Consider the following 288,358-nt stretch of genomic DNA (forward strand, 5'->3'; position numbering starts at 1 on the left):
GCGCATTCCAGGCCCCCACCACCCTCTGTGTAAAATACGTCCTTCTGATATCTGTGTTAAACCTCCACCCCCTCACCTTGAACCTATGACCCCTCGTGAACGTCACCACCGACCTGGGAAAAAGCTTCCCACCGTTCACCCTATCTATGCCTTTCATAATTTTGTACACCTCTATTAGGTCACCCCTCATCCTGCGTCTTTCCAGTGAGAACAACCCCAGTTTACCCAATCTCTCCTCATAACTAAGCCCTTCCATACCAGGCAACATCCTGGTAAACCTCCTCTGCACTCTCTCTAAAGCCTCCACGTCCTTCTGGTAGTGTGGCGACCAGAACTGGGCGCAGTATTCCAAATGCGGCCGAACCAACGTTCTATACAACTGCAACATCAGACCCCAACTTTCATACTCTATGCCCCATCCTATAAAGGCAAGCATGCCATATGCCTTATTCACTATCTTCTCCACCTGTGACATCACCTTCAAGGATCTGTGGACTTGCACACCCAGGTCCTTCTGCGTATCTTCGCCCTTTATGGTTCTGCCATTTATCGTATAGCTCCCCTCTGTGTTAGTTCTACCAAAATGCACCACTTCGCATTTATCTGGATTGAACTCCATCTGCCATTTCTTTGCCCAAATTTCCAGCCTATCTATATCCTTCTGTAGCCTCTGACAATGTTCCTCACTATCTGCAAGTCCAGCCATTTTTGTGTCGTCCGCAAACTTACTGATCACCCCAGTTACACCTTATTCCAGATCGTTTATATAAATCACAAACAGCAGAGGTCCCAATACAGAGCCCTGCGGAACACCACTAGTCACAGGCCTCCAGCTGGAAAAAGACCCTTCCACTACTCGCCTCTACTATTGCCTCTGGCAGCTTGTTCCAGACACTCACCACCCTCTGTGTGAAAAAATTGCTCCTCTGGACACTTTTGTATCTCTCCCCTCTCACCTTAAACCTATGCTTTCTAGTTTTAAATTCCCCTTGCCTTTGGGAAAAGATATTGACTATCTAGCTGATCTATACCCCTCATTATTTTATAGACCTCTATAAGATCACCCCTCAGCCTTCTACGCTCCAGAGAAAAAAGTCCCAGTCTATCCAGCCTCTCCTTATAACTCAAACCATCACGTTCTGGTAGCATCCTAGTAAATCTTTTCTGCACTCTTTCTAGTTTAATAATATCCTTTCTATAATAGGGTGACCAGAACTGTACGCAGTATTCCAAGTGTGGCCTTACCAATGTCTTGTACAACTTCAACAAGACGTCCCAACTCCTGTATTCAATGTTCTGACCAGTGAAACCAAGCATGCTGAATGCCTTCTTCACCACTCTGTCCACCTGTGACTCCACTTTCAAGTAGAAATTGCGTACAGGAACATATTTGTGTTTAATACACTTCTGCAGCTGTAACTGCTAGGATTGCTGTCTAGCTCTCCATTCTGTGCTGTACATACTGACCTTTTTCACACAACCTTTTAGCCAGTGACATGTTTATTTACTTGAGTTTAATGATACGCACCATTCATCCCTTGTATTAGCAACCCATTCTCGCCAATGGTAATGTGTTCCAAACTTTACTGCTATCAGCAAGCTTGGCGGCTAATCAGACACTCACCTCAGATCTCAGCTAAATTGAAGGGGCATTTACCATGCAGAGCGCTAGTAGGCTAAATCTGCTAAATCACTGTATAATATTGATCCATGCTTAACTGAGCAAAATGGTCCTTTCTATTCCCAAAGTAATGCATTAAAATCTTAAACAAGATTACATTAGGGGAGATAGTTCTGGACTATTTACATTGGTACCTGAACCTATCAGTCTTCAGAGATCTGCAAAGTTAACTAATCTCATGAAAAAGTATTCATTTTCTGTAAGGAGTTGCAAAATTCTGCTGTAGAAGAATTTTTATGGTGAGGATGCAATGTTTAATTTAATTATCAATAAATAACTATGCAGGAAGCTGAGAAGAACATATCTTAATATGAAATAAATTCTTTTGGCTCAGCATTTTATCAGTGGTCACTGCAGAAAGACAATTGAGGTGAAAGTTAGCTAGATACAATGAACATAGGGAAACCTGAGAAATCATTGGCATAATCTCTAAGGCAACAAATCCATTGTTCGCATTTTCTCTGAACTTAACCAGGGAAAGTAGCATTTTTAGTCTACCAGTTATTGTCTTAATCTTCACAAGAATAGAATATAAAATTCAACAGCCTGGGATTTCATTGAAATGATTCATGCCACTGTAGCTCTTTTAAAAAACATGTAATATCTGCTGCTGACCTCTAAAGGGAGATACGTTATGAATATGGTCATTTGCAAAGTCATTCATGCAGACATCAGTTGAACGAACAAAAATGCTCTGTGCAAATGCACTGTCAGGAACACATCAAGAAACAAGGTAAGGTAGGAAAGCTTGGCTTTTTCATTTCTATTTCAAATTATTGCATTGCCTGTCCTACCAATATCACTATTACACGAGGAGAAAATAATGATTATTCAAGTGCCAGCTGTGCCCAGGTGCAGTGGGGCATGGTACAAGGCCCATCAGTAAAAAATGAATAACCACACTGAACCTACAAAGAGGACATCGAAGGATGGAAAAATGGATCCATGATTATGGGTGTCAGCAAGGGTGTTCCACCCTTGTGCTACCAAGGGTGGAATGACATTAACTGCTTCATGTCAATGTATCAGCAAGTGCATATTCTGGCAATTACATTGTTAAGCTTATTAAAGACAGGTAATGGTCATTGACTCAACCTTCAAAAGAGTTTAAATGGACACATCTGCAATCGTAGCTGTGGGGGAAATTATATGGGCAGGAATTTTCCGGCTGTTAGTCCTGCTGATGGCAGACCCCCACTGTGGGTTTCCTGGCAGTGTGGGCTGCAGTCAGTGGGAAATCCTGCCTCTCACCACGAGAAAGATGCTGCAGGTAGACCAGAAAATTCCCCCAGGGAGTTTGTATCTCTACTAAATTGGATGCAAAATAAACTTGCTGAAGGTAACAGGCAAGTTGATGTATTATTCCTCCATCATATACTAACCCCAGTTCTGCATCCATGCAGGGCAGACAAGGAAATTTGCTGAATCTCATTCCCTTTTTCTGAATGGCAGAACATCATATTATCTTAAAGCAACACTTCCACAGCTAACTCTTCACAATGCTCTTTATTTAAAGCTGCTTCCAATTCTCTACCCTATATTATGGCTGTACAACCCCCCCCCCCCCCCCCCCGCATATGTGCATGTGCACAATCTTAATCTTTTTCCTTCTTTAACCCCTCAAACTCCCATTTCTCATACCTACCCCTTCCAAGCTACTTGCCAAAGAGTTTTTATTTGACAGCCTTGGTGACTGTGTGAAGTTTGCACATTCTCTCCATGTCTGCGGGGGTTTCCTTTGGCTGCTCCAGTTTCCTCCCACAGTTCAAATATGTGCAGGTTAGGTGGATTGGCTATGCTAAATTGCCGCTGAGTGTCCAAAGATGTGTCAGCTAGATGGTAAATGGGTGGGGGTTACAGGAATAGGGTATAGGAGAGAGCCTGGGTAAGATACTCCGAGAGTCAGTGCAGACACGATGGGCCAAATGACCTCTTCTGCACTGTAGGGATTACATGGTTTTATGTTACTTTCATTTATCTTTGCAGGATCAATTAGCATAAAATTCCCACCAAAGGTAAACCACTGGAGGAGGCTCTCTCATCTCTAAACCTTTCATCCCACTCAGAATAAAGCCACAAAGCCTGTAAGGAAATATTCAGCTCTTCTAGTGAAGGTGGGTGAGGTTGCCAACATGGTAAAATGTTACCATCACCAGGTTACTGATGTAAGCACTGTGAACCAGAGATCTCTGTGAATTAATCTACCACAACAAATTTTCAACATCTTCAAGATTCTCCCATTTTTGTCACCAACCCACCCTGTTGATCCATTACAGCAGAAGGACAATGATGGTGATGAGGACAAACCCACCCAGGGGCAGTTACGTGACATTACCATTCCTCAGGACAGAAATACATATTAACTGGGTGATTGGTAGAGGAAATATGGATCAGAATCCCACTCATTACTCTATACAGATCACAATATAGTTTCTGGTAATTATTAACCAGCGATGTGAAATACTTCTCTCAGACAAGATATAGGGGCATGCCCATTACACACATCATTTGTAACATGATGGATCATAACTTCCTGGCTCCCAGCATTGCATTTGGGGGATACCCAATGATGCGCTGGGGAATCCCTCTTGGAAGTTCCCATGTAACAGTTTATCTGGCAATTGTGCTGGGCTGGGAATCATCCGACAAAGTGATTTAAAACACTAATATCAAATGGTTCTCCAGTTTTACACTCATAGTTACTCTGAATGAGTTAGAGGGCAGAAAAAAATATTTCTAACCTCAAAGTAACTATTTTAAACACACAGACCCACATGGGGACCCCCCCAACTAAGCACCTTACACGACATGGTATTCTCTATCCCCTGCACTGTACAGGATTTCTCTGTCCCCACACCCTGACCCAACCTACCTTGACCCAACACACCCCCCCTGACCTGACACTTCAGACCCGACGACTCCTTATCCGAATGACAACCCCCAACCTAACCTACACCCCGACCTGAGCAGCTCTTGACCTGAACAACCCATCCCTGGCCTGCCCTCCTCCCCCTCCTCCCAACATCTGGCCTCCTAACCCCCATGTCCTGATTCCCCCAATGTCTGAACCCAACCTATACCCCACTCCCTTACCTTAGAAATTTACCTTTTTCAATGGAACCTTTAAACTCACCTGCTCTGCGACAGCTAGTGCTGTACAAAGGGATTGTGTCCTCCTTTGCTTTCCTCTTGTTAAACTTCGGCACTGGAGCCAGGGATATGTTTTTCTTCTTCTGTCCCACCCGCCCTGAGTCAGGAAAGTTGGACGAGACAGACGCTTTACATTTGAAGTGCAGGTAAGTGGCTATGGAGGGGCAAGTGCCACTGACTGCCACTCCGAGGAAATTATGGGCTAATGGTTTTCAAACTGGCATTTCTAAAGTATAGAAAGTGCATGCAGCATTTCTCATTTGGGGGGGGGGGGGGGGTGGTGGGGGGGGTGGCATCAGCTTATTTAAAGATCAAAGATAAGCGTGCTGAATCTGCAATGGTTCTGCAATATGCTGACCAATTTTGCTAATTAACTTTGTTTCCTGTTGGCGAAACTTTGCACCTATGGGATACACAAAGCAGGTATTGGCATGCTCCATCATTGCCTGGAGCTTTTGCTTTGCAGCTTCTCATTTGATTTTCCTTTTGCTTTATGACTGTCCGACATTTCTTTCTCTCCTCCCTCATTCAAGCACAGACAAATGGTGCCTTTGGGTTCAGTGCATTTTCGCCTTGTCAGATGTTGTGAAATAAAGTCTCTCACTCGATGCAGCCTACTTTTAAATGATAGCATCCCTTTAAATTTCAGCCGTTGCTCCATTTTGTTTTCTCCTCAGGAGGACAGCTCAAAGCAAAAACGATGGAAGGACCATGTTGTAATTATGATATGACATGCCTTGTGGTCAGTCAGTTTAGTGTTTTTCACCATCATTGCTGTAGCTGGTAGCCAATCCTCACTTCACTTGGCTGGGATCAGGAAATATAACCTAATCTATACTATTTTTCTTACATACTAAATAAAGAGTAATGCAATTTGTGCAATTTCAAATGACTAGAAAGATTAAGGACAATGTATGAATATAGCTTTTTATTATGCATAAAAAACAGCCACAAAAGCAAGGTTACAATTTACTAATGAAGAACTAAATGTAGCATATTGAAGCAGAAACAAGCTACGTATACTGTTATGAAACAGATTTAAAGCTGAAAGTGTATAATCTAGAAGCAGCTAAATGATCTGTGGCTTCTTTACATTGAGTATTTCAGATGTGCACGTAACTATTAAGAAAAGATTTGATTTCAAAAGAAATTAACATAAAATTATACCAATTATGAGCAACAGCTCTATCAATAAAATGATCATAATTTTTACTCTGCACTCCAGGTGCTTTACTCAAGTTTAAACTGGTCTGTACAGAAAGAGAAAAGCTCATCAACCAACCTTAAAAACAACAGTATGATAGAATATAAAACGTAGCAGAAGGCCTGTCTATTCCAATTGTTGTACTAAAAATGTTACATGATGCATCATTCCATGAATTTGTATACTGAAATCACATTGAAGAATATTACTAAAAAGATTTTTGTATATACTTGAAAATGTTACTGGAGAAATAACCAAAATCAAAATCAATGCATCAGGCATGAATACATCTTCATAAATCAATCCACAGTGTTACAGAAAACCTTATTTTTCCTTATTCATCCTCATCATAGCATCTGTTTCTCTTGATTTGTTCTTCGACTGTAAGTAAAAGAGGCCCTTTCTCCGCAAGACTGGCAACGGATAATGGTTCCATCACATGTCCTGAGCCAAGAATGTCTTGAGGCAGTTTATTATCCACCAATGCATTTGATTCAGAATCAGCATCCAAAAAGTCACAAGGTGAAGCATAATCTTTTTGGTTACTAATACTCTCTGAAGACACAGTCAGATTGAGGTCAAGGAAGCCATCTTCTTCTGAATTCTGATCAGCAGATGAGAAGTGATACTCAGCATCATTTATTCCATAAAAAATGTCATCCAGAGGTTTCGTACCTTTCTCTTCGGCTTGTTTTAATAGATTCACATCGCTGTCTCCAAATGACTGATCGGATAAATTACTAGCATGTTGCTTAGAACCAGTTACCAACTGTTCACCATCAGAGAAGGGTGAAAAAGTTACATCAATTTGACTGACTGGATCTGTTGAAATATTATCACCTAATTCCTCTGTTAATATTTTGTCACATGGTTGCGTGCATTGATTAATGGTAACCTGATTTGGGAGAAAATTGATTGCTGAAGGTTCTTCAAGTGGGTCATCAAATCGCAGAAAACCTACTGGCTGCACACCCCTATTATTATTGTTATTGGAATTTAAATCTTCAGGATAAGTTGCACTTTCTTTATCACCGACAACCAAAGATTTCATTGTCTCTTCAGGCTCAACCAGATTCCCTTCAAAGTCTTTTGGATCCTTTACCCCGACTTCACTGAACAATTCACTCGTTCCATTTACACATACTTCACTTGTATTGTTTCCATCCTTCATTTCCATTTCCACATTCTCTTTACCATCCACTTCAAACTGTGCCTCACTATCCCCTTTCTCAATATTTTCAGCATCAGAAAGATCATTGTCTGAGATACTTTCTGTTTTTTCCACCGCTTTGCTTTGTGGTTGCAGAGTGTGAACTAATGATTCTGTAGGTGCGTTGTACTCATTTACTTCAGAATTCCAATGTTCATTGGAACCTTCAGGTGGCCATTTTGGCTTTGTCATTTTCACGTCTTCTTCTATGCTGAAAGCTTTTTTATTTGCATCAGTAGAAGGAGGCCAGTTAATATTTAATTTATTTCTCTCTGTAGCCTTCATGATCTGATCAGGTGAATTTTTAAATTGTTCCTCTGCATCCCTGCCCTGTTGCTCTACATTGTTTGCATCATCCAACTGATAAACATCATTGCTGGTGGTTTTCTTTTCTCCCAAAGACTCCATTGTCGCACAATCTGTGGTTGCCTTATTGCCTGGAGAATTTTTATTAACAGAGAAGTTGGTTTGGCTGTTATTTGGCCGGCCTCCTTTGTATGGTGTGTGTCCAAAACCTTCATCATAGTTGCCTTTGGATTTGAAAAGCTGCTTAAAATGAGGTTTGCAGTACATTTGTCCATGGAGAGATGCATAATTTCCAAGACTTGTGAAAATAAAAAGTAAAATTTATCATCATCCTCAAGACATTTCATTAAGTTTTAAAGTTTATTTCTTAGTATCACAAGTAGGCTTACATTAACACTGCAATGAAGTTACTGTGAAAATCCCCCAGTTGCCACACTCTGGTGCCTGTTCACTGAGGGAGAATTTAGCATGGCCAATGCACTTAACCAGCACGTCTTTCAGACTGTGGCAGGAAACCGGAACATCCAGAGGAAACCCATGCAGATATGAGGAGAACGTGCAAACTCCACACAGACAATGACCCAAGCCGGGAATCAATCCTGGGTCCCTGGCACTGTGAGGCAGCAGTACTAACCACTATGTCACCCTGCCACCCCACAGAGACAATCATTAAATATTCTTTAGCTTGATTTTCCTGTCCTGGCTCATGGCCATCCCACATTTGGCGAGTTTTAAAAGTGGTGTGTGGACCTGATTTTGGGATTTTCGTTCCCACTCCTGTTGCCAGCAATTTTGAACAGCATGCAAGTTCGCATCAACTGTCCCAATGTTGCCAGCTCCATTGTGGAGATGGGCACTTTATAATCACAACAATATTCATGGAGTCAGGCTGGCTTTTGAAAGCGACATGATTCACACCAGCTCAGAGGTAACGAACCATGGAGAACCTAGGTTTGGAGTCAGAAAAATTTAAGAGCATAGGAATTAGGAGCAGAAGTGGGCAAATTCAGCCCTTCGAGCTTGCTCTGTCATTCAATCAGATCATGGCTGATCTCTCCCTGGTCTCAAATCCACCTCCCCACCTGTTCCCCATATTCCTTTATCCCATTTTTATTGGAAATATATCTATCTCCTTCTTGAAACCATTCAACGTGTTTGACTTGCAACAATTTGATTTGTAAATGCAAAGGGTATTGCCAACTTCACATCATAACAAAATGTTGTATGATAAATTACACTTGTTTTTAACAGTGATCGATGATAGGACTTTGATTTGAAAAGGAATTTGACCACTAAATTGAACAGCATTGTGAAAGTGGAAAGGTTTTCAATGTGCTGAAATATATTATTCATGGATAAAGTTCTCTTCTGAATTGAACAACAGTGAAAATCAGATTTGACTGTGTCAATTGTCCCCTTTACTTTCATATTGCCATTGAATTTCAGTTCAGACATCTGTTTGACTGCTTCAAAGCTTGGACAAATATCTGAGCTCTTTCAAGTTCAGTTCTGCCATCTATTTCAGTGTTTCAAAGCATTGACAGATGGCTAAGCCTCTAGCTGACTTCAAAAGCTTTAAGGTATTCACCGCTGGGAGCTTTATTGACACAATTGTTAAAGAAATGTCATTATGAATGCTTGGCTGATTTCCAAACCCACTAATGGATTGAGCTCAGCAGGAGCTGTTGACACAGTTGTCTGAGCTTAGTTGTTTTGATAGTTTTATGAGGTTTTTATTATTTACTCAAGGACAAGAGCATCGCTTGCTATGCCAGCATTTATTGCCTATCCTTAGTTGTACTTGAGAAGGTGATAGTGAGTAGCCTTCTTGAACTGCTGCAGTCCATGTAGTGGATTAATAGGATCATTAAGAAGATTATTGTTTTCAAGTGGATTGAAATAACTGTTCGTTTATCTTGACAGTTTCATGACCTCAAGTGGATTTTGAATAACTGCTTGTTTTGACAGGTTTGTGAGAATCCCAAAGACTTTCCAATGTTATAATAGAGCTTGTGAGTTTTATATATAGTGGATACTGGATGTATAAGTATGAGGCTAGGTTAGAAGGATATGGCAGGTGGCAAATATGGGTGTGGTTAGAGGGGCTATGGAGGGATGAGGGGGAGGTTGAGAGGTTTGGAGTTGGTTTGCGGTGAGCTGGAGTGATGGGGTGGGACTTTAGGGTTAGGGATCCCACACTCAAGTCCAGAACGCAGCAGATGTCTCAGCAAATGGAGGTGGGCATTTTAACCTGCTCAGATCAGCATCCACCTCCCTCATTTTCTGGCCAGCTTCCGAAGCGAGTGGCATTGACTCAAGTCTGACCCCTCCACCCCATGGGAAGATAGTATGATTGGGCAATACAAGGTGGGATCACAATGTCAGGAGATGGCCCAACTCCAATTTCTGTCTCCACATTGAAAGTCTGGCTCTTTAAACCAAATGGTTGTTCTGCTTGTCTGAGCCTTTGCATGTACAAGCAAACACATTCAAAAATCATAGCTTTGTTTAATTGTCTCGGGTTTCATTTAAAATATATAAACTAGACTATACGTCGTTAGTGTGATCTTGCAGCTTTTATTGTATTTAGAAGACTGAAACGTACCCGACTAATTTGGCATTTCTTGATCTTTCAAAAAGAGAATTGTCAATTAATAATCCCAAACTAAATTCATGAACAAATACTACAACATTATTAGGCCTTCCATGAAGCACTAAATCTGAAAAAGCAGTATTTAACATATTTCAGAATATATATAATTGTATGAAACAGATGAAGTAAATATGTAGATAAGAAATATCTCTTACCTTAATTTACTGTTGCAGTGGTGGCAACGAAAACAGGACTTATGAAAGGTTTGCATGTCTGCTGTCAGACTTTCCATAGGATATACTATCTTTCGACAAACTGTGCAGGTCTCCCTGGTAAGAACCTGTATTTTCTAAGACAATTAGTATATGTTACAATTGCTCTTACTTTTCTTTTTAAGTCTATATTTTTTCTCAGATGGCTTAACTTAAATGTCCAGTAATAAAATGTTGCTGCTTCCATGCAATAATATATTACCTAAAATAAAACTGGACATCTAAAAGTTGAACTATAAAATTTGGAATTTATCCTTTGCTCAATTCATTTACAATATAATGTAATATATTTAGCAATAAGAATGTTAAAATTTTATCAATGAAAATTGTGACAATTTGACACTGATTTTCTATCATATTTCACTGGAAAGTGGAATTATTTACTAACCATTACCCTGAAATTATCTTTTCAATGTTAGCACAGTCGACAATATTCAAATCTAAATAAGAATTCACTTAATTATAATGTCAATTAAATATATTCAACACTCCCGTTCATGAAAGTTGCAATATTGAATTGCAAACAACAATGTTTTTCTGTTCTTTTAAAAGTCATGTGAATATCATATAGCCCATTTTCTTATTCTATGGACTTGGTAAATGCTTGATCCCTAGGTGCAAAGGTGAGTGAAAGGGCGTGTGGCACCTTGAACACAGATTTTGGACAGCTGTCAGAAGATCCCGCATCTGTTGACTATCAGTAGACCTCTTAAGCTGCCACCCTACTTTAAGGTGAAAACCCCTGCCAACATTTGAAAAAATGAAGGAATATCTCTCATCATATCCCAGGAATAGTCACATCATGTGGAATGTACCTTACTTGAACTGCACCCTGAGTAGATTAGTGGGGGAGAAGGGGGTGATGCAGGGGCATGGAGAACACAGGAAAGAAACACAGAGAATGGAAAATTTGGTTCTGTGCATCCTGAACTTTGGGACTGGCCATTTAATCCAAGTACATCCTTTGATACTGTTATATTGTTATGTTATATTGTTATATTATTCATAAAGGGCTAAGAAATAATTGTTATGATATTGGGATTTTAAAGGTTAAATTCGGAGATCAAGTTGCATAAACCTGGTTTGTGTTCTCGTGTTGTGTTGAATTTAGCAAATGAAAGAGTGATCAAATTAAGTATTTAAAATTTAGGAAGAGATTGAATCGGGTAAATGTAAAGTTTACCCTCCTCCCACTCTCTGGTGGGAGAATTCAGAACAAAGTGGCATAACCTTAAAATTAGAGCTAGATCAGCTAGGACTGAAATCAGGAAACACTATCCAAATGATCATGGAAATCTGGACCTCTACCCTTCAAAAAGCCATGGATGTTAGGAGAATGTATATCCAGGATGCCACATTTACCACTGCACTGCAGTCGTGTGCCGAGCAACAGTGTATCAACCCACTAGCCACATGGATAGATAGCATCAAGAAATACACTTGATGATGCTCCAGTATTTTGAATCTAAAAGTGTTGACTATTTTAATTTCGGGGAACCAGGAGACATAACAGATGCTAATCAACCCACCTAAGAAAAGATTCTGCAAGTTCCTTCTCACCTCAAAAACTGAACAAAGCATTTCCAAATTTATATTGTAGATTATTTATTCTTGGCCTTTCTCAGCACTAAATTCATGTGGCTCCAGCAGTTATTAACTATCATGTTCCATAAAGCATTTGGTCATTTCGATCTATATTTGTCCTCAAACCTGTTCTTAACTGGATGCTGATCAGATTTTTTCAGAAGTGTCACTTGATAGTGTACCAACTACTTTAGCTGAGTCTGTATCTAAAGTGGTGATTTTTCAAAGTTCACACCTCCTGTGGAGCTTTGCCAACTAGGTGAACTTACTGGAAAAGTGAACATGTATTCCCCCTGATATTTTGTTCAGCAATTTTTCAAAATTATCCCTCGCACATCCACTATTGTGAAGTAAAATAATTACTTCTGAATTTGTTTTGGGTTGTTAATTTTAGATTTATGCTATCTAGCACTTACAGTCCAGATAATCTGTTCACTAGTTTTATTATTCATCTTCCACATTTCAATGTCATGTCTCTTCTTAAACTGTGCATCTGCAATTAAAATAACCTTGTTCTTCTCAGTTCAGTTTTTTTTAAGGTCTAACTCCTCACATTTTCATTCCTCTCCTTATTTCTTGGCTATTTTTTGCTTGCCATTCTGCCTTTACTGTACAATAATCCGTCTGTGCGGAGTTTGCACGTTCTTTCCGTGTCCGCATGGGTTTCCTTCGGGTGCTCCTCACACAGTCCGAAAGACGTGTTGATTAGGTGCATTGGCTATGCTAAATTTTCCCTCAGCATACCCAAACAGACGCCTGAGTGTGGTGGCTAGGGGATTTTCACAGTAATTTCATTTGCGGTATTAATGTAAACCTACTTGTGACACTAACAAATAAACTTTAAACTTTAAAATGAAATAAATAGATCATGCAATTACAATGTAAGGTATAATCTCGTACCGATGGTAGCATTGATAGTAATTCACCAAACAGCCTGAGCTTTATTTTCTCAATGGAGACAGGAAATAGGAGCTAGGACTATTTTTGTCAGAAACCCATCTCCACTGGGAATTTTACTAAAGTTCAGATTTCCATGGGGAACAACACTTAATTGATCTGGAGGCAGGTTTGCTGTCCAACTAAAGCTGGTGTGGCAGGATTGCAGAAGGGCTTCTTGAGAGAGAGAGTGTGTGCCAAAGCCTGCTATTACGCTACAGGAAATCAAGATGACACAAGGGACCCAGAGGCTGTGCATCAATGAAGGAGAAAGGGGAGGATCTCTTCCCAGACAGTGACAGGAGTAGGCCACCTCATCATGCAGAAGGGGCACCTCTCTATTCAGCATCATCTCCTGCTTCCTCCATTTCCTTCTCCTCTCTTACTTCTTGGCCCTGGTCCTCCCCGGTCCTCCCTGTCCCCTTCCAGGTCCTCACCATGCTCAAGGGCCACAACTTTCTGGAGTGCACATTGAGCAGCTAGTTGAGCCACTTAAGTGGTTAATTAATGGCCACTTCCCATCCACATTGGCTTTGCCCATGTCAGGAGGGCCTGCCACTGTATGAAGATACCTCCAAGTAATCACTGATAGGCTCCCACAGGTTCCTTGTATTTCCAGGAATCTCAGTAATTCAGGTACTTCAGATTTCTGCAGTAATTTGTTTTTGTAACACTGGTTAAAATTGGATGTATGTGTTTAATGTGAGAAACAGGCCATACAACCTGTTCCATTACCCAATTAAATCAGGACTGGTCAGTATCTCAACTCCATTTGTCTGTCTTTGCCCCATTGCCTGTGATACCATTACATAACAAAAACCAAGTAACTCAAGTCTTGAAAATTTCAAATGACCAGCATCCATGGCTTTTTGAAGGGTAGAGTTCCAGATTTCCACAGTCATTTGTGCAGTGTTTCCTGATTTCAGTCTGAGCTCTAGTCTCTCCCACCAGAGAGTGGGAGGAGGGTAAACATTTACCCTATTCTATCTCTTCCTAAATTTTAAAAGACTTGATATGATCACTCCTTCATTTGCTCAATTCAACACAACACAAAACAATACAAACCCAGGTTTATGCAACCTGATCTCCGAATTTAACATTTGAAATTCCAATATCGTTGATATGAATCTGTGCAGTTCCCACTCCAAAGCAGATACATCTTTCCCAAGAGGTAGTGTTCAAAACTGACTCCAACACTCCAATGGAGTCTGATCAAGACTCGTGATTTTTGTCTAACATATTCAGACAATTATTCTTCAAACGCTACTCTTTGAGAAAAAATAATTCCTCCAATTCAATCTTGATTTATCTCTGCAATACTTTTAGTAGAAGTTACATGTGAAATGGATTTGAGAATAGAGTAATGCTTGTCCAAGGTTTCAAATGATACCAAGCAAGGAGGTGTGATGTACCCTGGTGAGCAGACAAAACTGTAAATGAATATGTCGTTAATGGCAAATGGCACTTAACATAACAAAGTTTAATGCAATACACTGTAGGTGAAAGAATGGCATACAGAACTATAATCTGAATACGAAGCACTAGGGGGAAAATAAGCAAAGGGATTTAAGAGTGCAGATATGTAAATCATTATCAGCTTGTTCTGAGATATAATGATCAATAAAGGGTAATGGAATTCTGGACTAAGAATATATAATCAAGGAAACAGAAGAACAATTATGTCGAACACTGGTTGGACCTCAGTTGAAATGCTGGGGAGTTTTGAAAATGGGTTTTCTGCTCTCATTTTCAATTGATCCGATAAATCCCGCGGGAATTCCAAAACAAAGTTTATGCCGGCAGGATTTCCCATAGTGATTCTCCCCACTCCTTGCCAATGACATAATGGGAATTTAACAACACCAGGTTAAAGTCCAACAGGTTTATTTGGTAGCAAAAGCCACACAAGCTTTCGGAGCTGCAAGCCCCTTCTTCAGGTGAGTGGGAATTCTGTTCACAAACAGAGTTTATAAAGACACAGACTCAATTTACATGAATAATGGTTGGAATGCGAATACTTACAACGAATCAAGTCTTTAAGAAACAAAACAATGGGAGTGGAGAGAGCATCAAGACAGGCTAAAAAGATGTGTATTGTCTCCAGACAAGACAGCCAGTGAAACTCTGCAGGTCCACGCAACTGTGGGCGTTACAAATAATGTGACATGAACCCAATATCCCGGTTGAGGCCGTCCGCGTGTGTGCGGAACTTGGCTATCAGTTTCTGCTCAGCGACTCTGCGCTGTCGTGTGTCACGAAGGCCGCCTTGGAGAACGCTTACCCGAATATCAGAGGCCACGGGCATTCGGCCTCTGATATTCGGGTAAGCGTTCTCCAAGGCGGCCTTCGCGACACACGACAGCGCAGAGTCGCTGAGCAGAAACTGATAGCCAAGTTCCGCACACACGCGGACGGCCTCAACCGGGATATTGGGTTCATGTCACATTATTTGTAACGCCCACAGTTGCGTGGACCTGCAGAGTTTCACTGGCTGTCTTGTCTGGAGACAATACACATCTTTTTAGCCTGTCTTGATGCCCTCTCCACTCCCATTGTTTTGTTTCTTAAAGACTTGATTCGTTGTAAGTATTCGCATTCCAACCATTATTCATGTAAATTGAGTCTGTGTCTTTATAAACTCTGTTTGTGAACAGAATTCCCACTCACCTGAAGAAGGGGCTTGCAGCTCCGAAAGCTTGTGTGGCTTTTGCTACCAAATAAACCTGTTGGACTTTAACCTGGTGTTGTTAAACTTCTTACTGTGTTTACCCCAGTCCAACGCCGGCATCTCCACATCATAATGGGAATTCCCAGTTTGAATACATTTAAATGTCATTATCAGGCCTTCACACCTGATAATCCCTGCCTCCCACCCCAACCCTACCCGCCCCACTGTTAGATTGCCCATTCATGTTGACATGAGTGAATGGCTGGTCTCCCTGGGCATGCACCTGGTGAGTTGAACCCAATAGAGGTGTGTGCATTGTTCAAGGGCTGAGGATCATGCCCAGGCACTGACACTTCCTGGGTGCTACCTCCGGCACTGATGATGGGAGATGGTCCGTGTGTTCCTCAAGCAATCCTGTGCTCGCTGACCTTCACTGGTTCCAGTGAAGCAATGTCTTGATTTTAAAATTCTCATCATTGTTTTCAAATCACTCCATGGTTTTGCCCATTTCAACCTTTGTAATCTTCTCCAACACCATCACTCTCTAAGATATCCTCTAATTTTGACCTCTTGTGCATCCCAATTTTAATTGCTCTAACATTAGTGGCCATGCCTGCAGCTGCCTTGGCCCCTCCCTATCCAACTCTCCTCCTTTAAGGCACTCAATCCTTAAAATTTACTTCTTTGACCAAGCCACTGGTCATCTGACCTAATATCACCTTACGTGGCTTGGTGTCATACTTTGTTTTATAATGCACTTGTGAAGTGCCTTGGGGTGCTTCAGTACATTAAAGGTGCTTTATAAATATAAACTGTTATTGAGGTTGAGACAGTGTCACGTTGTTGCAGTAGAGAGAGTTTTATTCTCCATATACTTAGACCTCATTTGGAAGTGCTTGATGTGAGTCTGGGTTCCCAAAATGGAAAAAACTCCATTCTCAGGTCTCACACTTTGTTAAGCACAAAAAGCTTAAAAGAATTGTTTTAAAAAGTAATGACATTCCGAGCCAAAAGTCCAAATCAAAGTGACATTATCAGAATTTGAGCTATACCAGTTGAAAACAAATCCAAGAAAATAGCTTCTTACATAGTGCTATGTGAATATGTCTCAGAAGACAAAAGTGCTAAATTATATTTCAAAGGGATTTTTGAATTATTAAGGGAGAAAACAGGGATACGTATTATATAAAGATAGATAACAAAAGGAGTATTCTTACTCTATTCTTACCCTATTCCTATTTTGTTTATCCTCATTTTGGGCCCAATTTTACCATCAGGTTGCGCCCGAAAACGGGCGCAAAAACTTGGTAAAGTCAGGCGTGAGGCGAGTAGCGCGATCCACTCCTGCCTCCCCCTTTACCAAGGCCCGAAAATGGCCGTGATCGGGACCGGGCCCGAAACGGGCATGACGGCCATTTAAATGCATTTGCATGCATTTAAATTGACTTAATGGGCTGCATGCCCAACTTTACCAGCACGTCCCCCTTTACCATCGCATTCGCCTATCCAGAATTGGTGCGAAACAGACATGCTCCACAAAAGTCTGATTCGGGTGCTCCAGTTAGCAAGGAGGTAGGTGCTAGTGTCTGATGGCTCTCTGCTTGAGGTTGGTGGGGGGAGGTGGGTCCGACGGCTCTCTGCTTGAAATCGGTGGAGGGGGGGGGGGTGAAGGGGGAGTTAGCTGCCACTCTGCCTGAGATCAGTGGGGGGGAAGGGGGGTCTGCTGCCACTCTGCGTGAGATCAGTGGAAGGAGAAGAGGGGAGGGGCTGCGATCGGTCTGGGTGGCGGAAGGGGTGGGGGGATAAGGGGGTCAGTAATGTTGTGGGGATGAGGCAATGTCTATGGGGGCCAGGGGGAGGCATTATCTGGCCTGGGAACTATGTGGCAGGGGAGCCGCATTCTATCTTTTTTTATCTGCGCATGCACGGTTGGAGGCACCATTGGAGCTGCAGGATTTTGGCCGTGTTAAGCCCCGCCCAGAGGCTTCTGCAGCACGATTCGGAATTGCTGATATTTTTTCAGCCAGAGTGCGTATGGGGGCGCCTGAGAACGGGTCTAAAAGTCGGATCTGAAACACTCCCAGTTTCAAGTCCGTCCAGCATTTAGAATCAAAATGGTAACATAGGGCTCTTTGTAACAAGCTCCATTGCTATTCCAGAGAATTGATTTTAAGATCCTTTTCCTCACCGTCAAATGTGGCCTCCTTCTGTCCTACTGTGATCTCCTCCGGGATTGGTTTTCGCACACTACCCATTCTTCTAGTACTTATGTACTTGTCCCTTATACCCACTGGTCTACCATCAGCAGTTACTCTTCAAACAACTTCCACCCTCAGCACCTCTGCCTTATCGCCTCCATCCCACTTTCAAAAACTTCCCAACTATCAATGTTCCAGGGTTCCAATGTTTCAGGCGGGATAGAGGCAGAGGCTTAAAAGGTGGGGGGGTGGCATTGTTGGTCAGGGAAAATGTTACGGCGGTACTCAGGCAGGATAGATTAGGGAGCTTGTCTACAGAGGCCCTATGGGTGGAGCTGAGAAACAGGAAAAGTATGACCACATTAATGGGGTTGTATTATAGACCACCCAATAGTCAGCGAGAATTGGAGGAGCAAATCAGCAGAGAGATAGCTGACAACTGCAAGAAACACAAAGTTGTGATAGTAGGGGATTTTAATTTTCCACATATAGATTGGGACTCGCATACTGTTAAAGGTTTAGATGGGGTAGAGTTTGTAAAATGTGTTCAGGAGAATTTTCTACATCAGTATATAGAGGTGCCAACTAGAGAGGATGCGATATTGGATCTCCTATTGGGAAATGAGTTAGGGCAGGTGATGGATGTGAGTGTGAGGGAACACTTTGGATCCAGTGATCATAATGCCATTAGTTTCAACCTGATCATGGATAAGGATAGATCTGGTCCTCGGGTTGAAGTTCTGAACTGGAAAAAGGCCAAATTTGATGAAATGAGAAGGGATCTGGGAAGTGTGGATTGGCACAGGCTGTTCTCTGGTAAGGATGTAAATGGAAAGTGGGAGGCCTTCAAAGGAGAAATTTTGAGAGTGCAGAGTTTGTATGTTCCTGTCAGGATTAAAGGCAAAGTAAATAGGAATAAGGAACCTTGGTTCTCGAGGGAGATTGTAACACTGATTAAGAGGAAGAGAGAGTTGTATGAAATGTACAGGCAGCAAGGAACAGATCAGATGCTTGAGGAGTATAAAAAGTGCAAGAAGCTACTTAAGAGGAGGGCTAAAAGAAGACATGAGGTTGCTTTGGCAGACAGAGTGAAGGAAAATCCAAAGAGCTTCTATAGGTATGTTAGGAGCAAAAGGATAGTGAGGGTGTGGAATGGACTGCCTGCAGTGATAGTGGAGTCAGACACTTTAGAAACATTTAAGCGGTTATTGGATAGGCACATGGAGCACACCAGGATGATAGGGAGTGGGATAGCTTGATCTTGGTTTCAGATAAAGCTCGGCACAACATCGTGGGCCGAAGGGCCTGTTCTGTGCTGTACTGTTCTATGAGGGATAAAATTGGTCCTCTTGAAGACCAGAGTGGTAGACTGTGTATGGAACCAAAAGAGATGGGGGAGATACTAAATGGTTTTTTTGCATCCGTATTTACTGAGGAAACGGACATGGAGTCCACAGAAATAGGGCAAACAGGTAGGGAACCTTTACAGATTAAAGGGGAGGAGGTGCTCGCTGTCTTGAGGCAAATCAGAGTGGATAAATCCCCAGGACCATAAGACCATAAGACCATAAGACATAGGAGCGGAAGTAAGGCCATTCGGCCCATCGAGTCCACTCCACCATTCAATCATGGTTGATTTCAACTCCATTTACCCGCTCTCTCCCCATAGCCCTTAATTCCTCGAGAAATCAAGAATTTATCAATTTAACCGGACAGGGTATTCCCACGGACCTTGAGGGAAGCTAGTGTTGAACTTGCAGGGGCCTGGCAGACATATTTAAAATGTCAGTATTCACGGGGGAGGTGCCGGATGATTGGAGGGTGGCTCATGTTGTTCCGTTGTTTAAAAAAGGTTCCAAAAGAAATCCGGGAAATTATAGGCCAGTAAGTTTGACGTAGGTGGTGGGCAAGTTATTGGAAGGTGTGATAAGGGATAGGATCTACAAATATTTGGATGGACAGGGACTTATTAGGGAGAGTCAACATGGCTTTGTGCGTGGTAGGTCATGTTTGACCAATCTATTAGACTTTTTCGAGGAGGTTACCAGGAAAGTGAATGAAGGGAAGGCGGTGGATGTTGTCTACCTGGATTTCAGCAAGACCTTTGACAAGGTCCCTCATGGGAGGTTAGTTAGGAAGGTTCAGTCGCTAAGTATACATGGGGAGGTAGTAAATTGGATTAGACACTGGCTCAATGGAAGAACAGTAAGAAGTTTAACAACACCAGGTTAAAGTCCAACAGGTTTATTTGGTAGCAAAAGCCACACAAGCTTTCGGAGCTGCAAGCCCCTCCTTCAGGTGAGTGGGAATTCCCACTCACCTGAAGAAGGGGCTTGCAGCTCCGAAAGCTTGTGTGGCTTTTGCTACCAAATAAACCTGTTGTACTTTAACCTGGTGTTGTTAAACTTCTTACTGTGTTTACCCCAGTCCAACGCCGGCATCTCCACATCAATGGAAGAAGCCAGAGAGTGGTTGTGGAGGATTGCTTCTCTGAGTGGAGGCCTGTGACTAGTGGTGTGCCGCAGGGATCGGTGTTGGGTCCATTGTTGTTGTCATCTATATCAATGATCTGGATGATAATGTGGTAAATTGGATCAGCAAGTTTGCTGATGATCCAAAGATTGGAGGTGTAGTGGGCAGTGAGGAAGGTTTTCAAAGCTTGCAGAGGGATTTGGACCAACTAGAAAAATGGGCTGAAAAATGGCAAATGGAATTTAACGCAGACAAGTGTGAGATATTGCACTTTGGAAGGACAAACCAAAGTAGAACGTACAGGGTAAATGGTGGAATCTGAAGAGTGCAGTTGAACAGAGGGATCTGGGAATACAGGTACAGAATTCCCTAAAAGTGACGTCACAGGTGGATAGGGTCGTAAAGAGTGCCTTTGGTACATTGGCCTTTATAAATCGGAGTATCGAGTATAAAAGTTGGAGTGTTATGGTAAGGTTATATAAGGCATTGGTGAGGCCAAATTTGGAGTATTGTGTACAGTTTTGGTCACCTAGTTACAGGAAGGATGTAAATAAGGTTGAAAGAGTGCTGAGAAGGTTCACAAGGATGTTGCCGGGACTTGAGAAGCTGAGTTACAGAGAGAGATTGAATAAGTTGGGACTTTATTCCCTGGAGCGTAGAAGATTGAGGGGAGATTTGATAGAGGTATATAAGATTTTGATGGGTATCGATAGAGTGAATGCAAGCAGGCTTTTTCCGCTGAGGCTAGGGGAGAAAAAGACCAGAGGGCATGGGTTAAGGGTGAAAGGAGAAAAGTTTAAAGGGAATATTAGGGGGGGCTTCTTCACGCAGAGAGTGGCGGGAGTGTGGAATGAGCTGCCGGATAAAGTGGTAAATGCGGGGTCACTTTTAACATTTAAGAAAAACTTGGACGGGTTCATGGATGAGAGGGGTGTGGAGGGATATGGTCCAAGTGCAGGTCAGTGGGACTAGGCAAAAAATGGTTCGGCACAGACAAGAAGGGCCAAAAGGCCTGTTTCTGAACTGTAATTTTCTATGGTTCTATGGTTCTATCCTTCTCCAACCTTATTTTCAATCTCATCCAATTTATCTCTTTCACACTTCTGATCAATTAACATTTATCTTTGAAAGCACTCCAGCTTTCCCAACTTTGAGAAATTTCTTATAGAAATGTAAATTATTGAAGTTGTCACACAAAAATAACTCCAGTTAGTCTTACAAGTGGAAATATTTACCCTACAGCATTATCCCAATTTCAGTACCAAAGAAATCATATTTGATTTCATTCAGTGTTCATATCAATGTTCACATTCATCACGGGAAAAGTGTAATGAGTGTAAAATAGTACAGGAAATCAGTGAAGGAAAATAGGTTAGTATTAACTCTTTTTATCTCTATAATAGATATTGGGTTTATGAATTTAATTGTCTGTTTAAGATTAATCTTCACACTGTTCATGCAGATTACCAGTCAAAACATCTTCCTGAAGTACATCTTCTTGCCACTTAGTTTCACTGGTGTCTGAAATTTCGTAACCAAGGCTCCTGAAGACACGCTCACTTTCCTGCCACGTCTTTTGAAAATTCTTCAGCAATTCTTCCGGTGTGTTATCGGCTGATATATCTAATATCTGTCCTGAAATCACATCCTCATAGGTTGGTGGTGCATGCCGGGAATCAATGCCCGAAAACATTTCAGAGTGCTGGAGTCTAGTTCTGGAGCCAGTTGTTTCAGTTTCAAAATCATCCACGTGTGTGATCTGCTTATTAATTGCCTCAGGATACCGCATAGATTGTGTTGATGCCTTAATGCCTTCCTTGGCTTTCTGCGAATATTTAGATTTTTTCAGTGGTTTTCCATCCGCCTGAGGTTGTTCATGTTTTATAGGAATAGTCATTTGCCCAGAGCTGTCAAACACAGGTTTTATATCAAACATTGGGATGTCCTCAAACAGAGGTATTTTCCCAAAAGCATTGTCTTCACCATCAGTTCCTGACCTTTCGGTGGTTGTGACTGGTTCCTTTGGAAAGGAAATGGCTTGATATGGCACTTCAAATTTATGAACAAGTTCTGAAAGATCTACTTTAGGCATCTGAACATTTTGCTTGCTGACTGCAGATTCAGACTCCTCAGTGTCAGAGCCCAAACGTTCTGGAATGTCTATGGGATCTTTACGCATATACACTTTGTTCTCTTCTGACCTTTGAGCCTCTTCAAACATTTCGGTTATATCCTTAACCGTAACGGACGTTACAGGAGATTCATGTTTCGGTAATAAATCCGCAACCGGCGTGTCAATCTTTAACTGCCGTCGAAGAGTTGCTGGAGAGGGTATAATTTCTGACCTCTTTTCTGCTACCTGAACGTGTGCAGACTGGGTAGATTGTGAAATGCCCTGTGACAATTTTGCTGTGGTATCTTTAAGTTTGGCAAGCTGATCGTAACGTTTGCCCCTGGGTGGAGAGGAGGATGTTGAAGATGTGCGAATTCTGGATGTTGGCGTGTCTGAGCTGCGCATTGGTAGTGGAGATGTCGGGGTGGTTTCCCGTTGGACTGGGGATGGTGTACTGTATGCTTTATGAGAAAGTGGAGGAGAAGGAATAGTCCGAAGAGGTGATTCTGTGCGCCTTGCTGTAGACTCAATGGTGATGTAAGAAGGGGATGGTGATAACATTCTTTTCGCTGGAGACTGTGCTCTCTGCTCTGCAATTTCACTCAATTGTTGCTTTCTAATTTCACATGCTTGCTCCTCTACATTTCTTTTCCCTTGTTTATCTAATTTGCAAGAGCCAATGCTTATCTTGGATATCTTCTGTGATGCTGTACTACTACCAAATGTTTCTTTTTCAGGTTTTATACCAGATATCGAAATCAATGCTTTTTGTATTGATTCATCAAAATATGCAAGCTTTAGTAATGCTTTCTGTTTAATCTGTGTGAGATCTTTTTTCATCGTTTGCAAATCATTCCCTTTGATAACCTTCATTGGAAATCCATGGCCATCTGTCAGCCAGTTAGGAACCTTCTCCAAAAAGGCTTTTAGTGCATTTAGATCTATGTTGTCATTTGCCTTTTCAAACTGAACCAGTCGGAATAAAATATTTTGCAGTTCCTCACGCTTTCGGTAACTATCACTAATTTCTACGTAATGCTTTGCCACACCTTTATCAAATTCCTTTTCGTGCACTGCAGTATTTCTACTCTCCTCATTCTCCTGTTTTGTACTCTCCGTGTGAGCAGGGTCCAGCCCTTGCTTACTGCCTTCATATCTTACATAACATGTCTGCTCATCTGTTGTCTGAAAGGATCCCTGTTCTGTTTTATGTTCAAGCTGATTTTCGGAAAAGAGCATTTCCTTGCAGTCAAGGTGTTTTTGCACACGTACCTGTTCGCCTAAAGGCTTCTGATGAATGACAATGAAGTCAGTTTTCTCCTGATCTTGTTCACCTTGAAGTTTTGGAAATGCTTCTTTCTGGGCCTTCACGTGATGCATCTGTATTTTTTCATTCTTCATTTCTTTGTATGTGGCCCCTTTTTCCTTCTTTTGCTGCACTTTCTGAGTTTCTTTCGAATGAGCTCTATATGATTGTTGAATATGTTGTACTGCTTTCTTATTTTTCATCTGATCTTGTGCAATGTCTGTTGCAAGCATTTGTGGACTAGTTGTCTTTTCAATGTGCTGATCCTTACCTACAGTGGCCGATAGGTGATATTCACCCAACTGATTATGCTGCTGAACAATAATGTTATGCTGCTCTTGTTTAGCCACATCCACATGATTATTTTGTTTTAGTTGAAATTGCTTTGCGGCAGTTTTCTCCTGACTTTTGTATTCTTCTGGTTTCAAAATCTGTTTTTGCTCCTTTTTGTATGACGGTGCATTCTCTTTCTTTTCTGGCATCATTTGACCCACTTTAGGTAGCTGAATAGTTTTAACCTTAAATTTTGGTGAAAAAACTGATCGAGGCTTTACATGACTAGGCTGTTCTTGAGGCTTTGTGTGTATCTCCTTATCTTGTTTAATGGTTTCCAAGCCAATGTCTTTCACTGAATCTTTAAATGCATTAAACACCTCTTCCTTATTGCTGATTGCATCTGAGGAATATTTTAAGATTTGGTGCAGTTGCTCTGAAGCAGCTACAACTGCTGACTGGGAGGACAAAACTGAAGTGGATGCCAAAACCTCTGAAGCTGTGGGCTCTGCTGGCTTTGGATGGACATGCTGCTCTGCAGTGCCGGACTCTTCTGGTTTTGGATAAATCTGATCTTTTTCAACAGTAGACATGTTTTCTCTTTCCATTACCTGACTAGCTTGGGAAGTCTGGTGACCAACAAGCGATTTAACATTCGGCAAAACTGAAGGCTTCACTGTGAAACTATTTTCAGATCCTCCTTCAGTCATGCTTTTTAACACTGCTGGAGCTTGCTTCCCCGTATTTATGGGCCAGGCCATTTTAGCTGCTTTACTTCTTTCCATTTCTTCTCTCTCCTTCCTGTATTTTTCCTCGGCTATCATTAAAGGAGTTTTAAATTTCCTGGTATAAGGATTAGGTTGTGGTTTTACAGTTTCTGTCTTGGGTGAAGGATCTAGTGGCATAAAAGCTTTGTTGACAGCAGAAGTAGCTTGTGCTTGCTTTTTCTGTGTTGGCCTTTGAACAGGCCTTGCTAGGGGTGGTGATTGTATAATCTGTGGACGTGTTGAATGCTGAACAGGCTCATGATGCTTCTCTGGTGTGAATTCATGTTTCTGCTGTTGAAGATCTTGCTTTGATAATATGGAATCCTCTGCTATAATTACATTAGGTCTTGAAGTAAGTTGGAGGTCTTTCTTAGGTTGCTCTTTTTGTTTGTTGTATTCAAGATTTGGCATTTTTGGTGAAGATTGCAACTTTGATGCCTTATTAACAGGTTTCCTTTGTTGGGAAGGTGATTGGGGATGAGATGGTGGAAGTAAGTTTAAATCAGACTGTGAAGGAGATGGAGGAGGATGTCCTGCTGTGAATATTTCCTGGACCAGAGGTATTGTAGGACTGATAGGGGGAAGGGGAGGGGGTGGAGTAGGAAAAGGAGAAGGAGGGAGTTCCATTTCATACATTTCTGATTTTGTCTGGACTAATGGTGGTGGTGGGAGAGGAAATATTTGACCATCTTCTTCGATATGTGAAGGAGGAGGAGAAAACAAGTGTTTACCATCACAGGGGAGTGGAGCAGGTGGAGGTGGAGGGGGAGTTGTAAACTGAACCCCTGGCACACTCTTTTTGTCCATCTTTACATGGCTGAATCCTTTCTTTCTAGCACTTTGAGTTTGAATGTCCAATTTGTTTGCAGATGTTCGTACTCTTTCAAATGAGGTAGTCCCGGATTTGTTCTTAGACACAAGTTCTTTATTTACCCTTTGACTAAGGTTGTCAACGGTTTTATGCAACTCGTTACTTTCAATTTCCTGTTTACTTTTGTTATCATGTTCCATAATTGACTGGGACACAGAAGTCTGAACTGTTTGACTGGATACCTGTGCAATCTGCTGAACAGTACTGAGGCCCTGGGTGGACTGAGCGTTCATGGCTTGTGCAACTACTGTTTCAGCATCTGTAAAAATCTCCGTCTTTGGTATTTCAATAACCTCAGAAATTCTTGGTGACTGGAAAGAACTCTGACCACCTGCTGAGCCTGAAGCCTTCTTTTTAACTATCTGTCTGTCGACTGAGCCAAAGGGTTCTCTTACTGTGTGAGCATTGTATGCATCACCTGTGGACTTGATTCTGGTTGCTGGCACACTTTGTGCACCACTATGTTTGAATGTGCTCTTGGTACTGTGCATATCTAAGCTTTTCTTCATGTCTTCTTTAACAACTTCATTTACGTTATATTGATGTTGCTTATCAAGTGGCGAAAGCGATTGAACTTCCTTTTGTAGATCACTTTTCACTGAATCGTCTCCTTTCATGTTAACTTTTTTAATACCCTCATGCTTCGTCTGTATTGTTTTAACACTTTTTGTAATACCCACCCTACTTTGCTCTTGAGTTGTTACAAGAGAGTTTATGGAACCTTTATGGCCAAAGTCCTTTGCAATTTGTTTCTGGCTTTCCTGATGGATTTGATTTTGAACAGTTTCTGTTCTACTATCCTGAGGTTGAACCCACTGTTCTGATGGTAGATTTTGGATAGAAGCTTTCACATCGCCTTTATCGCTCATTGTATGTAGCATTTTCTTTTCAGAAGCTGTTTCCATTATATTCGTCAAAGAGGATTGAAGGTCAGTTCTCATGCTCAATTCCTTTTCAGCATGCTCCCTTTTGCTTTGTGTTTCATCTGAACATTTTGAAATACTTTGGAAGTCGTCACGTGCGACACCTTCCTCGACCACTTCAATGTTGGTATTTATTGACTTTCCCAGAGACTCTCTTGTGCCTTTAATATCTCCTGGAATTACTTCAAACTTTTCAGTCTGTTTCTTCTGAGATTTTGCTTCTTCAAGAGATTTGAGAGTTGCAGATAGATTGCCACGTATGACTTCTTCCTTTTCTACCACTGATGGCTGATTTATGGCCTGATTGAGTGAATATAAGGCTGCTCTTAAATCGCCTCGTACAATTTCTTCTTTTTCTACACAGGCAGATACATTTTGCTGTTCTGCCATAAAACTCAGCATTGCATTTTGGACGTCACCAGATAGAATTTCAGATTCTGCAACTGTCCGTTCAATCTGTGTTTGCTGTTGCTTCAGCTTTTGTTTGGTACCCTCAACATCTCCATGTATTATTTCCTCGGACTTCTGTTGTTCCATGGCGTTTTCATCAATCCCCTGTTGAAGTAGTTTAAGGTAGTCCAAAGCTCCTGATTCAATACAAGTTGTGTAAAACTGAACGTTGCCTTTTTCAGTGTCACTGACTGTAACTTTCTGTGCAAGTTCACTGTCCTGAGACGTAGCTATTAGCTTATCGATTGCGGTTTTTATATCACTTTTTGGTACTTCATCTTGCTGAATTTTCACGTCATCTGGTCTATTGAGAAGAGAATAAACTGTCATCTTAACATCCCCTTTCTCACTCTCTTGAATCAGAATTCCCTTTTTTGCAGAGCTGTCATGACTTAAAAGATTGCTGATAACTTGTTGAATATCGCAACCAATGATTTCTTCTTTTTCAATGTTAATATCTGTTGTCTTTTTCAGAAGTTGTGCTGTTGTCAAATGAATGTTACCTTTTTCGTTGGGGTCTACAGTAATTCCCTTCTCCATAGACTCCTTTTTGGATAGTAACTCCATCATTATTTTTTGGAGATCTCCTCTGACAATCTGTTCTTTCTGTACCTCCGGGGATGTTTGGTTCAGAAGTTGATATTTTGCCATTCTGACATCTCCAACCTCATCGGCTTCAATGAGGATTCCTTGGGATTTGAGAAGTTTGCAGTCATAGAGTGACTTAAGTGTTTCCTCAATACTTTTCCCTATTATTTCTGGCTTTTCCACTGCACCTTCATTGAATTGGTGCAAAGATGTAGTTTCAAAAAGCCAGGTAGTAGTTTTAACATCCACCTGTGGAATTTCTTCTTGAAGTATTTTTAGATTTGCATCATTCACTTCCTTTATGCTCTTCAAAGGTTGCTTTTCAAAAAGCCAAATGGCCTGTTTTACATCTCCTTTTTGTACGTCTTCTCGTCCAACTGTCTCAATCTTTTCATATTCTGCATCTTCCCCTTTTATCTCATCAATGGTATGTGATTCAAAAAGCCAAGTGGCAGTCCTTACGTTACCATGCTGAATTTCACTGACACTGACTGTTCTGACATATTTTTGATCACGATCTGACTCAAATAGTTGGGTACTTGATCTCACATTACCTCCTTGTACATCAGAAACAGTTTTGAGGATTACTTTCTCGTCATCTGTAATTTTGTCCAGTGGCTGTGTTTCAAATCTCCAACGTGCAGAAGTAACGTCACCTTTTTGAATATCCTCCTGTGTCACAGCTTTGATGACATATACCTCATCAGTTTCTTTAATCAAATCCAATGGCTTAGTTTCAAACAGCCACCTGGTGCCCCGCACATCTCCACTAATCACTTCCTCCTTCCGAACAGTTGTTACTTCATGATAACATCCTTCCTTATCTTTGATGGCATATAGTGGCTGAGTTTCAAACAACATTGTGTAGTTCTTAACATCTCCTTTTTCTACTTGTTCCATACTAAACTTATTGAGATCTGTACTCTCTGAAGAGTCTTCCTTAATCTGATCCAACGAGTAAGTCTCAAAAATGAAACGTCCTTTCTCAACATCCCCACCCTGAACATCTGTGATCGTGCGGAGAACTGCTTGCTCTTCAGTATTTTCTTTGATAGTGTCTATTGGACGATTTTCAAAAAGCCAAGTGCAATTAATAACATTGCCTTTCTGGATATCTTCTGCAGTCATTGATTTAATTTTTTTCAACATCTCTTCTGAACTGGAGTTTATCAGATCAAGAGACTTATTTTCAAAGATCCACTTCTTACGAGATACATCCCCTGATTGTATATCTATTTTAGTTACCTGCCTAAATTCTTCCTTCTCTCCTTGTATATCTCCTAGAGGTTCAGTCTCAAATAGGAAACAGGCCATTCGCACATCACTTCCCTGGATGTCTTCCCGCTGTACTGTACGCATGGTCAGGATTGTTTCTGGATGATCCTTTATTGCATCTAAAGGCTGAGTTTCAAATAACCAAGTGCACGTTTTTACATCCCCTTTTTGAATCTCATCGACTTCATTTTTAATATCCACTTTTTCATAGAGAGCATCCATTGGCTGTGTCTCAAACAACCATCTGCAAGTCTGTACATCTCCCTTAATATCATCACGCTGCTTTGTAATAATTTCCTCATCTTCTACGTTGCTAAAATACTTGATAGCATCAAGAGGTTGCGTTTCAAAGAGCCACTTTGCAGTTTTCACATCACCAGATTGTATTTCCTCTTTGGATATACCCTTGATGATTTGAAACTTTTGAATACTTTCGTCAAATTGATCGATAGGTGTTGTCTCAAACATCCATCTACAGGTTCGAACATCACCCCTCACAATTTCTTCTCTCCTCACTGTTTTAACCTCGTGATAGTGTCCAGCACTATCCTGAACAGCGTAGAGAGGAGTTGTTTCAAATAAGGTTCTATTTGACATTACAGCCCCGCTGGTAACACCATCCACTTGAATCTTTTTATATTCATCGGTGTGACTTAAATCCATTGTTTCAAACATCTGTCTGTGATTGTTGACATCACCTTTTGTGATTTCCTCCAGCTGAATTGTTTTGGTATATTTTTCTTTCTCCTCCCCAATCATCTCAAGTGGTTGGGTCTCAAAAAGCCATGTCTGGTGTCTCACATCCCCTTTTTCCTCTTCAGAAGCAACCACATGTTTAAGCTTTCCAACATCTGGGCTGTCCTTTAAGGTGTCCATGGGAACGGTCTCAAATAAGTGTTTTGTTGAACGCACATCACCCCCTATTATTTCTTCAGCTTCGATCAGTCTTGCATTATCATTGTCTTTCAGCGAGTCAAATGGTTGGGTTTCAAACATCCAGCATTGTCGACTAACATCAGCACCTTGTATTTCTTCTTTATATGAGACTGAAGTGTCTGTTTCTAACTGTTCTTTGATGCTGTCTAGGGAATGTGTTTCAAATAACCATTTAGCTCTGTTCACACCACCTTCATTAACTTCCTCCCTAGAGATCCCACATACAACCTTTATATTTGAAACGTCCTTCTGAATCATATCTAATTGTTTTGTCTCAAACAGCCAGAGTGCAGTTCTTACATCTCCCCTTTCAATCTCCTCTCTTTTGACAGTTTTGATTTCCAGCACTTGACCAGACTGATCCCTAATAACATAGAGGGGTTGAGTTTCAAATAACTTTGTTGTCTTCTTCACATTTCCTTTAATTTCTTCAACTTCAGTTTTCAGATGCAGGAAGTTTGTTTCATCCACTGAATCCAAGTGCCCAAGTGTATCCAGGGACTGAGTTTCAAATAAATATCTCGCCGTTTTAACATCCCCAGCAGTAATGTCTTTAGTGGTTGAAGTTTCTATTGCCTGCTCATCCTCATGGTGAATCTTATTCATTGAATCAAGCGGCTGTGTTTCAAACAACCAGGTGGCAGTGCGGACATCTCCTCTTGCTAACTCAGGGATCTTACCAATGGTTTCTGTAGATTCAGGAGAGCTTACACCAAGTGTGTCCATAGCTTGTGTCTCAAACATCCATGCTGTGTACTTCACGTCACCACCTGCTATCAATTCCTGTTGTGAAATGCATTTTGTATCACTTTGGTCAGGGGATTCATCCTTGATAGAATCTAACGGTTGAGTCTCAAACATCCAGCGCATGGACTGTACCTCTCCTTTAAGGATCTCATCCCATTCTAAATACTCTCTTTCTGGGCTCATACATTTCTGGGGGCTCGGGCCAGTGTGTTCAAAGACATACTTAGCCTGTTGCACATCTCCCATTACATCATTATTTTTAGTTTCATTTGTCACGATCTCACTGATCTCTTGTATAAACTCTTTTTCCAGGTTCCTTCTCATCCCTGGATTGATATGTTTACACAAACGCTTGAGCTCGTAAAGATTTCTTTGCTTTGAATACAGGTCTTTGGGAATGATTTGTTTTGTTGAAGGAAGAGGGAGTTCGGGAGATTGCGAGAAATAAGTTATTTCTGATGGTTCATTGAGTAAATCTGGTGGTGGAGGAGGGAACTCTTCCATGCTTCCACAGTTACTGGAGCCGACAGAAACTGAAGCAGCTGTACTGGCTATTTCTCGTAATGAGGCAGCTTCAGAAATCTTGCATGCTGTGGTGAAGATGTTGGAAGTAGAAACAGCAGGAGGCCACTGCATCTCTTGGAAGTTATGCTCTGTCTTAATGGAAAAGTCAATAAGCATGTTGAACTAGGCATTGCTTTTGTTGCTGTTTCTGAACATAACAGTCTGTTTCACACCAGTCTTCATGCCATGCAAGGTCAACACACCATCTTCATTATATTCCACCAAACATTCTATTTCAATGTCAATGCAATTTTGACAAATAAATGGAAAACTGTTTAGTAATATTATTTTGTTCCCTCAAATTCTTCTCTGCTGCAGATTTTAAAGATTGGCTTCATTATCTGATGGCTGTGATAATTAAGGAAACCATGTGGTGTTAAAGTGATTTCTTACCTTACTCGTTTTCTTCAACATATCCTTAATTTCTCCGTAACGGTTCCTTTTCATCCCTAATTGTATGACTTAGTGAAACAAAAATACTTTACGTCTGGGGGGGGGGGGGAAATGATGAAAGGGGTTATAATATTTTACAAGATGATAGGAAGTGGAAAAGATAATGATGTGCAGCAGAGAAAAGAAACGTTAAAGAATTAGAAAAAAAAACAGACATAAAGTTAGAAAAAGTACACTTTTCCAGTTGAAGGCTCTGCATTTCAAATGTGCATTTCTTGCATTTGTAAGTGTCGTCAGTAAGCAAACAATGTTAACGGTCATTGCTGTCAACGTGCACATATTCAAGAACAATAGACACCTTAATCTTTTTGGTGGTGTTTGTCGCCATTTGGGTCGGCTGGGCTGTTTTTTCAAATTGCTGTTTTAATATCTGAGTGGAAACTTTTGGCTTTTCATCGTCAGTCACTCCATCCACTGTTCAAACAGAAAATAAATACATGAAAAATATTCCTGAACTAGAAAGAGAAAGCAAAATGCAAACTCCCACAATCTCCCATGTGATGCACCATGTTTATTCTGTCTTTCTTTTAACAAAATCCCTTCCCAGATACCTTCAGTGCCCCTTACAGATAACATGCCAGCAACCAAATTTGAATTGGAGAAACTGGTTTTTCAGTCTTTATTTGAAGTTTTACACAAACATCAACACTCCCAGGTGCATGCTGCTGTATATATTTAAGAAAGACATCAGAAGTAAAATTTATAATCCTCTCTCTTAAGTAACATTCCTCCCCCCACACCCTCTCCCTCTCCACCACCCAACCCACACACCACACTACTACCATCACACATCAGTATACATAGCATCAATGTTAACTCTAGAGTCACCTTTATTCATCGAAATATAGAAAATAGAAGCAGTAGGCCATTCGGCCCTTCAAACCTGCTCCGCCATTCATTTTTATCATGGCTGATCCCGCCTTCCCCTCATATCCCTTGATCCCTTTAGCCCCAAGAGCTATATCTAATTTCTTCTTGAAATCACACAATGTGTGTCCTTTGGTTCTCGATCCATCTACCTATGGGAACAATTTCTCCCTGTCGACTCCATCCAAACCCCTCACAATTTTGAAGCCCTCTATCAAAGCTGCTCTCAACTCTGTCTTCTCTAAGGAGAACAGTCCCTACTTTTGTAATCTCAGCCCCAATATCCAGTCCTTTCACTTCTGCTATGCACACTACCACCCAGCAAAGGGTGGAATAAACTCAACGATTTTGTGTATATGTACCAGCATTTTGAGAAGGAAGGCCTGTATTAATTAGGACCAAGCTTTGGATGTCAATCTCTAATGAATTTAATATGAGTTTCAGATGTGAGTGCTTTATGACTGCGAGAAGCTCAAAGTAATTTAAGCTGAAGCATATGACAAAAGCAGTGCTGTGGTACTCACCATGTACAGAATTACAGCACTTACCACTGAAATTATTCAGGTGATTTTCAAAGTTGCCCACCATATTTGACAGATGAGTATTCTGTTCCACAACAGAGGCCTGTAGAAACACATCAGGTTTACTTATATGGAATCCATTAGAATGCAGTGAAACACATCAAATATGGAACAATCACATCGTCTTGATATCCCAGCCATTTTGAACTGTCACTAGCTAAAAGGAAGTCTCATTTTTAACGCAATACTGTATTTTACTAAGTGGATTCACTGAATTTCTTGAGCTTTAGCTCTCAAATCTCTAACAAAGTACTGCTGAAAATCTGAAACAGAAACAGAAAATTCCAGAAACATTCAGCAGATCTGGCAGCTTCTGTGAACAAAGGAACAGAGATAATAGGTGGCAATTATCTTGACATATCTACACATAGAGGGGAGACTGGTTGTGTGCCGGGAACATTTTTGATTCAGTAGTGGGCTTTGTTGTGGCTCTAACTCAGCCACAGCATTACCGTTCCACTTCTGGGTTAGCCGACCTTTAAAAGAGAGTGGGAAGAATGGCACACCAAATCTGTCGAAGGAAGTATTTCCATTTAAAGGAACCCCAGCAGGAGTCAGAATTGCTGAATAGTATATTCATTCCTGAGGCTTCACCAACCACAGGAATGGAAAAGAAACTTCAGAAGGTTGCAGCTCCAGACTTCTGATTATTCCTGGAGGTCTTAATGCCAGAATTGAGGGACTAAAACCAAGCTGGCATGAATGGAAGTGATCAAGTGTGGCATCAAGGAGCCCGAACAAAACTGGAGTTAATGGGAATCAAGGGAGAAACTCACCACTGGTTCCTAGCACAAAGGAAGATGGTTTTGTGATTTGCAGGAAGTCAATTATCTCAGGACATTGTTCCTCAGGGTAGTGTTCTTGGCTCAGCCATCTTCAGCTGCTTCATCAATCACCTTCCCTTTGTCATGAGGTCAGAAGTTGAGATGTATGCGCAATGTTCTATATCATTAATGACTCCTCAGATACAAGGGATGGGCAATAAAAACATTGGTCTAGCCAGCGATGCCCACATCCCATTAAATAATTATTTTTAAAATTCGATCCATATCCATTTACAGCAAGAGCTGGATAACATTCTGACTTGGGATGTTAAGTGTCAAGTAACATTTATGCCATATAATTGCCAGGCAATGACCACTTCCAACAAGAGAGAATCTAACCATCTTTCCTTGTGATTCAATGTCAATACCATTGCTGAATTCCCCCACTATCAACATCTTGGGTTCACCATTGACCAGAAACTGAACTGGACTCACCATATAAATACTGTGGCTACAAGAGCAGGCCAGATGATGGGAATTCTGCAGAGACGAACTCATCTTCTGACTCTCCAAACCCTGTCCAACATCTACAAGCACAAATCAAGAGTGCAGTGGAATAATCTCCACCTGCCTGGAGGAGAGAAGCTTCAACAACACTCAAGAAGCTTGACATGATCCAGGACTAAACTGTCCACTTGACTGGCACCTCACCTACCATCTTAAATATTCCTTCTCTCTACTGGCAGCAGTGTGTATCATTTACAAGATGCATTGTGGCAACTCACCAAGTCTCTTTCCAAATCCATGACCTATGCCACCTAGAAGGGCAAGGGCAACAGACATGGGAACACCACCTGCAAGTTCCTCTCCAAACCACACACCAGTCTGATTTGGAACTATATTGCCATTCCTTCACTGATGCTAGGTCAAAATCCTGGTACTCCCTCCCTAACAGCACTGTAGAGGTATCTACAGCACATGAACTGCAGTGATTCAAGAAGCTGGTTCACCACCACCTTCTCAAGGGCACTGTAAGAAGTCTCACAACTGGTTAAAGTCCAACAGGTTTATTTGGAATCATGAGCTTTCAGAGTGCCGCTCCTTCATCAGGTAATCTGTCATTATGGGACTTCTTACTGTGCCCACCCCAGTCCAAAGCCGGCATCTCCACATCATGGCTCTCAAGGGCAATTAATGAGGAAGAATAAATGCTGGTCAAAAAGTGAGCAGCAAGAGTGTGGAGGTTGAAGGACCACAGGATGGAAGGAAAGATGAGGTGTGTGCCATAACACACTCAGGTACCAGCCCCACACTCTGGCTTGCCAAGGGCTGGTGGGGGATAGCAGGGGAGGTTCTGTCAGTGATAGCCACTGACAATGTGTGTTCATCTACTCCATTGGGAAGAAGATCTTGTGCCCAGAGGTAATGAGTTGTTCTAAAAGCCTGAAAGTCCTGTGGAGCAGTGTGTGTCTCCATTCCCTAGCACTGTTCCTCTCTATGGAGTTCTACATGTCCTCCTCCTGCAGGGAGGGAAAGGGGAAAGCTATGAGTGTTACGAATGGTTTGTGTGGAGGAGAGACAAAGTCATTTGTGGAGGGTAGCTGTGAGGCATGGCTGCATGTGGACATAAGATAAGGATGAGTGTGGGTGTTGGCTGCTCAGATGGAGTTATGAGGAAGTATCTGAAGAGAGAGCGATAAGGGAAGATGCAAAGTGCAGGGTATTTTGGGAAAATCAGCAAGTCAGGCTTGAAAGTATTATTGCCCCCTACCTTTCCAACCTTCCTGACGTTCTTGGAACTCTTGCAGCACTGAATCCAGGTTCAAGGGATTATATACCTGCTGCTCACTTCCTTGGCCACTTCCATCAATGCCTGCATGGTTTGAGAGACTGGTTTCTTCCTCCCATCCTGGGGAAACATCACCTCACTACAGTCCCTTAGATACCTCAGCAGGTGCTCCAGATAAGAGTCAGAGAAAGACTCAGGACAGCTTTTCCAGGTCTCTTTTCCATTTGTATGACTGCTTCAATTTCGGGAATCCATACCCAATTGAACCTTTCTGACCCATGACAAAGTCCCTTAAATATAAATCCTTGCATTAACAGATTTGGTGCACCATCCCAGGTGCCCTCTTTGAATGGCCAGGAAACCTGGAAGCAGGATAGTAACGCCATGGTTCAATTAAAGCTCCATGGCAAAGCTCTTTGCAGATTCCAAAAGTTCCTGACCCGCCACAGGTCCCATCTTATCAGGCGGGGCTATCAAGTGAAAATTATGCCCATTAACTCTATTTCTTGCTGCCAGGTATACTGAGTATTTCCCACTTTTTCTGTTTTTATTTCAAGCTATTAGGGTGGCACGGTGGCACAGTGATTAGCATTGCTGTCTCACAGTGCCAGGGACCCATGTTCGATTCCCGGCTTGGGTCACTGTCGTGGAGTCTGCACGTTCTCCCCATGTCTGTGTGGGTTTCCTCCGAGTGCTCCGGTTTTCTCCCACAGTCCAAAAGATGTGCTGGTTAGGTGCATTGGCCAAATTCTCCCGCAGTGTACCCAAATAGGCGCCAGAGTGTGGCGACTAGGGGATCTTCACAGTAACTTAATTGCGGTGTTAATGTAAGCCTACTTGTGACACTAAAAAATAAACTTAAACTAGTTATACAGCTTCACTCAAAAACATTGGGCAAGATTTTCTGGCCAATCCCGTTGATCATCAGGCGCTGCCAATGGTGTCCCCCCCAACCTTGCCTTGGGTTCCCGGCGGCGGAGGGTGCGAACAAGGGGATACCCCATTGACAGTAGTGGGACCAGAAGATCCCGTCACCAGCAATAGAACAAAGAACAATACAGCACAGGAACAGGCTCTTTGGCCCTCCAAGCCTGCGCCGCTCATGTGCCCACGAGACCATTCTTTTGTATCCCTCTGTTCCCAGTCTGTTCATGTGGTTATCTAGATAAGTCTTGAACGATCCCAGCGTGTCCGCCTCAATAACCTTGCTTGGCAGTGCATTCCAGGCCCCCACCACCCTCTGTGTAAAATACGTCCCCCTGACATCTGTGTTGAACCTTGCCCCCCTCACCTTGAACCCATGACCCCTTGTGTTCGTCACCTCCGACCTGGGAAAATGCTTCCCACTGTTCACCCTATCTATGCCCTTCATAATTTTATACACCTCTATTAGGTCGCCCCTCATCCTCCGTCTTTCCAGGGAGAACAACCCCAGTTTACCCAATCTCTCCTCATAGCTAAGACCCTCTATACCAGGCAACATCCTGGTAAACCTTCTCTGTACTCTCTCCAAAGCCTCCACGTCCTTCTGGTAGTGTGGCGACCAGAACTGGACGCAGTATTCTAAATGTGGCCTAACCATCGTTCTATACAGCTGCAACATCATATGCCAACTTTTATATTCTATGCCCCATCCAATAAAGGCAAGCATGCCATATGCCTTCTTCACCACCCTCTCCACCTGTGCTACCACCTTTAAGGATCTGTGGACTTGTACACCCAGGTCCCTCTGTGTGTCTATACTCCTGATGGTTCTGCCATTTATTGTATAGCTCCCCCTTACATTAGATCTACCGAAATGCATCACTTCGCATTAATCTGGATTAAATTCCATCTGCCATTTCTCCGCCCAATGTTCCAGCCTATCTATATCCTGCTGTATTCTCTGACAATGTTCATCACTATCCGCAACTCCAGCAATCTTCGTGTCATCCGCAAACTTACTGATCACACCAGTTACATCTTCCTCCAAATCATTTATATATATCACAAACAGTAGAGGTCCCAGTACAGAGCCCTGCGGAACACCACTAGTCACAGACCTCCAACCGGAAAAAGACCCCTCCACTGCTACCCTCTGTCTTCTATGGCTAAGCCAGTTCTCCACCCATCTAGCTAGCTCACCTTTTATCCCATGCGATTTAACCTTTTGCACCAGCCTGCCATGAGGGACCTTGTCAAACACTTTACTAAAATCCATATAGACGACATCCACGGCCCTTCCCTCGTCAATCGCTTTTGTCACCTCCTCAAAAAAACTCAACCAAATTTGTGAGGCATGACCTCCCTCGTACAAAACCATGCTGTCTATCACTAATGAGATTATTCAGTTCTAACTGCGCATATATCCAACTCTAAGAATCTTCTCCAACAACTTCCCGACCACGGACGTCAAGCTCACCGGCCTACAATTACCCGGGTTATCCTTGCTACCCTTCTTAAATAACGGGACCACATTTGCTATCCTCTGGGACCTCACCTGTGTCCAGTGAAGAGACAAAGATTTCTGTTAGAGGCCCAGCAATTGCATCTCTCGCCTCCCTGAGGAGTCTAGGATAGATGCAATCCGGCCCTGGAGATTTGTCTGTCTTAATGTTTCCTAAAAAACCTAACACTTCCTCCCTTGTAATTGAGATTTTTTCTAACGGGTCAAAACATCTCTCTAAGACACTACCAGTCAACATGTCCCTCTCCTTTGCGAATACTAATGCAAAGTATTCGTTTAGGATCTCACCTACTTCCTTTGGTTCTAAGCATAATTCCCCTCCTTTGTCCCTGAGAGGTCCGATTCTTTCCTTAACAACCCTCTTGTTCCTAACATCTGTATAAAATGCCTTGGGATTCTCCTTAATCCTGTCTGCCAAGGACATTTTGTGACCCCTTTTTGCCCTTCTAAGTCCCTGTTTGAGTTCTTTTCTACTTCCTCTGTATTCCTCCAGTGCTCCATCTGTTTTTAGCTGCCTGGACCTCATGTATGCCTCATTTTTCTTTTTGATTAGACCCACAATTTCACTGGTTATCCACGGCTCTCGAATCCTACCTTTCCTATCCTTCCTCTTTACAGGCACATGCCTGTCCTGCAGTCCTATCAACTGCTCCTTAAAAGACTCCCACATGCCAGATGTGGATTTACCCTCGAACAGCCTCTCCCAATCAACAGCCACCAAATCCTGCCTAATCCGGCTGTAGTTAGCCTTCCCCCAATTCAGCACCTTACCCATCGGACAACACTCATCTTTTTCCATTACTATCCTAAAGTTTACAGAATTGTGGTCACTATTTGCCACATGTTCCCCTACTGAAACTTTGATGACCTGACCGGGCTCATTCCCCAGCACTAGGTCCAGTATAGCCCCCTCTCTAGTTGGACTGTCAACATATTGTTCCAAAGAAACTTCTTGTGCGCATTTTATAAATTCTACTCCGTCCAGGCCCCCAGCCCTAAGCGATTTCCAATCTATACAAGGGAAATTAAAGTCTCCCATTACAACAACCCTATTTTTTCTGCACCTGTCCAGAATCTCCTTACATATCCGTTCCTCAACTTCCCGTGGTCAGGCTTTCTCCGTCACTGCAAAACACACCACAGAGAGGCACAGAAAATCCCAACCAAAGTGAAAAACGTTGGAAAACATTTAATCTTATCCATAACATTCAGCGTTAAAGATAGAACCAAGTAGAATCGGACTTAAATTTAAATAATTTTATCCAACAGTTGTATTGCATTTATTACCGTTTCCATCTTGTAGGATAAATGTTGTTCAGCTGTTGATGGCGGACCATTTGCCTGATCGGTTTCTCTGGTGCAGCTGCTCACTTTAACTTTGCTGGTGCTTGTCACATCCTGAAATAAGTAATGTAACATGTAACATTAAGAAAATATCTTGGTATCCACAAAGAAGTTTCTATTCAACACATTAGTCCAAAAGGCCCTGCTTCATATTACAATCAATAGCACTAACTGTGGCTAAAGTAAAATAAAACAAAGTCAAATAACTTACTTTATGCAAGAATAGGGCAAATATGTATAAAATATGCACAAACGCAGTTCATTAAAGAGGTGTAAAGAATTATTGTATTTGACTCATCTTCCATACAAGTAACCTTTGCATTTCTATGACAGCAGGGATTACTGAGCTTATTCAACATTCCTTTGTGTTATGAATGTGAAGTTTATAAGATTGCTATGTTTTAAAAGTGTCTGCTTAATTTCAGGAAAAATAGACAAATGAAGAGAGTCACGTGATCTGTTATTAGTTCTGCTCGGCAACAGGCTTGGTTTCTATAGGGACAGAGAGGCACAGAGTGAGAATTACTGAGAGCAAAGTATAAAATGTTCGCACTTGAAACAAAGGCAGGAGCAGCCATGCTAATTGTAGATAGACTTTCAGTCTTCGAATTTTTGGACAGAAAAAGAGAGGGAGAGTGAGGTCTCAGTGAGAGAAATAAAGGCTGCAGTTGGTGCAGTCAGCAGAGAGAGTAAGGCTGTAAGTTTCTGTGAGCTACCATGCAGTAACACAGGGGGAAAGACAATCTCTGGCCATAGAGATGCATGATGTGGAGATGCCGGCGTTGGACTGGGGTAAGCACAGTAAGAAGTCTCACAACACCAGGTTAAAGTCCAACAGGTTTATTTGGTAGCAAATACCATAAGCTTTCGGAGCAGAGCTCCTTCGTCAGATGGAGTGGATATCCGTTCTCAAACAGTACACAGACACAGAAATCAAATTACAGAATACTGATTAGAATGCAAATCTCTACAGCCAGCCAGGTCTTAAATGTACAGACAATGTGGGTGGAGGGAGCATTCAACACAGGTTAAAGAGATGTGTATTGTCTCCAGACAGAACAGCTTGTGGAATTCTGCAAGTCCAGGAGGTAAGCTGTGGGGGTTACTGATAATGTGACATAAATCCAACAAGCTGTGGGGGTTACTGATAATGTGACATAAATCCAACATCCCGGTTTAGGCCGTTCTCGTGTGCGGAACTTGGCTATCAGTTTCTGCTCAGCGACTCTGCGCTGTCGTGTGTCGTAAAGGCCGCCTTGGAGAACGCTTGGAGAACATAGAGATGCATCCCATGGCAACCGATGGAATCTGGAAGGTTTGCCTTGGCATTATGGGGCATTGCAGGGGAAGAAAAATAGGCAGGTAGTCAGTTTGGAATATCTCTGAAAAGTGGGATGCCTTTCAACAATCACTCAAAGTTACAACTTGGCGAAATGGGGACAAGTGAACCAATTGAAAGCTAGCAGTGATATTGGACTGGTTCCTATTAAAACTGCATTCTGTGGAGAATGGGAAATAAAGTCGAATTGTGGATGGAGGAGGGGGGTTCAGTTGTAATAAAAAAAAGTTAAAACAAATTAAAAGGAGACATTAGTTAGTTTTGAGTATTAGTTGCCCTCTCAATAGTGTTTAGTCACTGTTGTTTTTAGTTTCTTTGCTACAGTTTGCTACAGGTCTTACACTTGAAATCTTGTGTGACCCTTTCAATTGCTCACTGGGAATTCAAATATCTTGCCGAAGGTTAGTCTCTATGGAATTGTAACATTTGCATTAGGAAAATAGGTGAATTCTCTCAGGGGGACACTGAACTGAGAGAGAAGATCTAATATGACCTGCAATTATACACCATGCTTTGTAAGTGAGGGGAGGTGACTATTTCCGGTACAAGCCTCATCAAAGCCCCAGAATGAATGCAAACAAATTTAAATGTAGATTTAGCACAATTCAATCAGTACTCAGCCCGATTTGGTGAGTAAATTGGATAAAACCCAAAAACAGGCACAGGGGTCACGATACACAATTAATCTGTCAGTTCCAACACTGCCGTCTCATTTAGTTGAGTGCAGCGTGCAACCAAACTAGGCATATATGCCTAATTAAGGGGTGCAAAAATCTTGAGAAGTTACCACAAAATCCAGCTAGCCTGCACTACTTAAAGCAAACCTGCACTTCTTAAACAGCAGGTGAGTTTTGGCTGGAGCAGGTGCTGGAGTTCACACACAAGTGTCCTTGATCTTGGAAAGGCACAGGAATGGCACAACATGGCAGAGCTTGGGTTCAAAAGGATCTCCAACACACTGGATGCCTTGGTGCAGGAGGGTACGAGAATGAGGTAAGTCTTCCATGCACTGGGAACCAGGAGGACCTCTAAGACAAACTCTGAGAAGGCAATGGAGCCATGCAGGTCAATGCCAGCAGTGTAGCCCTGAGAATCCTGGATGCAGTGCCAAAAGAAGTTCAATGGCCTCACACAAGCGATGAAAGTCAGTAATGCCTGTTCAAATTACACATTCCACAACTATACCACAATGCTCAATGCTTCACATCCCCATTTCCTATCTACCATCCATCTCTGCTAATCATGACTCAAACCTAGCATTCCTGAGTCACCCCACCTTAAAATACTTAATAGATAGATAGAACAGTACAGCACAGAACAGGCCCTTCAGCCCACGATGTTGTGCCGAGCTTTATCTGAAACCAAGATCAAGCTATCCCACTCCCTATCATCCTGGTGTGCTCCATGTGCCTATCCAATAACCGCCTAAATGTTCCTAAAGTGTCTGACTCCACTATCACTGCAGGCAGTCCATTCCACACCCCAACCACTCTCTGCGTAAAGAACCTACCTCTGATATCCTTCCTATATCTCCCACCACGAACCCTATAGTTATGCCCCCTTGTAATAGCTCCATCCACCCGAGGAAATAGTCTTTGAACATTCACTCTATCTATCCCCTTCATCATTTTATAAACCTCTATTAAGTCTCCCCTCAGCCTCCTCCGCTCCAGAGAGAACAGCCCTAGCTCCCTCAACCTTTCCTCATAAGACCTACCCTCCAAACCAGGCAGCATCCTGGTAAATCTCCTCTGCACTCTTTCCAGCGCTTCCACATCCTTCTTATAGTGAGGTGACCAGAACTGCACACAATATTCCAAATGTGGTCTCACCAAGGTCCTGTACAGTTGCAGCATAACCCCACGGCTCTTAAACTCCAACCCCCTGTTAATAAAAGCTAACACACTATAGGCCTTCTTCACAGCTCTATCCACTTGAGTGGCAACCTTTAGAGATCTGTGGATATGGACCCCAAGATCTCTCTGTTCCTCCACAGTCTTCAGAACCCTACCTTTGACCCTGTAATCCACATTTAAATTAGTCCTACCAAAATGAATCACCTCACATTTATCAGGGTTAAACTCCATTTGCCATTTTTCAGCCCAGCTTTGCATCCTATCTATGTCTCTTTGCAGCCTACAACAGCCCTCCACCTCATCCACTACTCCACCAATCTTGGTGTCATCAGCAAATTTACTGATCCACCCTTCAGCCCCCTCCTCTAAGTCATTAATAAAAATCACAAAGAGCAGAGGACCAAGCACTGATCCCTGTGGCACTCCACTAGCAACCTGCCTCCAATCCGAAAATTTTCCATCCACCACCACCCTCTGTCTTCGATCAGACAGCCAGTTACCTATCCAATTGGCCAACTTTCCCTCTATTCCACACCTCCTCACTTTCATCATAAGCCGACCATGGGGGACCTTATCAAACGCCTTACTAAAATCCATGTGTATGACATCAACTGCCCTACCTTCATCAACGCACTTAGTTACCTCCTCAAAATATTCTATCAAATTTGTGAGGCACGACTTGCCCTTCACGAATCCGTGCTGACTATCCCGGATTAATCCACATCTTTCTAAATGGTCGTAAATCCCATCCCTGAGGACCTTTTCCATCAATTTACCAACCACCGAAGTAAGACTAACCGGTCTATAATTACCAGGGTCATTTCTATTCCCTTTCTTACACAGAAATGCTATTGAAAGACTCACACTCACAACCCACACCTTGCATACATTGCCAGCTATTCAACCAAGAGAGCCAAACAGTAATCAAACAACATGGGCGGGATTTTATGGCTTTGCTCGGACGAGACCGGAAATTCCCGCTTGAGGTCAATGGAGAGTTTCGTTGTCAGACCCTTGCCCGCTCCGATTCTGGGCTGGCAACGTGGTAGAGTTCCGGCCATTGCATCTCACTCACTGACACATTGCCCTCTCTCTCTTCAGGACAAGGTGACAGGCAATTGGAGGCATCAGCAGGGGATAGACATGACTGAGTCCTCAGCTCAGGGGAGAAGACGGTGCCTGCCATCATTGGAACAGCCATGTTCAGCAACGGGGATCAAAGAGTCCAAGAAGATGGTATGTTCACACTTAATCCTCATCTCACATCCCATTTCCCACTCATACCACAATCTTATCTCACTGAGAAGCTGCGGAGAGTGTAAGCCTACACTTCTTCCACTGCCCTTTCCTCTTACTGCAACTGAGTCTTCGCCGAGCCTTCTGTCACCAGGAAATACGGAGAGCTTGGCTGAAAACTACATTGGTATATATTATAATATTTTTTCTGCAAGGTACTTTAAAAATGCAGATTTTCATATTCATATGATGTATTTATATGTTGATCTATAATACACAAATTTTAATGATTATACACTGAATGTTACTCGGCTGCTTTATTGCTGTTTTGCTTCTGTTGATCTCTGGGGTCTTCTTAATTTTCAAGTGTTAAAATAAGGTTGTGTCAGGAGATAGTTTGGGAAGCACTGATGCAAGAATTACTGTCTTCCTCCAAACATTTATTTTTTAATAGTTCGACAATCTGAGAAAGTACATTAGCCTACTGTCTTCCACAGTGTGCCAATTTACATATATTATCATTTCAAATAGTAGGTTTCTGAAAATAATAGAAATCGCAATTTCATCTGGGCAGTTGAAATACAAACAGCATGCAAATTATCCTTGGGCTTTCAAAGAACCTTTAATTCGATCATCTTGGGGAACAAAGGCTACTTTGCTTAAGCCCAGATCCACCATCTGCAGTTATTTAAATAGATCCCAAGGAAGCACTTAGACTCAATATTTAATAATTGTCCTCCTTTGGGGTTTCATAATGAGAGTGCAAAGCAGCAGTCTTCAAATAATAGGGCAATAGGAGATCGGTGATATTTGGACCAAGACATGCATACTTAATTTAGTCTGCATTTTAAAATAATACTTACACAAAAGCCGACATCAATTTGGGAAAGAGAGAATTCGAGTTGGTTGAAACACAGGAGATTTTCTCCAATTCAAGAGCTGGTTGCCACAAGACTGAGGCCTTATAGGAGGCCTTTTGGCTAAGATCACGTGTGGTTTTGTTGTCCTGCACTTGGTTAAGGTCATGAGGTTGCATTGAGGCTTCATTTGAAGCAATTTTCTAAAGCGGCATCTAGGCCTTTTGGCTAAGAGGCAAATGAGATCAAGCCTTGGAGGAGGTGCAATGCCTGCTCCAATCAGCTTGGATCATGTAGATCAAGCCCAAGACAGGAAGTGGTGTACCTGTCTTGTCAGCTTGGATCTGGAATGTCTCACTTGGTGAGACTTTGAATTTGGCTTTTATTGGATTGAATTGGATATAAACAAAAAAAAATACTGAGGCCTTACAGAATTACAGGTTGGCAGATTTATATAAGCACGTGGAGTTTAGAATCACAAAACGCACAGAAAGAAGCCATTTGGCCATCATGTCCATGCCAGCTCTCTGCAAGAGCAAATCAGCCAATTCTACTCCGAACCCTTTCCCTTTAGCCCTGCAAATGTTGCTCATTGGGTATTTAAGTATCAGCATTTGGAAGACCCAATCGCATCTCCCTCCAACATACGCGCAGGAAATGCATTCCACATCCTAACAACTCATTGCATTTAAAAAATTAAATTGCCCTTGCTTCTTTTGCCAGCCACCGTCAATTGGTGTACTTTATTCAACTTTGGGCGGCATGGCACAGTAGTTAGCACTGCTGCCTCACAGCGCCAGGGACTTGGGTTCGATTCCCGGCTTGGGTCACTGTCTGTGTGTTCGCACATTCTCCTCGTGTCTGCATGGGTTTCCTCCAGGTGCTCCAGTTTCCTCCCATGGTCCAAAGATGTGTGGGTTAGGTGGATGGGCCATGCTAATTTGGCCCTTAGTATCAGGGGGACTAGCTAGGGTAAATGTATGGTGTTATGGGGATAGGGCCTGGGTGGGATTGTGGTCGGTGCAGACTCGATGGGCCCAATGGCCTCCTTCTGCACTGTAGGATTCTATGATTTAACCCTTCCACCAATGGAAAGGGTTTCTATCTATGCTGTCCCCCCACCCGCATGGTTTTGAGTACCTCTATCAAATCCCCCCTCAACCTTTTCTTCTCAAAGGTGAACCACCACACCTTCTCATCATAACTGAAATCCCTCATCTCTAGAACCATTCTTGAACTATTTTCTATGTGCTCAGTATTTCATCATGAAGCTCTGGAGCGACGCAATATTGATGCAAAAATGCCAAAGGAGCGGATGAGTCTCCTTTCACAACTTGTCTTTCCAGGTTCTCTAAACAGTAGGGAAACAGGTGGCACTTAAAATGCACCCATTTACACACAGGTTTCAAAGGAAATTTGCACGCTCTGAATTCCCTACTCCACCCTTAGGTTAAGTATCACTGGCTATGCAACCAGTTCCTGGCTATTCTGACTAATGGTAGTCATGATGTGGAGATGCCGGCGTTGGACTGGGGTAAACACAGTAAGAAGTTTAACAACACCAGGTTAAAGTCCAACAGGTTTATTTGGTAGGCTACCAAATAAACCTGTTGGACTTTAACCTGGTGTTGTTAAACTTCTTACTGTATTCTGACTAAACCACTAGATGGAGTACAAGATCAGTCTGGGTTGGCACTTAGGTTATTATTCCCTCCCAGTGAAGCAACAGTGTGACCTTCAGTTGGATTTCTTTCTTAAAGGATTGTTAGATCAACATGAATTAAAACAGTGAACATGAATCAGCTTCCACTTATCTTGTATGCACTGCATTGGAATATCAGTGCACAACTATTCTGCCTGATAGCTCCAGGAAAAGTGGAGCAGAAGTATGATTTTTGGCAAATTGAGAAAAGCAATTGAACGTGGATTTTTAAAAAAGTTTATGATTTGTTTTCAAACTTCCAGACATCAAAATAAAACTGGGCATAAGGTTATTGTTGTGATATTTGGACCGAGACATGCATACTTAATTTAGTCTGCATTTTGAAATAATACTTGCACAAAAGCCTACATCAATTTGAGAAGGTGAGAAGTAGAGTTGGCTGAAACATAGGAGATTTTCTCCAATTCAAGAACTGGTTGCCCCAATACTGAAGCCTTACAGAATTACAGGTTGACAGATTTACATAAGCACTTTGCAGTTTAGAATTACAAAATGCACAGAGAGAGGCCATTTGGCCAATCATGTCCATGCCAGCTGTCTGCAAGAGCAACACTGCCATGTTTCAAGTTAGAAAACCTCACACCAATGCTGCACCGGTACTGACAGTCACATACCTGACAGTCACATACCTATGGTTCATCTGATTCAAATAAGTATGTCAATCAGACACATTCTTCATCACCTTTTATTTGCCTTTCATTCCTCCAAGTACAATAATTCCATCTCGTTGGCCTCTCACTTCTGATGCTATGTCCAAAATGCTACTCTCAGTTCTTGCCCTTATGAGCACCTAGTCTTTATCCCTCTTTTTAGTCCAGTCATTAGTGAAATTATATTTTTAGTAATCTTAGAGATGATTGCCCACAAACAGTATCTTGCCTTTGAGCTGATTTTTATGATAATCTGTCTGAGTCAGGCATTGTGGTTTCTTTCTATATGATAAAGATCCCATGGTGAAACAAAACATGATGTGGAAAGCTTATGGCATTTGCTACCAAATAAACCTGTTGGACTTTAACCTGGTGTTGTGAGACTTCTTACCGAAACAAAACATGACAGAGACCTTGTTAGTAGCCGTATCACTTAAAAGGTGGGTTTTCAAATTGAGAGGATAAGGAGGATGGGGAATGGAAGGGTAACCCTGATGCCAACTTCCCAACTCTCTCAGCCACTTCCCCGAAAAGGGTGGACAGGCTCAGGCCTGCACCTTGTCAAAGGCAGACATGTAAGTGATGTGGGGAGGTATCCCAGTCCCTCCCTACAACTCATTGTACTGACAGTTTAAAGGAAGGTTATCCAGTCCATACAGTCCTACTCCACCTCTGCTTTTTGTTGTCCCCAGTTACATGGGCCCGCCCCTATGTGATCTTACTCTCACATTCTCCACACAGCCTGTACATCACTAACAATTGATTTTTGTCTCTCCCCTGCAACTTTCAATGCAGCAATCATGGCTCCAGATCTGGGTATGGTAAGAAACATTTGTAAGGGATGATGTGAGGAGAAAGTTAGTCAAAATCAGGCCAAATTAAAAGGGGGAAAGGAAGCAAAACTGAAATGAAAACATATTGTAAGGCAAGAAAGGAATGAAGGTCTAGCTTGGAGGTGACAACAACTGGACTAACAGGCAGTACATAAGAAACAGGAGTAAACCTGTGGTGAACCACTGTAATACTGTCTGTATATGGGATATGCCTGGGCATGCCTCTGCTGCCTCAATCCGGGGCTCCGCCCTCCTTGGGGTATAAAGGTGGCTGCTCTCTGCCCCTTTTGCCTCAGTTCGGGTTAGCCATCGGTTTGGGAGCGCTTCTGTTCTTGTTAATAAAAGCCTGTTGTTTCGCAACATCTAGTCTTTGCGTGAATCAATGGTGCATCAAAACCAAGAACACAGATAATGTCAGGAGTCAGCGAAGGATGATCCAAATACATTTGAAAATGAGGAAGCTGATTGATGCGAAACTCTGACTGATCCAGGAGGCTAGCTGCTGAGCTCTTCTTCAGAACAGGAGCTTGGTGTCATTTTTCCCCATTTTGGCTTCCTTTTTGTTTCTCAGTGCATTGTGGTTTATTTTGCTGCTCTCAAATCTGGAGGAATTTTGCTTCAGGTTCCAGCAGAACTCTTGAGTCGGCTGCAGTGGGATTTTTATCTTTGCCGGGAACAAATTCCCATATCTTTCCAGGACTCCAGAATTTCCATGGTTGATATTAACTTAAGTTCAGAAATGGGGATTTTACTGATGTTTGCACAATGTTCAGTCCTATTCATAGCCCCTCAGGTACTGAAGCAATCCCTGCCAGCATGCAGCAAGAGCTAGACCTGCAGGCTCGGGCTGTTAAGTGACAAGTAACATTCGTGCCACATAAGTGCCAGGTAATAGGGCATCTTTCAAAGAATTAATGCTCTCATTTTAATATTCAATGACACAACCATCAACATCCTGGAGATTAATTACCATTGATCAGAAACATATCAGAGCCAACCATGATTGGGTGGCACAGTGGTTAGCACTGCTGGCTCACTACGCCAGGAACCCAGGTTCAATTCCTCGGGTCACTGTCTGTGTGGAGTTTGCACTTTCTCCCCGTGTCTGCATGGGTTTCCTCCAGGTGCTCCGGCTTCCTCCCACAGTCCAAAGATGTGCGGGTTAGGTTGATTGAGCTTGCTAATTTGACCCTACTGTCAGGGGGATTAGCTAGGGTAAATGTGTGGGGTTACGGGAATAGGGCCTGGGTGAGATTGTGGTCGGTACAGACTCAATAGGCCGAATGGTCTCCTTCTGTACTGTAGGGATTCTATGATTCTATGTCAATACAGAGGCTAGAAGAGCATGTCAAAGGGTGGAAATCCTACAGAGAGTAACTCACCTGCTGACTCACCAAAGCCTGTCCACCATCTACAAGGCACAAGTCAGGAGTGTGATGGAATACTCTCCACGTGCCTGGATGAGTGCAGTTCCAACAACACTCAAGAAGCTTGACACCAAGCGGGACTAAACAGCCCGCTTGATTGGCAACTCATTCACCACCTCAAACATTCACTTCTTCCACCACGAGGACATAGCGGCAGAATTGCATACCATCCACAAGATGCACTGTAGCAACTCAGCAAGGCGCCCTTCGACAGCAACTTTCAAACCCTGTGACCTCTACCGCTGGAAGGGCAAGGGTAGCAGGCAACTGGGAATGCCCTCCAAATTATACACTATCCTAACTTGGAAATGTATCACTGGGTCTAAGTACTGGAACTCCCTCTCTGACAACACTGTGGGTGGATTTACACAAGGACTGCAGGTTGAAGAAGGCTCCTCACCACCACCTTCTCAAGAACAAAAGGAGTGGCCTTCTCAACAATGCCTATTTCCCATTAATTAACAAAAACATATGTAATTAGTGCATCATATTTGCAGGTAGGGCAGGATTTGGCTGTTTTAATGGGGTTTGTAGCTCCACTTGTATAAGGGCGTCATTTCATTAAAGTTTGCTTTCTCTCCACAGATGCCCTCTGTGCATTTGCAATACAGCTAAAAAACAGTTCTTTCCCCAAATGGTACAAATTCATGAATCACTGATTTCCCACTAACTTACAGTGAGAGGAATGTAAACTCAATCTTAGAAGTCACACGGTGTAACTATGATAGTGTTCCATTGGTTTACGCTAAAAAATCATGGTGAAGCAATAGGCAGGAAATTATGACCGGGCTGTGCAGAAACTAAAACTTCCCTATTTGTGTTGTATATCATGAGCTTATCAACATTGGTGAAACCACTTTAAACTGTAAAGAATCAGATAACAATCGCTCGTACACATTCACAGAAACTTGGTCTATCTAATCATTTTAGAAAAAATTCAAAGCAGATAAATGACGCTGCTCTAAAATTCAAACAAGATTTTCAATGGTTTAATTCTCCAAGGACAATCTTTATTTGTTCTCACGATATTTTATGCAAATTCTACACAAATGCAGCAGAATGAAGTCCCTTAAATACCTTTCAGAATTGAAGTCAGTTCTAAAAAGATCCTTTGAAAACCTGAGTCTGTAAGAATACCAGGTATGAATGCTGTTCTGAAGAAAAGTGATATTCAACTCAAAACATTAGCTCTCTCCTCAGATGCTGCCAGAGCTTCTGAGAAGTTCCAGAACATTTTGTTTCAGCTTCCCAGCAACTGCAGTAGTTTGCTTTATTTTAAAAGTCAGTTCGGCGAGAGTTCATCCTGCATCAAGATTGGAATCAGAAAATTTAGTTTTGGTCGCCTTGCTATTGGAAAGATGTTATTAAACAGGAGAGAGTGCAGAAGAGATTTCCAAGGATGTTGCCAGGACTCAAGGGACTGAGTTATAGGGAGAGATTGGACAGGCAGGGCTTTTTTCCTTGGAGCGTAGGAGACAGAGGGGTGATCTCATAGAGGTGTGCAAGATCATGGATAGGGTGAATGCACTCAGTCTTTTTCCCAGGGTTGGGGAATCGAGAACTAGAGGGCATAGGTTTAAGTTAAGAGGGGAAAGAATTAATGGAACCTGAGGAGCAACTTTTTTGCACAGCGGGTGGTACGTATGTGGAATGAGCTGCCAGCAGAAATGGTTGAGGCAGGGACATTGACAACATTCAAAAGGCATTTGGACAGATACATAGATAGGAAAGGTTTAGAGGGATATGGGCCAAATGCAGGCAATTGGGGTTAGCTTAGATGGGCATTTTGGTCGGCATGGACCAGTTTGGGCCAAAGGGCCTGTCTCCATGCCGTAGATTCTATGATTCCATGATTCTATTGGGAGGGTCAATGCTAAAGGGAGACAGCAGATGCAATCCCAATGCAACCGCCAGGATCATGTTCCTTGCATTTTTGTGGTCTTTGGACCTTCCTTGAGTGGTTCTTTGATGCCAAGTGAAGAATGTTTGATTTTCAAGATAACACATTTCCTTACACTTTAGATAGTGTAGGAGATCTATGCTGAGAGAGTCATGCTCTCTCTCACACACACATACATGTACACAGAACACACACACAAAGATAAGAGTCAGTAAATGTTGAATTTGCACTTCCTCAGTATTGCACTAAAGTACCACATTGATTATGTTCCCAAGTCTCTAGTGTGGGGTTGCAGTGCACAACCTGAAAGGTGAGAGTGATACTACCAAAGGTCCAAAAGGGTAATAATTTCAGGACCTTAATAAAAGTCGAATTACTTCCACGATTTTAAAACATAACCTAACAGCAGTTATGTCAGTTGAAGTATGCAGCCCACATCGACAAGCCCAAGTTCCATAAGTGCAACGAATTACCTGTACAGATTGCTGCTGGAAGTGAGCAACAGAGCTATGTGATTCAAACTGTTTCTTCACGCTTGCGAGGCCTCCAGGCAAGGTTCGAGCTTCTTCTTCTACAGCCTGACAGAATAATGGCAAAAAAAATTACACTATTGGAAATCCCTTTGATAACAAAAATGCTGCTAAATCCTGAGAATCTCAATATATTGACCCTCGCAATTTGACTGTTTTACCAGTGTTTTTTATAAGATAATGTCGAATAAGACTGCACATCACAATTTGTATAACCATATACAAAATCCTATTTTAGTTCATCCAAACTGGAATTCTGACTAAAAGATTCCAACTTGGTACCGCAGAAGTTCAATTCTCTAACTATATGGGAAGGGAAGAGAAGGGAAAGAGAGAATAGACAGACAAAGGAGGGAAAAGATTTTTTTTAAATTCTGAATCTGGTAATCTGAAATATTTTGCATTATGGTTAATCAATTTGAATGCAATTTTCAAACATGCACTTGGCTTCATCAGCAATAACTTATTGACAAAATTGCTAAATGTGATACAGGTTTGTTGACTGTAGATTATTGATCAGCACTTTTAATATAGGGCGGTAGGGTGGCACAGTGGTTAGCACTGCTGCCTCACAGCACCGGGGACCCAGGTTCAATTCTGGCCTCAGGTGGAGCTTGCACTTTCTCCCTGAATCTGCGTGGGTTTCCTCCGGGTGCTCCAGTTTCCTCCCACAATCCAAAGATGTGCAGGTTAGGAAGATTGGCCATGCTAAATTGACCCTGGGTCAGGGGGATTAACAGGGTAAATGTGTGGGGTTGCGGGGATATCGCCTGGGTGGGATTCTGGTCGGTACAGACTCGATGGGCCAAAAAGCCTCCTTCTGTACTGTAGGGATTCTGATATTATCACTGTTATTTGATCTTTGCAGGAATTATAAAAGTTGATGAAATAAAGTTATTAGTGTCAAGAAATTTCCCAAGGAATCTAAACTTCTAAGATTTGATATCCCTGGAAAACATTGGAAGCTTTCTTCTACTCTCCTACTCCGACCACTCCACTCCACCTCTCCATGGGTGCATTACTGATTTAGGATGCCATGATTTTATGTTGCAATCAAATGATAGCCAGTCTGTGGATATCAAAAAGCAATACAAAGAACAACAAAGAACAATACAGCACAGGAACAGGCCCTTCGGCCCTCCAAGCCCGCGCCGCTCCCCGGTCCAGGATTGAATCCTGAATCCAGGATCCCCGCCCAATTTTCCAGCCTATCTACATACCAATATCCTATCCACCGAGCTGTCCCTCACAGCTACGATGCTTTGTTCATCACAACCTATTAACTCACCCCCACCCCCCCATTCCAGACCATGTGATCTCCAGGGAGAGGCGAAAACCCAGAGTGAAAACCCCAGGGCCAATATGGGGAAAACAAAAACTGGGAAATTCCTCTCCGACCCCCTGAGGCGATCGAAACGAGTCCAGGAGATCACACTGGCCCTAATCGGAAAATGCTTCCCAACCCTAGTCATTTCCACTTCCACGAACACCATATGAATTCCCTGCCCCCGAGACAGGTTCCCAACTATCCGCAGTCTCGCTCTGTACTGGCACCAGCAAGATGATCATAGAATGAAGCCTTGAAACGAGAAACAAGAAACAATTAGCCCGCACCGCTCCCTGGTCCAAACTAGACCACTCTTTTGTATCCCTCCATTCCCACTCCGTTCATATAGCTGTCTAGATAAGTCTTAAACGTTCCCAGTGTGTCCGCCTCCACCACCTTGCCCGGCAACACATTCCAGGCCCCCACGACCCTCTGTGTAAAATATGTCCTTCTGATATCTGTGTTAAACCTCCCCCCCTTCACCTTGAACCTATGACCCCTCGTGAACGTCACCACCGACCCGGGGAAAAGCTTCCCACCGTTCACCCTATCTATGCCTTTCATAATTTTATACACCTCTATTAAGTCTCCCCTCATCCTCCGTCTTTCCAAGGAGAACAACCCCAGTTTCCCCAATCTCTCCTCATAACCAAGCCCCTCCATTCCAGGCAACATCCTGGTAAATCTCCTCTGTACTCTCTCCAAAGCCTCCACGTCCTTCTGGTAGTGTGGCGACCAGAACTGGACGCAGTATTCCAAATGCGGCCGAACCAACGTTCTATACATCTGCAACATCAGACCCCCAACTCTTATACTCTATGCCCCGTCCTATAAAGGCAAGCATGCCATATGCCTTCTTCACCACCTTCTCCACCTGTGACGTCACCTTCAAAGATCTGTGGACTTGCACACCCAGGTCCCTCTGCGTCTCTACACCCTTTATGGTTCTTCCATTTATCGTGTAGCTCCTCCCTACATTATTCCCACCAAAATGCATCACTTCGCATTTATCAGGATTGAACTCCATCTGCCATTTCCTTGCCCAAATTTCCAGCCTATCTATATCCTTCTGTAGCCTCTGACAATGTTCCTCACTATCTGCAAGTCCTGCCAGTTTTGTGTCGTCCGCAAACTTACTGATCACCCCAGTTACTCCTTCTTCCAGATCATTTATATAAATCACAAACAGCAGAGGTCCCAATACAGAGCCCTGCGGTACACCACTAGTCACAGGCCTCCAGCCGGAAAAAGACCCTTCCACTACCACCCTCTGTCTTCTATGACCAAGCCAGTTCTCCACCCATCTAGCCACCTCCCCCTTTATCCCATGGGATCCAACCTTTTTCACTAGCCTACCATGAGGGACTTTGTCAAACGCTTTACTAAAGTCCATATAGACAACATCCACGGCCCTTCCTTCGTCAACCATTTTGGTCACTTCTTCAAAAAACACCACCAGGTTAGTGAGGCATGACCTCCCTCTCACAAAACCATGCTGACTATCGTTAATGAGTTTATTCCTTTCTAAATGCGCATACATCCTATCTCTAAGAATCTTCTCCAACAACTTCCCCACCACGGACGTCAAGCTCACCGGCCTATAATTACCCGGGTTATCCTTCCTACCCTTCTTAAATAACGGGACCACATTGGCTATCCTCCAATCCTCTGGGACCTCACCTGTGTCCAGTGACGAGACAAAGATTTGCGTCAGAGGCCCAACGATTTCACCTCTCGTCTCCCTGAGCAGCCTTGGATAGATTCCATCAGGCCCTGGGGATTTGTCAGTCTTTATATTCTCTAACAAACCTAACACTTCCTCCTTTGTAATGGAGATTTTCTCCAACGGTTCAACACTCCCCTCAGAGACACTCCCAGTCAACACATCCCTCTCCTTTGTGAATACCGACGCAAAGTATTCATTTAGGATCTCCCCTACTTCTTTGGGCTCCAAGCATAAGTCCCCACTTTTGTCCCTGAGAGGTCCGATTTTTTCCCTAACAACCCTTTTGTTCCTAACGTATGAATAAAATGCCTTGGAATTCTCCTTAATCCTGTCTGCCAAGAACATTTCGTGACCCCTTTTTGCTCTTCTAATTCCCCGTTTGAGTACTTTCCTACTTCCTAATACAGTTAATGTACAGTTAATGTATCAAATTGTACTGATGAAGGAAGTTGCTTTCAGTATTATTTTTTCACATAATTCTTTCCATTCTGAGTCACAAATCGGCAGTACCACATTGTGCATCTTATCCGGAATGGCGGAGCAGGAATGGGCTATTCAGCCCTTCGAGCCTGCTCCACCATTCAATAAGATCATGGCTGATCTAGTTGTGGTCTCAACTCCACTTTGCCATCTGCCCCTCATCACCCTTGATTCCCTTTGTCTATCAAAAACCTGCCTAACTCTGCTGTGAATAAATTCAATGACCTAGCTTCCACTGCTTTCTGAGGAAGAGAATTCCAAATAATTGAGAGAAACATATTCTCCATCTTAAAAGGTAGACCTCTTATTCTTAAACTGAGTTCCCTGGTCATAGTTTCTCCCACAAGTGGAAACATCCTGCCGACACTTTCCCCATCAAATCCTGTAAGAATCTTATATGTTTCAATAAGATCACGACTCATTCTTCTAAACTTCAATGGGTATGGGCCCTACTTATTCGACCTTACTTTATAAGGCAAGCCCCTCTCATCCCAGGAACGTGTGAACCTTTCTGAACTACTTCCAACATAATTATATCGTATTTTTCAAATAAGGAGACCAAAACTGTACTCAGTTCTCTCGATGTGGTCTCAGCCATGCCCTGTCCAACTGCAGTACGGTAAGAAGTCTCACAACACCAGGTTAAAGTCCAACAGGTTTATTTGGTAGCAAATACCATAAGCTTTCGGAGTACTGCAGTAAAACATCGCTACTTTTATATTCCATTCCCTTTGCAGTAAAGGCCAATATTCTATTTGTCTTCCTAATCACTTACTGATATTCTTTCCACGGCCTTCTTCCAAGTTCAGTAAAAGTGCATTAGCGGGAGCTGTTTGAAGTTGGGGTCAAAAGCAAATGTTCGAGGCAGTTTGACAAACGTTTTATGCTGTATTGAGCTGTTCCTTTTCTCGGCCTTGGAAAATCTGATGGCGATGCTGATTTTAAAAAAACAGGAAAATATCCTGTTCTTCAGCATTAACATCACTCACCTTGATGCGATGGCCTAGTGGCATTATCGCTAGACTATTAATCCAAAAACCCAGCTAATGTTCTGGGGACCCGAGTTCGAATCCTGCCATGGCAGAAGGTGGAATTTGAATTCAGTAAAAAAAAATCTGGAATTAAGAACCTAATGATCACCATAAACCATTGTTGAAAAAACCCATCTGGTTCACTAGCGTCTTTTAGGGAAGGAAATCCGCCGTCCTTACCAAGGCCACACTTGGAATACTGTGTGCAATTCTGGTCACCCTATTACAGAAAGGATATTACTAAACTAGAAAGAGGGCAGAAAAGATTTACTAGGATGCTACCGGGACTTGATGGATTGAGTTATAAGGAGAGGCTGAATAGACTGGGACTTTTTTCTTTGGAGCGTAGGAGTCTGAGGGGTGACCTTATAGAGGTCTATAAAATAATGAGGGGCATAGACAAGGTAGATAGTCAATATCTTTTCCCAAAGGCAGGGGAGTCTAAAACTAGAGGGCATAGGTTTAAGGTGAGAGGGGAGAGATACAAAGGTGTCCAGAGGGGCAATTTTTTCACACAGAGGGTGGTGAGTGTCTGGAACAAGCTGCCAGAGGTAGTAGTTGAGGCGGGTACAATTTTATCTTTTAAAAAGCATTTAGATAGTTACATGGGTACGATGGGTATAGAGGGATATGGGCCAAATGTGGGCAATTGGGATTAGTTTAGGGGTTTTAAAACAAATGGCAGCATGGACAAGTTGGGCCGAAGGACCTTTTTCCATGCTGTAAACCTCTATGACTCTATGACCTGGTCTGGCCTACATGTGACTCCAGAGCCACAGCAATGTGGTTGGCTCTCAGCTGCCCTCAAATGGTCTAGCAAGCCACTCAGTTCACCACCATCTTCTCAAGGGCAACTCGGATTGGGCAATAAATGTTGGCCTAGCCAGTGACACCCATGTCCCATGAATGGACATTAAAAAAAACTTTTAAAAAGTCATTTATGGCATCCTGTTGCAGTACTGAACATTGAGTCAGGCCCAGCAGGGTATAAGGTACACAATGCCATCTTGACTTACAGCATCACTGCAAACCTTTCCATTTAGGCTGAGTAAAAGTTAGATTAATGTTACCAGCTAATGTTTTAGCTTCAACTAAACGCCACTCGTACTTAGCTAAAATGACACATAAAACATTTTATAATTCCTCAAGTACTTGATACATTTCACCGTTTGCAAAGAATTGCCAAAAGGCAGCCATTGATAATTACATGAACATGTTCATAATTATAGGAGAACAGATCGTCTTAAAATGACATATTTTCAGAAGTCTACTTCTGCGCAGACTCTAGCAAGGTCATGTATACTGTTGAGAGTGAAAATGCAGGCAAATGTATTTCAGGTGTCACAATATAGCTAACTGAATCCTTCATTGATCTTGGTGAATAAGCAAAAACTGCCATAGTTCCAGAATTTATCAGTCTAAGTAACTCATCTGTATTACTCTGGTACAAAATTAATTTCTCTTAGTTACCTTGTGTTACAGAGAGTCCTCAGTTCCCTCCATATTCACTAAGTTAATGAATAACAGCAAGCAGGGAGTAGAAGGGTAACTGGATACGAAGGCAGCCAATCACACTGAAGAAATGCCTAGATGCTTTAGTTCAGGGGATTAACTTTAACACAACATATGGTAAATATTCCACGCCGTGTCCACTGACATCCCACATTTGTCAATCTAACTGACAAATACACTGAGGAAACTTAATGTATGTCTGGCAGCCTAAGACACAAAATAAATAACCCTTCCAGTCAGCTAAGTTTAGTGCACTGCATTCCACCCGTCAAGAAACAGGACTATGCAGGTCTTAACAATTTGTTGGAAAAAGTGACTATGAATTCAATCTAGCCATAGTCACACCCATGCAAAGCAAGTTAGAAAATCTTGACATCACAGAAATGTATTCCCTCCAAATCATTCAGAATGATATATTTCTTTCTAAGCTACACGTTTCCCTGTCAACAAACACATCAGGCTTCAAGTATAAGATATCTTTATATTCTACCTCCAATTAAATTTCTGGGAAATTAGACAGGTCATAGCAACTGGTAGCCAGTTGACCACCGATAAGGATCACCAGTACGGTCAAAAAGAGAATTTACACTTTAACCACACCTCAAAAAAGTCAGTTGACTTCCGTTTTGTGCATAGAATAGATGTTAACCATTTTCCATCAGGCAGTTGTTTCATAACGCAGTGATAAAACGGTTATGAATGGGAGAACAAATTAATGTTGTTATATTTGAGAAGAGTGATTGCTTTTTTTATATATGTTTATCAGAGTGCAAGAAGCTGGGCAGAAATTAATGCTCACTGCACTGGGCCAATCAATCGGGGGTAATCTGGTGGCAACCCCACCACAGTTTTCCAGGCCCCACCTGGCCTGATTTAATACCATTCAGGCAGTTACCTGGTTGGCGAGTGGAAATCAGTGGCCGGAATTTTCCCAAAATGCCTTCTTCACCATCTTACCTACCTGGAACCAGTGAAACTGGAAGACCCCGACAGCAGGAGGGGCCAGAAAATTCCGCCCAGTGTCTTCAGGATGGATGTTCCACCGCCGAGACCAATCAGAGGCCAACTGTTATCCTGCATCGCAGTGCCATCTGGAGCAGTGGCCACTCCCGGTACTGCAGCAGGCCCCAGACAGGATTATTGTTGGAATGCTGGATGAAAGGCACGTGGTGACGGCCCCAGCAAGGGGAGTCAATTTAATATTCAGGCATGGGTCTTCACATAGTGTGGCCCTTGCTGCTGGCTGGTCAGTACAAGCTGCCTAAGTAAGAGGGAACTCCCTCCATCAAGCCACAGTCATACTCCCAGGATTTATCTGGTGTGTTGTCCACAAGGCGTGATCCCTGCCCACTACTTATAGAATACCAGCGGTAGAGTGATGGGGTCTCAACCCCACACCTTACCACCCAATTATACGGTTCCCCCAACCCTACTGCCCAGCCTACCTATGGTGGAGAGCATTAAATTCAGCCCATTGTTTCTGCAGAAAGCTACAAAGAGGACCAGTTTATATAGTATAGGATAATAACAGTTACACTGAAGCTTTAACATCGGTAACATGCACTGCAGACATGTGCCTACAGGAAACCACTCAAAATCGCCCCGAAATTCATTTCACTCAGAGAGCTTACAATCGATGGAGATCTAGAATATCTAATTACTTTACGATAGAGTCAGACTTATATCAGAAGCAGAAGGACAATGTTTTGACTCACTACGGCACCCAAATTGGTATGTGTCTCTTCAAAAATAACTGCTTAAAATTTTTCGAAGCATTGAGCAGTACGTTATTGCAATATATTGGATTTCTAAAGCTTTATAACTTAGATAAAGATATTCAGAGTGTGGCATACTAGCCAGATTAGTAACTGAGTTTGTTTAATGAAAGGATTTAAAAGCCTACAGGATGGCCCTGTATTTTGATTTGCAGCCACTTGTATATTCATAGGTCAGCACAGCCAAGTGATCACAACTCTCAGACTTTTGGGTAAGATTATCTGTCTAAAGCAGAACTTCAAAGAGCATAAAAAGATTGTGAACATAATTGGAAGCTGGCAGGTTTAACATAAACACAGTTGGAAGTAAGATGCTGACATAATGGGAGTGAAATTCACCTTGGTCGCACTGAATCCGCAGGCTGTTTTACTTCCTGCCTGAATTTTCGTTTCCAGTGAAATGGATAAGTTTACACTTCCCCATGTTGAACTGTTTCCCCCATAATCTTCTCCACTCATTTAACCAATTCATGTCCCTTTGGAACTTCTTGCTTCCTTCTACATATATTTATGTGCCACTTAACATTATTTCACTTGTAAACACGGACATGCAACTCTCTCTTCCTTTATCCAAGGCAACATCTGCAACAAAAAGCTGTTGCCCCAGTACTGATCCCTATAAAACACAACTTGTAACATCCCACATATCAGAATATATTTTCTTCATTCTCTACCACCTTCCAATCTATTGCCCAAGGTGTAAAAAGAGTTGCCAGTTCACTATTACCGATTTTACATTACTGCCCATAACTAGCACTCCCTATAGTTTTATGCATGTTGAACCCATGAATGACAATATAATTTGTAAAAGCGCAGCTTTCAAACACATAAATCAACCAAAATTGTTGAGTTATAAATATTTGATCAGAAAACAGCCACTACAAGCATTCAAACACCTCAAAAATACCAAATTTAATGTTTATTTATGAGTCACAAGTAGGCTTACATTAGCACTGCAATTAAATTACTATGAAAATCCCCTAGTTGCCACATTCCAGTGTCTGGTCGGGTACACTGAGGGAGAATTTTGCATGGCCAATGAAACTAATCAGCACGTCTTTCTGACTATGGGAGGAAATCGGAGCACCCAGAGGAAACCCAGGCAGACATGGGGAGTACATGCAGATTCTGCACAACAGTGACCCAAACCGGAATCAAACCTGGGTCCCTAGCACTATGAGGCAGCAGTGCTAACCATTGTGCCATTGTGCCACCCCAGCATCATATTTAATTTGAGCATTTTATATTAGGAACTTGGGAGCAGAGATAGGCCATTGAGCCCTTCGAGCTTGCTCTGCCATTCAATAAGATCATGGCTGATCCAGTTGTGGTCTCAACTCCACTTCACTTTTTGACCTAACATCTGACCTAACTCTGTCTTGAATAAATTTAATGACCCAGCCTCCGCTGCTCTCTGAGGAAGGGAATTCTACAGAATAACAACCCCAAAGAAATTCTCTTCATCTCTGTCTTAAACAGTGGACATTTTATTCTCAAATTGTGTTCCCTGGTACTAGTCTCTCCCGCAAGTGGAAACTTCCAGTACAATATTACACAATTATGCGTGCACAATGTTATCACTACTGAAAAGACTTAGTACAGCTTACAATATAAACAAAACCTCCCACCCAAAGAGAAAATAGCTATCCCTCATGACCTGTGAAATCCCTTTTAAGATTATTTCTAACTCTGAGAAGGTACTCTGTTCAAGTCCAACGAAAGTAATAAAAGTTAGGGTGAGGCATAAAAAGACCGGAAATACTGCAATTACTCAGCAAGTCTGGTAGCATCTGTGGAGATAGAAACAGAGTTAGAGAGGTCATTGATCTGAAATGTTAATTCTGGTTCTCTTTCCACGGTTGCTTCCAGACCCACTGAGCATTTCAACCACCTTCTGCTTTTCTTTCAGATTTCCAACATCTGCAGTATTTTGCTTTGTAGGATATAGGATCCACAGAATCCATAGAATCCTTATAGTGCAGAAGTAGGCCACTCAGCCCATTAACTCTGCACCGACTCTCTGAAAGAGCATCTTACCCAAGCCCAACCTCCTAACGCCGGATCCCCATTATTCCACCGTGGCTAATCCACCCAACAGTTTTGGACACTAAGGGACAATTTAGCATGGTCAATCCACCTAAACTGCACATCTTTGGACTGTAGGAAGAAACCAGAGCAACCGGAGGGAACCCACACAGACAAGACGAGAACGTACAAACTCCACACAGACAAGTCACCCAAAGCTGGAACTGCTAACCACTGTGCCACCCATTTGATCTTTCAAAAACTTCTCTGTCAGGTTAATGAAATGTATGTATGTAACTGATTAAAGTTAAAATCCAGGTATTGTTGGTAAATTTGATAAACTTAAGTCTTTGCATTAAATGCCCCTAAATTAAAGACAAAGAAAATGCAGACACAGAGCTATTCGTTAAAGCGTGTAAAATAAGAAAGTGATGTGTATTGTCTTAATTCCAAGTCTCAAATAAGGCAGGCAATGAGCTTTTCCTCTTCTACCCTGCCCTTTGACTAAGAAAAATAAACCCAGTATTTGTTCCACTTCTACAGTCACTGGGATTCAAGTTCTCCATGCTTTTACTCAAGCTTATCTATTGATCGAAGAACGAATATATCAGTCTTTGGAAGTATAGACAAAGAGTGAATGACATCAACATTGAATTCTGACTATCATCAGCTATTTAATAAAAGGAAACTTGCAAGGTTGCTACTTACCACAACTGAAGAGCTGCTGCTCTCCTTCTTAGAGACAGCTGCTTGATACATGGCCAATCGGTCTTTAAGTGAGATAGTCTCCTGGATATCAAGAGGCACGGTTTCAGCCTGGCTAGGCTCATCAGATATGGCAGCAGCTGGAAATGAGAACACAACTGGGTTTCAGGACTTTATAATGGTGGCTCATTAGACTTATGGAGCAAGGCACTCCTTATATTGTCATGAATCACAATGCTAACCCTCACCTCCCATCACTTCTCCATTTGGGGATAGGATAGAATGAGCTTTAGGGAAGAAAATCTGCCATCCTTACCTGGTCTGGCCTACATGTGACTCCAGAGCCACAGAAATGTGGTTGACTCTCAACTGCCCTCCAAGGGCAACTAGGGAAGGGCAATAAATGTGGCCAGCCAGCGACGCCCATTTCCCACAAATGAATGAATTAATTAAAAGTTTAAAAATCTGAAGAGGTAGGTGACTCATTTTCTTCTAATTATACAAGTTCCTTGAGAATAATTGAGTTGTCTTTGGGGTTAAATGTCTAACGGCTCTCATTCTGTGCATGTTTTGCAAGACGCAACAAAGATACCTCGAAGCAACCAAGCATGGAAGGTTATGATATCAAGAAAGAGCAGGCACTGGGACCTACTGTGCATTCAAGTTGAAACGAAAAATGGCCTGCCATTATTGTAATGTGCTGGGGCTGGGAGGAGACCCTAATAATGGAAAAAATAGCAACATGGAAGTAGATTTAATACAATCTGTCAACCTTCCTGTAGCTAGGAAATTATTTTATACATCCCCAAATGTTTTTGTATCTATTGTTGGGACTCGATGCAAAATATATGTTGTAAAAGTCATTTTGAAAATGTTAGTGCAGAAAGGCTGACCAAAGTAGTTATATAAATAGAGATGGTGTTAGTAGCTTTGTACAGAGTTTATCGTGATCATTCTTGGATATTTCTCTCTATCTGCCTTGTTGTTTAATGACACATACGTCAAAAATCTACTGAACAGAAACCACGGAAACCTGTCACTTAGCAGGTGCTACAATGAATGCCATCACTATGCTCGAATTTTTTTGTTTTGCTACAGCCCACAGATTTTCCACTACCAAACTATTTGCTACTGGACATGTTGCTGACCACAACACTCTCAAGTACAAGTGAGGCCAGCAAGCCCAAGGACTGGTGTGAAACACTTCAAAAATACTCCCTCCAGACTTGTCCATTTGATCTTGGAGGCACAGTTGAAAGTTTTCTGATGTTATACCATGTTTACCTGGCGTGTATTCCAGGAAAACATGTTTTTAAACAGCCAAACGGTGACTGACTCATAATCTAAATTTTGAGTCTCTGCTGGTGGCAAGGTTTCTCACACGCTCCCCAAACTGCATTAAACCCAACATTGGATCAACGTGTAGTCGCCTAACTTTGAGGAGAGGCATGGACCAGGCTGCTGTCTCTCCAGATAATGATGTGGAGATGCCGGCGTTGGACTGGGGTGAACACAGTAAGAAGTCTCACAACACCAGGGTAAAGTCCAACAGGTTTATTTGGTAGCAAATACCATAAGCTTTCGGAGCGCTGCTCCTTCGGGAAGGAGCAGCGCTCCGAAAGCTTATGGTATTTGCTACCAAATAAACCTGTTGGACTTTAAGCTAGTGTTGTGAGACTTCTTACTGTCTCCAGATAATGCCATATCTATCTCATCTAGTCCCTGACAATGGGTGTCAGAAGGTAGGCAGTGTAGGAAGTGTAGCTCCATACATCAGATGTAGTTTTTTTTTTTTTAAATCAAGCTTCATACTCAATTTCAGTTATTTAAGCTTTACCAAGACAGGGGTGAGGATGAATTATGAAAGGAAGTCAAAGACAACCCATGGTGGAGGCATGGTGAATTTGATAAACTCAAATTCAACAACAATATCTGGATTTTAACTTTAATCCTGTAGGCAATTGTATTGGTAGTGGTTTAAATTGATTTCTATGTGCATTAGATGGATGTGAGGAGGATTCTCAATTTGGCACTTCACAGCATTCTCCAGGGAGGGCACTCAGGCAGCATTCATGGCAGCAGGTTACAAGCAGGTTCAGTGCTATACATAAATCTCCAGTCCTTTGACCAGATGGAGAAGGACACACGACCCACCTCTACCATGTGTTCTGCGGATGGCAAAAATGGTTGCTTGCTGAAAATTAAATGCCCACTTATCTGATCCTAACCCTAAAAACTTGTGCATTTGCCAGCCTCAGAATTGTGCACCATCAACATACATAGAATTGGAAATTTCAAGTCATTTTACAGAAACTAAAGAATGATTATATTACAGGATGCTGTGTGTAATAATCCTACACTTTTCTATTTATGTGTGTGAGTGAATGAGAGTGTTTTGGATGGCATTTCCATGAGGAGATTATCCTTAAACAGCAAACATGGCAGGCTGCGTATGAGTCATTCAATACCTTATTTCAAGGAGACATCCTTACATCATTTTGTGGAACCCAATGCAATCAATCATTCACCTTCAATCCCCTCATCTTGCCGGTCAATGGAAAATGCAATCCTATAAATAGCAGTAGGGATATTTGGAAACTTCTGAAGATGTGTAAATGCTCTCACAGGCAGCCTGCTGTGCATGCTGAAGGTTACCATGAATAGAGGAGCAAAACACAATTTCTGAATTCCAAGCAGAAACAGTTGTCCAGGAAAAGTCAAGAGGATATCCTACATGGAACCATTCCTGTATCACAATACCCTGCCAGGTTTGCAATCCTCAAAACTGCAACTAATCATTTTCATCATGATGGAATATAAGTTGTCTGATAAACAGGACAAAATGGTCATGTTCCTGGAACTCTGTTACTGAACAGTGCCAGTTAGAGTAATATTAATTTGTTGGTTCTGTTTCAGTTGCGATATCTCCAAAGAATGTAAAAAACAGAACTGGGCAGGGCAGCAGAAATCCCCTATATTTGTTTATTTAACTATTTCTTGACTGTGTCATGGTAAGTTTTCACTTTTGAAAATAATGACTGAAGCAGTATGGTTTTGTTTATCTTTACACTCCTCTGGTGAAGCTTAACACCGAGAGATTTTATTCATATTAATAGCTTTGAAACAAGTTTTGATTGATAGAATCTGGATCTAAATTAGCCACAAGACCACAGACTACTGGGTTTCCAATACCAGTACATCACTGCGAGGACAGGGGGGAAAGCCAGTCTGGAAAACTACTCAATCACAATTTCCACACTGGACCAAGTCTTGCTCAAAGAAAGCAGCTGGTAGGTAGTTCATGAGGAGAAACAAAATCCCTTTTTTTTTCGCCGTAGATGTTGTTTACACCTCAGAAAGTAGTTTCTATTTTTAACCGTTGTCACTTGTATAGGTTATATTACCTTTGTGTTTCAATTGAAGGAATTTGGCAGTCAATAGCTGTCAATAACATGTAAATTACCTTATTTTAAGCCAACTGAAGAGATCGGGTTGGGACACAAGTTATCAAATGATTTTAAAAATAAGTGCAAGCACTGAAAATTGCACAACACTTAATGTTTATTAAAGCTTGTGCAGAGACACCATTAACGAACATAAGGGGTGACCTTGAGGCCAGGCTCGCCAGCAGTGGAAATGGCGGTGGGCGCGCAAGATCCGGCGAAACCCTAAGTTGTGAATCTCGCGAGCAAGATCGCGACTGCTGATTTTTGCTGCCCCTCGCTGGTGACGTAATCAGATTCACGGCCATAACAGGTGTGGACCTGATTTGAATGTATCTCCATACATTTACATATTATTAAAGAGACCCCTTGCCATATATGGACCCTCCCCCCCCCTGTATATTCAAACAGCGTTGATGTCACATTGGCACAGTTTACAACCCAGACATGGGGATTCCACTGGGGATGGAAAGGTCAGTATAGTCCTGGGGAGTGAGGGACATGGCCTGGCAGTGGCCTGGCACTATCCCCTGGCACTGCCCCTTGGCACAGGTTGGCATTGCCAGGTTGGCACCATGCCCCTGCCACCCTGGCAGAGCCAGCCTTGTGCCAGGGGGCAGTGACAGGGGTGAACTCCAGTGGGAGCTTCATGGCGGGGAGGGGATTCATTTATTTGTAGTGGTGGAGGGGGAGCAGATGTGGGAGCTGGGGATGACAGCGATGGCCGTTTGGTGCATGGGAATGAATGCTGGCTCTGATTGGCAGGGGGGTTGCGGGGTGAATGCCAGCTCTGATCACTGGGGGTGCTTGCCAGCTCTGATTGGGAGAGGGTGGGGTGAGAGGATGAATGCCAGCTCTGATTGGGAGGGGGCAGGGCTGGGATGGTAAATGCCGGCTCTGATTAGGAGGGATGCGGGTGGGAGGAAAGCCCTTGAGATGTCTTTGGGGAAATGAAGGTACTTTTTGGTCGGATTGATGTTTTTCCGGCAGTAGGAATACTTCAGTTGCAGGCAATAAAAGAACTAACTTCAGAAAGTAAAATTAAAGAAAAAGGTTTGATAAAGAAACTTCATTACTCCAACACTTGGGGCTACACCCTAGGCCATACAAGCTCCCTACAATTCCCATCTGCTTTCTATTTATACCGGGTCAGCTGACCTCAATATCATTTTGCCATTGGTTACATTGTCTACCTGGTCAGCTGACCCTCACAGCATGTTACCATTGGTTACATTATAACAATTGAGGCACCCTTTAAACATGGTCCCCGATCTCAGTGCAGCTTGGCCGGTGTGTTGAGGCCTTGCCCCTCTACTTGACAGCGTTTTTTTTGTGACAGAGTGCGGTAAGACCTGGAGAGAAAGATACACACTTTTTTTTTGCCAGAATCAACAGTGCCATATTTTGGTAAGATTTAACCCATAGTTTCTGAGCTAAAAGAAACTATTTAGCAGAGGCACTTTGATGATTCTTTCCAACATGGTATGAAAACAGAAGACCTTCTTTGACTGATTCTCTGCTATACAATTTAAAGTAATTCTCAAATTATAGCTATTCCAAATACACACTGGAGATTTGCAGGTTAACAAAAATTCTTCTCTGATCGCAGTATGTTCCATTTTAAAACCTTGAATCACTCTTATGATTTTTAGGATTGTGGGATTTCCCTTCCTACCATCTGAAGAGTCACCACCAATCCTGGCTTCCCCATTAATTGACTGGAGATGAGACTTTAACCACCACTCAGGAGAAAGTGCTGCCTCAGAGAGCTGCCAGCCAGACTGATTGGCTGTCAACTCTCCAGTCCCAGCAGCGCCAGAGCTGCAGTGGACAAGACTGTGATTGCATGCAATGCCCAGAGGTCTCGGGGACAAGGACCAGGGAAGAATGAGAATCTGTGGGTGGCGTGGGGAGGTGAGGCCTGAATGGGGCAGGACGGTAAGACGAGACAAGGGGGGAGGGTGGGGTTGGGGGGGGGGGGGGGGGGGCTGTGTGCAGAGGAGGGTGGGTGTGTTGGTGGAGAAGCCAGGAGAGGAGGAAGTACCTGCTGGGGTCAGACCTTGTGGGGGGAGGGTCACCCAATGTTAAATGGAGGCTGCACCCTCCCCCCCCCCCCCCCCCCCCCCATCCCACCCAACACACTCCCTTTACTGCTCAAGACCTGAGCAGGCTCACATTCCAGGCTGCCCCCCTTTCCAGGCTGAACTCCTCCCACGAGCCTGGCAATTTTTAAGTGGTCATAATTCACCACTTTAGGGCCTCAATTGGGACAAGGCCATGCAGGCCGGCCTAGGCCTGGTCCGTCCCACCTGAAAATTGCAGAGAGGTTGAGATGGTTGGGGGCCCAGTGAGAGGGCCATCCAAGGAATTTTACGGGCCTCCAGGCCTGTAAAACCGCCGGCAGAGGATCGTAATGTTCTGTTCTCTGAGTTATAACTAGCACGCAGTTACAAACCTATCAGGTTAATGCTATTGGATCTGACACTTGCACAGCAATCGCCTAAAATAAATGGTGTCATTTTTGTTCACTGTTTTAAAAAGTAGAGATCGCATTCGTGCGATATCAGTCAGATGATTTTTAAACACACTAGCAAAAATACTCCTGGACTTTTAAACTGACCGGGAGAACTATGGTTCTACAATAAATGTACCTTTTATTATCAAGAATGTGCATCTGTCAATGATAGACTTAGGATATCTCATGACAAATTGGGTGTGGAGTCAAGGGTTCGTTTAATATAGGAAGATGAAGTGATTACAGTGCCCTGGATGGCCTGAAATATTTCAGCCTGTCTTATGGTCTGATCAACTGATCCTGTGAAAATCAAATTACAGAAAAGTGAGCCTTGCCATTCTTTTCTTATTAATCAGCGGCTTTTCAATTACCCACATCATTGCAAGACCTGGATAATTAATGCTTACTGGCAGCGTCACTTCCTGACAGATCTTACAATGGATCATTAACTTGAGAAAGCAAGCATCAAGTCAATATTCACCGGTCATCCCACAGTTAAAATCGGTATTTCAACTAAACAAATACAAACTTCATACAAATTGGTTTTACACTAAATTGTCATTAAATCGACCATAATCATTCTCTTGAAAGGTTGTCATTATTTCATAGCCTACATAGAATGATGTGAATTGTTAATGTTATTTTGCTGTCAAAGTTCCTTGATAATAGATACACAGATAATGAACATTATTCCAAGTGTAATCATAGAAATCATAGAAATCATAGAAACCCTACAGTGCAGAAGGAGGCCATTCGGCCCATCGAGAGTGCACCGACCACAATCCCACCCAGGCCCTACCCCCACATATTTACTCGCTAACCCACACATCCCAGGACTCTAAGGGGCAATTTTTTTTTTTTAACCTGGCCAATCAACCTAACCCGCACATCTTTGGACTGTGGGAGGAAACCGGAGCACCCGGAGGAAACCCACGCAGACACGAGGAGAATGTGCAAACTCCACACAGACAGTGACCCGAGCCGGGATAACTGAGTAATAACTGAGTATCCATTATCTTTTTTATATTATATGTAAAAGTGATGTGAGCAAGAAACTACGGCATGCAGAAGACTGATTAAGATTGTTCCCCATGGTTTTCTTTTTATCTGCAGTGTTTTGCAACATCTGGTGTTATTTACAGAAATACATTTCCCCAAAAGGCCAGGCTGACATTTGTGTTGCAACTTTGCAATTGTTTCAATCACAATCTTTGTCTACATAGGAGTATAGGAGCATGCATCTTAACTAGAATAGTAGATTCAACGAGATGTGCAGCACAGAAAGAGGCCATTCGGTCCATCGTGTAGATGCCAATTGACAAGTAACATACCAGCCTAATCCTATTTTTCAGCTCTTGGTCCATAGGTTCAAGTCCTTTAACGATAGATTTAGCTAAAGTATTGTTTAGACTACAGGCGGAATTTTATGAACTCTCGTGGTGGGGGAGGGGCCATTAAATGCAGCAAGCCATACAAAACTCCATTGACTTTGGGGAGAACAGAAGATCCCGCTGGCAGGAGGGGTGGTAAACCTTTCGGGCCTCAATGAGGAATTAATGAGAAAGGAAAAGAATGCCAAATTAAAGAGTGTAAGAGATGCATTGAGTTCATGCACCAACACAGCACAGAGCAGCAAGATGCTGATTTGAGTCCCTGTGACATGTTCAACTGGCTGCCTACTGACAGGGCTTTTTTTTGTCTGACTACATGTCTCAAGAATCTTGCGACATTTTACTCTGTTGAAGGTGCCGTAAACAGATTTTTTTGTTGCAGTTATTGCCCTGAAGGATAGGGTAAAAAGACCAAATGAACACGTTATGTGTGCACTGCTGCGTACACAGAAGGGTGAAAGACAGTTGCCATTCTCTACTTGCTCACACAATAATTCATCGTGGGGGGGAAGCAGAAATGGAATGTTCTCCACTTGTTAAACAAAGGCTTGCATTTTTCAATATATAAGTAGTATCAATTTGAGCACACAACAAGACAATTTCACTGAACAGTTAAATGAATTAACACATTTTCATAGTCAGGATCTGCTTGGTTATTGGAAATATTTTAGGTTAAAACCCCTAATTTTACCCTCCCCACACAACGCAAGCCCAGCAAAATAAATTACCTTTTAATTCAGCAAATGCTCAGTTGGTAAGATTTCGGTAAATCAACAAGTTACGTAGAAGAGACTTCTTTTTAATCCTGTACCAGCAGTGTTTCTACCTTATGTCCAGTAAAAGTGAAAAATCCCTCTTATTGCAGCCTTACTGGAGACCAGCTCCAGTCAAATCTGCCTCGACCTCCTCCCTCTACCTCCTCTCAGACTTGATGGTGACAGCTGATTTTATTTTCGCCGCTTGTGAGGATAAATCCAGTTATTTTTAGGAGTTGAGGCCTATAGATGCTGCATCTAGTCAATTGCCCGGGCTGGATATCTATTTTGCAAGGCAGACAGGCTCATGCTGCCCTCTAAATGCCTTTGACACCTGTTAAACCAATCACATCGACTCGGATATAAAATAAGTTGAAGCCATTGGGTTAAGCACCTGCTATAATTATCAATACATCTTAATACAGGAAAGTGAGCAATGCTGTACAATTCTATAAGGGAGAGAATGAATGTTCCAGAAAATAATTTATCTCAAATAATACAGAACAACAAATGGTATTTTGCGTTGTACTTGAAACATAACTTCCATTCAAATGAGCTGCTGCTAGCTGCGTTGATCCAGTTAAAATTTATTTTTAAAAAGGCCTAGAAAGTTGACGATGCAAAACTGGCACTCAATCTGGTGGGCAGGGATTATGAGTCAGGCGTGCGCCGCCAGCAATATTGGATCGGGCTGTTCCATAGATATTCAAGGCGCTTTCCAGAACTATAGAATGGAACATTAGCCTCCTATGTTTGCTATAGGACCCTTTTCTGCCCTAGTGCCAGGCATACCATGTGATCAATGCAATCAGCACTTTGTGGCACGAACAGGCAGGAAGAAGCCTATTTAAATGCTACTTATTGCTTAGTTGCTGGCTTGTCATCTGAAACTACTGGTGAGTCTTTGAGCATTTTGTGGGTTGTTTTTTGCCGGTCGAAACTGAAATGTTTGGGCAGGCAATCATTGCCTCAATCAAGAAGCTCATACTCCAAGAGGCCAACCTCATGGGCCTTGTTGAAGTCATTATAGGAACTTCATTTTGGATGCAGACGACATTTTGCTGGGTGCTGCATTGTTTCTGGCTGCCTGCTAAACAGCTTACTGCAGCCATCAGTGCTCTGGCAGGGCTGCCTTTTGGACTGGATGAGAAGGGGAAACGGAAAAGAAGACACGGTAGCACAGTGGTTAGCACTGTTGCCTCACAGCGCCAGGGACCCAGGTTCAATTCCGGCCTTGGGCTACTGTCTGTGTAGAGTTTGTATGTTCTCTCCATGTCTGCATGGGTTTCCTCCCACAGTCCAAAGATGTGCGGGCTAGGTTGATTGGCCATGCTAAATTGTCCCTTAGTGTCAGAGAGATTAGCAGGGTAAATATGTGGGGTTACAGGGATAGGGCCTGGGTGGGATTGTTGATGGTGCAGGCTCGATGGGTCGAATGGCTTCTTTCTTCACCGTAGGGATTCTCTGATTAAGACAGACGGGAACAGGAGCAGTTGGTGAAAAAGAGAGGAGAGGGGCCAATATGCTGGTGGCCATACCCATGGTGGATTTTCAGGGAGACTATACTTGGTCTCATCCAGGAGAGAGTGTGCCAGCAGGTTCAGCCTTCTGCTGTGGCAGCCTCCTGTGGTCTAGAGCTGAGTGTGACCTCCTGTCAGAAAAGTGCAGAATGTGTGATGATACTCTCAAAGTGTTCAAAGAATGTGTCCAGCGTAGTCACATTGTTCATATGCAGTGCATAAAATATGAAGTGTGGAGAAGTGAGAGTTACAACAATAGTGAGAGTAGGAAGTGTGAGTATGTGGAGGAAGAGGGGGTGTAAAGTATAATGTAGTACTTGCAGGAGTAATGTAGTAATTGAAGGGAAGCAGGGTGAGGAGAGCTAATGGAAGTGTGTGCAGAAAGCAAGAATCCTTGGCTTGACAGTTCTGACACTGACCTCCTCCATGAATGGTGGCAGAGATGCTGCCTGGAGGGCTTTCTGAATGCCCTTTTCTTTTTGTGAAATCCAGGATCACACCCTGTCCTTCCCATGGACTCCTCCAGGGCCTCCAATGTGTGGCAGAGAACCTTGGGTGTCCTGTTTGGATTTCTTACAAAGCATGCTCTCAATACCTCTCTAAGAGATGCTGGTTCCATATAAATGCTATTTGAGCTGCCCATAACCAAATCTGCACCCAATGCACAGAGCTGGTTGTACCAGTATCATATATATTATATATAACGAAAGGTCAGAGATCTGAACATTGGGTGGGATTTTCCGCACACTCCCAGGGCGTGTTTTACGGTGGCAGAGGTGGCCCACCACTGGTCAGCGGTGGGATCCTCTGGTCCCACTGCTGTGAACAGGGTTTCCTGTTTTACACACCCTCCCACCACCGGGAAACCTGCGGCAGGGTGGACGGGTTGCCGGGACTGGAAAGTCCTGCCAGTGAGAACAACCGGAAAATTCCAACTATTGACTCTGTTTGTCTTTCCACAGAGTTGCTTGATCACCTGAGCATTTCCAGCGTTTTCCTCATTTATTTCAGAATTCCAGCATCAGGGGTATTTTGCTTTTGTTATTGTCGCAATGGTGCTGGCTGCAGGACTGAATCATTTAATGACATTTACTGCATGGCCTGGGACCATGTAAATTGGCCAGTCTAGCATCCCATGTGCCTGTCTTTAGTGCATGTTCACATTTCCATTATACTTGCAGTTAGTTTGTTCTAACTGTTAACCTCGCACTCAATCAGACTATTTCAAACAAGTTACATCTGCTTTTCACATTAGCTTACAATCTTGGAGTTCCGAAAAGACTTCATAGAAATCTTATGTTAGAATAGTTTAGTGTTCAAACAAGCCAAAACACTTTGCAGTATGAGTAAGCACAACATACTGGTATGGAACACTTCATCAATATCCGTATTCCTGCCTCTCATTACTCTGGACTCCATTTGACTAAAAGAACTAAAATTATATGCATCCTGTGACTAGCCTTACAAGCAGCACAAGAGCGACCCTGAAACTGATGACATAATTTCCCAGTTAGTACTGTATCCCATTACAGGTTGTAATGACTGCTAAATCCTGTTCGGTGTAAAATCGTTGAGGCTGCCTTTTCACTGCAAGCGGAGACAACAGATAAAAGACAAAGAAATTCTGAGCAAGCCCATGACTAAATAACAGGATTCTTACCTGAGCTTATACAACCAGCTGCATAGTCTATAGTTCCCATCTTGGAAAAGACGACAACGTTCTCACAGCAGTTAGTTCTTGATTCGCGGTTTTGGTTCATCTCAGTGCTAAAGATCTTCCAAGATTTCTTCCTTTGTATTTTCAGTTAGTAGGAAACCACACAGTTACTCAAGGGTTTAAAGCAAATGAAAGTGTAGGGAGGTTAACTTGACAGCATGAGAGGCTGGACTTGTGAGGCCACTTTTCCTGCCAATTCCCTTCCTGCACACATTTCCAGTATATACATTACATCCACACTGGCATGGAAATAGCCTTTAAATGGGACATAAGTTGTAGCTGTAAACCTAGTGCAGAAATAAGCAGAGGTGGATCATGTTGCAAAATCGAATATATTAAAAGATGCCTTGCCATGGAGGGAAAGAGAATTTGAAAGGATATCAAACATCATGGAATGCACACTGTTCTGTAGTTTCACAAAGAGATTTGAATTGTGCAACCTTTACTAAGGAAGTTCTGTTATTACCTCAGGAGTAATAAACAGAATGGAAATTAAAGAGCTGTAGTTCATAAATAGAACAGCATATAATGAGAACAGCACTAATGTTAACAAAGAGTATAGCATGAGGCTAAAGTTCATAGATTTTACCAGTCATCTGAACCTGGAGATTAAATTACGGCCTCGAAGTCAGGCTATGCCATTTATTTAAAATGATGTAGAGTTTCAGCTTCATGGAAGAGGTTATTCGACATGAACCAACCATAATCACGAGTTAAAACAACAAACCTGGACTCTCATACATGTACTCAGCTTCATGGAGAAGAAATGAGCATTGGATGAATGAAATATACCATGCATGAACTTGCACTTAACGGAGATAGTGAAATCAAATCTTTTCGGAGGAGTCACCAAATAAATTTATGTCAGTAGTCAGTATAGTTTCTGAAAAATATTGGAAATCCCCAATTCTAATTCCCAAAGAATAGTACAGCTATGCAAAAAGAAGACAATACACTTTTTTAAAAGCACTTTGCTTGTATGATACAGTTGGTCATGCCACAGAGGAACTGGTATCAAAGGACTTGATGTGGAGATGCCGGCGTTGGACTGGGGTAAACACAGTAAGAAGTTTAACAACAACCTTTAACAACAACAAGGACTTTAACCTGGTGTTGTTAAACTTCTTATTGTATCAAAGGACTTCACAGATTCCTTCAAGGTGGAGTTTGCAAATCTATGGTTTGAATAATGTGCCACATTTTGCAATTGTGTGTGATCTAAACATAACAAAGAACAATACAGCACAGGAACGGGCCCTTCGGCCCTCCAAGCCCGTGCCGCTCCCTGGTCCAAAACTAGACCATTCTTTTGTATCCCTCCATTCCCACTCCGTTCATATGGCTATCTAGATAAGTCTTAAACGTTCCCAGTGTGTCCGCCTCCACCACCTTGCCTGGCAGCGCATTCCAGGCCCCCACCACCCTCTGTGTAAAATATGTCCTTCTGATATCTGTGTTAAACCTCCCCCCCTTCACCTTGAACCTATGACCCCTCGTGAACGTCACCACCGACCTGGGGAAAAGCTTCCCACCGTTCACCCTATCTATGCCTTTCATAATTTTATACACCTCTATTAAGTCTCCCCTCATCCTCCGTCTTTCCAGGGAGAACAACCGCAGTTTACCCAATCTCTCCTCATAACTAAGCCCCTCCATACCAGGCAACGTCCTGGTAAACCTCCTCTGTATTCTCTCCAAAGCCTCCACGTCCTTCTGGTAGTGTGGCGACCAGAACTGGACGCAGTATTCCAAATGCGGCCGAACCAACGTTCTATACATCTGCAACATCAGACCCCAACTTTTATACTCTATGCCCGTCCTATAAAGGCAAGCATGCCATATGCCTTCTTCACCACCTTCTCCACCTGTGACGTCACCTTCAAGGATCTGTGGACTTGCACACCCAGGTCCCTCACCGTAACTACACCCTTTATGGTTCTGCCATTTATCGTATAGCTCCTCCCTACATTATTTCTACCAAAATGCATCACTTCGCATTTATCAGGATTGAACTCCATCTGCCATTTCTTTGCCCAAATTTCCAGCCTATCTATATCCTTCTGTAGCTTCTGACAATGCTCTCACTATCTGCAAGTCCTGCCAATTTTGTGTCGTCCGCAAACTTACTGATCACCCCAGTTACACCTTCTTCCAGATCGTTTATATAAATCACAAACATAGAAAGTGTCAATTTCTCTTTGTTACTTGATTAACATAGAATCTTAAAATCTACAATTATACTGGATATGACGATGGCCTAGCGGTACTGTCATTAGACTATCAATCCAGAAACTCAGCTAATGTTCTAGGGACCCGGGTTCGAATCCCACCATGGCAGATGGTGGAATTTGGATGTAATTTTTAAAAATCTGAAATTAAGAATCTACCATTGTCAGTTGTCAGAACAACCCATCTGGTGCACTAATGTCCTTTAGGGAAGGGGATCTGCCGTCCTTACCTGGTCTGGTCTATGTGTGACTCCAGAGTCACAGCAATGTGGTTGGCTCTCAACTGCCCTCGGTAACTAGGGATGGGCAATAAATGCTGGCCAGCCAGCGACGCCCATGTCTCACAAATGAATTTAAAAAAAGATATGATATAAAATTTATAAACATGATCTTTGCTACAGTATAGGGCAATATTTGCATCACTCCTTGCCCCCATCCCAAGTCCCCCATAAATAAAAAGCTTTTCCAAACAAATATACCAGATCAACTATGATATTGCGCTGATCATGACTTGGCACATCTCATGAAGTACATCAAGAACAATAGTCACTTCTTCCTACTGCTCCTTTCCCAAATGTAATCTCAAGGTTCAGATTATTATTCCTTCAGTGATTGCTGTGACGACTGAGGAAGGATGGCAATGGTGCAGTGAGTATAATTGCTAACATTTCACCAAGCGGGAAATCCTTGACATGAACTCACCACACCCTATTGTTCCACAGCTCAGTTATGTTAACACACTTCTGCCACTTTAGTAACAGCACAATACCAAACTGCAACACTGGTGAAATCTTTTGCTCTTTACTATGTCAGTTATGCTGGTGCTGAAATGACTGATGGATTCAAAATTAATTATGTATTCTATACTCGCAGCATTAGAAAGGAAAATTGATTTTCCCACAGCAGTGAGGTATTTCTCCTCTAGGTTGTGTAGACCAAGGTGATTAATGCAGGGCAAGCTTTGTCAATCACCCACACTAGCAAGAAATGGGCCTGCAATCAACAGGGGATCTAAGTAACAAAGTGAGCGAGAGAGTGAGAGAGCTTACACCAAAAGAAAAAGATCAATTGCCGGATTGGTAGAGTTTTACTCCAAATGATGATTTGCAAAACTGATTTGGAATGTTGGGAAAATGAAAAATAAGGAGCTGACATGGAAAAATGATAGGATTTAACTAAATTTCATTGGTCAGCAATTAATTTAGTAACATTTCTCAACAGTTATGCAGTCCCACTGCCTGGACCAAAAGTGGGACCTGACTCAATGGGGATGGGCGGCAGGACCCAGGCAGTATTTTGCCAGTGGTAGCCAATGGAGAGGCTGTCACCAGGACAACTGTCAACTGGAGGATGGTAGTCCACTCAGCAGCTTTGGCAGTGCCACCGATAGAGCTGGCCACTGCTGAGGCGACAGGGAGAAATTGGTGATGTGCCCTCTAAGACAAGGTGTGCTCTGTTATGTAACTTGGTGATGCGAGGCAGACAGGCCCTAGGGATCTAGGATATGTGTGTGCTCTCCAAGGCTGGAGTCAGCAGACCCAATGGTAGCCATTGCCTCCAAATTAGCCATCAAACATCTATATGGGATGATCATGGAATCATAGAATCACTACAGTCCAGAAGAGGCCATTCAGCTCATTGAGTCTGCACTGACTCTTCTGACAGAATATCTTACCCAAGCCTTCTCCCCTGCCCTATCCCTGCAACCCCATACATTTAGCATGGCTAAACTAATCAACCTACATATCTTGGGACACTAAGGGGCAATTTAGCATGGCCAACCCACCTAACCTGCACATCTTTGACTGTGGGAGGAAATCGGAGCACCTGGAGGAAACCTATACAGACATGGGGAGAATGTGCAAACTCCACACAGACAGGCACTCAAGGCCGGAATCGAACCCAGGTCCCTGGAGCTGTGAGGCAGCAGCACTAACCACTGTGCCAACATGTCGTCCCCCCCACGGGAAACCCTCTGGAAAGCCCCCAGGGTTTACCTGGTGATTTTTCCACATGGTAGTAGCTTCTCCTGACTGGTGAGGATGAAAAGTATTTCTTAATTGGACGCCTATCTGGCTAAATCTGGCACTTGCTAGATGACTGCGCTAGTAAGGTTCTTGCTGCTCTAATATCTCGCTTGTAGGAAGACATCAGATTCCCCTCCCAACACCTTCTGCCACCATTTTACATGTCCCTTCTGTCCCCCAGCCCATCTCCATTTTAGCCTCTTTAGCCACCAGCTTCATTGAAAGCAGCTTCCACATGGCAACCTGGATTGGGGTGGAAGGTGAGGCATGGAAATCTGACGTTTTATGGCCAAAAGTGGGGCCAAATCGCTCTACAACCCCAGAAATGTTTCCCATCCATCCAGCGGGCCAACTGCCCTCGGCTTCCTAACTTTTACTTTTTAAATACCTCCAAGAGCTTCTCCATTTTGAGGTGCCCTATGGTCTCCTGCCTGAGCAACAACCACCTCTCTTGGTGACACCGCAAAGACTTCAGAGCTACTGGCCCACTGGTTTGACAGTAACATCAGGAGACTGCCTGCTGACCCCAACTGGAAGGCGGCCAGTGATAAAATTACAGAGCCCAGTCCCGCTGCTAGCAAGTGTAGGGTTAGGACCTGCATTTCACCCCAACATCGGGTCCTGAAGCCCATGGCAAAACTCAACCCGGGGCAAGCTAATCAATGAACATGGTTGTTGAGCACAGCATTGATAAATGAATTATCCACTATGCTTAATTATAGAACATAGAACATACAACAGTACAGCACAGAACAGGCCCTTCGGCCCACGATGTTGTGCTGAGCTTTATCTGAAACCAAGATCAAGCTATCCCACTCCCTATCATCCTGGTGTGCTCCATGTGCCTATCCAATAACCACTTAAATGTTCCTAAAGTGTCTGACTCCACTATCACTGCAGGTAGTCCATTCCACACCCCAACCATTCTCTGCGTAAAGAACCTACCTCTGATATCCTTCCTATATCTCCCACCATGAACCCTATAGTTATGCCCCCTTGTAATAGCTCCATCCACCCGAGGAAATAGTCTTTGAACGTTCACTCTATCTATCCCCTTCATCATTTTATAAAACTCTATTAAGTCTCCCCTCAGCCTCCTCTGCTCCAGAGAGAACAGCCCTAGCTCCCTCAACCTTTCCTCATAAGACCTACCCTCCAAACCAGGCAGCATCCTGGTAAATCTTCTCTGCACTCTTTCCAGCGCTTCCACATCCTTCTTATAGTGAGGTGACCAGAACTGCACACAATATTCCAAATATGGTCTCACCAAGGTCCTGTACAGTTGCAGCATAACCCCACGGCTCTTAAACTCCAACCCCCTGTTAATAAAAGCTAACACACTATAGGCCTTCTTCACAGCTCTATCCACTTGAGTGGCAACCTTTAGAGATCTGTGGATATGGACCCCAAGATCTCTCTGTTCCTCCACAGTTTTCAGAACCCTACCTTTGACCCTGTAATCCACATTTAAATTAGTCCTACCAAAATGAATCACCTCACATTTATCAGGGTTAAACTCCATTTGCCATTTTTCAGCCCAGCTTTGCATCCTATCTATGTCTCTTTGCAGCCTACAACAGCCCTCATCCACTACTCCACCAATCTTGGTGTCATCAGCAAATGTACTGATCCACCCTTCAGCCCCCTCCTCTAAGTCATTAATAAAAATCACAAAGAGCAGAGGACCAAGCACAGATCCCTGTGGCACTCCGCTAGCAACCTGCCTCCAGTCCGAAAATTTTCCATCCACCACCACCTTCTGTCTTCGATCAGATAGCCAGTTACCTATCCAATCTGCCAACTTTCCCTCTATCCCACACCTCCTTACTAAGCCGACCATGGGGGACCTTATCAAACGCCTTACTAAAATCCATGTATATGACATCAACTGCCCTACCTTCATCAACACACTTAGTTACCTCCTCAAAATATTCTATCAAATTTGTGAGGCACGACTTGCCCTTCACGAATCCGTGCTGACTATCCCGGATTAATCCACATCTTTCTAAATGGTCGTAAATCCCATCCCTAAGGACCTTTTCCATCAATTTACCAACCACCGAAGTAAGACTTCTATCCTGGTCTATAATTACCAGGGTCATTTCTATTCCCTTTCTTAAACAGAGGAACAGCATACGCCACTCTCCAGTCCTCTGGCACCATCCCCGTGGACAGTGAGGACCCAAAGATCAAAGCCAAAGGCTCTGCAATCTCATCCCTTGCCTCCCAAAGAATCCTAGGATATATTTCATCAGGCCCAGGGGACTTATCGACCTTCAGTTTATTCAAAACTGCCAGTACATCCTCCCTCCGAACAACTATTTCCTCCAGCCTATTAGCCTGTAACACCTTCTCTTCCTCAAAAACATGGCCCCTCTCCTTGGTGAACACTGAAGAAAAGTATTCATTCATCACCTCGCCTATCTCTACTGACTCCATACACAAGTTCCCACTACTGTCCTTGACCGGCCCTAACCTCACCCTGGTCATTCTTTTATTCCTCACATAAGAGTAAAAAGCCTTGGGGTTTTCCTTGATCCGACCCGCCAAGGACTTCTCGTGTCCCCTCCTAGCTCTCCTTAGCCCTTTTTTCAGCTCATTCCTTGCTAACTTGTAACCCTCAATCGAGCCATCTGAACCTTGTTTCCTCATCCCTACATAAGCTTCCCTCTTCCTTTTCACAAGATATTCCACCTCTTTCGTGAACCATGGTTCCGTCACTCGGCCATTTCCTCCCTGCCTGACAGGGACATACCTATCAAGGACACCCAGTATTTGTTCCTTGAAAAAGTTCCACTTTTCATCAGTGCCTTTCCCTGACAGTTTCTGTTCCCATCTTATGCCCCCTAATTCTTGCCTACTCGCATCATAATTACCTCTCCCCCAATTGTAAACCTTGCCCTGCCGTACGGCCCTATCCCTCTCCATTGCAATAACAAAAGACACCGAATTGTGGTCACTATCTCCAAAGTGCTCTCCCACAACCAAATCTAACACTTGGCCCGGTTAATTTCCCAGTACCAAATCCAATGTGGCCCCACCTCTTGTCGGCCTATCCACATATTGTGTCAGGAAACCCTCCTGCACACACTGCACAAAAACTGCCCCATCCGAACTATTTGACCTACAAAGGTTCCAATCAATATTTGGAAAGTTAAAGTCCCCCATGACAACTACCCTGTGACCTCCACACATATCCATAATCTGCTTAGCAATTTCTTCCTCCACATCTCTATTACTATTTGGGGGCCTATAGTAAACTCCTAACAACGTGACCGCCTCTTTCCTGTTTGTAACTTCTGCCCATATTACCTCAGTGTGCAGATCCCCCTCGAAGTGCCTTTCCGCAGCCGTTAAACTATCCTTGATTAACAATGCCACTCCTCCACCTCTTTTACCAGCTTCCCTACACTTACTGAAACATCTATACCCCAGAACGTCAAACAACCATTCCTGTCCTTGTTCTACCCACGTCTCCGAAATGGCCACAACATCGTAGTCCCAAGTACCAATCCACGCCCCAAGTTCATCTACTTTGTTCCGGATGCTCCTTGCATTGAAGTAGACACACTTCAACCCACCTTCCTGTCTACCGGTACCCACCCTTGACCTTGATACCTTCCCCAGTACCTCACCACTCTCAACACTGACTTCTGGACGACAACTCCTTTTCCCACTCCCCTGACAAATTAGTTTAAACCCCCCTGAAGAGTCGTAGCAAATTTCCCTCCCAGGATATTGGTGCCCCTCTGGTTCAGGTGCACCCCGTCCTGTTTGTACAGGTCCCACCTTCCCCAGAATGTGTTCCAATTATCCACATAGCTGAAACCCGCCCTCCTACACCATCCCTGCAACCACATGTTTAACTGCACTCTCTCCCTGTTCCTCAACTCGCTATCACGTGGCACTGGTAACGTACCAGAGATGACCACATGTTTTGTCTTGGCTTTCAGCTTCCAGCCCAGCTCCCGAAATTCCTGTTTTAAATCCCCGTCCCTTCTCTTACCTATGTCGTTGGTACCAATGTGTACCACGACTTGTGACTGTTTCCCCTCCCCCTTAAGAATCCGGAAGACACGGTCCGAGACGTCACGGACCCTGGCATCCGGTAGGCAACATACCATCCTCGAGTCTCTTTTGCTGCCACAGAACCTCCTATCTATCCCTCTAACTAACGAGTCCCCAATAACTATTGCCCTCCCGCTCTCCCCCTTACCCTCCCGAGCCACAGAGACGGACACAGTGCTGGAGATCCTCTCACTGCGGCTCACCACTGTTATGTCGTCCCCCTCAACCGTATCCAAAGCGGAATACTTGTTGCTAAGGGGAACAACCACAGGGGATCCCTGCACTGACTGTCTCTTACTGTCTATTCTTCATTGAAATAGATTTAATTGTTCCCTGAATGGGACTGAAATTATATTCAAAGGTATGAAAGTACAATCGGTGTTCAGAGTTTAATGCCCTAGGTGGGGGTCTATGATCCTGCAAAAATAGCAGCGAACAGAGAAACAGACAGAGAGAGAGAGAGACAGTCAAGACAAATTGTTCACATGTTGGTATTTCACAATATAATTTAAGGAGTTTTCTTTTCCGGATACCAAAATCAAGATTATCGTTTTAAACAAGAGATTTTTGTAAACTCTCTGCAAGGTTTTTTTAAAAGTAAAGGTTGACATTAACTCATGTTTTAACTCTGCAGAGAGCTAAAGGCTAAACCACAGATAGAAGCAAATGATCAGATCTCTATTTATATCTTTCACAACGTTCACTATCTATGAACTTCTTTTTTTGAACTGTCGTCACGGTTATAATGTAGAAAAATACAACAGCCAAAAATATGCACAGGAAGGCTCCTGAAACAGCATTAAGTTTGGTGACAAGATAATCTGTTTCAGTGGTGTTAGTTGATTGACAATGTTGACTAGGACTCAGAGACGGCTTTCTTCTTTGAATAGTGCCATATGGGATCCTTTACATCCACCTGATTAGTTGGTTGGGTCTTCAGTTTAATGTTTCATTCAGTAGAGTCTATTGAATAGACAGCATCTGTAACAGTGTCTTCTTCTGTACTGCATGGCGTGGTAGCCTAGATTATGCTGCTACAAAGCTAACCTCTTGTGCATCTCCGATTTTAATTGCACTACAATTGATGGCCATGCCTTCAGCTGCCCAGGCTGTCAATTCTGGAATCCCCTCCCTAAGCCTCTTTCTCATCTGTTCCTAACATCTATCTCTTTGATCAAGCTTTGGGTCCCTGTACTGATATGTCCTGATGCGGCCCTTTGTCAAATTTTGCTTTGTTCCTGGCAACACCTTGGGACATTTGATCATGTTGAAAACACTCTTGGACTTTTAAAAAATTGTTTTAGATTATGTCCTTCGATTGCTGGAGTAACTTGCTGAATACACACGTTTTCCTCATAACAAATTCATTGTTATGAGGAAAACATTCACAGCAAAAGTAATTAACGATGTTGATTGATGCTTTCTCCAAAAAAAGGTCAAAGAATGAAAAAAAGGAGGCCAGGGTTAAATGTTAATTTTACTTTCCTGTCAACCGGAACGCTTGAAGTTGGCTCACATCTTGGCCTGGATTTTGCAATTGAAATGATAATGAAGCTGTCAACACTTGCTGCCATTGCTCTGTGAAATCGTAACAACTTCTACTGGTACTATGGGCGGGATTTTGTGACCTTGCTCGAGCGGGACCAGAAATTCCCACTAGAGATCAACGGACATTTCCGTTGTCTGCCCCTGGCCTGCTCTGAATCCGTGGCGGCCAGGGTGGTAGAATTCCGGCGCTGGTGTCTACAAATAATGGATATCCAGAAGTTGTTGTCAGTGACTCATGCTAAATCCTATTGAAGTCATCACAGATGGAAATCAATTAGAAATCATTGATTTGATGCACATTTCCACTTTTTCTGACATCATTCTCACTGTAAAAACCCTCAAAAAACCTATGGCTCAGTTGAATGAGATGTAACTGAGTTCTTAATGTTCCACTAAGTAATAGTTACTGTTGTACAAGCTTTCTGGCCTGAAGAACTAATTTTGTACCTGTAGAATGTCAAATTTCTCCATTCTATCCTAAAAGTTCATCGATTTTTCAAATAACAAAATTCATTATTTATGATATTCCAGTTTCTCTTAAGCCCGTCTGTATGTCCCAATCATTATTTCACTTTCCGTGAAATAATAAGAAGTGAATGTTAAAACTAATTTGCTACTTCCTCACTTGCGGTCTGGAGAATTCCTCAGTACTGTTTAGCCTGCTTGATATCATTCTTTCAGGACACCAACGACCCCATGATTGGCAACAGAATAAAATTACCACGAGGAAAGGTCAAATCCATGTCACACAGATCGCTAGATTTTGGTGAGTAACTTTCTTCTAGGTCAGTGACCAGTGGCACAACATTTCTTGCCCCAAAATCTGACCCAATATTAAAAAGGTTGATACCTGCGGAATTCTCTCAATCTGTATTGACACAGGAGCCTAAATTACATGCTCAAGTTTTGCAATAGAGTTCGAAGCTAGAACCTTCTGACTAGGAGGCAACACAACTTTCATTTATATATAGCAACCTTAATGCTTTGAAAAGTTGCATTTTACTGAAACACACATGGGACTCAATTAGAGCAGATATAGGTTTTAGAACAAAGAGAACAAAGAACAAAGTACAGCACATGAACAGGCCCTTCGGCACTCCAAGTCCATGCTAATCATAATGCTTCAACTAAACTAAAAAAAACCTTCTGCCCTTACTCGGTCCATATCCCTCTATTCCCTCCCTATTCATTTACCCATCCAGATGCCTCTTAAATATTGCTAATGTGCCTGCTTCCACTTCCGCTGGCTGTGCATTCCAGGCATCCACCACTCTCTGCATGAAAAACTTCCCCAGCACATCTCCCTTAAGCTTTCCCCCTCTCATCTTGAACCTGTGCCCCTTGTAATTGACACCACATCCACCCTGGAAAAAGGCCTTTGACTGTCTATGCCCCTCAGAATTTTGTAGACGTCTATCAGGTCTCCCCTCAGCCTCTGTCTTTCTAGTGAAAACAATCAACCTCTCCTCATAGCCAACCCACTTGAGACCAGACAACATCCTGGTGAACATTCTTTGCACTCTCTCCAGAGCTTCCACATCCTTCTGCTAGTGTGGTGACCAGAACTGCATGCAATACTCCAAGTGCAGCTAACCAAGGTTTTATATAGCTGCAACATGATTTGCCAACTCTTGTACTCAGTGCCCCTGTTGAGGAAGCATGCCATATGCCTTCCTATACACCTTGGCCACCTGTATTGCCCCTTTTAGGGAACTGTGGACCTGCACACCCAGATCCTTCTTTATGTTAATATTCCTACGGGTTCTGCCATTTACAGTATATTTCACACCTAAATTTGATCCTCCAAAATGCATCACCTTGCATTTGTCCGGGTTAAACTCCATCTGCCATTTCTGTGCTCAAGTCTCCAATCTATCTATATCCTAGAGCCTATTTTAAAAGCATCTTGAAGGAGGAAAACAAGATAGAGTTGCAGAGAGGTGGGAGAAGGATGACAAGCCTTTGCAAGTGACTGTCTGGCTGTGATTAATGAGGTAAAAATGAAACCAGGCAAGTACAATTCCACACAGTTCAACAACAGCAGATAGGCACTGGAGTAGGATGCTATGATCAACCGTTTAAAAGCTGCACGTAGGTCGAGAAGGAGGAGGAGCTGTGGTTAACATTGTCACAATAACTTGGGATGTCATTTGCAGATTCAATACATGAGCCTTCTGGTACTATTGCAAGCATGGAAACCTATTTGGAGAGATTCAAACATGGACTTCCTGGAAAAGTGAGAACAGATTTAGAGGTAACAACATATTCATGGATTTTGGAGAGGAAAGTGAGGTTGGAGATGGGTAGTCATGTGCAAGAACAGAGGCGTGTAGAGTTGGTTCTTTGAGGAGAGGAGTGATGACAGCAGAAAGCTATCGCTATTTAAATTACAACTATGTTATTACTGAACCAAGGTAGCACTTTATCAAACATTCTATGCCATTTTATGATTATTATGGGGACACAAACATCTCCAAGTTCTCTTCTGAGTTACACAACAACCTGACTTGGAAATATATCATTGTTCCTTCTCTGGGTCAAAACTTGAGGGATCTGAACTGGGTAGATTGGGACAATACCATTACCATTGATGGAAGGCTCCAGAACCAAAGGCCTCAATTTAACCTCATTGGCAAAATAAGCAGTGATAACATGAGGAATAGCATTTTGAAGCAGTGAGTGGCTAGGATCTGAAATATACTGCCCGAGGGTGTGGTGGGGGTAGATTCAATAGAAAAGAAAGTAAGAGGCCATAGAATACATGTCCATAGATCTCTGAAGACAGCAGGCCAAGTAGATAAAGTAGTTCAGATATGGGATACTTGCCTTTATTAGCCAAGGTATTGAATATAAGAGCAGGGAGGTTATGCTGGATCTGTATAAAATGCTCGTTAGGCCATAGCTGGAGCACTGTGTGCAATTCTGGTCAACACACTACAGGAAGGAAGTGATTGCACCAGAGAAGATGCAGAGGAGATTCACCAGGATATTGCCTGGGCAGGAGCAATTCAGCTATCAAGAGAGACTGGATAAGCTGGAGTTGTTTCTCTTGGAGTAGGAAAGGCAGAGGGGGGAACATAATTGAAGTGCATAAAATTATGAGGGGCACAGATAGAGTGGATAGGAAGGAACTTTTTGCCTTAGCAGAGGGGTTAATAACCAGGGGGCATAGATTTAAGTTAAGGGGCAGGAGGATTACTGGAAATGTGAGGAAAAATCTTTTCACCCAGAGGGCGGTGGGAATCTTGAACTCACTGCCTGAAAGGGTGGTAGAGGTGGGAACCCTCACGACATTCAAAAAGCATTTAGATGAGCACATGAAATGCCACAGCATGCAAGTGCTGGAAAATGGGATTAAAATAGATAGGTGCTTGATGGCTGGGCCGAAGGGCCTCTTTCTGTGCTGTAAAACCCTATGACTCTAATTGCAGGGCTCTGGGGAAAAGGCAGGACGTGAACTAAGTGGGTTGTTCTTGTCCATATTCTGTGCTGTAACCATTCTATGATTCTAAAATCCTGGGACTCCCTACCTAATGGCACTATTTGCCTACCGCCATCACATGGACTACAGCAGCCAAGGAAGGTGCTTTATCGCTACCTTCCCAAGGGAAATTAGGGGTGAGCAATAAATGCTGGTCCTGCCAGCAATGCCCATATCCTGTGAATGTATTTTTTAAAATACCATTGGTGGGAGGTTGGCAGAGGGTTGCCAGTTCAGCCTAAAGAGTAGAGATATGACAAAGGTGGATAATTTGGAGTTACTGTGAAGACAGGGGGTTGGGGTGGAGAAGGGGTAAAAAAATGACCAGAATTTTACCGCCTCGCCTGACACAGGAATTGGAGTGGGCGAGGGGCGGACAACAGAAAGGTCCATTGACCTTGGGCGGGATTTTATGGTTTAGAATTTGAACGAATTTGATTTATTATTGTCACATATATTAGCATACAGTGAAAAGTATTGTTTCTTGTGTGCTATACAGACAAAGCATACCATACATAGAGAAGGAAAAGAGAGAGTGCAGAATGTAATCATAGCTAGGGTGTAGAGAAAGGTCAACTTGATGCGAGATAAGTCCATTCAAAAGTCTGATGGCAGCAGGGAGGAAGCTGTTTTTGAGTTAGTTGGGATGAGATTTCAGACTTTTGTATCTTTTTTCCAACAGAAGAAGGTGGAAGAGAGTATGTCCAGGATGTGTGGGATCTTTGATTATACTGGCTGCTTTTCCAAGGCAGTGAAAAGTGTACACAGTGTCAATGCTTGGGAGGCTGGTTTGAGTAATGGGCTGGGCTTCATTCATGACCCTCTGTAGTTTCTTGCAGTCTTGGACAGAGCAGGAGCCATACCAGGCTGTGACACAACCAGAAAGGTCTCGGGACCAGCGAGGCAATAAAATCCTTCTACTTGTCCTGTCCTTTCCCCTCAGGGGATTAAATATTTACAGTCAAGGTTCACACAAACGTATCTGGGAATTAGCATGCCCAATGTGAACAATAAACCCATTATGTTGCTGATAAACCAAATGGAAATGAGTACTTTACATTTCATTTTCCTGGTCTCTCTGACTGATGGATAGATAAATTATATTCTGACAGCCCCTATTTCAGAGTAAATTATGAATGAGGCTTGTTAAATAAAACACTTCCGAAGCAAGAGCAAACGCAACACATTTCACAAGATTTAATAGTTACGGTAATCGGACAAAATAATAAAAAGTTAAAGAACACTTAGCTGTCCTTTGCACAAGATCAGAATAACTTCAATATAAGAAAGAACTCTCAAGGCTCAATTTGCCTCTGCCCAAGTGTCAGTGTGTAATACAGAACTAGTGAAACGTGTAACGATGCCAGGCAAGCTGCATATTTGGAGATGTCAATCAACATCTGAACCAGGGGTGAGTAAGCAATGGCTCCAGAGCCACCTACAACTCATTAAAAACTCATAGGTGGCACCAGCTCCAGGTTTTTCATTATCCATTTATGGAAAATAGATACCAAAATATGCTTCTAATTTGAAAGAATATCAGTCACATAAAAATTTCTTGGTGATGGATATTTTCACAAACAGCTAGAACTTGTCAAATGTTTAATGATAAACATGAAATTCTTTTGAAAACTTATTGGATCAAAAGTAACAACAAGTTACAGTTACGCTGTTTTTCTAAGCAAAATTGTGGTATGCACTAACACATTAATGGCTTACAAATTGTCTGCTAGGCAGTCATACAAATCTCTCACAGGCACAGACGTATGCATCAATAAAAAGACCTAATTGTGGCCTTTGTTTTAGACACTTCTGCAAAAAAAAAAATTTATTATGGGAAACAGAGGAGTACGACATTCATCAGTAGTTCTATGTGGAATATTAAAGTTAATTTTAAAATTTAATTTGGAAAAAAAATGTCACGGTTAGAGGGGTTGAAATGACTCCAAATGTTGTAAATTGCGGAACGAACAGTGAAAATGGTCACAGGGCCACCTAGGGTTCCACCTGTCCTCATTATGTATGCTTGGCTGAGAGCCCTGACCTATAAAAGCATTAGACCAGCAGGAAATCTGTTTTGACAAGTGAAGTGAATTGATCTTTGTTTGATTGATGTCTTTAAATGGTTATAATAAATTGATTTTTCTGTAATCTATTATATCAGTGCCTCAATTTTAACCTGGACCAGATTAAAAGGTGTGAAGTGTTTGAAACCTCTGGGTTGGCCTAAAGGGTGTTAGAACCCATGGGGAGTGGGTGTGGAGTAAGCTGGTCTGAAGGGTGAGGACTGTAGACCCTAAATGCTTCTATTGCAATGGAGACAGTCCTTCTAATTAGCCCACATCAGCATTCACCCACCCCCATAACTGCCAAGAATCTGTTTATGGGGTTGGCAGCACCTCTCTATCCATTTTGCCAACCCTCACTTCAAACCAAGGCAGGTCTGCCAACCCGGGAGATTTCCTGCCTCTAACTACCCGCCTCGGTAGCGAAAATCCAGTCCATTGTCTCTGCAGGCCTTAGACAACTTGTTTTCACTTCCAATCAAATGTCCTTGAAACATATCACACTAGGTGATTAGACTTCTTGTTGACAGTCTCACATCAATACTTTGGGAATGATTGATAACCATCTACAAATACTGTTACAGCTTTACGATAGTGGACAAATCTATCCACTTTACGTGAAGAAACATTTCACCTTAATTGTGCATTGTTTTACAATTATTTTCATTAGCATTCATCTACCATTTTAGTCCATCTACTTAGATGGTGCAGAGCTCTTTGAATGCTACCAAACTCCTGTACACTAGTGACTGAGATGAGGAAGGAAGCCAGAGAGGCAGAACGAGGAGAGAGAGACATTTCTGATAACTCTAGAGTTTCCACTGATCTCCCACACAAATTATGGCAGACGATTGTGATAATTCCACAGAAATTTAGTGCTGCAGTGTTTTGCATACAATAGAAAGAGTGTTTTAAAATTACTAAAATATGGAGGGAAGCAACTCTCTATTCCACACTATCAAAAAGTTGTTACCTTTCAAAAGATTGACCAATTACACACTTTTTGCAACAAAAATAATCCATGCTTTCTTTCCCCTTGCAGATGATTTCTGAAAACAAATCTGACTTTACCGTATAAGTACCACGCTATACAAATACAAGCACAATAAATCATTTTCCATTTCAGATTTGCAGGATTAGGATTGGTAGGTAATTGGCTGGAATTGCTGTGCTCTGAGCAACTCCAATCGAGGAGATTTCTTCACAGTAAGAAGCTTGGTCAATTCAATGAAGTTTTGTGCTCGATGTTAGGAGAAGTGTTTGGGATTTTCATTGTGACTTTTTAGCTGCCCCAATCTCCGGGTGATGGGAGGATAAATAGGGAAGATTTGTAACTTTTATTTTTTCATAGAATGAGATAAAGATTGACAGTCTTTAATCACTCTTTGATTTGAACATGCCATGATACATGCTCGCTTTTGATATGGTGAAACATTAGACAGGAAGCACAGTTGTAGGCTAGTTTCTCACTGTGTATGCATCTCTGCTCACAATCACTTCTTAAGCTCAGTCTTGTCACTGAAATAAAATGATAAGTAGAGGTCATTATCTCTATTAAGGCAGGAACAAAGATGTGCGGATTAGGTTGATTGGCCATGATAAATTGCCCCTTGGTGTCAGGGGGATTAGGAGGGTAAATATGTGGGATTATGGGGATAGTATCTGGGTGGGATTGCAGGCTCAATGGGCCAAATGGCCTCCTTCTGTACTGTAAATTCTATGATTCTATAAGGGCAGAAACAGGGGGTTTTGGTGCATTTTCTGCAAACTTACGGAAATGTGTCCAAAAGTCTTATCAGTTCTTCATGCTAAATATTAAAAAACAGAATACTTTTCTACATGATACTGATCAGAAGGTGTCCAACCCAGCAAGGGGCTGGGTGTGGGAACGATGAGATAGAAGATAATTGAGAGTAGTGAAGCAGCTCTCTTCTCCAGAAAACATAGTCAAAATAGCCACTTGGGTGCAACTATGAACAACATAACTGAAAAGATAAGAAAAACTTCATTCTCTCATGACCAGCAAGGGTTAAAAAAATTGAAAAAATTGCACAGTCCAAAAGCAACTGTTATTGTGTAGACAGCTTTACTATGACGATGCATTTTAATTGTTATGGCACTTACCCTCACTGCTGTTTGTTTCCTTTCCATCCCGGGACATTGTTTCCTCCAGTTCCCCTCTAACCTTACAATCCAGATTGGTTTGAGAGCTGCCTGAACGATTTCCAGACTGCTGCTTTGATGGTGGAGAGGGTGAACCTCCACCTCTCAGTTCCTGTAAAAGGAAAAAAAAACTGTCACACTAACAGCTATTTGGAAACATCTGTGGTTTTCCTCTCACACTCATTATTGAGTTCAGCCCCTGATCAGTGGAACTGATCATGCAGTAAAACAGGCCCACACAGGGCATACCACATTAGTTTCAGCACGAGAATGGCCAACCGACTGGATTGTAAGAATATGTTTCTACTGATCAGTTGCAGGTTTTTATAAAGCAGGAAGAATGACATCACTGAATAAACAATAGGTACCGAGTACTGTGTATAATGCACAGGCCACCATTTCATTGATCATTCACAGCAAGCTGATTTAATTCACTCAAAACTGGATGGTTCAATTCCTTAACAGAGACTTTTCCACATTTGCACTCCTACCAAACCCAACAATTGAGCTGTTTTAAATGTTAACCTTGTGGCGTGATAGATATAGAACTTGCTACCACTGTGCAAATAAACACAAAAGCTAACATTGTATGGTTTGAACTGAGTTTTTGGAGCAGCCTGTTCCGAGCTGTTTCTGTTAACTCACACTGAAAAGCCAGCACAGATTTCTTAAAGGCAAATCGTGTTGAATTGATTTTTGTTAAGTTTGATGAAGCAACAAAGAGGCTTGATGAAGACAATCTAGCTGATGTGTTGTGTATAGACTTCCAAAAGATGTTTGGTAAAGTACCGTGTAACAAGCTTGTTAGAAACGTTGAAGCCCCTGGAATAAAAAGGACAGTGGCAGTGTGGATATGATGTTGACTGCGTGACAGGAAACAGAGAGTAGTGGTGAGCGACTGATATTCAGGCTGGAGGAAGATAAACAGGGGCGTTTCCCAGGCTTCGGTACCAAGATCACATGCTTTTCTTCATCCATATTAATGACTCAGACTTGGATGATTTCAAAATTTACATTTGACACAAAACTTGGAAATATTGTGAGCTGCAAGAAGGATAGTGATAGACTTCAAGAGGACATGAACAGGCTAATGGAAAGGGCAGACACAATGCAGAGACAATTTAACGTAGAGAAATCGGCAGCGATACATTTTGCTGAGGGGAACAAGAGAGAGGTGCTATAAACTATCTGGTATAATTCTAAAGGGGCCCAGGAACAAATCAATTAAGGTGGCAGGCGATTGAGAAAGAGATATGGCAGTCGAAACATTACAAATAGAGTCATGCAGTAGAAAAACAAGGAAATAATGATGAATCTTTAAGAAACTCTGGTTCAGCCTCAACTTGAAGTATTGTGTCATATTCTAGAAGGATGTGAAGATTTAGAGAGGGTGTAGAAAAGATTTACAAGAATAGTTTGGATACTTCAGTTATGTGGCTAGACTGGAGAAATCCAGTCGCAGCTTGGGTCACTGTCTGTGTGGAGTTGGCACGTTCTCCCCGTGTCTGCGTGGGTTTCCTCTGGGTGCTCCAGTTTTCTCTCACAGTCCAAAGATGTGCGGGTTAGGTGGATTGGCCATGGTAAATTCCCCTTTAGTGTCGGGGGATTAGCTAGGGTAAATGCATGTGGTTATGGGGATAAGGCCTGGGTGGGATTGTCGTGGTGCAGACTCAATAGGCCGAATGGCCTCCTTCTGTACTGTAGGATTCTATGATTCTATGAAATCTGTCCTCAGAGAAAAGGTGAAGGGAAGATTTGATCGAAGTGTTTCAAGTCATACGAGGGTCTCGCAAGAGTGGATAATGAGAAACAGGTCCCATTGGCAGAGGGGTTGAAAAACTAAAGGACGCGGATTTAAAGTGATTGGCAAAAGAGCTCAAGACAACATGAAGAAAATCTTATTTTACGAAGTGAGTGTTGAGGATCTGAATACATTGCCTGAAAGGGTGGTAGAGGCAGATTCAGTCAGGGCTTTCGAAAGGAAATTGGATAAACATCTGAAGGTAAAGGATTTACAGGGCTATGGGGAGATGGCACAGATTCCACAGATTCATTGTCCTTCTGTGTTATAACCATTCTATGGGCTGGATTTTATGTTGGGGACAGGGTTCCACGTGATCTCCTCACCGCAAAACCAATTAATGGATTTCCGGTCGATTCAAAGTGACTAAATACTGCAAAAGCCATTAGGACAGAACTAGATTCACCTATTCCATGCCAGAGTCCGTCCTGTGAAAAGAAATCAGAAATGTGCTGAGGCGTTCTCAGACAGATTTCTGCGCTAAAATCTGGAATATCACAGCTAATATGCTCGACCTTAACTTTCTGTTTCAAATCCAAACCTCTTGATTGAATATCAAATACCTGAGCATGTTCAGCATTGCAAGCTTATTTATGAGAATGCCTGCTGAAGGAAGCCATCGACATCGGCGCCACGTCTCTATATCACAGCAATTTAGACATGCCACCATTTTCTGCATCTGTATTAATCGAACTTTGAACTGAGCAATTCACACAGTTGAGTTCAGTTTTAATAAAACAATGCCCAAATAGGTGGCGTTGCCACAGGATTCGCTCTAGATCCAGCACTTGATAACGTTTTTGTCGGTTTCCATGAGAAATGTGTTTTTAATGGAATGGCCCCTATCCTCCCAACTGTGCAGACTTCTGATATGTAGATAATATGTTCATGATTTTTGAGTCTGCATCCACATCTAAGCTCTATCCTGTGCTCAAATTCACTTTTGAGATGGAGCAATCTAATGCATCCCTTTCCTCAATGTACGAGTTGAGAAATCCACCAGTGCGTTCTCCACTACCTACAAGCTTGCCTTCACTGGTCAACATACATGTCGGGATTCATATAGCTCCACACGCTACAAGATTGACCTCATCAGCAATCCTGTGAATAGGGCTCCAGCCTTTTTCTCACCTTGCAAGCTGATGCAGAAATAAAGCATGTCAAAGCTCTCCTGCAGGACAATGCCTGTCCTTATCAGATCATTGTTCGCTGTGTATCACATAAACTCACAAATGGGCCAAAGTCTGCCACATCCGGACCCGGAAATCTAACTCAAATTACCTTGGAAAGGGAAAGTATCTGAAAAATTTGAACATTAGGTTCAGCAAACCATTTCATGCTGCTACTATGCAGTGGCTACATGAGTGGCATTTTCCGCTCATAGGAAACACTGCTGTCAGTCTAGAAAAAACATTCTGCTTACCATACAATCCGTTAATGTTGCACATGAATATTAGTGCTGGTGTAATGCCAGCTAGATATCCCATGCATTCCAATGATTTGCGGTTTGGATCAAACAGCATGTTCCTTTGGGTGTTTTGTAATGGGCAGAGTACAGACCATACTCAACTAGCCCTTGCATGCAAAACTCAGAGCAAACATGCACTGTTAAATGATTTTGTGATTGGGCAGCACTTGCTAATCAATCCTGAGTAAGCTAACAGCTACACTAACAACCAATTTAAATAAATGAGTCCAGGTCGTAATGTGATTCATTTACACTTGCGAGAAGGAACACACATTCATACATAGGGACCCGTTCTCTACAAACAAAAGCCAAATTACCCGGGAGCTTGGGAGCCTATAATTCCCTGTTGCTTTCTCCATGGCAATGCTTCAGCCAATCAGAGCCGACTTACCAACCAATCGGCACCCTCTTTCTCTGGTAAATTGTTGTGATCATTTGAAATTTGGCATTCTTGCATTTGTCCTGATGAATGCAAGATGAAAAGCTTGGGCACTACGCCATTTCTTTTCAGCAATAGACAACTATTTATATTGCACATTGATGTACAAATCAAACAAGTTTATAATTTTATCAATTGCAAAGAAATAAAACTGCAAATAGCAATAAATATCAAAAGCTTCATAATAGTTAGATTGCTAAATGTATAAGAGATATTGGGAGCAATTCTCTCATCCTGCTGCACTGCTTTTTTAGCGCAGCAGGCCAGGAGACTTTAGTGGTGGCCGATTCACACGATTTGGGCTGGACGTCTGGGCCTCTGCACATCTCCCAGCGTTGGATCTCCGGAGCTGCATAATGTATGCAGCAGCTCATTTACATGCTATTTAAATCCTATTAGCGGACCTGGGACTGAAATCTCTGGGCCCGCTAGCCTCTCCCCCCCCCCCCCCCCCCCCCGCCCTCCCACCCCACCCCAGGAGTGGTTCACTCCAGTGGGCTTTACTATAGCTCCCCACTTGCGGGATACTTGCAGTCCGATCCTGTTGGAGTGAAAGGGGGCAATTGAGAGAGTCAAGCACTGGGGGGAGGTGCCCCCTGGGCATTGCCACCTTGGCAGTGCCAGCCTGGATCCCCTGGCACTGCCCAATGGGCAAAGTGCCAAAGCCCAGAAGGCATCTTGGCACTGCCCACTGGGTATGGGGCAGTGCCAAGGGGGCCAGGCCTAATGGGGACCGGGCCTCTTGGGTCGATCAGTGGGGTGGGGGGGTCCCACTGCCGCTCTGCAGCCCAGTGATCGGGGCTGGTCATCGTGGTGGGGATGGAGGCAGCCTGCTAGGGGGGTCACGGCTGCAGGGGAGGCGGCAGCACTGTAGGGGGTGTAATTTGGAAGTGCCAGTGGGGAGAGAGATCGGGGTGAGGGGGTGGAGATTGGGGCTGCCAGGGGTGGGGGGGGGGGGGGTCAGGGCTAGGCCCAGATATGTCCGGGGGGGCAGTTACTGTGCCGGCCTCCTGGGTGGGAATAGGCCCCACCCACTGATTTCTGGAGTACATCACGCTAGTGCACTCTGCAATGCACAGAGTGTGGGAGATTCATTTTGAAAGAAAAGCATGATTTACTCCAGTTTTTATGCGAATTTAACACTTAGAATTTTTTTGGGAGAATTGTCCCCATTTTCTTTCATAATATTGTTCTTATAACAAAAAGAAAAGAAAGCAACATTGCATCATGTATAAACCCAGTGGTTAACAGTATCTCAGTAAGATTCTCAGTCATTCATTGACGAATGTGGGAGGTTAAGCTTTTATCAATATCTTGGTATTTTACTGTGCTATATAAATTAGAAGGCTGAATACACTGTTGTTAGTACAATTTTTCACATTAGCTGCAACTGCCTTCATGACAAACTCTTAATTTAACTAAGTAATTATTCAGTATTAAATCTAAATTTAAAGCCAATCGTGATAATGATATTTGACCCAGCTCATACAAGAACAGAAAGGAGAAGCCCACCTTAATCATTATCGTCTTCAAGTTAAATCCATCAGCTGTTATACATTTTTAATAATCAAGCAAACTTTCAATAACTACTGAAGTATGTCTACAATAATTAACTGCCAAAGAAACGGGTCAATAGCAAATAGTAAACTCTTCCTTTATGAATCAATTCTTTAACTTTCTGGTTAATCAGTAATTTACAACATTGCTAAATAACATGCCAGAGGACTGTCATACCTCACTGTTGAACACCAATGAAACCATGATTTGCTAGAATATACTAACATTATTCTAAGAAAATTGGAATTGGAACCAGCACTTCTTTCTTATGAACATTCCCATTATTCTGTGTTTATTTTGGTTGGTCATTATACTTAACCAAGGCCTTTACTTACATAAAGTCTAGCAAGGAATCAACAAGATTGAATGGTGCCTGTATGTCCAATAGAAGCACATTTTTGGGCTTACAGTAAAGCTGAACATTGAGGCAAAGCTTCTAGGCTGATAGAAGCTGATACTAGTTGCTGATATGTTACCAAACTAGAATGTGAAATGGGAATCCACTTTCTCTTCCTTTGGGTTCTATACCACATGGACACTTATTCCACACTGCAGTCTCAGCTTTTAGACCAAATATCTTTCCCAAAGGCCATGTAGTACTTTGTATAAACAGAGCCAATAATCCACAAATGGGAATGGTGCTTCTTATGGCTCTGCTCTTGTGGAAACAAACACATGCTAGATTTGATGATAACCAAATTGCAGGAGAATTGTATCTTGGCTTTCATTTAAAATTACTGTTGAATGCTGATGGCTACAGAACATATCTCTTGGGGAAGTCTTCTGTAATCGGGCAGAGTCAGCATACTTCAGACAGAGGATCAGAAAGCATTGATGGTACCTTTCCAGGGCTTTGAGGTAGCACCTGTACGTAGTCCAAGTTTCTGAGGCATACAGAAGAGTTGGGAGGAAAACTGCCTTGTACATGAGGATCTCTGTATCAGCACGGATGTTGCGGTCATCGAAGACTCTCATCCTTAAAGACACCTGAAGGCAGCACTTGCAAAGCAGCTAAATACATACTTCGGTTGGGCTTCATAAAAGAGGGCACACATAACATAACAGAAATGTTGGGGGACACAGGATTTAGTGAGAGGGAGGAACTGAAGCAAATCAGTATTAGTAGGGAAATGGTGCTGGGGAAATGGATGGGATTGAAAGCTGATAAATCCCAGAGCCTGATAATCCACATCCCAGAGTACTTAAGGCAGTGGCCCTTGAAATAGTGGATGCAGTGGTGGTCATCTTCTGAGATTCTACAGACTCTGGAACAGTTCCTTTGGATTGGAGGGTAGCTAATATAACACCAATATTTAAAAAGGGAGGTAGAGAGAAAATAGGGAATTATAGACCAGTCAGCCTGACATTGGTACTTGGGAAAAGTCCATTATCAAAGATTTTAAAGCAGAGCATTCAGAAAACAATGGCAGAATCGGGCAGAGTCAGCATGGGTTTAGAAAGGGGAAATCATGGTTGACAAATCCACTGGAATTATTTGAGGACGTAACTAGTGGAGTTGATGATGAGGATCCAGTGGATGTGGTTTATTTGGACTTTCAGAAGTCTTTCAACGAAGTCCCATGTACAAAATTAGTGTGTGCACAATCAAAACGCATGGGATTGGGGGGAGTATATTGAGATGGATAGAAAACTGGTTGGCAGACAGGAAACAAAGAGTAGGAATAAACGAGTCTTTTTCCAAATGGCAGGTAGTGACAAGTGCAGTGCCACAGGGATCGATGCTAGGACCGTGCTATTCACAATATGTATTAATGATTTAGATGAGGGAACTAAATGTTCCCTCCAAATTTGCAGATGACACAAAGCTGGGTGGGAGGGTGAGCTGTGAGGAGGATGCAAAGCTGTTTCAGTGTGATACGGACAGGCTGAGTGAGTGGACAAATACATGGCAGATGCATTATAATGTGGATAAATGTGTGGTTATACACTTTGGTGGCAAAAACAGGAAGGCAGATTATTGTCTGAATGGCTATATGTTAAGACAGTGGAATGTGCACCGAGACCTTGGTGTCCTCGTATCCCAGTTGTTGAAGATAAGCATGCATGTGCAGCAGGCAGTAAAGGAGGCAAATGGTATTTTGGCTTTCGTAGTGAGAGGATTCAAGCGCAGGAGCAGAAATGTCTTGCTGCAATTACATAGAGCCTTTGTGAGGCCGTACCTGGAGTATTGTGTATAGTTTTGGTCTCCTTATCTGAGGAAGGATGTTCTTGCTACAGAGGGAATGCAGAGAAGGTTTACCAGACTGATTCTGGGATGACGGGAATGACATATGAGGAGAGATGGAGTCAGTTAGAATTATATTCACTGGAGTTCAGAAGAATGAGGAATGATCTCATAGAAACCAACAAAATTCTAACAGGACTATACAGGGTAGATGCAGGAAGGATGCTTCTGATGGTGGGGATGTCCAGAACCAGGGGTTATTGTCTAAGGATTTGAGGTAAGCCTTTTAGGACTGAAATGAGGAGAAATTTCTTCACCCAGAGCTTGTGGAATTCACTACCACAGAAAACAGTTGAGGCCAAATGTTTTCAAGAAGGTGTTAGCTATAGCTCTTGGTGCGAAGGGGAGAGAGTAGGATCAGTTTATTGAGTTGAATAATCAGCCATGATCAGAATGAATGGTGGAGCAGGCTTGAAGGGCTGAATGGCCCACTCCTGTTACTATTTTCTATGTTTCTACCGTTTGTATGTAACACCCCTGCATTCATTTCATCCTACACCACAATGCAGGACCGCAATCTGTCCACATGAGACAGCAATTTACTTGTACTTCCTCCAGATTCATATACAGTACCCTCTATTCACTACTCTTGAAGGAGGTTGTTCTGCAGTGGGGAGATTAAACCTAGATTAGACAATCCAGGTTACTGAACATCGCCAATCGGCCTGCAAGTACAATCCTGAGATCCCTGTCGCTTACCACTCTCTCTGTTTCACTTCCACTCCATCCTCTGTGTCCTTGGTTTTCTTTTGGTTTTCTCTACCCTCTATAGTCCTGTTAGAATTTTTTTGGTTTCTATGAGATCACTCCTCATTCTTCAGAACTCCAGTGAATATAATTCTAACTGACTCCATCTCTCAGGGCGGCACGGTAGCACAGTGGTTAGCACTGCTACTTCACAGCTCCAGGGACCCGGGTTTGATTCCCGGCTTGGGTCACTGTCTGTGTGGAGTTTGCACATTCTCCTCGTGTCTGCGTGGGTTTCCTCCGGGTGCTCCGGTTTCCTCCCACAGTCCAAAGATGTGCGGGTTAGGTTGATTGGCCATGCCAAAATTGCCCTTAGTGTCCTGGGATGCGTAGGTTAGAGGGATTGGTGGGTAAGTATGTAGGGATTTGGGGGTAGGGCCTGGGTGGGATTGTGGTCGGTGCAGACCCGATGGGCCGAATGGTCTCTTTCTGTGCTGTAGGGTTTCTAAGTTTCTAAGTTTCTCCTCATATGTCATTCCCGTCATCCCAGAATCAACCTGATGTTGTTGAAACTCTTACTGTCCTTGGTTTTCAGCAGTGTTTCAGTGAAGTTCAATGTAAGTTCAAAGGACAGCAGCTCACCTTTTTAATTAGTAGTTGCAACACCACCTGCCACCCCCCCCCCCCTCACCCCCCGCCCCACCACCCCCATCTGACATTAATATTGATCTCAAACCTTAACCGATTTTCTCTCCTACTGGAGATGCTGATGAATTGTTCCCTCATATTTTTCCTTCCGATAAGCTGTTCATCTGTACACTTTTCTGCAACTGATGAAGAGCAATGTAGCCAAAATGTTAACTCCACCTCTCTCCACAGAGCTCCGATTGACTTGCTGAGTGTTCCTAGCATTTTTTTGTTCACGTTTCAGGTCTAGTTGCATGTGTTTTGTACGTGTACAAGGTGACAATGAACGCTTTGTGAAAGAACAAAAGAAAAGCAAAGATGTGTAAGTGAGCAAAATAAATGGATAAATAAACTCAAAAATCACTGACAGATCTTGGCAAGAGAAATTTCATAAAGAAATCTTATTTATGATTAGCTCAACCCAATGGCTTGGTAATCTGATGGCCCAGTTCTCTCTTGCAGATTGCAAAACTTCCTGACTGATGAATTTCATGGGATACTATTTTGCATTTAGTGAATGGAGGGAGGTTAAAGGCAGGATTATGTTAGCAACTGTACACTTTAAACTATTATACAACTGGCAAGATTTCCCAGTTCATCTCAATCAGCTTTCCAAATTATCTGAAAATAACAGATGTTTATACAAGTCAATCAGAAAAGTGTATATGTACATAAATAATGTGCTTTTGTATAAGAACAAAGAACAAACAAAGAATAAAGAAAATTACAGCACAGGAACAGGCCCTTCGGCCCTCCAAGCCTGCATTGACTGTGCTGCCCGACTTAACTAAAACCCCTGACCCTTCCGGGGACCATATCCCTCTATTCCCATCCTATTCATGTAATTGTCAAGACGCCCCTTAAAAGTCACTACCGTATCCGCTTCCACTACCTCCCCCAGCAACGAGTTCCAGGCACCACTACTCTCTGTGAAAAATATCTGCCTTATACATTTCCTTTAAACTTTGTCCCTCGCACCTTAAATCTATGCCCTCTAGTAATTGACTCTTCCACCCTGGGAAAAAGCTACTGACTCTCCACTCTGTCCATGCCTCTCATAATCTTGAAGACTTCTATCAGGTCTCCCCTCAACCTCCGTCGCTCCAGTGAGAACAAACCAAGTTTCTCCAACCTCTCCTCATAGCTAATGCCCTCCATACCAGGCAACATGCTGGTAAATCTTTTCTGTGCCCTCTTCAAAGCCTCCACATCCTTCTGGTAGTGTGGCGACCAGAATTGAACACTATATTCCAAGTGCGGCCGAACTAAGGTTCTATAAAGCTATAACATGACTTGCCAATTTTTAAACTCAATACTCCGGCCGATGAAGGCAAGCATGCCATATGCCTTCTTGACTACCTTCTCCACCGGCATTGCCACTTTCAGTGACCTGTGTACCTGTACACCCAGATCCCTTTGCCTATCAATACTTTTAAGGGTTCTGCCATTTACTGTATATTTTCTATCTGTATTAGACCTTCCAAAATGCATTATCTCACATTTGTCCGGATTAAACTCCATCTGCCATCTCTCCGCCCAAGTCTCCAACTGATCTATATCCTGCTGTATCCTCTGATGGTCCTCATCGCTATCCGTAAATCCACCAACCTTTGTGTTGTCCACAAACTTACTAACCAATACAGTTACATTTTCCTCCAAATCATTTATATATATTACAAACAGCAAAGGTTTCAGCACTGAACCCTGAGGAACACCACATGTCACAGCCCTCCATTCAGAAACGCACCCTTCCACTGCTACCCGCTGTCTTCTTTGACCGAGCCAGTTTTGTGTCCACCTTGCCAGCTCACCACTGATCCCATGCAACTTCACCTTCTGCACCAGTCTGCCATGAGGGACCTTGTCAAAGGCTTTACTGAAGTCCATGTAGACAACATCCACTGCCCTATCCTCATCAATCATCTTCGTCACTTCCTCGAAAAACTCGATCAAGTTCGTGAGACACTATCTCCCCTTCACAAAACCATGTTGCCTCTCACTAATACGTCCATTTATTTCCAAGTGGGAATAAATCCTGTCTCGAAGAATCCTCTCCAATAATTTCCCTACCACTGATGTAAGGCTCACCGGCCTGTAATTACCTGGATTATTCTTGCTACCCTTCTTAAACAAAGGAACAACATTGGCTATTCTCTAATCCTCTGGAACCTCCCCTGTACGCCGGCATCTCCACATCATGACTACCATCGACACCGCAAACTGCCGGCTCCAAGTGGAGAGGGTCTCCAAGAAGATCGCGCATATCGACACAGAACGCTGGCATCTCCACATCATGATCTCCCCTGTAGCCAGTGAGGATACAAAGATTTCTCTCAAGGCCCCAGCAACTTCCTCCCTGGCCTCTCTCAGTATTCTGGGGTATATCCCATCAGACCCTGGGGACTTGTCTACCTTAATGTTTTTCAAGAACTCCAATACCTCCTCCTTTCTGATCTCAACATGAGTCAAACTATCTACACATCCTTTCCCAGACTCATCATCCACTAAGTCCTTCTCTTTGGTGAATACTGACGCAAAGTACTCATTTAATACCTCGCCCATTTCTTCTGGCTCCATGCATAGATTCCCTCCCTTGTCCTTGAGTGGCCCAACCCTCTCCCTGGCTACCCTCTTGCTCTTTATATATGTATAAAAAGCCTTGGGATTTTCCTTAATTCTGCTGGCCAATGCTTTTTCATGACTCCTTTTAGCCCTTCTTACTCCTTGCTTAAGTTTATTTCTACTTTCCTTGTAATCCACACTTGCTTCGTGTGTTCCCAGCCTCCTAGCTTTGACAAATGCTTCCTTTTTCTCTTTGACTAGGCTCACAATATCTCTCGTTATCCAAGGTTCCCAAAACTTGCCATATTTATCCTTCATCCTTACAAGAATGTGCCGGTCCTGAATCCCTATCAACTTACACTTGAAAGCCTCCCACATGCCAGATGTTGATTTGCCCTCAAACATCTGCCCCCAATCTACATTCTTCAGTTCCTGTCTAATATTGTTGTAATTAGCCTTCCCCCAATTTAGCACCTTAACTTGAGGACTACACTTATCTTTATCTCTCAGTACCTTAAAGCTTACTGAATTGTGGTCACTGTTCCCGAACTGCTCCCCTACTGAAACATCAACCACTTGGCCGGGCTCATTCCCCAATACCAGGTCCAGTATGGCCCCTTCCCTAGTTGGACTATAAGCTCAATAAATTTATCCAGTTGAATTGGGGCGGCACGGTGGCATAGTGGTTAGCACTGCTGCCTCACAGCGCCAAGGACCTGGGTTCAATTCCGGCTTTGAATCACTGTTTGTGTGGAGTTTGCACGTTCTCCCCGTGTCTGTGTGGGTTTCCTCTGGGTGCTCTGGTTTCCTCCCACACTCCAAAAATGTATGGGTTAGGTTGATTGGCCATGCTAAATTGCCCCTCCATGTCAGGGGGGCTGCGTAGATAAATATGTGGGGTTATGGTGATAGGACCTGGGTGGGATTGCTGTCAGTGCAGACTCGACGGGTCAAATGGCCTCCTTCTGCATTGTAGCTTCTATGATCTATGATCATCTATGAATTATACAGGCCAAGAGGTGGCATGTTTGACCAAGTCTGTACGCAGCATCTTTCGAAGCTCATGATGTTGCAATTTAAGCTGGGAAACTTGGGTTATCAAGATAAATAAATCAGGCAAGGACAGGAGAAGTAGCTTCTGTGATGTCCCTAAAACCTGATAACCTGCAGATGCTCACTATCAAGGTTCAGTCATAATCAGTGGACAACTGGCTACCATGGAACCATAACTTAATAAAGGGTCAATGTTCTTAGGACATGAAGGGATAGGGAGAAAACAAGAACTGCTGAATGTATTGTTAATATTTAGTTACTGCTAAGAAAGTTTCACTCAAAATGCCTGTGATAAAGTCTTGTTGTAGAATGAGAGTGGTCACAACTACCAAGTCAGTTGGCTGTTTAGTAAGATACAGCCAAATGCATACTACATGTCTGCTTGTTCAATACTCCTTTAGCTATATCTGCCAAAGCTATTTCTTGTTAGCTGATCAAGTACTCAAATGAACACTTCACATCAATCAGGTTCAGATCTATAGTTTTACATACAATAGATAAAACACTATTTAATACTATTTTTTACTCAAAGAAAAGTTGTAATTACAACAAATCAAAAACTAAACAATAATCCAGCTCACCTTGAAAATTACAATAATAAATTTGCATTCAAGATGGTGCCAGAGTGTGGCAACTTCTTGCAAGCTACCCCCAGCATTCCCTCCTATTTTATCTGTTACTCTCGTTCTATGCTTTTAAAACTGTTCTCTAACTCTTTCAAACTCTCCAGCAATGCTCTTCTACTTACACCCTAGCTATGACTGTAACACGACATTCTGCACCCTCTCCTTTCCTTCTCCCCTATGTACTCTATGAATGGTATGCTTTGCATTGCACGCAAGAAACAATACTTTTCACTGGATACCAAAACATGTGACAATAATAAATCAAATCAAATAAATCAGTGAATATTTCATGGAGACTCTCGCCATCAAAATAAAAGCACCTTGAAATGGTCTACAATGGAGAAACATTAAAGTTGTATCATTCATTTAAATATTATAATAAGATTGTGTGCTTCAGATTTTAACATCATTTTAGGTTTACGATATTTGGCCAGCCAGCTATCCCGGGCCTCAGGAAACCCGTCAGCTAAAGCTAAAGGATTGCTTTGTGGTGAAGTTAATGCCTCTGCAGCATTGCTTGTGGTCAAAGAGGAGCAGGAATGATTCCTCCCAGCTTACCAAGTTTACCAAGCTTACCTGTTTCCCCATCCACAATCAGAGCCCACCAGGATCAGAAAACCCTCTTCATTCCAGGAATTGGTGATCACCTCCACCACATCTCTATTAATGTACCTGAAGGCTCCTTCTCCTGATCTATAGCCTCCACTCAAGCATTCCTGAACCGACAGCGAGCCAAGACTGCCAATTAGGTTGGTTCCAAAGAAGAGACATGTTGGACTCAAAACTAACTCTGTTTCTCTCTCCACAGACGCTGTCAGAGCTGCTGAGTTTTTCTAGCATTTTCTGTTTTTGGATCAGGTTGGGTCACTGGTGGAGAACGTGTTGGGGGGGGGGGGTGGGAACCTCTCTGCACTGTTAAAACTGTGTCATTTCCAATAAATTTCTTCCACGCTTCCCCTTCCTCACAAAACCCACCCCAACAGGCATCAGGGCATATGGTTCCATTTAGCTAGTGACCTAAATGGAAGCGGTACACACAGCAACAATCAGTGCATTGTCACTACAAAAATCTAGACCAGGAACAGATTTCACAGCAAAGAAATAAGATCAAGTCAGAACAATGAATTCCATCCATCTGTACTGCACAGGTGAATTGAAGAGAGCAGATCAATTGAACACAAACCCTGCATTAATAATCCTTCATTTCAGAAGCTTATCCAGAACACAATAAAGCTATTTGGTAATAAAAAGGAAGGAACGGCTGCTTTTCCTTTTTAAAATGCTTAACTTAATTGATTAATTATACTTCCACTAGTACTTTGTTTGCAACTTTTGAAAAGGTCAAAGTTCAAAGAAAAACAATTTCCTTCCTCATAGGGCTGCTTCAGTGATGTGACTGATGGAGAGGATCTCAGAACAGATCAGATTTCAGACCATTCCAAGTAGTGTTCTGATACTGTCGAACCTTTTTTTCATTTATTAGTGTCACAAGTAGGGTTACATTAACACTGTGCAAATCCCATAGTCGCCACACTCCGGCACCTGAGCGAGAATTTAGCATGGCCAATCTACCTAACCAGCATGTCTTTCAAACTGTTGGAGGAAACCGGAGCACCCGGAGGAGACCCCCCCCCCCCCCCCCGAGGTAGTAGAGAGAGACCCAACCGAAGAGTTTCCGTGTGGGTAAGAAGGTAGATGTTGCATAAAGAGCAACATCTGCTGAGTGTTATTTGTCGTGTTAACATCAAGATCACCCAATATTGATGTAACTATTGATCTGACTATGATACAAGATGGCATGACTAAATGACTGAGGTCTGGTGGGAAGCAGAAGTAGCACCTTGTGCACAATACTGAGATGTATATCAAATAAACAGGAATGTTTTTCACAAATAACAGTCTATGGTAACATTCTTAGGGAATCAAGCTAACCCTAAATACACCTCATCCACACCCCAAACACATAACAAAACACTATCTCACACTATATGTCGAAGTTTAGGCAAATGTACTCCCATAAACTTTCCTTCCTCTTAATGTAAGTCAAGTTAAATTAAAACAAAATAAAGTAATAAATCATTTTTACTTGTATATTTCCCACAAGTGGTATTTTTACTAACACCTTGTTGTGCATTCATCATGTCAATATCTATATCAAAGGAAATGTTTCTCTCTACATTAGTTCACATAAACCTCATTTTGTCTCACTATTCAATGACAGGAATATTTGTATCTTAAATGAAAGAGTTTCCTTATCCTGGATTTCACACTTTTGGTTCTGTTTTTTGAGTTTACAGAAGGCCCTATTATTTCAAAAACAAACCTCAATCTATTTTACTGATTGCAAGAACAAAGCTCCAAATGTTAACTGCTGAAATAACTTTCTATTTCTAAACAAGGCATTGTCAATGTACTGTTTGTATCAGTGCAGTGTCAAATATAAGTGATGCAGGACTATTCCTCACATGGGATCCAGGAGAAGTCCAATGTGACCCCAGATTAATACTGCAACTTTAGCACTGGTGTGAAGTGTAAAGCACTTGCCATTCTCTAATCTTGCTCAACTGGACTCTGCCTTCTCTCTGACTCACATTTCTCAAAATTCCTCCTATAATTCCTTCTGCATCAGTTTTTGGTCACCCCCAATCTAAGTATTCCCCACATTGTATGTTATGCTTGCCGATTATTCCAGATAGCCTGAGAGTCTTCCAGAATGGACGCTGGCTCTTGTGGGTACTGCTCTTGGTGAACCAGGACAAAGGTGCTTGGATGTCCCAGTTCACACCTGTATGTCTCTGATGGTCCTGTACTGTCAATGCACATCCTGTTCAATCCTAGTTTCCTCCGTGGAGCTACATCAGATCAAGCAGTCCCTGATGAGACATACTCTGTGGCTGGCTCCTGACCAAGACCCCTTAAACTCACCAGAAGGCAGCTTGCCACACTATCTGTAGGATTACGGCAGTGGAGTTGGAGTAGTCAAAGTAAAAAGCCTTTGGCTGCCTGCCTTGTTAGATTGATTGCCTTGGGCCAGCAGGAGCAAGGTGACCTGCACTGGGTGGTACAACCAGTGATAAAGCTCTAAGCAGGAATCTAGCAATGATGAATTTGCAAAACAAGTGCTAGGTCCTTCGGTTACCAATATAACAGAGTATGCATTGCCATCCATGAGCTTCAATTTTAGCATCAACATGCTCAGGTCACTTGTTTAAAATTATAACCTTCAATGGCAGTCATTGGCACCCTCAGCAAAGCAGATATCAAGTCATTAAGTAAATGCCAAAACATTTGCAGACTGCAGCAAATGTCATGTGATCAAACCTTCGGGAATAGGAATAAATTTGGCAACGCTACTGCACAATGATGCTAAAGTAACAGTATGACATACCCTTAGAGGAGCCTGCAATGCGTACTTATATAGTTTTAGACCTGAAAGATATGTAACTTGTAAATGCCATGTGTTAGTACACAATGAGTCTCCTTGCAGTTCTGAGCTAATATAGTAAATTAGGAAACTTTCTGTTCTGTTCTGTTTCTATGCTATTTCTTGCATTTAGCCTTCTTCTTTTCTCCTGTATGCAATGATTCTTTATTCAGGTCTGATTCCACAGTCACCACACATCCTTTGTTTATGAGCCCAACCAGTCACTTTGCATGTGTAAATCTGCACAGTGAGTGCCCATTGAATATTTTACCACCTGGGCCATCACAGTCTCAGCAGCCCATGTCCTTACCTGATGTCTCAAGAAACACAGTTAAAGAAGATGTAGGAAGGGTGAGGTGAGACATCGACTGCTCTTGACATCGAGGCAGCATTTGGACCAAGGAGCCCTCGCAAAACTGGAGTCAATGAGAATCAAGTGAAAAACTCTCCACTGGTTGGAATCATACCAAGTATCCATAATTAAAGAAGAAATAGCAGGCCATCTAGATAAGAATGGTTCAATTAAGCAGACGCAGCATGGATTCATGAGGGGAAAGTCGTGCTTGACGAACTTGTTGGATTTTTATGAAGATGTGACTAGTGCGGTTGATGGAGGAGAACCGGTGGATGCAGTGTTTTTGGATTTCCAAAAGGCGTTTGATAAGGTGCCTCACAAAAGGTTGCTGAAGAAGATTGGGTCACACGGAGTTGGGGGTAGGGTGTTAGCATGGATTGGGGATTGGCTATCCGACAGGAAGCAGAGAGTCGGAATAAATGGGTGCTTTTCTGGTTGGCAGATGGTAACTAGTGGCGTGCCGCAGGGATCGGTACTGGGGCCTCAACCATTTACCATTTATATAGACGGTCTGGGGGAGGGGACTGAGTGTAGGGTAACAAAGTTTGCAGACGACACAAAGATAAGTGGAAAAGTGAATCGTGTGGAGGGCGTAGAAGGTCTGCAGAGAGATTTGGACAGGCTGAGTGAGTGGGCGAGGATCTGGCAGATGGAGTATAATGTTAACAGATGTGAGGTTATTCACTTTGGAAGAAATAATAGCAAATTGGATTATTATCTAAATGGAAAGAAATTATAACATGCTGCTGTGCAGGGGGACCTGGGGGTCCTTGTGCATGAGACGCAAAAACCCAGTCTGCAGGTGCAACAGGTGATCAAGAAGGCAAATGGGATGTTGGCCTATATCGCAAGGGGGATAGAATATAAAAGCAGAGATGTCTTGCTGCATCTGTACAGGGCATTGGTGAGGCCGCAGCTGGAATACTGTGTGCAGTATTGGTCCCCTTATTTGCGGAAGGATATATTGGCCTCGGAGGGAGTGCAGAGAAGGTTCACTAGGTTGATACCAGAGATGAGGGGTGTTGATTATGAGAAGAGACTGAGCAGATTGGGTTTGTATTCGTTGGAATTTAGAAGGCTGAGGGGGGATCTTGTAGAGACCTATAAGATCATGAAGGGCTGGATAGGGTAGAGATGGAGAGATTCTTTCCACTTAGAAAGGAAACTAGAACTAGAGGGCACAGCCTCAAAATAAAGGGGGGTCAGTTTAGGACAGAGTTGAGGAGGAACTTCTTCTCCCAGAGGGTGGTGAATCTCTGGAATTCTCTGCCCACTGAAGTGGTGGAGGCTACCTCGTTAAATATGTTTAAATCACGGATAGATGGATTCCTGATCGGTAAGGGAATTAGGGGTTATAGGGATCAGGCGGGTAAGTGGAACTGATCCACTTCAGATCAGCCATGATCTTATTGAATGGCGGGGCAGGCTCGAGGGGCTAGATGGCCTACTCCTGCTCCTATTTCTTATGTTCTTATGTTCTTAAGATGGTTGTGGTTGCTGGAGGTCAGTTCATCTCAGCTCCAATACACAAGTGCCAGGCAATGACCACCTCCAACAAGAGAGCATCTAACCCTCATACCTTGACATTCAATGGCATTACCATCGCTGAATCCCCCACTATGGGAGTTACCATTGACTAGAAATTTAACTGGACTAGCCATATAAATACTGTGGCAACAAGAGCAGGTCAGAGGCTAGTAATCCTGTGCCATGTATCTCACCTCCCTACTCCCCAAAGCCTGTCAACAATCCACAAGGCATAAATCAAGATTATAAAGGAATATTCTCCGCTTGCCTGGATAGGTACAGCTCCAACAAAGCTCATGAAGCTTTGTTCATCCAGGACAAAGCAGCCCACATGATTGGCACCCTATCCACAAACATTAAATCCCTCCATAACAAATGCACAAAGGTAACAGTGTGTACCATCTACAAGATGCACTGCAGGAACTCAACAAGCCGACTTAGAAGGCACCTACCAAACCCCATTAACTACCATCTAGAAAGACAAGGGTAGCAGATACATGGGAACAGCACCACCTTAGAAATTCCCCTCCAAACAACTCACCATCCTGACTTGGAAATATATCACCGTTTCTTCACTACTGCTCGGTCAAAATCCTGGAACTCGCTCCATAACAGCACAGTGGGTGCACTACATGACGTGAACTGCTGCTGTTCAAGAAGGCTGCTCACCACCACCTTTTCAAGGGCAATTCGGGATGTGCAATAAATGCTGGCCTAGCCAGCAAAGCCCACATCCCTTGAATTAATTAAAACAAGAATCAGGAGTGAGACGACTAAATAATCTTCCTCATCTCAAAATATCACTGAAGTTAAGGTCAGTTGATTTGGCACAGCGTAGGAACAAAGCCTCAGACCTTCTGGATCTGTATTGCTTAACTATTCATCAATAAACTTGTTGAGCAGCCATCAAAACCATTTCTAAATAATTTCACTGAGTCATGGCGCTTCGGTGAATCTTCTTACATTAGACAAAGCGGCATCTGCAATTCAACATCGAGCGTTGTTTTTTTAAATTATGAGGTTGAGCAAATATTTACAGGTCAGGAATAGCAACAGCTACACACTGAGGAAAGGTCATTTTATCCAGGAATATCCTGCAGGCCTAACCTCTAAGAAATATCTGCAGCGCATGAGAGATTTTTTAGAACCAGATACCCATAACCTTCCTGAGTGCAATTGTTAACTTACTAGCAGTTAATAGTAGCATTGTGCTATGGAATCCAAACCAACTAGCTCATGAGTTAATAATATTGTCCAAAATATTTCAACATGACATACTTATAGACAACGTAGGGGAAAGAAATTTGTCCAATCTGGAAAAGATGCAAATCCAGTCCTAAAAATAAAATACCAGTCTATTAACAAACTATCCCAAATTAGTCCTAGAATCATAGAATCCCTGTGCAGAAGGAGGCCATTTGGCCCAGCGAGCCTGCACCGACAACAATCCCACCCAGGCCCTATCCCCATAATCCCCACTTTTTTACTCTGCTGGTCCCCACGAAGGGTCAATTTAGCATGGCCAATCAACCTAACCCACACATCTTTGGAGTGTGGGAGGAAACCAGAGGAAACCCATTCAGATATGGGGAGAATGTGCAAACTCCACGCAGACAGCACCCAGAATTGAACCTGGGTCACTGGCATTGTGAGGCAGCAGTGCTAACCACTGTGCCACCGTGCTGCAAACAACAAGAGGTATTTCACATCTTTCAAAAGCTAAATAAAATAGAAACATGGAAAGTAGGAGTAGAAGTTGGCCTTTTGGCTCTTTGAGTCTGCTCCGCCATTCAATATGACCATGGCTGATTTTCTATCTCAACACCATACTCCAGCGCTCTCCTCATACCTCCTGACACTTTAGGAATATAGGAATTAAGAGCCAGAGTAGGCAATTCAGCCCTTCGAGCCTGCTCTGCCATTCTATATGATCATGGCTGATCTCCATCTCATCTTAACTCCACTTTTATAGTCCAGAAATTGATCTATTTCCTTCTTAAAGACATTTAGTAACTTGAAGTCCACAGCCTTCCTTGGTAGAGAACTCCATAGGTGCAGCACCATCTGTGTGAAGAACATTCTCGGTCATCTCAGTTTTAAATGGCCTACCCCGTATCCTGAAACTCTGACCCCTTGTTCTGCACCTCCCCACCATCCCCTCCCCCCCCAGCGAACAACATCCCTGCATCCAGTCTGTCCAGCCATGTCAAAATTTTATATGTTTGAATTTGATCCCCTCTCATTTTCCTTAATTCCAGTGAATACAGGCCCAGTTGAGCCAATCTCTCCACTTACAACAATCTCAAGATTCAGTCTGGTGAACCTTCACTGCACTCCCTCTATGGCAAGAATATCCTTTCTTAGATAAGGAGACCAAAACTGCACATGATACACCAGGTGTGGTTTCACTCCTATGCTCTTGTGATGAAGGCCAACATAATATTTGCCTTCCTAACTGCTTGCTGTACCTGCATGTTTGCTTTCAGTGACTGGTGTACTAGGCATCCAGCTCCCTTTGTACGTCAACATTTCCCAATTTATCACCATTTAAATAACACTCTGCCATTCTGTTTCTCCATCTGAAATGGATAACTTCATATTCATCCACACTATACTACGTCTGCCATGTATTTGCCCACTCACTCAACTTGGCTAAATCACCTTGAAACCTCTTAACATCCTCCTCACCATTCACATTCCTACCAAGTTTAGTAACATCATCAAACTTGGAAATATTACTTTTGACTCCCTCATCCAAATCCTTGTTGAATGTTATGAATAGCTCGGACCCAAGCCCCGATTCTTGCAGAATCCCACTCGTCACTCCCTGTCACTTTGAAAAAGACCCACGTATTCCTACTCCCTGTTTCCTGTCTGCTGAATTCTCAATCCATGCCAACATATTACCCGCAATCTCATGTGTTTTAATCTTGCACACTAACCTCTTACATGAGACGTTATCAAAAGCTTTCTGAAAATCCAAATACATCACATCCACTGGTTCACCCTTATTTATTCCAGTCATTTCATCCTCAAAAACTCCAGTAAGTTTGTCAAATATGATTTGCCTTCTATAAATCCATAAATGTAACCAATTGCCAGTTCTCTGCATGGGAAAGGAATCTCTCACTAGCACAGAACGTTTTCAAAGTGATACTTTTGTTGTTATGTTCACTTGCCAAATTAGCCTAATTACAGTGTGGGGTGACTCTCCGGCCCCATGTGCTCCTGCGCAGATCATGCTGGGACCGCGCAGGGCTGGAGAATTGCGGGGGAGGGGCCATAGCGCGTTTAGCACCAGGAGAACCCTGTTTGGGATTCTCCCCACCCAAACGCCGACATAATCTTGTTCCTGCCCAGTGAGGGCAGGAACTAGATTAGCATAGTTACATTGTCATTTAAATATACTGGCCGGAATTTTACAACCCCACCCACCACAGGAATCGGAGCGGGCCAGGGGCGGGCCATGGGAAGTTCCGTTGACCTTGGGTGGGATTTCACGGATTCAGGATCAGCTGTAAAATCCCTCCTGCTGTGAAAGCTTTAATGGATTCTCCCTGCTCCTGGGATTCTCCAAACGTCGGGGGCAGCGGGAACCCACTGCAATAACCACTGGAAACCAGTCATGGTGGCCCCGCCAGGGAGCTCAGAGGCCATTGAGGCACCTGGGTGGCAGGGGAAATGGCTGGCGAGTGCCCTGGCATTGCCCCTAGCAGTTGTTTCTTGTCCTGTTCACAAATACCTCAGATTACCTGGGGACAAAGCTGTAAAAACACAGATGACGCAGAACAGGAAATCTCTCCTCTAAAGCTCCTGTCATTGAGGTGCATGGCAAATATTTTCTCATCACTGCTAATGGGGAAAATCCAATCAATCATAACATTGCATCTGGAGAAGACAAGGTGAGTAAGTTGTGTTAAGTGTTGCCAAATATACTAAACCAAATGGCAACGAAACTTGTTTTTTTTCTCCAAATCTGAAAATACCAGCATCCACGCATATGTACACAGCCAATATTTGTAATGTGTATTTACACATACACTGCAGCTTTTAGTTTCTAGGGGAATTGAAGGACATGGAACATTCCTATTTTATCAAGAATGCAGCTAATTTAAGCGTTGGGTGATGGCAAGGAATGGACTGACTCCAGCCAGTAGCAAGATGGTTCTCAAACAACATCACATTCTAACATCTTAACTCCAATTTTGAGGGTTTGGGAAAGGTGGGGACACAAAAAGAAATTGCAATTGTTTTTTTTTAGATTTGAGATGTGCACAACACTGGAAAAGCTGCTATTTCTTGTCGAGCCTTAATTGGCTTTCAGAATCTAATGTGATGGGTCACCATCTTGAAGTGCTGCAGTCTGCAGGATAAAGCTGCTCCCACAAAGCTGTTAGATAGGAAGGTCCAGGATTTTGAACCAGTGAAGTTTATGGAATGGCACATAATATATGTCCAAATCAGGATGAAGCATGACTTTGATGTGGATTGCCTTCTCATGTTTCATGCCTTTGTTCTTCTAAATGGTTGAGCTCATTGGTTTGAGAAATGTTATCTATCAAGCCTTGACTAGTTGCTGCAGTGTGCATTGTAGCTACTGAATCCATGGAACACCAGTGATGGAACATTAGGCTAGTGAATGAAGTGTTGATCAAGCAATTGCTTTATCCAGGTTGGTGGTAAGCTTTCAGATGCTCTTGCAACTTCATCAATCCAGAAAAGTTGAGAGTATTATGTCACAATCCTAACTTTTACTTGGAGTTGGTTGTGCAGATTGTGCAGTTGAGCCATTCAGACAGAATACCCAGCTTCTGACCCTACTCCAATCAACACTACATGTATTTGTCTAAGACAACTAAGTTTCTGATTAACATTGACCTCCAGGATCTTTATGGTGAGAGACCCAACAATGGAAAGGCCACTGAATGCAAGGTTGAAGATGCCCAGCACTTTTGTGGTATGAATATCACTTGTCATTTATCAGTTCAAGCCTGGATGTCAATCAGATCTTATTGCAATTGAACATGTACTGCTTCATTATCTAAGAAATTGAAACTACAACTGAATGTGCAATCATTAATTAACAGCCCCACTTCTGACCTAATGATAAGGAGAAGATCGTGAATGAAGCATCTGATAATAGTTGAGAGAGAATTTCTAACTCTCAGTATCCCATTGGCTATGAATAAATTACTCCATTCCAACTGTTGAATCTTTAAAAAGACAGAGTTAAACCATATAAATAAAATTGGAAATTAAATAATTTTAAATATACCTTGGGTGTTGCAAGTATTTTTTAAAATTCATTAAGGTATCTTATCTCTGAAGAAAATAGACAGCGAGTTACAGAGATCTTGTGTCAAAATCTTTTATGGAATTGACAGTTCATGAGTATGTGCTTTCAGCTAGAAGATTGTGCAGGGAAAGATATCAGAATAGATCAGGACATTAAGGGAAATTGAAGAAGTTAATCAAAACAATTACTTTTTATTTTAGGGTTCATTTTCATAATTTAGAGATAAAACTACGATGGGGTATATTTCTTAGGCTATAATAATGAAAATGAACTTACTTGATTAGAATGCACAATAGTTTAAAGTTCACAAAACTGGAACATAAATCATCAAAAAGCAGAATACTGTGGATGCTGGAAATCGGAAATAAAAATGGAAATATTCAGCAGACCAGGGCATCATGAAGGGAATGCTGCCTTTGGAATGCTGAAAGGGTAGGTGCGAGGAAGACATCTTTAGTGATGGTAACGCACTGGAGATGGTGAAAATGGTGGAAAATAATCCATTGAATATGGGGATTGATGAGGACAAGATGAACTCTACTGTGTTTCTGGAAGGGAAGGCATGAAAGCAGAATGTGGGAAATATGGTGGGCACAGTCAGGGACACTATCAAACAAGGTGGGGGGGAATTTTTGGTTGTGGAAAAAATAAGACATCTCAGAAATGCTGGTGTGGAAGCTGGCGTCATCAGAACTGGTGTAACAGAAATGAAGGAAATGAAGAATTGAATGAAGTCCTTCTAGGGTGTGATGAAGTGTAATCGAGGTAGCTGTGGCAATCAGTGGGCTTGTTGATAGTTTATTGCCAGAAAGATCCTGTTCATATAGGAACTGGCTTTGTTCATGTCACTTATGTGGACATATAGGTGACTGACTGAGCTGAGATTAAGTGAGCCTGCATAGAGCTGACGGATATGATTGGAGTTACTTGAGGAGACACTATAGTTAAGAAAGCCCACCAACGCTCTACTTTCTCAGAAGACTAAGGAAATTTGACATGTCAGCTACGACTCTCACCAACTTTTACAGATGCACCATAGAAAACATTATTTCTGGTTGTATCACAGCTTGGTATGGCTCCTGCTCTGCCCAAGACCGCAAAGAACTACCAGCCTTCTATCCACTGACTCTATCTACACTTCTCGCTGCGAAGCAGCCAGCATAATTGAGGGTCCCACGCACCCCAGACATTCTCTCTTCCACCTTCTTCCTTCGGGAAAAAGATACAAAAGTCTGAGGTCACTTACCAATCGACTCAAGAACAGCTTCTTCCTTGCTGCTGTCACACTTTTGAATAGACTTATCTTGCATTAAGTTGATCTTTCTCTGCACCCTAGCTATGACTGTAACACTACATTCTGCACTTTCTCATTTCCTTCTCTATGAACGGTATGTTTTGTCTGTATAGTGCGCAAGAAACAATACTTTTCACTGTATGTTAATAGATGTGACAATAATAAATCAAATCAAAGGGACGAGCATCTGTTACATGTGGATGACCATAAAATATTGCATCATTTGGAAAAGCTATTCACGACCGGAAATGTTAAGGTAGAAAATCAAAATATATTTTCACATCTTAGAAATCTTAGAAACCCTACAGTACAGAAAGAGGCCATTCGGCCCATCGAGTCTGCACCGACCACAATCCCACCCAGGCCCTACCCCCATATCCCTACATATTTTACCCACTAATCCCTCTAACCTACGCATCTCAGGACACGAAGGGGCAATTTTAGTGTGGCCAATCAACCTAACCCACACATCTTTGGACTGTGGGAGGAAACCGGAGCACCCGGAGGAAACCCACGCAGACACGAGGAGAATGTGCAAACTCCACACAGACAGTGACCCAAGCTGGGAATCGAACCCAGGTCCCTGGAGCTGTGAAGCAGCAGTGCTAACCATTGTGCTACCGTGCAGAGTATATACAGTGACGGAACACCCATGCTACCATTGTGCTCTCAATACTTCCTAATTTTTCTTACCCTACCACTGTGTCTAGGTACAGCTCCAACATTCACAGAAGAGATGGAAGCAGCCTACAGACTGCTATGCTCTGTTGTCTAATATTACCTTGACATAACTCCTCTAGAGGCCTGAGTCTTGGAGGGCCCTGGCCTGCTAAAGGTCTACTGCTCTAGGCCAGCTGCATCCTCCTCAGCTTGGCCTGTTGGAATGGATGGGATCACAGGCAAAGGGGATTTGAAATGACTGGACACCTGTGCAGCGTCCTGTGTGAAGGCTCCCGGGGGTTCCAGCGAACACTCCCCCTCCCTGACATCTTGAAGAGGAGGGGCTTCTGGAGCGAGATCAAGCTGGCCCATCCCTCTGTCTCTTAACAACTGATAAATCCCAGACTAAGTACGCCGGGCAAGCCAGCCTCAGAGCGTTTGGGCGCCATTGCACAGGGCGCCCCAATCTGCCAATGAACCAGGAGACCTCCAACCCATCTCCTCTTCTCCCCATGTACATTGAACCCCCCACCCCATCATCGGCGACATTGTCACCCCCCCTCATACCAGCATGGGTCATTGGCATCGGGGCATCAGGACCCCCCTGATGAGTCCACTGGCAGACTCCCAATCTGCAACCCACCCAACACAACCCGCTCTGCGACCCAAGGCTGCACAGTTCCCCCTCCCTTGCATAGCCCCCCCTTCCTTGCATAGCCCCCACTCCTGCACAACAACATCCCCTTGCATAGACCCCCACATGACCCCCCCCTTTGCATAACCCCCCCTTCCTGCATAAGCCCCTTGTCAGTGTGCAACCACCCTGCTTCATAGCCCCACCCCACTCAGGCCCCACCCTGGCACACATGATGCCCAATCTGGCACAACCATGGTGAAGGGTGGACACTGTCAGGGTGCCAGGTGGGTACTGCCTGGCCATGCCCCCAACCACTGGGGGGGCTGCAATGTCCTCCAATCAGCCCAGTGTGGCCATGGCGCCTGGTCCCTGCTACTGCAGAACAGTAGTGAATCTTGTCGGCATGACGTCATGGGTTGCTGGCATTGGGGCATTAGGACCCTCCCGATGAGTTCCCTTGCGGACCCCAAAATGCACCCTCTGTCACGACCTCTGCAACCCACCCCTACATAGCCCCCCCTGCCACACGCCACCCATAACCTACCTCCCTGTATAAATCCCCTGCACAACCTTGTCCTTGCATGGACACCCCCTGCATAAGAACCCCATCATTGTGGAACCCCACGTCTGTCATAGCTCCACTCCCACTCAGGCTCCAACCCCTTGTCGCTGCCCCTGCCACATTTATGGTGCCCAACCAGCAGCTGCCAGAATACAAGGTAGGCACTGCCAGGCTGGCACTGCCCGACAGGCATTACCTGGCCATGCCCTCGACCACCCAGGGGCATCAATGGCCACTGATCCCCCTGGTATGGCCATGGTGCCTTGTCCCCGCCGCTGCAGAGCAGTAGTGATTCCCACCAGTGTGATATCTCACCAGCGAAGGGGGAAGCATCCGGGAGGGCAGAAGCGGCCTTTCTGGGCATGAAGCTGTTCTCAACAGCAAAACAGGGCCAGGGAGATAGCAATCGAGAGCAAAATGGATTTTTGGTCTCGCCGGTTATCTTCCCGGTTCGCCATGCTGACCAATCGACACATCGAGCCAGTAAGACCGCGCCCACTGTTTTGGGTACATTCACTATGGTGCGGTGGGTGGAGTTTACACAAAGTTCTAATTCACTCATCAAAAAAGGGTCCAGTGTATGCCATTGGACCCTGATGTTGATACAATAATGAGGCTCCCATCTGCTTCTACTGGCAGCCTTAGCCTCTTACTTCAATAATGCCTGCACCAACATAGGAGCAGATGCAAAGACTGCAGGAAGATTTTCGATGTAATTATCACCCTGCTTCCCCAGCAAAATGGAGCAGAGGAGAGACAAAAACAACCGCAGCAGATCGTAAGGCCTTTTTGCAATTGATAAGATTTAAAATTAGTGGGGAAAGGAGGACATCTAATTTATACGCAATGACGTTGCATGATTTGGGTTTATTTTTCAACACTATTGATTTTTTAGCGCATAATTTCATTTCAAGTCCAAATTAAAATAACATTGAAATGTTGCACCCCCTCTGAGAATGATCATTTATTTGGTTCAGGGCCTTGGCTGCTACACAATAATGTGCCTAGGTTTTCTATATCTGCATGAATAATATTGCTGCCCTGTGCTCCCTATTGGTCCAGAGTGATGTCATGATTTATAAATATGTTGACCTTGGAGTGGAAATGAAAGCATGACCCAGTTAAAAAATACTCTTGTACGTTGCTCTAAAAACTCTTACAAACACTGGCATAATACATAGAAATGCTTCCCTGTATTATAGGGTACCAATTAAATTTTATATATATTTAATCAATACAATGTTTCTCACTGAATTAAAATATAGCAGTGCCTCTTGAGGTGATTTATTGATTTTAGTTTCCTTTACTATTCCATTTGATTGCTTCTTTTTAGTTTTGTTCCTTTGCCTGCTGCTTAAAACCATATGAAATATAATACTGCTTATAAGATTGTGGTAGCCCCCCATGATCTGCATGAGAAATTGACCTCCCAGTTGGGTTTGTTGAATACGAGGTCCCTGGGGATTGGTAATTAACCAACCAGGTGGAGCTCCTTTACTAAGTCCTGTATAAAGCAAGACCCTGAGTAGGTCCATTATCCTTTTAATCCTGGTTGAGACCTGTTCTGTTCACCACAGGCTTGTGGTTATCGTTTATTTTCATTTAGTGCAATAAAAAAATGGTTCCTTCACAGCTGACTCCTGGAGTTATTATGAAGATATTTATCATCTTTTTCTAACCAAAATCTGTATTGCATCTACATTATCATGCCGCATCAGGAGACCAAGACATCATGATCTGGTCTCAATTATTTTTGTCTTGGTTGCAGTCTATTCCAATTTGAGTAAAAGAGAAAAATGCAATTTCTGGTGACTGCTGAAGAATATTTTCAGGACTTTCTAAAAGGAAAAATACTAAGGTCAATAATAATAGTGGAGATCTATGTTGAGATCTTCATTCCGTGCCCGTGACCCCAGTGGATCTATTGGTTGCCCCAGTCCGGACAGACAAGATGATCATCTTTTCTGGGAACCCAGTGCTGGGTACCCCAAGAAGCATGGTGGATGAAAAATGCAACAGGATGCTAAAAATTCACATCTCTCACCCGCTACCACATATTAGTAGGACAACAAGATCAGGCTTGGAAGGCTGAAGGGCCTGTTCCTGTGCTCTTCTGTTCTTTGTTCTTTATTAATGGCTGCATCTGGGGTTAACAGAAGCCCCCTGCTCTGTTCCCAACAGAAACCCATTGCAATCCTGGGGCAATACTAAAGAGTTGGAGATCTAGGTTTCTGTCCTCATTTTCTTAACCATGGATCCTGTAGAATGCCTGGGTATGGACCACAAGAAAGTTGGTCCGATTAACATTAATGTGTACTGCATAGGCAAAAGTGAGTTATGATGGTCCTTTTTGCAAGATTCATCAAGCCTGTCCTCTTCATTAACAATGAGCAATTTTCCCTGTTAAGAAATCTACTTAACTCATTCACTCTCTCAAAGGGATCATCTACATACTAAGCCTCTCAGAGGATATGGTTCTGTGAAAGTACTCCTTGGACTCTCCAGGCAATCACAGCTAATGTCAGTGAGTTTGCATAATTGCTTCTCAAGACTCTTTTTGACCTAATTTTAAATGAAATAAATCAATTTTATGAGAAAGATGAGGATAATTTTAAACAAACTCACAATGATTTGGAATCGGTTGGGAGGTAAGAAACAGAAAGTAAGGGTAAAGGAAACATTCCTGATTGTGAAATGTAACAAATGATGCTCATTAGGAATCTACAGCAGGGAAATTCATCGTGTATATTAATAACTTGGATAAAGGAATAGCAAGTTATATGTTCATGTTCGTGGATGAAACTAAGTTAGAAGACATAGACTTAGAAGACATAGTGGCCAGAATTCACTGGCCTTTTACGCCCTGTGAACGTGAGAATGGAGAATTTGGCACTCAGCCAAATCTCCATTCACTGCAGCAGGACTGGAGAATCCCAGCCACAGGTGAGGTCAGAGAATCAGTAGTGCCTAACCTTTGGTAAGACTATATATGGAGAATTGTTTTCAGTTTTAGACTCTCCTATTGATACACAAATAAGCCAGAAGCTTGTGAATTGTTACCAGTTGCTGGCTGATTTGGGCTAATATGCCATTCCCTTGTGCAAACCACATCTCTCTTGATTTTGATGAAGTTGGTGCATTTGCACATTAATTTTTCATGAAACACACCACAGGAAATTAAGCCTAGTAATAGAATAAATACCCTTTTAACAGGACAATAACATTAATGATAATAAATAAAACTCTCTTGCTCAGAAAGTAAACAGCAAAAAGTGTCTATTCTCATTCTTTCATGTTGCGAATTGTTTTTGGAGATTTAAAAAAAGTCAAATACTAATTTTATTTCTTACTTTTCTCTTTCTCTCAAGTAAATCTTTATTTTATCTTTTCTTTCTGTACCTGATTTAACATCAGATTGACTCATTACAATTCACCCTCCTTCTCAGTCTTTGTGCTGGTTATTTCTGAATCCTATAACCACATTGGTTAAGGAGATACAGGATGGGATTTTCCAATCCCACCCCTCTCGAGCCCGGAAATTCCCACCTGAAGTCAATGGACCTTTCAATGGTCCGTCAAATTGGCCATCCCACCTGCGATAATTCCCGCATGGATTGATCTGGAGGGACCGGGAAATTTACCCCACATTGTTCGTTCCAAGGCACAGTGGCACAGTGTTAGCATTGCTGCCTCACGGTGCCAGGGACATGCGTCCAATTCCAGCCTCGGGTGAGTGTGTGTGTCGAGTTTGCACATTCTTCCCTTATCTATGTGGACTTCCCCCAGGTGCTCTGGTTTCCTCCCGCAGTCCAAAGATGTGACGGTTAGATGGACCGGCCATGCTAAATTGCCCCTTTGTGTCCGGAGATATGTAGATTGAGGAGATTAGTGGGGTAAATATGTGGAGTTACGGGGTTAGAGCGGGGGGGTGAGGGGGGGATGGGGGGGATGGGGGAGGAGGTTTGTGCCTAGGTAAGTTGCTCTGTCAGAGAGTCAGTGCAGTCTTGATAGGCCGAATGGCCTTCTTCTGCGCTGTAGAGATTCTATGATTCAAGGTCTCAGAAGCATACATCTTCAGCAATGTTGCAGGTAAAAGTATATGAAGGCTAAAACGGGCAGTGCAATGGGGTATGATACGAGGGAACCAGCTGGAGCAAAGTTTGTCCCACATGTTACCCTTGGAAAAGGCAGAGCATAAACTTATCAGAATGTTGCAAAGTTTAAAGGATTACCTTTTGAGGACAGATGGCAGGAACTCAGGACTGAATTTTTAATCAGTGGTTGGGAATTGGACATGGGGGCTCCTTCTATCCCAACCTCGCATGTTATTAACATTCCCACTGCAACTTTCATATCTTCAACCAATAAAGGGGCAGAGAGTGGGCTCGCCGTCCCAGCTGGAGCCAAGGTCAGAGCTGCCAATATGAGGATGCAGACACCAAGGGAAAATTGCGGGTAAGTTTATTTTCTTCTTTTACTATTTTACAGGTGCCTGTCCATGACCCTTGAAGTACAACCCCTCCAGAAGATCCGTGTCTGTGCGCATGTGCGCGTGAGCAAGTGTGCACATGTGTATATGTATGTGTCCCTTGAGCTCCCACCCCTGCCCTGAGCACCATATTGTCTCAGGCTTGTGCCCAGCCAATGTGGACTGCCTGAATTAGGATTGGGAAACCCAGAAGACATGGGAACAGGGTCTTAATATACTCTTTAATTAAATGTTAATTAACCTCAATTAGCTGCCCACCGATAGCTGGCAAACAGCGAATCAGACCTGAGGCAACCTCTTTCAAAATAATTCAAGTCAGGGTTGTGCTGGGGAATTGGCATGGAGGCCTGCAGTGCTCAATCCTGGACCAATCCACACCCAATCTGGACACCAACCTGTGATAAAAGTCCAGCCATTGGTTTGTAATCTCTTGAGTTTAGAAGGCTGAGAGGTGATCTGACAAACGTGTTTAACACAAGAAAATTACTCAGCAGAGAGGAAATACTTAAGTCTGGTGGGAGAATCCAAAACAACAGACACAATCTTAGAAATAGTGTAATGGCTTTTCTGGATGCATTCAGGAAACAATTGTTCGCACTAAAAAGGTAGTGGAATTCTAGAACTCTTTCTCTGAAGAGGTTGTGAATGCTGCGGTAATTAATATTTTCAAGACCAAGATTAATAGATGTCTGTTGGGTATTAGTTTAAAAAGATACAAATCAAAGGTGGGTAAATGGAGTTGAGCTGTGATATTACCTACTGACAAAACAAGCTTCCCCAAAGCTTGTCCATCATCTGCAAGATGGAAGTCAGAAGTGTGATGGAACACTTCACTTCGCTGGACGCGTGCAGCTCTAATAACACTCAAGAAGCTCAACACCATCCAGGAAAAAGCAGCCAATTTTATTGGCATCTCTTCTACAAACATTTACTCCACAACCTACCTACAGTGGCAGCAGTGTGGGGGTACCATCTACAAAATGCAGGGACTCACCAAACCTCATTGGTGCAAACACATGACCACGACCATATAGCAGGACAAGGGCAGCAGACACATTGGAACACCACCACTTGGAAGATCCCCTCCATGCCGCACACCATCCTAACTTGGAAATATATCATCTTTCCTGTCGCTAGATCAAAATCCTGGAAATCTATCCTTGACAGCACTTTGGGTGTACTTCCACCACATGGACCGCAGCAGTTCAAAAAGGCAACTCACCACCATCTTCTCAAGGGCAATTAGGCATGGGCAATGAATGCTGACCTAGCCAGCAATGCCCACATCCCAAGGATCTATTTTTTAAAAAGTTCAAAGGACTCAAAGCCTAACCTGGTGTTCCTGTGAAATAGAAACCTTCAAGATACTAAATAAAATATTGATACTTATGCCTTTAATGTATTTGAATAATGATTAGAAAACTGTTTTTCCAGAGGCAGTGAGTGGGAATATCCCCTTGCATTTATTCAATGAAATTTCATTATCTAAACTTAACACAACACTGCAGAGTACATAAACCAATCATAACCGCAATATTGCAAGAATCAAAAACTACAAAAAATGCTTTTAGGAATTGTGTAAAAAGCATTCTTGAACACAGAGCAGAAAGGAGTTTAAATGTTCTTCTTTTATAATTCAGTTACTTGTTTCTCATTTTCCGAACATAGATTTTACAGTGGGGGTTGGAGTGCCTACTCCTGGCATAAAACGTAGGGACGAACATACCTCCATTGGCGGGCTCACCCACAGTTACTAAATGGTCATCAGGTCATGATAGGTCTTCTATACCCATCTGGGGATAAAGTCTCACCTCCAAGAGCTGCTGGCCAAACAGTAACAGCCCTCTGGCCCCTGCAGCACCCGACAAAATGGTGGCCACTGCTGGAACCAAGCCAGCTTCAAGGAAGGTGTGTTACAATGAAGCTTGGATATTAAGGTAAGTTTGGGGTCTCACCGAGGCTAAGCTGGCAGGCCCCAGTCGGGGTGGATAGGTCAGAGAGGGGAAGGAGGGAGATTGCAAACAAAGAGGTGGGAAGAACTTGGCAGGGGCCTTTCCCATAGTGGGAAAAGTCTCAGCTGTAGTGGGATAAGGCCATTAAGTTGCTGCTAAATGATTACATAAGGGCCTCAATTAGCCCATGGGTAGGCGACTCTCCCAAAACTGGTAACATTCTGGTTGGGGCAAGTAAGTAGGTGCCAAGTGCCTACCATTTAATTTTACACACCCCTGCCTGACATCCCACCATCAAGGCCATAAACTCCAGTCCTGCTGAGCAAAGAGTAACTGCAAAACCTGTAAGATGAGGGGAAAATACTGGAATCTGAAAACAAAAATAACAAAAACTGGGGATATTGGGTAATCAGCATCTGAAATGTCAATGGAACTGTCATGTACATACTATTTGTTCTGTTTTTATTGCATAATTACAAGAATGCAATGCATGGGTGGTTTATAACCATTCATTAAATCATAGCTGAGATTAAAGATTTGAAATTACTTCAGGCTATGCTTATTTTTTAAATGATTATATATAGAAAATTCTGCAAGGGTTACTTCATTTTACTTTGGTTGTATATTTGTTGCTGTTGTAGCAATCATGGTGCCATGTTGTTCATGCATGATAAAATCCAGAAAAAATTAATGATTATCATTTAATGTTTCAAAATTTATCAATTCATAATTCTTAACATATCACCAACATTAATAACACAACAACAATATTTCTTTCAGCATTTAAGAACTGTGCTTTTTCTTGCAAATCCTTCAAATCCCACGGCCGGGTTTTTCTGCTCCCATTAGCGTCGCACAAGTTGGACGACGGGAGCGGAAAACATCACGAGAAGACCAAAGTCCTGTTTTACGTCAGTGTGAAAACTTGCCGCAAGAGTCCCACCCTCTCCCTGTTGTGGGCTGCGTTTATTTGAATATATTTGCATCTCATTATCAGTCCCAATACATGGGGGGAGACGGTGGTGTAGTGGTAATATCACTGGACTAACAATCCAGAAGCCCAGGATAATGTTCTGGGGACAAGAGTTCATATCCCTCCATGGCAGCTGGTGGAATTTGAATTCAGGTCAGGGGCGGCACAGTGGTTAGCACTGCTGCTTCACAGTGCCAGGGACCCGGGTTCAATTCCGGCTTGGGTCACTGTCTGTGCCAAGTCTGCACATTCTCCCCGTGTCTATGTGGGTTTCCTCCAGGTGCTCCGGTTTCCTCCCACAGTCTAAAAGATGTGCTGGTTAGGTGGATCGACCATGCTAAATTCTCCCTCAGTGTATCCGAACAGGCACTAGAGTGTGACGACTAGGGGATTTTCACAATAACTTCATTGCGGTATTAATGTAAGCCTACTTGTGACACTAATAAATAAACTTAAAAAGCTAATCTGGTATTGAGAAGATAGTCACGATGAAACTTACCATTGCTTGTTGTGAAAATCCCATTTGGTTCACTCATGTCCTTCAGGTAAAGGAATCTATTGTCTGACGTATGTGTGACTCCAGACCCAACACAATGTGGTTGACTCTTAACAGCCCTCTGCATTGGTGTGGCAAGTCATTCAGTTCAAAGACAATTGGGATGGACACCAAACTCTGGCCATATCAGTGACACCCACATCCCATAAAAATGTAAAGGAAAAAAAGGCATATCCCCCACCATTTAAAAATCCATCCGCGTGATGTTAACACATCAAAAATCAAGATTGACAAATACCCATGTGAGTGGGGCTCGGAGAAGAGTAGAGCACTCAAGGAGCTGCTCCGCGTATTAAGAGTTTGATTCAAGGGTACCAGTTCTGACTGGGGTTGCCTAATCTTTGACTCAGGGGTAGTGGCTCTGGGTGAGGTTGACCAATCTTTGACTCAGGGAGAGTGGATCTGACTAGAGGTGGCCAGTCTTGAGAAGGTTCACACTAGATAGATACCGGGGTAACATTCGAAGGGTACCGAGGGCCTAATCAAATGATTAGGGTGGAAGGACTCCAGGCTACCAGGAGTGACTGGGGGGTTACCCGGGGCAGGGCGGGGACGGGGGGGGGAAGGCTCTAGGACACCAGGAGCCTATTTTGAGTGTAGCAAGGGAAAAACTCCAGGGTACTGGTGGCCTAGTCGGGTAAAACTGGCGGGTTGACATGGGCATTGATCCAGGAAAAACCAGGAGATTGACTCGGGGAAGGCTCAAATAGTGATTCAGGAGGAGACTGAAGGATTGGCTCGGTGGGGGGGGTTGACTCATAGGAGATTTGGTGCTTAACTCAGGGAGACCGGGAGGGAGGTGGGGGGGGGGGGTGACTTAGGGGAGGCCAAGGGAAGACTGTTGAGTGTGAATAACACTGTTCTTGAGGTTGCCTTCTGCTGCTGGGCCACAGGCATCTTGAAAGGGCCTCATAGAGGGTTGGGAAGCCTGGGGCAGTGCTTTGGATGAGTTGGCACTCATCATGGACTGATGATTCTACTCAAATCTTTGAAAAAGGGGTCTTCTGTTCATGGGATGTTGACAAGGGCAAGGCTAATGGGAAGACATGTCAGTGATCAGTAAGTACCCTGTTCCCCCTGAGACTGTTCAGCTGTAACTCAGTTGACGTTACTGGAGTCAAACTAATCATGCAATTATGTCCACTCAAGCAGCAGTTATATGTGTGAGTGTCACTGATTGCTACTCAGCCTTTAACCCTTGGTGCACTGACTTCCAAATCGCTAACTACCATGGTGTGCGTGTAATATTGGCCAACCAGGAAAGCAAAACCATTCCCTTAGACAGTTGGCAAAGGCACACTGCCCAAGGGCAGAGCTCCTAACCCTTTGCTGTGTGCTGAGGTGCGTATTGAAAAGTGCCCCCCAATGACCAGGATGACCACAAGGCCTTGGAGTGAAGCTTTTTATAATGCTTGGACCGGAGATAAGAGGTCAGGATGCAGTAGAGTGGCAAAATCTGTGGCCACTCGGTCAGGTAGTGTGGCACAAGGGTGGTCTAGGGTTCTTGCCAAAATATAATATTAAGTGTGGACTGGGTATCAAAAGAGTGGCCTGGACATGAGTCACTGGGCTTTGAGAGGAGCTTCAGATGATGAATAGGTAAAGAATGGTCCTTTGGAGGAAAAGGCTAACCGTCAAGTCTCTGTCCAGGGCTTTCTCCTTTTTTAAAAGTTTTTCAGCACGTTGGTGGTGTCCCTTCACAGTGACTGAACACATCAGTCATGCCTGTATTGCATAGAGAATGAGGATGCCTCCTACAATGTCACTCATTGCCCATGTGTGCTCTGTGCACTTTTGAGGTGCGGCTAGCCCCCCTATCCCATATGCCTCAGCTTCCAGTGACACTGAACCTCAAGGGTACTGCTCACAAAGGATGCCGTAGGATCAGGAGAGGTGAAACTCTCCCTGCTGCATCGGCATGATATGACCCTAATCATTGAGAGCAAGCTAGCTGCCTTCAGCCAGGCAGGATTCAGATATTCACAGAAACTCTGTGAGGATCTAGGCACTGTCCCCACTGCAAGTCATCATATTCCTCCTGCAATATAGGGTCTGTGGGAAACCATTTCCCACAGACCCTATATTGTTGTTGTTAAGAAGGCATATGGTGTCTTGGCGTTTATTGGTAGGGGGATTGAATTTAGGAGTCGTAGCGTTATGTTGCAACTGTACACAACTCTGGTGCGGCCGCACTTGGAGTACTGTGTGCAGTTCTGGTCCCCACATTACAGGAAGGATGTGGAGGCTTTGGAGAGGGTGCAGAGGAGGTTTACCAGGATGTTGCCTGGTATGGAGGGGAGATCCTATGAGGAGAGGCTGAGGGATTTGGGATTGTTTTCGCTGGAAAGGCGGCGGCTAAGAGGGGATCTGATTGAAACATATAAGATGATTAGAGGTTTAGATAGGGTGGATAGTGATAGCCTTTTTCCTCTGATGGAGAAATCCAGCACGAGGGGGCATGGCTTTAAATTGAGGGGGGGTAGTTATAGAACCGATGTCAGGGGTAGGTTCTTTACCCAGAGGGTGGTGAGGGATTGGAATGCCCTGCCAGCATCAGTAGTAAATGCGCCTAGTTTGGGGGCGTTTAAGAGATCCGTAGATAGGTTCATGGACGAAAAGAAATTGGTTTAGGTTGGAGGGTCACAGTTTTTTTTTAACTGGTCGGTGCAACATCGTGGGCCGAAGGGCCTGTTCTGCGCTGTAATGTTCTATGTTCTATGTTCTATGTTCCCATGACAGGAACCTTGTCACAGAGAGTTTGTATTGCTATCAGTCAGACAGGAGAGGAAATGCTCACAGATGCCATGTGAAAATAATGGGATGTCCTCACTGGATATCCTCATCACCCTCCATGAATCTAGCAGCAATGAATGCGTCCCGAGCTCGTCTGTTTTATCTGGACATTGCATTTCCCTCATGGCCAACATCTTCTCCATTGAGGATCCCCTGAGCCTCATTGATTTCAATGTACTCCTCATTGGAAGAAATGGCAACATTTTTAGCTGTTTGAATATTTTATGGAAAATCCACAATGAAGCTGAGACTTGTATTTTAATCAGTATTTGCTACACCTGGAAAAGGTGGCTGTAGCAACCTGGCTAGATCTGTTACAATTGGACAGAACTGAAGTATACGCAAATCAGTCTTTCCAATGAATTTCACCAAAAATATATTTCAATATCCCTTTTATATCGGTCTCGATCCCCTTCAAGGGCTGTTGGTTAGGCCTGTCTAGATATGGTTATCCTGATTGGAGTGTGTAGGATAGTCCAATTTCAGGAAAATGCCCAGCACCCTATTTGTGTATATTTTAGATTCTGGCCCTGGATGCCTATACTTAAGCCTTTACCAGTAAGGTGGGAAGCATACTTTTATTGCAGTTTGAGCATGTGTGCACCACGCAGCATATCGCATGTTTAGACCCTTGTAAAATGGACACACATCAAGGATCTGAAACAGAGGATTTATGATTCCTCAACATGTTGTTCTTCACTTTATTAGTACGTAATAAATGGATCTCTTCCTTTGTACTCCCGCCACTTTATTTTTGGGTCCCACATTGCTTCTACCATTGCTTAATATAAGCTGTAACACCAACTTCCCATTTTTTGCATTATTTGCATCATGTTAAACCCATACCATTTGTTTTGTCTCCGAAGAGACTATTTATTTCTCCTGATTGTTAACAGCTTTGAGCAGAGACACATATCACATCAGGGGTGCCATTCTTGGCTCACTTGCTAGAACTCTCTGAGCCAGAAGAACACAGATTTAAGTCTCATTCTAGAGACTTGAGCATTTAATCTAAGGCTGGCACTTCACTGCACAACGGAGGGAGTCGATCGGAGGAGACATGGGCAGGATTCTCTGGCTTCCCCACCACATCTTTCTCGCGGTGGAATCTTCTGGTCCTACAGTCAGTGGGACTTCCCATTGACTCCACCCAATGTCACCGGGAAACCCACGACGGGGGTGCGCCGTTGACTGGACCAGAAGATCCCGCCGGTGTGAACAGCAGAAAAGTTCTGGCCATTAATCCAGCTCCCGTCTTTCCTCCCAGGTAAAATGTATAAGTTTCCAAGGAACTATACAAAGAAGATGGGGGGGCTCTCTTCCTGCCCAATATTTATCCCTCAACCAACATTGCTAAAAGCAGATTATCTAATCCTTATCTCCTTGTTGTTTGTGAGACCTTGCTGTGGCCAATGGCTGCCTCATTTCCGATATAAAATGATTACACTTCAAAAGTAATTGGTCGTGTCCTGAGATAGTGAAAGGTGTCATAAAGTGTAATTGTACAGAACAGTTAGGTCCTGTATACAGCCGGAACTAAACTTATTGCCATACCAGTAAATTTGTATTTTCTGGCATCATGTTCTGAATTTAGTGATAAATAATACCCTGAAAAGCTGTATAATTGCATTACTATTTATGTGACTGCTCATTACAGGAGCTTTAAATATTGTATTGTAAGCCATTAAGAAGCAAAAGATTTTTTTTAACATCTGAAAGTTGCTGGAGTATCCAAACAAAAAAATACAATAATGGTGTTTAGTTAGATACATATATTCAGGTTTTATCGGAGGTAGCACCTGTATTTTATTTATAAGGGAAGAAAATGTATTTAATTAGGCATCGCATTACACAAGTCTGACACGGCATTGTTAATAAGCAATAGAATTAATCCACTTGACCCAGAAGGAATGTGCTGCAGTAATTGTCACACATTAACAATCACAATTTCAAATAAATATAAGACGAGGAACAAAGCCCTTTTTATTTTCATTTTGCAGTATAGCAGGCATGTTATGTTGAACAGCCCATGGCCAAAGATAATGATGGAAATTATGCAATTTATGTGACCTCTATCCTGGGTACTAAGAATTCCACATTAGTAGAAGTAAAAAAAAATTGGGGCTGTTTACTTATGCACAGCTCTTATTTAAGCACTAAATAGTTTGTTCAAAGTCCAAAGTGTTCATTGGAAACTTCCATGCACAAAGAGATTATCTGCACACAAAGTCATGTGGTTTACTTGCAGTTTATATTACACATATATATAGTGCACTTAATGTGTCCTGCTTGCTACCAATAGGGATAATTGATGGCTTAAACATTGATTGTTTACTAGAATAGAAGCTCTGAGTTCATGTAAAGCATTCAGTTCCAGGGACATTCAGCCCTGCTGGAGGGAGAGGCACTTAAATATAACAATTAAGAAACACAATTGTTCTATTCAAGTCACCTATAGTACTAATGAAACATTCTGTTCCCGGTAACATAAGAAATAACAAGATTTGTGTTTCTGTGACAAAAATATTGGGTTTATTCAGAATTTTAAAGTTGGGATTTTTTGGCCCCCATTGCGGCGGGACTGGGTACAGGAGGATTAGCTGTGCAGCCAAAAGTCCATTGCCTGTCAGCGGGACCAGACAATCCCGGTAGAATATCCCACCCACCACATATAAATTTAATATCCATTGCTACTCTCTTTTTTACTGCATAGTTTAAACCGAGGAGTTAGAAAATGAGCCGAATAATATATCTGCAATTTAACCAAAATGTGCTTCAGCACTCATCCCGAGCATACGTCCTTTTTCTAAGAAACACAATGACCACCATCAAGTAAAGTTTGTCATGCCAAGGAAATAACATCGCTTTTTCACCCATTTTGCAGGGAGAGGGAATCTAGAAATCTAGCTAAGGAGCTGAACTGGTACAACTTGCATTTATATAGCACCTTTAATGTCATAACACACTCCAAGGGATTCACAAGAGCGTAATCAGACAAATTTTGACACCAGACCAACCAAGGAGATATTGGAGGTAACCAAAAGCTTGATCAAAGTGTGGGAGGTGGTGGCGTAGTGGTATTATCACTGGACGAGTAATCCAGAGATCCAGGGTAATGCTGTTTGGGCCTGGGTTTGAAAACCATTATGGCAGAAAAGGGTATCTTCAATAAGAAGATGGAACTTTGAAGTTAGAAGTCTAATGATGACCACAAAACCATTCTTGACTTGTCGCAAACACCCATCTAGTTCATTTCACTAATGTCGTTTAGGGAAGAGAATCTGCCTTCCTTACCTGGTCTGGCCTACATTGGCTCCAGGTGTCCCACCAGCAGGACAGACCAGCAGAGGTGGCAGCACAGTGGTATACAGTCGTTGGCCTGGGAGTCCTCAACATTGACTCTGGACCCCATGAAATCACCAGGTCAAATGTGGACAAGCACCACGTACCAACCGCTCGGCTGATAAATCAGTACTCCTCCATGTTGAGCACCACTTGGAGGGAGCGCTGAGGGTGGCAGAGGTACTCTGGATCGGGGATTTCATTGTCCATTATGAAGAGTGGCTCGGCAGCACTACAAGCATGCTAAATGACTGAGGCGTCATATGGACTCCAAATGGCTTCATCCATTGGCTTCAGCCTTCTCAATAACTGGAGAAAATTGTAAATAATCCAAAACTGGATATCAGGCAGGCAGTTTGGTAATGCAAAGGCAGCGGAAGGGTCAAAACAGGAGGAACACAGGTACAGCTCGGTGTCCTTCATACACATGTGGAAATCTTTGGATGATGTCTCAAAAGGGGAGTATATGGAGAATAACAAGGATAGAGATTTGTGGGACTAAAAACATAAAGGAGGGATGAGAAACCATTACTAATGGTGCTGTGACAAATAGGGTAGCATAGTGATCATAATAGTCATGTTACTGGTAAGGTGACCATATTTCCCTCTGCTGAATACCTGGTGAAAATACTCATGTTCGAGCAGATTCAACAGCAATCAATCAGATCTATGCTGTACAAGCAATCAACTTAGGTACAACTGAGCCCAATTAAAAAGAAATATTTGTGACTATAGCATTGATTATAAGTGAAAAAAAGTCAGTATAACTTACAATGAAGTGATTACTTCGGAAGTGCCTGCCCTTTCTGCCTCTTGTTGTCAGCTGTGGTTTGCAGACAGTTATGAAAGAAATTAATGCAGCAATCAACACCAATGTTCTCCTTCCTTAATTTGACTTGTAATTGTCACCAGATGTTGTTTTTCTCCAGTGCATTTAGCCGTACCAAAATTTGTATCAGTGTTGTTTGCACAGAGCTCAAAAATCTTTCCACTAAGAGAATGTTCCTCAACCAATTGATGTAGAAGTTCACACTGTACATCAGACCTTCCACATGGTAGAGAAGAAAACTCGATAATATTTCTTGTGTTTAGTCTGCTGGTTGGAAGGAGATAGTACGCAAGAACAGGGCCTTTTGTTTGATATACCAACACTAAGTGTGATAAATGTGTGCGTCTCCAAATACTCTGCAGTTTTTCTGTTGATAATGGAGTTAATGCATTGCAAATTACCGTCTTTTGCATGCAGAAAAGTGGTGTTATTTTGTGATCAATTGGGAGGTACAATTTCTAGATCTTAAAGTGTATCTGTGGCGTACAGTAGCAGATACTCCCTCGCTGACATCAATTTGATCTGCTTTAAGAAAAGAAATTCCCAAACACTTGGGGCAGGATTTTATGTTTTTCTGGGATTCCCAGAACTACTCATCTCCCTCTCACCCCACCCTCGCGCACCGCCAACTCTCAGCAATAAAGTTGCTGGAGAGTCCACTCTCGCTCCAGCCGATTGCCCCACACTCATTTAATGCTTGGTGGGCATTAACTGGCTCAGGGCGAGACTACTGCCCCCATCGGGGAAGAGGTTCCCCCTCTGAATGCTGCAAGTAATCAAATGGCTAGCAGCTCTCTGATCTCAGCAACAGCACTGGGAATCATGTCCACTATGCTGAGATGTCTGTGTTGCTCAAAATACTGTTTTAGGGTGATATTGTGAGGAACATATTCTAGCTATCCATTTTCGCAGTAATCTCTGGCTTTAGTAAATTCTGCATCTGTTTTATGTGCTTGGAGTTTCAGCTTCCATTCCTTTCAGCTTACATGTGGCTTTTGATAAGAGTTGTGTTATGAATGAACTGTATGGCTCTATCTCCTCCACAAAACTTTTATCCTCCTGTCAGGCTTCCCAACTGGAATGTGTGATAACATATCTGCTGTCATTTGCTGCTTGCCTTGTACATATTCTCCTGGTTCCTTTTCCTGCTGCTCCAGTGAAATCTTCTGTCTGGTTTTCCAATTCACCTCCTTTAAGGAGATGTTGTAAATTGGTTCAAGCTTTCCAGCTTAACAGTGAGCACTCTTGATGGTGAATCACATACAAGGGACTGGATTTTCCATGCCCCCCTGAGGCATACTTCATGGCAGCAGAAGCGATTCCGCCACTGCGGTTTCCCATTCTAAGCACCTGTCGCTGCTGGAAAACCTACGGCAAAGTTTGCCATCAACTGGACCAGAAGATCCTGCTGGTGAGAACAACCTGAGAATTCTGGCCATCGTTTCAGTAATTTCTCTTCTTTTTAAGTGGAGTCTTGCAGCCAACTGTCCCTTTTCCCAAAGGTAGGGGAGTCTAAAACTAGAGGGCATAGGTTTAAGGTGAGAGGGGAGAGATACAAAAGTGTCCAGAGGGGCAATTTTTTCACACAGGGTAGTGAGTGTCTGGAACAAGCTGCCAGAGGTAGTAATAGAGGCGGGTACAATTTTGTCTTTTAAAAGCATTTAGATAGTTACATGGGTACGATGGGTATAGAGGGATATGGGCCAAATGCAGGCAATTGGGATTAGCTTAGGGGTTTTAAAAAAGAAAGGGCGGCATGGACAAGTTGGGCCGAAGGGCCTGTTTCCATGCTGTAAACCGCTATGACTCGATGACTCTATGACCTTCAGCTGAGTGCCTCCTAGACCACAGAGTCTAACAGTTGATGACTGGAGTATCTCTGCTTTTAACCACTTATCCATATCTGACAGAGTTGAAATTCCTGCTCCAGTGTCAAATTAGAAGTTGGTTTTTATCTCCATTGACCATAATATCTGCTGTCTGATAGTTTCCATTTGATCCCGAGACTTCTCTGAAGAATGTTTCTGGTTCTATTTCTCCTTCAGTTTCTCGTACATCTTCAGTTGGGTGGTACATGATCCTTGCTGTTTCTCCTTTATTTGTTTGGCAACAAACTGATTTAAAATGGCCTCCACATTTTCAGCGAGAGAGGTTTTTCTATATGCCAATGCAGCCTTCTCCTGTTACAACGAAAATGGCAGCTTGGAGTTAAATACATTGCAAGTTTTCCTGCTATAAACTGAACTGTGTCAGTCTGTTTCCTCCACAACCTTTCACCTCAAATAAACCTTTTTTTTGCTTTCTCTTTTCTAACTACCTCGCTATCTGTACGACTTTCAATCAGGTCAAATCCTCCTGCATCTGCAAACAATTGGAAAGTGTCTCTTCTAAGATTCCATCATCAATGCAATTTCCAATGAATTCATCCTTTCTGCTAAACAATAGAGCTTGTAAATAAAGGAATCTATGTTCTCTCTCACTCTTTGGCTGCATCTATTAAATTTTTCTCACTCTGTGATGGTATTTTTCCAAAGATTAAAATAAGTATCAGAGGCTTTAATAACTTCTTCATATGATGCTGTGTCTTTGCTTATGCCTTGTCTGACATAACATCATCTGTAAAGCTGTCTATGTTGTATAGTAAGATACTGGCCTGCTCGCTGCCAGTCTTTTCTGCTAGTCCCGATGCCATTCTGTACTTGGTAATCCTGCGATGCCTGTTCTGATACTTCTTGACATGATTTGGGCCTTTCACATGGTTGAAGCACTCTGGTAAAGGTAGGACATTTTCCATTGCCCTTGTCCTGCAGTCGTTTCTCTCACTGATCCTTTCAGGTGTTGGCCTCTTCACTTCTTGCTTCTTTTGTCATCATCTGGCATTGTTCCCTTTGGCCTGCTATGTGGTAGGCATGGTCCTCGACTTCCAGATAAGGCTATACTGTTAGCAAACTCTACATTTTATTCAACATTGTACCAATTATTTACAAGATAGTCTCTCCACATAGTTCTAAATGGAATTATTTCTGCTCTGTCATCATATGATCCAGCATCATTGATGATATAAACTATATGTTTACATATTTAACATTAACCCTGATACTACAGATGTCAGGAGGCAGAAACTATGGGACAGCTTGCTACTTTTTTGGAAAATGACCTGTGATTTGGCTTAATTATGGGATTGTTCTTTTAAAAATGGTCACTCTAGTTGCTGGGCTAGTAATCCAGAGGCTCGGACTAATAATCTGAAGAAGTGAGTTCAAGTTAGATCATGACAAATGATGCATTTGAATTAAGTTAATCAAACTGAAGTTAGTATCAGTGATGGTGACCACCTACTGTTTTTGTTTGCACCTCTAGTCCTTTCTTTCACCTCTGCTAAATAGAAACTTTAGTTGGTTGTACAACCAAGTAGATTCCTTTGTAGCTTGGTGGTTGGCTTTACCTGCATGTTGTTTTTATTGTAGCTGAAGTTGTAATCACCCTCGGGGATCAGGTGTATGTAGTGGAACATTCTCCGCTTGCCTAAACTGAGTGCAGCTCCAACAGTTTTCAGTCTGCCTGAGCAGCACCCAAGCCAACGTCTTAAATGTTCACTCCTTCTATGAAGGGTGCATCGTGGTTGAAGTGTGTGCTGTATACAAAATGCAAAAGCTTGTTGATGAGGTTTCTTCAACAGCACATCTCAATCATCAACATCTGCTAACTAGAGGAACAATGGCATCAGACCATTGGAAACCTCACAACTTCCAAGAGCTCCTTCCAGATAGGAAGGTGTGTGGCTTGGCAAAGAATCACCACTCCACCGTCGCTAGGTCAAATTCCTGAAACTGCCTACATAACTGCACTATGGGAGTGATTTAACCACATAAGATGAAGGTTCCAGAAAATGGCTCACCATCATCTTCTCAAGGGTTGTTAGGGCTGGTGGGTGAGAGGGGCGGGCAGGGAGGAAGGAAGACGTTTCAAGTAGGAGTCAACATGAATGAATCATCTGCTGGCATTTTTTCATTAACTTTAGCAAACACAGGAATGTCACTTTCTCAGTGCCATCTGTTTAATCGGTTAGCATCTCTACAGCAAAGCAATGAATTAGCATCCCCGAGGGTGATTACAACTTCAGCTACAATAAAAACAACATGCAGGTAAAGCCAACCACCAAGCTACAAAGGAATCTGCTTGGTTGTACAACCAACTAAAGTTTCTATTTGGCAGAGGTGAAAAAAAGGACTAGAGGTGCAAACAAAAACAGTAGAGGCCTGCCAGCAATTACTGGCATGTTCTTAGTAATGACCACAGCTTTGTATTGTAAAGGGCATGAAGTACATGCTTCAGGCCACAACAGCCTTATGTTGAACATTTTAAGTATGTTATGTGATACGTTTCCACTATAGTATAAGCATCGCTTTTCTTTTTCCAGCAGGAACACTGATATCTTTCTTCACAGTGTCGAACAAATGGATTTACCTGTTTAAAGACCTGACCTATAAGATTTCATTGCATACTTTGGTTGCCAGATATCATCTTACACGTTGATCAAATTAATCTAGAGTGAAATTTGCCACCAAACATTGTGGGCAGTTACAAAGCTCTTTGATTCACTGCAAAATAGATCCACAGGGTTGATTTTAACCCTACCCACCAGTCGGGGAGACAATAAAATCACCTAGATCACTTAGTGGCCCAGCTGTTACTGGGAACTGGCTTACTGTGATTTTCTACTGCTCTGCTGAGCATGCAGTAAGACCAGCTCAAAACCACAGGGCTTTCTTTAACACGAGCATAGCAGGCCTTGGTAGGATTTTTGGAACTGTAAATTTTACAACACCATCTGAGAGGGAAGTACAGTGAGTTTCTTGGCAGGCCTCTGTACAGTACGTAATCTGACTGGGGAGGGAAGAGACACAAAAGAGTGTTTCTTTTTAACTTTCATTTTTGGGCCAGGAGGAGCAGCACTTAGCAGGTGGTCTGTGTAATGATATGGACCCAAATGAGTTTTAATGTGTAGATGCCCGGCAGAACAAGGGTTAATGTGGGACTGGGGAGTGGCACTGCCCACGGTGTGGTGTATGCTGTCACATGGTAACAGACTATCAGAGAACAGTTTAGAAGCAACACTCTGTAAGCAGCTAGCCTGCATGGTAGAGCACAATCATGCATCACAAAACCTTGGAACTGTATATAGTTATTAGGCCTACCAATAAAGGGTTCATGTTTAACAACACAAGCCCTGGTCTCATCAATGAGCCATCTCACTGAAGCAGAAAGAACCCATTTCATGACAGTCTGAGCCACATAAATTTACACCAAGATGGGTGGAAAGTTAATCGATGGTACTTAAATGAGGCTGAAAATATCTTGGGCATCATTTTTTGGCTGCAGTTGGTAAGATCTGAAGGGACAGCAAAACTCGTTCACTGAAAACTGGCCTGAGCTGAAAACCATTATCCTCTTGTATTAAAATAACCCGAAATTAAAAAGTATGATAAACAAAATGTGTTTTTTTTCTAGCAGATTTTCTCCTGTCCATCAAGGGATTGCACAAAATTAAAATTATGCACACTGAAGCAGCTGACCTTGGCATTGCTAGAAGAGTTCAGATCTGCTACTGGTGGCACTGGGTGATTAAGTGCAGGAAATGGACTCTGATTTTCCTCATGAGAGACTGTGAGCTGGGATGCAATCAAAGTCACACACATTTACTCATTTTTTCCGCGAGGTTCTGCTATTCAACAACAATAAAAGTCAGCACTCATTGCTCATAAAACAGTAATGGGCCACCAAATGCCAAAAATAATAACCTTTAAGACTGTGAAAATAGTCGCTCTACATCTTTCTCACAAAGAGCTAGTTGATTTCACATTTCATGTATGTCATGCATCACAGTTATAAAAGTTGGCTTCATCAGACGTAAATTTAAATTGCTTGGAGCACACAAATAAAGAAGTCTTGCTACAGTAGGACAGGATTTTGGTGATACCACATCTGGAGTACTGTGTGCACTTTTTAGTCCTGCCCAGTGGCACAGTGGTTAGCACTGCTGCCTCACAGCGCCAGAGACCTGGATTTGATTCCCAGTTTGGGTCACTGTCTGTGTGGAGTTTGCATATTCTCTCCGTGTCTGTGTGGGTTTCCTCCGGGTGCTCCAGTTTCCTCCCACAGTCCAAAAATGTGCAGGTTAGGTACATTGGCTATGCTAAATTCTCCCTCAGTGTCCCCGAACAGGCACCGGACTGTGGCGAATAGGGGATTTTCACAGTAACCTCATTACAGTGTGAATGTAAGCCTACTTGTGACTAATAAATAAACTTTAAAGAACTTTTTAAATTTAAGAACAGATATATTTGCATTGGAGGCAGTACTGCAATCTACAAAGTTCTGAAGGGGCCTGATAGAGTGGATACAGAGACACTCGCCATTGAACTCCCAGTTGACTTCGGCAGGACCAGAATTTCCCTCCAGTACGAGGGGCTGGAAAATTCCGCCCATTGTTTCTATTAGTGAGGAATCTAAAACATGGGGGTACAGTCTCAGGGTAAGGGGCCGATCATTTAGGACTGAGATGAGGAGAAATACTCATTATACTCCTGTGGCAGGAACTGCCATCAGGGATGCGGTGGTCCAGTCAAAATTCCATTGAACTTTGTCTGGATCAGAAGATCCTGGCTGTGGGTAGGGCTGTAAAATATGCCTTCTGTGGCTAACCAAGTTAAGGATGGTATCAAATTAAATGAAAAAATGTAAAATGCCATGAGGATGTGGTAGGCCAAAAGATTGGGAATGCATTAGGATGACTAAAAAAAAAGGAAGAAATTGGAGTTTGAGAGAAAACTATCAAGAAATATACAAACAGACAGCAGCAGCTTCTACAAATATATAAAAAGGAAAAGAGTAGCTAAAATGAGCATTGGTTTTTAGGGGTGACATTGGGAAATGAATAATGTAAAATGAAGAAATGGTAGAGGCTTTGAGCAAGTACTTTGTATCTGTCTTCACAATAGATGACACATAAAAGCATCCCAAGTCTGATAGAAAATCAAAAGGGAAGGTGGAACATAAAAGAATCACCATCAATGGGGAAAAACTATTGGAATAGTAATGGGACTTAAGCCTGACAAGTCCCCTGAGCTTGATGGCTTGCATCCTGTGGCCTTAAAAAAAGTGGCTACAGAGATGGTAGATGCATTGTGTGTGATCTTCCAAAATTCTTTAGATTCTGGAAAGGTCCCAACAGATCGAAAGCCACAATGGAACATCTCTATTCAAGAAAGGAGGAAGATAGAAAGCTGGAAATTATAAGCAGTTAACCTATGGTCTGCCATTCGGAAAATGTTAGAATCCATTATTAATGAGGTAGAAGCCAGACATGTAGGAAGTAATAATACAATCAGGCATAGAGAATATGTTTTTGTGAGGGGAAAAGCGTGATTGTCAAATTTATTTCAAGTTCTCTGAGGATGAAACAAGCAGGCTGGAGAAAGGGGACCCGGTAGATGCAGTGTAGTTGGATTTTCAAAGGGAGAAGTCTCACAACACCAGGTTAAAGTCCAACAGGTTTATTTGGTGAGTCACCTAATGAAGGAGCAGCGCTCCGAAAGCTCGCCTGATAAAGGAGCAACGCTCCAAAAGCTCGCCTGATGAAGGAGCAACGCTCCAAAAGCTCGTGCTATCAAATAAACCTGTTGGACTTTAACCTGGTGTTGTGAGACTTCTTACTGTACCCACCAGTCCAATGCCGGCATCTCCATATCATTGATTTTCAAAGGCATTTGAAGCCTTTGGCCAATATAGAGATCAAACTTGATACCTTGGCATTATTAGCACCATGCTTTAACCACCTCAGCTGACCAAAAGCTTATGTTGTTGGGGGTGATGTATTAGCATGAATAATGAATTGGTAAACTAACCGCAAACAGGGTCATGATAAATACGTCATTTGATTGCCAAATGGAGTGCCACAAAAGCAGTGCTGGGGCATCAACTATTTACAATCCATATTAATGACTTGGGTGAAGGAACTGACTCTACAGTAGCCAGATTTGCTGACAATACGAGGATAGGTAGGAAAGCATACTGTGAGGAGAACAAAAAGGGTCTGCAAAGGGATATGTATAGGTTAAGTGAATGGGCAAACATTTGGCAGATGGAGTATAATATGGGAAAATGTGAGTTTGTCTACTTTGGCAGGAACAATAGAAAATCAGAATATTATTTAAATGCAGAAAAAATGCAGGATGCTGGATCTACAAGAGGACCTGGGTGTCCTTGTACTTGAATCACAAGAAGTAGCACACGGGTGCAGCAAGTAATTAGGAATGTAAATGCAATGTTGGCTTTTATTGCATGGACGTGCAGAGCAGAAGTAGGGAAATCTTATGTCATGCCCAGTGAAAGCCTGGTCTATTCATATGGTTAAACATGGACTGTCATTTTTGGAACAGTCTTTTATTTGTACTAACAAATTGGCTAAGATGGCTGCCAAGGGTCAGGCGGCTTTTGCAGTTTCTGCACAAGCTATCTCAAATCTCCAGCAAGTTCTGAATTGAATAACGTTGGATGGAGGCCTCCCCCTTGAATGAACATACCCAGACAGAACCCATTGGTAGAATTTACACCTGTGATAGTTTGTGATTCACCCAAAACTCAAAACAATGGATTTGTAGACTTCATATCCCCAAGTTCAAACTTGTTAAAGAAAACTGCGGAAGCTAATTTATCATTAGAGGGTGTGAACAGATCCATTATCCATTGTACAGCAACAATTTCTAATTTTAAAGCATTCTGGGTGGACAATAGCAATTGATAATGCAACCAAGACTGTCTTCAGCTCACAAACTATTCTATCCCGAGAACCAGAGAGAAACCCGTCAGGCTGCAAAGAACACAGCAAAGAAACAACAGATGCATAAAAGGCAGTAACATCCAGGCAATTTAAGAATGTGGTGCCTGCCAAATCTTAAAGTCTCTCAGCCTTTCAGAATCCACCAGAACAGAAACTTGACCTCCTGGTAAGAAAAACACAAGTAACCAATTTCATGGTCTGCTGAAAAGCCATCTCTCTGTGGAAATCCTACAACAATAATGATACTTAATTTCATTGACACCCCTAGTACTCAGAATAAACCGCCTTCTTCAACAGGCCTGCAATGACTGTTTTTCCTATGACGAGCCAAAGAGATGAACTACGAACTATTCTTTTGTTTACAAATTCTAAGAGTGCATTATCCTCTGAAACTATATTGTGCGTGTATGTGCGTCTGTGTATGGTGTGTGCGTACATGTGTGTGCGTGTGTGCGTGTGTGTGGATTTGCATCCCCAGAACTGTTCAGGAAAATGCCCGGCCCCGCCTTGGAAAGAAATACGCTCAAGGACTGAACTTTTGTTCTGTGGAGCTGGAGGGGGCGGTGGGGGGGGGGGGGGGGGGGGGGTGGTAGTGGACAACACAGGCCAGCTGACCCAGGAAAAGCTTCAGAGGCAACTACAGGGCCTGCTATGTGTGGAGGTGTTTTCTTTTAATTTAAAAGCTTAGCCTCGGTGCCATGGGACTTAGTCCCAGTTAAAAAAAGCAGAATGATCCTCCGGCCCTTACCCCTGAGCCCCTACTCACCTCCACACACTCCCCATGCCTTATCCATACCATCCTCTGCACCCATCCGATATGGACCCTCATAAACAGCCCCTATGGATTCTCAAGTCCCCTATGCTAAAGTATGCTCTTACCTACTCCCTACAAGCTATACCTCTTCAGCCACAACCCCTCGCCCTCATGCTCTCTATGCCAAGCTATTCCCTTTCACCCAATACCCCATGGCCTCTCATGCCTTCTATGCTCAATTATGCGCCTCCACCCACCCACCCCTATGGCATTTAAATACCTATTAATCCAACATGCACCATATGGAAGCATATGGAAGGGCTTCAATAAACCATCATTCATTCATAACTTTCCACTATGTTAAAAAAGTCATTTTACTATGGGGAAATACAACGTCAATTGTCCAGATCCTTTAAACTTTCAATAGATGAAACTGCAAGTACTTGAAACCTCTTAACCTTGTGTAAATAAACCTTGCAAAATTAATAGCATAGATCAGAGTGATAGTACTGTCAACCAAGCAATGCTATCTCTGCAGTTCAGGTGTTTTAGTACTCTAATGCATGTCTGGGCTCTCAACCAAGAATTCATAATGAGGTGGAAAAAAGTTTTAAAATGTCGTGTGATTGCTGACCTTACACTAAAGTGATGATTCAAATCAAGATGGTGAGGTATGCTTGACTGAGAGCTCAGAAATCTGTTGAAGACTAAATTAGACAGATTTTTGATTGACAAGGGTCCCAAGGGTTATGAGAGCAGACAGGAAATTGGAGTTAAGGCCACAATCAGATCAACAATGATCTTATTGAAAGGCAAAACAGGCTTGAGGGGCCAAATGATCCATTTCAGCTCTTAGTTCTTATGACTTATGTTCATGCCCTCCTTGAAACATGTTGAGATATTTTGTTAAAGATGCAAAGCAAGTGGAATTTCTTTGGTGTGAAGCAGTTAATCAAAACAGCGTTAACAATTTTTACTGGGAGCCTAGCTATTATTACATGAGAAAAATGTCTTCTGATCTTATTTAATAATTCTATGCTCAAGTTGTTTACATCTATATTATTCATTCCTTTCAGCATTTAAAACTATAGATAATGGTGCTGTTCTCTTCAATACAAACAACTACAGCTCTGTGAATGTCTCTTCATAAACTAGGTCTGATTATTACATCTTCATCAACACATTGAAGAGGGGCCAAAGCAAAGTGATAATTCTGAAAATTATCACTCTTTTGTCACTCTTCAATACATCAATGAAAGCAGAAGGCTCAGAAACTATCTTTGATATTCCAGATAAGGCTTCATTGTTGAATTATGCAAAAGATAAATTGTTTCAACTTACAATCGAACGACATATGAATTATCGCAGCACAACTTCCTTCACTGGGGGCAGTGGGAATTTCAGCAAGCATACCTCACCATCGTCATTTAAATCATCTCTTTAATGTAAGGTTAGCAATCACACGACATTTTAAAACTTTTCTCCACCTCATTTTTTTTCTGTTTTTAAACTCTTTTCTTGAGGAAGTAGTAACTCAAGCTGGGCACTGTTGGATGGACATGGGTAACTTTTGGGCCATTGGTCATTTTTGCATGTGATCCCAGACAGAATGTGTCAGTGAGTTATCCTATCAGAAGGCTGAACAAAAAGAATCACAGCCATACGCAAGCTTCCTTTACCTGATATGTATGTATGTGTAGCATTTTCATAAGAACATAAGATCTAGGAGCAGAGATAGGAATTCAGCCCCTTGAGCCTGCTCCACCATTCAATATGATCATGGCTGATTTCATCTCAGTAAGAAGTTTAACAACACCAGGTTAAAGTCCAACAGGTTTATTTGGTAGCAAAAGCCACACAAGCTTTCGGAGCTCCAAGCCCCTTCTTCAGAAAGCTTGTGTGGCTTTTGCTACCAAATAAACCTGTTGGACTTTAACCTGGTGTTGTTAAACTTCTTACTGTGTTTACCCCAGTCCAACGCCGGCATCTCCACATCAGGATTTCATCTCAGCATGTTCGCCATAACTCTTCAACCCATTACTAATTGAAAATCTCTTTATCTCCTCCTTAAATTTACTCAATGTCCCGGCATCCACTTCAATCTAGGGTAATGAATTCCACAGATTCACAACCCTTTGAGAGAATTTCTCCTTATCTCCGTTTTAAATCTGCTATCCCTTATCCTAAAACTATGACTTCTTGTTCTAGACTGCCTCACAAGAGGAAGCATCCTCTTTAAGTCGACCCTGTTAATCCCCTTTACAATCTTATATACCCAAATTAGATCTTCCCTCATTCTTCTAAACTGTAGAGAGTATCGGCCTAAACTATTCAACTTCTGTTCATAAGACAAACCCTTCATCCCTGCAATCAATCAAGTGAACCTCCTCTGAACTGCCTCCAATGCAACTACATCCCTCCTCAAGTAAAGGAGCCAAAACTGTGCACAATACTCTAGGTGTGGTCTCACTAAAGCCTTGTACAGTTGCAGCAACACTACCCCACTTTTATAATCTACTCCTTTAGCAATAAATGCCAACATTCCATTTATGTTCCTTATTACCTGCTGCACCTGCATACTAATTTTCTGCACAAAGACACCCAGATCCCTCTGCACTGAAGCACTCTTAAGTTTCTCCCAATTTGGACAAAAAGTTGCCTTTCTATTTTTCTGACCAAAATGGGTAATCTCACACTTTTCCACATTAAACTCCATCTGCCAAATTTTGGTCCACTCACCTAACCTATCCAGGTGCATTTGTAAATTGCTTATTTCTTTATTGCAACTTACTATCCCACCTATTTTAGTGTCATCAGGGGTCAGAAGGCATTGGGAGCGCTGACTGATTTTCCCTCTCTGTAATCCAAGACCAGTTGTCGTGTCCATTATCACCACACTGGTTTGGATCAGATAGTTCAGCATGGACTAAGGATTGATCTCCCTACCCTCTTGTGATTCAACAATATGCCAGACATCACATTTTCCCACTCAGACATCAACAGAACTAATTTGTTCTGTTTCATACTCAGCTAGTTGGTGCAAGCTGTAGCCTATCAAATAACATTGCTTCAATCACCTGGTCAGTAATACCTGTCTTGTGCAGACATGTATATGCTACATTTGCTTCTTTGATGTTTAGAGAAAGCTGGCATGTCTAGTGCATATTGGTTACATCTGTATTCTGTCTACCCACAGCTATAAACCTGTTAGTCTGATGATTTACACCCATATCAATAAGTAGTTTTTGGGGTGTTTGCAGTTCCAAATGTTAAGCAATACTAGCACAGAGTTACTCCACTACTGAATTTTTCAATCAATTGAAATGCAGTGAAATTTGTTGTCATACACCCCAAGTTTTAGGTCAATTTTAGGCTCCTTTGAGCTGAGTTGCAATTTGAAAACCATTGTTTCATTCAAAGGACATAAGTACTCATAATGTTTAATTTGAAGGGTGTCGCCAATTCTTCCAATCCAAATTAATACAATTATTAACCCAGGTTTCCTCCAGGTGCTCAGGCTTCCTCCCGCAGTCCAAAGATGTGCAGGTTAGTTGGATTGGCCATGCTAAATTGTCCCAAAATGTGTCGGTTAGGGGGACTAGCAGGATAAATGTGTGGGGTTACAGGGATAGGGTGAGAGGCTCTGTCGGAGAGTGGGTGCAGATCCAATGGGCCGAATGGCCTCCTTCTGCACTGTGGGGATCCGATGATTCTGTGATATTAGAAACAGCAAATTAACACAGAGAAAACATTTACTTTTAAATTAACCATCCGTGAAACAGTCACTCTTGCACTGGCTGAATGTTACTGTACAAAAAAGAAATCAGGTGGCAATCTTTTATATTGCTGAGGTGTTTTAGTCAGATCTTTTCATTCTAATTGCCTAAATTAGCATATGGGCTTTTATTTTTATGAACATACTTTGGCGAAAAGACACATTTCAAAGTCCTCTTTAATTTTCCTAAATAAGCTGGAACAGTACAAAGAATATGTTACCTTTTTGCTCTTCTTTGGCGTGTCTGACTTCTCAAACAGCATTTTCAGGTCATCCAGTGGAATAGTAAATCTCTCGATCCTTCGAGCAGCCTGTAGATCTTCCCGAACAATTTCATCTTGGGTCGATTCTGTTCCTTGTTTGGACGTAGCTGAAGCTGAAATTTTCTCTCGGTGTGTTTCCCTCACCATCCTGCTTTCTGGCTCACTTTCCATTCTTGTAGAAATAATGTTCCCAGCAGGTAAGTTACAGTATCTCAGAACGCAGGATGCCTTCGGTAATGTTACCACCGAAATTCCAGCTCTGGTACTTGTATTACAGTGGCTGATATTCCTGGAGTGGAAGCATTGGCTGACTGGTGACTTTAAACCGTTGTTGAAGGGCTGATATAAAAGCTCTTGAGTGCTGTCTGAAAAGCTGACATTGAATGAATTGTTCAGCAGGAATTTTAAATTACTGGAAACATTCTGAGGTAAAGACTCATGCTACTCGCTTCTGAGAACATTCCTTGAGGACGATGCAGTTGAATCACAAGACTCCCACTTCTTCTTCAAAAGGTTCAGTGAACCCTTCTTTATTTGGAATTCTGCCAATTCAGTTTCCTATAAATCAGAAAATTTCAGAATTTAAACATATGGCAGACAATTGAAACATCATAGGGAAAGTATGTGTTTATGGAATCAATCTCATTTGTGGCTAAACCACAAACTGTGCAAAAACATGAATTTGTTTAAATCCAGCAGGCCATGTCATGTTAAAAAAAAAACTCAGTCAATCTAAAAGACATTTTTCTTGTTTTGCTTCAAGCAGCAAGTATATAGCTGACCTTCAGCAAACGCTGCTGAACTTGGGGAGAAAATTCCCAACTAACAGGAAACCAGATCAGGAAGAGAATGAATTCCCATCACTTCCTTGTATGGAATAATGCCACGTAACATTTTTGCTTGGAAACTCACCCTTTGTTAAGTAAATGCTCGGAAAATAAAATGAAAAAACACCCTGAACTCAGCCCATTTAAAGATAACACTTAATGGATAACCCACCAGTTGCTTTGCAAATTGGCGGCTTTTTTCTCTTGCCAGGTCTGAAAAGAAAATTGAAACTTTTTCAGATTTACAGTAAAGGCAGAGCTTCACTCTCTTGTATACTATGTTACACTGAAGGGTCTGAAATGTTATACACTTGAGACAGAGGGCAGCTCGATGCTATATATATAGTCTACACATTAGTGATATGTCACCAGCGGTATATCCTTCCAATTGGAGTTTTACAAACCTATAAAAATAGAAAAGGTACAATCTGATTACAAACATTTGGAGTGGCCATGCTGGCAAATAAATGCATTGCATGTGTGCAGAAACTAATAACTCACTCTTGTTATTTAGTTCAATGTCACTCAGTGAATTTTTCCACACACCACTGCTCCCCATTGTGTCAGCTCCATAAATAACCTTGGGTGAGCAAGAATTGCAGCAGCATTTGTTTTGCATTAAAATATAAATTTTGATTGGTATAGTGCATGATATTTCAAACAGGCGCTTCATTATCTTTTTAAAATATGCAGTTGACGAGCTGAACGTCTGATTTAAAGCACAAATATTATTGCGATGACAACATGATTCTTGACCACAAAATGCATCTCTTGCAATATAAAGGTCTGCCTCAGTTCACTGAAGCAAGTTGTTCCTCACATAATCCTAAATTATTCTGAAGCCATTGAAGTTTTAATAGCTCCCACATTTAGTGCAGCATTTTATTTAATTTGAAGACCAGGTCAAATCTGGAAAACAATTTCACTGTAAATGAACTAGAACTACAGTACACTAACTCTAAACGCATTATCAATTACAGTTAAACAATTCATGTACTGTTTTTCTTACCACTAATTCTTTTTTTTGAAGTTGTAGCAGCATCTGATGCAGAAATAAAATTTTGGATAAAATGTTTTGAAAAGTAAAGAAGACATTTGGTTCCCAGGGTTCATTAAACTAATGAACACCCAGCATGATGCTCTGACACACATCTGACAACAGATAGCTAAAGGATACAAAATCTCCAATATCCTGCTCAAGACAATGCATTATTTAGGAGACCCCAAGGGAAAGCAAAGAGCCAATGGCTGCACACTTCAGCTATTCCTATGTGCTCATCTTACAGTATAATTCTTTAAACCATAGCTTAATTCTCGACTCTGAAAAGAACTGATAAATTTGGATTTGGAAACATTTTGCTTAGTTATCTGACACTAGCTAACTCATACCAGTGTTATTGATATTATGGAGAGTTCATTCTCTTGCAGTTCTACACACACTGTAACCATTTTTTATAATAGCTTGTAAGAAAATGGATCAGCATTTATCTTTGTGTCTAGGGATTTATTATTGTGTTTAGTCTGGTTCTTGAATCATGCTGCAGAAACCAATTTTTAAAGATCAAGTCACAGGTTAAGTAGATCTGCAGGAATGCAGAACAATATGGCTCCATGACTTTAACTCTTGTCATCCCTCAGAGAAATTACAACTGATCAAATGCAGTGGGGTGCATTTAGCAACAATGCATTTTATTACTTCTACTTATGTGATTGTAACTCGTGATACATTTTGACAATTTGTTCTGCTACAGGGTTGTGCAGCTATTTGTTATCTGGATAAAGCACCTCTGCACAAAGTGTTCCAAAGATAAAAATGTAGGTTTCTGAATAGATCAGCATAATAACAAGTTGTTCACTGTAACAAACTATCTGTCTGAATCATCAGAAACAGTACAATAACTTGATTTCAACAGTTCAGCATTAGCTGCGTTTAACTTAACATAATTCATCAGATGTAGTTGTTCTTATAAGCTGGGAGGTTTAGGGAATATTTGATAGCGGTATTCAAAATCATGTGGAATTTTGACATTATAAATTAGGAGAAATTATTTTTAGTTGCAAAATGTTCGGTAAGCAAAGGACACAGATACCAGGTTATTGCAAAAGAACCAGAGGAAGATGATTTTATGCAATGAATTGCTATGATTTGAATGCACTGCCTGTTAGGGTGATACATTTTAACTTTCGAAAGGGAATAGGAAAAATACTTCTTTGAAGAAATGTGGGGAAAGGAATGAAGAATGGAATGGTTTTGCGTAGCACTCTCAAAGAGCTGGCAGAGACACAACGCGGTGAATGGTCCCCATCTACACTGGGCGAAATCTTACCAAAAAATGGCAGAGTGTTGTTTCCGGCGAGAAAACGGGTGTGTTTCTTTCCAAAGAAACAGATCGGTTTTCTCTCCAGATTGCATGTCACAATGCCTAAAAAAAAATGAAGGGCCGTGTTTCACGCCATCATGTAGCGGGACGAGGCTTCAATTTCCACTCCCCTCTCCCCCCCAGACGGCCATCACCAGCTTCCCCTGCTCCACTGTCCTCTCTGGCCCACCATCACATACAAATGAAACCCCGACCCTCTTCAGGTTCCCACTGGGGCCTGTCCTGGCAATACCCATAGTACAAGTTGACACTGCCAGGTTGGCACTGCTAGGGTAGCTTGGGCATGGTGCCAACCTGGCAGTGCCAACCTGTGCCAAAGGGTAGTGTCAGGAGGCATTGTCAGGCCACTGCCTGGCCAAGCTCCTCTCTGATGTGGTGGTGCCGGCGTTGGACTGGGGTAAACACAGTAAGAAGTTTAACAACACCAGGTTAAAGTCCAACAGGTTTATTTGGTAGCAAAAGCCGCACAAGCTTTCGGAGCCCCAAGCCCCTTCCTTCCAAACCACTCACCTGAAGAAGGGGCTTGGGGCTCCGAAAGCTTGTGTGGCTTTTGCTACCAAATAAACCTGTTGGACTTTAACCTGGTGTTGTTAAACTTCTTACCAAGTTCCTCTCTGCCAGGGTATATACTCGGCATTACACCCACTCAGGGGATTCCCATAACAGGTTCATGTTTAGTTTATTTAAACGTTTAAAGTTTTAAAGTTTATCTCTTTATTAGTCACAAGTTGGCTAACATTCACGCTGCAATGAAGTTTCTGCGAAAATCCCCTAGTCACCACACTCCGGCACCTGTTCGGGTACACTGAGGGAGAATTTAGCACGGCCAGCACATTTTTCAGAATGTGGGAGGAAACCGGAGCACCCGGAGGAAACCCACGCAGACACGGGGAGAACGTGCAAACTCTACACAGACACTGACCCAAGCCGGGAATCAAACCCGGGTCCCTGGCGCTGTGAGACAGCAGTGCTAACCACAGTACCACCGTGCCATCTCATGTCTGGGTAAACTGGTTGAAAACTGTGCCAACATGAAATACGGGGGTGGGGGTGGTCAATATCTGGCGAGGGAGAGTGTTAATAACATGGAAATATATTTAAATGAATGTAAATCAGGTTCATGCCCATTATGACGTTGCTGCCGAGGGTTGGGGAAGATCTGAAATCGTGATTTCACCAGTGAGATCTGCGACTTCTGGATCTTGAGCCCCCGCCGGCATTCTCAGGGAGTTGTGCCCATGAGCATCCCCTCTCTCCCCGATGTGCCATCCTATCATTTCAGAACTGATAATATCACAATGTGGCTCAATTGATCTCAACATATCATAGCAGAACAATATTATTCAGTCTTTAGGATTACTGGCCGGGATTTTATGGCCTCGCTCGTTCCGAAACCGTAAAATCCTACCCGAGGTCAACGGACCTTTCCATGTTCCGCCCCTCACCCGCTCCGAATCCCATGGCAAGTGGGACGGTAAGATTCCCGCCTCTGTGTCCACTTGGCAAAAGCATTTTTTTGGAGATTATTTGGTAATATAACAAAAAACAATTGTTAATTGTATGATAAAGGCACATAACTTGTTTGATAAGGCGACAATATAACAGTCTGTGATCTCTGTAAAATCCTGGCTACATATCTTGATGCATCTTTAGAGGATCTTCTAAATTCTTTTGGTTTCATTTATATCTTTTTCTTCATGCTTGCATGTATTTATACAAAGAACCATATACTTCTCATATTTCTTAACTCTGAATTTATCTGGTTCTGAGGCAGACGCTAGGTATTGAAGATAACTTTCTTCCACTTCATTTTGATGGGTTTTGAGGTAGCTGATCTTCAAACTCTGCTGCGTATGAGGCAGTTGGTGTTTGGAGGGTTGGGTGGATGAATTGTTTTGAGGTTTTTATGCTCTCTACAATGCTTCGCCTTTGCCCCTGTGTGTTTCTGTTAAAGTTTCCCAGTGTGATCGATGCCTTGTTGAATAAACCTTCTCCATTTTGGTCAGTCACAAGCCAGAATCTCCCGTGTTTGACCTCCTCACAGTGCATTGAGAGTGTCCATAAAGCATCTGAATTTACACTACTGAGCTATTTGTTAAACTAACCACCAGTGTACATGATACTAATTCAAACCTTTTAAAACCATCCTTACCACATTTCAAAATCATTTTCTGTATCAAGAAAAACTTATGCCAACTAAAGCTAAACTTCCCTTTAAGTACCATGACTTACCTGAATTAAGAGTATGTTATCGAATTGTCATTCTGTCATAGAAACATAGAAATTACAAGCAGGAGTAGGCAATTTGGCCCTTCCAGTCTACTCCGCCATTCATTATGATCATGGCTGATCATCAACTTCAATAACCTGATCCCCCTTACCTCCATATTCCTTGAAGCGTTGTTACAATTGTATCAGACATTAGTGAGACCACACTTGGGAGTATTGTGCTCAGTTTTGGTCACCTTCTTTGAGGAAGGATATCCTGGCACTGGAGGCGATTCAGAAGAGGTTCACTAGATTGATTCCAGGTTTGAAGGGGCTGTCGTATAAGGAGCGGTTGAGTAGCTTGGGCTTGTACTCGCCGGAGTACAGAAGAATGAGGGGGGATTTGATTAAGGTATATAAAATACTCAATGGGATTGATAAAGTAAATGTTAACCAAATGTTCCCCCTTCTAGAACAGTCTAGGACAAGAGGTTATAGTTGTAGAGTAAGAGGGTTGAGGTTCGAGACAGAGATAAGGAGAAGCTACTTCTCACAGAGGGTTGTGAATCTATGGAATTCACTGCCCCAGAGTGCAGTGGATGCAGAATCAATCAATGGATTCAAGAAAGAGATAGATAAATATTTGATCAAAAGTGGGATAAAGGATTATCGGGAAAAGGCAGGGAAGTGGAGTTAGGATGGGATGGAGATCAGCCATGATCATATAGAATGGTGGAGTGGGCTCAAAGGGCTGAATTGCCTACTCTGGCTCCTAATTCCTATGTTTCTATGTTCCTATTCCTTTAGCCCCAAGAGCTACATCTAATTTCTTCTTGAAATCACAAAATATTTTGGCCTCAACTACTTCCTGTGGTAGTGAATTCCACACATTCACCACTCTCTGGGTGAAGAAATTTCTGCTCACCTCAATTCTGAAAGGTTTACCCCTTATCCTCAAACTATGACCGGTAGTTCTGGACTCTGCACTATTGGGAACATTCTTTCTGAATCTACCCTGTCTAATCCTGTTAGAATTTAATAAGTTTCTATGAGATCCTCTCTCGCTCTTCTGAACTCCAATGAATACATTCGTAACCGACTTAGTCTCTCCTCAAATGACAGACCCTCCATCCAGGAATCAGCCTGGTAAACCTTCTCTGTAATCCCTCTGTAGCAAGGACATCCTTCCTCAGATAAGGACACCAAAACTGCACACAACACTCCAGGTGTGGCCTCACCAATCACTATACAATTGCAGTAAAACATTTCTATTCCTATGCTCAAATCCTCTTGCTATGATCCCTATACTCATATCCTCTTGCAAAAACATTTAAAAGTTAATAATGTGCATATAATACTTAAAATTTGTTCCAAAATCTTGGGTGTTTCCATATTATACAGACAGGAGAAACTGAACACTGTTTTTTGCCTGATCAGCATAGCAAAATTTATTTTGTATCAATCCCAATTAAAATAGTGCACTATGATGTGGGCATAAAATATTGCGAGAATCGCAAAGAGAAACTCACCAGCAAGATCTCATTTTCCAATTTGCTCTGGCCACCTGCCATGGACATAACGAGGTTTCTGCCCAGAAAGGTCAAGAACCTCATTTGAATAAAATAAGTGATGGCCTAATTAAAGGGCTTCCCTGCCATATGTTCTCCCGACATTGAGACGTCGGCGAGGTTTAGAAAACATTTTTAAAAATGGGAATCAGGCAGAGGGAACCCACCGAATGCGCACAGCTAAGTATAGCCCCAGCGGGAGAGGGCCTTAGCCAGGGATACCCTGTGGCATGGAGGGGGTCCGCCATGTTCATGGAGGGGGGTTCCCCTATGCATGTGGAGAAGGGGATGGGTTTTCTTATTTTCTCTATTGGAGATCAAAGGCGCCCCATTCTTGGGATTCCCGGCTTGTCAATTTTTCCGGCTCTGCCCCACCCTCATGATGGTGTTGGCTGCGCCTCCAGATTTTGTCTGCACAGAGTGCTGGATTATCTAGTGAGAAAAGCTGGTTGTGCAGCCTGTGAACTGCATGTCGGTTTTCTTGCCTCAGCCAGTACTCTGTGCAGAGAATGGAAAATTCCACCCAAAGAGTCTGCAAAGGGATACAGAGAGGTTAGAGTCAGTGGACAAAATATTGGCAGATGGAGTATAATGTGAAAAAATGTACGATTGTCCAGTTTGGCAAGAAGAATCAAAAAAAGAATATAATTTAAAAGGAGAGACTGCAGAAAGCTGGGGGACAGAGGGATATGACTGTTCTTGTACAGAAATTACAAAAGTTTAGCATGCAGGTGTAGCAAGTAAGTAGCAATGCCAACAGAATATTGACCTTTATTGCAAGGTAATGGAGTGCAAAAGTAAGAAGCCTTGCTACATCGGGCATTAGTGAGATCATAGCTAAGGTATTATGTATAGCTTTGGTCTCCTTACTTAAGAAGGTACATACTTGCATTGGAAGCAGTTCAAAGAGCATTCATTCGGCTAATTCTTGGGATGAAAGCTTTGTTATATGAGGAAATGATATTCATTGGAGTTTAGAAGAATGAGAGTTGATTTTATAAGATTCTGAGAAGTTTTGATAGAGTGGATGCTGAGAGGGTGTTTCCTCTTGTGTGAAGTTCGGTAACTAGGGGTCACAGTTCCAAAGTAAAGGTCTTACATTTAAGACAGAGACGAGGAAGAATTTCTTCTTTCAGAGGGTTGTTAATGTTTGGAATTCACTTCCTCAGCAAACAGCGGAGGCTGAGTAATTGAATATATCAAGGTTGATTTAGGCAGATCTTTGATTGATAAGGGAGGCAAAAGGTCATGGGGGAGACGGGGGGAGGGGCGGGGTGCTGTGAAATAGGAAAGTGGAGTTGAGGCCATAATAAGATTAGCCATGATCTTATTGAATGGTGGAGAAGGCTCAAGGGGCTGAATGGCCTACTCCTGCTTTTATGATTGTTTCACAACAAAGGGTGACATATTGGTAATCCCGCTGTCAACCTTATATCTAGATAGTTAGCAACCTGATACAGATGGACATGCTACCGCAGAGTACCATTATTCCAGCTTCCTGTCTTATTTCTACTCTGTCCACTGTGCTATGGCTAGAAGTTATTGTGGTGAAGCATCGTTGGTTCCCACTGGATAGTGCTGAGCCAGGGGCTGGCCAGTACTACAAGGATGTACATACGTTACTGTTGGGTTGTGCTATTGTTGCTGTTGGGGTTAGGGTGGGGTTGTTACACCTTTGTACTGTAGTGTTGTGGTACATCCCAGTCGGGCTCCGCCTCCTGGGAGAGGTATAAGAGTCCCTGCTCTGGCCGGGACCCCTTCAGTCTGGGATAGTGTATATAAGTTCTGGTAGCTTCGTTAACAGTAAATAAAAGCCTTTCATTTACTGAGCTTCAAGCCTCGTGTCTGAATAGCGCATCAATTTTATTTACTGTTGTTAAACTCTCGTCGGAAAAAAAAAGAGAGAGTATGGAGCAAATTCTGAAGCCGGAACGCCTTACGCTAGATCCACGTGTGGTGGGCGCTTCTAACACCTTCGACCACTGGCTGAAGTGTTTCGAAGACTACCTGGCAGCCTCCGCAGCGGTCACCACAGATGATGACAGACTCCGGGTCCTCCATGCGAGGGTAAGCGACACTGTCTACCTCGCGATCCGTGCGGCCACCAATTATCCTAAGGCCCTCGAGCTTCTAAAGAAGCGCTATACCAAACCACCTAATGAGATACACGCTCGTTACCTCCTAGCCACTCGACGACGGCAGTCTGGCGAAACGATGGAGGAATATGCGAACGAGCTCCTACAGCTAGCCAGGGGCTGTAACTGCAAAGCTGTGTCGGCTGAGCAGAGCATGTACGACCTCGCCCGAGATGCGTTTGTGGCCGGGGTCGGATCGTCGTACATTCAACTTAAACTGTTGGAGAAGGGTAACCTTAATCTTACCCAGGCCATCGAGTTAGCAGAGATGCTCGAGTCAGCCTCCAAAAGCTTAGTTTTATATCCGGAGGACCATGTGGAGACAACGTGGCAGGAGCAATCGCAAATCCCTCCTCGTCCCTCGGGTTCGAAATGCTGCGTAATGACGTGCTCCCATTCGGGCCAGACGACGGCTGCAGCCCCGGGCGGCCCGCGTGCTATTTCTGTGGAGGAGCAAAGCATACCCGGCAAAAGTGTCCCGCTAAAGCTGTGTTGTGCACCGCATGCGGTAAAAAAGGGCATTATTCAAAAGTGTGCCGATCTAAACCCAGAAACGGCAGTGCGGCCTGCGATTCTTCAGAGCTCGGGTCTTCGTCGTCGAAGTCGTCGCAGGGTTCGTCCACGTGCGAGACCAGGACGACGCCATTACGGTCGACGGAGTCGGAGGAGTATGACCACCAGGGGTCGCTGAGTTTGGCGCCCTCACCCACGTGCGATTCATGGGGGCAGCCATGTTGGTCGACACTGACCACGAACGACCAGCAGGGGTCCTCCTCATCGATTTCAGCTGCCTGCAGTGGCACTCATGAACCAACGGTGGCGTCGATCATCCTGGACCAGGCCAAGCCTCATAGACTTGACAAATCTATGATGAATATCCAGGTAAATGACCACGTGATTTATTGTCTGTTTGACAGCGGGAGCACTGAGAGCTTTATCCACCCAGACACTGTGAAGCGGTGTGGACTCCAGATTCAACCTGCCAAACAGACAATCTCTATGGCATCAAGGTCCCGGTCTGTTGCCGTGCTAGGGAGTTGCGTGGTAATCTTGAAGGTGCAAGGCACAGTTTATGAGTGTTTCAAGCTCCTCGTGTTGCCGTATCTTTGCGCGCCAATACTTCTCGGACTAAACTTCATGGTCCACTTGAGGAGTGGAATCCTACAGTATGGTGGGCCACTCCCTTCACTGGCAGTGGGAAAACAGCAGCAGCCTCCAAATTGCCCAACGCGCCCCGCCTGCAGCCTCTCGACACTGAAGATCACTACACCCTCCTTGTTCCAGAATCTTGTGCCAGGCTGCAAGCCCATCGCGACTAAAAGTAGGCGTTACAGCACTGAGGATCGGATCTTCATTAGACCTGAGGTTCAGCGGCTCCTCAAAGAAAGGATCATACAACCCAGTGCTAGTCCGTGGAGAGCGCAGGTCGTGGTGGTCAAGAGCGGGAACAAACCCCGGATGGTCATTGACTACAGTCAGACCATTAACCGATATACGCAGCTGGATGCGTATCCTCTCCCGCGCATATCTCATATGGTCAATCAGATTGCACAGTACCGGGTGTTCTCCACCATAGACCTCAAGTCTGCCTACCACCAACTCCCATTCGCCCAGAGGACCGACAATACGCGGCTTTTGAGGCGGATGGTCGCTTGTATCACTTTCTCAGGGTTCCCTTTGGTGTTATCAATGGGGTCTCGGTCTTCCAGCGTGCTATGGACTGAATGGTGGACCAGAACGGGCTGCGGGCTATCTTCCCGTACCTGGATAATGTCACCATCTGCGGCCATGACCAGCAGGACCACGACACAAACCTCCTGAACTTCTTACGCACTGCATCTCGCCTGAACTTGACCTACAACAGGGAGAAGTGTGTGTTTCGTACGCGCCGATTAGCCATCCTAGGATACGTGGTGGAAAACGGGGTCATTGGCCCTGATCCAGACCGTATGCACCCCCTTTCTGAACTTCCCTTACCTGCTAGTGCAAAAGCACTGAGAAGATGCTTAGGCTTCTTCTCTTATTATGCACAGTGGGTTCCCAACTACGCCGATAAAGCCCGTCCGCTCATTAAGTCCACGACTTTTCCCTTAACGCCAGAGGCCAGATTGGCCTTCGATAAATTGAAAGCCGACATCGCGAAAGCTACGATGCACGCTGTAGACGTGTCCATCCCCTTTCAGGTGGAGAGCGATGCATCTGATTTCGCCCTGGCCGCCACACTTAACCAGGCGGGCAGGCCCGTCGCATTTTTTTCCCGCACCCTCCAAGGCCCCGAAATTCGGCATTCAGCGGTGGAAAAGGAGGCCCAGGCCATTGTGGAGGCCGTCAGGCACTGGCGCCATTACTTGGCGGGAAAATGGTTCACCCTGATCACGGACCAGTGGTCCGTGGCGTTCATGTTTAACAACACGCAGAGGGGCAAGATCAAGAATGACAAGATCTTGCGGTGGAGAATTGAACTCGCCACCTATAACTACGACATCATGTATCGTCCAGGGAAACTCAATGAGCCCTCGGATGCCCTCTCGCGTGGAACATGCGCTAGTATACAGGAGGACCGTTTGCACGCCCTCCATAATGACCTGTGCCATCCTGGGGTCACTCGGCTCTACCACTTCATAAAAGCCCGCAACCTGCCTTACTCGGTGGAGGACGTCAGGTCAGTAACAAGGAGCTGTCGGGTTTGTGCAGAATGCAAACCGCACTTTTACCGACCTGACCGGGCACATTTAGTCAAGGCCACTCGTCCCTTCGAGAGACTGAGTGTCGATTTTAAGGGCCCCCTTCCCTCAACAGATCGGAATGTGTACTTCCTCAATATCATTGACGAGTACTCTCGGTTCCCTTTTGTTGTTCCCTGCTCTGATACATCCGCTGCCACGGTTATCAAGGCATTCCGTGATCTCTTTACCCTGTTCGGGTACCCCAGCTACATCCATAGCGACAGGGGCTCGTCGTTCATGAGCGATGACTTGAGGCAATTCCTGCTCTTATACAGGATTGCCTCTAGTAGGACCACGAGCTACAACCCTAGGGGTAATGGACAGGTGGAACGCGAGAATGCTACAGTCTGGAAGGCTGTCTTACTGGCATTGAAGTCAAAAGGTCTTCCAGTCTCCCGTTGGCAAGAGGTGCTCCCTGATGCGCTCCATTCTATTCGCTCCCTCCTGTGTACGGCAACCAATGCTACTCCCCACGAGAGGATGTTCTCATTCCCTCGGAAGTCTTCCTCGGGGACCTCATTACCGTCTTGGTTGACGTACTCAGGACCCGTCCTCCTGCGGCGACATGTAAGGGCCCGCAAGTCCGACCCGTTGGTCGAACAGGTCCATCTCCTCCACGCCAACCCTCAGTATGCCTATGTGGCATACCCTGACGGGCGAGAGGACACGGTCTCGATCCGAGACCTGGCGCCAGCAGGGGACGTAGCAACCCCTGTCGCTCCCATACCCCCTGTAACAAACCCTTTATCTCTTGTTTCTTCCCCGGACACGGCGCGGGCAGCATCGGGACCATTGCTTAACCATTTTACTCCCATGTACAGCTTGCCTGAGCCCAGAAGATGGTCGCCGCCGCAGGGCATGTCAGGATCCCCTGGACTACCGTCACCTCAGGGTCAATCGGCCTGTGAGTCCGTGGAAGAACAGCTGGACGCCACTTTGGGGAGAACGCCTACTCCGGTGTCACCGCCGGTATTGAGGAGGTCACAACGACGGTGCGGTCCCCCTGACCGTCTGAACTTATAGACTGCTGACACTTTATTCTGTTTTTTTTGTACCCCGCCGGCCTTTGTTCTCAAAGGAGGGGTGAATGTGGTGAACCATCGTTGGTTCCCACTGGATAGTGCTGAGCCAGGGGCTGGCCAGTACTACAAGGATGTACATATGTTACTGTTGGGTTGTGCTATTGTTGCTGTTGGGGTTAGGGTGGGGTTGTTACACCTTTGTACTGTAGTGTTGTGGCACATCCCAGTCGGGCTCCGCCTCCTGGGAGAGGTATAAGAGTCCCTGCTCTGGCCGGGACCCCTTCAGTCTGGGATAGTGTATATAAGTTCTGGTCGCTTCGTTAACAGTAAATAAAAGCCTTTCATTTACTGAGCTTCAAGCCTCGTGTCTGAATAGCGCATCAGTTATATCCCAATTGTAGGGCAGAACACAAAAAATGACTTCGTCCTGGTTATAGTGACAGTCAGCATTGTCAGAGGCAGAACCTGAGTTTATCCCTTACAAGTCCAATGGCTGCTGGAGTTGCCTCAGGATGGGAACTCCCTACATTTAATGCTTCTGCATCCCTGGCTCAGTCAGGATTAGAGATTGGTATGCTGAGGGAGGAGAGCAGAATTATACCAGCTTGACACTGGTCTTGCTGCCAAGACCAAAATGAGGGTTTTGAGCCTACATGACTGAAGGGACCAGGGAGGGGATTTTACCAACAAGATTGAGCTGCCTCTCTGAGATAGGGAATTGCTCCACTCCTTTTACAGCTTTTGGAAATATCCTGTAGCTGCTAAAAGAGGCCAAGCTTCTTTGAGACAGGGCCGTGGAGCAGTGGATAATTTGAAATCTGGATTAGCTCCAGTGTATAGGGAGGGGTCTGTGGAGCTATTCAATTGAGTCCAGAGGTTTCCTAGGCAACATTCTCAACAGCAGACAAATCCCAGATTTTACAACTGCATGGAGCAGGCAAACACTGGAGATATGTATGTTGTGGCAATCAACAACAGGTCTGATTTTGATTTGATTTGATTTATTATTGTCACACGTATCAGCATACAGTGAAAAGTATTGTTTCTTGCGCGCTATACAGGCAAAGCATACCGTGCATAGAGAAGGAGAGAGTGCAGAATGTAGTGTTACAGTCATAGCTGGGGTATAGAGGAAGATCAACTTAGTGCAAGGTCAGTCCATTCAAAAGTCTGATGGCAGCAGGGAAGAAGCTGTTCTTGAGTCGGCTGGTACGTGACCGCAGGCTTTTGTATCTTTTTCCCGACGGAAGAAAGTGGAAGAGAGAATGTCTGGGAGTGTGGTGCCCTTAATTATGCTGGCTGTTTTCCGAGGCAGTGGGAAGTGTAGACAGATTCAATGGATGGGAGGCTGGTTTGCGTGATGCATTGGGCTACATTCACGACCTTTTGTAGTTCCTTGCGGTCTTGGGCAGAGCTGGAGCCATACCAAGCTGTGATACAACCAGAAAGAATGCTTTCTATGGTGCATCTGTAAAAGTTGGTGAGAGTCATAGTTGACATGGCAGATTTCCTTAGTCTTCTGACAAAATAGAGGCATTGGTGGGCTTTCTTAACTTTAGTGTCGGCATGGGGGGACTAGGACAGGATGTTGGTGATCTGGACACCTAAAAACCTGAAGCTTTCGACCATTTCTACTTCGTCCCCATTGATGTAGACAGGGGCATGTTCTCCACTACGCTTCCAGAAGTCGATGACAATCTCCTTCGTTTTGTTGATGTTGAAGGAGAAATTATTGTCGTCGCACCAGTTCACCAGATTCTCTATCTCTTTCCAGTACTCCGTCTCGTCATTGTTTGAGATCTGACCCACTACAGTGGTGTCATCAGCAAACTTGAAAATCAAATTAGAGGGGAATGTGGCGACACAGTCATAGGTGTATAAGGAGTATAGTAGGGGGCTAAGGACACAGCCTTGTGGGTCACCAGTGTTGAGGATGATCATGGAGGATGTGTTGTTGCCTATCCTTACTGATTGCGGTCTGTGGGTTAGGAAGTTCAGGATCCAGTCACAGTGGAAGGAGCCGAGGCCCAGGCCATGGAGTTTGGAGGTGAGTTTCATAGGAATAATGGTGTTGAAGGTTGAGCTGTAGTTGATAAATAGGAGTCTGACATAGGTGTCTTTGTTATCTAGGTGTTCCAGTGTTGAATGCAGGACCAGGGAGATGGCATCTACTGTGGACCTGTTGCAGCGATAGGTGAATTATAGTGGATCCAGGCAGTCTGGGAGGCAGGAAATGATTTGTGCCATGACGAACCTTTCGAAGCACTTCATAATGATGGATGTCAGAGCCACCGGATGAGAGTCATTAAGGCACGCTGCCTAGTTTTCTTTGGTACTGGGATGATGGTCGTCTTCTTGAAGCAGATAGGGACCTCAGATTGTTGTAAAGAATAATACAGAATAATAATAGAGCTAGCAGTAATGGAGTGTCATAATGATCGTTATCCTGTTGTAACCACTGGTATTGTGGACCACGGAATGTTATGTGAAATTTTCTTCCAATTGCACTGCTGCAAAATTAATTAGTACCATCATGTTTGGGAATCAAAATATTACCAATATTCTTACCTTTTGTCCTCAACTAAATAGATGGACAAAAGGGATGATCTTTAGGGAACACGGTGAGTTGCAAATTCTCCGTCAAGTGACATACCATGCTAACTTGGACATACAGAAACATAAAAAATAGGTGCAGGAATAGGCCATTCAGCCCTTCAGGCCCGCATCACCATTCAATATGATTATGGCTGATCATGACTTTCAGTATCCCACTCCCACAATCTCCCCATATCCCTTGATCCCTTTAGCCGCAAGGGCCATTTCCAGCTCCCTCTAATGAATTGGCTCCAACAGCTTTCTAGGGTAGAGAATTCCACAGGTTCACAACTCTGAGTGAAGAAGTTCTTCCTCATTTCAGTCCTGAATGGCTTACCCCTTATTCTTAGATTGTGACCCCTAGTTCTGGACTTCCCCAACATCAGGAACATTCTTCCCGCATCTAACCTGTCCAGTCCCATCAGGATTTTATATGTTTCTATGAGATCCCTTCTCATTCTTCTAAATTCCAGTGAGTACAAGCAGAGTCGATCCAGTCTCTCTTCATATGTCAGTCCTGTCATTCCAGGAATCAGTCTGGTGAACATTCGCTGAACTCCCTCAATAGCAAGAATGTCCTTCCTCAGACTAGGAGATCAAAACTGCAAACAATATTCAAGGTGTGGCCTCACCAAGGCCCTGTGTAACTGCAGCAAGACATCCTTACTCCTGTACTCAAATCCTCTTGCTATGAAGGCCATCATGCCATTAGCTTTCCTCACCACCTGCTGTAGCTGCATGCCAACCTTCAGCGACTGTTCCACCATGACACCCAGTTCACGTTGCACTTCCCATTTTCCTATCATGTCATGATTCAGAATAATAATCTGCCTTCCTGTTTTGCAACCAAAGTGGATAACCTCATATTTATCCACATTATATACCACCAAAACTTCATTGTTACTGGGTCAATATCCTGGAATTGTCTGTCTAAGATCATTGTGGGAGTACCATCACTTCAGGAGCTGCAGCAATTCAAGAAGAAGTCCCACCACCATCTTCCCAAGCCACTCAAAATGGACAATAAATGCAACATGACCAGAATTTCACACGTAGAGGAAACAAAAAAATATGAATGTTGCTATGAATTTTTATCTTGCATTAGTGGGAGCACAGAATATCCATGATATCATTGATGGATGGAGACTAGAATGTCTGATAACTTAAGTATGTCAAAAAACTGCCAGCATTAATCCTGAAATTTGGGGACTGCTCTCTTTTTCGCTTTCTGAGCCATCTCTTACTTGGAGCAGCCCTGGTCTACAGACATGAAGGAGACTGTGCCTCCTAAGTCTTTGCTGATCCCTCAGCTATGGTCAGCTAGCACTGTACGACTCAAACTTAGGAATTTCCTGGTTTGTATGACACTAGATAGGAATTTATTCACTGATCCACAGAAACAGCTTTATATTTGTGTCACCGCTATATGCTCACCACCCTGGTGCCACTGATCATTTTCTCTAATTGTAGGGAAGCAGTCTGGAGGAGCTTTAAGCATTGAGCATGTAACTGTCACTGAAATAACTAGGCTGGGATTTCACAGCTGAGCACTTAAATATGGGTCAGTACTAAGTGATGTAGTGAAGCCACAATGTTAGAATTTCATTTCTGCTATACTTCCAAACAACGGATTCATTACTCATCACAAAGAACTTACTTCTGCTTTGTGGTCGCACACAACCCAGATGAATCGATAAAGTGAACTATTTTCCCAAACCCACAGTTCCTTTTTCATCGACTCCTGCTTCATCTGATGCCTTTTATGGTCTCAATCCAGAGAGGTGCTGCCTTTTTATTCTGTTACCCTCAGCGTTCACGATCAACATTTTCTCCTGGATAAATTCCATGTTGCGAGTTATCAGCTTTGGCCTTCCTAACGAGTAATGTCCAACACTGGGCAGGTTGCCCAATATGAATAAATACACATTTATCAGGTAGGAGAATCCCACCTGATAGGTGTTGCTAATACCAGTGGGAAACCCTCCAGGTTTTCCTCTGGTGTGGACAGGATTTTTATTTTTACCACCTCTATGCCAAATAGCTGGTTGGAATGCAAAGAGGAAAATCCATTAGGGAGGTTCACACACCACAGCAGAAACAATTTTAATGATAAGTGAACCCTGTTGATTCTGTGTCCAAATCTCCCCACCATATTTTCCTTTCATTGCTCTTTCTAGGTGATGCCAATGACTAAGTGGTAAAGCTGATAAGGAAAAGCATAACATCCCCACCTCCTGTTTCGACTCATTCTGATCTTCATCATCCTCTTTCTTTCGTCCGATTACCCACATTAAGCTGCAGCTGTGGAAAGCACTATTTATCCAGTCAGCCACAATAGCATGTTTATACGCTGTATCATCTACTTCAACGCTAATTAAATATGCATCCACATGAAACCCAGCACAGTGCTGGCAGTCAGCCCCTGATTCACCCGCCCCCAAGGTGATCTCACTGCTTCCTTGCTCCGGGCGCCATATTTGAAGTGCACCAGAGCACAGCCTCCTTCATGTCTGCAGACCAGGACTGCTCCAAGTAAGAGATGGCTCAGAAACCAAAGAAGAGGGCTTCCCCCAAATTTAGTGATGCCTCGCTAGGTCACCTGCTGGCCCACTGCAATGTCCTCTACCCCCGTGATGGCTAGAGGTCCACCAACCTCAACCCTCCAGCTTGGGAGGCAGTAGCAAAGCTGGTCAGTGCCAATGTCGCTCTGGACCAACTTCTAATGATGACCATTGTCAATTGTCACAAAATCCCATCTGGTTCACTAATGACCTTGAGGGAAGGAAATCTGCTGTCTTTAGCTAGTCTGGCCTACATGTGACTCCACACCCGCAGCAATGTGGTTGTCTCTTAACTCAAGTTGTATCAAACTGCTAAAAAGTGTCAAAGAAATGAAACCGGATGCCAAGCCAGCATCAATCTAGACACCGGAAATAACAATGGCAAAGTCAACTCGGCCACGTCTGCTTACTAACATCTCGGGACCTTGTGCCAAAGCTGGGAGAGCTATCTCGCAGTCTAATCAAACAAGAACCTGGCTAATCATCCTCCCGAAATCATTCCTTACAGAAAATGGCAGCAATTCTCCTGAATTAGGACTAAGTGTCCACACCAGAGGAAAACCTGGAGGGTTTCCCACTGGTATTAGCAACATCTATCAGGTGGGATTCTCCTACCTGATAAATGTGTATTTATTCATAGTGGGCAACCTGCTGGCCAGTCTTGCTGTTCCAGGGCCAATGTTTTTAAAAAGAGACAGGCCCACCCCTTCCCACCAAAACATATGCACACACTGACCAGAGGAACACCACTAACCCCTCACCAAAGAGGGGCATCCTCCCCCCACCCACAAATAACAGGTAACGCGCTCCCCAACCCAACCCAATCCAACCCCCAATCAGCTCCCCTCCTCCTCAGATACCCCACTCAGACCCTCTTTCTCATCAGATCTCCCATACAGGTCTCCTCCCCCCTCAGGATCCCCACACAGCCCCTCTCCCCTCTTCAGACCCCCGACTCAGTCTCCCTTCAGGCCAGGCACATTGGCATAGTCAACAATGTACTGCCCCCTAACACCCTAGCACTGACACCCTCGCGGGTGCCTTGGGCCCCGTGGGGGCTCGAGGAGGTAGTTCCAGTGGCCATATGCCCCTCTGCTGCTGCCAGGCTGCAGAGGAAGGATCCCTTAAATGTCCTGGGTGTTTGCTACGCTTGGGTTGGGGGGCAAGGAGTTGAGCTTACCAATCTCCATTGGGATAGAGGTGTTGTGGCTGGACTGACCTTCTAGCCCTGGCAGCCCTGAAGATCAACCCTGGAATGGTCATTTCAGGCAGCCCTGTGATCAATTTCTGTATTCCTGCCTGTCAGCTATGCAAATTCTGAAGAGGGCAGGTCACTTTAATCTCCATGCCCTGGCCCACCCCAGTCATCTGGCAAGATTTTAAATCATTGCAGCACTCCATTTTGCAACAAAGATTTTCCTTTCCCCCTGTCAGAAGCTCCAGGTGAGAGCAGATACCTTTGAAGTTCCCTGATGGAGAAGAGATGTCAATTTCACCTGGCGCAGGGTTCCAGTCTGCCCAGCTGTGCACTCAGCCCCAGTGTATGTACACAGTTTTGATTAGAAGTTGCAGTGGCTTCCCAGCAAGCTGAAACCTTTGAAACCCTCTCCATTGCACTTGAAGCCTTTGATCTGTAACAAGTTCAACATGCAGTGCCTTGCAAAAGATTCAGCTGTCAGATCAATGGATTTACATCATCCTTCAACCATCGGGGTTTATTTTGATTTCCCTTCATGGTGCTCTGACTTCAAGTACTCCATTGATCTTGACTGCAGTATAGACAGAGTCTAATCCTGATTTACAATCTGTGCTTTCACTCCCTCGAGATGATCGAAATCCATTGAGCTGACAGCTGAATCTTCTCCAAGGCACTGCTGTGCCAGGGGGCAGTCCATGGGCAGTGGCAGGCTACTGCCTGGGCTTACCCTGCTCATCCTTGGGAGATTCACACACCTTCACACCACTGGTTGTGAAGGTGTATAAATCCCCTGCATTGTGAGGGACCTGTCGTGATTCATGTGAATGTGCCCTCACACTGACCTGAATGGACAATCCAATTGAATGGTCTGTCCGATGAAAACGCCTGATAATTATAACGTGGAAATGCCGGTGTTGGACTGGGGTGGGCACAGTAAGAAGTCTCACAACACCAGGTTAAAGTCCAACAGGTTTATTTGGTAGCACGAGCTTTCAGAGCGCTGCTCCTTCACCACCTGACTTCAACCCCTCCGAAAGCCTGTGCTACCAAATAAACCTGTTGGACTTTAACCTGGTGTTGTGAGACTTCTTACTGATAATTATATGCAAATGCATTCAAATGGGGATTTGACATTGAATGTTGGGATTCCCATTACATCATTAGTGGGTCAGGGACAATCGGAACGGGAAATGCCACCAATGTAAGTTGCATTTTGTATCTCCTATGGGTTTTCCTGCTCTCGCCATCCATCCTTCCGCCCCCACCACCACCACAAAAATGGGAGCGGAAATTCCCTCCCCACCATGGAGTCATGAATGGAGTAGAGGACTGATGATATGAGGGTGACATGAGCAATGCCAGTTTCAACTGAACAATCCCTGCCCTTCACATTAGCAGTTACGTCTATCATTGATTTCAAGTCTTCCAATCTGCAAAAATATTTCTTCTCCCAAAGACCAACATTGGGATTGCCAACAAAGATGGAAAGATCCATGAACGTTATCTACCTACAAAACGTTCAGAAAACAATAGGGAGTGGGGCAGGGGTAGGGGGGGGGGGTGGTTGTGAAAAGCATGGTGGTACAGTGGTTAGCACTGCTGCCTCACTGCACCAGGTTAAATTCTGGCCTTGGATCACTGTCTGTGTGGACTTTGCACATTCTCCCCATGTGGAGTGTGGGTTTCCTCCGGGTTCTACGGTGTCCTCCCACAGTCCAAAGATGTGCGGGTTAGGTTGATTGGCCATGCTGAATTAGCCCTAGTATCAGGGAGATTAGCAGGGTAAATGTGTGGGGTTACGGGAATAGGGCCTGGGTGGGATTGTGGTCGGTGCAGACTCAATGGGCCGAACGACCTTCTTCTGCATGGTAGGGATTCTACGATTCTATGAATGCCCATTTTATGGGTGTAAAATGGAGAAAAACATCTCAATGTAGCAGCAGATTTGCTGAGAATCATTCTGCAACTGGGTGCATCTCCAAAATTTATAAAGACCAATGTTTAGCATTCCAGGCAATGCTGAAAACACATTAGGCTACTTACATATGTTAATTAGGGACTTAACAATATCAAAGATATTCCCTGATGGACTTTGCTCTTTAGTTGTTGAACAGTTCCTGTGATGAAAAATTTATTTTGATATTATGCACTGTCTTCGCATAGCAAAACTGTTCTAAAAGCTTCTTTCCATTATTTTCTGATGTTGTTCACTTTGCAGTGCATGCTATCATTGTGAGTCAGAAGACTGTCTAATACCAATTATCACATAAGAAGCTCTCGTTACACAATGGTGCAATTCTATTCAACATTGTGTGAGTAAAATGCTGCCTGAGCAGACTTATGTACAGTAACTTCCTTCTTCCTTTCTTAAACCAGTGACCACAGTTTTGCAGAATAACTTTTGATAACTTCTGGATTAATTGCCCCATTTTTAACAAAACTTACATTTAAAAAATTGCTTTGTTTTCAAATATTTTACGGTTACATTGTTTAAATCTGCAAAGTGCGAGGTATCTCATTGCACCCTGAAAAACACAACTGTTGGCATTCTCCTGTTTACTTGGAGGATGATGCATTTTTATGCATTGTTCCTTATTCTGTTTTTTTCTCTAAATGCTCAGAAGGGTGCCTTTCTGGAATAAAGGCTGGATATTTGCAAAGAGAATACAGAAGTGACTTTTAGCAATCGTAAATGCCAAAACATGGGGAATTAGGAGGATTTTAATGACAGCGTCTCCTTTGAATGTTTTTTCCCATTTCACTCTGTTAGTTGATCCAATTGAAAGGCTGGCTGTCAGGAAAACATAGAACCATAGAATCATAGAATTTACAGCACAGAAGGAGGCCATTCGGACCATCATGTCTGCATCGGCTCCCAAAAGAGCCACTTTCAAATACATATTCAGCTCTCTTTTAAAACCTCCCACGGAATCTGTCTCCACCACTCTCCCAGACAGCACATTCCATATCCCAACAATTCTCTGAGCAAGAAGTTTCTCCTCATCTCACTCCTAGCTCTCTTGCTGCTCGTCTTGAAATTGTGGCCCCCTCATCACTGACATGCCAACTAGTGGAAACAGAATATCCTTCTTTACCCTGTCAAAATTGTTAATAATTTTGAATGATTCTTAATCTTCTCTGCTCCAAGGACAATCCCAATTTCTCTACTCTTTCCTTGTATCTAAAATTCCTCACTCCTACTATCATTCTCGTAAATCTCCTTTGCATTCTCTCTGGGACTTTAACATCCTCCCTTCAATAAGTTGTCCAGAACGGAACTCAATACTCCAATTGTGGTCTGACCAATGACTTGTAGAGGTGTAGCATCACTTTCTTGCTTTTATGCTCTCAAATGTGCCAGAAACCCCATAGGTAGAGATCAGGAATTAGGGAGGGAAGGAAGCGGAGACTGTGGCAGACAAGGAAAGATCATTGATTGGCAGAGAGATCGTGGAGGTGGGGAAACTGCAGGTTGGCATCACATTGAGAAGGGATGATTTCTGGATCAGGGAGTGTCAGCCAAATTGTGAGGAGACAGAAATATTGTAGCGATCCTCTTCTTCTAGGCCCACAAGCAGTGCTGAAAAAGTACATAACTGCTGGATGTGGCAAATCTCAGCTCCCTTCTGCTCACTGGTTTCCTGAGATGTGGAAAACACAGCTCACAGCAGATTCAGGATAAGGATATGATCACTTATGACAGAATTGGGAAGAAAGTTCTTCGCTCAAAGGGTTGTGAATCTTTGGAATTCTCTGGTTGACAGAATTGTTAATGTTCTATCATTGAACATATTTAAGGCTTAGATCCATGGATTTTTGCTCTCTAGGTAACTCAAAGAACATGGAGATCGAGCTGAAAAGTGGAGTTCATAGAATCATAGAAACCCTGCAGTGCAGAAGGAGGCCATTTGGCCCATTGAGTCTGCACAGACAATCCCTATCCCCGCAACCCCAAATATTTACCCCACTAATCCCTCTAACCTACCTATCCCGGGACACTCAGGGGCAATTTATTATGGCCAATCCACCTAACCCACACATCTTTGGAGTGTGGAAGGAAGCTGGAGCACCCAGAGGAAACCCATGCAGACATAGGGAGAACATGCAGACTTCACACAGACAGTGACCCAAGGCCAGAATCGAACCCAGGTCCCTGGTGGTGTGAGGCAGCAGTGCTAACCACTGTGCCACTGAGTTGTGGTTGAAGGTCAACTATGACAGTATTATGGTCTTTGATGTCAACCTTTTAATTGATCACAACTTTACCCTTCGAGTAATCAGATAGCTAACAAAGTTTTCTTAAACAACTTTTTTAATGCAAGCTATAGCAAGGACGCTGGGAAGCTACAGTTCTCATCCCTGTAGCTAGCCAGAGCAGCGTATTTCAAGATACAAAGGCAATTAAAGTTTTCAAAAGCAATTATAAGTAATTAGCATAAACCTATCACAATCACTTTACGCTTGCTTTTTATAATATCCAATCAGCATGAAAACTTCACAGTCCAGCTCGTTTCCGTACCTGTGGATCACTCCCTTTTTCCAGTTACAGATGTCCGATTTATGAGCTTTGCCAGACTAATGGTCCTGGTGTCTCTCTGTGAAGACTCTTATGTGAAGACCTTTGTTTTTCAGCCTGTGTGATTTTTAAACTTGTGTGATTATTAACCCTTTCAGACGGTATTGAATGGCAGCTGGTTCAAGGGATCATGGTCTACTCCGGATCCTATTTCCTATGTTGTTAAATCTACATAAGTGCTAAAATCTGGAAAGGACAGGCTGAATAAATATTATAATTCCTAACCGTCCTCTTGAGATTATGTTTCTCACCCAGCCAACAACCCACCCCCACTAAGCTGGAGGTAATGGGGAATCAGAGTGGTGTTGGGGTTGCATATCCTAATTTTGAGCATTTAACACCTGCCTATTTTGGGGAGTTTCAAATTCCCCCGTCTGTTTCTGAAACCACAATGGAACTCTGCTTCACACCAGATGAACCTATACTGGAAAAGATAACTAATTGCACCAGACAGTGCAAAGCTGACAACTACAAAACAACCATTCTTTTCACACATCGTGCTGCAAAACACCACCTCTTCTATGGCCTCTGAACCTAGATATAGACCACTTTAATCTTCCAGTCAATTACTTGATGAAATGACTACTTTTCTGTACAGTCTTTTGTGATGCTCCTTGTCATCCATTTCTAGAGGGAGAGAATTTAAAAGCAACCATCTTGAGCAAGATTTTTTAGGTTCCACCGCAGTCAGGAACTGAGACGGACAGGGCCCAAAAATGCCACCGTTAGCCAATGTGCAGGTTTCCCCGCACCATTTCCAGTGCTGTCCATTTTGGGGAAGTGGGTTCGAGGCCCGACCAGGCTACCATCCCCACAAAGCAAGGTGGCTAAAAAGGCAAATGAAGAATTTTGTTAATGCTAAGTAAAGGAGGCTAATTGGAATTTACCTGACAAGACAGGAGCCCGTTCAACTGCCCTGAGCCAGGCACCCATTGGCAAGGCTGGACTGGCAGTACTCTAGGCAGACCTACAAGTCCTCCCTGCATGCCTTGATGTGTGCGCAGCTAAAGATGGAAGGATTTCCCCAACCTGTAGTGTCTTGGTTGTGGAAGCACTCTTTCAGTTACTTACAGTCTATTGCAGTTTGCAGCCTCTCGCGAGCTGAAAGGCCTCCAACTGGCCTTCCAACTTCAGCTGGCACCCTTAGCAAGACAGAGACAACTGTCTCAGTGCCAATTAAAGGGCTGCCCCAACAAAATCCCAAGGAATTACTGTTTCCCCATGCGGGCATGTTCCGGACCTGCAAACAGTGCCAGTTCCTGTTTTTGGGAGAATTTTCCATTCCCGTTGGTGATGGGAAATGTGGTGGCGGGAATGCAAAATTGGTGTAAGACTAGGGCAGGATTTTCCGGCTGCGCTCACCCCAAGTCTGGAAAATCCCACCCAAGGTCAACAGACCTTTGCATAGTCTGCCTTCTGGCAGGGCAGCACTGTATACAGAGAGACTGTTGTGGGGCACAGGCAGGGCTGCACTGTATCCAGGGAGACTGTTGTGGGGCACAGGAAGGACTACAGTGTATCATGAGAGACTGTTGTGGGACACAGGCATTGCTGCACTTTATCCAGACACTATTGTGGGACACAGGCAGGACTACACTGTAACTAGAGAGGCTGTTGTGAGATACAGGCTTGCTGCACTGTAAACATAGAGACTGTTGTGAGACACAAGCAGGACTACACTGTATCTAGAGAGACTGTTGTGAAATCCAGTACAGGCAGGAGGCGGAGATCTCATCTTCCAATTGGACACATTTCAGCCCTTGGGACTCAACATTGAGTTTGGCAACTTTAGATTTTGAACTTTCTCCTCTTTAACCCCCCACCCCCCCTTCTTCTTTTTTAATATTCCATATGTTTATTGCCTCAATGCAAAACACACTCTCCCTCCTCACACCAGGCCATCTGTCATTTGTTCTTAAAGTTGTTACTTTTTGATGCAGTTTCTTTTGCTCTAACATTCTTCCTCCTTTCAGTTCCGACAAAGGGTAGGGAGATCACCGACCAGAGGGAGACATGGACGATGCAGAGATTTCCTTCGGCCAGGAAGATTGGAAGCTAAAGAGGACCAGGATGGAGACTTCCCACGGGAAGATGTCATTGCAGTGGCACAACGCAGAAGACGTACCCATGATATGTTGGTTGCCACTGTGTTCCAAGAGGAGTAAGGTCCACACAAGGTGAAAAGTGTACATTTCTCCAGTCCCCTGGAGGCATGGAAGTGATCAGGAAGTCCTTTCCAAATGTACACATCTCAAGCAAGCTCAGCCTGGGAGCAGTAACATTCAGGAATCACTAACGTGTCAGTGTTTGGAAAGATCTGCACCCAATGCTTGTGTGATGTGGAATACTGTACATCGGGTAGACTCCTGATACTGCAACATTAGATGTCACTCTCTAAGACACAGGAATACAGATTATTCAATTGTATGCTGCAAGATTTAAAGGGACATTTCTATGTCTACATCTCAGTCTCTACTTTCAGACTCTAGGTTGTCACATCTCTCTTAAATGACTAGAAACGAATGATTAAAATGACTGTGCTAAACATGACATGAATCTGAGGGCCACAAAGTTGAGGATTGGGAGCTTAGGTCACCTTTGAAATAAAATGAGCAAAGTATCAGATCAAGAGGCTTTCAAATCCTGAGACATTGGGCAAGAAATAAAATTATATTTACAAAGGTGCATCACGTATACAGTAAATGATGCGCTACTCAAACACGAGGCCTGAAGCTCGGTAAATGAAAGGCTTTTATTTACTGTAATGAAGCAGCCAGTAATTATATACACTATCCCAGACTGAAGGGGTCCCGGCCAGAGCAGGGACTCTTATACCTCTCCCAGGAGGCGGAGCCCGACTGGGATGTGCCACAACACTACAGTACAAAGGTGTAACAACCCCACCCTAACCCCAACAGCAACAATAGCACAACCCAACAGTAACATATGTACATCCTTGTAGTACTGGCCAGCCCCTGGCTCAGTACTATCCAGTGGGAACCAACGATGGTTCACCACATTCACCCCTCCTTTGAGAACAAAGGCCGGCGGGGTACAAAGAACAGAATAAAGTGTCAGCAGTCTATAAGTTCAGACGGTCAGGGGGACCGCACCGTCGTTGTGACCTCCTCAATACCGGCGGTGACACCGGAGTAGGCACTTGCGGTGGCGTTCTCCCCAAGGCGGCGTCCAGCTGTTCTTCCACGGACTCACAGGCCGGTTGACCCTGAGGTGACGGTAGTCCATGGGATCCTGACACGCCCTGCAGTGGCGACCATCTTCTGTGCTCAGGCAAGCTGTACATTAGAGTAAAATGGTTAAGCAATGGTCCCGATGCTGCCCGCAAGAGATAAAGGGATTCGTCACTGGGGGTATGGGAGCGACAGGAGTTGCTACGTCCCCTGCTGGCGCCAGGTCTCGGATCGAGACCGTATCCTCTCGCCCGTCAGGGTATGCCACATAGGCATACTGAGGGTTGGCGTGGAGGAGATGGACCTGTTCGACCAACGGGTCGGACTTGTGGGCCCTTACATGTCACCGCAGGAGGACAGGTCCTGAGTACGTCGACCAAGACGGTAATGAGGTCCCAGAGGAAGACTTACGAGGGAATGAGAACATCCTCTCGTGGGGAGTAGCATTGGTTGCCGTACACTGGAGGGAGCGAATAGAATGGAGCGCATCAGGGAGCACCTCTTGCCAACGGGAGACTGGAAGACCTTTTGACTTCAACGCCAGTAAGACAGCCTTCCAGACTGTAGCATTCTCCACCTGTCCGTTACCCCTAGGGTTGTAGTTCGTCGTCCTACTAGAGGCAATCCCGTATGAGAGCAGGAATTGCCTCAAGTCATCGCTCATGAACGACGAGCCCCTGTCGCTATGGATGTAGCTGGGGTACCCGAACAGGGTAAAGAGATCACGGAATGCCAAGATAACCGTGGCAGCGGATGTATCAGAGCAGGGAACAACAAAAGGGAACCGAGAGTACTCGTCAATGATATTGAGGAAGTACACATTCCGATCTGTTGAGGGAAGGGGGCCCTTAAAATCGACACTCAGTCTCTCGAAGGGACGAGTGGCCTTGACTAAATGTGCCCGGTCAGGTCGGTAAAAGTGCGGTTTGCATTCCGCGCAAACCCGACAGCTCCTTGTTACTGACCTGACGTCCTCCACCGAGTAAGGCAGGTTGCGGGCTTTTATAAAGTGGTAGAGCCGAGTGACCCCAGGATGGCACAGGTCATTATGGAGGGCCTGCATACGGTCCTCCTGTATACTAGCGCATGTTCCACGCGAGAGGGCGTCCGAGGGCTTATTGAGTTTCCCTGGACGGTACATGATGTCGTAGTTATAGGTGGAGAGTTCAATTCTCCACCGCAAGATCTTGTCATTCTTGATCTTGCCCCTCTGCGTGTTGTTAAACATGAACGCCACGGACCGCTGGTCCGTGATCAGGGTGAACCGTTTTCCCGCCAAGTAATGGCGCCAGTGCCTGACGGCCTCCACAATGGCCTGGGCCTCCTTTTCCACCGCTGAATGCCGAATTTCGGGGCCTTGGAGGGTGCGGGAAAAAAATGCGACGGGCCTGCCCGCCTGGTTAAGTGTGGCGGCCAGGGCGAAATCAGATGCATCGCTCTCCACCTGAAAGGGGATGGACTCGTCTACAGCGTGCATCCTATCTTTCGCGATGTCGGCTTTCAATTTATCGAAGGCCAATCGGGCCTCTGGCGTTAGGGGAAAAGTCGTGGACTTAATGAGCGGACAGGCTTTGTCCGCGTAGTTGGGAACGCACTGCGCATAATAAGAGAAGAAGCCTCAGCATCTTCTCAGTGCTTTTGCACTAGCAGGCAAGGGAAGTTCAGAAAGGGGGCGCATACGGTCTGGATCAGGGCCAATGACCCCGTTTTCCACCACGTATCCTAGGATGGCTAAACGGCGCGTACGAAACACACACTTCTCCCTGTTGTAGGTCAAGTTCAGGCGAGATGCAGTGCGTAGGAAGTTCAGGAGATTCGTGTCGTGGTCCTGGTGGTCATGGCCGCAGATGGTGACATTATCCAGGTACGGGAAGGTAGCCCGCAGCCCGTTCTGGTCCACCATTCGGTCCATAGCACGCTGAAAGACCGAGACCCCATTGGTGACACCAAAGGGAACCCTGCGAAAGTGATACAAGTGACCATCTGCCTCAAAAGCCGTGTATTGTCGGTCCTCTGGGCGAATGGGGAGTTGGTGGTAGGCAGACTTGAGGTCTATGGTGGAAAACACCCGGTACTGCGCAATCTGATTGACCATATCAGATATGCGCGGGAGAGGATACGCATCCAACTGCGTATATCGGTTAATGGTCTGACTGTAGTCAATGACCATCCGGGGTTTGTTCCCGCTCTTGACCACCACGACCTGCGCTCTCCACGGACTAGCACTGGGTTGTATGATCCTTTCTTTGAGGAGCCGCTGAACCTCAGATCTAATGAAGATCCGATCCTCAGCGCTGTAATGCCTACTTTTAGTCGCGATGGGCTTGCAGCCTGGCACAAGATTCTGGAACAAGGAGGGTGTGGTGATCTTCAGCGTCGAGAGGCTGCAGGCGGGGCGCGTTGGGCAATTTGGAGGCTGCTGCTGTTTTCCCACTGCCAGTGAAGGGAGTGGCCCACCGTACTGTAGGATTACACTCCTCAAGTGGACCATGAAGTTTAGTCCGAGAAGTATTGGCGCGCAAAGATACGGCAACACGAGGAGCTTGAAACGCTCATAAACTGTGCCTTGCACCTTCAAAGTTACCACGCAACTCCCTAGCACGGCAACAGACCGGGACCTTGATGCCATAGAGATTGTCTGTTTGGCAGGTTGAATCTGGAGTCCACACCCCTTCACAGTGTCTGGGTGGATAAAGCTCTCAGTGCTCCCACTGTCAAACAGACAATAAATCACGTGGTCATTTACCTGGATATGCATCATAGATTTGTCAAGTCTATGAGGCTTGGCCTGGTCCAGGATGATCGACGCCACCGTTGTTTCATGAGCGCCACTGCAGGCAGCTGAAATCGATGAGGAGGACCCCTGCTGGTCGTTCGTGGTCAGTGTCGACCAACATGGCCGCTCCCATGAGTCGCACGTGGGTGAGGGCGCCAAATTCAGCGACCCCTGGTGGTCACACTCCGTCGACCGTAATGGCGTCGTCCTGGCCTCGCACGTGGACGAACCCCGCGATGACTTCGACAACGAAGACCCGAGCTCTGAAGAATCGCAGGCCGCACTGCCGTTCCTGGGTTTAGATCGGCACACTTTCGAATAGTGCCCTTTTTTACCGCATGCGGTGCACAACACAGCTTTAGCGGGACACCGTTGCCGGGTATGCTTCGCTCCCCCACAGAAATAGCACCACGGGCCGCCCGGGGCTGCTGCCGTCGTCTGGCCCGAGTGTGAGCATGCCATTACGCAGCATTTCGAACCCGAGGGACGAGGAGGGATTGGCGACTGCTCCTGCCATGTTGTCTCCACATGGTCCTCCGGATATAATACTAAGCTTTTGGAGGCCGTCTCGAGCATCTCTGCTAGCTCGATGGCCTGGGTAAGATCAAGGTTACCCTTCTCCAACAGTTTAAGTCGAATGTACGACGATCCGACCCCCGCCACAAACGCATCTCGGGCGGGGTCGTTCATGCTCTGCTCAGCCGACACGGCTTTGCAGTTACAGCCCCTGGCTAGCTGTAGGAGCTCGTTCGCATATTCCTCCATCGTTTCGCCAGACTGCCGTCGTCGAGTGGCTAGGAGGTAACGAGCGTGTATTTCATTGGGTGGTTTGATATAGCGCTTCTTCAGAAGCTCAAGGGCCTTAGTATAATCGGTGGCCGCATGGATCGCGAGGTAGACAGTGTCGCTTACCCTCGCATGGTGGACCCGGCGTCTGTCATCATCGGTGGTGACCGCTGCGGAGGCTGCCAGGTAGTCTTCGAAACACTTCAGCCAGTGGTTGAAGGTGTTAGAAGCGCCCACCGCACGTGGATCTAGTGTAAGGCGTTCCGGCTTCAGAATTTGCTCCATACTCTCTCTTTTGTTTTTCTTCTTCGACGAGAGTTTAATGACAGTAAATAAAATTGATGCGCTACTCAAACACGAGGCCTGAAGCTCGGTAAATGAAAGGCTTTTATTTACTGTAACGAAGCGACCAGAACTTATATACACTATCCCAGACTGAAGGGGTCCCGGCCAGAGCAGGGACTCTTATACCTCTCCCAGGAGGCGGAGCCCGACTGGGATGTGCCACAACACTACAGTACAAAGGTGTAACAACCCCACCCTAACCCCAACAGCAACAATAGCACAACCTAACAGTAACATATGTACATCCTTGTAGTACTGGCCAGCCCCTGGCTCAGTACTATCCAGTGGGAACCAACGATGGTTCACCACAGTAAATAAACACCTGTGTCACCAGTGTCCAATCATAATGTCTTTATATACTCTACCGTTATGCCTGGGTGCAGCCTCAACATCCGCAGCAGAGGTGGTGGTAGCCTTGTTATATGCAATGCCTTCTGGAGGGTTACTTTGGTTCTCCCGCTGTGGTCGGTCCACCCTCCTCAGCCTGAGCAACTGGTGCTGATGGGTCACAGGCAGAGGGTTTGGGAAAGGCTGGACACCCTTGGAGTCTCTTGTGTGGATAACTCTGGGGTGTCCAACAGATGCTCCTCTACCCTTAGGGATCACAGGAGCCCTACCTGACTCCCTGAGGAGAAGATGTACTTGGAGGGAGGTCAAGGTGTCCCGTTCCCCTCTCACCTAGCGAATGATGGATCCCATCATTATGCCTAAAGTGATGCACTGCAGGTCCTTGCACAAATCTGGCAGAAACTACTGGACCGTGACATCCAAAATGGCCATCGCCCTCCCCATGGAGACCTTGATGTGCTCACATGCTGCAGACACAATATCAGAGAGAATGTGGATGAATTCCTCCACCTTTTGTTCTAGTCTGGTGACTGCCTCTGACAATGCTGCCTGATGTACCCCTGTCTGTTTTTGCATCTCCAGCACGTGTGAAATGTCCGACTGCAGAGGCTGATCATCTGACTCAGACTCAGCGGGGGAAAGTTCTCCAGCAGTCCCCTGAGTACCAGAGACCTGGGCTGTCACTGCCTCTGACTGCTGGGGGAACACATCCACGAAGTGTTCTCCAGAGAGTGAATCCCAGCCTAATCTAGATCTAGTACCCATCAAGGTGTGTGTCTCTGTGCTGGTGGAGGGTGCAGGTGAACGCAGTGACATCCCCACATCGAGCGGGTCCTCAGTATCACCATCCAAGCTATCTTTGGAGCTGGGGCTGAGGGGCTGGCTGGAGGTTTGACTCAGCCTGCTTCAGCTGGTGCATGGAAGAGAGAGAAGATAGAATCCATTCCTGAGTAGGCAGAGTCCAACATTACATTTAACTCACTGTGAAGGTCATGATGTGTTTGCCTAATGGAGGGTTCATGTGCACTGCTTTACTGGGGGAGACCGATCCCACCTTCAGTACAGAAGCAATCCCTGAGCTCCCTGTAAGATCCACTCCTTCCTCCTTGAAGGGATTCAGCTCCTGTATCTCGGGGTTTCTTCCTCCGGTCAGAGATCTCTCCCTCTCTTTGTGGCGAAGCGAAGCTTTGCCTGCGTGAAGACAGATTGAATAGAACGTGATCAGAATGGATAGAAGAAAAGTTGGGAAGAATATCTGTGTGCTGTGACCTCTCCAGTAAGGACAGAAGATGTTGAGTGTGCAGGATGGTACATAGTGATGATATTGGAGTTTATGTGAGGAATGCAGTGCCAATGTCCCTTCTGCTAACAGTGTGTGAGATCCCTGTGCTCTTTAACCCTTAAAAGTGCCTTGTACCCATATGAGAGTACAGGTCTACAGTGGGTAGAAGATAATAATTACTTATTTATTGTTCATCTATTTATCATCTCCTTATCCTCTGTCTGCACTGCACATTCTTTCTACTCCGTGTGCCACGTGTCCAGACCTCCCTGGCAACCTCCTCCCAGGCTGGTATGGTCAGCTTGTTTTCATTTTTACTGCCATTCCTGGGGAAGAGGATGTTCATGGATGGCCTGCAGGACAGTCACCAATCTGTGGCTGAACTGTGGTGCACAGGGCTTGCTTCTCCTGGTGGACATGTCATTAGTTGAGAGCACACAGAGGGAGTACAGAGAGTGAGTGCATGTTTTGCCACTGCTTAAATATGGTATCAGGAACTTTTATCCCAGGAGGTAACAGTGGGCAGATGAATCAGAGCCCTCCCCCCCGCCAAGTGCTTCAGCGAGCAACTCACTGATGCATAATTAATGAGCTTTCGAGTTGAAGATCAGGCATGAGAACCCACCTTGCCAATCAATGGGAAACATGCCATCACACTTAGCCCGAAAAAATTGAAAGTTCGGCCCTCAAAATGAAAATTCAGCTGTTACGTTAAACTTGTATAGAACCTTGGTTATACTACTTTTGAAGTACATGAAATGTTATGGTCACCTTGTTACGAAAATGATATGAATGGCTGAAGAAAGTACAAAATAATTTACTAAACTCAAACCAGAACTGAGGTTATACCAAAAGATTAAACAGAGTGGGACTCCCTTCTCCAGAAAAGGGAAGACCTGATCGAGGTCAGTAAGATTATAAAATGCTTTGATAGGGTGGACATGGTGAAGACCCTTCCACTGGTGGAAGAGACCAGAACCAAAGGCTATAAGTATGAGATGGTCACTAGGGATTCAATAGGGAATCCAGGAAACATTCTGTATTGGAGAGTGGTTAGAATTTGGAACTTGCTTCCAAAACTGGTTGTTGAGTTCACTAGCATGGATGCATTTGAAAGGAAACTGGTCAAACATATTAGAAAGAGCAGAATAGAAGAATATGTTGATGAAGAATGAGGGGGAAGGCTCATGCGGAGCATAAACACTGATTTAAATGGCCTGTTTCTCTATTGTAATTTCAATGTAATATGGTCAATTATTCCAACCGCTGTAAATATATGCAATTTACGTGTTTCACTTTTTAAAAAGTTTAACAAGCTGTAATTAATCTTAATAGCATAGTGTATCTAACAGAAGTTTGTAATATTTACATTTATGAATGAACACACATGACCACACTGTCATCTTGACTGCATCAGTTGTCAGTAATGCAATTCTGTTTATCCATCTTATAAATACAACAAACAATAGCATCGTCAACTATTAACCAAAGCGACAATACTTTGGAACAGTCTGCAGAATTGTTTATAACCAGACTTGGATATGACAGCAGTGCTTAAGAACCTGATGGCAAGATTATTTCCAGCCTGCTTTCATTTAGCCATCATTCCCATTTGCAATATTATGTATAATTTACCCTATTTTACGCAAGGGTGAAAATTCTTTTGTTACAATCACCATAGAGACCAATGGCTAACTGAAAGGAATTGGACAACATGATTTCTAGTTTTAAGACTTTTACTGTAACAAAGAAATTAATTGCAACATTGACTAAACAATTTTGTAGGCAACTTATACTCGAAACTCCAGAAAAAATTCCAATGTTAATGCAACTCACATGTATAACTGTACGCTGCTAACAAAAGAGCCCATTTCTGCACCCTTGCAGAGGCAATGGGTGGCACAGGCTTATCTTCTCTGAATAGATCTAAAAATGGCTTGTGGTCTGAAACTATTGTAAAGTGCTGTACATAAATACACTGGTTGAACTTTTCAACTGCATTGATGACTGCCAAGCTTTCCTTTTCCATCTGGGAGTATTTCTTTTCTGCATTTGACAACATTCTAGAAGCAAACGCAATGCGTCTTTCTGCTTCTTCAGGCAACCAGGGGGAGAAAACAGTTCCCGCTCCTTACAGTGAAGCATCGCAGTTTACGACCAAGAATTTGGTTGGTTCGAAGTGTACCAACAAGGCCAATGACTGCAGAGCCTGCTTAATGTTTATGAAGACTTTTTTTTTTCTTCTTTCTATCTCCGAAGTTGATGATTTTTTAACAGAGAAAAAGGAAGCATTTGTCAAAGCTAGGAGGCTGGGAACACACGAAGCAAGTGTGGAACACAAGGAAAGTAGAAAGAAACTTAAGCAAGGAGTAAGAAGGGCTAAAACGGGTAATAAAAAAGCATTGACCAGCAGGATTAAGGAAAATCCCAAAGCTTTTTATACATATATAAAGAGCAAGAGGGGAGTCAGGGAGAGGGTTGGCCCACTCAAGGACAAGGGAGGGAATCTATGCGTGGAGCCAGAGGTAAACCTAAATAGGTGACTGCCTGTGCTTGAAATGTACATTTCTCTACTTCATTCTAATACTTTTTCTTTAAACCATCTCAATATTTCTTCCAAATTTGATTTGTATTCTTCAGGTGAGGTATCAGTGATCAGTATGTCATCAAAATAAACCACTACATTGGGGATGCTTTGCAATACACTCTACATTGTACATTACATACTGGTACATCCCTTGTGCGTGTTGATTGTTTCCAGCTTTTGTGAGTCCAACTCCAGCTGCAGTTAGGTATGGCTTTGGACAAGGTATTAAATGAGTACTTTGCATCAGTATTCACCAAAGAGAAGGACTTGGTGGATGATGACTCTGGGAAAAGATGTGTAGATAGTTTGAGTCATGTTGAGATCAAAAAGGAGGAGGTATTGGGGTTCTTGAGAAACACTGAGGTAGACAAGTCCCCAGGGCCTGGTGGGATATACCCCAGAATACTAAGTGAGGCCAGGGAGGAAATTGCTGGGGTCTTGAGAGAAATCTTTGTATCTTCACTGGCTGCAGGGGAGGTCCCAGTGGATTGGAGAATAGCCAATGTTGTTCCTTTGTTTAAGAAGGGTAGCAAGAATTATCCAGGTAATTACAGGCCGGTGAGCCTTACATCAGTGGTAGGGAAATTATTGGAGAGGATTCTTCGAGACAGGATTTATTCCCACTTGGAAATAAGTGGATGTATTAGTGAGAGGCAACATGGTTTTGTGAAGGGGAGGTCGTATCTCACGAACTTGATCGAGTTTTTCGAGGAAGTGATGAAGGTGATTGATGAGGGTAGGGCAGTGGATGTTGTCTACATGGACTTCAGTAAGGCCTTTGACAAGGTCCCTCATGGCAGACTGGTGCAGAAGGTGAAGTCGCATGGAATCAGAGGTGAACTGGCAAGGTGGATACAAAACTGGCTTGGTCAAAGAAGACAGAGAGTAGCAGTGGGAGGGTGCGTTTCTGAATGGAGGACTGTGACAAGTGGTGTTTCTCAGGGATCAGTGCTGGGACAATTTTCTTTTTTCTTTGTTCTTAGTTGGTGGAATAGGGCTAAGGTGGTGGATACATTTTTAAGAAATCTATCATAATAGTTCACCATGCCCAGAAATTATTTCAGCTGATACATCTTTTGGCTGTGGGACCTCCTTGGTGGCTTTTACTTTCTCTTCCAAAGGATGTAACTCTTCTGTGTCATTTGGTATATTTTGAACCTTCGGCAATTTTGCATAGTGATCTTCAATTCTCGGAGTGGGGTATCTGTCTATCTGAGTTCCTCTACTGACAGTTAATTTGTAATCCCTGCAAGTTTTGACGGCACAGTGGTCCAGTGGTTAGCACTGCTGCCTCGCAGCTCCAGAGACTTGGGTTCAATTCCGGTCTTGGGTTACTGTCTGTGTAGAGTTTTCATATTTTCCCCGTGTCTGCGTGGGTTTCCTCCGGGTAATCCAGTTTCCTCCCACACTCCAAAGATGTGTGGGTTGGGTTGATTGGCCATGATAAATTGACCTTTAGTGTCAGGGGGATTAGTGGGTTAAATATGTCAGGTTACGGGGATAGGGTTTGTGTGGAATTGTTGTCGGTGTAGGCTCGGTAGGTCTCCTTCTGCACTGTAAGGATTCTGTGAAGTCCTTACTGTACAATCTGATTTAAGAATGGGGACTATGCATCCCATTGGTAGAATTGTACAGGCTTTAAGATACCTAAATCTTCCAGCTTTCTGAGCTCTATTTCAACTTTCTGATGAAAGACATGAGGCACTGGGTGGGCCCAAAAAAATATAGCCGATGTATTCGGATTTAGTTAGATTTTAGCTTTAGCCCCCCACATACATTTTGGAAGACCTCGGAATATTTACACAGCAGCTCGTGAAAACCCCCATCCCGCAACTTTAATGTTTCCAGCCAGTTTAGTCATATTTATCCAATCATGGCCCATTAGACAAGGTCTGTGACCTTTAATTATCAAGACCTGTAGCTTCGTCGTTTGATTCTGATATGCCACTGTGACTGTAGCTGCCCCTTAAGTCTGCAGTGTCTCCCCAGTGTACAAAACAGCTTCTGACTTGTTCAATCTTAATGGTTGAAGCTCTTTTTGAAGATAATTAAATGCCTGCTCCCCTATGACTGTAGCCACAGCCCCTGCATCAACTTCCATTTTGAGTGTTTTGCCATTTATCAGCTAGGTTAGCTGTTTTGCAGTCAGTTTACACAGGTGGACCTGGTTTAGGGTGAACGACTCAGGTCCCTTGTTGGGCTCCTCATCCAAGTTCTTTAAGGGAGTTAAACTAATAGTCGTGATCCTTTTTTTGTACAGACCGTACTGGTTATTTTTCTTTGCACCACATTTTTAAGCGAGCTTTTCTATTGCACCTGAAACACACAAATTTCTTGCATTGGCAAACTTCTTGGGAGTGTTCTCCCGCACATTGAAAACAGGCTTCTGCCCTCGCTGTTGCACTTTCTCTCACAGGCTCTGCCATGCCCACTCCTGGGTGTTATTCACAACAGCCTTTCCCCACCACTCACGATTTAGAATCATAGAAATCATAGAAACCCTACAGTACAGAAAGAGGCCATTCGGCCCATCGGGTCTGCACCGACCACAATCCCACCCAGGCCCTATCACCATATCCCTACATATTTACCCGCTAATCCCTCTAACCTACGCATCTCAGGACACTAAGGGGCAATTTTAGCATGGCCAATCAACCTAACCCGCACATCTTTGGACTGTGGGAGAAAACCGGAGCACCCGGAGGAAACCCACGCAGACACGAGGAGAATGTGCAAACTCCACACAGACAGTGACCCAAGCCGGGAATCGAACCCAGGTCCCTGGAGCTGTGAAGCAGCAGTGCTAACCACTGTGCTACCGTGCCGCCCGATTTACCTTGTTTGGCTTGCCTTGCAATGTGTTTATGCCCTGCTCCGTGCATTCAGTCACCCGGGCCAGCTCCACTACTTTTTCTAAAGAGATTTTGGTCTCAGCCAATAACTTCTTTTGTATTATTGGGCCGTTTATCCTACAGACCATCCTGTCCCTTAGCATTTCTCCAAAACGGGGCCGAATTCGCAGTGTTCCACCAGCCCTCCAAATCTGGCCTGAGAGTCTAAGACTGTCTCCCTTGCCTCTCGAATTGCCGAATGAAATTTGCATCTCAGCATAATGGCTAAGGGACGGGGGTTAAAATTATTTTGGACCAATTCCATAATCTGGTCAAGTTGTCTGGAGCATCTGGCGATGTTATAGTTCTCAGTAAACTGTAAGTCTGTGGGCCACAGTCTGTAAGCAAAATAACCTTTTGCTTCTCTTCAACTGTTCTTTTATTCACTACAAAGAAGTAACGCAGCCTTTCAAGGCACTGCTCCCAGCTGCTCACTTCGGGGTGAAATGGCTCGATCTTTCCAATCAAAGGCATTATACTAAGTGAATGTACCTCACTTCTTCATATCCTTGGCACTCAAGTCTCCTTCCCCTCTAGCTACATGCTGCAGTTTATGACAATTTTGAAAGTTTTTCCTTGTTGTCAATATAATAAATTGAGAGTGACTCGATGTGGCTTGAATTAACAAAGGCTTCATTTCCAACAATAAATAATTATATATGCAAAAGGTCAGACTGAAGTAACTACACAACTGAACAAATCTCCTCCCTGGCTCTAACTGTGGGACTTCTTCCACCCTGGGTACATGCCCACACTCCTGATAAGCTCAGCTTCCCGCCTTTAAAGTCCATAGGGTCCGGGCGTGCTTTCCACTTCTTAAATGACAGCGACAAATAAGATTCTGCTGATATGAAACCCAGAGAATATGTAACTCCTAACATTGCTGCGTGGCCCTTGGATAATGCCCCCTTAAAGGGCCATGCTACCACAGTTTCCTGGGACTCATTCATTGCTATTTTGGAGACAGTTGCAATGAGATAACAGAAGTGACCTTAGGTGCTGTGTCCTCTAATTTCCTTCAATTTTATTGTGAGTATTTTTTCTTCAATCTGAACTATTCTCTGACAGCCCAGCTGGGAATTGGAACATGTCACATTAGATATTGTAATGATTTACCTTAACTGTCCTATGATTCATTGAGTTGATACTGCAAACGTTTTGTGACACTGTAGTGTCTTTATAATAAATTAAGATATTAACATCCTGGGATGCTTGGGAAATCATGATGTGTGCTCCGAAAGCTTATGGTATTTGCTACCAAATAAACCTGTTGGACTTTAACCTGGTGTTGTGAGACTTCTTACTATGCTTGGGAAATGCAGCAACGTTCGGAGTTACATATTCTCTGGGTTTCATATCAGCAGAATCTTATTTGTTCCTATCATTTAAGAAGTGGAAAATACTGACGTGACTGCTACAACACAAAAGCAAAACTAGTAGCTGCCAAAACAAATGTAGCTGCTAAAAGGCTGCTGGAGCTTGTAAATTGATTCTAGCACAATCAACTTGGCAATCAATGTGATATTTTGGTCGCAAAAAGCTTTATAAGTGTGTACCAATCAATCCATTCTTAATAGGACAACAAGGCTACAAGGTTGCTGCCCAGAGCTATATACTTCCCTTTGTTTCGGATTTGACAATACACTTGAGCATGGTAACATATTAGCCATTTCTCCTTTGCCTTAGAATTTTGTAAAATTGGCATAAATTCATCATATTTCAACAACAATTTGTATTCATATAATGCCTTTGATATGGAAAAATATTGCAAAGTGTTTCACAAATGTATGATCAAAAAATAATGCTGAGTTAAACGAGGAGATATTAGGAGGATTGATGAACGCCTGGTGAAAGATATAAAGCTGTAAAGGAAGGAGAGTAAAGTCGATAGGTGGAGGGATTGATAGAGCACGATTGAAATAGAGAATGCACAAGAGACGAGAGTCAAAGGAATGGAAAATTTAGAGAGTTGTTTGGAGGAGGTTAATGAGAGAAGGAGAAACAAGGCCATGAAGGAATTTATAAAGTTTATTTATTAGTCACAAGTAAGGCTTACACTAACACTGCAATGAAGTTACTGTGAAATTCCCCTAGTCACTACACTCTGGTGCCTGTTCAGGTAAATGCACCTAACCAGCACGTCTTTTGGACTGTGGGAGGAAACTGGAGCACCCGGAGGAAACCCACCCAGACGCAGGAGAACGTGCAAACTCCACACAGACAGTGACCCAAGCCAGGAATCGAACCCAGGTCCCTGGCACTGTGAGGCAGCAGTGCTAGGCACTGTGAGGCAGCAGTGCTAACCACTGTGCCATCGTGCCACCCTAGGCTTGAGGATGAGAATCTTTTGAGGCATGTGTGGACAACCAGTCAAGGTAACTCAAAAAGGAGGGGAGTAATAATTTTATGGGACTTGGGTGCAGGGTAGAATCTGGGTCTTTTTTTTTCTGATCGGAAATAGATGATTGGAGTGTTCACAGTAGAGAAATTGGAGTTGGCAATTGCATGGTTGAAAGTTTCAGCAGCAAATGAACTGAGGTATGGAAGGAAGCTTTCATGTTTACAAATGTCTGGTCTTTGGATGGAGAAGACAGGGGTCAGAATCTCAGCTTACGGTTGACTAGGATGCTGATGTTGCGAATAGTGTGGTTCAACTTGAGACAATGGTAGTGGAGTGGAAATGTCATGGATTAAGAGTTAATGCAGGGACCAAAAATGATAGTTTCAGTTTTCCTAATGTTTAACTGCAGGAACCTATAGCCCATCGCAAGCTGGATATTGGAGAAATAAAGAGAAATGTAGGAATGGGAATGGGCCATTCAACTCCTTGACTCCGTTCCATCATTCAGTTAAATAATGGCTGAGCTGTATCTCAACTCCCTCTTCCTGCTTTTGCTTCTGAATCTATCAGACCCTTATCTAACCCCAGAAGGGAAAATCAGTTTAACCAAAATGATTAAAAGAGTTTCCTGCCTGTATTTGGGATTTCAATCTTTCAACAGAGAGCCTGTAGAAGGGTTGAGGGAGTTGGTGCAGGTGTTGACAGCATGTGCATAAAAACTGAACCCATGACGCATAGTTCAAACAGAAGTGGCATCGAGCAAAAATTTGCAAAGCAAAAATAATAGTTTATTTTGTCTGAATAGGGTTGCAAGTTGCCTTACAACAGGCCACAAAAAAGTTGTTTAAACAATGCTGCATATGCACAGTGTTGCTATTGCCGAAGCTTCACTGTGGGTTCGTGTGATGAGCAGCAGCATTTCATCAAGGAAGAATGATGATGGCATGCGGAAACCACAACCAGCAGACTCATTCCTACAGGCAGGGAGACAGTTATTAGGTCAGTTATCCAGTTCTCCCAGTGAGGACTGTAATTTTACACCACTTTCTGCTGGACATAGCTACAATGTTGGAACTGCTATTTGCTTTGCCTGTATTTTTGTGGCAGGGAGCAGCATATGATCGGTTGTATTTTTGGCCGACTGATACTTTAAGGAGAACTTTAATCTGACACCCTTCCCCCCCACACTGCTATCGTAAACCAGGTTGAGGTGGGGAGTGCACTTGATGTGTGGCAGTTAAAATGGAGCAGGTTATTTACCCACTTTGCAGCAGGAAACCTTCCCAAAGCTGATGGGGTCTTTCTTTTAGTGGGCAGTTCAGTCTTCAATTATGTCATCCCAACCAGTCTGCAATATTAACTCAAGCCAGGTCAAAGCTGGCAGGAAAAATAACTCCCACCCACCTGATGAAGAGACAGCCTGTTCCGAAAGCTAGTGGCTTTTGCTACCAAATAAACCTGTTGGACTTTAACCTGGACTTCTTACCAGGAGAAATAAACACAGAACGGCTGCAAATTGGAACCCAGTCATTTGATCCTGGTTCCCCCATGCCAACACTATAGTTAAGAAAGCCCACCAACGCCTCTACTTTCTCAGAAGACTAAGGAAATTTGTCAGCTATGACTCTCACCACCTTTTACAGATGCACCATAGAAAGCATTCTTTCTGGTTGTATCACAGCTTGGTATGGCTCCTGCTCTGTCCAAGGCCACAAGAAACTACAAAAGGTCATGAATGTAGCCCAATCCATCATGCAAACCAGCCTCCCATCATTGACTTTGTCTACATTTTCCGCTGCCTCAGAAAAACAGCCAGCATAATTAAGGACCCCATGCATCCCGGACATTCTCTCTTCCACCTTCTTCCGTCGGGAAAAAGATACAAAAGTCTGAGGTCACGTATCAACCAATTCAAGAACAGCTTCTTCCCTGCTGTCATCAGACTTTTGAATGGACCTGCCCTGCATTAAGTTGATCTTTTGCTACACCCTAGCTATGACTGTAACACCACATTCTGCACTCTCATGTCTCCTCCCTATGAACGGTATACTTTCTCTATATAGCGTGCAAGAAACAATACTTTTCACTGTATGCTAATACATGTGACAATAATAAATCAAATCAAATGAGGTAGTGAAATTATTTGAGAGAGATATTTTCACTGTGTCCAGTGTGTGCACTACAAAGATGCCATTGGTGTTGCCACAAGCTTCATAATAGATAATTTTCATTCTAGTCAATTTCTTTCATCTTCCAGTCACACACATGCAGCTTCCTTTCAATATGGACAAAATTACCTCGGTCATGGTAGACATCTTCTCTTTACCTGTTGGCCCCTTGGCAACCCTGGCTGCTGTTTCTCCTTCATTACCAGTGTTCCATGCTTCATCTGCCACATCATTGTCTATTTTTTGAAATTTATTTCTGGTGCTTGGTTCAGATGTCAGTGGTGAGAGTTGATTCCGTCGTGTGCGAAGCACTTGTGTGATTTGAACAGCAGTGTGTATTACTTGCACTGTGAGGACAGAAAATGTCATATTATTACTCTAAACAGAATAGATAAAGAAACTGCTCTCACTGGCTGAAAGATTGAGAACCAGGGGATATAGATTTAAAGTACTGAACCAAAGAACCAAAGGCAACATAGGGAAAAATGTTTTTGCACAGCAAATGGTTATAATCTGGAATGTACTACCTAAAAGGTTGGTGGAGGCAGATTCAATTATGTTTTTCAAAAGCAAATTGGATAAGCAGTTGAAGCAAATTAATTTGCAGGGCTACAAGGAAACGCTGTGTTTAAATGTGACTTCATACTGTGTGCTTGTTTTTGAAAAGTAGGAGCATTATTCTCTTTTAAATAGACACCTTTTAGTTAACTTGTCACTTTGCCTCAGTTCAGATAATATCATCCTCATTCTCCGGTTTCCTCCCACAGTCCAAAGATGTGCGGGTTAGGTTGATTGGCCAGGTTAAAAATTGTCCCTTAGAGTCCTGGGATGCGTAGGTTAGAGGGATTAGCGGGTAAAATATGTGGGGGTAGGGCCTGGGTGGGATTGTGGTCGGTGCAGACTCGATGGGCCGAATGGCCTCCTTCTGCACTATAGGGTTTCTATGTTTCTATGTTTCTCTCTCTTGACCGTACGGATATAACAGGCCACAGTCTGATAACAGGCCACTGACTGTCTTTGTTTCAGTTTTGAAGGATTCCCTTGTAGAAAAAATGTTCTCTATGTTCTGTTGCAGCTCCTCCAGAAGTACACACTTTTTTTTTAATTAGAGGTAGCAGTTATCCAGGAAGTTACCTTGTTAAATTCAGAAAGATCTGCATTGACTCCCTCCTAGCATCATCTACCTCCTACCTACAATCTCAGTAAAGATGCTGTTGTCTCACGTGCACATTTACTCATCATAACTAAGGCTCCTTAAGGTACTTGCATGCTTTGTATTCATCCTTTCACCTCAATGGACTCATTGGGGATGCCTCATGGTAATTCTGAAAGCAACTGTTTGTACTGCCGACAACCATCATGAAAGAAACCACACTGAGAATAGTCCAGCCAGCCTGTCCCACCTCCCTCAACATGACAACATCAACTCCCAAAACATTGAATCAGAGGGGAAGTGAGCAAGGATTAATTTGGTACCCACATGGCAACCTAGCAAATTAAACGTTCTCTTTGACTTCTTGCTTGCCCTTCAAATTCACTCTATCACATGCAGGCACATCTTCATGTCAGCAGAATAGCACTGCATTGGACATGTTAACAAGTGCACAACCACATGTAAGTGTCACGTATCATAGCTGCTTCTTGTTTCCTGCAGTTAGGGGATTATTCGTATAAAGCATTTTATTACTGATGCACAGTGTTAACAGATAAATTAATGAAAAAATGCTAATTTACTAAAACTAACTGCAAAAACCTGCAATATCTCAGTACTCCATGTCTGAACTTAGCTGAAAATTCAAAAGATATCCACAGGACTGACCTGCTACTACATCTCACAGCTAAAAATATTTGCTTATTTATATCAGCCGCATGATCACGTACTCAATGCATAGTAAACAACCGCGACTGTGAACATCCCAGCAAATATTTTGCTCTGGACATTACAGAAAGGCTCCTTTGTTTTCTTCTGGCGGTCAAATGAAAACGAGTAATTGCATTTTAACTAAAACCTGAAATCAGTTATCATGTATTTCAAATGCAAAGCCTCTAGGTTTAAAATTTTGTGGTTACTTTTCAAGCACTGACGAAGGCTCATCCAGACTTGAAATGTTAGCTCTATTCTCTCTCTACAGATGCTGCCAGACCTGCTCAGATTTTCCAGCATTTTCTGTTTTTGTTTCAGATTCCAGCGTCTGCAGTAATTTGTTTTGATCTTAAAATGTATGTGCACAGTTTCAAAATTGTCACTAGGCACCTGAAGTAAAGATGGATTATTCAGGTACCATTCAAGGACAAGCTGAGATTATCAATGAGGAAAATCATTAAGAACATTGATTTCTGAAGAAGTTGATAGTGAAGTGGGATGTCAAGCACCATTCCAAGTTATATCTACATGCCAATTCTTAACCACGTCAATAGCAGATTGGTTACTTTTTGACTCCAGGGTTTCTTTCAGGCAAAGTGAGTTATTTCTTTGCGGCTTTTTGATTTAGTTTTTTGTAAAGCAAAGTATAAAAATTGTGGACACGCAAAATTGCCATATACAGGTATACTAAAATGTGTTTATTATCAAAGAAAGGCACAAAAAGCGATTTGAGATGAATATTGTCCAAACATGATGGATCTCAAAAGCTGGAAGGAGACACTAACAGAACATATCAATAGGAAGAATTTTCCCAGTTTGGCAACTGAGCCAGTACTAAGGAAATTGAAATGTTCCCATACCAAAACAACAGTAACTTAAAATTTATATAGCACCTTTAACATAGTAAAACATCCCAAGATACTTTACAAAATGTAACATTGGGCCATATCAGGAGCAATTATTTCAGAGTTCAAAGGGCAGAATTTTCCAGTCACTCCAGCAGTGGGAATACCACTAGGCGGAAAAGCAAGATTTGGTGGGAAGCCAAAACTCAGTTTCCCAAAGTCAGGAGGTTAATTCGGAATCTTGTTCTCACCAACTTTAAAGGCAGTTTAAAGGTGGGTTTGTCCTGCAGAGCTATGTCAGACATCCACTTGCATTTCATGAATGCTCATTAAAAGGTCAAAACACCACAATCTTGTTCCCCCTCCAAATTAAGCCCCCTGCCAGTGGGAATTTAGAGCATTCTGTTTCACAATTGTACATACGCAGTGTGCAGTTGACGAGGTCGACTTCTTCTTAGACTTTCAGGTCAGTTGACTTTGATTTTGCTTTCTTTTCATTACTGAGAGAGATCAGCTGCCTGTCACACAAGCTGTGCCAAGGCTGGACACAGGACAGGGGTGAGACTGAGGTTGGACTGGGGTTGGTGGGGTGATGTGTGGAGGAGTCAAGGACCAGATGGAAAAGTAATGGTTGTCTGAGCCAATTCTTGCCCGCCCACCACAAGATTCAACATGCTCCTTGTGGCTGCATAGTTAATGAGTTGACCAGGTGTTTAGCTGCCCTGCACTCCAGAGGAAGTCATTCCGACTTTCACTTCCACCACCAGACTTAGTCTCTGGAATGGAAAGTTGTACCCAAAATGTTTATCCAAAGAAGTAAATTTCAAGGACTGTTGGCGGGGGAGGGTGTTGGGGGGGTTGCAGGGGGGGTGGGTGCGGATGGGAGGTTTGGGGGTTGGCATGAAGGGAGACTGGAGAGAAACTGAAGTTCAGGGTGAGAGCATGAAGAAGTTCAGAGAAAATTTGGCCAGGCAAGTTAAGGAAAGGGATGGGTGTGAATTCATTCATGTTCTGCCCCCCATTGTTACTCCTTGCCTGAAGTAAACATCTGTGGAGTGTTGCTAAACTCTTCAACATATCAAAGACACAAGTTCCATTAACACAAATTGTCCCACAATTTTTAAGATATATAACCAGCAGAAAATATTCCAATTCCTTGGATTTCCTTCATATTTTCATGTCACCAATATTTTCCTGACAATAGGCATGTGTAGCATGCTTGGGAGGGAAAAGGTGATTTTGGTCCCATGGTTCCCCAATTTCAATTTCCAGCTATGTGATATTTCTCGTCTTATTCCTGGATCTGTCGTCCATCAGCAGATTGAGGTTGAATGCTGGGAACAGCCAACAACTCCATTATCATTGTATCAGGATGATAAAGGTCAAACTAGATGGATCTTGAACTTTTATTCATCTAGCCTTGACTCTTCTTAGCCTGTTCCTCATTTCTACTGACCATAACCATAACATCTCTTGAAGTTTACCTTCCCATAGAAACATGTTCCAACAGATGCTATTAACTTAGGGATGTATTCTTACGGGCAAGGTCAATTGTGCTGTTTTGTGTCACAACAAATTTCTCATTCACCCTACCCCTGATGAATTAAAGCTTCTTGAAATTATCTTTAACCATAAGAGCCACAAAAAAATACATCTCAGCACAGAATCTCAGGACTAGCTCAGTGATGTGCTATGTAGAGAATGACTCAGGTAATAATTAAGTGAGGATTGATATTAGCAGCCCTACAATCCCAGTACTCATTCTTGTGTACAGTACAATGTATCAGCCTCCCTGGTGTGATTTGCGATAATAATCCTGCTGGTATGTTTGTTCCCAATCCCCAGTTGTCCTGAGATAACACTTAACCCGCAATTGATTAAAGTTAATGTAATCTCATAGATTTCTTTGAGACCAGTGAGCCACATTGCCAGAAATACTTGGGCATGAATAATGTCAAAAGCATCTTAAAGGCATGAAGTTATGTCTTTCTTTCACAGCAATGTAAACTTAACACAATGGTATTCTGACTTGTTTCAGAAGGTCCTCTGTAAATATTAATACTCTCCCCGGAACTCCTTTACTCCCAAAAGACAGATAGCAAGAAATTTGGGAGTTCCCTTTTTTAATTAAGCTGCACACAAATAATGAGGTTAGATTATCCCTGGATGTTGGACCTTGGACGGCATTCACAGGGAGAGTGGGCTACAGGAGGAAACGGCAGAGCTAAGCTGCTGGAAGTTTAGGTATCTGCTAACACTGCAACAACCCATAAGCAAGGGCAAGTGATTGGTAACTGGTGAAAAGATTATTTGCTTGGTGGAAAATGGGCCTCAAAGTGAGGGAACAGAAAAATGAACGGGTCTGGGGGAACATAAGAACATAAAAACTAGGAGCAGGAGTAGGCCATCTGGCCCCTCGGGCCTGCTCCGCCATTCAATAAGATCATGGCTGATCTTTTCGTGGACTCAGCTCCACTTATCCGACCGCTCACCATAACCCTTAATTCCTTTACTGTTCAAAAATCTATCTATCTTTGCCTTAAAAACATTCAATGAGGTAACCCCAACTGCTTCACTGGACAGGGAATTCCACAGATTCACAACCCTTTGTGTGAAGAAGTTCCTCCTCAACTCAGTCCTAAATCTGCTTCCCCTTAGTTTGAGGCTATGCCCCCTAGTTCTAGTTTCTAGTTTCATCCGCCAGTGGAAACAACTTCCCTGCTTTGATCTTATCTATTCCCTTCATAATCTTATATGTTTCTACAAGATCTTCCCTCATTCTTCTGAATTTCAATGAGTATAGCCCCAGTCTACTCAATCTCCCCTCATAAGTCAACCCTCTCAACTCCGGAATCAACCTAGTGAATCTCCTCTGCACCCCCTTCAGCGCCAGTATATCCTTTCTCAAGTAAGGAGACCAAAACTGTACAACAGCACTCCAGGTGTGGCCTCACCAGCACCTTATATAGCTGCAACATAATCTCACTGTCTTTAAACTCCATCCCTCTAGCAATGAAAGACAAAATTCCATTTGCCTTCTTAATTACCTGCTGCACCTGCAAACCAATTTTTTGTGATTCTTGCACAAGGAACCCAGATCCCTCTGCACAGCAGCATGCTGCAATTTTTTACCATTTAAATAATAATCCATTTTGCTGTTATTCATACCAAAATAGATGACCTCACATTTACCAACATTGTACTCCATCTGCCAGACCCTCGCCCACTCACTTAGACTGTCTATATCCCTTTGCAAACTTTCAGTATCCTCTGCACACTTTGCTCTGCCACTCATCTTAGTGTCATCTGCGAATTTTGACACACTACACTTGGTCCCCAACTCCAAATCATCTATGTAAATCATAAACAATAGCGGTCCCAACACTGATCCCTGAGGTACACCACTAGCCACTGATCGCCAACCAGAAAAACACCCATTTACCTCCACTCTTTGCTTTCTGTTAGTTAACCAATCCTCTATCCATGTTAATACATTACCCGTAACACCGTGCACCTTTATCTTGTGTAGCAATCTTAGGTGCAGCACTTTCTCAAATGCCTTCTGGAAATCCAGATACACCACATCCACTGGCTCCCCATTGTCAGGTAGGTGGGTAAGGATGGAGGAACTGGTGATGGGAGGGAACTTGGTGCTTGAGATGGGAGTGAACAGGGAGATATGGAGCCAGGAGGCTGGGGAATTCAGCACCCATGTGTTTGATTTGGAGATTATGGTAAGTAATTTACCTTTGTTTTGTACCGATCTTTAACATTGATTTCCCATTGAAAAATGGTACTGCAGAGTCCTGAAGCTGACGTAGGCTCCTCACTTTGCATATACTCTGTTTCCAGATTTTCATATTAACAAAAGTAATCGTATGAGACCAGTAATCCACAAGTTAATTATGAAAGATCACCATCTATCTCCTATTATGTAGTGATGTCTTCAGACTTCCAAACCATGCTGGTTAGGAAGTGTCAGTATTGGTCATGTGATCAAAACTGGCTTGAGATAATGAGCTTTATCTAAAGACGCAGAAGTGATCTGTGCAGCCTATGGAAAAACCTTTTAAATACAACAGCTGCAGAACAGGCATTGCCATCTTTTCCTTTTGATATATATGATGCTATAAAGTCTTTAAAAGTCTTCCAATCTGATTCCAGAACTCCAAGTGAAATTTGTAAAGAAATTTGACCTCTTGATAAGGAAGCTAAAGGAACTTACCTCAGGATCTGCTGAGAAGCCAGCTCTTTGAAGAAATCCTCTAGTAATCCTGATATTTGACTCCAGTTATTTGGACTAATCTAAACTATAATTCAAGAGTGGAAAAAGACGACACTGACTGATCTCCTCCAACAAGCTAAACATATGAACTGTTCACGTTTTTTTGGTTTAACACTTGTAGAAGAGCATCATCTTCTTTAATTGTATATTTCTTGAGTTTGTGTTATGCGAATGATGAGGTTTTTCGGGATGAGTATGTGAATGAATGATTTTCTTTATTTGAAAACCCATAAAAGTCTGCTGCTGTCTGTTTAAGTTGACCGTGTGCTAGACAAGGCTTAGAAATACACATATCTATCTTTCCAGAATATCCACGCTGATCACTGACAGAGGGAAGGGAATTAGGGGTTTCATTTTATTTCTCCTTCTCTGTTCCATAACAGATGATTTCTTCACAAGGACACTCTTATTTCATAAGTCATTAGTCTTCTTCTTAAATAACTAAGATATAAAGACCAACATCAATAAAATAAAAACCTCCTCCAGCCCCCGTCATGGTGCAATTACACTCTGACTGCTGAGTGGGAACTGAATAACTGGTGGAATGATTCTCTGGAAGCACCTATTCATGCTTTTCACACTTTTTAGCACCTGAGGAGGTGCTAAAAACATTAGAGTCACGATGGCCATAGTGTGAGTTCCCAATGAAGCTGCTAACGGTGTCAGCCAAAATTCCATTATTGTGGACCCCTCTGCAGAGATCATAGAGCGCACCGCTCACTCAATTGTTGATTGCATGATCTCAATGCTGTGTTCGGCAAGACCTTCACAAGTTGGAGCTGGACTCCTCCATTGAGTGCAAGTTTGCTGGCAGGCTGCCCAATGCACTAAAACTTCTTGGTATATAAAAATTAATCTTTTGCTATAGCCAGAATGTCAGAGGAATATAGGACATGAGTCGGTCATTCAACCTCTCAAGCATGTTCTGCCATTCAATGAGATCATAGTTGGTCTGCGACCCAAATCCATATACCCATCTTTGTTTCTATTCCTATATCTATGGGTTACAAAAACCTATCAATCTCAGATTTAAAACTAGGAATTGATCAGATATTAATTCCCATTTGAGGAAGAGAGTTCCAAACTTTTACCATCCTATGTGTAGAAGTGTTTCATAATTTCACTCCTTAAAGATTCTAATTTTACATTACACCCGAGTCCTGAACTCTTCAACCTGCAAGAACTTACGCTCTCTATCCATTCCCCCTCCCATTCAGTTACTATGCCCAAAGAGGGCATTGGCAACAACGATCTTTTGTTGGATTGACCCATGATTATGCTTGGTAAAGTACTGTAGTGGTTTGTCATTGCCTTCTGCAGTATGGCTGACAAGGAAACTCTCCCACTTCTAACACCTACCATCAGGCACTTTGGAAGGGTTTACAGGCTGATAATCCACCTGCTTGGCCAAGTCATGAGTGCACCTTCCAAAGTTCTGGAATGGGACTTGAACTCAGAGCTTTTGGTTCAGGGGCAGGGACAGTACCACTGTGCCACAAGACCTCTCTGTTCCCCCTAATATCATGAAAATTTCTGTCAGATCACTTATAAATTAAGAGTATTTAAACATAGTTTGTGTAATCTCTCCTTGTAATTTAGTTCTTGGAGTCCAGGGATAATTCTGGTAAATCTATGCTGCACTTCCTCCAAGGCCAATCTATTCTTCCTAAGATGTGGGACCAGAACTTCTCACAGTATTCAAGACATAATCCAACCAGGCAGTTCCGAAGGAGAGTTTATCGGACTCAATGTTGGGCAGAATTTCCCGTCTTACAGGCTAAGTGTGGTGTTGAGCAAGATAGTCGGTGAGTTTCCCACTGATCAGCGGGAGGTTCTCACACCCGATCTTCCACTCGAAAGCTGATTAATAATGCATCATGTGCTGTGGCAGGCACTGATTCGTCCACCCACTTTACCTCATGGGGTCAAATCTTCCGGTGCCATATTTAAGCAGCAGCCAAACACATATTCACTCTGTCCTCCAAAAGAAGCAAGGCCTCTGTGCCTCAATTCAAAGCCCTGGTGACTGTACTTCAGGCCATCAGCAAATGGCAAGATGTCCACTTCCCAAGGGATGGAAGCAGGAGGGCATCCTGCCTGACCCTGCTGGCCTGGGAGGTGATTGTCAGTAAAGTCTGTACCTGTGACGCATAGAAAAGAAATGTGCTACAGTGCAGGATGAGGATGAATAACCTCATTCACTTTGCCAGAGCAAGTCTAACTTCAACAGAAATCCCTGACCGGAGGAAGGAACCCTCGAGACACAGAAGCTGAATCCCTTCCAGGAGAAAGCAGAGGAGCTTACAGGGAGCTCAGGGATTGCTCCTGTAGTGAAGGTGGGATCAGTCTCCTCCAGTAAAGCAGTGCACATGAACCCTCCATTAGGCAAACACATCATGACCTTCACAGTGAGTTAAATGTAACGTTGGACTCTGCCTACTCAGGAATGGATTCTATCTTCTCTCTCTTCCATGCGCCAGCTGAAGCAGGCTGAGTCAAACCTCCAGCCAGCCCCTCAGCCCCAGCCCCAAGGACATCTTGGATGGTGATACTGAGGACCCGCTCGATGTGGGGCCGTCACTGCTTTCACCTGCACCCTCCCCCAGCACAGAGTCACACACCTCGGTAGGTACTAAATCTAGATTAGGCTGGGATTCACTCTCTGGAGAACACCTCATGGATGTGTTCCCCCAGCAGACAGAGGCAGTGACAGCCCAAGTCTCTGGCACTTAGAGGACTGCTGGAGAACTTTCCCCCATTGAGTCTGAGTCAGACGACCATTTCACACGTGCTGGAGATGCAAAAACAAGCAGGGGCAGATGGAGTAAAAAAGGTCAGGGATAGATTAGAGGATAGGGGAGATTAAATAACAAAAAATTCATTTCCTTTGTCCAATTACAGCCACCAGCACCCCCCCCCCCCCCATAATATAAATCTCATCTGATTTTCTTTGCTCTTATCTCTGACGAAGGGTCATCCAGACTCAAATGGTGGTTCTATGCTCTCTCCACAGATGCTGCCAGACTTGCTAGATTTTCCAGCATTTTCTGTTTTTGTTTCAGATTCCAGCATTCGCAGTATTTTGCCTTTATGAAGAACTGAAGCCGGGCAAGAGAGGCATGCACCTCAGAAGAAAAATTGCAAGGCCCCTAAGTAATGCAGAGTCAAATAACCCAAGCAGTTACAAGATAGTGAGACAATATACAAAAAGAAGCTGTACTTGCATTTTAGAATAGGTGATGGTACCAAGGTTCAACATACAGAAGGCAGCTTGAAGGTGGCTTTGAAGATGTATATGCCTGGTTGGAAAATTTATGCTGTTGTGTGATAGCAGCAGAAATGTGAGGAAGAGAGAAAGGTGGAGATTGTGGCAGGTACAGAATGTGGCACTATGGGAAGGTGATGGAATGGTGTATCATAGTAATTGGAGGTGAGAGCTGGTGATTGGGAAAAGGAAATATTGTGAATGCTGGGACATCAGGCAGTATAGAATTATACAGAGAATAATAAAAATAGGAATTAGCAATCTTACCTTAGCAATGCAAGTCAAGTCATTAAATTTTTCTTGTGCCTATCCCTGTTGTATATTTCAGGACAACCCCTGGTTTACATCACCTACCTTCAACCATATTTTTTTAAGTGTGTCTCACATTTCCTTCTATGCTGTCCAACCAATGGTTTTGTACTTGAATGCTATCTCACAGAATATGTGCAGGACAGGAATAAATGATTCCGGATTTTAGTGCAAACTCTTGGTGAACTCATTGTCATGAAGCAGCACTGAGGTATGGTTAAATGAATGTAAAATCTGCAGTCTGTAAACAATTAGAAGGGAATAAAGTAACTTTTGTAACTAGTCTCAAAACTGCTTAGCATTTTATTGAGAACGCATATAGGAAACAGGGTAAGTTATGTTCGAACAATAACGCTATGAGAAAACCACAGCTTTCTTTAATTTACTGCACATGGTAGGATAAAAGTTTTTGACAAAAAATGAGTTCATACTCTGAAGAGAAAAGATTGATTGATATCTTCTTTCAAACCTCAGAAAATAAACATCTTGTGCTTCACAATCACAAAGTATCTGTTCAATTATTGGTCAGACAGACCAATTCACTCAGATTCCCAAGAGGTTTGGTAACAGAAAGCACATTTACTGTATAAACCCATATAAAGTAAGAACCCATATTTAAACCATATTTTACTGATTTGGTAATAGTTGCTCCAGTCAGTAAATGACACACTTCCTTTGAGCAACTAATTATATTTCATTTTTTTATACACAAGTACTTTAAAGTAAATATATATGTATATTGCTCCTCTTTGTTAAAGAATGTTTCAGCACAGATCCTGTAAACTAGTTCAGCAAAACGTAATTAGCACTTTTTTCTCCAACAATATGAACTGGATTATAACATGAGTTCACCCACTTCCATAACTGTTCCATGAATGTTGGTGATGTTGCCTTGGAAACAGCTGAATGATCCAAAACAGCTGGATGTCCACCAGGAGACTTCTGCCTTCTGGGTTCCATCTGCAAGGCAATCTAAAAACAACAGTAACACAATGACCTGGTCATTTCATCTGATTTATGGTCAGTTAGTAAATAAAAGGTTGGTTATAGACGTTTTCAGGAACTAGGATTTCTGTAATAATTCATTTGAAACAAGCGAAGCAAGCAATGCTGCATTATTGAATTGGTCTCAAATAGTGGTATTTCAAAACATTGCGCTACATATTTAGGATTCATCAAACAGGGACACATTTACTTATGTCATTTATGACCTTTTTTGTAACTGGATAATACATAGGGCTAGGCTGTCGGTGCATTTTTTTTTCTTCCATCAATATTCTCCCATCTCCTCTTCAGAAATGTTTGATTCCATGCTGGAGTACACTTCCACTCTACCTTTGCCCTGACGGAAAGCGGCTAATTAGCTTGACCTTGCTGGAACCTAACCCTCCCTAGCCCCCGTAGTTCAGTGACTCACCAAGCTCTCAAGGCACCAAGTGTAAAAATTCATTTTTAAATTCAAAATATAGTATTATATTCAGATAAAGTGGGAAATAGCCTCAATAGCTGCATTTAAACTGGAGATCACACCAGTGATACTATCCATTTTTAGCGGGCATTATTTTTAAAGTTAGTTGACTACATTTAGCAGCTGAGCATTAGGCTCCATGATATATGACACTGACTATTCATAGTTCACCTCATTAAGGACCCAAGATGCCACTTTTCAAAGTAGACTTTTATAAAATCAAAAATGATTGCTATTTGCTCTTCAAATCACCATGAGGAATTTATTAGTTGGTCAGCATTTTTGTACTAAGCAGTATTATAGAATTTTTACTTAATTAATGTGGTCTGTGAAGGTTCTGTTCCCATGAAAATTACAGATAATGCAACTACACTCAGCTGACTATGTAATTATGATGTTTAGAATTTGCATAATTTATCAAATGTATACAAGTTCCACAAGCACACCAGGGTGACTATTCTAACATATGCATCTGGTCAATAGCCAGTGCTGACTTGAAGAGTTCCAGCAGCACTATAAACTGCAATATACTGCCTGCAACAGAAGGGAAAGCATCTGACCATTAAAAGTCCTGGGTAATGGAAAATTCTTAACCATGCCTGTTGCAAAAAAAAGGAGGGAAAGGACTTTGGGGCAGCACGGTGGCACAGTGAGCACTGCTGCCTCACAGCGCCAGGGACCCGGGTTCGATTCCCGGCTTGGGTTACTGTCTGTGTGGAGTTTGCACATTCTCCCTGTGTTTGCGTGGGTTTCCTCCGGGTGCTCCGGTTTCCTCCCACAGTCCAAAAATGTGTGGGTCAGGTGGATTGGCCATGCTAAATTGTCCCTTAGTGTCAGGGAAACCAGCTAGGTTAAATGCATGGGGTTGTGGGGATAGAGCCTGGGTGGGATTGTGGTCGGTGCAGACACGATGGGCCAAATAGCCTCTTTCTGCGCTGTAGGATTCCATGATTCTATGACTGTTCTCTTTGCCACTCGAAATGTGACAATCTCCACAACACCAATGGATGATTTGCAAGCATCTCACGTCAAGTCTGCCATGCACCTGAAGTAAAAGGGACAAAAACAGAAAATGCTGGAAAATCTCAGCAGGTCTGACGGCATCTGTGGAGAGAGAATAGAGCCAATGTTTTGAGCCTGGATGACCATCATCCTGACTTGACACTGATTTTCCCTGTGAGTCTGCTTTGCATCACAGTACTTTAAAGGTTGCTTTGTTGGATGGTTCAGGAATTTTCTTTTTAATCCAATTCAATCAAATCAAGTCCAATTCAGAGTCTCAACAAGTGAGACATTCCCGATCCAAGCTGACAAGACAGGGCTCTCACCTCCTGTCTTGAGCTTGATCTACATGATCCAAGCTGAATGGAATTGTTTTCCTTGACTTGAATGGTCCCTGCCTTTCTGTGATGTGATGTGATGGCCCGAGGGTTGATTACTGCTCCAAGTTATGTTCTCCCCTTAGGGCGGTCCTGTGTTGTTCATGTAACTTAAGCTGGATTGCTTTGTCTAGAATATCATCTTTAGCTTGGAGGAGGTCAGAGAGTGAATCATCTGCAACACCCATCACAATTATGTCATGGATGAGCTCAGAATTAAATCTCCATATTCACATTCCTCTGCCAGCCTGTCAAGATTGCGCATAAAAAAATCAAAAGGTTCCCCAGGCAGTCGGACTCTCTTACTAAATTTGGCTTCAATCTTTTGTTAGCTCTCAGGTTGAAATAAACGTTGAAGGATTTTAAAACATCATCAAATTTGGTAGATGATTCATTGACAGGTGGTCATGCAGTGATGTCATCTGCAATTGGCCCAATCAAATAAAGAATTGCATTGATTTGTTCTGCTTCTGAATTTTTATTTAGACCAATATCTTAAAATCTTTTCCTCCAAAGACTCCAATTCTGTGACTGGGCTGGACCATGAGCGAATCCCACTAGAGCTGGAAGTGTAGAATTGTGATCCATTTTGATCCATTTTGAAGATTTTAAAAGGTATGGGCATGGCTTTAAGAGGTTACAGGCTTCAAAGATGCTGGCCGGAATTTTACCGCCCCGCCCGCCACGGAAATCAGAGCGGGCGAGGGGCGGATGATGGAAAGGTCCGTTGACCTCGGGTGGGATTTTACAGTTTCGGGACGAGCGAAGCTGTAACATCCCACCTGATGACACCATTCACTGCCAAACGCTTGCTGGGCTTTCCAAAATGGCGGCAGTGCAAATCTGCCTGAAGAAAAGGGTCCTCAATGGCTGCATGGGTTGATTGGCTGCCAACTAAATTTAATCATCAGCAGAGCATTGTGAGTTGGGATGCGTAGAAAAGAACCATAGGTTCTCAGTATAGGAAATCAGATGGTTGCAAGATATCCAAAGTGGACAGCATTAATTATTGATTACAGAATCATAGAATCCCTACAGAAGGAGGCCATTCGGCCCATCGAGCCTGCACTGACAACAATCCCATCCAGACCATATCCCCATAAACCCATGTATATATCTTGCTAATCCCCCTGACATTAAGGGGCAATTTAGCATGACCAATCAATCTAATCTGCCCATTTTTGGATTAGGGGCAGCATAGTGGCAACCATTGCTGCCTCACAACGTCAGGGACTCGGGTTCAATTCTGGCCTTGGCTGACTGTCTGTGTGGAGTTTGCACGTTTGCCGCGTGTCTACTTGGGTTTCCTTCGGGTGCTCCAGTTTCTTTCCACAGTCCAAAGATGTGTAGGTTAGGTGGATTGGCCATGGTAAATGCGCAGGGTAACTGGGATAGGACTGAGGTGGGCCTGGGTCAGATAGTCTTTCGGAGAGTCGGTGCAGACTCGATGGGCTTCCTTCTGCAAAGTAGGGATTCTTTGATTTAATTTTGCTTTTCTTTGCTAAATTCAGGAGCCATGTGTTGAGACTCAAAGTCAGGGATCGAGATTGGTAACGGGTTTTATTCAAATGGCACTTCTGACTGAATTAATTGAAAGCAGTTTCTCAGGACTTTCTGGCCTGGAATTTAAAATAGTAAATCTCACCCTTGTGAGCTCTGCTTGCTGAAGCTGTATACCCACAGGAGTTTTATGCTGGAGTTAAGCTTCTACCTTCTTGTGGTTCATGTGATGTGAGTGCAGGAGCAGCTGTGTTTTCGTGAGCTCTGGTGCTACTCATCTTTTAATCCTTTCTTTTATCCTGATGCATGACCTGTAACCAGCTGATCCTGATATTGTATATAATCTGCGCAATGTTTGTGGAAGATCCTGATTAACTTTCTTGACTGTGGGGAACTGAATTAAGTCAAAGAAATCCTTGTTTGTGTGATGTGGTCAGAGCTGACTTGGGTGGGGCCCAGTTCACAGTGGCAGCGCCGCTGGTGAGCAGGCCCATGCTCAGGAGGTGCAGTTGGCGCCAAGATGAAGATTGCTTCTATGAGCAAAAATGTGCAAGTCATATTCTGCTCTTCAGCACAGGTTATGGATGTTCACCATGACAAACTGTGAGACATCCTACAGAGAATGGATGGTGCGGAAATGATAACCCTTTTGGTCAAGAAGGAGATTTCCTTGGAGGAAGCTCAGCTTTGACCCTTAGAAAGCCTGCTGAATGTGTATCAAACATTCTATCTACATTGAGGGGACATAGAAGAGCTGTGGTGAATTCATAGAAAGAAAAAAATCATAGAAACCCTATAGTGCAGAAGGAGGCCATTTGGCCCATCGAGTCTGCACCGACAACAACCCCACCCAGGCTCTATTCATGTCACCCCACACATTTATCCCGCTAATCTCGCTAACCTACACATCCCGGGACGCTAAGGGGCAATTTAGCATGGCCAATCAACCTAACCTGTACATCTTTGGAGTGTAGGAGGGAACCAGAGCACCCGGAGGAAATCCATGCAGACGCGGGGAGAATGTGCAACTTCTGCACAGGTGGTGACCCAAGTCGGGAATCGAACCCAAGTTCCTGGAGCTGTGAAGCAGCAGTGCTAACCACTGTGCCACCCTGGCTGATTTTGAGAACTGGTTGCCATGCTTTCACAATCTTGATTTGAGGGCTGAGAGTCTTGAGTTCTGGATGTTCCTTAATGATCCATTCATGGCTTTGGTTGTTTCTAATTCTGTGGAAGTGTTGTAATGCAGTTCAATGTTAATCCTGAATTTTGTTCCTTTGTGATTTTACTCCTGATTATGTGATGTTGTCTTTTATTCTGATAAGGGCATGTGTTGAGCACAGAGGTTTGGGATTTTTTTTTCTTTTCCCTATCTGTTATCCTGTAAATTCAAGATCACTTTCTTTTATTCCCTTGCTGATGGCTCTTCCACTGGTATGCTCCGGTGGGAGGGGGAGGGGGCTATGGTTCTCTGGCCGGGGACACTCTTCTTTCTTTTCTCTTATGGGGGAGTGCTCCAAGTGGGTTGTGTGTCTTGAGGGATGCACAATACATATTTAATTGTTTTTTAAAATGCTGTAATCCTTGCATTTGCACAGAAGGAGTACATTCTTATGTAGTACCCTTCACTTTAGTTACAGAAAGGATGAGTAATGCCACACTGGGTGATGGGTGGATGGATCGATCATAGAAATCATAGAAACCCTACAGTGCAGAAGGAGGCTATTCGGCCCATCAAGTCTGCACCGACAACAATCCCACCCAGGCCCTATCCCCATGATCCCACCTATTTACCCCACTAATCCCTCCAACCTACTCATCCTGGGACACCAAGGGACAATTTAGCATGGCCAATCCACCCAACCTGCACATCTTTGGTGTGTGGGAGGGAATTGGAGCACCCGGAGTAAATCCATGCAGACACGGGGAGAACGTGCAAACTCCATGCAGACAGTGGCCCAAGCCGGGAATCGGAACCCAGGTCCCTGGAGCAGTGAGACAGCAGTGGTAACCACTGTGCCACCATGCCGCCCATAAAAGATATGGTAGATATGGTCTTACCTCCTCATTTTAGGAGAGGAATGCCCCATTAGAACTACTGTGTTTTCCTTTGTCTTTTGTAAGTTATTCTGGGTCTAAGAAATACAATGCTTATCCTCTCGTGATGCAGACAGACTAAATATCCTGGAGTGGACTGGATTTCTTTGCTGCTGGTGCTTCTGGTTGGTGGGAATGTGGGGGAGGTATATGGTGGTTAATGTCCGGGCATGGTTGATATGTCTTTGAGTTTTCAATTTCTATTTTTTTGCCCCGTGAATGAGCGTGCACCATAGTGCCATGTTTAATGGCCATATCCTGTTGTTTCGATTCCCCACACTTGTTTTCTGTTCTCCATTCAATATCCATACAAAAGGAGACACTGGCCACAATGGCTGGAATTATGATATCTGATTCTTTGAATTATTTGCATTGATCTGTGCTGGTCTCCTCCATGTATATATTGAAATAATGATTCTTCTGTACTGTGCTGGATCTTGGGAATTTGTTGTGTATCGTACTGAATATAAAGTTGAAAATTCTCATTATTAAAAAGAAACTTCTACCTTTTTGCTTCCAGGCTTCTCTCTCCAGAGTTTTTCTTGCTGATGGATTTTCTCTGCATCTGTAGATTCAGTTGGAAGTGTCTTTCAGTTCAAAGGTGTCCTTTATCTGCATTCTTGTGTGGATCAGAGTTTTTGATCCAGATGCTGCCACCATGAGGAACCTGCTTTGAGCACCGTGAAGTAGGCTTTGTAATCGTAAGTATATTAACAGCAAGTCTTCAGTAACAACTCATAACTGTATACATATATAGAGTAGCTAGAACAGGCATGGAGCTAACTCCAGCCAAGGTCTTTACATATCTCTGTCCATCTCGAGACTGCTCGTGGCTCTGGGTCATGTGCCTTCTTACATCACTGTGGGTGGTCCTGTACTCTGCCCCACGTTAACCCTGTATGTACCAGACCATGTACCAGTCTCCACTCCTACAACCTTAAGGTCATTATTCTGTCACCTATCAGCCGGGAAGTTGAGGAGTAGGAACACAACGAAATAGAGGAGGAGTGGAAGTGGAGGAAAAGGAAAGGAGGCTGCAACCTAGACAACTCCTTTCTGCCCAGGCTGCGTGAAAACAACTACACATCAATGTTCAAGAGGGAGCTGAACGTGGCCCTTGTGGCTAATGGGATCAAGGGGTATGGGGAGAAAGCGGGAGTGGGAATCTGAAAATGCATGATCAACCAGGATCATATTGAATGGTGGTGCAGGCTCGAAGGGCCGAATGGCCTACTCCTGCACCTATCTTCTATGTTAATAGTGATGATTTAACAGTGATACAAGTAACCTTAGCCCCAATTCTCCATGTACCAACAGTCCCACACTCCTTACCTTTCCTCTGTCAGTCAGCATCATCATCATCTTGTCCACAATGCCAAAGTGAAAGCAAGTACCAAACACACATTCTGATGCAAATTTATAAATTAAATCAAAAATAAACTGATCATCCTTGTGCATACCTTGGTACTTGTCTTCTGTGTACCTTTGCTTGTCCTCGTGGTCCTACAAGGAGCCACTGGTGGAAGGTTGCTAACCTCTAACTGAGGAGACTAGGAATGGCCATGAATGTCAACCTTGAACAGTTCTAGGCCAAGAAGCTCCAGCTTCAGTCTTGGCATAAGTGGCAGCAGTTTGTGTTGGCTAGTTGACAGGTAACAACAATGGCTCTGGAAGAGTGTCAGTGGTGCAAGCACAGATGATATAATCTGGAGAGAGGACAGCAGGTGTGTGCTCCTTGGAACTACTTCCACTGTCCACAAGTGCCACCTTAACAATCCTAGTAATCTGCTTGAGAACAGAATGCTAGTGTGCTGTTAAACCCTGGAAGCACCTTTGAACACTGGCATCCTGATGGCAGTGTTCAAACATTGTATAGTTGCTGCTTGTGCTGCAATGGAAGAGGAGACGTCAGCCATCAAGCTCTGCATCATATTTAGTTGCACAAATGTGTTGCTGGAGCAATTCTCCCTTTCCATGCTTAAAATATTGGGCTCCAAGTTCTGTGTAAAGCCTTGTGCCAAGTTGTTGCCAAACTCCTTCATGTTCCTTCCAGCCTGAAAGTTCATCCTCAAGGTGGATAGGGAGAGTCAGCAAAATTCCTGGCTCAGCCCGCTCACCTTGAAGAAAGTGCCCACCATGGCAGCATCTATATTGCTGGGGGCTACGTGTGAGCTGGAACCAGGCCAGCTGACCAGGGAGAAGTGTGGAGGCAGTCACAGGGGCTTCCGGATGAGGAGGCGATCTGTTTTAAACTTTGTCCAAATGAAATAAAAACACTAAAGGCTCTCCTGCCCTCAGCCCATGCCCCCTTTACCCTCCAAACACTCGCCATGCCCCATTCATGCCACCTCATTCCTCAGACTCACCCCCTATGACCTCTCATTCCCTCCATGTCAGATTCCGCCCTTGCACATATCCCAATATCCTTCATTCCCTCTATGCCAGACTCTGCCCTTTCACCCACCCCCATAATCCTTCATGCCCCCAATACCAGGATCTGCCCTCCCACCCATCCCATGTCCCCTCATGCTCTGATGCCAAGCTCTCCACTTCCACCCTTAGACACAGGCCACTCATTCCCTCTGTCTAGCCCTCCCATTCTACCCATCCTCTATGTTCCTCTGTCTCCCCTATGTCAAGCTCTACCCTTCCACCCATCCACTCAGGCCTCTCTATGGCCCCTATGTCAGGTTCTGCTCTGTCATTTAAGGACCCTCATGCCCACTTTGCCAGGTTCTGCCAGTTCCAGCTCCATTCACCCGCTGTACACTTTCTAGAATCAATTAACACCACAGTGTAAAGTGGGATACACTTTTTAAAAATTCAAAAATGTAATCCATCGATCACTTTCTGTTATGGGAAAAAATGTATGGTTGGCAAGCTAAAAGAAGTGTCAATCATCCAGGCCTTTTGAAGTTTCAAAAACCACAAACTTGAAACCACTTGACTTATGGCAAGAAACATTGTGAAATTGACAGCAGAGATCGGAGAGCTTGGTTTGTCGATCAATCAAAGTTTCTTCAGGTGGTCTGCCACTCTACCAAATGTCTGGGCTCTCAGCCAAACATACATAATGTTGCCTAAGTCCAAGCTCTGGATTTCCCTCCCGCCAACTCTGAGTCACTTTCCTCTTTTAAAACGCTACTTAAAATATCCTCCTTTGAGCAAACTATTTGGTTATCTGATCTAGTGGGTAGGATTTTCCGGTCCGGCCTGCCCCAAGACTGGAAATTCTCACCTGAGGTCAACAGACCTTTCAATGGTCTGTCAAATTGTCTGTCGATTCCCACAGCGAGCAGAACCAGAAGATTGACCCAAGTATCTCCTAATATGTCATACTTTGTCTTATGTGAAACCTGTGAAACCCTTTGGAAAGTTTCATTATGCTGAAGGCACTAGATAAATACAAGATGTTGTCGTTGCTGTTGTAATCACTCATCAACTCCACATGAATATAGAAAAACTCATTTTCCTTCATGTAGGCTACTGCTTTGTACCTATAGGCTCAAATGACCCCTTGTGTGTGATCAATAACCCTTGTACTTTAGAAAAGCAGCAGTAAATTGTATTAAACTGTCAGTGCCATGGCATTTTCATGGCATAGATGATGAAGTTATGGGCTCTGCTGCAGTAAGCACCAGTCAACTATGATACGTTTGGGGAGAACAAATTGTCTTATTCTGTATCTAGCATCAGCCCTAAGTTGTAAGGAACCAAAGGGATAAAATCCAAGGACCATAGTCACCTAGATAGTCATGTGCAATAGCATTCTTAATGTGAAATTCAGCAGAAGTCTCTTTAAAGCATTAGGGGAGGCCATGGCTTAGTGATATTATCGCTAGACTATTAATTGAGAAACTTAGCTAATTTAACTTAATTTAAAATTAATGTTCAAATTAAATTAGTGAGGGGGTGGATAAAGGGGACAGTGATGTGTGTGGGTAGTGGAGGGGTGGATAAGGGGGACAGTGATGTGTGTGGGTAGTGGAGGGGTGGATAAGGGGGACAGTGATGTGTGTGGGTAGTGGAGGGGTGGATAAGGGGGACAGTGATGTCTGTGGGGGCCATTGCTCCCGCTTTTCGCTCCCGAGCCGCTTTCTCTGCTTTCTACGGCTCAGGAGCGATCTGACACTAATTTAAAACTAATGTTCTGGGGACCTGGGTTTGAATCCACCACAGCAGATGCTGAAATTTGAATTTAATTTTAAAAATCTGCAATTAATAATCTATTTATGACCATTGCCAATTGTCAGAAAAACTCATTGGTTCACTTTAGGGAAGGAAATCTGTTGTCCTTACCTGGTCAGGCCTATATGTGACTCCAGAATCATAACAATGTGGTTGACTCTGAACTGCCCTTGGGCAACTAGGGTGGGCAATAAATGCTGGCCAGCCAGTGACGTTCATGTCCCAAAAATGAATGAAAGAAGGAGCACCTCTGTAACTCCTTCTTGCTGAACATAGTGGGCCCGATTTTACCATTTTCATTCTAGGTGCTGAATCTGGGCATAATGCAGATCCGACTTAGAAATCTGCTTTCAGGCGCCCCCATTAGCACTCAGCCTGAAAAAGAAATCGCGGGTCCGACTTGCGCTGCGAGCGGGGCTTAGCGTGCCCGAAACGATTGGAGCTCTGAACTGTGCATGCGCAGTTAGAAAAACATTTGAAAACGCGTGCCCATGTTAGATCGCTCCCGAGCCACAGAAAGCGGAGAAAGCGACTCGGGAGCGAAAAGCGGGAGCAATGGCCCCCACAGACATCACTGTCCCCCTTATCCACCCCTCCACTACCCACACACATCACTGTCCCCCTTATCCACCCCCCCACTACCCACACACATCACTGTCCCCCTTATCAACCCCCCCCACTACCCACATACATCACTGTCCCCCTTATCAACCCCCCCGCTACCCAGACCAATTGCCACCTCTGCCCCCCTCGCCCCCACTGATCACACGCAGAGTGGCATCGGACCCCCCACCCTCCCCGTCCCCCCCACCAGAGATCCATCTGCCCACCCCTCCCCCACCAGTGAGCAATCGGGCCTCCCCCCCCCCCCCCCCCGCAACCAGAGATACATCTTACCCACCTCCCTCCTCCCCGCCCCCCCCCCCCGACAATGATCTGGCCTCACTCCACCCCCCCCCACCCCCCCCACCCCCCCACCCAGAGAATGGTCTGGCCTCACTCACCCCCCCCCCCCACCCTCCGAGGAACATCTGACCCGCCTCCTCCTCCCTCCCTACCGGACAACGATCAGCCCCCCCACCACCTCCCCCCAGACAATGTTTGGCCCTACCCCCTCCCCCTCCCACCAGAGGTACACCTGACCCGCCTCCTCCTCCTACCCCCCAAACAGACAACGATCTAGCCTCACTCCCCTCCCAACCCCCCCAAATAGAGAATGATCTGACCCGCCTCCCTCCTTCCCCCCACCACTGATCTGAGTCAGAGAGCCGTTAGAAGCTTTGAACGTGCCCGTCAGAAGCTGGAGCATCCGTTTCAGACTTTTATTTAGCAGGTCCATTACGGCGCGGTTCTGGATTGGCAAACGCAGTGGTAAAGGGGAAATGCTGATAAAGTTGGGCGGGCAGTTCATTCATTCAATTTAAATGCATGCAAATGCATTTAAATCGCCGTTGCACCCGTTTTGGGCACAAAGCGGATCGCTGCCATTCCCGGGTTTCGGTAAAATGGCCATCTGCGCGGACGCGGGCGCAGATCACGTTAATGGCCTCACACCCGACTTTACCATGTTTTCGCGCCCGTTTCGGGCCCAGTATATTTCAGCTATTGCCAGGTAATAACTACAGTCTTCTTTTGACTGCGCAGGTGACTTCAAATACCTTGAGATCCTTCAGATACCTTCTTCATTCCTCTTCGCCTTTTTCCCTGAAATCCTAAAATGAATTAACACTGTCCCTGTAAAACACTGGTTTCTGACACACTGGCCTTATGTGCTACTTTGGAACGTGTGAGATTCATGTACTGTGTACAAAGTGCATGTAAACAGGAACATTTACGCTGTTCTCCAGTCATTCATCAGCAGATTTATTTTGGTAATGAAGATATGGCACACTTTATGTGAGAGCACTCCTCATGTCAGGGAAGCAGTGTGAGGATTTATAGTAATGTGCGCAGCTGAAGAGATGCAAGTTCAATAACTTTCGGTTCGGTGGTCCTTGTCTGTACAGTCCATCCGGCAGAAGCTCTTAGCTGACACTAGTCTTTAAAATCAATAGATATCTAAATATAAAAGCTGAGAATTCTATTTGAAATTTTATTATCGAAGCACAAAGCTGAATCCTGCACATTGAAAATAATGGTGTTGATAATGAATATAGGGGGAATTCTTGAGCCCGTGCTCTCTGTCTGCGGGAATGGCGGCAGGTGCTCAAGATCCAGAGAAACCTGGAAATCCTGAATCTTGTCAGTGAGATCACAAACTTTTAGATTTGATTTATTATTGTCACATGTATTGGTATACAGTGAAACGTGTTGTTTCTTGCGAGCTACACAGAAAAAACATACCGGAAGCGATTCTCCCAACCCGTTGTGGTAATTTATTAGTGCAGCGAGCCAGTAGATTTCAGCAGGGCCGGGTTAGCCCAATCCACACTGGGGGCATCCGGACCCGAGCGCCTCTCCCAGAGCCAGATTTCTGGCGCCGTCAGCTCCGTGCCGGAACTAGGTGCGGAGCTATATTAGGTATGCGGGGGGGAGGGGGGGGCTTAATATAATTTAAATATGATTAGCAGGCCTGGGCTATGGGGATAGGGCCTGGGTGGGCTTGTGATCGGTGCAGACTCAATGGGCCGAATGGCCTCCTTCTGCGCTGTAGGATTCTATGATTCTATGATGATGGCACGAAATACTCCATCCTGTTTTTTTTATTGACAAAGTGCCATAAGATCTGAAGAGAAAATAGGCCTGTTTCTCTGGAAAGGAACACATCAGTTTTCAGTCAGACCCTGACACCTTGCCATTTTTTGGTTAGATTCCGCCCAATGTATCTTGGTGCAGCTGGAAGTCCTGGCAAATGACAACATCTCTTCTATTTGTATTCAATCATAGGTATACTTAGAAACATAATGAATAGAGCCCATGTACATTTTGTGCCTTTGAGTATAGATTAAAAACCTACATTTAATGCATGGCTTACAGGCCACATGAATGAATGAGAAACATCTGTCATGAATGAAAGGCCATACTAATAGCTAAATGTCTACCTTGCTTAGTTACTGTACATCATATGTAAATCACTAGGGCAGTAAAGGAGAGCACATGTTTGTGAAAATCCATATTGCATGGCAATGTCATAAGTAATAAGGGAAATTGGACTGGAGATTGCTCATTAGAATTTTTTTAAAATGCCCCTGCAGCAAAATTAACATTCACTGAAAGCTATGTATTCTATTATCAACAGACCCAACTGTACTGCTGTTTCCAAATGAATTGATAAGATGACCGAGAAAGACATCATTACAATATGAGCCAGACTTTCAATTTTAAGATAAGCCAACCCATCGAACTCCAGTCAGTCTCAGTAAATGTGATTCTGCATTCTGCACAATGCAGAAATATAAATACTAAATAACACAGCAATTTGTTTAATAAACTAAGAGGACAGACAAAGAATTGTTAAAGTAAAAATGGTTCTCGTTGTCTTGTTTCTGAGAGGGTTATGAATCTGTTTGATTAGACATTCTGCTTCACCAAACACAAATTAAGTGGACTAGCTTTGTTTCCTTATACAAATACTAAGGTTTTATGATTACATCTTATTGTTATCACATATTATTATTATTACATTAATTACACATGTGACACCTTCTCAATATAAAAATTTATTGGTCGGTCAATCCAAAATTATTTCTGGAAAAACTGCACTGAAGTCAAATAAATCATTCATTCACATAATGATTATCAGAGACTACAACGTCATCATAAAAATTGGAAAAACTAACCACAAATCGTCTGTTTCCACAGAAAATATATGTCATAGAGGCTGGAAATAAAACATTTTGGAATGATTTTTGTTGCATGCTAGATGCAGCAATATTGTAAACATATTCTTAATATGTAGAACTATGAGCCAGAATTTTACATGTCTGGATGTCTGGGCCAGGCACGTCCCCAAGTCAGAAGTGTGTAAAACGTCGCAAGGAGATGCTGGGAGCACTTCCTGACGTCATCGTGCAATTTCAGGTTCAGCGGGCATGTGTGTGAAATAGATGTGTGCCCACTGACAATTAAAAGACCAGCTAGGCCACTAAAAATCCAATTGATAGCGGCTTTACGCTCACAATGTTATTTTTAGCTCGTCGCGCAGGGAAATTGCCCATTACACTTTTTGCATTTCCTCATCCAAGGGTGGGATAAAAGGCAGTGAGAGTGCAGCAGTTTCTCTGTGATACAGAGTTTGTAGCTGTGCGAGTACAGAATTTAACTTGAGTTTCCTAGTTATTGTTTAGCGATTGAGGCGTGACTTTCAGCATTTCAGAACTTCCCTGGAAGGTATTCCTGAGGATTGGAGAACAGTGTTCCATCATTTGCAAGGCACTGGTCTTCTGCATCTGCTCCAATGGGGATACTGTACTCTGCTGGTGAGACTTCCTCTGAAGAGGAAGTGAGGGACAGGAGGGAGAAGAGGCCAGGTGAGCATAGGCAGCATCCCAAGCAGAGACCTGCAAGAGGAGAGGCACAGGGTCATTTGGTGCAGAGCCAGCAGGTAGGCCCAGGTGGGAAGAGATGCCAAAGATGCCACTACCCAGTGGCTAGATTATACAGGCAGTGAGCACATCAACTACCTCCAGATGTCTGAGGTCCCATGCCGCAGGATGCTTCATCTCTCCAGAAACACAGTGATATCCCTTTGCAAAATGAGAGGTCCTGAAATTGCCTCCAACTGCGTTTGCAGTCACCCCATGCCAGTGGCATTGGAAGTCACAATGGCCCTCAACTTCTACGGCTCCAGTCATTTCTGGTCTCAGTTGGGGGATCTGTGCAGTGTCTCACAATCAGCCGCACATATTTGTGGCAAGCTAGTGGCACGGGGGTGGACCCAGTGGAGGCTGAGGAGAGCGAGGCAACACCAGAGGCCGAGGAGGAAGACTCCTTTGATGTATCTAAGGATCAGCCTGGGCTGGCACAGGGTGAGGACTTTGAGGAGGATGATATGAATATTCAGCAAGGCAGGGGCACACAGGATCTATTGATCCAGCGAACCTTCAGCTCACACTCCCCATACCATCCACAAATATTTGAATGAAGAAATATCTTCTCACCTCAGTTCTAAATGATTGACCCCTTACCCTAAGGTTGGACCCCTATATTCCATATTTCTCAGTCTGGAAAACAATCTGCCACTTTCTACCCTTCAAATCCCTTCAAAATCTTGCATGTTCCAGTGAGATGGTCTCTCATTCTTCTAAAATCCAGAGAGTGGAGGCCCCATGTATTTAGCTTCTTATTATTTTACTTGGGGTTGCCTCAATGCTAGTTTTGATAGTTGATAACCCTCTCCATCTCTCTCTGTCAGTCACCTGTTCCTCTTCCAAACTCGCTGTACTTAAATCTCCTGCCACCACATCCCTCCATCTGGCTTTTGGGCCTTCCTGGCAAAGAGGTGAGCAGCAAAAAAAGTGAATGAACAATTCATAAAACTCCATTAGTAAACCAATAGGCTTTAGCAGTGTGAACGAAAGGTCCAGCTCTATGGGAGGCACGGTGGCACAGTGGTTAGCACTGCTGCCTCACACTGCCAGGGTTCCAGGTTCAATTCCAGCCTTGGGTGTCAGTCTGTGTGGAGTTTGCACATTCAGTTTGCACATGGGTTTCCTCCCACAGTCCAAAGATGTGTAGGTCAGGTGGACTGGCCATGCTAAATCGATCCTTAGTGTCTCAGGATATTTAGGTGGATTAGCCATGATAAGTGTGCAGGGTTGCGGGGATAGGGTGGAAGGGAGGGCATGGATGGAATACTGTTTTGAAGAGTCAGTGCAGACTTGATGGGCCAAATTGCCTCTTTCAGCACTATAGGGATTCAATGATTCTGATATACATCCACATATATTGACACACATACAGATTTCCATCTATTTACATTACTATCTTTCCTAAAATTTGTACAATAGCCTCCATTCTATTTAGTAATTTTAGTAAATTTAGTTAATATTTTATTAATTTATACATCTACATTCCAAAACTCCAAACCAGAAAATGATATCAAAAAACATAATTTAATCTAGCCCACTTTATCATGATGATTATTGATTGTGTAAATTCCACATAAAATTATCTTGTAATTGTTGCAGGAACACAGTATTACATCTTGTGAGTCACATTATAAGGTGCCTTTCATCTAATACATGTCCGGTGAAAAGTGCCAACCAATTAGAATATACAATCAATATCAGAATATTCTCCTTTTCCATGTAAAATAAAACTGTAATTATAAATGCAGAATTTTTATTCTTACAATGCACAAGATTCATTTTTGAAAGTTAATTGTGGGTGGGCACGGAGAGGAGGCACAAGGCTAGAAGTTTGCCTCAGGCACCTCATACTCTTGCACTGGCCCTGATCCCATCGCCATCACTCAACTCCACACGCCTCCTTTCTCTCGCACCGGATAATCATACCACTTTAATTACTTCTCACTATTTTCTCCGATGCTTCCACAACTTTCACTGACCCCCTGATGTGTTAGTTCCTGATCTTAGCCTATCTTAATTTGAAAATAATTTTGGACATGTAACCAGTCACATAAGTGAGCTCGTCATGTTTGTAGCTTACTTTTAAAATAGCAAGAATCACCTTTGTGGAGGCAGAGAGAACATTTGCACTGCCATCAAATCAGTGCAGTCAACTACACAGCCAATCATGTACACAGTAATAAACAACAATACCTCAAAAGTGAAAGGGGGATCCTCCCCAACGTTTTCCGACTTCCAATCAACCTCCTGGAAATTCAACTGCAAGAAACCTCACAGCTTACTGAGAAACATCTGGTGACATGACATTCACTTCAACATCTGGCCCACAGATTCACATCTATGTGGTTGACTCTTAACTAACCTCCAAAATGGCCTAGTAAGCCACTCAGTTCATGAGCAATTTGATAGGGCAACAAATACTGGGCTTGCTACTGATGCCCACAACCCATGAAAAGAATTAAAAAATAAGTTTGGAGTGCTGCATAATTCAGGAGTGTTGTGCTGGTGCCAAATTAACCAGTATCAGCATAGATTGGGCTTCAAATTCACGGATTAATCATAACAGCAACAACATTGGGTAAATGTTCTATCCAGGGCCAGTGGGATTTGCACTCAGTGAGCTCTGCACTTGAATAAAATTGTAACAACCAAACACAATGGATCTTCCAATGTTAGCTCTCATTTAAAGCAAGCTCTTTTTATGAATTGGACTTTATGCTGGAAGTCCAAGGAAATGTAAGAAATTATCCAGCTTGGCCACATTCCTAAGAGATTTGGAGATGATATTTAAAGGCAATGTGGAGATAAAAATAACTGCCAGCTTTAAAAATACTACCTTTAATGAAAGGAAGCAACTGCAAAATCCTAAGGATGGCAAAGGAAATACGCAAGTAGAATTTCTTTTTGGTAGCCACATGGTGGATGAAACCAGCCTTAAACTTCTGTTTGATGGATGGTTATATGCTACAGTATGAGGTGGATGTAGGATGGGTTGGCCTCCTTTCAGTTCAAGGCAACCAAGGGCAACATGGCAGCATGCAACGTAGGAATGCTGAGGACAAAGCGATACTCATAATAATTAAGCACAGAAGTGAAGGAAGACAGCAGACCTTAAAGCTGCCATTACAGACTATAAATAGTATCAAACACTAGGTAGGTCACACTGTTACCTTTCCACCTGCTATATATTAACAGCTAACCCATGCTCTTAGACAATTACAATTATTTTATTGCTCATTATGCAGGTTTTACTCCACCAGGACAAACATTTAAGCTGCAATTTACGTGGAAACCCTTGGCCAATATTGCAGCACCATTCTAAAAAAGACATGCATTGGTCTTGATTTGGATGATCAGCCATGATCATAATGAATGGTGGAGCAGGCGCAAAGGGCAAAATGGCCTTCTCCAGCTCCTATTTTTTATGTTTCTATTTCTAAAGCAGCTTTCACAACCTCTGGATATCCTGAGATGTTTCACAGCCTGCATGGAATAAGGAGTTGGCAAGAAAGTTGAAGGCAGTGTTTAACCTTGAGTGCCACGGTCAATGGCATACCAGTGTTGGAAGCTGGTTGCAGGCATCCTGACAGCAGATGCTACAACTGTGCCAACCTGATGCCCACAAAAGTACTTCCCTCAGCCATTGTTAGGTAGACATGCTACAGCCTTCTAAATGAGGTTGATGGCAAAATGGGAAATGCAAGAGGTCTACCTTGGTGGCAGATTAGTTCCTCAATGCGTTCATCCAATTTGTACCACTTCAATCTCAAAGTAATACAATCAAAGTGCTTTAACAACAGTTACCATCATTAAATTTTAATTTAGCCTGTCAAATGGCAAAGAACTTTGTGGTTTGCAATGAGATGCCGTGTCCTTCCCTAATCTGTAGTGAAAGCTTACATTGTAAGAGGTCTTTATCATCTCCGCTGTTTCTTCACTATCCTTGTGTCCTGTTGAACTTTTTACTTTCAATACTTATGTCTCCTAATGATTTTGTAAACAATTTTCCACTAGTTTTGTCTCTACATACACATTATCCAGATATTGTAATGCCAATAAGAAGGAGAAATATACACAAAAACAGCTGTAAAAAGCTAGTGAAAATAAAATGGTGAAATAGCTCCTAATCCTTTAAAATATTTTTTATGTACCAGCTTCCCTTTACCCTAGCTCTGAATAGAACAACATAGATCCAGGTGATCATTCCTTTCGTAGGAAAATGTTAGGGCCTATTTATGTTTTGCAATCTATTTTAATATTTAAAGCTCTTGCACATTATGTACAAGAATATTTTAGGCCAACTTAAATGGCCAGCCAGAAAATTCCGATTGGCACTCTTTCAGGGAACCAAGCAGTAGGACCCTATCAAATATTCTGGCACTTGCACATATATTTGACAGCAACAGGACAGCTACTGGTGAATGGAAAGCATGCTCTGAGGAGTTTTAGAGCTAGTACATAACAGTTTTATATAGGTCTGTATATAGAAAGTATACTGCCCAGGGAGTCCAGTGTAGGTCAGCCCTCCAGTGCCAGAAGAGAATGAATGACAGCTGGGCTGCCTTCGCTGGATTTAGGCCTCCAACCAGTAAGGATCCATGCATGTCATAGAAAGCTCAGGACCAATTGTGCCTCCATGTTGGAGAGAGCTTATGCAGTCAGTCACTCTCTCCTCTCTCACTTACAGGCCTCATCATGAAGAGGGTTAAGACCCAAGCCAGGAGAAGCTTTGCCCACTTCAGCCCAGAGAGGGTTTGGTGGAAAATCCCACTGGCATGAAATCGATTTTTGGACCACCACTGAGTTCTCCCCCCCAAGTCCACCATTAAACCGACCGATGGGAACATGGGGGAATCCCACCCTATGTTACACTGTGTATGGGTTTGGAGCCTGCCATAGATGGAGATATGTGGAAGTTGTAAGAGTTACCTGTGAGGCTTACATCATTGGAAATTGTGTGAGTGTGAGATGGGACATGTGAATGTGAGTGTTGGGAATGTGGTGCATTGAGCAGCATGAGAGGCTGGTGGTTTGGTGGATATGAGATGTTGTTCAGTGACAATGGATTTATGTAACTTGACTATGCATGTGAGGTCATTAAACTTTTCCCAGCACTGCTGCCTGGTCCTCAGGGCCAGACTCCAGGCATTGTTTTCTCTCGCTTGGCACCTACACACATTTCCTTGAGAGTCTCCTGGAATCACAGAAGAATCTCCTCCCTCTCTCTATCCTCCTCCATAATTAATACCTCCAGCATCAAATGGTAAAACCTGGGAGGCCTCTCTCCACCCTCCTGCTCCATTTCCCTAGTGCACAACTCCAGTAAGAGCATTAAGCAGCAGCCTCCTGTAATCCAGCGCAGTTTTCCTTTAAGATAGATAAACGTCAACATATAGAAACATAGAAAAACTACAGCACAAAACAGGCCCTTCGGCCCCACAAGTTGTGCCGAACATATCCCTACCTTTTAGGCCTACTTATAACCCTCCATCCTATTAAGTCCCATGTACTCATCCAGGAGTCTCTTAAAAGACCCTATTGAGTTTGCCTCCACCACCACTGACGGCAGCCAATTCCACTCACCCACCACCCTCTGTGTGAAAAACTTCCCCCTAACATTTCCCCTGTACCTACCCCCCAGCACCTTAAACCTGTGTCTTCTCGTAGCAGCCATTTCCACCCTGGGAAAAAGCCTTTGAGAGTCTGCCCGATCTATGCCTCTCAACATCTTATATACCTCTATTAGGTCTCCTCTCATCCTACGTCTCTCCAAGGAGAAAAGACCGAGCTCCCTCAGCCTATCCTCATAAGGCATGCCACTCAATCCAGGCAACATCCTTGTAAATTGCCTCTGCACCCTTTCAATCTTTTCCACATCCTTCCTGTAATGAGGTGACCAGAACTGAGTACAGTACTCCAAGTGGGGTCTGATGAGGGTCTTATATAGCTGCATCATTATCCCCGGACTCCTAAACTCAATCTCTCGATTGATAAAGGCCAGCACACCATACGCCTTCTTAACCACCACCTCCACCTGCGGGGCCGATTTTAGAGTCCTATGGACCCGGACCCCAAGGTCCTTCTGATCCTCTACAGTACTAAGAGTCTTTCCCTTAATATTGTACTCCTTCATCCCATTTGACCTGCCAAAATGGACCACTATGCATTTATCTGGGTTGAAGTCCATCTGCCACTTCTCCGCCCAATCTTGCATCCAATCTATATCCCTCTGTAACTTCTGACATCCCTCCAGAGTATCCACAACCCCACCAACCTTCGTGTCGTCGGCAAACTTACCAACCCACCCCTCCGCTTCCTCATCCAGGTCATTTATGAAAATGACAAACAGCAAGGGTACCAGAACAGATCCCTGGGGCACACCACTGGTGACCGACCTCCATTTAGAAAAAGACCCATCTATACACACTCTCTGCCTCCTTTGGGCAAGCCAGTTCTGGATCCACAGGGCAGCAGCACCTTGGATCCCATGCCCTCTCACTATAATATGCTAGCCTCAAACACTATTAAGCCTTTGATAAGCTTGCAACCAGCCAGCGACATGTGCTGCAGTTCTCTGCATGCTGAAATCATTGGAATGCGGAGGCAGCAGAAAATGTGCACGCCTTCAGCCTAAACATGAACAAGGATGGGCAAATAGTGAATCCCAACTGCGTGGCCAAAATAGGAGCTGATGAAGTTTAAGTTCCTTGTGCTAATTTGTCCCCTAGGCATCTACGCAGTTTAAAATGACAATCTGAGAGTACAACACATTAAATAGGGAACCAAGCTATTGAAATGACACCACACCAAACCATGTAGTAGTGGTTGTAATTATAAATGTGATGTATATAGGCAACTGTGAATAGAGTGCTCTCTCTAACCTCACTTGAATATGGAAAAGTAAAGCTCTGGGTGCTCAAACATGTGCTATCGCTCTATTCACCAGCTTACAATTGTTGGTGGAATCTGCAAGGCTGCCCAAGTTCTCTTTAAAGTTAAAGTGTTGAAATCTTTTGCATACCAGATGCAGTCACAGAATTAATGCCAATCTCAAATATTTGATTTCTGTGAAATTAGTAGCACGCCATGTTTAAGGAAAAATAATGTTGTATTGGCATCAAGCGTAGGAACAATAAGGACATCACTGTTCTCATTTTAGTTTCAATCTTTATTCAAGCAGACCGCCTCATAATGTCATCTCTATTACTTATGTATGCAAGTGAAGTCTTTGTGTAAAAGAACAATGCAATTAAATTAAAAATTTATTTATCTAAGTCTAATTAACTAAATATCCTACATGAAATACCTAGATTGATATGAATTGACTGTATAACAATATACTGCTTAAAGAAAAAACATTTAGGTTTCTAAATTTTAAAAAGTATTTTCACATTTGAAGATTTAAATAACCTTTACACATTTTGTTTTACTTCCGCAATAACTTCAAAAACAAGGCTTAAATGAAGCTACTTACCTCTCATTTAAGTGATAACCCGACTGCATGAACCTTTAAACCAGTTATTTCTATTACGCATTTTGTATGTTAAATTTTCAGCTGATATCTCACTATTACTATCCTGAGTGTTTGTGGTCCATTGTCACTGCTTTCTTGTATTTGTAAGGGAGCTGTTCTTTGGATAATTAACTTGACTCGCTTCACCTACCGAGCATCAAATGGCTCACATTGCCCAGGCCTCTCATATTCCTCGAAGTGCAGAATGCCTTCTCAACAATTAACATTTTCTTTCTTGTGTCATTTTATTATTTGAATGGTCAGTCTTTCTTTGAAAAACTTGATCAAATAAGGAACTAAAACTTCAAAATAAAACGAATAATATAAAAAGATTTATTTGCTGAAAAGGAAAACTGACAAGAGCGTGCTGTGTTTGTGTTGACCCTATTTTGCAGGAGTCTTTCATTAACATCTAATGCTCGTCTTTATCCAGCATATTCCATTTCCTGATATGAGACTGATGAGTTGTTAATTAGCTACCCAATTATGACCCAGTCAAGCATATAAACACGAGTATAAGGAATAGGAGCAGAAGCAGGCCATACACCCCCTTGAGCCTGCTGTACCATTCAATACAGCGATGGTGAATCCTCCGTCGCAACTCCACTCTCCTGCCCATTACCCTCATCCCATGATACCCTAGCGACCTAAAGTCTGTCTAACTCAATCAGCCTTTAATACATTCAATGACAGAATGCAACAACTGGCTGCACTAGCCAATTCCAAAGGTTCACAACCTTCTCAATGAAAAAAGACATCTCCGCTTCTCAGTCCTAAATGCTTGTTCCTTTACTCTGAGACTTCTCTTGTTCTAGACTGCCCAGCCTGGGCAACAACTTCCAGTCAAGCCCATTCAGAATCTTCAATGAGATAATCTCTCATTCTTCTGAACTACAGAGAGAATGTGCAACTCAACTTACTCAGTCTCTTGTCAAAGTACAACGCTCACAACCTAGAAATCAATCTTGTGAACTTCCACTGTATTGCCTCCAATGCAATGATATCTTTCTTAACTATGGAGACCAAAATTGCATGCAGTACTCCAGGTGGGGTCTTACAAATGTCCTATACAATTGTAGCAGGTCATCATTATTCTTGGAGTCTAATCCCTCTGCAGTGACGGCCAACATGCCACTTTCCTTTCTAATTGTTTGCTGTATGTACCTGCCTGCTAACTTTCTGTGTTCCTCATACAAATACACTTCAATCTCTCTGAACATAAACATTTGAAACGTTGGGTGGGATTTTGTGGCCTCGTTCAAGCGAGACCGGAAATTCCCGCTCAAGGTCAACAGACATTTCCGTTGTCCGGCCCTCGCTCGCTCTAATTCTGTAGCGGATGAAGCGGTAGAATTCCAGTGTTTATGTCTCTGAAAAAATAACCTGCTTTTCTATTCTTGATAACAAAGGGACCTCATGACTCCTGACATTACACTTCATTTGCCACTTTGTTGTCCACTTGCTTAACTTGTCGATTCACTTCGCAGTTTCTTTGCGTCCTGCTCGCAGCTGACATTTCCATCTACCTTTGTATCATCAGCAACATGGATGCATTACTCTTGCTCTTTTCATTTAAGTTATTAATATAATTTTAAATAACTGAGGCCCTAACACTGATCCTTGGCACTATAGTCTGCCACCTTGAAAATGTCCCATTTACTCCTGGTTAACCAAACCTCCACCCAAGCTAATATATTACCCCCAAACTCCACAAGCCCTTATCTTTTGTATTACCTTTTTTGTGGCATCTTATCAAATGCCTTTTGGAAATTCAAGTATATTACACCTTCATCTATCCGAATGAGTTATATCTTCAAAAATCTCCAATAAATTTGGCAAACATGATTTCCCTTTCCTGAAACCCTGTTGACTTTGTCTTATCATACAATTATCTTCTAAGTGCATTGGGAAGGCTTCCTTCATCATGGATTCCAGCTTTTTCTCTTGATGACTGTTGTCAGGCTAGTTGGCCTGTACTTCTTTTCACCCTCCCTCTTTCGTCCAACCAACTAACTTCCAATCCACTGGAATTGCCCTCAAATCGGAGGAAGTATGGAAAAAGGCAGTAAATGTTGGAAACACTCAGCAGTTCTGTCAGAATCTGTGGAGACAGAAACAGAGCTAATGTTTCAAGACAAATATGATTTCTTCAGAACTGAAAGATGGTGGAAATGTGATGGGTTTTATGTCATTGAAGCAGGCGGTTGGAAGATCAAAGGGAATATCTGGGATAGGGTAGAGGGGAGGACAGATTAAATTACAAAGATGTTATGAACAAAAGGCAAAAGGAGTGATAATCATCGTAATAAACAAATAAAGCATTTGTCCAGAGTGAGTGTAAATGGCAGAATAATGAACAGCTCTGTCCAAAAGCAAAAACATGAAAAACAGGATTCAACCAACAGATGGCTAAAAGTATCAGAATGGAATCAAATGGAACCATGGTATGAAACTGTTGAACTCAATGTTGTGCCCAGAAGGCTGCCAAGTGCATAATCAGAAGATGAGGTGCTGTTCTTGAAACTTATGTTGAGCTTCAGAGCAGTGCTGTTGGCCAAAGACAAAAAGTTGACCTTGAGAGAAGGGTGGTGAATTAAAACAGTAAGCAACAGGGCACTTGGGCTCATGTTTGTGGACTGAGCGGAGGTGCTCCACAAAGCAATCAACCAATCTGTGTTTGCTCTCTGTTTAAGTTTAAGATTCGCAAGTTTGGCACCAGAGTATTTCATTCTCAAACTTCAAATTCAATTGAATTATGATGACTTTTTCCCCCAGAATGTCTTTTACTTTAAGACTGATAATTACAATACTGGATCTAAAATATATTTGTCCTTAGTTCCACAATGTATTCCTCCTGGATATTGTTAGAAAAGCACTCTCCAAGCTGATTTTCCAGATTACCATTGGGGTTGTCCAATCTATATGAAGATAAGGACCCACAAAATTGCCTTTTGTGGTTTTAGGTTTTTTTTAAAGTAGCTGAGAAGGAACCTTCTTTTTGACATGTCCTCCCAGTTACTTACCTTGCTTCTTTGAAGCTGGAAGGTCTCAGATCAATCCTTCAGCTTTGAGAGCCCACCTGCCTCTCTTAATTGGACAGAAGACCAATCTCCATGCCAATTACAGGCTTAACTATATGGAAATTTTAACTTTAAATCAGTCTCTTCTCTCAGAGGTGGATCTATAACCTGAAAACAAACCAGACTCCTGCTTCTGGCCCTTGGTGAAAGTTCAGCCCAAATAAAGTCACCATTGTCTCAGATGACCATAGGTTGGTGTTGATTTAACCTGACACCTCAGGTGAGGGAAAAGGTGATAAGGCAAACCTTCCTGATTAACCTCAGCCAGTATGGGAATTGAACCCACGCTGCTGGTGTCGCTCGGCCTCACAAGCCAGTCGTACAGCCAACTGAGCTAAACCAACCACACAGCCCACGGACAGTGTTACAAACTGGAGTCTATTCAAGAGGTTCAGAATGCATACATTAAATAATAATGATGCCTAGGAATGAACTGCAACCTGAAATCTAATTGAGGAATTTCTGTGGTTGACATAAAGCTAAATTAATAGGTTGGAGCCAATTTCAAGCCATGATTAAACTAAAACTGCTTGCAGTCGCTTCTGTTGGTTTGTGTGTCAGCCCGCATCATGCACAGATTGATCAAAATATTCTATGTTGTTTTTTTTCCCTGAAATGTTAGAAATTGTGATTCAATTACTATGTGCTGTAAATTGCTTTCGATTACCAGAATACCAGGAACTATCGAAGTCAAAAGGGAGCAATTACATTTTCTAATGTATTGTCACTTTATAAAACAGCATCTTTATTTCTGTGATGCAGTTAGAATTCACAAATAGAAGCTCATATTGTCATTACACGTGGCCTATATGACATGAACCCAAGAGGTAACTTCTCCTCACCTCATATTACTGGTCAGTATTGATCTGTACTTTGCCACAAAATGGAAATACATCTTCTTGCAACCAGCAACAACAACTTTTAAAGTTAGGAAGGGCTCCTCCTCCAGTGAGAAGGCTCTATAGACACAGATCTATGGTTGAAGATATTGCGAACTCCATCGTGTTCTCTTTGTTTTCCTGAAGTACTGCCCAGAAGGACTAAATGCAGATCCACGACTAGAAAGTGATAGCATTGAGGCTTTCTCACTGTAGCTCCTTCAGCAAGCATCCACCAGAAAGTGGAACTGGTGAAGCAACTGTGGGGTGTAGTGCACCTTGACATATTATTTTAAGTTGATTGTCTTGTATTCTGTTGCTGGTGATAGGTGTAACCATTTTCTTTTTCAGCTATCTTCACTCTTCCCCTGCTATTTCAGGACATAAAACACCAATGTTACTCACAAGTCGCTGTGGTGGAAGAATCAATCCAGACTGATATTTTAGGTCCAAGCCGGTTTATTGTAAGACACTTCCTCAGTGCTTCTAACCTGCAAGAAACTCTTTCTCTGAAATGTTCTAGCTGACTCGATCAATGTCCCATGTTTAACTAGCAATTCCTTTAACAAGGTAAATTGCCATACTACACTGTGATTAATAATACATTGATAACCCAGTCTTTTGTGAGTTTGGTGCACTCTGGGGGCTGAGTTGGAGGAATTCCATCGTTATCTGTCCTTTCTAAGGAAAAAAAATACTTTTCCTTTTAATTGGGTGGATACATCCTTTGCATTTGGGAGTTAGCCATGATCAATAGAGTTGTGTTTAAGTGTATGGGGTAGTGGTTGTTATTCTGTGCATTCCCATTAGTTATAACCATATTCCTATAAAATAGCTGAGTGATATACCTGGTTGTAGAGTTTTCCTGTTTTTAACTCAAGATACAATCTTCCCTGTTGTCGTCGCTGGCACCCTTCCACATAGGTGAGATGATGGACATGAGGCAAATCCACTGACAATGGAGTAGTTTCATATGGTGCACTTTTGCTGATGGCTGAAGAAACCAATCTATGAGAGGCAGTTTCTGCCACAACTACTGACATGAGGAAGTTGTCCGGTGTTGTTGTGGGTTGCTATTTTCAGCACTGGGAATGCCTGATGCCAGGCTGTTGTCCCTACTGCTTCCCCGCCACCATGACCTGAAAAAATGATCCCCTGGGTCTCTGGGTACAAAGTTGTCAATTTGTCTCCGTTCATAGAGTCATAGAAACCCTACAGTGCAGAGACAGGCCATTCGGCCCATCGTGTCTGCACCGATAACAATCCCACCCAGGCCCTACCCCTACACCCCTACACATTTACCCACTAATCCCTCTAACCTATACATCTCAGGACACTAAGGGCAATTTTTAGCATAGCCAATCAATCTAACCCACACATCTTTGGACTGTAGGAGGAAACCGGAGCACCCGGAGGAAACCCACGCAGACATGAGGAGAATGTGCAAACTCCACACAGACATATTTGGGAAGGATACGCAAGAACACTCTGTTACAGCCCAGGGATCCAAATTGTTGCCCTAGGATTCCCTTTGCATAGTACTGTGTGTGAAATAGGTTCCACTTCCCTTTCCCATCTTTAAGATTTCAATTTACCTTCCTTGGAAAAATCAGATGTTGGAAGATGGATGGATGACACATACTTGGTCTTTGACTGACAGCCAGCCTTGTGCAGCTAGCCAGTCGCACGATGTAGAGGCTTGCTTGTTGATTTGTGGTGCTGATAACCCTTTCTGTGTCCTGTAGATTTTGTATTAACTTTTACCACTTTTTCCTGTTTTATTATTTGGTCATAGGAGGTCATTGGTTTGATACAAACACATATGCAAAGCTGGAAGAGCCAAATTATTACAGAAGGAACAAAGCCATCTTGTCCATTGTGTTTGTATCAGCTCTCTGCAAGATCTAGGTTGGAATTCTCTGACCTTGCCCGTGGTTGTGAATGAAGCACCAAATTCTCTGTTCTCGCTGGCAGTGGTGGTGACATGGGAAAATTCCGGCCTTAGTCACTTGATTCTATTCTCTAACCTCTACCAACACCCTTAAAGATATATATTTAAATATTAATCCATTTTTCTTTTATAAGCTATTATGAATTTGCTTCCAACATATAATCGAGTAAGATTTTTTGGGCTAGAAGTTGACTTAACTTTGTTTCCAATCACAGCAGTCCAATTCAAAACCTGCCCAAGCCAATTCCATTGGAGGTGCAAAACATGCAAATTTGGTGCTCCCACCTCATTACTATGATTGTAGTGTGGGGCTGATTGTCTGCCTCGTTACAGTCTGCCACTGAAATAAGCAGCGTGCAAGTGGTCTTCTTAAAGGCACCCTATCCATCTTAAAGTGAGGTCGCAATTAATAATATTGCTGTAATTTTAAACATGAGAAATGGAATTCCAGGGTTCCAAAGTAATAGATGTGATGCTGGAGATATTAGTGGTGGAGGTGGGCAGAGGGCGAGATGCCATTGTTCCACAGGGGGCTTTGAGATCCTCCAGGACCATTCTCAGAAGGGAGTGGGAACCGGTGACCAGAGAAGTCAATTCTCAATGTCTTGACTCAAGAACTTGGATGTAATGGAACAAGACATCTAATGACCTCATGTTGGTGGTCAGACCAGTGAATGTATCTTCACATGACATCTCCAACCCATCAAACAAGCAACCTCTCATGCTGCCCAATGTACCACACCCCTATAATTCACCCAATACTACTCCCTGGCACTCACAACACATGCCTGATATCCATATTTTCCACATAACCCTCACACACTTACCAACCCTGCAAGTCTCGCACCCATGTGCCACTGCCTTCATGAATCACCAGTTACTCAGTTGTGGAAGGCACATCACTCAAACACATTGTAACACAATCGCTGACATTTTGCTCTCCGTCTTGTAAGGCAAGGTGTCATAGAATAGAAGGGAGTGGAGCAGAGAAGAACTGGGTTGGAAAGGACAGCTGCAAATCCTGAGCCCATGAAGGAGATGGCTGCGACAGAGCCTCTGTCATCCAGTATCACTGAGAACATTGAGGACCATAGTATTTTCCTGTCTCATGTCCCTTCTCAACACCTAGCTCACCCTCATCCTGCTATCTAGCATGCTAAGCAAGCTGGTGATGGTGTGGCTACAGACCTCATGTTTACTATCTCGTCAGCCCCTTCCTGCACACCAACAAACACCTGCATATTTTTTGCTTTCAGACACCCAAGCATTTCCCTATTGAGCTGCAAACCCAAGGCACAGCTAGTGCTGTTCCAGCCTTTGTGCAGACAAATCATCTAATTCTCTGCCCTCCAGTGGTGTTTGGCAATGCAGAAACTCATCACAACACGAACAAAAATACTCCAGTGCACTTCCTGACATTTTGGAAGATTTTGCAACCTGGCCACCACTGTGAGAGAGGAGGGGAGTAGGGAGATCTCCTTACCGGGCACCCTGTGATTGTTACTATACCTATGCAGGCAAGCAGGGAGGCCTTCTACACTTGCTTGGAGTGCTGTCCTCTGAGAGGCCACCTCAGGCAGTTAAACTGGCCACTGCTACCTGCAGGGACCATGCATGCTGACTGGAAAATGCCAGTTGGCTTCCATTAACAGGTCTGAATAGGCCGTTATTTACTTTCATTGATCACCCACTGCTTGTCGCAGTTAGCCCTGCCACCCCCAATCCCACCTCCAGAATAAGGGCCCAGGGAGAGGAAAGAGCTGAAGAGGTGAGATGCAGACTGGTGCACAACTACTTCTGTTCTGGGGAGCCTAAAGTATCAGGCCCAATCTGAATCTGTTCTTTAACCAATGTCCTATTCATGTAATAAAAGCAAAATACCATATGTGCTGGAGATCTGAAATAAAAACAGAAAATGCTGGAAAAGCTCAGCAGGTCGGCAGCATCTGTGAAGAGAGAAATAGAATTAACATTTTGAGTCCAGTATTGCTCTTCTTCAGAACTGAAGAGAGGTAGGATCCGCAAATTACTGCGGATGCTGGAATCTGAAACAAAAACAGAAATTACTGGAAAATCTCAGCAGGTCTGACAGTATCTGTGGAGAGAGAATAGAGCTAATGTTTTCAAGTCTGGATGATCTTTTGTCAGAACTCTATTGCTGTCAGACCTGCTGAGGTAGGAATGTGATGTGTTTGATGCTACTGGATAAAGAGAGGGGGCAGATGGAGTAAAATAGATTAGAGGATAGGGGAGATTAAATAACAAAACATTAATGGAATCAAAGGCAAAGATAGTGATAATGATAGTATTTAAGAAACATTGAACAACTGAATAAAAATCAGCACTGTCTGAAAAGAAAAACAATTTAGGAACATTTAAGCGGTTATTGGATAGGCACATGGAGCACACCAGGATGATAGGGAGTGGGATAGCTTGACCTTGGTTTCAGATAAAGCTCGGCACAACATCGTGGGCCGAAGGGCCTGTTCTGTGCTGTACTGTTCTATGTTCTATTAGGAGAAGTTACAGATTGACATTTGAGGAGGTGATCAAAATGGAGGACAGAGGTCATGGTCTCAAGTTGGTCAAAGTTGAGCGAAGAAGACTATAAAGCACCTAATTGGAAAATGAGGTGCTGTTCCTCCAGCTTGTCTTGAACTGCACTGAAATGTTTTAGCTGGTCAAGGACTGAAATGTGAGCATGAGAATGGGACGGTGAATTGAAATGCCAAGCAACCAATAAGTCAGGGTCATGCTGGCGGACTGAGTGAATGTGTTGTCTAAAGCAGTTATCCAGTCTATGTTTTGTCCCCCCCGTGCAGAGGAGACTGCATTGTGAGCAGTGAATACAGTAATCTAAATTGAAAGAACAAAGAACAAAGAACAGTACAGCACAGGAACAGACCCTTTGGTCCTCCAAGCCTGCACCAATCATGATGCTTGCCAAAACTAAAACCGTATGCACCTACTGAGTCTGTATCCTTCCATTCCCATCCTATTCATGTATTCGTCTAGTTGCCTCTTAAATGTCGTTATCATACTTGCTCCCACTACCTTCCCAGGTAGTGCGTTCTGGAATTCGCCACTCTGTGTAAAAAAACTTGCCTCGCACATCTCCTCTAAACTTTTCCCCACGCACCTTAAAGAAGTGCAAGTGAATCACTACTTCACTGGAAGGAGTGTTTGAGGCCTTGGACTGTGAGGAAGAAAGAGGTAAAAGGTATTACACCTCCTGCAATTGCATGGGAAGGTCCATGGGATGATAGAGGAGTGGACCAGGGTGTCACAGAGGGAACATTCCTTTTGGATTGCTGAAGGGGAAGAGAGGGGGAGATGTGTTTGTTGATGCTATCAGGCTGGAATTGGTAGAAATGGCAGGGGATAATCTTTTGAATACGGAGGCTGTTGGGGTGGAAAGTGAGGACAAAGGGAATCCTAATGTGGCTCTAGGAGGGAGGGGAAGGGGTCAGGGCCACATATCCTGTGATAGAATTGCCTTGATGTTATCACCAAATCTCCCATGTGACATCTTATCAAGCTCCTTTTGAAAACTCACAAGCACTGTGATGCGCGATTAAATCACTCGGGAGGCTAGATCGTACCCGGGAAATAAAGGCTTTTATTAGTAACAAGAATGGAGCATACGATATAACAATACAATCCCAGACTAAAGGGTCACCAGGCAGTGCAGTGACCTTCATACTCCTCCAGGTAGGCGGAGCCAACTGGAGTGTACCACAGAACAATATCAACAGGTAGAACACCCCAACCCTAACCCCAACAGTGACAACAGTAACATATCTACAAGTACCCATCGTGCTGACCATCTATGGTTCAGTACCCATAGTGGTAACCATCTATGGTTCACCACATTCACCCCTCCTTTAAAACAAAGGCCAGCGGGGCAAAAAGAAAACAGAACGAACTGTCCATATATTCACAAGTTCAGTCGTATTGGAGGACCGCACCGTCTCTGCGACCTCCTCAACACTGGCGGTAACGCCGGTTCAGGTGACCGTGATGACCCTCTCTCCAAGGCGGTGTCCAGTGACTCCTCCAGTTCCTCACGGACAGGTGGACCACGAGGTGGCGACAATCTGCTGGACTCGAGCACGCCTCGAGGTGGCGACAATCTCCTGGACTCAGGCAAGCTGTACACGGGAGTAAGAGGATTAAGTGGTGGTCCCGATACTGCCTGCGCCGTGTCAGGAGGGGAGATAAAGGTCCAGGGGTCCCTAACCAGGGGTGTGGGAGCGACAGGGGTTTCCAAGTCCCCTGCAGGCGCCAGATCTCGAATAGAGACCGTGTCCTCTTGCCCGTCAGGATATGCCACATAGGCATATTGAGGGTTGGCGTGGAGGAGATGGACCTGTTCAACCAAAGGGTCAGATTTGCGGGTCCTAACATGCCGCCGCAGGAGGACAGGTCCTGAGTACATCAACCAAGACGGCAATGAGGTCCCAGAGGAAGACTTCCTGGGGAAGAAAAACATCCGCTCATGTGGAGTAGCGTTGGTTGCCATACACAGGAGGGACCGGATGGAATGGAACGCATCAGAAAGTACCTCTTGCCAACGGGAGACGGGAAGACCCTTAGACCTCAACGCCAGTAAGACAGCCTTCCAGACTGTAGCATTTTCTCTTTCAACCTGCCCGTTACCCCTGGGGTTGTAACTCGTAGTTCTACTTGAGGCAATCCCTTTTGAGAGCAGGTATTGCCTCAAGTCGTCACTCATAAACGACGAGCCCCTATCACTGTGGATATAGCTGGGGTAACCGAACAGGGTGAAAAGATCCCGCAATGCTTTGATAACCGTGGCAGCGGTCATGTCTGAACAGGGAATGGCAAAAGGGAATCGTGAGTACTCGTCAATCACGTTGAGGAAGTACACGTTCCGATCTGTCGAAGGAAGGGGGCCCTTGAAGTCCACACTCAATCTTTCAAAAGGACGAGTGGCCTTAATGAGGTGTGCCCTGTCAGGTCGGTAGAAGTGCGGTTTGCATTCAGCACATACCTGGCAACTTTGGGTTATTGACCTGACATCATCCACTGAGTAGGGTAGATTCCGGGCCTTTACGAAATGGAAGAGCCGAGTGATCCCCGGATGGCAGAGATCATTGTGGAGGGCCTGTAACCGATCCTCCTGCACACTGGCACATGTTCCACGCGACAGGGCGTCTGAGGGCTCATTGAGCTTCCCCGGACGGTACATGATATCATAGTTGTAGGTGGAGAGTTCGATTCTCCACCTCAAGATTTTATCATTTTTGATCTTACCCCTTAACGTGTTGTTGAACATGAACGCCACAGACCGCTGGTCCGTGAGCAGGGTGAATCGTTTTCCCGCCAAGTAATGGCGCCAATGCCGGACGGCCTCCACAATGGCCTGAGCCTCTTTCTCCACCGCGGAGTGCCGAATTTCAGGGCCTTGGAGGGTGCGAGAGAAAAAGGCGACGGGCCTGCCCGCCTGGTTAAGTGTGGCGGCCAGGGCGAAATCAGATGCATCACTCTCCACCTGAAAGGGGATGGACTCATCGACAGCGTGCATTGTGGCTTTCGCGATGTCAGCTTTTATCCCTTCAAAGGCTAAGCGAGCCTCTGCTGCCAGGGGAAAAGAGGTAGACTTTATGAGCGGACGGGCTTTGTCCGCATAATTGGGAACCCACTGTGTGTAGTATGAAAAGATACCTAAGCATCTTCTCAGTGCTTTGATGCTAGTGGGCAGGGGAAGTTCCAGTAGGGTACGCATACGGTCTGGATCAGGGCCAAGGACCCCATTTTCCACCACGTATCCGAGAATTGCTAGGCGGCGCTTGCTAAATACACACTTCTCCCTGTTGTAGGTCAGATTCAGGCGAGACGCAGTGCGTAAAAATCTAAGGAGATTGGCATTGTGGTCCTGCTGGTCATGGCCGCAGATAGTGACGTTGTCCAGGTACGGGAAGGTAGCCCGTAGCCCATTTTGGTCCACCATTCGGTCCATTGCACGCTGGAAGACCCAAACCCCATTCGTGATGCCAAAGGGGACCCTTAAAAAGTGGTAAAGACGACCATCCACCTCAAAGGCCGTATATTGTCGGTCCTCTGGGCGAATGGAGAGCAGGTGGTAAGCTGACTTCAAGTCAATGGTGGAGAACATCCGGTACTGCGCAATCTGGTTGACCATGTCAGATATGCGCAGGAGAGGATACACGTCCAGCTGCGTGTATCTATTAATGGTCTGACTATAGTCTATGACCATCTGGGGTTTGTCTCCAGTTTTAACCACCACGACTTGCGCTCTCCATGGACTAGTGCTAGGTTGAATGATCCCTCCCCTGAGGAGCCGCTGAACCTCAGATCGAATAAAGATCCGATCCTCAGCGCTGTAACGCCTGCTCTTAGTTGCGATGGGCTTGTAGCCTGGCACGAGATTCTCGAATAAAGATGGTGGGGTGATTCTGAGTGTCGAGAGGCGACACGTGGAGCGCGCTGGGCAATTTGGAAGCTGCTGTTCTCCCACTGAAAGTGGAGGGAGTGGCCCATCGTACTGCAGGGTTACACTCCTCAGGTGGACCATAAAGTCTAGTCCCAGGAGTATCGGAGCACAAAGGTGCGGTAACACGAGGAGCCTGAAGTTCTCATAAACTGTGCCCCGCACCGTTAGGTTGACCACGCAGCTCCCAAGCACGGTAACAGATCGGGACCTCGACGCCATCGAAATTGTCTGTCTGACAGTCCGTACTCGGAGACCGCACCGTTTCACGGTGTCAGGGTGAATGAAACTCTCCGTGCTCCCGCTGTCAAACAAACAATGTATTAGGCGTCCATTTACCTCTATGCCCATCATGGACTTGTCGAGTCTGTGAGGCTTGGCCTGGTCCAGGATGATTGACGCCACCGTTGGGTCTTGAGTGCAACTGCAGGCTGCTGAGATGGTTGATGATGATGACCCCTGCTGGTCGTCTGCGGTCGGTGCCGACCAAAATGGCTCCGCCCATGGATCGCACGTGGTCGGTGGCGCTAAAAGTGGCGGCCCCTGCAGGTCGCACGTGTCTTGCGTCTTCGTCGTCAGGAATGGCGGCGCTCGAGAATCGCACGTGGTGGAAGGCCTCGAAGAAGCTGGAGACAAGGAGACAGGCTCTGGAGAATCACATGCCGCGCTGCTAAGCTTCGAGGGTGGTTTAGCCCTGCATACTTTGGCATAGTGCCCTTTCTTCCCACACGCGGAGCAAAATACCGTTCTGGCTGGACATCGCTGCCGAGGGTGTTTCGCCAATCCACAGAAATAGCACCGCGGGCCTCCTGGAGCTGCCGCCGTCGTCAGGTCCGAGGTTGAAAACACAATCGCGCAGATTTTCGGAGCCGCTGGGTAGAGTTGAGTCGGTGGCTGTACTTGCCACGATGTTCCCACGTGGTCGGTGGGGTAAGTTTTTAGACTTCTAGAGGCCGTTTCCATCGTGTCAGCCAATTCCACCGTCTTAGCTAGGTCTAGGTTACCTTGCTCTAGCAGCCGCAGGCGAATATAAAATGAGCCGATTCCCGCCACGAACGCATCTCGGATCAAGTCGTTAGTATACTGGGTCGCCGACACTGGCTTGCAGTTGCAGGCTCTGGCTAGCTGCTGAAGTTCGCGCAGGTACTGTCCTGTCGTTTCGCCGGGCTGCCGCCGTCGAGTGGCTAGAAGGTATCGAGCATGAATCTCGTTTGGCGGTTTGTTGTACAGTTTCTTAAGTAGTTCGATGGCCCCTTCGTAGTCTTGGTCATCACGGATTGATGAGTATACAGTGTCGCTTACCCTTGCGTGGAGGACCCGCAGTCTATCGGCATTGTTTTGAATGGCTGTTGAGGCATCGATATAGTCTTGAAAACACTTCAACCAATGGTCGAAAGTGTTTGACGCTCCCGCTGCACGTGGATCTAAGGTAAGCCGATCGGGTTTCAACATTTGCTCCATGGTTCTTTTTTACCAAAATTTGTTACTAATAAAATTGATGTGCAATTAAATCACTCGGGAAGCTAGATCGTACCCGGGAAATAAAGGCTTTTATTAGTAACAAGGATGGAACATACTATATAACAATACAATACCAGACTAAAGGGTCACCAGGCAGTGCAGTGACCTTTACACTCCTCCAGGTAGGCGGAGCCAACTGGAGTGTACCACAGAACAATATCAACAGGTAGAACACCCCAACCCTAACCCCAACAGTGACAACAGTAACATATGTACAAGTACCCATAGTGGTAACCATCTATGGTTCACCACACACTGTTTTACCTTTACTAACAAGTAGTTACTTCTTCAATGAAGTTGATTTAATTTGTCAGCCAACATGTAAATATATTAAGCTATTTTGAACTAGTTTGATTATACTTTAAACAATAATTACTTGCTTTCAATAAACAATGAAGTATTGCCAGTTTTTGCATATTTTACATACCCCTTCAGTGAGGGGAATTAAACATTTCATAGAGTTAGTGGGCCCTAATTTGAATTGAAAATTTATGGGGGTTTTTTTGCTTTTGTTGACTATTCACCACAGGTCAAAAGCTGGTCAGTGTTTGAGCTATCACCCTCAATCCACATTAGATTTCCTGCAGCTGCTAGTGAAATCCTGTTTGACATTTCCAAGGATGGCTATTAAAATGACTTGACACAGGCAGTTAAGTTGTTGCCTTCCAGACATTCAAACTACAATTCATGCTGCTTGTGATGGCCATACAAATTCTGAACTGATCTTTGAATATGCAAGAAACTGAGATGTGGCATTAAAAATAAAGGGAGAGCAAGAGCAGAGGGACCTGGGTGCATGCTTGCCTAAATCATTGAAGGTAGTAGGTCAGGTTGAAATGGAAGTTAATAAAGCATACGGCATCCTGGGATTTATCAATAGGGGCATAGAGCGCAAGGGCAAAAATGTTCTGTTAATCAAACAGATTCAGCCTCAAATGGAGTATTCTGGGCAACACATTTTCTGAAGGATGCGAAGGCATCTGAGAGGATGCAGAAAAGATTCAGGAGGATGGGTCCAGGGATCAAGAAGCTCATTTATACAAAAGATTGGACAAGTTGAGGCTATTCTCCTTGAAGAAGAGAAGGATGAAAGGAAATTTGATAAGGGTATTCAAAATCTTGAGGGATCTGGACAGAATAGGTAGGGAGAAACTCTTCTCACTGGTGGGAGAATAGTGAGCCAAAGGGCATAGATTTAAGGTAATTGGCAAAAGAAGCAATGGCAACGTGAAGAGAAAATGTTTTCATCAGCGAGTGGTTAGGATGTAGAATGTATTGCCTGAGATCAAGATGGAGGCAGGGCAAATGGGGTTTTTGAAAAGGAATTGATTCATTATCTGAAAAGAAAAAAATGCAGAACTACAGGGAAAAGACAGAGCAGTGGCACTGGGTGAATTGCTCCTTCAGAGGGTCAACACAGACACAATGGGCCAAATGGCCTCATTTTATGTTAACTATTCTATGTATTGTGTGCTACAGCTTTTAGAGAAAAGGAAAAGGCTACCTCTATGCTTTGCATGCTATTTCATTGAGGGTGCAACACTCAATATTTAAATTTATTGAATCTTTTGATAGCCAAATAATAATTACATATTGAATAGGTACATACATTAACTGGTATAATTGAACTACATCTGAAGTTTGGGTTCTGACAAACCTAGGAGACTGCACAAACGTGATCTTTAACTTTCTGTCTTGCAATTTAGGTGAGTGATTTAACAGGAAGTTGGACTTCCGCTCTAAAGAAAGAAAGCCAACTTCCATTTCTGCACTCTTTGCAACATGTCCTTCAATTGAAGATCGATGATGAAAGGTCAATTGACTCTGTTTCTCCCTCCACAAGATGCTGCCTGCCCAGCTGACTATTTTCAGCATTGTTTGTTTATCATAAGACCATAAGACATAGGAGCAAAATTAGGCCACTCGGCCCATTGAGTCTGCTCCGCCATTCAATCATGGCTGATATTTTTCTCATCACCATTCTCCTGCTTTTTCCCCATAACCCCCGACCCCCTTATTAATCAAGAACCTATCTATCTCTGTCTTAAAGACACTCAATGACCTGGCCTCCACAGCCTTCTATGGCAAAGAGTTCCACAGATTCATCACTCTCTGGTTGAAGAAATTCTTTCTCATCTCTGTTTTAAAGGATCGTCCCTTTAGCCTGAGGTTGGGCCCTCTGGTTCTAGTTTTTCCTACTAGTGGAAACATCCTCTCCACATCCACCCTATCCAGGCCTTGCAGTATCCTGTAAGTTTCAATAAGATCCCCCCTCATCTTCTAAACTCCAACGAGTACAGACCCAGAGTCCTCAACCGTTTCTCATACGACAAGCTCTTCATTCTAGAGATCATTCTTGTGAACCTCCTCTGGACCTTTTCCAAAGCCAACACATCCTTCCTTAAATATGGGACCCAAAACTGCTCACAATACTCCAAATGGGGTCTGACCAGAGCCTTATACGGCCTCAGAAGTACATCCCTACTCTTGTATTCTAGCCCTCTTGACCTGAATGCTAACATTGCATTTGCCTTCCTAACTGCCGACTGAACCTGCACGTAAACGTTAAGAGAATCTTGAACAATGACCCCCAAGTCCTTTTGTGTTTCTGATTTCCTAAGTATTTCCCCAATTAGAAAATAGTCTATGCCTCCATTCCTCTTTCCAAAGTGCATAGCTTCACACTTTTCCACATTGTATTCCATCTGCCACTTCCCTGCTCATTCTTCTAACCTGTTCAAATCCTTCTGCAGCCTCCCTGCTTCCTCAATACTACTTGTCCCTCTACATATCTTTGTATCATCTGCAAACTTAGCAACAGTGCCTTCAGTTCCTTCTTCCAAATTGTTAATGTGAAATTGTTAATTGTGAAAAGTTGTGGTCCCAGCACTGACCCCTGAGGCGCACCACTGGCTGCCATCCTGAAAAAGACCCCATTCTCCTCACTCTCTGCCTTCTGCTAGTCAGCGAATCCTCTATCCATGCCAGGATCTTAACCTTAACACCATGGGCACTTAACTTATTTAATAGTCTCCTATGTGTCACCTTGTCAAAGGTGTCTCCGGTGACTCAGCCAGAAAGGAGCGGTCTTCCTACCATCATCACATCGGTTTTGAAAGGAAATAATTTATCTTCTCACAACTCTGACTCAACATCTGCAATTAGATTAACAGAAGAAACAACCCTATTTTTAATGGCAAGCCGCAGCTCTTTCAGAGTTGTGAACTAAATTTATTCAATTTCCAGTCAATTGCACTGCAAGCCTGCCTTCGCATGCATGTTCCTCATGGGCAGGGAACATTTGGGTCCTACCTTTCAAAATTCAACCCTGCTCTCCCCACTATCAATACAGGAATGTTTGCAGCATTGTTAATGTGGCTGCCTGGTCTTTTGAAACACATATAATAGTGTAATTTAGATTCTTCGCTTAAAACTATCTAATTATCAGAGTGTGGTAATAGATTTTTAGATCTTCCATGGATCTGAATATTCATTGGATTGTAATTTTGATTTTATATTTTTGTACATGCAATTACTTTATAATCATTTATTCTTTATACTCAACTAAGCTTCCTCCATTCAGTGTTCCCTGAGTAGGTTTAGATTGTATACACAATGGGAAACTAATAACAAAAAGATATGGAGACAAATAAGTAAGTACTCCATGATAAAACCTGCAAGCTTATCAAGATATAAGCTATTTATTTTAATAACATGATTTGTATATTGCACAAAAAAACTTAACAGGTTTCAAGCTATCATTAGCGTGTGATTATAGCCTAAACAATGACAACCTATTAAAAGAATTCTCCCAGTGAAATACCATTGGCCTGACATGGTATGAAAGTTCAAACACAATGCAGACCAGCAGGAAACTACTGTGTTTAGAAGATGACATTAGTAGAAGCTTAATTATAACTATTACTTGTAAAAGCTGGCTCCACTTTCCACCAGCACATGTAATTCTTTTCTAGATGTGTTTGTGAAGAGACAAGGTGATTCAGTTTTATTAATTAAGAATCCTGGAAACCTTCTTTCAACAAATCAATTCCTTGTTGTCAAATAAAAATTTGAAACAAAACACTTTTTTTCTTTTCCCTTTGGATACAATGCTACGCAAATAACAAGACAATAAAACGATTACAGAATAAAAACCTGGCAATAGTCAGCATCAAAGACGTATCAATTAGTCATCTCTTTATCACATGATTTACGTTATAATATTGTTTTTCTATCCTGTAATAATACTTTAAAATTGAAATGATTGCATCTCTCCCGTAAACACAGAAAATAACATTATTATTTTCATTACCATCTTTTGTTAGACGAAAAAATTGTGGTTTACATCCAGTCTTGCAATTGCTAAAACGATAATGACAACAGAGTTGGCATACTGTAAGGTTTCTTTGTTTCCACCCCCGTTCATGTTTATCCACTCACTGGGGCTGAAATTGGATTGCCTAAGCCTTCTAGCATGGACTCAATGCAGGGAACAATCTCTATTCCTATTGGATTTGTGGAAACATTCTTAATATTGGGTTTTGGATCTTCTCAATTTAGGTCAACAAACTGTGTGGGATGAGTCAGGATGGCTTTTGTGAAAATTCACTCATTGCAACACATTTAGAAAGTTACTGAGAATATTTTCAGCTGTGCTCAGTCATTAAGGAAAGTTAGAAATAGTCAAAATATGGGAAAAAGTCATTTGTCTCAATGTAAATTTCAGGTCAAATACTTAAGGAAACAAAGTCCTTATGAATCTTTTTACATAATGTCCTACAGTGCGCTCACACAGAACATGGGGAGGTGGTGGCATAGTGGTATTGTCACTGGACAACATAATGCTCTGAGGACCCAGGTTCAAATCCCACCATGGCAGATGGTGAAATTTGAATTCAATACCCATCTGGTTCACTGATGTTCTTCAAGGAACAAAGTCTCCCATCCTTATCTTATCTGGACTACATGTGTCTCCAGATCTACAGCAATGTCCTCTGAAATAGCCTAGTAAACCACCTCTTCAAGAGCAATTAGGGATGGGTAATAAATGCTGACCCAGTCAGCAACACCCAAATGCCATGTAAGAATATTCATTTTAATTTTTCAAGGATTTGACACAAGTTCTGATGACATTCAACACAGATGAATGTGAGGTAGTATATTTTAATGGGAAGAATAGGAAAGTCACTTGCTATTTGAAAAGTGCAACATTAAATGAGGCAGGAGAATAAAGAGAACGTATACCTCAATCATCAAAGGTTGTGTCACAGGTTTACACGAAATGTAAAAAGCAAACCAAATAGACTTTCTCTCTCAAGAAATAGAATTGAAAAGTAAGAGAGTCATGCTAAATCTGTGACGGAATTCTCCAGTCTCGCATGCCCTACTACCACTGCCATTTGGCGCTCAGCCAAATCTCCGTTCACTGCCGTGGGACCGGAGAATCCCAGCTATGGGCAAGGTTAGAGAATTCCGATCTGTATTAAACCTTAGTTAGACCACTTTGAGGGTGGAATTTAGTGCTTATCAAGAACATTTATAATATCTTTATTTTCATTTTCTTCTTTGCTAGGGGCAGGTAGACAAGCTCCAAGTCAGGTATAGAGGCCATGAAGGTACTCCCATTTAGGGGCTCCTGTCTTGGCAAAAGGAGTCCCTGAATGCGATGCTCCCATGCCCTGCCCAGAAAGCCTCTGGAGGCCCACCCCATAAAACTGGTGACCTCTGACCTAATGGCAGGATTGCTCTGCTGCCAGAAAAATGCCAACTCCCCAGGAAGGCGGTGCATATCTAGGGCTTTAGTAAAGTGGCAGTGGGACTGATAGTAAAATTAGTAAAGTGGCAGTGGGACTGCATCCAAAACACTCCCCAATGCAGTTCCCCAGCATTCGATGTACATCCCCACCTCCTAGCCCTCCATCCAGGATCTGCTAAACTCTTAAACATAAGTTTGATGAGTTTATCCAATTTCTTGTGTGTGATCTCTTCTTTTGAGAGCCAGCATCAGGTCCGAGAATGCAAAAAAAAGCCTGAATGAATACCTTTTAAAAATTTCCAGAAATTAGGTCAGTGGTATATTTCTTGCTTTCAAAGTACATTTTGAATGAGTGCAGTGGAAGGACATTGGGTCTGCATCTTCTTAATTCAAATGTTGGCATTACCTTTCTAGGACAGTGTTGTAAAGATTAGAAATGTTTCAATGTTTATTAATAAGATGTATTTATTCAATAATTGTTGGCAGAAAAATATTTAAAGTAACAGCATGTCATTACATACCATGCCAACTACTACCAGAAAGGAGGCTATAAATGAAGTGGCACAGGTACCAGGCATCTCCAACAAGAGAATCCAACTACTTTCCCTTGATGGTCAATGTAATTGCCACCTCTGAATCACCCAATATCAACATTCAATGATCAGAAATGTAACTGGAACAGCAACATAAATACTATGGTCACAAGGTTAATGGCCAATATTCTGCAAAAAGTGACTCACCTTCTGACTCTTTGAAAGTATTTACACTAACTACAGGGCACAAGCTTTTATGTATTTATTTATTAGTGTCACAATTTGGCTTATATTCACACTGCAATTAAGTTACTGTGAAAATCCCCTAGTCGCCACACTCTGGTGACTGTTCGGGTACACTGAGGGAGAATTTAGCATGGCCATTGCACCTAACCAGCACATCTTTCGGACTGTGGAAGGAAACTGGAGCACCCAGAGGAAACCCACGCAGACACGGGGAGAACATGCAGACTCCACACACACAGTGACTCATGCCGGGAATCGAACCTAGGTCCCTGGCGCTGTGAAGCAGCAGTGTTAACCACTGTGCCACCATGCCAACACATGGAATACTGTCCACTTGTATCGATGAGAACAGCCCTAACACTCAAGAATCTTACACAATGCAGGACAAAATAACAATTTGCACCCCATCCACTACCAACATACTGTGGCAGCAAGTGTGTGTAAGATGCACTACAGCACCTTGCCAAGGCTTCTTTGGCAGCACAAGATGAAGAGCATGGAAACATACCTCCAAGCTCCCCTCCAAGCCACACAACATTCTGATTTGGAAATACATTGCCATTTCTTCTTTTGCTACTGGGTCAAAATCCTAGAATTGCTCCCCTCAACAGCAGTTTGAGAGTTCCTGCAGCACACAGACTGTAGTGGTTCAGGATGGTGGCTCACCATAACCTTAATGGCAATTCAGGGTGGGCAATAACTAAAGAAATAAAAAGCATTTATCTGACTTCAGTTCAGAAACAGATGAGACAGAAAGTTGTGCACATAAAGAGAGCCCTCTGTAACTAACTTTCAAGAGAACTCAGGCAGCCAAACACCACCCAGATGCAAACTGTCGCTTTCTGTGATGGGCAGTTGATGGTGAGATTGAATGACAGTGCCTCTACGGTGTCTAGGGGAGCAGCGAGCTAGCTGCAGTTTTGGCACCAATGCAAGGGCATTAGCAGCCGATCTCCAATTTAGACACAGTACGACTAGTGGCAACAGATGTTACTGCATTTAGCTTATTCCAGGCTGATGCTGCTATATTGGTCAATGTGCTAGCTATACATGTATGAAACAGATATCTGATATATTGATTAATATAGTCAGCAGTTTCATCTCCTTACCCATTGCAACGCAACAGAAACATGACACAGCTGCCTGCATTCAACACCCGCTTCATTTTCCATTGTTGTTTCAGGTCTGTAACCTTTAGAAAGTCATTGGGGGAGATCTTACCGTTGCGCCCCATCACCTGATGGGCAGGGCAAGCCACTAAGATCGCAAGAGAGCCTAGAAATCAGGTTGTGCCGATTCCTCACCTCTCGCAATCTTACCGGCACCAGATATTTGGTGCATTCAGCCTCCCGCCCATTTCTGGCAAAAGTATTTAAATATATTTAAAACTGTTTTTACATTGATTTAATAAGTCTGGGACGGAATCGTCTGGGCTCACTTGCCTATGTGGCCTCGCTGGGAGAGGTTCTCTCTGGCAAGAATCACCGCTGGTCCCCATGAAGGTGAACCAGCCTTATGGCCTTGTCGGTCAGACTGGAGGCCATTGAGGCCCCCCCAGGGAGGTAGAGGGCAAGGGGGTCTGCCCCTTGGGCTCTGCCAGCTTGGCACCCTGGCAGTACTAGCCTGGAACCCTGGCACTGCCCACCGGGCAAATTGGCATGTGGTGCACGCAAAGCAATGTGTATGCAGTCAATGTTATCCTACACCATGAGGAAGCTTGTCTTTGCAAATCCTGGAATTCACTCTGCCCTCTTGTGTCTGGCAACAGGAAATGAAATAATGTTATCTATCTTTGCACAGGGAGCCTCATTATAAAATGTTGCTAGTAACTCTAACAGCAGCTCGGAAGAATCCAGATGCAGAAAAGTTCATTGCTGTGATGATCTTTATAGCCTACAACTATTGGCAATACCGCCCTGATCTTGCTCTGAGAATGAAGTTGTCAATGTAGCAATTGGTAGATTTCTGTGATTACCTCATTTATGAAACATAAAGGTCCCAAATATTGGTCATCTGAAATTCAGGAATGAGAGTTGCGTTCCGAACACCCTGGATGTGTATGGCCTCCACTGAAAGCCTTTCATCTTCTCCTCCTCCTCCTTTCATTTCCAGTAACTTGTCTTGCTCTGTGTGGCCTCTTCTCATTCTCCCAGTCATGCTTCAACCCAGGCCACACATGCCCCACACTCCAGAAATCTGTTGGACCCTGTACATCCAGGGGCCAGCCGGGTTCCCACAACCAAGGGCATGCTGCACTCCCCTGCACCCTTAGACCTGGTGGACCCCCTACATCCACATTTTACATGGTCTCCAGGATACTCCCAGCCTATCCAACCCCACCCTACCCCCACCCAGAACCCACTATCCATACAGGTCAGTGGGACCCTAATCCTAATCCCACACCTGCCATTTGGGACACGGGGAAGGGTTTGCAAACTCTGTCTAATCCGATAACACTCAAGAATGGGGAACACTAGTCTGATACCAGACATGTGTGGCACATATGTCTAGACTACAGCCAGTCAATTCCCAGTTAAGTCAACCGTTCCCGGCAACAGCCAAGGTTTCCGGTTGGATTTCCCAGTTGCTCCCAGTGCAAACTGGTTATTCCAGTTAAAGGCTGATTCAATGAAGTTGCGGTTTACAACTGGTTTAATTGATTTTTTTTTCTCTACTGGAAAATGTGCCCAAGCTTTTAAGTCAACAAAAAAAATACCTCTGCATGAGCCACACCACTCCCTGTAAATTATGGAAATTTTTTTTAAAACTGTGGAAATGTACCCAAAATGCATAAAATTGTTGTAACAACCTCAGGTGAAATATTACAAATACTAACCATTAAGTGGTCGTTGATCCCTTGTATAAGTGCTGGCACAGTAGGTGGGGGGGTGATCCTTGTTGCCATTAAGTGTTCACAGGCAGTAAAGTGACATTCCACACTGCTCGGTGTCATGACCAGCCTGTTCTGTGTACTCCTGGTGGGTGTTATAATGTATATGCACACGCTCATTTACCATTATAATATCTGGTGCACTTCCAGTCAGAAGTGAACATGAGTTATGGATGCCATTTTGGAATTTTAGGGGGCCTCACAGCACCCTAACTTGGCTGCGAGCTAGCCCCATTCCTTCCCCCAACCCTCCCACAAACACCCACAAATTCTGAACATGGCAGGTATGGTACTGTCCTTGCTGGCCAGAAACAGAGCAGGAAAACTATTTTGTCTTTAAAAGAGCAATTGTCATTGATACAAATTCAACTGGAAAAATAAACACCTTATTCTTTTCTCAGCGAAGAAAATAGAATTCTAATAGTCTGTATTGAGGAAGATACCTTGATACCTTCACTAGAAATATCCCTGGTGATTAATGTCAATGTAGTAGCTGTGTTATTTGGCCCTTCCTGATGGCTGTGCAAGTGAATGCACCTGGCAAAAATGCCCATCACGGATGTCAATCCGAATGAGAAGAAATTACTCTTAAGAGTTATGACTCTTTGGCATTCTCTACCCTAGAGTTGTGGATGCTCTATCATGCATACATCTAAGGCTGGGATAGACAAATTTTTGGTGTCTTATGGAATCAAGAGATATGGAGAGCACAGGCAGGAAAGTGGAGTTGAAACCCAAAATCAGCCATGATCATATTGATTGGCAGGGCAGGCTCGACGGACCTTGTAGTCTACTCCTACTATTATTTCTTGTATTCATGAGAGACTATAAGTCTCTCTTTAGAAAAGAATCTGAGTCAGAACCTACACATTCAAGTTGTCAGACATTTATCAAGCTACCAGTCATAAGGAAGTTATTCTGACCTTGTGGATTTTCCCACCATTTTTTACATACTATGACTTACTCTTCCCCGTCCTACCCTTTCCTGACGGAGGGTAGATAGGCCTTTGTCAGTGTTGCTTTATAACTGACTGCTAGAGAAGTAAACAAGGCAGTTAAGTATATACTGGAAACTTGAAGGATTCCCGGCAAACCTGATTAAATTGTGTTCAAACTTTCCCAGCACTTCTCAGTGATTGAAGGCTCAACAGGGGCAATTTTATTCCCCCAACAGGAAATGATAAGAAGTAGGGGGAAAGCTTAAGGGAGATGTGCGGGGAACATTTTTCACGCAGAGAGTGGTGGGTGCCTGGAACGTGCTGCCAGAGGAGGTGGTGGAAGAAGGCATATTAGCAACATTTAAGAGGCACTTGGACGAGTACATGAATAGGGAGGGAATAGAGAGATAGGGACTGAGTAAGGGCAGAAGATTTTTTTTTTGTTTAGTTAGGGCATCATGATTGGCACAGGCTTGGAGGGACGAAGGACCTGTTCCTGTGCTGTACTTTTCTTTGTTTTTTAAACAGCTGAAAACAGAGGCCACCTGGAGGAGTGGTGGCTACATGACTCAGTTTCTGGATTCCCCATCATTAAATGAATAGAGGTGAGTCGCCAGCACAAAATGTATTCCTCTAAGCAACATGCAGTTTAGGATGTGTCAATATACCCATTGTTTTGGAATCTTAAGAGCCTACAACAGCTTAAATGGAAGGTGCTTCTTTTGCAGACAAAGGAAGAAAGCAGAATCATAGAATCATAGAAACCCTACAGTGCAGAAGGAGGCTATTCGGCCCATCGAGTCTGCACCGACCACAATCCCACCCAGGCCCTATCCCCACATATTTACCCGCTAATCCCTCTAACCTACGCATCCCAGGACTCTAAGGGGCAATTTTTAAACCTGGCCAATCAGCCTAACCCGCACATCTTTGGAATGGCGGAACTGAGATTTTTCTATGGTCAACATGAGCTCCATCAGTTCTTGGATATTGCTATGGGGATGTTGATGGAACAAGTGAACAATGGAAAGAAGTTGTTCTTTGTTATAGACGATTATCATGACAAATTAGCACGATATGGCCTGAATGCCATCTGCATTTTTATCAGGACCTGGCTGCAGTGCCAAAAGAAATGTAATGATTTAGCCAGGAGTACCAGAGTGTTACGGCGTGGGGTACTTGCAACAGGAAGTAGCAGCAAGGCCCACTGCATATCTTCTGGGAGGGAAGTGGAAACATTTGCAGCAGAGGAAGTTGAAGGGTGCTGGAAGAGAACAAGGCAGTGAGGTTCGTTTTGGATTACTGCAACAATGGGACAGCATAGATTAAAGGGGCTCAATATCCTGTGGTGTTAATTTTTCAGTATCTCTCTGCTCAATTACACAGAAGCCTGCCAAACCTATCTGACAAGGAAATAGTTATAAAAATAGCTTAATAAATGCACAGTGGGAAATGAACCATAGCCCAGATTGAAATGATGCTCACTTGGTAGAATATGTTAAATTAGTGGTCATTTTAATTATTCATATGTTTCTGAAAATGTTGATGCAATCTGCCACACCCAATGGGAGTCTCATAAATATTGAAATATCTTCACAGGGCTGACATTATAGGTTCCAGGTCCCTAGAAGCTGCCTTCAGTTGCCTGACATCCTATTTTCCCCCCCTCCCCCATCATCAGCCCCCAGGCTATTCCTGTCATCTTCAGATGGGAGTCGACTGTTATTTTAATGAGGTCCAGTAAATGGCTTGGGCTCCCTCATTCTGGCACTGGCATTGCACTTCCTTCCATCCAGGACTTTGCACATTCTACTCCCACTCTGTGTTAAAATTGAGAAGCGAAGGAGAAATAGACAAAAAAAGGGAAAGAGCTAATTCGAAACAATATACATTTGTAATAAACAAAACACGAGATGGGGTTTATCAAGTGCTTTAAAAATTGCTGGCGCTGTAAAATGGTGTGAAAGTGCCCTCTTGTGTTGATAGAGTTTCACTTCTATCAAATATATATCTTGTAAAAAGGTCTTGTCATCATGTAGCACTTGATCATATTCCTCAGAAACATTGCAATAAAAAAAGAAAAGTTTAAAAGTTTATTAGTCACAAGGAGGCTTACATTAACACTGCAATGAAGTTAATGTGAAAATCCACTAGTCGCCACACTCCGATGCTTGTTTGGTACACTGAGTGAGAATTTAGCATGGCCATTGCACCTAACCAGCATGTCTTTTGGACTGTGGAAGGAAACCAGAGCACCTGGAGGAAACCCACGCAGGGAGAACGTGCAGACTGCACAGACAATGACCCAAGCCAGGAATCGAACTCGGATCCCTGATGCTGTGAGGCAGTGCTAACCACTGTGCCACTGTGAAGGGGAAGGAGTTGACAGCATTGATCAAAGATATTCTTACAACCCTCCAAAAGTATGATGTACTAGAGTTCAAAGACAGAATCATTGGAGTAGAGCCATAGGAAGCAAGAGCACTTTCCAACAGGCTGCCTCCAGGATTCCCTTTAAGGAGTACATACTGTGGTCAGCTGCATACCAATTTCTTAAAGCAACCTGAAATGGATAAGACTTTACAGATTAAATAGTTTTTAACAACACTTTCAGGCAAGTGCCCTGGATTCCCAGTGAGCTGCCTAATCTAATACTGGTGGTGGTGCTCTTCTGCTGCTGATAATCTCATACATGCTGTCTTCCATTGGACTCTTCAGCAACCATTTTTTTGCCTGTAAAATGGACACAGCGTGGTTCAATTTCGAGAACACTGTTTTCCAAAGCAGAAACACCAGTTTTCTTTTTGATTATTCTTTTACAGGTTGAGGGGGCACTGGCAAAGCCAGAATTTGTTGCCCATTCTTGCCACTATTGCCCTGAGAAGGTGGTGGTGAACCGCTTAGAACCGCTGCAATCCATGTGATGTAGATACACCCACAATTCTGTTTACAAGGGAGGATTTGGCTCAGCGACAGTAAAGGAACAGTGATATAGTTCCAAGTTAGAATGGTATGTGGCTTGGAAGGATACTTGCAAGTGGTGTGTTCCCATGCTTCTACTGCCCTTGTTCTTCCAGGTGGAAGAGATTGTAGATATAGGTGTTGTTGAAGGAATTTGATACAGTGCACCTTGGAAATGGTGCACACCTTGCCACCATGTGTCAGGGGTGTAGGGAGTGAATGCTTAAGGTGGTGGATGGGGCGCCAATCAAACGAGCTGCCTGGTCCTTATTGGTGTTGAGTTGTTGAGTGTTGTTGGAGCTGCATCCATCCAGGCAAGTGGAGAATATTCCATCACACTCCTGACTTTTGCCTTGGGGCGTTAGGAGTTGAGTTACTCTCTGCAGAATTCCCAGCCTTTAACCTGTTCTTGTAGCCACAGTATTTATATGGTTGGTCCAGTTCAGTTCCTGATCAATCATAACCCCCACAATGTTGATAGTGGGGGATTCAGCAATGATAACACCATTGAATATCATGGGGAGATGGTTAAGTTCTTTTTTGTTGGAGATGGTCATTGCTTGGCACTTGTGTGGCACAAATGCTATTTGCTACTTATCAGCCCAAGCCTGGATGCTGTCCAGGTCTTGCAGCATATGGATATGGACTGTTTCAGTATTTTGAGTAGCAAATGGCACTGAGCATTGTGCAATCATCAGCAAAGTCCTCACTTTGACCTTATGATGGAGAAAAGGTCATTGATAAAGTAGCTAACGGTGATTGGGACCAGGACACTACCCTGAGGAACTCATGCAACGATATCCTGGGCTGTGATGGTTGACATCCAACAAGCACAACCATCTTCAATTATGCTAGGTATGACTCCAACTAGTGGAAAATGTCCCCACTGACTTCAATTTTGTTAGGGCTCTTTGACGTCACACTCAGTTACTCTCACCTCAGATCTTGAAGTTCACCTCTTTTATCCATGTTTTGGACCTGATGTAATGACATCAGGATCTGAATGGCGGAACCCAACTCAGCTTCAGTAAGCAGGTTATTGCTGAGTAAGTGCCCCTTGATAGCACGGTTGATGACACCTTCCATCACTTTGTTGATGATTGAAAGTAGATTGATGGGGCTTTAGTTGGCCAGATTGGATTTGTCCTCTTAGTTCTCCAGGTCTTTCGAGCTATGTATCAGGATACTATCCTGCCTCTGAACCTTTGCCGGGCCTCTATATCTATAAGATTACGTGTGAAAAGCTAAACTAGACTTATTAGGCTATAGGGAGCTTCTGCAGTCAGGATGCTCTTTTTCCAGGCACTACACGGTCTCTGGAAAATGGTGTTTGAGATGTGTGCACACACTTGCAACAGCATTTGCGCTGGATGACATATTAGTAAAGGCTTTTCAATGTGCAACAGCTGGGAGCGTGCAGAGCAAGCAAATTGTGACATGAACCAATGTGCAATGTTGATTTGTCACTGGTACTGTCATTTTGTCTATACTGTTTTATCCTACACAGCCTTAAACAGCACGACTCCACGCTGGCACTGAAACACATCATGTTGTTTGCTGGTTTATTTCTTCTCGTGCAGATGGGGGTGATTTTACCAAAATAAAAGTGTCCAATGGGTGGGAGAATGGGGGTTTTCCCATCTGTTTTTTGGGTGAGCTGAATAGTATGAATCTCCAGGACTCTGTAAATCACAGAGTCCCTAATGCAATTCATTCCGGTGGGGGTGCGGTGGGGGGGGATGCAGAGCCTGAACCCGCCCGAGGGGCCGGCGTCAGCCTGCTGAGTGGGCCATTGTGCATGCACAGATCGCCCACTGACAAATTGGCACATACACACTGGTGTCCCCCCATCATCGGTCTCCTGAGCGCCGGCCTTCCGATTGCTTCCCAAGCACACCCCCACCTACCCAATTGCTGGCTTCTCAACTCCCCCCCCCCCCCCTCTCATATCTTTCCCGCAATTGCCAGCTTCCCAACCCCACCCGCCCCCACACTGATTGGTAGCTTCCCAATCTCCCCCCCGATCGCCAGCCCACCCCCATGTCCAGCTCAATTCTCCCCATGTCCTGCCCAAATTTCCTCCCTCCCAACCCCACTGATCCCTAAAGCAGAGTGCACAGCCAGTCCTCCCCCCCCCGCAACCACCACTGATTGGATCCGCCCATCCTCAGGCCCCGCCCTCTTGGCACTGCCCATGCCTGGTGGGCAGTACCAGGGTGCCAGGGTGATAGTGCCAAGCTGGCATGACCCAAGGGGCACCCCCTGCCTCCGACCTCTCCGGGGAGGGGGGGGGTCCTCAATGGCCTCTGTCCCCACCAACAGCGTGATCGCGCCTTGCCCCCTTTGATGGGACCAACTTTAATCCCAGCTGGTGGGAACCTTTCCTGGCGGGGTGGGAGACATTAGCAAGCCTGGAGAATACCATCCCGGGCTTGCCAATCATACTGAAATGTGAATTTCAATATGGTAATCAGCCTCACACTGATTTCCAGCGCAAGGCTGATTAGGTTAAAAAAATGGCCTGGGAGAGTTGCGAATGAATCCCGCTACAAACCCCCCACTGATATCTCCCAGCCCGCTGCGCTACTCAAGCAGCCTAGCGGGCTGGGAGAATCGCCTCCTTTCATATTTTCTCACATTATACTCAATTCACTAGATCTTTGCCCACTCACTTATCTTATCCATAGCCCTTTGTAGCCTCCTGATGTCCACTTCATAACTTACTTTCCTACCAATCTTTGTGTCATCAGCAAATTTAGCAATCATACCTTCAGTCCCTCCATCCAAGTCATTTATATAAATTAGAAAACTTTGATGCTTCAGCACTGATGTCTGTGGCACACCACTTGTTACATCTTGTGAACCAGACTGTAATGCAGCTATGCCTACTCTGATTCCTGTCAACATCTTCAAGCAACACTTCTGATACCTGTACCGTTCGGGAGGATCCCTGCCACTGAGCTGGTATTGTGATAACACACTGAATGTGCACAACCTGAACATTATGAGTGATCTTCCCCTCAGTGTACCCGAATAGGCGCCGCAGTGTGGCGACTGGAGGATTTTCACAGTAACTTCATTGCAGTGTTAACGTAAGCCTACTTGTGACTAATAAATAAACTTTAAGTTGATTCAGTCACTATTCAAATGTAGGAAACACGGTAATCAATGTGCACACAGCAAGTTTTGAGATAATGCCCAGATAGTCTTTTCTTGCTGCTATTGGCTGACAAATAAAGATTGATGTGGAGATGCCGGCGTTGGACTGGGGTAAACACAGTAAGAAGTTTAACAACACCAGGTTAAAGTCCAACAGGTTTATTTGGTAGATTGGCCAGGACACTAGGGAGACATCCCTTGCTTCTCTTTGAATCTTTCATGTGCAACATGAAGGAAACTTGGTTTTGGTTTAATGTCTCATCCAAAAGATGGCACTGTTAACAATGCAGAGACTCCTCAGCATTGCAATATAGTGCCCTAATTTCTGGAGTAGAATTTAAAACGATTATCCTTCTGAGTAAGAAGTAAGAATTCTAACATTGAGTCAAGACTGACCCCTAGTGGACAATATCCTGCTCTGCTAAATTTAAGTTATGATGTGGAGATGCCGGCGTTGGACTGGGGTAAACACAGTAAGAAGTCTCACAACACCAGGTTAAAGTCCAACAGGTTTATTTGGTAGCAAAAGCCACTGTGGCTTTTGCTACCAAATAAACCTGTTGGATTTTAATCTGGTGTTGTGAAATTTAAGTTAAACAGTAACAAAAAAACTATATTAAACAAACAAGAAAATAAAATACACAAATCTCAATTAATACAAATGTCATCAAGAAATCTGCAATTTTGAAGTAAAGTTAATATATCTTCTAAAGTATCACATAAATATTTTTTGGTACTGGGCTTGAAATTAATATCAAATATTTGTTAAATGCAGCAATCTGGACCATCAGAAAAGCATTTCTTCCAATATCATTTAACTCTTGGTAATGTAATTTACTTCATACTCATCTTCTAAGTCACATTAGCACTCAAATCTCCTTTGTCTTGGCCCAAAGTATATTTTTCCTAATTTATTTCCGGAGTTAAAACTCTGCTTGCAGCGAATACGTTTATCTTCAGTTTTCTTGCTTCCATACTTTCCCCATGCCATTTTTGTCCTTCTGAAAATGTAGTCACAAACTTTGCAGTCCTGCCCACATTCAGTTGTGAATGATGAACAGTTAACTGGAGGAGGCTCCACAAATAGCCCCATCTTCAATAATAATAAATGCAAATTACTGTGGATGCTGGAATCTGAAACCAAAAGGGAAAATGCTGGAAAATCTCAGCAGGTCCGGCAGCATCTGTAAGGAGAGAAAAGAGCTGACGTTTCAAGTCCAGACGACCCTTTCCCCATCCTCAGTGATTGTGGAACCCAGAGCGCCAGTGAAAAAGATAAGGCATTTGCAACCATCAGCAGCCAGAAGTGGAGCAGATGAACCATCTCAGCCTCCTCTTGAAGTCCCGAACATCATAGATGCTAATCTTCAGACAATTCAATTCACTCCACATATAATCAAGAAATGGCTGAAGGCACTGGATACAGCAAAGATTATGGACACTGATCCCGACTGTAATACTAAAAACTTGAGTTTCAGAACTAGCTACATTTTTGGCCAAGCTGTTCCAGTAGAGATACAACAGTGGCATCTACCCAACACTATGGATATTTGTTAACACAAAAATATACTTTATTCTTAAAATTTGTACAGTTCAAATTTCTCATCACATAAAGTGCAAGACAAATCAGCTTTGTTCTCTGAAGTGAGTGACACTCTGAGGTGCCTCACAACACTTACAGTTTCAGGTTATATTTTCATCTCATGTCAAACATACAGCCCAAGGTTTCCAGCTCCTGGGTATATTATGGCAGGTTAGTCTTAAATTACAACTTTCCCAGTTTAGCCCAAGCTTCAGTGTGTCCCTCAGTGTGTAGTCCTGGAGATTGGAATGCGCCAGTCTGCAACACTCAAGTGTGGACAGCTCTTTAGACCAGAAAGTTTCAGGCAGACTAAAAGGCATTTTTAATGGAGTCAATGGTCCTCTAGCAGCTAATTGATATTTCTCTCACTGTATGTCCCTGGGAACAGCCTGTAAAAAAGAATCCTGCTCCAGATGAACCTTGACAAAAAATACTGCATCGCTTTCCAGACCTGTTTGCAAAGGCACATTGCAGAAGAGTACTAAGACCTTGGGTGTGCATGAAGGATCTGACAGGGATTGAGTTTATCACCACCAGCCAAGTGATTTCTTGGTGCTTTTTAAAAATTTCTGCATGACTTTGAACTATCCAAGAGGATTCACCATTTCCTTTTCCTGCAGGGCCTCGAGGACCACTACCTAACATAGAACATAGAACAGTACAGCACAGAACAGGCCCTTCGGCCCACGATGTTGTGCCGAGCTTTATCTGAAACCTCTGAAACCTCTGAAACTGAAATCTGAAACCTAACGGACTTATGATCAATGGCGTTTTTCTACATAAACTTCTGCACAAAGGACAGGTAGTATGACATGGGCCAACTGAATGGAACTTTCTGTGGCAACATGGTCAGATCCAATTTTCACAACACAGGGATGAATAGGACCTGAGTATCGACATTTGGTATTTGCGTATTAAAGACCTATGCACAACTTGATGGCCATCAGAGTGAGGGTGACATTGGGGATGCTTTCTTCCCCCTTTATCTCGAGATTTATACATTGTCTATCGTTGATCTCCAGATAAAGTGAAAGGTGGCTTGGGTGATGGCCAAGTTTCAAGAGATGGGTATGGGCCAGACCTGCATCATATACAGCAACACCAAGATTAGCTCACACCTGATGACCAGGTTCTTACCTGAAATGAAGTAGGATTGTCACTCCCTCCTGACCAATTTCTGTTTCTCCATGGCTATATGTTCCTTCCAGTTTTGAGTACAAGCCCTGGTTCCTTCGAACCATATCCCCCGCACCTTCAAATTGTCCCCATCAGGTCAGACTAAGGACAAGTCAGCCCAGTTTCCAAAGAATATGGCCTAGCTTTTGCCATGATTTGTTTTGGCTTCCAAAGCCTGTTCAAACTGTTCGCTGATACTCATCAGTCTATGAACTGACAGCAGATCAAATGACAGCTCGTCACACATGTACATGTACAAAAGCTTTGACCCGTGTGCCTCTATTGCCTGGGAATATCACCCTTCTTATGTATGTTTCCTTCCTGATGGACTCAGTAAACAGTTCAAATGAGATAGAGGAGACAGGATAACCTTGTCAGACTCCAGGTTTCTGATTCCCACCCACTGAAACTGCACTATTGATGTTTGTGCAGACCAGGACAGATTGTAGATTCCCTTCCCAAAACCTATTTTGGAGAATACATCCATTATATAGGTTTGCAATATTCTGTCAAAGACCTTCTCCAGGTCAAAGCTAATGAGGCAGGTGTCCAAACCCTGTCCTGATGTCGGTGATTGTTTTCTTTAGCAGCGTGAGACTATCAGAGAATTTACTGCCGAGTACAGCGCAGGTTTGATCAGGGTGAATCACCAATTCCAGGGCAGACTTAACCTAAATGGCAATGACCTTGGACAGAATGTTGTAGTCCACCTTGAGCAACAAATGCGCTGCCAATTTTGGATTTCCCTCCCTTCCAGCTTATAGATGAGGGCATTGATGCCTTTCCTCATGGATTCTAACCTGCTGCCGGCCAGAAGCACACTTCCAACATGTCTAGGCTTCTCCAGCCCCAAAGAGCCAAATATAATTTGGCCAGTAAATTATTGGCTCCAAGAGTTTTACTATTGTAAAGGATCAGATTGTCTTTGTTATCTCGTCCAGTTAGCAATTTGTCTAGACTCTTACATTTGCTGTCATCTAAGAACTCCATGATAGAGGACAGCAAAGTCAGGGAGGCTATACTATCAGTAGGCTTCTTGTCATACAGCCTACACAGATGCATTTGCTGATCCTTATTTTGTCAGGTTACAATGAAAGTCGCTGGTCTCCCTTCCTCTGCCACTGATCCCAATGGCGCCCAGCGGGGAGCCTGCAAAATGGCCTCCGCTCAAGTCTCCTGTGTTACAAAAGCAGCACAGCGGGCTGGGAGAATCGGCCCCAACATCTTGCCCCAACTCAGGTTTGAGGGCAACATCCTGAAAGCACACTTGTTCTCCAGCAGGGCATAGGACTGGTTAGGAAACTTGACGTTGAAACCGCGACAATATCTTTTGCTCCGAAAGCCATACACAGAAAAGAAAAATAATTTTTCCTACCATCAATGTCCTGGGGACTGACCAGAAACTTAAGCGGGCCAGCCATATAAATATTGTTGTTACTGGAGCTGGGCAGAAGCTGGGAATTCTGCAGTGAGTAACTCAATTCCTGACTCCCCAAAGCCTGTTCATTATCTACTCCAGAGATGGCAAATGGAGTTCAATGCAGAAAAGTGTGAGGTGATTCACTTTGGAAGGAGTAACAGGATTACAGAGTACTGGGCTAATGGTAAGATACTTGGTAGTGTGGATGAACAGAGAGATCTCGGTGTCCATGTGCATAGATCCCTGAGGGTTGGCACCCAGGTTGATAGGATTGTCAAGAAGGCGTACAGAGTGTTAGCTTTCATTGGTAGAGGGATTCAGTTTCGGAGCCAGGAGGTCATGTTGCAGCTGTACAAAACTCTGGTGCGGCCCCACTTGGAGTATTGCATACAGTTCTAGTCGCCGCATTATAGGAAGGATGTGGAAACATTGGAAAGGGTGCAGAGGAGATTTACTAGGATATTGCCTGGTATGGTGGGAAGGTCTTATGAGGAAAGGCTGAGGGATATGAGGTTGTTTTCGTTAGAGAGAAGAAGGTTAAGAGGTGACTTAATAGAGGCATACAAGATGATCAGAGGATTAGATCGGGTGGATAGTGAGAGCCTTTTGCCTCGGATGGTGATAGCTAGCACGAGGAGACATAGCTTTAAATTGAGGGGTGATAGATATAGGACAGATGTCAGAGGTATCTTCACTCAGAGAGTAGTGAGGGCGTGGAATGCCCTGCCTGCAGCAGTAGTGGACTCACCAACATTAAGGGCATTTAAATGGTCATTGGATAAATATATGGATGATATTGGAATAGTGTAGGTTAGATGGGCTTTAGATTGGTTTCACTGGTCGGCGCAACATAGAGGGCCAAAGGGCCTGTACTGCGCTGGAATGTTCTATCAGGAGTGTGATGGAATACATTCCGTTTGCTTGGATGTGTGCAGCTCCAATAACACTCAAGAAACATGATACTTTTTTTTTTAGTTAAAATGGAAAAAATTTGAAATCCTTGTTACTAAGAGAATAAAGCGACAAAATTCCAAGGTTTTAAACAGAGTAAATTTTACCATACAAAAATCAACTAAGCAGTCAATGCAGCTTCTTACACTCCAACATACAGATTTAACATGAAGTAAACATGAATTAATAGGCAAACTGTGGTTGAACATACCACAAAGAGCACATTAAATGGCAGGCACCACCAAGAATGGTTCCCTGAATTTCTCAGCAACACACCCAGGTGATAGTTATCACTGTGAATCACAAAATCCTTTAAAAAGAACTGTCTTCCTATCAAGGAGTTTTAGCTCCACTCCTTTACAGAGCTCGCTTGCATCCCCAAACAACGGCAACTCTGCACTAACTGAGTCCCACCATAGCACACAAGGTGACAGACCAAGTGCTGGAAAATGGGATGAGAACAGATAGGTGTTCGATGGCTGGTGCAGACACGATGGACTGAAGGGCCTCCTGCTGTGCTGTAAAACTCTATGACTGTGTGATACAATCTCAATCGAAAAAGCCACTCTGAAATCTGCTTCCAGGTCCAGCCTTCTTGACCAGTTGAGCTAGCTAACCACCTACTGAGACTGTGTCATTTCCCCCACTGTCTGCCGCCCCGCCCCACCCCACCCATTGGTCAGGCAAACACAATAGGGGAGGCGATGGCCTTGTGGTATTATCGTGAGAATATTAATCCAGAAATTCAGCTAATGTTCTGGGGTCTGAATCCCGCCATGGCAGATGTTGGTATTCAAATTCAATAAAAAAAATATGCAATTAAGAATCTACCGATGACCATGAAACCATTGTCAATTGTCAGAAAAACCCATCTGATTCACTAATGTCCTTTAGGGATGGAAATCCGCCATCCTTACCTGGTTTGGCCTACATGTGACTCCAGAGCCACAGCAATATGTGGTTGACTCTCAACTGCCCTCGGGCAACTAGGGGTGGGCAATAAATGTTGGCCAGCCAGTAATGCCCATGTATGAAAAAAGAATACAGGCATGACCCCAACTTCTCAGTTACACTGCTGCCAACTCTCCGGCAACTTCTGTTTACAAGCTCATTTTTGCCCCAACTTATCAGGAGCTCTCTCATAGACCCAGCTCCCCTTCAGCCCCAGGGCTTCCCCCCAGCCCCAGGGCTTCCCCAAGCCTCAGTGGTCCAGAGTTAATGACTCCCTCGCCGCCTCTTTTCAACTTCAGAACTAATCTCTGAATAATCTGTCATACCCTCTGCTCACCCGGTCCCGTTGTCGTTATTTTGTGAACCATCCAGCTACACGCTCGGTCTGCCCTCACCCTGAACTCAGTAAGAAGTCTAACAACACCAGGTTAAAGTCCAACAGGTTTATTTGGTAGCAAAAGCCACTAGCTTTCGGAGCGCTTGCTGCTCCTTCGTCAGGTGGAGTGACAGATCTGGTAGACAAAGGAACAGCCTGTTCCGAAAGCTAGTGGCTGGTGCTACCAAATAAACCTGTTGGACTTTAACCTGGTGTTGTGAGACTTCTTACTGTGTTTACCCCAGTCCAACGCCGGCATCTCCACATCATGGTCACCCTGAACTCACAGCAATGTCGGCCCTCATCTCCATAGCAACGCCCGACTCTACCACGCAGCTGCACGGGCCAATCACCGCACTGACCAATCACCGCACCAGCCAATCAGAGCACTGACCAATCACCGCATTGATCAATCACCGCACCGACCAATCACCGCACTGACCAATCACCGCATTGAACAATCAACTTACCGACCAATCAGAGCACCGATCAATCACCGCACTGGCCAATCACCGCACCATCCAATCACCGCACTGGCCAATCACTGCAGCTGTCACCAGAACGCCGAAATCGAGCATGCGCGGCCTGCGCCTCTCGCGGAGAAACCCCGGGCATGCCGGGATTTGTAGTCATCTCGCCAGGGCTCAGCTGCTGCTCTGCAAATACACACAACAAAGGCCAAATACACAAGCCCTGACAACAGCGTGATCAGCACCTTATGATCATAAAATTGTAGAAGGCAAAGTGTGTTTTTACTGTTGCATCAGATACCTTTACAGTATAATCTTTGCAACATTGCTGCTCCTTCCCGGTATGCTTTAATCATCACGGAAGTTAATACCAATGCGCAATTTGCCTGTTTATATATAATATTTCCAATTGCTTATGTCCAAACCTAAAATTGCATTTATGTCCGAGTGTGAAATTAAATGTTATGGAATCGTTCTTCCACTAGAGGCCAACAGAGCACAGAGTTGTTTTGCTCAAACCCGTTAGATCATTATAGGGCTAAAGTGAAATTTCAGAGGACATTGATTATCCAAACATTTGATTGGCAACATATAGTTCCAGCATTTGCTTTACATGAAATACTTGCTTTCTTTGTTTGGCGATTACATATCATTGCTTTTCAAAGATTCAAATTGTCAAAACAGCTGAGTCCAGAAGGCTAGACTAATAATCTAGGGACATGAGTTCAAATGCCACCATGACCATTTGTGAATTGGAATTCAGTTATTAAAAAATCTAAAGGAATCTAGGACAAAATAATGATGACTATCGAACTATCATATTATCGTAGAAACTCAAATAGCTCACTAACCGTCCATTAGGAAAGGAAACCTGCCATGTTTATCTGGTTGATTTCACTACAGTTGACAGAAAGGTTGGTACAGAGTCTGCTTAAGCTGGAGCTGGGAATTGAACCTTGTCTTGTACATAGAAGCAAAATGTTTTCCTTTTATGTGAAACAGTGTTTCACCTGCACCTCCTTCAACTTGGACTACTGTATTCGCTGCTCCCAATGCAGTCTTTACATTAGGGAGACCAAACACAGACTGGGTGGCCGCTTTGTGGAACTCCTTCGCTCCAACCGGAAGCAGGATATCATGCTTGCTATTTCAACTCAGCATCTCGCCTTCATGCCCACATGTCCATCCTAGGCCTGCTGCAATGCCCAGTGATGCCCAACGCAAACTGGAAGGACACCTCATCTTCGATTAGGTTTCTGGACTCAACATTGAGTTCAACAATTTTAGACAGTAAATAAACTCCCCCCTCCATCTTTACTCCTCCCCCCGATCTTTTGTAGTTTGTTGTCTGTTGTTCTACAGCTCCCCTCGCCTGCCCGAACACAACCCCACCCCTCCCCACTTGACCATTTGTCCCTGCCTCTTCCGTTGCTCCCATTAACGCATTCTGCTATCTCACCTTTGCCACCATCCCTTAATGGCACCATTAACACTCCCCTTTGTCTTATATCCATGACAAATTTGTCAATATTTCATTTGAACTGTCCTATCCTTGGTCTTCTATTCTGCTCCACCTCCTCCCTTTCCAACTATATAATTCTGTACATTTCTGCCCTGCTTCAGTTCTGTAGAAGGATCATTTAGATTTGAAATGTTAACTCTGTTTCTCTCCACAGATGCTGCCAGACCTGCTCAGGTTATCCAGCATTTTCTGTTTTTATTCCTGTATTGTGTATTTTACTCTCAGCCACGTCCTAACAAACTGAGCTAACCAGCCTCCCCAGCCTATATGTGACTCCAAATTCACAGCAATGTAGTCTCTGAGTCTCACTGAATCTTAATTGCCCATCTGAAGACATTACCTCTATCTATTCCTCCAGCATCAATATCCTGTGGATTAATATTGACCAGATACTTAACTGGATCAACGACGTAAATAGTAAAAAGTCACCATAGTCCCAGATGATTATAGGCTGCCCTCCCATTTGAGGGGGAGAACCAACTGGTGGCGGTTTAACCTGAGGATCACAACACGTCAGGCAAGGGGCAAGGTTGAGAACACGGAGCGTTCATGAATAACCTCAGCCAGTATGGGAATTGAACCCACATTGTTGGCATCACTCTGCATCACTAACCATCTGTACAGCCAACTGAGCCAAATTTGGCAGGCCAGCCAATGTACCAAGCATCTTGGTGTGCATTACAAGACTATAAGACCATAAGATATAGGAGCAGAAGTAGGCCATTCAGCCCAACAAGCCTGTTCCACTGCCATTCAATGAGATCATGACCGATTCCACTTTCCTGCCTATCCCCATAAACCTTGATTCCCTTATTGATTAAAATTCTGTCTATCTCAGCCTTGAACATGATTAATTACCCAGCCTCTGCAGCCATATGCAGTAAAGAATTCCACGGATTCACTACCAACTGAGAAAATAAATTTTTCCTCATCTCTGTCTTAAGTGGGCAATGCCTTACTTTGAGATCATGCCCTCTGGTTCTAGACTCTCCCACAAGAGGAAGCAACCTCTCAGCATTTACTCTGTCAAGACCCCTGACAATCCTATGTATCCCAATAGGGTCATCTCTCAATCTTCTAAACTCCAATGAGTACAGGCCCAACCAACTCAACCTCTTCTCTTAAGAAAATCCCTCCAAACCCAGGACCAACCTAGTAAATCTTCTCTGAACTACTTCCAATTCCAATATATCTTTCCTTAGATAAGGGGACCAGAACTGCTCACAGTGTTCCAGGTGTTGTATAATTTTAGCAAGACTTTCCTATTTTTATACTCCATTCCCTTTGAAATAAAGGCCACCATTCCATTTGCTTTCCCTATTACCTGCTGAACTTGCATGCTTGCTTTTTATGATTTTTGATTTGGCCTACTGTTACGGACAGGGAGGAAAAATGAACTGCAGTGCTTAATTCCCTTCCCCTGCTGTCCATAATCAGTGCATTTTCTTTTTGGAAAGGTAAATGCGTGTGTTTCTAAGCTTCCTTTAGCCTATTTAAGGAACCAGCAGCAGACAATAAAGGTAATTTATTCACCCCAAAGGTCTATTCTCTTTAATAGCATCTTGACAGAGGGCATCACAGTTGAATAAATCGTAATCAGTTGTTATGTAATTGGGCATCACAAATAGACAGATTTTAAACTCTCTCGGAGTGCCTCCAAACATGCACTGTTGCTGAAACAAATGGATATTTAAGGGGGTGTTGATCAAGCAGACTACATCACTCACTCATATTCGAGAAATATGCTATTAAAGGGAATAGTGCACTTTTACAAATGGAAAATGAAAGAATATTTCATAGTTCACATTTCTGGCTCACTGTAAGACAACAATCATTGCTGGCCAAGTAAACAAAGGAGTCTTTTCCACTCTTAAGTTGTAGTTTAGTTGGGTTCAAATAGGTGGAGTCAGATATCAAGATTATTACAGCCTTCTCTCTAAAACATGACATTTCAGCAGATCATAAAATCAGTTACTTGTGGTTGCCTTAGCAGGGAATTAAGTTCTATACTGGTTTGCTTTTGAGAGAAAGAAATCATGCTGGGAGGTTTTTAAGATTTCATAGATCCTGTGGCGCAGTAGTTAGCACTGCTGCCTCACAGCCCCTGGGAACTGGCCTCGGGTCATTGTCTGTGTAGAGTTTGCACATTCTCCCCATGTCTCCATGGGTTTCCTCCGGGTGCTCCGGTTTCCTCCCACAATCCAAAGATGTGCGGGTTAGGCTGATCGGCCATGCTAAATTGACCCTAGTGTCGGGGGATCAGCAGGATAAATATGAGGGTTGCGGGAGTGGGGTCTGGGTGGGATTGTGTTTGGTGCATACTCGATGGGCCAAATGGCCTCCTATTGTACTGTAGGGATTCTATGATTAAAGGCAAAGGTGACACTGTCCTTTATTACTGTTGTTCTGCAGCTTTCAATATCCTCAGCAGCCTGCTCAGGTCTTTTGATAAAAACATGTTGTCTCATGCCTGTTGTGGTCACATGTCCAATACTGGTGTTGTCCAACCAGAATGGTTTGGAAGTCGAACACAATATGAGATAGATCGTGGTCTTTCACTCTTAATTTGTGGACAATGGTCTCGTCAGCTATCATCTGACATGCATTGACTTGGAGACAGGGAGCAGGATTCTCTGATCTTATTTGTTCCTGTCCCGCGGTCAGCAAGAAAGGAGAATTTGGCACTCAGTTAGAACTCCAGGCACTGCAGTGGCACTGGAGAATCCCAACCACGGTCAAGGTTGGTGGTTTTGACTGAGGGAGTCTGAAGATCTATTGCTTTTGAGTTTTGGGTACTCAAACAATTAACAGGTGTAAATTCCAGAAATAAGTTCTGTCCGTGTGTGTTCGTTCAAGGGAGAGGCCCCAAACACGGTTATTCAAACAGGAACTTTCCCCAATCATAGAAATCATAGAAACCCTACAGTACAGAAAGAGGCCATTCGGCCCATCGAGTCTGCACCGACCACAATCCCACCCAGCCCTACCCCCATATCCCTACATATTTTACCCGCTAATCCCTCTAATCTACGCATCCCAGGACACTAAGGGGCAATTTTAGCATGGCCAATCAACCTAACCCGCACATCTTTGGACTGTGGGAGGAAACCGGAGCACCCGGAGGAAACCCACGCAGACACGAGGAGAATGTGCAAACTCCACACAGACAGTGACCCAAGCCGGGAATCGAACCCAGGTCCCTGGAGCTGTGAAGCAGCAGTGCTAACCACTGTGCTACCGTGCCGCCTAGGTTAGAAACAGAAATTGCAAAAGTCACCTGACCACAGCAGCCAACTTAAATAGTCTTGTCAGTGTCCATTTTTAAAGGTAAGACAGTGTTGAATAATTAGATGTTAACTTAGTCCATGTTTGAAGTTTTGAGTAGGACATGCCTTCACTGGGCACTTTATCGGCCTCTGACACATGGGAAAAAATGGAACTTACATTGCTTTCACAGTAAAACAAGAGAAAAAAGATCATGCATTCTGGGCACTTATTTTACCATCCACATCACAATTCTATGCTGCAATACTCTATACAGTTTCTTTTATTTAAACTTCTGTTTCGTATCATCCCTCTTGGGAAGTGTAATTTAATTCTCACCGGGTGTTAGGGTCTGGGTGGAAGAAGACTTATATTTCGGGTGTCAGTGCCTACTATCCCTTTTAAAATTTCCAGTTACGTTTTATCTTGCAGGCTATGATTTTTATTAACATCTATTTGTAGGGCTTTGGGTATTTTAATAACCATTGTCATGAAGAGTTTGGAGAATGGTGGGTTCAGGAGAAGATCAAGGTCAATTCCAATGTCCTGGAAGAATTTGTATTTCACAGGTTGGGGAAAAGAAATGCTTGTACAATGCAAATATTTCTGTCTGCCCAGACTTTAATCCTTCAATGGCCACTTCCACAACCCATGGGTAAGGCAGATTAGATTCTGGTCCACTGATGATTCTTATTTCTAGGATGACAGTGGATGATAACCTGTTCCTAAACCCCTGTAAGGAAAATCCTCCTGCACTTTATACTCAGTGGGTTCTGAAGTTGAATTGTTGGGTTTTGGAGGATTTGGATGTTGGACTTGACCATTTGTTTTTTTAATAGAAAGTTCCCCACTGGCTTTCCCCTTTCCCAAATGTCTTAGGATATATCATTTTAGGATGTATTGTCTTCCCATTTTCCTCCAATCTGCCCATGTCCTCTGAGACACTATGGCCTTCAAGTGACTGTCCAGACTCTACTGCACTCCCCTAAGGCACTTTAATTAGTTGAGGCCTCTCCCTCACTTTCTGTTTAGTTGGGAACTTTCTTGGTGCCCATTAAATCTGGGAAGTATATTTCTCCCAACCGCATCTCTCTTGTGCACTTTCCTTCATCCCTGCTGCTTTTAACCTCATGCCCTGGCTTTCCTCTGACCCTTTTTTTATTCATTCGTGGGACATGGGCATCTCTGGTTGGCCAGCATTTATTGCCCATCCCTAGTTGCCCGAGGGCAGTTGAGAGTCAACCACATTGCTGTGGCTCTGGAGTCACACGTAGGCCAGACCAGGTAAGGACGGCAGATTTCCTTCCATAAAGGACATTAGTGAACCAGATGGGTTTTTCCGACAATCGACAATGGTTTCATGGTTATCTGTAGATTCTTAATTCCAGATATTTTTTATTGAATTCAAATTCCACCATCTGCTATGGCGGGATTCAAACCTAGGTCCCCAGAACATTAGCTGAATTTCTGGATCAATGTTCTAGTGATAATACCACTCGGCCATCACCTCCCCTGTCCTGGATAATTTAAATCTTGGAAGCTCTACGCTGGCCTTCTTAAATGTTACAGGCTTCATCCTGGCCTTTTTTTATTCTATCGGATTAAGGCTTATGCCAGTTGGCGTCTCAAACTGGACAAGAGGAATATGCAAATTACTCCAGTATGACTCTCAGGTTGCTAGCTTTGAGGTGAGCCATTTCCCAGAGGTTCAGAGATTCTGATCGGTGCAGAGTTTGAATGTTTACAGACAACTAGCTGCTCAGGTCCTTTCAAATGTCCACCAAGCTTGGAGCAACACAAACCCAATCGATCACTGGACTCGCTCAATTCCGATTCCAGATTACATTCAGATCAGACAAAAGTCATACAAATGCTGATGCCATTAGCTGGAAGACTGACCACGGGAGGAAACCCATCCCTGCCCAGTTAGAGGAGCTGTTGTTATGCCTATGCCTCAAGTAAAATGCAGCATTCCAACCTTAATTTCCCATGACACCTGGGCTGGGATCCAGCAGAATGCCACCAATGGCCTAATGAGTGAGGCCCAAACCAGATTCGGAGGGGTAGAGCCATGTATGGTTCACCTTTACCATTCATCTCCTAAGAGGACATCAAACAGCTTCAACTGATAGACTACTGGAAAGCCGAACATCCACCAACCCGGTACCACCTTATGAAGAAGATCAGACAGACAAGTACACTGCTGAGGTGCTGGAAGAAGATTTGGGAGGAGGATAGAGTTTCCTATCGGCTGGTTCATGACATGAGAGAGGTGAAGCAACCCCCATCCTTCCAGACAGTCTCCAGCATCAAGTGTTGACAATGGTTCAACACCATTTAAACACAAGTGAGAGGGGGTGACAGCCCTGGAGGGTGGGGGGGAGCACTGTAACTAAAACATAACATCAAAAGGTTGGGTAGTGAAAGCCCAAAGGGCAGCGGGGGTGGATAAAGTGGTCGTGGGTTTGGAATTTGCTGCCAAAGGATTTTTGGTGAATTGCTGAGGTGCATCTTATAAAGGGCACAAGCATCAGAAAAAACAACTGCACTGATAAGAGAGTGGTGTTACTGGCCTGGGATGACTGCTGATTTTGATGACTACTGTCAGAACTATGAGAGGTATAATTTGGCTAAAGCAGGGAATCACTCCAGCTTGGTATCCCTGGTTGCCACTAGGCCTCTGTGGTTCCTTCCAATGGATTTTGTGGTCCTCGGCCCCAGTAGTAACGAGACCAATCATCTTCTTGTACCACTGATGTTTTCATCAAATTTGCGCAGGCCATTCCCACCAATGAACAAAATACCTGAACTATGCCAGAGTTTTAGTGTCTGAATGGTTTGCCCATTTCAGTATCCCATGTTGGATCCACAGTGACCAAGGGCACAATTTTGAGAGCAATGTCCTCCAGGAGATAAGCAAGGTGAATGGAATTGTCAAGAGCCTTACTACACCCCACCATCTGGAGGGTAATGGACCTTGTGAATGATTCAACCATACTCTGCATCACTGATGGTGCACCTCTCCTCCTGAGAGCAAACAAAAGTGCCCTGAGTCGTTTCTGGAGTTGGTCTTTGCTTATAAAAGTACTCCATATTCATTCACAGGCTATTCTCCATACTACTTTTTCTTTTGAAGCGATTTTGTTCTTCATGTTGTTCTTGTTGTTTCGCTTCCTGCACCTAGTCATGCACAAAGCAGACTTTCATCTGATTCCATAGAGAGTTTTATCGGTCATCAGAGGTTTATAGCTTAAAGGACACCACTCCATACCAAGCTTGGCTGACCAGGAATCTCTCAGCTTTGACAAAGGGTCATCTGGACTTGAAAAGTCAGCTCTTTTCCCTCCTTACAGATGCTGCCAGGCCTGCTGAGATTTTCCAGCATTTTCTCGTTTGGTTTAAGAGTCTCTCCCACTCCTCCCACCGGTTGCTTTGGAAGGATTTTGCAGGTTGACACTCAACAATTTGTCGGTCCGTGTTATGAACTTGGCCATCAAGTTCTGGGACTGGAACATGGAGCTACTGGCTCAGAGGTAGGGATGCCACCCACTGCACCACAAGACCTCCTCTGTCCTTTATGTGGACCAAGTCTTTGGGTTTGCCACACATTCTGACAGAGATAACCGAGTTGAAAAGTGGATAGCTGAGCATCATGTGGATAGCTGAGCACTGGATACTCAAGATAGCATCCAAGAGGACCGAGGAAGAAGGGCTGTAAAGAAAAACGCTACATGATTATAAAGCTGACACATGAACATTCCGATTGGCGCAAGAGTGTTCCTCTATAGTAGGACTATCAGGAGTTGGAATAGGGTATCGGATTTCTGGGATTCTGAACCCTGCAAAGTCATCTAGTGGTTTGACTCTGGTGGCCACACCAATGGTATTGAATCAGTAGCGAAAGGACAACGTCAGAAATTAGTTCACAAAGGAGTTGCTCAAGTCTGCTGGATGATGTGGAAGCAAGCAGCGCACTCAACAGCACAGTTGAACCAGAAGTGTTGACAGGAAATACTTGCGTGAAGGGAAGTGGGATAGCATCGTGGAATCATGGAGTGGCCTAGGTATTGCGAATTGAGTGGGTGCACCCGGAGTGAGGAGGCCAATTTCAATGCTAGAAAGGGGATGCAGAGATATTGGGCACCTGGAGCAACAAGTGCTGCTGATCATGCGGTCCCTAAAGACATGGATGCATGAATGCCTTAGACCCCTGTGTGGCTGACCTGGCAAAGGACCGACGGATTCCCCTGCTGGGTGTTCTCCCAGATTGGTGACCTCTGCTGGCGGGCACTGGTTAGAAGATGCCGAATTACCTTTCACCTCCCCATCTGCACACTTCCCAGTTTGAGAGTTGCCATCTTGATAAAACTTGTAACCATTGAAAGTGCAAGTCCACATGAGGGGCTAAGAAGGTCATCTGAAGAAAATGCTGGGTATCATCTCAACCACAACTGTTTGCCCAGATCAGTGATGCACAAAGAAAATGCTGTTACCAGTGTTTGCTATCATACCTCAATTGAACCTGATAATCATGCAGTTATTAGTAAATTGTCACCGTGTAATATGTGTAGCTTCTTGGATGGTAACTCTCCAACAGGAAGGTGTGCAGAAGAGGAGCTGAGCATGGACTTTGGCGTGCCAACTTCTGAATTAGGCACAGGGCCCTGCCCACTGCACAGCATTCCCTGCAGTGCACAGGGTCCCCACCAGCAGAGATGTCGGCCTGGGAGGAGACTGGGCAGCGTAATCTGTCGGCCCTTTGTGAAGTCTTCGGCAGGCTTGGAGTGGAGCCTGATCTTGGAGTGTGGGCTGAAGAAGGAGGGGGTGGACCCTGAGCCCAGAGTGTGGGTTAAAGTAAGGGAGCAACCAGAGATCTCATGGAAAGAGAGAGAGAGCAGAGAGGGAGAGAGAGATGTCTGGAACTATTGTTCATAGAATTTGGGAGTCAAAGCTGTGAATAGGATAGCAGCTTAGAGAAAACTATTCACAGCGGCCCAGTACCTGGCTTGGGTCCGGCTGATTCCTTGCCTCTGGTAGATCTCCGAATACCTGGGGCCTCAGACATTCCCACCCCCACCTGATGTACATCAATGGCTATGTTGTTTGCACCAGAGAGTGACCCAGAAGCCTCACCGCTAACATGTTCCCCCACCTGTGCCAGTGCATTGTGTGGTGGAAGCCTGTGTCAATCAACAGCTGCTGGCCTCGGAGGTTTCCTTGGGGCCTTCCTCTGAGGTTTCCTCCGAGCTGTCGTGGCAGGAGCAGCGAGGGGACAGGAGGGTAGGTGGGTGATGCCAGATGGGCTGCCTGCATAGGGGTCGCTTCCTGCAACAAAGGACACAAGATTCAGTGCAATGGAAGGACTGGTATCTGGACAGCATGCCAGTTACTTGAGATATGTCATATGAATGAAAGATTGGCAGATGCTCACTTCCTAGTTGCAGGCCTACCTATTATCGCTCACGGTCCTGTCCTGCTCCTCCCCTGTCAGATCGAGGGCTTTTGTAGCTCCTGGCTGTTATGGGCCATCTTCTCCTATGGGGACAGAAGAGGAAATTGAAAGCCTGATATCTGGTAGGGCATGGGGTGTCAGCGGTGGGGGTGGTTGGGTGGGGTCTGTTGGGGCTGTGCCTTGGCAGGCAGGGATTTTAGTGGGAGTGCCAGAGGGGTTGAAAGCAGATGCTAGGGGGTCAGGTGCTGGAAGGCCATGGGATTTCAGGGGGTGAATGGACTTTGTAGGCGTGACAGATGGGATTGATGCCAGGATGGGATGGACGCTCACCCTTGCTGCCCGAACTAGGTCATTCATTTTCTTCCAGCACTGGCGACCAGTCCTATGTGCCAGTACATGGGCACTGACCGCCACCGTCTTCCAGGCTGCGTTGCCGGCCCGATCCCTGGCTCATGGCCCATCCAGGGAAAGAATGTGTCCCTCCTCTCCTCCACCACGTCCAGCAGCCAGCACACCTCTCCCTCGGTAAACTTGGAGCAGTTTTGCGAGGTGCCACCTTTCTGGTGGCTGCCTGTGTGTCCGTCATTAGTGCTTATATGCAGCTCTCCCTTGTTAACAGCATATAACTGCAGACACTTTGGGATGGTCATGCGCCCGGAGGGTCTCTTCCGATGAGAATCGCATTGAAGCTTTTTTTTTGCACCAAGTGCCGCAAGATTGTGACTCATGTCTCGCCAAAAGAACTGGCGCAATTCTCTCCGTCTTCTCGCTTGTTCGGCATTTAGAATCTTTTTCATAAGATTGCGCCCTTAGAATTATTTTGGAAGAATTCCACCCAGATTCTTACAAGTGCTGCATATAGGTGGCATGGCAGCACAATGATTAGCACTGCTGCCTCACAGTGCCAGTGGCCCGGGTTCAATTCCCAGTCTGGGTCACTGTCTGTGTGGACTCTGCACGTTCTCCCCGTGTCTGCGTGGTTTTCCTCCGGGTGCTCTGGTTTCCCCCACAATCTGAAAGACATGCTGGCTAGGTGCATTGGCCATGCTAAATTCTCCTTAAGTGTACCCTGAACAGGTGCCAGAGTGTGGCGACTAGGGGATTTTAACTTCATTGCAGTGTTAATGTAAATCTACTTGTAAGAACATAAGAACATAAGAAATAGGAGCAGGAGTAGGCCATCTAGCCCCTCGAGCCTGCCCCGCCATTCAATAAGATCATGGCTGATCTGACGTGGATCAGTACCACTTACCCGCCTGATCCCCATAACCCTTAATTCCCTTACCGATCAGGAATCCATCCATCCGCGCTTTAAACATATTCAGCGAGGTAGCCTCCACCACCTCAGTGGGCAGAGAATTCCAGAGATTCACCACCCTCTGGGAGAAGAAGTTCCTCCTCAACTCTGTCTTAAACCGACCCCCCTTTATTTTGAGGCTGTGTCCTCTAGTTTTAACTTCCTTACTAAGTGGAAAGAATCTCTCCGCCTCCACCCTATCCAGCCCCCGCATTATCTTATAAGTCTCCATAAGATCCCCCCTCATCCTTCTAAACTCCAACGAGTACAAACCCAATCTCCTCAGCCTCTCCTCATAATCCAAACCCCTCATCTCCGGTATCAACCTGGTGAACCTTCTCTGCACTCCCTCCAATGCCAATATATCCTTCCTCATATAAGGGGACCAATACTGCACACAGTATTCCAGCTGCGGCCTCACCAATGCCCTGTACAGGTGCATCAAGACATCCCTGCTTTTATATTCTATCCCCCTCGCAATATAGGCCAACATCCCATTTGCCTTCTTGATCACCTGTTGTACCTGCAGACTGGGCTTTTGCGTCTCATGCACAAGGACCCCCAGGTCCCTTTGCACGGTAGCATGTTTTAATTTGTTTCCATTGAGATAGTAATCCCATTTGTTATTATTTCCTCCAAAGTGTATAACCTCGCATTTCTCAACGTTATACTCCATTTGCCATATCCTCGCCCACTCACTCAGCCTGTCCAAATCTCTCTGCAGATCTTCTCCGTCCTCCACACGATTCACTTTTCCACTTATCTTTGTGACACTAATAAATAAACTACAGAGCTAGCTGTTGTATATGCTTTATTCCAACTGTGAAATCATTGCTGCAGTAAAATTCTGCAGTTGCAGCATTTCCTGGTGAGTGATTAGAGTACAATTAATGCATGTGAATTGATTTTTTAAAAATGAGATTTATCTTAATGGCCTCAAATTACTGACTAAAACTATTATTTCAACCTTAAAGTAAATTTAAGGATTGCATCAAGTCTACATCCTTGAATAACAAGTCCACATATATGCAACTAATAATATGTATCAAATTACTAAAAGACCATAAGATATAGGAGCAGAATTAGGCCGTTCAGCCCATCGAGTCTGCTGCGCCATTCAATCATGGCTGATACGTTTCTAAACCCCATTCTCCCGCCTTTTCCCTGTAACTTTTGATCTCCTTACCAATCAAGAATATATCCATCTCTGTCTTAAATATACTCAATGACCTGTCCTCCACAGCCATCTGTGGCAATGAATTCCGCAGATTCACCACCCTCTGGCAGAAGAAATTCCTCCACATCTCGGTTCTAAAGGGTCGTCCCTTTATTCTGAGGCTATGCCCTCGGATCTTGATCTCGCCTCCTAATGGAAACATCTTTCCCATATACACAGAATCCAGGCCTTTCAGCATTCTGTAAGCTTCAATGAGATCCCCCCTTATACATCTTATAAAAAGTAAGTGGATTAACAATTAATGCATGGTTGATTCACCATTCAATGAGATCATAGCTGACCTGTGACCTATCTCTATATATGCCTTTGCTTCACAACCCTTAATATCTTTAGTTGATTAAAAAATGTACCAGTCTCAGATTTAAAATTTACAACTGATGTAGCACCCATTAGCATTTGCAAAGAGACTTTCAAACATCTATCATACTTTGTATGTAACAGGGTTCCCTAACATCACTGACAGATTTGCACTAAGTTTTGAGTCCCCATGTCCAGTTCAAATACCATACATACATGTATACAAGTCTAATGGTTGCCTTTCACACAGGTAGTTTTTCCAAGTGTGGGCAGGATATTCCAACAATGGATTTGCTGCCTGAGGTGGGATCTCTTGTTTGTGAGAAATAGTAAACAGGTAGTTTCACAAGGAGTGGGGGTCGATTTAACTCAGTTGGCTGGACAGCTGGTTAGTGATGCAGAGCGATGCCAACAGCAATTCCCGTACCAGCAGGGGTCACTCATGAAGGCCCGCCTTCTCAACCTTGCCTTTCCCCTGAGATGTGGCTATCCTCAGGTTGAATCACCACCAGACAATGGTCATCTAGGACTATGGCGACTTTACCAATTCAGAGAGTTGACGTGTTGATTTGAGCCCAAAGTGCCAACGTGGCAGTGCTAACCTATGCCATGGGGCAGTGCCAGAGCACTGCCAAGCACGTCCCTCTTCCCTCCCACCCCCGGGGGTTTTACTTATCTTATGTATAATAAATATTAGCTGAAGTATTTTTCAATCAACTGCTAATTATTTCATAATGAACAAATTTTATTTACGTCACAGCCATTCATTCTGCGGTGTGAATTTCATTACACATCAATGAGTTGAAGCATACTAGTAATTAACTTTGAGAGTATATTTATACAATGGTATCATGGGATGATTTTAAGTCTAAATACAATTCAGAGCTATGTTGGCAAACCTGTGCATTACTGCCATAAGTTAGGATGCCATCCTTATAGTTAGTACTTCAAACATCACTGCATCAAATTTCAATGTAATGAATTGCATGACTTTATGCTGGTGGTAAATGAGTTAGTATATGTCTGATCAAGTGAGTTACTTGCAGAAGAATTTCTGGAAAGTAATCTTATTTGCACATCCATTCGCAAGAGAAATCCAAGCAAGACAATCATGTTGGAATAAAATAAAAGCCAAAAAAACTGAAGAATTCATATCAATTATTAAGATTTATTAATTTTATAACATTCAAACTATATATGTTTCATCCAATGCAGTATAAATATATCATGTTAAAATCTTTCAAATTCATTTTGATCACCATGAATCTATGGACAATTCTTCCCAATCACCTGCATCACTGAATGGACCTTTCTCGTCTTCATTATTATCAGTAGCAACTTCTCCCAAAAAGCTACTCATTAATAGAAACTCCGGCATCATCATTCTGCAAGTAATTGCTCTCAATATCATTAAACTCATTTGATATTTGACAATATTAGGATCAAGTTAATTCTGCCCGTCTACAACCCAATGACACAATGTTGCTAGTTAGGGTGCTTGTACATTTCTGCTCTTCGTGGATGTTTCTTTACCTTCCGGCATCCAATTGTTCCACCTCTTTTGGATATTGCCATTTGGATACATCAGAAAGCTGCAAAACGCTCGATTGACCACTGGAAATAACTACGACCTCAGTGTTGGTCTATCTCTCATCACTGACTACATTGTGGAGAAAGTGAGATTTGAACATGTCCCAGACAACCAAACCTTTTTCTGTGCATAGTTCACCTGATCTCAAATCCATTTCTTGCAGCCATCTTCAACTATCCAGTCTTTCCTGTGAACATGGATGCCACTGGATGGAATTTTCCCATTATTTATCAGAGTGTCAGGCTCTGACTCAAATCTGGTGCGTATCTCTCCAGATGCACAGCTGAGTTCTCAGACCAGATTTTTCCCCAAAGAAAATGTGGGGGTGTGGTTTATGCTGCCAGATCGGTGGTGCGGGGTCTGATAGGCCAAAATATCATGGCACCATCGTTAAAGGGCACCCTGATCAGCAGAGAGTTAAAGCTTCCCCCAGCACCACACCCTCCACCATCCCACCATGAAGGTATTGGTGTTCTCTTCCCCCCCCCCCTCCATGGCACAAATATCTGGGGCTCCCCCCTTCACAGCACAATCAGTGAGGGCTATCCCCCTCCCCTTCTGTGGCAAAATCCTCGGGGATTTTCTCTCTTCCCCCATAGCACAATAATCGGGGCTCTTCCCCCACCACAGCCACAACCACCGCAGAAGTATCAACGCTGGACTTCCCTGTTTTCAAAAGTGCCAGGTTCCCCTCTCAATGCAAGTTCCCTCCCTCATTGCCCACTCTCCCCCCATGCTAGCTCCCTCATGTCACTGCAAGCTCCGCCCCTCAACGTCCACTCCTCTGTCACTTCCAAATCTCTCCCTTCAAAGGCTTTGGCTCTTTTCCCAAACCCCCCCCCCCCATCCCAACCTCATAACAGAAACCCCACCCTAGTTGGACTTGCCAAAGGGAGCCCGCCCCAAGTGCCAATGTGGCAGTGCTAACCTATGCCATGGGGCAGTGCCAGAGCACTGCCAAGCACGTCCCTCTTCCCTCCCATATCCGGGGGTTTTACTTATCTTATGTATAATAAATATTAACTTAAGTATTTTTCAATCAACTGCTAATTATTTCATAATGAACAAATTTTATTTACGTCACAGTCATTCATTGTGGTGTGAATTTCATTACACATCAATGAGTTGAAGCATACTAGTAATTAAAAATGAGTGTATTTATACAATGGTATCATGGAATGATTTTAAGTCTAAATACAATTCAGAGCTATGTTGGAAACCTGTGCATTACTGCCATAAGTTAGGATGCCATCCTTATAGTTAGTACTTCAAACATCACTGCATCAAATTTCAACGCAATGAATTGCACGACTTTATGCTGGTGGTAAATGAGTTAGTATATGTCTGATCAAGTGAGTTACTTGCAGAAGAATTTCTGGAAAGTAATCTTATTTGCGCATCCATTCGCATGAAACCTGCATAAAACAGGAGTGATCTGCTAATACCAAAAGAGAAAATGCTGGAAAGTCTCAGCAGATCTGGCAGCATCTGTAAGGAGAACTTTTATCCAGTAATCGGCTAGTGTTTATGGAAGAGAGTGCTGCCTTTAAAAATGCAATTCCGGCTGATGATTATAGCATCAGGCTGGGGAAACAGCAGGTCAGTAAGGAACAGTGCTCGGCTCACTTTGTTCAAGCTTGATTGCATCCCAGTAGTTTTTTGCTACTTTTTAAGAATGCTCACTGGAGGACTGGCACGCCAGTCACACATGGGATTCAGGATATTGTGCATAGGCTGCAAATGAGATGTTGTAATTTCATGGAATCTGATCTGTAAGCCCAACTTGATGATTTGTAATTAAAGACACAGACTGTCAAGAAACCTGCCAGAAATGTCAATTGTAGAAGGAGGCGACACGAACCAGTATCGCAAACATTTCAATGACCCAACAGGGCAGTCAAGGTATTACACTGGCCATTCTCCTTATTCTTCCTTGAATGCTTCAACTCCTAAAAGTAACAGCTGCACAATGCACATCTACCAATCTGTATCCAGTGTGAAATTCCTGTAGCAAAGTGGTTTATTTGGAAAATGTACTGTACCTTTTATTTAATTATTGCACAATAAAGTGCAATATCATTGATTTTTGTCAAAGCTGGAAGTCACCATATTGATTATCTTCCAGTTATAAAAAGATGCAGCTATACATCTTTATTACGGTGTGGAAGAGTGTGTGATATGAGCTGAATTGGGAATCTGCAACATTATTATTTCATTGTTTTTTTGTAGATTCTCTCTGTTCACAAATTCATGAGTGCACCCATTTCGGTAATAAAGTAACCATGACAACTTGAAATACTTGAGATGTTTCTCCACAATGATAAAGTGCCAGTTAACATCTTTAATTGTCATGTAGCGAAAAAGAAAAGCCGCTTTGTAAAATAGCTGACGTTCTTAATGTCATGGAGATGTTCTTTATGCCAAATAATGATTTTCAATCCATTGGCTGGATACCTGATTTGAACTTTTAAAAACAGACTTTGTAAAAACACAGACTAAAGTGACTAAAACTCACAGCCTGAAGCGCTATCAATTAGGCAAAAGACTACTTGTGTGCCAATACAACTGTAGGCTTTTATTCATTACAGAACTAGGAGCATATCCTAACAGATAACCGACCCGAACTGAACAAGGGGGAGGAAACAGCCACCTTTGTACGAGGTGACAAGGGGAGGAGCGGCAGGGGATGTGTCCAGGCATGACAAACACAACAACGGTGGTCCAGACAGGACAAAGGCACAACGATAGTCCACCACACAGCCTAAGATGTGAAAGATTCACATCTCCTGTCTCATTAACAAAACATTTATGGCAATCACTTGAAGTATTCAACTGTTTTTTTTTATACTTTTCCAATTCAATCAAACCAAATCCAATTCAGAGTCTCAACAAGCTGAGACATTTCAGATCCAGGCTGACAAGACAGGGCGAGCGACCAAACCACCCTGTCCTGGGCCTGATCTACATGAGCCAAGCTGATTGGAGAAGGGGGAGGTTCCTCCTCCAAGACTTGAGCTCATTTGCATCTTAGCCAAAAGGCTGAGATGCCGCTTTTAAAAATTGCTTCATATGAAACATATGAAGCTTCAGTGTAACCTAATGACCTCAACCAAGTGCGGCCGACCATGGGCTGCCGACCATACTACACTTGATCTTAGCCAAAAGGCCGTATTCAACTGTTGGAATTGAGTCATTAAGACTAATCATTTGGACAGTGGAACCCTGGCTAAGTTAATTTCCAGACATGAGTTAATCAAGTCACCTTTGGAAAATATTGACAATATATTTTTTGAATCACCAGGTAGTTGGAGAGATAAGGTCACATGACAAGCTGACTCTTTGTGTGTTTTAAGCACATGTTTTCTCAGCATAATCCAAAGATGTGCAGGTCAGGCTGATTGGCCATGCTAAATTGCCACTTAGTGTCAGGGGGACTAGCAGGGTAAATACGTGGGGCTACAGGGATAGGAGCTGGGTGGGATTGTGGTCGGTGCAGACTCGATAGGCTGAATGGCCTCCTTCTGCATTGTAGGGATTCTATGGAATAACTGAGGACAAACATTTTAGGAAGAAGATCGAAGTGAGGTCCCTTCTGCTTCCTTTTTTCTCCAACTCACATGGTAAGCTTTGAGCTCTGTTTGCTGTCTATGATCATTCAGGGACACCCTGCTGCAGACAAAGATTTCTTAAAAGAATCCAATCCAGCACCACTGTCTCCCAAAGAACAACCAACTCAGTCATCTACATCTTTAAATCAGAAGCATCGAGACCATCAAATTCAGCCTGAACTCAGCTTATTACCAAGCTATGGACATTATATTGATTTATGGACATTATTTTATCTATGGACATTATACTTTTGTTATTTACTCTAATTTGGTCAATCTATCTCTCCTCACTCAGTAATCGGTGTTTGCATATGTGAACTTCAAATGTGTGTATGTGTGAAAGCTCGTGCGTGTTTTGTTAAATTGCTTAGATCAGTTAAATATAATCCAGCTAACCCCTTTCTTTGTTAAACGCAAGAAAATGTGTCCTATTGGTTATTTTATGATCACAGTGCAGAAATAGTTAAGTGCTCACTGAATTGGCAAGTGTATCCTTTTCAAACAAAAAACCCATTATGGTCAAATGAGGAGAGGCAGGGGCAGATTTACAATGCAACACACCGTGCCACAACACAGGGTCCCCAAACTACAGGGACTCCAAAAATGATGAGTGAGTGATGCAGTTTTCCACCCTGCCATCTAAGAGCACTGCTCACTCTCCTGCACCTCTCCTCATTTCTTCAACAGCTCTTCAAAATCCTTGGTTAGTTCCTGAAATGTGTCCTTTTATTGGCTGCTACACTTCTCACTGAAGTCGAAGCACACTCAGTACGGCATTTGATTGGTTAGTCCTGGAGGTTAACCCTGCCTCTGATTGGCTTATCTCTCCACTCATCAGCTTTTCATGGCTTTTTCCTGTGTGAGAAGCTGGAAATAGGGCCAAAGTTGTGCCGAGATGCCAACTGCTCTGGTCACTTAACAGTGGGAATTTGTGGAGGAAGATTGTACAGAGAAAGGCCAAGTTCACCACTCTCTGCTCTGCTGTTTATTAATTTGAACCCAAGTGATTAGCATGTGTTTATATGTTAATCAGTGTGTATCTATGTATATGCCTGCATACGAGAGAGTGGGGGGACGGTCTCAATGAGACTATTATATGCATTTATCAAAATATGGTTTTATCTGCAAAAACTGTCGCGGTTCTTTCTAAATGCATCTACATCTTACTAAATCAGAACAATGATATTTTAAAAACACAGTGGCACAGTGGTTAGCAATGCTGCCTCACAGCGCCAAGGACCTGGGTTTAATTCTGGCCTCGGATAACTGTCTATGTGGAGTTTGCACGTTCTCCCTGTGTCTGCGTAGGTTTCCTCTGGGTGCTCCGGTTTTCTCCCACGGTCCAAAGATGTACGGGTTAGGTTGATTGGCCGTGCTCAATTGCCCCTTAGTGTCAGGGAGATTAGCAGGGTAAATATGTGGGATTATGGAGATAGGGTCTGGGCGGAATTGTTGTCAACGCAGGCTCGATGGGCCGAATGGGCTCTTTCTGCACTATAGAGATTCTATGATTCTAACCCTCGCTTCAGATTGCTCCTGCTGATTTCAGATCTCTTCACCAAAAATGTATCCTATTGGACTGTCTCAGGAGAGCCCACTGCATTAAACTACTTTGCACTCACTGCTCATCTCCCTTTCAGTTCAGCAAAACACAAGGTAATTGTTCACAATATTGTTCCTATTGATGGGTCTGGAATTTCTCTACCAATAGGAGGAAGGCTGAGGATAAGGGTTTCTAAAAGACTAGGCGTCCCAAATCTAAACCATTGCAATGTGTGGAAGTGGGTCTTGCTGAATCTATCTGCCTCTCAGTATCACCACCCAAATTGCTCAGGAAGCCAGCAATGAATGGGTACATTTCAGAGAAAAAATGACTGGGTACAGTCACCAGTTGGTGTCACATTCAAAGCACACACCCTTGTTTAACATTAATGATTGAAGTACTAGCGTTTAAAGTCCCAGTGAGAGGAGTGTGTATTTATTGTACAGTCTGATTTTTTAAAATTCCAATTCAATCAAATCAAGTCCAATTCAGAGTCTCAACAAGTTGAGACATTTCCGATCCAAGCTGACAAGACAGGGCCTCCACTCCTGTCTTGGGCCTGATCTACATGAGCCAAGCTGATTGGAGGAGGGGGAGGTTTCCTCCTCCAAGGCTTGATCTCATTTGCATCTTAGCCAAAAGGCCGAGATGCCGCTTTAAAAAATTGCTTCAAATGAAGCTTAAATGTAACTTAATGACCTCAACCAAGTGCAGCATCCTATCCATACTACACTTGATCTTAGCCAAAAGGCCGAGAAGCGATATGGGAAGCGACCATGTGTACGAGTTCAAAAATAAAACCACAGAGGAACAAGTCGCGTATAGTCAAATATTTTTATACACTTTAAGTTACATGTTTGAATTAGTAGGGCAGTCAGTCCAGCTGTGAACTAGCAATTTGCTCATCTAAATAGTGTAAAGATATGGGAGGGATATTTTTATTTGTGTTTTTTGTTAAAATCTTCATTGCCCCTGAAGTTGGTGATTTCAGTCAACCTACTCCATGGGCTTTCCATTTATCCTGACCTGTCAACGTATCACCTAGCAATAACTTCAATAATTAGCAAAACTTCGGAAATTTAACAAATGATAAACATGCTATTTTCATAGAATCCTACAGCGCAGAAGGAGGCCATTTGGCCCATCAAGTCTGCACCGACCACAATCCCACCCAGGCCCTACCCCCATAACCCAATGCATTTACCCTAGCTAGTCCCCCTGACACTAAAAGGCAATTTAGCATGGCCAATCCACCTAACCCGCACATCTTTAGACTGTGGGAGGAAACCAGAGCATCCGGAGGAAACCCACGCAGACACAGGGAGAATGTGCAAACTCCAGACAGACAGTAACCCAAGCCAGGAATCAAACCCAGGTCCCTGGCGCTGTGAGGCACCAGTGCTAACCACTGTGCCACCGTGCTACCCTTTCCATTCCATTCTTTCCATTCTATGGGCTATCCTGAGGATTGTCAGTTCCCTTTGTAACTGTTACTCATTTTTACTCATGCATCATTAGGAGAAAATAAAGAGCTCAGCCACACTTGAGACATTTAACTGGGACACATCCATTTCTCAGAAATTGGTCCCTTCCAATTGAGATTGGGGACGGGAGGAAGGTGGGTGGCAGTGGTAAAATGAAGCAGAGCTTGGGATCCTACTAATTGTAAATCCACCACTGAGGCGAGGGCAAAGAGGGAAGCTATTTCACCCCTCCATACTTGGTTGTAACATTAACAAAACAATGTAGTTTCGAGGTGCAGTCATTTGGCAATCCCCAATCCCTCTCCCATGATAGAGCACCTTCAAGTGACACATTTAACAAAGAACAAAGAACAAAGAACAATGTAGCACAGGAACAGGCCCTTCGGCCCTCCAAGCCCACGCCGCTCCCTGGTCCAAACTAGACCATTCTTTTGTATCCCTCCATTCCCACTCCGTTCATGTGGCTATCTAGATAAGTCTTAAACGTTCCCAGTGTGTCCACCTCCACCACCTTGCCTGGCAGCGCATTCCAGGCCCCCACCACCCTCTGCATAAAATACGTCCTTCTGATATCCGTGTTAAACCTCCCCCCCTCACCTTGAACTTATAACCCCTCGTGAACGTCACCACCGACCTGGGAAAAAGCTTCCCACCGTTCACCCTATCTATGCCTTTCATAATTTTATACACCTCTATTAGGTCACCCCTCATCCTCCATCTTTCCAGTGAGAACAACCCCAGTTTACCCAATCTCTTCTCATAACTAAGCCCTTCCATACCAGGCAACATCCTGGTAAACCTCCTCTGTACTCTCTCTAAAGCCTCCACGTCCTTCTGGTAGTGTGGCGACCAGAACTGGGCGCAGTATTTCAAATGCGGCCGAACCAACGTCCTATACAACTGCAACATCAGACCCCAATTTTTATACTCTATTCCCCGTCCTATAAAGGCAAGCATGCCATATGCCTTATTCACTACCTTCTCCACCTGTGACGTCACCTTCAAGGATCTGTGGACTTGCACACCCAGGTCCCTCTGCGTATCTACACCCTTTATTGTTCTGCCATTTATCGTATAGCTCCCCCCTACGTTAGTTCTACCAAAATGCATCACTTCGCATTTATCTGGATTGAACTCCATCTGCCATTTCTTTGCCCAAATTTCCAGCCTATCTATATCCTTCTGTAGCCTCTGACAATGCTCCTCACTATCTGCAAGTCCAGCCATTTTCGTGTCATCCGCAAACTTGTTTGTTTTACTGATAGTACTGGATTGAGACTTAAAGGGATATTTTATAAAACAATTTATCTAATGTCATTCTTCTTGGAGGTTACACCTGAGATTATCTTGTTGAACTAATTTATAGATATATACACAAGTTCTTCTGCAATTAAACAAGCTATAACACCTTGCTAGTTACATGGAAACCCGAGGAAACTGGTAAAACTTATTAACAGTTTCAGAACAGCTGACACTACCTGCAAAAGGTTGAAAACTCAAGAGCAGTCCCCATTATAAGCCTATGACACGAGGCCGTGTTTTCCATGGCTTGTGATATAACCTATAGATATATCCAACAGTATTTCCTGAGTTTGGAAGAAGAGCCATATGGACTTGACATGTTAATTCTGTTTCTCTCTCCACAGATACTGCCAGACCTGCTGTGTTTTTCCAGCATTTTCTGTTTTTATTTCAGATTTCCAGCATCTTTTATTTTAGTATCTTGAGAGTGTTGGAGGAAATAACATACTCCTGGCATCACCTGAATCTGAAGGAAGCTGCCATGTAATTAAAGTTTCCATTGTTATTCGAGTATTATTAATTTCTTCATGCATATAATAATATACATGAAGCCTCAGGGGAATACAAATTGTAGGTACAAATTTTACAATAGGGTTCGGGGACACAACTCTTTTGTAAATATTGATTTATTTTACTTTTTATTTAGTGCATATAGCAATGTCATGGAATCTGAAGTGACTGTTACATTTATTTTACTTTCCTACAACCTTCATATCAGGGAGGGGGAGAGTTACCTGGACACTATGTTTCAGGAGGCAGTCACACCCCTTAGACTAACTAATTTAGCCGGGGGTCAGGGACAAGATGGTGTGGCTGCAAGTGAGGCAGGAAGTGGGATCCAGAAGGTAGAGTTGCAAGAGCTTCAGTCCCTGAATCTGTACAACAGGTTTGAGATTCTTGCTCCCAGTGTGGACGGGAACGGGGACTACAAGGAGGACGAGCAAACTGCCCACGGCACCATGGTACAGGGAGCCGTTCAGGCGGAGGAAGAAAAAAAAAATGTAGTGGTAATTGGGGATAGTGTAGTTTGGGGCATTGACACTGTTCTTTGTGACCAGGATCGAGAATCCCTGGCTGCCTGCCTGGTGCTCGGGTCCAGGATATCTCATCTGGGCTGCAGAGGAACTTGGAGTGGGAGGGTAAGAATCCAGTTGTGGTGGTCCACGTAGGTGCCAACGACATAGACAGAACAGGAACAAAGATTCTGCAGAGGGAGTATGAAAAGCTAGGAACCAAATTAAAAAGCAGAACCAACAAGGTGGTAATCTCTGGATTACTATCTGAGCCACAAGCGAATTGGCGCAGGGTCAATAAGATTAAGGAGGTAAATGCGTGGCTCAAAGATTGGTGTGGGAGGAATGGGTTTGAATTTATGGGACATTGGCACCAGTATTGGGGAAGATGGGACCTGTTCAAATGGGATGGGTCTTCGTCTGAATCGTGCTGGGACCAGAGTCCTGGTGAATCGTATAACCAGGGCTGTAAATAGGGCTTTAAACTAAACAGTGGGGGGGAGGGTTCAGGGGTATGGGGAGTTACAAAATCAGGAGAGGGTATGAGTGCAGGTTAATGATGAAGACATTAATCTAGTTAAAGGAGTCAAGGGCTCAGGCAGAGTAAAAAAGGTGACAAACACAAGAAGGGAGGTGGTCAACGCAGTGCAAGGAGATGGTCTGGGGAAGGATAACCAGTTTGCGACAGGTAGGGACAGAGCGTGCAGTCAAAAGAACAAATCGGGTCCATATAAAGGCTAGCATAAAGACACTTTACCTGAATGCACGTAGTATTCGAAACAAAGTGAATGAGTTGATGGCACAAATCAGTACAAATGGGTATGATCTAGTGGCCATTACAGAAACGTGGTTGCAGGGTTACCAGGACTGGGAACTGAATATCCAGGGGTATCAGACATTTCGGAAGGATAGACAGGAAGGAAAAGGAGGTGGGGTAGCTCTGTTAATTAAAGATAACATCAGGGCGGTAGTGAGAGACGATATAGGCTCTAAGGAGCAGAATGTGGAATCGTTGTGGGTGGAGATAAGGAATAGTAAGGGGAGAAAGTCACTGGTAGGCGTGGTCTATAGGCCCCCAAATAATAACTTTGAGGTGGGTCGGGCTATAAACAAACAAATAATGGATGCGTGCAAAAACGGAACGGCAATAATCATGGGGGATTTTAACCTGCATATTGATTGGTTGACTCAAGTCGGACGCGGTGGACTTGAGGAAGAGTTCTCAGAATGCTGTCGGGATAGTTTCCTTGAACAGTATGTTACAGAACCTACGAGGTAATGAGTTATCTTGGATCTGGTCCTGTGTAATGAGACAGGTAAAATTAATGATCTTCTTGTGAGGGATCTTCTTGGAATGAGTGATCACAATATGGTTGAATTTCTAATACAAATGGAGGGTGAGAAAGTAGGGTCCCAAACCAGTGTCCTCTGCTTGAACAGAGGGGAGTACAATAGGATGAGGGCAGAATTGGCTAATGTAGACTGGGAGCGCAAACTAGTTGGTAGGACAGCTGAGCAACAGTGGTGGATTTTTAAGGAGATTTTTCTCAGTACTCAGCAAAAATATATTCCTGTGATAAAGAAGGAATGTAAGAAAAGGGATAACCAGCCGTGGGTGACTAAGGAAATAAAGGAAAGTATTAAATTTAAAACCGATGCGTACAGAGTGGCCAAAACTAGTGGGGAATTAGAAGATTGGGAAAGCTTTAAAAAACAACAAAGAACTACTAAGAAAGCGATAAAGAAAGGAAAGATAGATTATGAAACTAAACTAGCACAAAATATAAAAACTGATAGTAAAAGTTATTACAAATATATAAAAAGGAAAAGAGTAGCTAAAGTAAATGTTGGACCCTTAGAAGACGAGAAGGGGGATTTAATAATGGGAAACGAGGAAATGGCCGAGGCCTTAAACAAGTTTTTGTGTCGGTCTTCACGGTAGAGGACACAAATAGCTTACCAAAAATTGACGGTTGTGGGACTGTAGGGGGTGAAGTCCTTAAAACGATTACTATTACTAAAGAGGTAGTGCTTGGTAGGCTAATGGGACTAAAGGTGGACAAGTCCCCGGGCCCGGATGGAATGCATCCCAGGGTGCTGAAAGAAATGGCAGAAGTAATAGCAGATGCGTTGGTTGTAATTTATCAAAATTCGCTGGACTCTGGGTAAGTGCCGGCTGATTGGAAAACAGCTAATGTGACGCCACTGTTTAAAAAAGGAGGTAGACAAAAGGTGGGTAACTACAGGCCGGTTAGCTTAACGTCCATAATTGGGAAATTGCTGGAATCCATCATTAAAGAAGAAATAGCAGGACACCGTGAAAAAAATGGTTCGATCAAGCAGATGCAGCATGGATTCATGAAGGGAAAGTCGTGTTTGACGAATTTACTGGATTTTTATGAAGATGTGACTAGTGCGGTTGACAGAGGGGAACCGGTGGATGTGGTGTTTTTAGATTTCCAGAAGGCGTCCGATAAAGTGCCTCACAAAAGGTTGCTGCAGAAGATTAAGGTACATGGAGTTGGGGGTAAAGTGTTAGCGTGGATTGAGGATTGGCTATCTAACAGGAAGCAGAGAGTTGGAATAAATGGGTGCTTTTCTGGTTGGCAGTTGATGACTAGTGGCGTGCTGCAGGGATCGGTGCTGAGGCCTCAACTGTTTACCATATACATAGATGATCTGGAGGAGGGGACCGAGTGTAGGGTAACAAAGTTTGCGGATGACACAAAGATGAGTGGGAAAGCGAATTGCGTGGAGGATGTGGAAAGTCTGCAGAGAGATTTGGATAGGCTAAGTGAGTGGGCGAGGATCTGGCAGATGGAGTATAACGTTGACAAGTGTGAGGTTATCCACTTTGGAAGGAATAATAGTAAAATGGACTATTATTTAAATGGTGAAAAATTACAACGTGCAGAGGGACCTGGGGGTCCTTGTGCATGAATCGCAAAAACTCAGTTTGCAGGTGCAGCAGGTGATCAGGAAGGCAAATGGAATGTTGGCCTTTATCACGAAGGGGATGGAGTATAAAAGCAGGGAGGTCTTGCTGCAATTGTACAAGGTACTGGTGAGGCCGCAACTAGAGTACTGTGTGCAATTTTGGTCCCCTTATTTGCGAAAGGATATATTGGCCTTGGAGGGTGTACAGAGAAGGTTCACCAGGTTGATACCAGAGATGAGGGGGTTAGATGAGGGCGGCATGGTAGCACAGTGGTTAGCACTGCTGCTTCACAGCTCCAGGGACCTGGGTTCGATTCCCGGCTCGGGTCACTGTCTGTGTGGAGTTTGCACATTCTCCTCGTGTCTGTGTGGGTTTCCTCCAGGTGCTCTGGTTTCCTCCCACAGTCCAAAGATATGCGGGTTAGGCTGATTGGCCATGCTAAAAATTGCCCTTAGTGTCCTGAGGTGCATAGGTTAGAGGGATTAGTGGGTAAATATGTAGGGATATGGGGATAGGGCCTGGGTGGGATTGTGGTCGGTGCAGACTCGATGGGCCGAATGGCCTCTTTCTGTACCGTAGGGTTTCTATGATTTCTATGATTTCATTAGCTTATGAGGAGAGACTGAGTAGATTGGGCCTGTACTCGTTGGAGTTTAAAAGGCTGAGGGGAGATCTTATAGAGACATATAAGATAATGAAGGGGCCAGACAGGGTAGAGGCAGAGAGATTCTTTCCACTTAGAAAGGAAGCAAGAACTAGAGGACACAGCCTCAAAATAAGGGGGAGTCAGTTTAGAACAGAGTTGAGGAGGAACTTCTTCTCTCAGAGGATAGTGAATCTCTGGAATTCTCTGCCCATTGAAGCAGTGAAGGCTACCTCGTTAAATATGTTTAAGTCACAGGTAGATAGATTTCTGATCAATAAGGGAATTAAGGGTTATGGGGAGCGGGCAGGTAAGTGGAACTAAACCACTATCAGATCAGCCATGATCTTATTGAATGGTGGGGCAGGCTCAAGAGCTAGATGGCCTACTCCTGCTCCTATTTCTTATGTTCTTCAGTGGAGTTTTTTTGTCTAATAAAGGATATTTGCTAACTTTATGAAAACTACGTTCTATTTACTATTTGGGAATGAATTATTTTGTTCTATTTTAAAACTCTGTTCTCAAAAATAGTAGAAATTAATCTATAATTAAGTGGAAAAAGTTATATTTCCAAAAGTGAATTGTAGGGGACTGTGGACTATGGGGCTATTTCAGTCAGGCATTTAGAATGAACACAAGAACATAAGAAATAGGAGCAGGGGTAAGCCCCATGAGCCTGCTCCACCATTTAGTAAGATCAAAGCTGATTTGATCTTGGCGTTGATTCCACTTTCCTGCCTGTTTTCCATGGTGTGGTGCACCGGTCACAATGAGGTCTACTGAAAGAAGCCAGCTGAGATTTCCCAGTCAGCCTCTAGGTCTCCACAGGTGGTGGCGGCTAATTTAGCTGACTGGAGAGATTGTAAATAGTTGAATTCTCAGCACTGATCCTTGTGGCACACCACTAGTTACAGTTTGCCAACCTGAAAATTACCCATTTTTCCTGAATCTCTTTGTTCTGTTAGCCCATTTGCTCTCCCCGTTACCCCAAACATTCTTAGCTCTTATCTGTTACGTGACATCTCATTTAATGTTTTTTTGGAAATCCAAATACACTACATCTACCGCGTCCTCTTTATCCACACTGCTCATCACATCTTCAAAGAACTCCTTTAAATTTGTCAAACATGACTTTCTCCATGTTCACTCTGCTTGATTATATTATGATTTTCTAAATGTCCACCTACTACTTCCTTAAGAATGGATTCCAGCATTTTCCCAAGGACAGATGCCAGAGGCTAACTGGTCTTGAATAGAATGTACCATTTGTGGTTTTGCAACCTGCTGGGACCTGTCCTGAATGTATGAAATTTGGGAGGTTACAATTACAAAGCTACTATCTGCAGCCACTTCTTTTAAGTCCCGGGGATGCAGGCCACCAGGTCCAGGAAACTTGTCACTCTTTAGTTCCATAATTTTATTTAGTAAATTTCATCTAATTATAATTACTGTTTCAAGTTCTTCCAT

At 43.6% G+C, this 288,358-nt stretch overlaps 1 protein-coding gene and 1 pseudogene across 4 annotated transcripts; both read right to left on the minus strand.

The window, feature by feature from the left end:
• Positions 1-5,744: 5,744 nt before the first annotated feature.
• xirp2b (xin actin binding repeat containing 2b) lies at positions 5,745-206,982 on the minus strand. 4 transcript variants are annotated; one of them, XM_078228210.1, is made up of 13 exons: positions 206,664-206,982; positions 200,570-200,685; positions 189,275-189,492; positions 146,592-147,191; positions 91,147-91,297; positions 62,267-62,403; positions 51,626-51,730; positions 39,275-39,385; positions 32,956-33,031; positions 31,839-31,954; positions 21,742-31,180; positions 10,360-10,493; positions 5,745-7,849 (listed from the first exon to the last, which is right to left on the minus strand). In XM_078228210.1, exons 4-12 carry the CDS (start codon positions 146,802-146,804, stop codon positions 10,399-10,401), a joined length of 10,443 nt encoding a protein of 3,480 aa, XP_078084336.1. In that variant the 5' UTR covers positions 146,805-147,191; positions 189,275-189,492; positions 200,570-200,685; positions 206,664-206,982; the 3' UTR covers positions 5,745-7,849; positions 10,360-10,398. The 4 variants fall into 4 exon arrangements, with proteins under 4 accessions (XP_078084336.1, XP_078084337.1, XP_078084338.1 ...); XM_078228211.1 differs by lacking the exons at positions 91,147-91,297; positions 146,592-147,191; positions 189,275-189,492; positions 200,570-200,685; positions 206,664-206,982 and adding an exon at positions 70,341-70,560; XM_078228212.1 differs by lacking the exons at positions 51,626-51,730; positions 91,147-91,297; positions 146,592-147,191; ... (1 more) ...; positions 200,570-200,685; positions 206,664-206,982 and adding an exon at positions 70,341-70,561.
• A 73,088-nt stretch (positions 206,983-280,070) lies between these two features.
• On the minus strand, positions 280,071-280,274 carry LOC144504199 (U2 spliceosomal RNA; annotated as a pseudogene).
• Between the last annotated feature and the right edge of the window lie 8,084 nt (positions 280,275-288,358).

Source organism: Mustelus asterias, chromosome 14 (assembly GCF_964213995.1).
Source record: "Mustelus asterias chromosome 14, sMusAst1.hap1.1, whole genome shotgun sequence".
NCBI lineage: Eukaryota > Metazoa > Chordata > Chondrichthyes > Carcharhiniformes > Triakidae > Mustelus > Mustelus asterias.

Coding starts and splice junctions, on each gene's coding strand:
- xirp2b (XM_078228210.1), bottom strand. CDS start 146,804: ATGGAAAGTGAGCCAGAAAGCAGGATGGTGAGGGAAACACACCGAGAG. Junction 39,386..51,625: donor TCCAGCAGCAATCTGTACAG/GTAATTCGTTGC, acceptor TACTTATTTCAG/GATGTGACAAGCACCAGCAA. Junction 10,494..21,741: donor TCAGGAAGATGTTTTGACTG/GTAATCTGCATG, acceptor TAATTGTCTTAG/AAAATACAGGTTCTTACCAG.